The sequence below is a fragment of the Nipponia nippon genome, unplaced genomic scaffold, assembly GCF_047370975.1.
Source record: "Nipponia nippon isolate SJK-2023a ecotype South Korea unplaced genomic scaffold, ASM4737097v1 scaffold_3, whole genome shotgun sequence".
NCBI lineage: Eukaryota > Metazoa > Chordata > Aves > Pelecaniformes > Threskiornithidae > Nipponia > Nipponia nippon.
This window is the reverse complement of record NW_028262347.1, coordinates 42,162,223-42,366,486: the sequence shown is the minus strand read 5'-3', so window position 1 is coordinate 42,366,486 and position 204,264 is coordinate 42,162,223. Positions and strand designations below refer to the sequence as shown.

At 39.8% G+C, this 204,264-nt stretch overlaps 1 protein-coding gene across 13 annotated transcripts; it reads left to right on the top strand.

Moving 5' to 3' along the window:
• Window positions 1-16,186: 16,186 nt before the first annotated feature.
• KCNC2 (potassium voltage-gated channel subfamily C member 2) lies at window positions 16,187-120,831 on the top strand. 13 transcript variants are annotated; one of them, XM_087766243.1, is made up of 6 exons: window positions 16,187-16,854; window positions 17,554-18,326; window positions 110,226-111,156; window positions 113,572-113,739; window positions 118,562-118,656; window positions 119,700-119,832. In XM_087766243.1, the coding sequence occupies exons 2-5, from the start codon at window positions 17,691-17,693 to the stop codon at window positions 118,621-118,623; spliced, it is 1,797 nt and encodes a 598-aa protein (XP_087622369.1). In that variant the 5' UTR covers window positions 16,187-16,854; window positions 17,554-17,690; the 3' UTR covers window positions 118,624-118,656; window positions 119,700-119,832. The 13 variants fall into 13 exon arrangements, with proteins under 13 accessions (XP_087622369.1, XP_087622370.1, XP_087622367.1 ...); XM_087766244.1 differs by having other exon boundaries at window positions 119,710-119,808; XM_087766241.1 differs by lacking the exon at window positions 118,562-118,656 and having other exon boundaries at window positions 119,700-120,831.
• The last annotated feature ends 83,433 nt before the right edge of the window (window positions 120,832-204,264 follow it).

Here is a 204,264-nt window from a genome sequence, read left to right as displayed (position 1 = left end):
ATTGTGTCTGTTCAAATAACTGAAAAATATCAAGTGACATTTTTATTAGTTCTTCAAAGAATCACCTAGATTAGACTTGTTCACTTACGAGAGTCGTACCAACATATAAAATGGTAGCTCAGTTTAATAAATGTGAAAGTGATTGTGAAATGAGGTATTGACATATTTCTTTTTGCAATGGTTAATTTTTTTGTGATGCTTTTAGGAAGATTATTCCACATTATCCTATGGAATGGAAAAATTGATGAAAATGGATGTATCCTTAGCAGGCCTGCTTATCAGAAGAGGCTGTATAGGTCACATCTGCTGCAAATTAAGCGTTCTTTATTTTGTTCTTATCACTAAAATGAGGTGCTGTTATAAGAACATTATTTCCATAGCTTCGGTAGTCAAGCATTAGGTTTTTTTTCTTAATCTGAAGACAGATCCTTAACAGGGTAATCTACAATAAATTCTAAAGGTCAGAAATTTCCTGAAAATACAAGTAGATACTCTGGTACTTATGTAAAACCTGCTAGATATATCATTTCTATTAACTACGAGGTCAGTTGTGCATCAGTGGCTGCCTCAAAACATCAGGTATGATGTCTATGGTGAGTTTTTAATGGAGTTCACAAAAGTAGTTTTCCATCTTCCTGCTGTTTCTCCTTGTCTAAACTTAAGATGGCAACAAATAATTCAAAGCAACTTTTACCCAAGGCTGGCCCACCGTGCTTACAGTTAGCAGAAAAACACAGAAACTGGATTCAAACCAGAGTCTGTCGTGTCCGGCTTCTTTTCATTAACCGTGGTCGCAATGCCCCGATTAATTCCATTCTGATTTGTTCTTCTTGTAAACACTTGATGAACCTCAATCCTTTTCTTTGATCAATGCTTTGTAGCTTTAAAACTTTCTGGAGGTGTCTACTGGGGTTTACTGCCTTTAAATGTGTTTGAAAAAAACTTTTTGTACATTCGCTACCTTTTTCAGAATTGCCTGTATTTTCTGAATTAGAATGTGTTCTTTGTTAGAAGTGGCATTCTCAGAGAAGCTGGCTGGCTTCTTTCCTGAAAATCACCACTTAATAAAACTAGTTGTCTTTATGCCACCCTGATTTACACTTGTACTAAAAAGTCTTAGCAACCTGCTGTAACTGAGAATATCAGAAGTGCATTATGCTACAAACGTATTTTGTCCTATTAGATGTTCACACTCCCAGAAGACAAGTGGAAATTAATGAAGTGATGTAACTCCTCATTCTCGAGGTCTATGACCACTTCATCAAATGAATATGCACTGGCAATGTTAGCTGGAATGTTTAAGAGCGTTTTTAAAAAGCAAAACACGGGCACACGTACAAAACCTTCAGTAGCTTCACTTTGTCAGCGGATGGAAATACGGCACCCTCACCTGGGACAGCTTTGTTGCTGAGAGGAGGTGTTCTCTGCTGATTCACACCCAGAAGTTCATTTCTCTTCCATAAAAGTCACTGCCAGCTGATCGAAGTTCGTTGGTCTTTGGGGCCAGAAAAACAAAAAGATTAAAAATGTATCTACCACTGCATGTTTGTATAGAGATGCTGTTTAGTTTTGGGGTTTGGGGGGTTTGTTTAGGGTTTTTTTGGTTTTGTGGGTTTTTTTGGGTTTGGTTATTTGGTTTGTTGTGTTTTTTTTTTTTTTTCTTTGAGCACGCTATCTCTAGATAATGAAAGAAAAAGCCTAGAACTGATTTCTTATGTGTTGGTCTGTTAAGTCCATAGAAAAACAAAGCAGGTAAGTTTCTGTGGCAGAAAAAGGGAAGGTAGAAAATCACGTGCTTTTTTTTCTGGATATTACTCTAATAATTTATCCTTCCTCTCCTTCATACTCAGCAATTTAGAGACTGAGATAATTCTGTACTTGCTTTTCATGTTGTTAACCACCTTGTCTTTGAGAAACTGTCAGAAGGACTCTGTGGTAATCATGAGGCATCTCCAGTGATGAAAGAGGCAAGCAGTATTTTCTTCCAGACCCATTTAGGCTATTTTTTCCACAGAGAACATTTCAAAATATTAAATGAACTGGAAGGTACTTAGGAAAGAAATTAGGTAAGCCGATACCTACATGATGACCCTATGAAATACTTTGTTTTGTGGCTCCTATACTTTCATTGCACCCCTTTTTGATTGTGAGGAACTAGAGGCTTAAAGATGATAGAAAGTACCCTTCAGGAGAGAAAAAAAAAAAAATCTGTTTATCACAGGTTTCTTAATGTTTATTATGGCATCTGTTGTGTTTACCCGGAATTTATAGTATCTGGGTCCCTGTTTTCTGGCTTTTTTTTTTTTTCCTCACTCATGTTATAGTTTGGATGGAGTTAACTGGATTTGTGCATGGAAACTTCTGTGTTTGTTGCTACCGGCAGAATTTTCTGTGTCCACCATCCCCAGAGAAGCAGCTTCAAAATAAGAAACCTAATAGCCATTTCTTTGCTGTTTGATTTTTTGCAGGCTGCATTCTCATGGAAGATGTTTAATATTTTAGGATCTTTTGCTGGCTTGTGTATTTTTTAGTTCGTGTCTTCTGATCTTTTGCTGTCATTTCCTCTCCCAGTTTTAGGAGAAAAGAGGAACCTGAGAGTCTCTGGAAAAGGTAGAAAAAATGGTATTTAGAAGGTATGCTGTCTAGGTATTGAACTAATGAGGATTCTCCCTGTAGAAACTTGACACTGCTTTCGTACTGCCCTTTTGAGTAGTCTGAAAGAACCTCTGGTGGACTCCTTCCAAGTACCAGAAATAATCACATAAAGACCTGAGAGGTTCTCCTCTCGGAGAGGCAGCCCCTCGCCAGCGCTGGTGGGAAGGGCTGACCTCGAGGCCTGGAGAGGCGAAGGTGCGGCTTCGGTCTCAGGGCTGACGTCTGCCCGCCTCGCTGCTGGGCTCTTTGCTGCAGCGGTGGGCTCCTTTCATAACCCTTGTTGGGGGAGGCTTGTGGGAAGGAGACGTCTTGCAGACATTTAACTACCTACCAACGTGCCTTTGCTGAGCTAGAAGACAAGGACTGTCCCTCTCATGGCAAAGCTGGTCTTTATAGCAACTTTTCAAAATGTCACTGCCTTAGTACTGTCTAGCTGGAGGCAAGTGTAATGGAGAGGGCAGAGGCTGGACAGAGACGAACTGAAGAGAAGACATGAAGAAAGGTTAGGCAGAAGACATAAAATGGTAGCACTTAGGGGCAGTGGGGGAGATGAAGAAGCAGGGGATGGCAAAGAGCTCCTTTGTAGCAGGTAGGCAGCAGGGATTTGGGGTGCTTCTTCCCATCTTTTCCCCATACCTCTATTTTATGCCGCATCTCACATTTGGTTGTAAGTTGGGGGTGAAACTCAGCACGAACTGATTAGGTTCAAAAGGACTCTGTTCCAAGGATACCTCCTGGTGTTCTGGTGTCTTTTTTTTATCTATCCCATTTCTGGGGTTGTTGTTGGTAGTTCTGCACATGTTCTTATTTTGAGAGTTTTGGCCAAGGCCCTCAAAAAACTCGCTTTGGGAAGAGCATGCTATGGGCTATACCTGCTTTCCAGTACTTTACACTTCACGTGGGGAAACCCCAGGCCATTATAGGGAAGCACAGGTTAAAATCAGTGGAAGCTAAAATAGCAGCTTTGGTGACGTATCTTAAAGCGATATTCCCTTTTCTTACAACCTCTGTCAAGTAAGTGAACACTTAATGATTCCTATGACTAATTCTAGGATCCTATGATTTGTCTTGGCATGAATTAAATCCTGCACTCACACTGGTAAAATTAATCCCCTGAAGTAATTTCTTTTGACTTTCTTTTGTATTTGCCCTACAGATGCTAGTGATTAACTGCAGGTTTCAGTTGTGAATACTGCAGTTGTTTTCATCCACTAGACATTCTTGAATTCTCCTCCTTTCTCAGTGTTTCATGACCAAAGGGAACAGCAACAGAGGTCAAACCAACGCTACAATTTAACTATTTTTTTCCTTTAAAACCAGCATTTTGGAAGTGCCTGATATAGCAACACAGTTTAAACCAAGTTATAATATTCTGCTTTTTATGAGTTTAATATGCTTTTGAGAAATATCTGTTCTAGATATTATTGTTGCATAGATCCAAGTAACCATAGGGAAATAAGCACTCAGAAAAGTTAGTTAGTTTGTGTATTTATTTATTAAAACCAAGACAGTGAGAAGGGAATCAGTTGTCAGTGCCAGATAATTAACTTGCCATATTCCTTGTGTTTCTTTCCTGATACCTTACCCTTTCTTTCAGACTATGTGATTTCTAAGTTATCATCTTTCCAATTTTATCTTGATATGCCTCCAAACTCTCTTCTTCTGGGAGCATCCTTCTTGGAAATGAGCTTCATCAGTAATAGCCATAACGCCAAAGACTTTTCTGAAATAAATGAAAATATGAAGTAACATCCAGCAACAAAAGTCCCTAGGGGAGAGGTTAGGAGATGAGGCAGATAAAAACAAACAGGAGCTGTGATGACATCACTACTCATTAATGTTTTTTGTTCATTCATATCTTTTGACTCTTCCCTCTGGAAGGCCAGCCGTGAAGAAAAGTCTACCTAGTAGTATAGGTCAGTGTAAATACTCTTCCTTCACATACAGTCAGAAAAAAACAGTCTGGAAGAGATTTCACAAGGTTGTCTACTCCATTATCCTATATTATCTGGAAAAAATAGTGTGCTGCCTTCTCATCTGTGATGGAGACTTCACCATATTCCAGGTAATCTGTTCTATTGCTTCACTACACTTCGTATTAGAATAAGCTCCCTACTGATTAACCTGAATCTTTCTTGTTACAGTTTAAGCTGATTACTGTTTCTGCTATCCCATCCTTTCCTTGTGCAACAGCTTTGAAAACTATTACTACCTCCCCTTTGATCTGAAGTCTGCTAAATATGACTGTTTAGGAAAATTACATTAACTGGAGATGTTTAGTCCATTCTCATTATTCTCCCTTAAGTGCCATTTGGTGCCCTCTTTGGGCTGAATGTGATGCCCTACGCTAGGCACGCTGCTCTGGTTAAAGTCTGGCCAGCGAGGTACTTGTCTTACAGATTTCATTTGTCAGTGTGCTTCTCTCTTCCCCCCTCTCTCTCTCTCTCCCCCTCCCTTTTTTATTTTTTTTTTGGCAACCACCTGATGTTATTAAGTATTGCTGAGGTTGTCATGAGTTTTAACCCACAAATTTTCTTCTCAAGAGCTGCTTTTTCTTGCATCATTTCCCTTGAGGAACAGTGAAGTTCTGCCACGCTATGAGACATGGGGAGATATTTCTGCTGGAAAACCTGGCCTTGAGTCTCAGTTGCATGGGAGCTTTGTGCTTACATTCCTTTTCAGACAGCTAACGTGCTCTCATCAGCTTTATCTGAGACTAGCAGTGTTATTTCTCCTTCCTAGTTTTGCTTTGTAGGGTATATGTCAGTGAAATCCATAGCATCAACATGGAATCATATAATGGAAAATAAAGACAACCCAAACAATGATATATATATATTTATTTACTTTTTTTTTTTTTTTTAGGAACAGGGTGATGGTAAAGAGAAGCTGAACCAAAATGTAAGGTGTTTAACAGCAGCTCTTTTCAGACACTGTACTTGAATGGTCCCTTATGCAATTTATAAATACAATGTAATATAATAATGTATGCAGGTATTTATTAGAATAGGTTTTATCATTGCTCATTTTTGATGTCATATGGAAAATCTTTTGTCTCAGCTGAAACATCTCTTTACTAGATTTTGCTATGCGTACTAATCCCTGCTACTGTCTGATGCATAGAAATGCAGGTAGACCACCTTCAGTCTACAGTCACTTTACTGTAATTCCCAAGCCAAACCTAGCTTCTCTTCAACAATGTTCAAGATGTAGGATTTCTATTATTTCCTGCTGCTCTGGTTATTCCTTTTTTTTTTTTTTTTTAATTTAAATTAGGCTGTCTCTAACCTGGTGAACTGAAAGGTTTTGTTCAGTGAACACTGTTACCAGGTGAGATTTTTCTTCAGCCCCCCTGTTAACTTACTACTGTATTAACTGCTGCAGTGCCTTCCCCTGCTTCCCGGTGAATTAACTGCTATGAATAATACATAAAATTATGAACCACCTTTCACTCTGAAGGATCAGACCACAAGGTTGCTTTAGGCACTAGTCAGGATTATGTGAAGATTACTAACTTGTTAGTATTACCTTTTTGGCTTAATTGCATTTTTCTCTCACTAAAGTGAAAGGAGTAGTAAAAACAGTAGCCGTATTAGTTGCAAATAATCATGGACTTCAAACTGTTCCTTTGCACTTTTACTTCAAAGACAGTCTTTTTGACAGCTTGCTAAATTGACTTGTGCTCTTGGGCTGTAGAGAGTATTTGACGGCAGCAGTTAATGTAGACTGTGCATTCATCACTCATATTTATGAGCAGTTTAAAGGTGGAAAAAGATGGTTCTGACACTTAAAAGAGCAACCTAGAAAGATAACAACATAGCAATGCTCAGTTTAGACTGAGTTTTAATTGCTAGTTCCTAATATCTATCCTGATAGAAAATGTTCAGAAGCATCAAACAAAAACTGGCATGGTAGATGTCAATTTAGTAATCTAATAAAATGTAACTGGAGGCTGGTGACATGTCTTTGTGCTACTGGAAGTGCCTTATGTCAATTCTGTACGGTGAAGCTGAATGTCCTGTTGCCAAAACAGGACGTGGCAATGCTCTTCCTTTGGGAGAGACGATTGACAGGAGGCCTTTTTGCCCATCTGTATTCTTGAATGTGTTGTGCCCCAGGGAAGGGCTGGGTGGCTGTAGGGTATGAGCTGGCGCATGGAACCTCCTAAGCAATTTTTGAAGTTAATATTAAAAGCCTAAGCCAAGGAGTTATTAAAAAATGTAAATGAACCTGATAAGTAGTGGCGCTTTTTTTCCAAGATTAGTGTAATATTCACATTAATTATGATACTGCTAGATTTTAAACTAGAGATTCCTTTCCTGGAGAAGGGGTAGCAATCTTTCAGTCACAGCAGTGGGAGAAGGTTAAAGGTACATTTAAGATGGCAGCTCTGTTCTCAGAGCATCTCTTTTTGCATTTTGATTTCCATTGTGCTTCTCCTTTTCATGCTGACACTTTTTGAGCTGGGACGTATGTCAGTTACCGTTTCGTTAATGTGTTTTCTAGCTTTGAAGCACCTAAAAACTAACTGAGCCACGGGCTGAGCGAGACACTATGTAAATGATTACTTTGGGATACAATCCGTGCCTCAGAAAATGTAAAATCTGAGTTGGAAAAGGTATAATAGAAGAGATGAAGATAGGAGACAGAGTAGTATGTTAATTGTACAAGCAGCTAACATTTAATGTAATAACAAACATCTCAGGTTGCCTCTTGCTTAACAAATGAAAGTGATAATTTGTAAAATGAAAAGATTATTGAAAAGTCAGAGCAAATCTTCATCTCTGCATTGGTTAAGCAGGAACACTAAAGTAGAGCTCTAGATAGGTAGGGGTTTAAAATATTATGAGGATTTTCTTTGTTTAGGCAACTCCCAAATAGAAGATCTTTAGAATCCATTCTTTTTTAGAAAGGTCCCTTGAATCTCCCATGTGATACTTCTTGACCACAGAAGGTTTTAAAAAAAATAATTATTACATGATATGGGAGTGCTTCTTCCATTTTGACAGTCAACATTTACTAAAAAATATAATAGGGAAGATTTTGTTGTTGTTTTTGTGTGTGTATTGTTGTTGTTAACCTCCATCTTGGGAAAAAGCAGATGAGAACGTGAGTGGAGCAAAGTGGCAGTAAGGGACTTCCTCGTGCATGCCTTGCCAGAGGCTGTCTGGCATACTGAAATGGCTTTCCTTGCTACAGCAATGGCAGATTGATTTCTGTCTCTCTGCCAGTCCTGCTAACTGCCAAATTGCAAGCTATGTAGAAGGGTGTAGGTTACAAAACTGACACCCTGAATTCCCACCAGAGGCTGCCAGTAAGCTCGTACCCACGCTGCGGCATGCACACTGTGATCTTGACGTGAAAATATCTTCTTAAGAGGGCTATAAAACTCTCAGGTCATTTTAGCCTGCATGCTTTCAAGGTGTAGGGGGATGAAGAAGGTGTTACAGCAACCCAATCTCAAGAAACAGAGCCACGAGTGGTTGTGGCAAGGTCTTGGTTAGTCACTGGCAGGAGTGTGCTGCTTAACTTTAGGCAGCTGTTTTAGGCACCTCTGTTGTGCTGCTACAGTCTTTAGGCTGTCTGCTCATTCTGCAGAAAAAGCAGGGTCTTCCAGACCTTTAAAGGCATGTGTCTTTCTCTTGTTGAATACGTAAGAGCTTAGGTAAATTATCATAGCTAAACTGACTAGCAAAAGTTAGGAGGGTGTTCACTCTTCCTATGGGACACAGGTGTTAAAAATCGATCCCTACTGTAGTTTCTGTGGTTTGGCAGATCAGATCAGTCCAAGACTGAACAACTGTCTCTGTTCTGAGTTCCTGCTGTAAGAGGTATGCAAGGCCTTAGACTAGACTGCTGATGCCCCAACGTCCCCATTCCAGATGCCTCTCTCCACAGTTCCATTGACACCCCACCTGCGCAGAACAGGTACGTGGCCAGGGGTTGATGTCTTGTTGGCTGTGTTGTACCTGCCTTCCCCGACCCAGGTGGTGTGCTCAGTGAGGGTGCCCCTTAGCAGCATCTGCAGCAACAGCAGCCCCAAGCCCACACCTTCCCCCTGTTGCTCCAAACTAGCCCTTTTTTTCCTTTAAGGAAGATATAGAGCAACTAGAGCACTGCAGTTCAAAACATATAGGGAAAAGACCTCAAGGGTATCAATCGTTGCTGAAATGTTTACAAGATTAGCGTGGACATGGCATGCTCTTTGACAGCTAAGTGTAACAGTCAATGTGACCAATGCAGTTTTACTGTGCGCTTAAGTATATAAGCTGACTTGTTCAAAGATGCAGAGACTCAAGAAACCAACTCACAGTTTTACAACCTCATATTGTTTTCCTTATAGTGACACGGGCTACTAACTGAGAGTTAGTTAGGCTGTTTCTGCCAACACTTCTCTACCTCAGCATGACCTTGCACAGCTCTTTAAGGCTCACTGGCACCTTGCCTCGGAGGAGGCAATGCTGACGATGCTGCCCGCGATGGATCTGGTATTTCCCATCTGGCTCTCCCCTGGCAGGTAGGGTAACGGTTCGGTTTACAGGTTATAGCAGAAATCTGTGCCAGCACCTCTAACTTTTGCAAGCAAGACTAAAGCACAAGCAGAGGAGATGCAGTGTTTATCTCTTGAGAATACTGTTCTGTTTCCATGGCAGTAGACAGCTCAGTCCAGATTTGGGCAATCTTGTCTGCAAAGTAGCATGAAAAAAATTAGGAGAGGAAAAACTTGACTGCAGCTGAATGGAGGCAGTCAAAATTAATCAAGCTTGCATACACTGAGATTGGGTCTGCTATATGAGACTGCAGACACTATGAAGAAACGTCTTTGCTTTCTGTGTAGCTAAGGTATCCGATTTAAAATCTGCCTGCCTCGGTCAGTGAGACTTTGTGGAAGACTTCTGCCACTTGCACTCTGGGAGTATCCTTTCTGACAGGTAAACTATAACTACTCACAGTGGGAAGACAAAACCATTGCAAAACATAATTATTAAACTTTGAGTCAATTGTAGAGAATGAACTATTGTTACAAAATCTCTTCTGTACACTGATAGAGTAATCAATTAAATGGCTGTTGCTTCAGAGGTGCCTCAAAGATCACCAGTGCAAATATCTTCAGAAGACAGCCTGTTAAAGCAGACCCCTTGCCTTCTTGCCAGTACATGTATTATGGTGTCTTACTAAAAATTAATGAAAATAATGGAGTTTGTTAGTCACAGAAAGTAGGAAAATGATAGATGAGGTAGGTTTCCAGTTAAACTTTGGTGGAACGCAGAAACTAGGTGGAACAATGCCAGTCATCTCAAAACCCTTGTAGTCCTTTTAGTGTGCTTTCATTGATTTTGATGGCATGTGAGGGAGGGTTTGCTGACTTCCTCAAATAAATCACCATCATATGTGGGTTATGTACCAGATTTGAACTGATTTTAGAAGAGCAGTAAAAGCTAGCATTAAGTGAAACATAAAACTGCTTCCAGAAAATTTTATTAAGTGGACCTATTCTTTTAAAAACACAGACTAGCTGTTCAATAACAGTTTGAATATTGATTGCGGTAGTAGATACAGTGTGTGCTGGATGATAGATAATATAATTTACCAAAATAAAAATGTAGAAGTCTCTTCCCCCTCCCAGGAGTCAAATTATGTCCAACTTGATTTGATCACTTCAGAGACTTAGAAACTAAAGATTGCTTTAAGTTTCTTTGTAAGGTTGTTTAGTGGTACTTGTGCAGTGCCCCTGTAAATTAGCTGTTTCTTAGTACAGTCTTTGCCAATGAAATGAAAATGACATATATTTCAGAGCAAAGTATGTTATAGATCTGGGTTTTTTTGTTGTGTTTTGTTTTTTTTTTTCTTTTCTGAACAGACTGCTAAAATAGATAATAAGGCACTTCTGTTTAGACAGATTTAGTTCTTTCAGGGCACGCTTTTCTGTAGCTGAAGAAAACTATTTGTCCTGCATCTTCTAGGTGATTGTCGATTATTTATATTGTGGGAGTGCTTAAGACTTGCAACAAGATGAGGCCCTCATTATGCTGACACAAAGTTTTATTATTGATGTGTTGCTCAAAATCTTCAGTCAAAATGAACGAGATGGATAAAGGATAGAAAATTGCAGAAATATTGTGAATAGCATTTCCCAAAAATGTTCATGAGGCTTGTGTTCTTGTGCCGGGAAGCAGAAGCAAGGTGAGCGGAGGCTAGCTCGTCTCTGCAGGCTCAGCCAGCCATGCTGTAAGAGAAGATACGTGGCTTGGGCATTTCCCCATTTTTCCATCTCTCCGCACTTTCTGATTACAAATGGAAAGATTTACCCCTTTTGAATGATGGAAGCCTGTACCCAAGAGCTGTAACTAGTTTGGAGGCACTGCATTCATTTCCCTGTACCTCAGGACTCTGTATGTTTGACTAGGTCATTCAAAGACCTTTTTTTCAGTCTCTGTAAGTATATAGAGCACCTGGAAGAAGCTCAGTCCATGTATTTACATTCTACTTGAACTAGAGAGTAAACGCCTGTTGAGGAGCTCGGTACCGTTCTCACTGTTTAGTCTTCTTCACAAAGCCCCTATCTTGCTGGCAGGTGACAGTCCCTCAGAAGTGGCATCACGTGCTGGCTAGATATGAATAAGAAAGACACATCACTGACCTTTAACTGGAATTGAAGCAAATTTTCAGGATAGATCAAAAATTCATTCCAACTATTTCAGCATTGGGCACTAAAAAATGTAAGTATGGAAAGAGCCTGAGGCAATGCCTCCTTTTATAAGCGGAATGTAATATCCTATATCTCTTGAAAAAATAAATGTGAATCAGCATTGACAAGGCTACTTGAATTACAGCAGAAACAGGTGAATAATCCTTCTTTCCACCATCTTGCATTGCTAATACCTCTGGCATTAGTAATTGGGGGGAGCCAAAGGGCATTCATTTAATGAATGAAAAAGGCAGTGGTTAGGTTCTGGGGTGGCTGACGTTTGGGCAAAGGGCGTGTGGGATCCACTCCTGATTTAGAGGAACAGTGGAATCGAAAGCAGAGGGTGATGGTTTCTAAGGGATTAGCCCCCTGTGAGAGCAGGTGCTTTGGGTCTGGGAGTTTATGAGGCTGGGTGGAGGAGGTGATTGATTGGAACGGCTCCACTTGCATTATATGTGTGTTCTTGTAGCATCGCGGGCAAAACAGTTGGGGAAATTTCACTTTATTTATTTTAACCACACAGGAGGCAAGCGCCGGGGCTTCTGGCTGGCTGAGGCTCTGGAGGGCAGGGAGCTGCTCACAGTGGGGCAGAGCCAGATGGAAATGGATGGGACCAGCACTGGGCAGCTCACAGTCACCTCCCTGCAGGCACCCTGCAGTCCCACTGCCCAAACCTTGCTGTTTGCACCCAATATGCTTAGTCAATATGATTGCATGTGAAGGAATGTGTTTTGCCGCAGAGGCAATGCTAAGCAGGTTGCTGAATTTGCACATGCCAGTGCTAAGGAGAGCTTTGGAAAACAGGGAAGGATGGAAGGAATTTGGTAGAGGAGCAGAAAAGAGATGGTGAAGATCTCTCTGGAGGGAGATGGGACACGGAACGGGACAGGTTTGAGTTCTTCGCGGGGGGGGGGAGGGGGGGCAGAATCTGGGGACACCCCATGGAAGGAGCCCAGCTCCACTTCAGCCCCTGAAAAAAGACATGGCAGATTCCACGCTGGAACTGCCTGAACCTGGAAAGGTCAAAGAAATGGTGTAGCTTGTGGTATCGGAAGCTTGTGAAGAGGGATGTCGCTTTGAAATCTTTCGAGCACCTGTGGGAGGACTGGAGAACCGAGAAGACAATGAGAACATACAGGCTGGTGTGCTCCAGGGTCTCAACTTACAGCAGAAGGAACCATGAGGATTTCTGAGGGAAAGTGCAACAGTTTGCCTCAGAGCTGAGACAGGAGCTGTGTGTGACACAGGGCTGCAGCTGGAGTTAACACAAGGTAAAATGGGCCAGTCCCAGCTCTACAGAGACATTGCTTCACTCTCCCCTTCCCAACACCTCTTTCTTTTGAAAAGAGAAACTCAAAGCCTATTTTAATGTACGTAAAACTGTACACTTTATCATCCCCTCCCCACTGCCAGGGAAGGTAATGACTTAACCATATAGCATGGGTTGTGCTGTGGATTACTAATTAGGCAATGCAATTAGTGCTCACCTGTTTTTTCTACTGTGTCCTGTATGCTCTCAGGAGACCTCAATATTGGGTTCTCTAGTTTTTCTTTCCTTGATAAATATGATGTATAAGGAACTTCTCCAGTTTTTCATTTTTTTATGAGATACCACATTCCCCAGAATTTCACAAAGAACTGAAGATCTGGGCTGGGGGAAGGCTGATGAAGCACACCTGTGTGTACGCAGCACCTCATATAGGGGACTCCGGCCTGCTACTGTGGGACTAACAGTAGACTGATTTCATGACAGCTTTCAAATTTTGTCCATCTGTCTTGTCCAATCTTAGTTTTATTTATATTTTTCTACAGTAAGACCTCTTTTCACCAATTCTGTGTTATTGATCAAACCGAGCTTGTATTTCAACTGCATTAACTAAAAATGCAATTGTGCTTTGGAATTTAAAAATAATGACAACTTTTGGCTGGCTTTGTTTCCAGCCTTGTCCAATTTAACTACACCATCGCTCCTTACAGTTGTATTTCACAGACACTTAATTCTTTTTTTGCAATTTCAGAGTAGAATTCTGACTTATCATCAATGTACTTCAGTATAAAGTGGCTGTCATGTTCTGCAAGATCTGTAATGAATTAGTACGTGTAATTGTAAATAGTAGAGATGATTATAAATAATAAGGGAGAACAGAAAAATACATAAAAGAAACAAGTAGAAGCTTAATAAAATGTTAATGACAGTGGATATTTAAAAAAATTAGTTCATTTACTTAATCATCAACTAAACTGGTATAAATTGATTATATTTTGGCTGTGTTGCGCTGTCTTCAATTATAATTTTCCATTATAAAATTGATTTTTTTTGTTTCCCAATTACAACATCACATGAAAAATATGAAATGGTGACCTGCACTAAAAAACTTGGTGGCTTCTGCTTCTCATGTCCTCCTCAGGAAGACAGATGGTAGCTGGGCAGGTTAACCTTCCCAGGGACACCCTAGTCAACAGGGACAGAGGTCCTCCAGAAGGTGATTCTGAGCATGACTGTAACTGGGCTATGCTGCATTTGTCCTCAAATTTGTTTTTCTTTTCCACAAGTCCTTTCTTCCATTTACTCTTTTACTGTTCGACAGCTGGTAACCCAATGACTTCGCATTGCAGTACTCAAGCTTGCAAGAAGAATGATTGCTGCTAGTAAGTAAAATGCTCATTTGGCTTGGGTTTCTGATAGTGGTCTTCACATCTGATTTTATTGCTATTAAAACAATAACATAGGACCTTTCCTTTCATAATACCTATCCAGCAGGGAAAATTGGTTGTGCGTTGCTCAGTGTCACTCAGTTCCTCAAAGAAAGCGCCAAATCCTGAGCTACAGAAATGTTTCTACTGAACTATTACATGAATATGTTTGAGCGTATATGTAAACAGTTTTTTTTTTCTTTTTTCAATTGCAGATACATTTTATGGTAAGACTCAGGACGTGCATTTCTCTCTCTTACCTATGTCTCATGCTTCCACTTTTATTGGAAGCACTGAGGAGTGCAAAAATTCAGGTCAGTCTCTTATAGGGGAAAATTAATTCATAAATGTTACTACAGTTGCCTATGTAGAACATTGTCATTCAAGAAAATGTCAGCTCGAGAAAGTCAATGTCTAATATAATTTCATCCTTTATTGAGAAGTCTACCACATGCTGAAAACACAAGGAAGAGTGACACACAGAGACATTAATAGCATTATATTTAGTAACAGACATGTTGTAGAATATGGACATTTTGACGTGACTGAAGGACTATTATATTCTGGAGGACACCATTCCTTTTCTTACTAATTGGAAAAATTATTTCTGTGGCTTATCCTTCCCCATGCAATAAAAAACCCTGTGTACTTAAGAAGTCTGGAGCATAAACAGATTTGTCCTAATACACGCCTTTTTCATGGCATTGGCACTAAGGGGTATGACTGTAAAGTTTTTGTTTATGAGATGTCATCCTTCTTAGTCTTAGGTGTCAGGTTGTTGGGTGGGTTGGGTGGGTTTTTTTGGGGCGTGGGTTTTGGGGGGGTTATGTTTGGTTTTGTTGATGGTTTGTTTTGGGTTTTTTGTTTGTGTGGTTTTCTTTTTTTTTTTTGTGGAGGGGAGTGCTTGTCTTGTAACTTGAGCACAGATGTGGGACTTGAGCAGACAGTGACAGTTCAGAGGGAAGTCCTGGTATTCTGTGATGACACAGTTTGTCTAGTGTTTTGGCAGCTACTGCCACCCCATGGTTTTCCATAATGGATGAATACTGCAGAGCTTTAATACATAGCATTTCTCCAGAAACCTCTCGTAGGTCAGAGAGAAGACAATGAATATTCATTTTGTCGTACTCCCTCCTTCTCTATCTCCCCTTTTCAGAAAAATCCCCTGTGCAAAGAAAAGCAAGTATGGCATGAGCAGCGTTGCTTTGGTTTAGGACGGGTGAGTCCTTTCCACTGGATTTACAACTATGTAATTGAATATTAATTTTGGCTCTTGGGAGTTTTCACTAACCGGTTATATCTGCTTTGGCAGGATATATTTTGCCTTTTTTTTTTAGGAACTTCAAAACGTACATCTGGAGAAAGCTTTTGAAACCCATTTCTTAAAGTTGCTGCTGCTTTGAGAGTCTGTGTTTACATCATGGATGCCACATACAGACAGATCTGGGTTAAGCACAGTGTCCTCTGAGCATCGCTTCCAGCAGGGCTTTACCCTCCCAATGCCAGCAAGTGCCCAGCCAAAGGCTCTGATGCGGAAGGGGGATGTTTCAGATACCGGTATTTCACTCATTACCCTACTTCATGCTAGGGAATACCCTTGGTGCAGAGGAAGATAATTCTTTTGAGGAAGCGGCAAGAGGGATCACCTCTCATTTTGTGCATCTTGTCTCCAGGACTGGAAGCTTCTTTCCCTTTGACCAACCCAGCTGAAACCAGGCATCAGTAAAACAGGCTGTAGAAAATAACTCAGCTGGCTTGGAGGCAGAGGCTTTTTGGCACAGGCATTGAGCTTCCTTATGCACTACTGGGGACTCTCAACTTCCATCCCCCAGCGCATGAAGCGTACCGAGTATGAAGTGTACCCGCTGCACTGTATCTGTTTTTTTCCAGCTGACATAAAAGTTGGATCCCCTCTCCTGGAGGCCTCCCTCCCCGACCCCCGGAGGCCGGGGCTCCTCCCGCTGCCGGCCCGCGCCGGAGTTGCCCCGGGGGCTCCCCGCAGCCGGGGCGCTCCTCGCCGCCGCAGTCGGCCGGCGCCGGGCGCATCCCCCGAGGCTGCGGACCCTGGGCGACCCGGGCGCTGCAGGCACAGGCCTGCCGGGCGAAGGACCCTCGCCTGGGGGGGCTGAGCAGCTCCTCTCCGCAGTCACCTGGAGCTAGGCGCTGCTTTTCCTGCATTCCTCCGAAAAAAGAGCTATTCTCAGCTCCGATCCCTTCCCGCGTGTTTTCCTTAAGTGAACCAAATTTACATGTAGCAGGAGCGGAGGTGGTGTTGCCTTTTTCGGAGTAGATGTGGTATTTGTTTTTGCTGTCGCCTCCCTCCGCCCCACGGGGCTGGGAGTGGGGGGCCGGAGGGGTGCGGAGGGACGGCGCCCCTGCCCCCGCCCCGGGGAGGAGCTTCAGCCCCAAATGAGGTGCGTTTTCACCTTTGGGTTCATCTTCCCGAAGAGGCGCTGGGATTACGGCAGCACCGGTCCCCCGAGGTGCCCCGACCCGCCGCCCATGGCTCCGGTCTCCGCCGGCGATGCTCGCTCGCAGCCCCGCTGAGGAAAGGCGGCGTCTCTCTCGTAAAATGAAGGGAGGGGGATCTGGGAGCGGGCGGCGGCAGCCGCTTTTACGCCTTTCGGAGTTGAGCATGGAGGGAGGTAAAACAGCTACCTGAAGGCGGAAAAAAAACCCAAACCCAAACCAAAACAAAAAACACAACAACAAGTAGCTCTCGCCCGGCAGAGAGGCACGGGGAGCGGCTGGGAATCGGCGTCCGCCGCCACGCACAACCGGAGCCCGCCCGAGAAGGGAGCCACTTTCTGGCAAAGGTAGCGGCGGGCTGGAAGAGGGGCTGGCGGGAGGGAGCGCGGAGAAGCCCAGGGCGGCCCGGTGCTGCTCCGCCGGCTCTTCCCCGGGATGCACGCTCGTCTTCATGATTTGTCTGAGAAAGTAGCGAGCCGAGCTCCACACAGGCAGCTTTTCCGAGGGTGTGCCTGCTGCCTGAGCTGCTGGGGGGCTTGGTATTTCTTCTCCAAAAGCAATCCCTCCCTCCCCAAATAGAGGCGGGGGGAGAGACAAACCTCTAATCCTTTTTTTTTTTTTTTTTCCCCCTCTTCCTCTCCTTAAGCTGTTAGGATAATAAAAGATAGATGCCCGTTAAATAATTAACCGCACACTTTCTATTCCATCAGCTCGGTTCACGCAGCCCCGCGAGGGAGAAGGGGGTGGGGACGGTGGCGGATCCGTACGCGGGAGAAGCAGCAGTGCCATTTCGGTAGCCTGCTCTCGGGGGAAGCGGGGCGAGAGCCCGGAGCTGTGCCCGGGGCGGGAGAGCCCTCCGCGGGAGGAGCGCGGCGGCGCTGCCCGGCGGTGGGTGGCGGCGGGGCGGACCGGGAGGGCTCTCCCGGCGGCGCGGGGCGGCGAGATCGCGGCGGGATGGAGGGGGCTGGGGCAGGCGGGGAATAGCCCCGCCCCGGTGATGCTTGGGGGGGCTTCTCCTCGATCTCTTCTTTCTGTTTGCGTTTAAGGCAGAAGCTCGTCCCCCGCGGACCTGCCCGCGACCGGCTGCCTCCCACCCCCCATCCGCCCAGCGACCGGTCCCCGTCCCCCTCCCATCCCCGCTGCCGCCTCCCGCGCCCTCCCCAGTCATGTCCGACCCGGAGCGATGGGGAAGATCGAGGACAACGAGAGGGTGATCCTCAACGTGGGGGGCACGCGGCACGAGACCTACCGCAGCACCCTGAAGACCCTGCCGGGGACCCGCCTGGCCCTGCTCGCCTGCGAGTCCCAGAGCGAGTCCCCGGGCGGCGAGGAGCCGCCGCCGCCGCCGCCCCCCAACCCGCCGCCGCCGGCGGGCGGCTGCCCGGAGCCCGGCAGCGGCTGCAGCCCCCGGGGCAGCGGCGGCGCCAGCGAGTTTTTCTTCGACCGGCACCCGGGGGTCTTCGCCTATGTGCTCAACTACTACCGCACCGGCAAGCTGCATTGCCCCGCCGACGTCTGCGGGCCGCTCTTCGAGGAGGAGCTGGCCTTCTGGGGCATCGACGAGACCGACGTGGAGCCCTGCTGCTGGATGACCTACCGCCAGCACCGCGACGCCGAGGAGGCCCTCGACATCTTCGAGGCGCCTGACCTGCTGACGGGCGAGCCGCCCCCCGACGGCGACGACGACGACCTGGCCGCCAAGAGGCTGGGCATCGAGGACGTGGGGGCGACCGCCGAGGGCAAGGGCGGGCGCTGGAGGCGGCTGCAGCCCCGCGTCTGGGCGCTCTTCGAGGACCCCTACTCCTCGCGGGCCGCCAGGGTAAGCGCCGCCGGACGGATGGCGCTCCCGCCCGGGGCGGCTGGGGAGGCCGAGGGGCTGCCAGGGGTGCACACGCCATGGTCCCCTGCATGGGAGGCAGGCGCACGGGCCGTCGAGGGGAAGCTCGTCCCGCTTGGGGTGGGGGTGCGGAGGTGATGCTTTGGTGGGCTGCTGCATGGGGGGCAACATCAGCCCCTGTGGGGCAGTGGTGTTTGTTGCCTCTGCATCTGCAGGCAATGTCGGGCAGTGAGGGCGTCCCGCTGGGCTGGCGTCAACCCATGAGAGTGTACACGGGGCGAGGTGGGAGTCGTGCCCTGAGGAGCCTGTGAGGGAGCCACGCTTGCCCGCCTGGCCTGGGTGGGGGTATGGAGGTGCTGCTCGCTGTGGGACCCGTTTGTGTGTGTGTGTGGGCAGAAACAGCCCCAAGGTGCCTTCATCCTTTCTAAGCACCTGCACGGAGGTGCGTTTGGGGCTGGAGCAGCTGGCCGCACCGGGAGACCATCATTCCTCCCTCAGCTGTCGGAGGTCTCGGGTTTGGGGTGAGGTGGTGACAGCAGTGCAGGAGAGCGACCTCAGCCCTTTCCCAGCTTCACTCTGTCTGCGCTGGGAGGTGATCTGAGTTCAACGAAGTAAGTGTGACAGGGGGTCACCCTGGCTCTTCCTCCATTGATTTCTCAGGGTGACCCTCACGGGCTCTGTGACGGAGGCTATGGGTACAAAGTACTAAATGCTCATACTAGGTTTCCGTTATTTAGATAGGGATTTTAGATTTTGATGCTGACTGCTTTCTACTTTGATGATTTGGATTTTAGTTCCGTCTTTTAGTTGCTGTTGTCAGTGGCGATGCGGGTTCACTTTCTAACCCAGGGCTTTGGAGCAAAAAAATGGTTGTAATTCCTTTGAGAGAAATACACAGCGGTGCCTTGAATTCAACAACGAGAAAAGTAACCACCAGCAAATCCTCCCTGCAATACAAGAAAAATAACTTGTAATTGGAAGTGTGTGATTATAAAATGGTAATAAGTGTTTTGCAGCATATTTACCAGGATTCCCGTGAAGTATTCAGAGCTAAGCCTCATCCTGCAGAAAGTGCTGTTATGGTGGGTCTCGCTTCACGATTAGTTCCACTGTTTTCACTGGCAATCTTATAGATGTGACCGTAAGCGTGTGGTTAAGTGGCTTCCTGAATTGTACCCTATGGCCTGATGCAGTTTCTGTGAATGTTAGCAACTCCTGTGGGCTTAGTGAGGTAAGTTAACCAGAAAGTAAACGTCCTTGTAGTTATTACTGTCACTTGCTGAGTGCCAGCGTTGTTTACGTTTTTGAAGGTTGCCCACCAATACGTTTTCCCTTGACAGCTGGCTCCAGCTGATACTTGAAATGCATTTTTAATAAAGGACTGGTTCTGAAGAAAAACTACCAGAAGTGTCTATATCTTTGCTCATCAATGACATACCCGTGTTGCTCGCATCTTAGCTGTCTGAATCCTAAAGGAAATTTGGCTGTCACCTGACGAAACAGTAGTGCACGCGGTGATTGTGCTGCAGGTTGTCTTTCACCTACCGTTTCGTGGAAAGTTGCTGACAGCGTCGAATCTGCAGCTTTTACAACAGGGAATCTTTCCACTCAACTTTGCTGGAGAACTGAGGAGTGCGAAGTAAATGTTAAATGGAAGATATCAGGAGAAATAGAAAGGTAGGCATGCTGATTGCAATTGCACCCTGGAGTTGTAGCTGTCACTTGGTTTTTCAGTCCACTTCGGTCCACTCTTTGACAGAGCCTGTAGGCACTTGCTCTCCAAATTTTCCATCTGTACTAGACCATCCTGAACTGTCAGGGACTTGGGTAAAGATATTTCGAGTTTGCAAAATGAATGCCATCGTTAACACTGGAATAGAAAATTGCGACACAGCAATAGTCGTCTCTTAGAAAAGAAGGTATTTACCTTTTTATAACTTAAAAACTAGTTTTAAACATTCTATTCTATTTTCAACCTGAAGCAGCCAGAGTAAGGCAGTGTCAGAGCCGTAACAACAGTGTCTAAATCAGTGTTTTCATTTTCTTTACGGTTGCTACTCTGTACCTTGATCTTTCAGGTAGAGAGACAACTTTGAGAATTGCTGGCAAGTTTTAAAGTATTCAGTAAATGTGTATTTAAGGACTGGCAGGCACTTAGTAAGCACTCTTGAACACAGTAACTTAAGGTGATGGTAACCTTAGTTTGGCACTGAGACGTTACTGTCAATTCAACACTTTCCCACACCTGAAACAAAGACATTATTTTCTGAGTATTCTGGCAAATACAGTTTTGTTTTGTTTCAGCTGAAATGATGACTAACTCCAAAAACATTTGAGTGAAATCCTGGCCTTACTGAAATAAAGACAAAACTCAGTGAACATCAATCTTTGCCTCATAGCGTTAGCTACTGACTCATACACCACTCTAGATCATGTTGAGGCTGCTTAGTGGTAAACTTTCTTAATAACTGTGGTAATTATTTTTTTTAGCATTGCTGCCTGATTTAACTTCAGCAATGTCTGTTCTGGGAAGTATGATGATGATAAAAATGGGATATTTTCTATTAACGAAATGGTACTTAATATTTGTGATTGTCTTTATCCTAAACTGTGATCTCTAAAAATAGAAATTTATAGAAATTCAAATATAAGTTGCCATGGTAACATATTGGGGGATAGTGCACGCACAAGATTATTCTAGCAAGACCATCCAGTGATGTTATATAAATAGTGAAACTAGTTTGTTGACAAGAAGGTTTACTTTATTTGAGATTCTAAAAAAATTTCACCTTTTAGTGTATGCAGTTTGCTATTCAGATAGTGACATCTACCAAACATGTTTTTTGTAAATATGAAATGTGATCCATGTATGTACAATTGCTTTGAAACCTTCAACACTGTTCTTTGTTTCTAAAGTTCAGGAGTTACATCTGAATATTACTTCTGTTTTCATTTTATTGTTTTGGGTGTCATAGACTGTGAAATGAAATTAAAGAGTACAGCAGTACTCCTTTCATTCCAGGCTTAACAGAGCAATCATTCACAAACTGCTATTTGACAGAATGCTATTATGTAGATTTGGAAAGCTACTAGCGTAAGATACTGTCATAAGAGGAGAAGCATCGGGCAACTAAATCTTTCTTTGCGTTGGTTTAAGCATCTCTGAAACAGACATTTACCCGATTCTTAGCTGAATCATACATGTGTATTGTGAGTTTGACTAGTTGATAACTGGAAATGATTTTGGTATCCTTTGATGGCTCATAAGTGCAAAGTACTCGTTATGCTTTAGTAAAGTGCAAAAATACGTCTAAATAGTTTGTAAGAAAGTACAAGAGGCATAATTACGCACTGTTTAAAAGAGTGACTGCAGATGCCCAGCAGGACCTAGAATGTCAGTGCTAGTCTCAGATATCACATTTCAAATTAAGCAAGCTTTTTAGGCCTTTTACTTTTGAATAATGGTTGAAACGTGATGCTGTTTAAAGAAGTAATTAGTATTTGTCATTGATTTTTCCCAAGGATTATGGATTGCTCAGGTACTTAGTGCAGGACCTCAAAAATGGCCCTGGGGTTAACAAAGTTCATAGCTATATAGCCTTCACTTTCTGAGAAGACTGTAAATCTGTTCACAGGCGCTGTCCCCTTCTCTGTGAAGTTGGGTAACTCAGCAGCACGGGACTCAGTGTGGCCCAGGGCACTGGAGCAGGCGCTGCCTGCAGCACCCCCCCCTTTCAGCATCTGACGGCAAGTTACACAACTGCTTTGCTGTACGGTCTTTATCTATAGGAAAGATCATAGTTACTTGGTTTACAAGGGAGGGATAAAAAGTAATTAGCAAGTATTTGTAAAGTTTGTTGTAAATATTCACTGAAATGCAAATAAACCCACAAAAGCCTTGCAGTCTAGGCATCAAGATACTTACGCCTTGCAAGTGTCCTTAAAAATACTGATCTTATGCTGCTTCATCGTGACATGAGGAGCTGGGCTTGAGCAGTGAGCGGTATTGTTGGATGGAAATATGAAGTTCTTGTCTACTGCTTTACATGAAGTTACAGTCAGAGACTCCTTTCAGTGTCCCATAACATCTACACCAGCTTTGAACATTTGGTGAGGATGGTTGTAGGAAGAATCAGCTGAAATGAGTGAGATGGGAGAGGGAGAAAATATGATTTTATAGATCCCCTCAAAAGGTTAAAGCAATGGAAATCATATTGGAGAGCGTTCTTATAAAATATAACTTATGTCTTTATTTGGTGGCTTGCTTACGTTTTCTCCAGGTACCTAGATACCTGTCATGTATTAGGGTGAAGGAATGGGGTGGGTTAAATTTAGGGCTTTGGCTGTTCATGCTGCAAAATGGTTTTTATTTTTGGTGGAAGCAAAACTGCCGGGGATAGTTCGATTGAGACATCATGAATGGAGTGGTGAAGATATGTTAATCTCAGAATACACAGTTGTAGATTAATAGTGATTAGCAGAGTTTATTTGCTTTCTTAACAAATAGAAAGACCCTTTAATTTATATGTGCAAATCTTTACTCTCTGTCTTTTATCCAACAAGGAAAGCAAGTATACTTTAGATTTTACCTTTAATAATTTTTGAGTTATGCAGGTGTCTTCTATCTGAGAATGATTATAAAAGTATGCAAAGAAAATAGTAAAGGTTGCTAAAGAAACTGAAAAGAGGGTATTCCTTTTGCCTTGTTGGTAATCAAAGTGCTGAGTTTATTTTTAAGTGGGAAAGGAGTCCATTAGCCTAAACTGGTGAAAACCAGTCATTCTGCTTGGAGCATTTAGACTATGGGAGCTGTTGTTTTTAAAGAAACAGCAAGATTCGTTCCTAATGATAAAAATCATAATGCATCACTGTTACAGATATTCATACACTCTGTAGCTTCGTGTGTACATGGGCTGTCTAAAACCCATTATAAGTAATTTTTACTAATGTACTTCCGGCATGTTGGCTTTAAAAGTCTTAATTGGAAATTGTAGCTTAATACATGACATATTCAACATAAACTAGCTTAAGCTACCTTAAATGTAGATGGTCTCTGATGACACTGACGTATCGGTGAGGTAAAATCTGCAAGATTTCTGCCTCCCGAACTTCTGCCTTTTCTTCTACAGCTGTTCTGCCTGATGCTGCTACTGTTTCCATGGAAACAAGCCAGCTCTTGGCTTCCTCTTCCCATCGAACACAGGCTTCTCGCTGTCACTTATTCATCTGGGAAAAGCATTTTGTCATGGCTCTGACATGAATGCCACAGAGATGATCAGTTGTATCATTTCAGAAATAGCTGTTACGTATGTGCACGTGCATACAGCCAGGTTCGTCTGCCAATGACTCTAAAATAATTCGGTTAATGGACTTATGCTGAATTTGCTTTGGTGTAACTGGAAGTGGAAATTAGCTTAACACAAACAGCCCAAGATAATAAAGGTGGGAGAAGTATTTTCAGTTGAGAAATCTGGCAGACCACATTCCCTTCCTTTGTGAAGTTAATATGTGGTATGCTATCTGTCAGGTTCTGTTTACCATGGTAAAATTCTTAAATGTTTTACTTTGGGGATGAGAACTTACCTTCACACTGATTGAGATGGTGGTGGGAGGAAGAGCTCACAACTTCTGGTGAATATTGTATAGGTGTCAATGCTTCCATCAGATGAGGCATCACATTATCATGCCATTGTCACATGATACAGTCAGGATACGAAAAAAGTGATGTAAGAAAACGGGTACCTTCGAGGTTCCTATTTTCTTAAAGTGTCTGGTGTTTAGTCCAAGGTAAATGTATTGATCAATACTCTGTGAAGAAGTTGGCATTTTTGCTTGTTTTGGTGAATTTGTGTTGAGTCATAACCAAACAAGTTCAAAATTTGGACTAATCCCAAATCCTTGATTAGTTTCCTCCACTGTAGGAACTTTAAGGTATTTTAAGGGAAGTTTGTGTAAAATGTGCTTGTCCTTTTCTCCCTCAATGATCATTGGCAGAAAGTGCCTGTTCTCTTCCTGTGAAGTTACCTTGCAATTGGGGCAGAAGGATCAGAGAAGAGGAAAGGCATCCCTATACAAATTTTTAATATTTTAGTAATCTCTTATGAAGTGCTGCTGTCCAGCAGTTTTAAGATGGAAGAGAGAAGTTCTTCTCATTATCAAGTGCTGTTTCCGCGCTGTTCATTTCTGCAGAGACTCCTTCTGGTCGTCCTGCACTTCAGACTCTTGACATACCTTGGGGAAACATGGTTTCCTTCAGCCACAGCTGGAAAGAAAGGGTTTATGCTTTCTATATTTAGCACCTGATGGGGATAGTATGCTCCCTTTTAATTCTCTTTACTAAACTCTTCTTTAGACCTTACTTCTGGCAGTGTGATTTACATAAGATTATTGATTCAGTGTCGAAACTTGTGGGGATTTCTGCAGTTTTCTTTTTACCGTGAGTAAAGTAGCTAGGTAAATAAAAATATAGATAAGGTAATATTTGGAATATCAACATGATAAAAGAGATTCAAGTTGTAGTGATGACCTGGTATGTTCCCTTACCTCTTGTGACATACACATGTATATGTTGATATAACTAAATGGTAATTTTGTCAGAGAGAGACGTAGAAATAGCTGTAGAGAACAAACATGAAATCACACGGTTGGATTTTTTTAGTTCCACAAATGTGTTTAATTAACATCATTGTTAGTACTTTATGATGACTAAAGCACTTTTGAACAAAAACCTCCACTTCCATCTGTTAATCAGTAGTGTTAAAAATAGAATGTCATCTAGTCACATGAAATACAATTTCTTGTGATTTGTGATTTGCTTTACAGAATTTTTGACTGAAGTGGTGACTTGAAGCTTAAAACCCAAATTATCCAATTATATATTATAAGTGTGTGTTGTTTTTTTCCCCTCTGCCTTTAAGTTGAAAATTCTGAGATATTGCTGTGTTTTTGGTCTTTATACCAGTAGGTTAATTATTACAGCAGTGTAATAATTCAGTCCTTTCTTACTGCAGACAACCTTTTGTAGTTTTCTAGTGTTTCTAGGTGAACCTTAGATATCAGGTCTTTGATGTGCTCCTGAAAAATGCTGTAAACAGAGAACAGTCTCTTACCCCAGTGCTGAATAATGTGGTAAAGTTCATTAATATGCATTAAATATACCACACTATCATCTAGTCTTATTTCTGAGATAAGTCTAGTTTCCTAAGTGTTTACATTTTCATTAGTGTATAGCATACAAAATTATATTTTTTTGGTGTGCCTAGACTTTGAAAAAGGTGACGTATCTCTTGAAGTTTATGGGTTTGGTTTTGATAATGTGTAGAGTACTAGCTGTCTAGCAGTAATCTTTTTAACTGTTTAATCCTTATCCGAAGAGAAATAATTCTTATTTGGGAATGACTTCCACCACACTAAAATGCTTGCTTTGATACAAGCTCAAGGCTACCCCAATACTAGGGATCTGATAGTATGCGGGATTTTAAGGCAACAGAAATCAAACGCTGAAACTCAATTAACGGCTGAGAAAATTCTCTTTCAGTGAATTGCACTGGAGAAGATGAAGTTCAGTAGAGTGAAAAAGAGGGCTACAGAACAGTGCTGTGAAATGCCGTGTACATGTTGTTGCAATATTAAGGAGTGCATGCTGAGTTCCTGATGATTTGGCAAGGGGACTGCGTTGGTGCCTGCCGCAGCACCGAGTGAGAGTGCTTAACCATCCCAAATGGCATCCTGCTGGCGGGTGCTCTTAAGTAGAGGGAAGAATAATGTCCTCTAATCATATTTCTATTGGCCTATTTAATTTCTCAGATCATAAATGTTCACAAAATATATTAGGCTTTTATATGCTGTCTGCTATAAGACTGAGGGTAATCAAGTATGTAGTAATTACTATTTTATATAAAGCCTGTGCAATCACAGATTTTTAATTTTTTCTTAAAGTAGTGGTGAAAATTATTACAGGACAATGTAAAAGATGTTTTTAAAGTAAACAAACGTGTGGTTATAAACTTTCTTTAGTTCTTGGACAATACTAAAGGAGATGGCCTCATTAGTCCTTATTTTTACATAGGTATTCAAAAATTCTCTGTACTTTTCAAGCGAGCTGTCTATTTTATCTTCTTCGTTGGCACTTAGTAATCCTTTACCCATATGAATGGCAATTATTTTGAATAATTGGTTTCAGGAGTATCTTAATTTTCATAGGATAATGATTGTTAGGAGCTGAAAAAGTTAACTTAGATTTTTTTTTCATGTCATCCCAAGTGTTATGCAGTTTTTTTTTTTCTGACAGGAATTTTGCAGTATTCTAGGTTTAATCCAGATAGTTTGGAGAAGAACCTTATTTGTCTTCCTAGTTTCTGATCACATTTGGGAAAGGAGTTTTCTTGCATTTTCAATTCTAGGTCTGATATCTACCTTCAGTTTTCCATTTGAATTTTAGGATATAATTGATGTGCAAACACATTTGGATTTCATCTTAAACATTCTTGCATTAGTCTGGGAAATTACTTAAACAAAACATAAAAGAACTCAATGGGAACTGTGTTCTGGCTCTCTACAGCTTCTTGAGGGGGGGGAATTGGAGATGGAGGTGCTGAGCTCTTCTCCCTGGTATCCAGTGACAAGACGTGTGGGAATGGTTCAAAGCTGCGCCAGGGGAGGTTTAGACTGGGCATTAGGAAGCATTTATTTACCGAGAAGATGGTCAAAGACAGGAATAGGCTTCCTAGAGAGGTGGTGGGTGCCCCAACCCTGTCAGTGTTTGAGGCATTTGGACAATGCCCTTAGTAACATGCTTTAACTTGGTCAGCCCTGAAGTGGTCAGGCAGTTGAACTAGATGATCGTTGTAGGTCCCCTCCAACTGAAATAGTCTGTTCTATTCTAAATAAATAAGTTCTGGTCTTCCAACCTTCTTTTCCCTTACAATGGAAAATGAAGTCCTTTTACTTAATTATTATGTTTCATATTTTCATGGTTCAAAAAATAAAGTCTATATAGTAAATGGCATATAATAAATGACATCAACAGCTTTTTTTGGGTAGAAATCAAGCAGGGTAGGATTTCGGCGCAGGTATTGAACATCAGCTCTGCTGTATAACTCACTATCTGTTCGTTATCTGGTAATACTTGATGTTAAACAAATTGATTTAAACACCGTAGGCAACTTCATCCTTTGTCCAGTAAATTTTATTACTGGCTGTATTCGAGGCTATTTGAATATAGTTTTGAATTTGAGGATTGAGACTTTTGACAGCAGGCTGAATTTATTTTCCTGCTTGCCTAGGTGATATACCTGTGCAGCTTGGAGAAAGAAACGGTCACGTTTGTCATTTTTCTCCAAAACAGGCATGTGAAGCTGATGTTTCAGTGACCCGTGAATGGTCAACAAAATTGGTTTGATGCATTGCAGCTACAGGGTCTCCTTGGTTAGCCATTGCGTGTTTTAAGTTGGTGCCTCGATAGCAGAACAAATGAGCTGGGAGAATTAAAAAAGAGAAAATATTTGATAAAAGGGAAAATTACATCTTGGTGAAAAATGATCCATTATGGACTGAAGCAAAGAACGTATCTTCATTATTTTGGTTTATCACAATATAGCCAGCCAAACCTTAAAACTGGCAAAGGCATTTTGTGTTGCATGTCTGGGTTTTTTTGAGTGATGTTTGTTGCTTTAAGGATGGAAGATGGTTGTCCTTAAACTTCATGTTTAGCTACTTATGCTTCTTGTTGCAGTTGCCACTTCTTTAATCTTAAAGTGAGAAGGGAGCTTTGATCTTTTCAAAATTACTTCTCTAATGACTAGGTTTATTACATTTTTGAAACAGCTACTGTAGGTAGGTACAGTCTTGCAGCTGGTCTCCACCTCAATCCAGGTGCTGTGACAGCTACAAAACTATCCGTGGAGGCTCTCAGAGTGCATTCTTGGTTACCTGTTTCCTCACTCTTCAGCCCTACCGTGTTGTATTCAGTATCTTGCACTTCACTGAGCCAATGACTGGCTGTTCTAATACTTCTGAATCAATTCCTTTTCCAATGCTTTTGTAATAAAATTAAGCATTCTGCTACAGTTTGAAGTACAATGATAGTTATAAATGCCTTTCTACTGTTAATACTACCTTTAGTAGATGTGTTAGCAGCTTTTCTTTGAAAGTGTGATGGCATATATCACCTATTGAAATGAAAACCCAGCAAAACTTCAGTGATTTTGTGTTCTCAACAATTTAAAAATACATTTAAATTCGGTAGCAGAAATGTACCCATTAGTGTCTAGAGAAGTGCAGATGTAGTTCATGTTGGGTTTGTATTTCATTAGAACAACCTACCTTGCACTGCAATCCTGACAGACTCATGAGATGAAGGCAATCCTCTTTGAAGTAATGTCTGCTTTTGTTCAAATATCAATAGCTAACTTTCTAAAGTAGCATGAGGAAAATTATGAAACTCCTGTCTTGTGCTGCTACTCTTTGTGTACTCCTGGAAAATACAGATCAGGATGTGTGTATTAGTAATTATAATGAACAAACTTTGCAAATCTTATTTTGTTTACCTGCAATGCAATTTTCAAATAACAAGGTAATTGTTCCAGTTTCCTAATCATACTTTGAGTAAAATGCTGCCTCCAGAAAGGGTGGGTCTTGGGTGGGAAAGTCTTGGCAATAGTGGAGGCTAAAGGAAAATGCGTGACATAAATTTTTCATTGAAATTCTACTGTTCAGACAAGTACAGTGTGACAACTGTGTGCACTGCAGAAACGGGTGAAATGTGAGTCTGAGACAAAGGAGGAGAACTGTTGTGGTCCTGGTGCTTTCAAACTTTGGGTGGAGTTTTTGTATGTATATATAAATATGGATGCAAATATTTTTGTGTGTGTGTATATGTATGTATATGCACACACACACACATATGTTTCTAAACAAATGCATCTATTGGTGTTCCTAACCTGTAATTATGGTAGTCAAGAAGATTTTTTTCTTTTTTTTTTTTTGTATTTGTCCTTGAAGATTTTAATGAAGAAGACTGCATCCCAGATCTCATGACTTAATTCAATGTTCTTGCTTTTACTTGTTTAATTCAGCTCCCAGCTATAAGTTCAAGTACAGTTTTGTGGACTGTCTGAATATGATAGATCTATCTTACTGGATATACATATATATTACTATATTGGCTTGTACTATTTTGTTAATCATGTTTGATGATAGAAATAGTGTTCTATTCTTTATAAATTTTATCTCACTAAAAATAGGAAAAACGTGAAGCAGTTCTGTAACTAAAGAAATCTTGTTTTCTGTGCATGTATATCTTATGGGTGACTCTCAGGGCCAATTAAATTTTTTCCTGCACTTGGCATATTATAAAGTTTCCTTTGAATGCAGATTTGTTGCTGTGAGAAGGTTCTGAACTCACTTTGCAACTTTGTCTCACTGAAGGGTGTTTGAATTTGTCTAAATGGATCCCTTGTTTTCACAGTCCTGCAGAGATTTAATTGTTTTCAAAATCTCTATCCTTTGGTTTAACTTTGTCATAAATGGCCAGCTGGTTCAGGCTCTTAGGCAGGAGATCGGTAGGTCTTTTTTTAAAAAAAAAAACCCAAAACAAAAACCAAAACAAAACCAAAAAACCCCAAAAAAACTGCAACAGCAAAACAAGATAAAGTTGCTTTTCACTTGGAAGTTCTGCCAATATAAGATGTCTTTTCTCAAGAAAGCACTTGCGTTTACACTTGTTACATCAGGAAGCATAACTCCACATACGTAACTGGAGCTCAAGAACACGTTAAAAGAGCAAGCCAAGCAGAGGCTGAAGGACTGTTGTGACTGGGAGAGGGGCTGACTGATGTAAGGAAATTCTTCCATACTTGAGAGCTTTACCTTTTGTGCGATGAATACTAAATCAAGATGGAAATTTTTTTATAGTGTTTTGTGCAGTCCCTTCTGTATTATGACATGCATTATGTCATTTAAAAAGTACTTAATTATTCCAGAGCAAACCAATATTTTGTGGTGTGCTTTTCTTTTTTTTTTTATGGAAAGCACCTATAAAATGTAAATGAGGAGACTATTCTTTCTACGGCTTTATTTCAAACATCCTACGACAAGTAATTATGTTGCTTTTATAAAGTTACACACAATGGCTCAAAAACCTATAAAAAGGTCAAGTTTGTCTGTTAAATTATCTAGAATTGCACTAGAACCCTACTGATTCTTATACTGTAAAAATCTATATATTCTTTATATTATTTTATAAGACATTTTAAGAAAATCATGTCTGCCAGGGATGCGGGTTTCCCTTCTTCAGCTGTTGGTAAGGGGATATATTAAATACAATCAGATTTAGTAACCATTTTCATCAGGTCATGTTGATAACACCATGACTTTTCATCTTTGAAGTGTTGCAACCTATTTTATTATTCATTTATCTGTATTTTTTCATTTAGTTATTTTTTTTTTTAGAAGGAAGAGAGGATCAGTTCAAGTCGAGTTCATACATCTCTGCTTCTTGTGAGGAATACCGAATGAAGAGAAACATGAAACCACAAAACCAACATTTAAGCTGAAGATGCAGAAGGTCACAGTATAGTGAAAGCTGTGAATAGTGTAGGAATTGTGTTATGATGAACTCATTTGGCCAGGCTAGGAGGGACATGGAGAGTGAAGAGGGCTCAATGACTAAAGTGCTAGCAGGGAATTCTGGAGATCCAGGTTTATGTCTTTGCTAGGCCGTAACATCTTCTGTGGTTCACTGCACCATTGTGGTTCACCCAGTCTGCAAACTGGGAAGGTACAAATGTTTTCTTACCTTAAAAAATAAAAAAATAACTTAAAAGATAATGCAGCACTCAAATAATGCAGTAAAATAAAGGCGAGTTTTACTTTAGTTGGTGACTGTCAAATATAGTGCAAAGGAGAGCCTCGGTATTTTTTAAAGGAAGTTGGGGGATAGTTTGCTGTTTTCTGTGCCCAAAGATTTAAGCATACATAATCATATCGTGGCCCTCTTCCCCCCCCTTTTTTTTTTCTCTTTTTTTTTCTTCCAGACTTTTGCCTCATTCACTTCATAGCATGGATCTATGCTGAGAATAAACTGGGAGTGTGTAGTCATTTGGATATGTGCAGTAATGAGTATGAGAGGAAATCCTTATATTGATAATTTTGTTTGCAGAGCAGTGTTGGAAGAGTGTATTCAGATAAGGAGGCATATATCCCACACCTGAACAACATGGAAAAAAGAAAACTTTGAATTCAATAAGAAAACATTGTCCATTTTGTGAACTGACTGAGGCAGGGTCTACATGGGAAAAAAATTCTTCAGTCATGTTAATAAAAATTGCTTTGCAGCACGCGAACACAAAGAAATCGAATTAAGGTGAGGTTTGGCACAGATACAGTTTGTCGGAGTTTTTCCTTCAAAACATAATGGTAACATTTCTGAAATAAAAGGTTTCCAGAATTGAATACAACTGAAAACAATGTAATTCTCAATTTTTCTCACAGATTGCTGAACATTTGCAAAGACATTTGGCATTCGGCCTGTGCAGTTAAATTCTGGCACAACAGAGTAGACAGTTTTAAAATGAGAAATATTGGTCAGTCTTTACAGTTGGCTCTTCTAACAATTTGATCTGCAGTATATTAGAAAGATTGTTTGATATTTTCAATGATATGTTAATTCTTGGTTGTGTTCTGCACCTGCTTTTGAAGTGTGGTGGCTAAGGATCACCATCACTAGATATGGGGGGGGGAATGGTGGAGCTTGCAGGCTGTACTTCTAGGGGTTGCATTTTATCAGACTTCTATTTAAAAAAAAAGAAAGCCAAGATCCCAAAGGAATGCCCAGTGTGAGCAATACTTACGATAGTACCTAACTTTGTATTTCAGGAGCATTTGCATTGCTTAGTGAAAGCTTGTTGCTATTCTTTGCTGCTTTTTAATACGTTATTTAGTTGTGTTCAACTATATTGGTGATCAGCATTGGTTAAGCACAGGGCAGTGTTGTAATTGAGTTACTGCAAATTTTAGTAAGAGATTTTTCCAAAGCAGTAAGTAATAACTGTTCCTTAATTCTGAAATAACACCCACCTTTCTGTCTTGTTTCTCATATACAAGACTGACTTACACAGGAACTCTAGCTGTGACTTCTCCCTATAGAGATGAGTGAATTCTTCCTGTATAGCTGAATGCATTTTCATGAGTAAGATGTTGTTTAATAGTTTATTGTGAATCATAGAATCATAGAATCGTTAAGGTTGGAAAAGACCCTTAAGATCATCGAGTCCAACCGTTAACCTAGCACTGCCAAATCCACCACTAAACCATGTCCTCGAGCACCATGTCTACTCATCTTTTAAACACCTCCAGGGATGGAGACTCAACCACTTCCCTGGGCAGCCTGTTCCAATGCTTGACCACACTTTCGGTGAAGAAGTTTTTCGTAATATCCAACCTAAATTCCCCCTGGTGCAGCTTGAGGCCATTTCCTCTTGTCCTATCACTTGTTACTTGGGAGAAGAGACCGACCCCCACCTCGCTACAACCTCCGTTCAGGTAGTTGTAGAGAGCAATAAGGTCTCCCCTCAGCCTCCTCTTCTCCAGACTAAACAACCTCAGCTCCCTCAGCCACTCCTCATAAGACTTGTGCTCCAGACCCTTCACCAACTTCGTTGCCCTCCTCTGGACACGCTCCAGCACCTCGATGTCCTTCTTGTAGTGAGGGGCCCAAAACTGAACACAGTACTCGAGGTGCGGCCTCACTAGTGCCGAGTACAGGGGCACTATCACCTCTCTGGTCCTGTTGGCCACACTATTCCTGATACAAGCCAGGATGCCATTGGCCTTCTTGCCCACCTGAGCACACTGCTGGCTCATGTTCAGGTGGCTGTTAACCAACACCCCAAGGTCCTTTTCTGCCAGGCAGCTCTCCAGCCACTCCTCCCCCAGCCTGTAGCATTGCATGGGGTTGTTGTGACCAAAATGCAGGACCTGGCACTGAGCCTTGTTGAACCTCATACAGCTGGCCCTGGCCCATCGATCCAGCCTGTCCAGGTCCCTCTGTAGGGCCTTCCTACCCTCCAGCAGATCAACACTTCCACCCAACTTGGTGTCATCTGCAAACTTACTGAGGGTAATCAAAGCCAAACATTTTGCTAACTTGATCAGAAATCTGAATTGTTCTGTAAGTGGTGGAAGCCACGGAGAACAAGAGCATTGCCATCAAAATTGTTGAAGTATTTGAAGATCTGCTTTTACAGATGCCTGGGGGCACCAATGATGTTAGTTTGGTTTTTTCCTCTTCCTCCACAAAGACCCCTTCCCAGTTCAGCAAAGGATGCCACATTACTTTTACATATCAGAGAAGCTGTACTGAATTATTACAGGAAATTCATTAATTGATTGACTGCTATGTTTCTGTGCTGCAAAAAAAACCCACAAAACATCCAGCTATATCTGGCCAAGATTTGGGGATGTGCTTGAAGCATGTGGTGATATTGGCTGAATTAATTCTAAAAGACGGCAGTTGACAAGTGTTAAGTCTGCTCTGATCACGGCCAGGCAAGCAATTTCTTCATTCAGTTAACTGCTTTGGAACAAGATGCAGGATAAACAAGTGAGCTCAGTTTCTTTTTCTACCTGAAATGATCATTGCCTACAGCCTTGACAGAAAAAAGCTGCATTTTTGGGATTTCTTCTGAGGCTTTGAAGTTTGAAAAGTTCTTCTCTGGTGTGTTGTTAATAGCTGCACTAAGCAGGGCTGGATTTCAGCATGATTCCTTACACAGAGTAATGTCTGATCGTGAAACAATGTAAAATCTTTTATTTAGAATTGAATGCACGTTTCCAAGTAATAAACCAACTGTAAAGGATTTAGCAACAGAAAGTTTATAGAATGATAGCTTTATAAGTCTGCTGCATATGCTTTCTCTTCTGTGCGTGCACCATGCTGATCTTGTCCATGGTTCTGAATTTGCCAAAGCTGGTTCTGAACCAGGAGTGTGGGGCAGATCTTGTTTCATCATATAACTTTAAAAACCAAACCTTCTATTACAAGAGTCTAACATGAAAAGATAGTTTGATGTATTCCTAGTGGTAACGGCAAATTCTTGGCATGAGTGACTGTTTTGGCCCGGAAAAAGCTACAAGCTGGTAGCCATGATAATGAGCTGCAGTGGTTTTTAAACTGAATTTGGCACTAGATGTTAAGAAGGCCCTCCTTCACTGCTGTGATACTTTAATATCTCAAAATATTTTCAAAACTTATCAAACTAAATACTCACCATGCTTTTTGTAAAGATTGGAGTTCATAGTACTGTTCTTTCAAATCAAGGGTATTTGTGTTTAAATGGACACTGTGCTTCCCGCATTAGTCTGGCAATCTCTGAACTGGGAAAGGATTTCCTAGAATATGCAGGGAGTCCTGGACAGACTGAGCATTGTCAAACTGATAAGCTAAGTGTGCTAGAGGATTTGAGTGCGCCTATAAATAGGAAACCAATCTGAAAAAAATACATTAAGACCTTGAGGAGAGAGGATCTTAAAGGAAAAATCTAATCAGGAGATGCTGAAGAAAAATGATACATTTGAAATGACAATTAAATAAAAAGAAAGGCCAGGGGAGAGAAAAGAAAAGGCCTGTTGGGGAGGGTTTTTTTGTTTGAAGACCACAAATTAATTGAGGCTCAGGAAATTAGGGACTGGTGTTGCCCTGAAATGTAGGTTGTGTTGGTTATAGTTGCTTCTGGATTTTTATTCTGTTGCCTAGGGAAGAAAAAATATATGTTAACAGTTTTGTAGGGTGAAAATATTTGCATTTATCACAATCCTTGGGAATTCTTCAGCTGATTAGAATAAATGGAAGGGGAGAAGGGAAAGGAAAAGGACAGAGAGAAGCCTCAATGCCCATTTGTACAGAGCTACACAGTCTTCTTAGGCATAATTATACACTTAGTTCTTTAATTAAAAAAAAAATAAAAAAACAAACCAAAAACTTTCAGTTTACCATGAATCTCTATGAAGCTGTATCCAAATGGCAGAAATTCAGTGTACCTCTGTAAACTTCAGAATGTGATCCTGTACATGCATTTGCTTTTTATTTTTCTAGAGAGTCAGTAGCTCTCAATCTTGACACTGTGCTCATGCATAACCCTCTGTCAAATGTGGTGCTTGTTTGGCAGCATTTGTAGCTTTTTAGATAGGAGATTTTGAAGTTAAATGCCTGGAAATATGCAACATATATGGCATTGAGGTGTAACTGTTAGACAAAACACTTTGAGTTAAGTATATACCCATACGTACCAATATTATGAATATTATAATATGGTGATTTTCAAGAAAACTGCACACTGTTTTTGGTTTGTTTTTTTTTTTTTTTTTCAGTTCATAGGAAACTGAAAAATAGGTCATGTTAAAGAGAAGAGGCTCGTAAGATAAATGTTTAATATCTGAAATTCAGGGAAACCACTAAGTAGCACAGAGATTTTTTTTTATTTTATTTCTAGCTCATTAGTTTTTACAAAATAGTCTTGAATGGAATTATCTTAAGGGAGCTATACTATACATTCTGAACTGACATACTCAAATCAAGGCTTTTTCTCCATCTCAAAACCTTTTTTAGGGTGGCTGTTGGAAGAACACTGGTACTGCAACAGTAAGAAAGTGCCCTAATAAGACTTTGAGGAACCTCAGATACCAGGTTATTCTTCTACTTTTTTAAACAAAGAGAGCATTTTTAAGTTATTGGAGGCTAAGAAAAATAGGTGAGCTGTAGTCCATTGTAGGGTAGTCTTCTGCAAAAGTTACATTTATGTGATATCAGCTAGCAGTGGTTTTTATTCTTTTGGGAGAGAACCACAGAATATAGTGTCAAGAATGGCTAATGTCTTGCTCTGCAGAGAAAAGGTGAAGATAACTATAAATGATGGGTTGGAACTTTTAAAAGACGATGTCAATTTTTTCTATATTTCCCAGTGCAGAGATTCCCCCTCTTTTAATAAAGGAAAATATGAATGAATTAGAAACTTAATAAACATGTTTTCTAAGCCCATATTCCTCCTTTGATCTTATGTCATGCTTTTCTTTGGTCAAAGGTCATGTCTAGAAGAAACTGTTCAACAAGCCCTTCTTTTTTTTTATTTTTAAATTTTCTCTGTAGAATGAAAAGGACTAAATTTTCTTTCAGCTCTTGTCTGGAATACAGGAATGTGATGGCCTCTGGAGTCCCAGGTTTGAGCTAATACAAATTACTGTTTTTTAGTGTCTTAAAAGCTATCTGAAGCTTTGTAGTAGAGTCCTTTTTTATAGATTTTTTTTTTTTTTGTGGTAAATTTATATTATGGTAATAAAAATGGTTTTGTGATATGTAGTGGTTATGATTTATAATGTATTTTTGTGCTCACAGCAATGAAGAAGAGGTCGTTTGCTTCATCATTCACTTAACATGCCTCTGTAATTCTGATACTGGTTAAAGAAGTCATGCTTGTAAGTAATCTAGAACTGGAAATCCTTTGCTTGGTTGTCAGAGTATTACATTATTTTCAAGGGCAATTTCAAAGTGAACTGTTTCTGCTATGGATTAATACCATAAATGAGTGGAATCATTGTCCTTGACTGTGTCATCAGTTTTCTGTCTTTAAAGATAGCACTGTTAATGCTATTAGCTAATGTTAGTTTGATATGAAGAATGAGTGACAAAAATGAGCAGAAGAACAAGTGACTTGAAATAACATGAAATGCTATGTTGCTTGACCTCTAGGATACATTTTTATTACTGGGTTTAGGAGAGTTATTATCTATGTATTCAATTAAGATGAAGACTCAGAAAGGGAGAGGAAGAAAAGTAAAAATTGAAAATGAAGCTTGGAGATTTGTGGTACCCCTTTTCCTGAATTATAAATGATGGAAATTAAAGTGTCAGACAGTCTTGATAAACTGCTTTGTCTGTGTTCATAATCAGACCACTTTATGAAAATTGGAATTATTTTGGAACAAACAGGAAGAAATGGAACAACCAAACATACGAAAATGGGTATGTGTGAATGATGATTTTATGACACCTTTCATCAGAGGTTCACCTTATTGATAATTGTGTAGAAAGGAAAACTCTGCATAGATATGCACGGTCAGAGACAGTTCTAGTTCTGCACTAAATTTAGATTTTTCCTGACTTTGTTTTAGTCAAGCATATGAATCATCATCATCCTTATTTCATAAATTTGTTAATTTTTTGAACAAACTAATTTCTTTTGGCTATTTCCTATTTTTCTAATTCAGTTGTTTTTCCTCTTTATTTTTTTTCCTATTTATTTTTTCTTATCATTTGAGGACTTTCTAAATTTAGGTAACCCATTGCTCCTCTGTAGAAAGATTCATCAGCAAGGCTCCATTCCATAAGTGTGGGTCTTTACATCTGTAGAGCTAGTGGTACATCTCATGAGCTTAGATATCTGATCCTGCAACACAGAATGCTTGGGCAGAGTCCATACCCTTTTTTCCCCCTCCTTTTAGTGGGTAATGTAAAAAAACCCAACTCCATAGACTCACAGCTCATCACTGTTAAATATAATGAACAATATTCTTCTCTTTTCGAACACTCTTAGATTTACAAGCTTAAAACTGCAGTGAGAACTGCCTCTATTTTTTTATCCTATCTGCAGATCTATTATGTCCCTATTACAGAATCCTCTACACAATTTCTTCTTGAAAAGTTCTCAAACGTTGTGGTATATAATTTTTCAGCTAGGCAGTCAGGAGGTGCAATTCAGAGCACCTAAAATTAGGAATCTACGTTCCCCATCTTCTTAATAGTTAGAGATGCAGGCCTAGATGATTAAAAATAGCTGAGAGAGATCCATACATTTGGACAGAGTAAATCCCCTTTTGAGTGTTTTAAATATAATTCTGCTATATGTGTGACTGAAATAGGCATTTGTGCTCTCTACTTCATTGTGATACATTTGTTTTCACATAAGCTGTACTACTGAGAAATAAGCAAAGTGAAGAGTGAAAAAAGAGTAAATCGTATCTGTGGCCTAAATACAGAATTGGCACTGATTTAACTAAATTTTTTCCTAAAGCTGATTTACCTAAATCAGTGTAACAAGCTTGTATGACCATGGCTCAATGAGGGTAAGAGTGGCCAGTACTCATTTAGCTTAGTTTGGCTTCCAAACCAATTTTCCCACACTTAACGGAATGCACCAGAGGCTAGCTCTGATGTAAATAAGTCAATTTGCAAACCAGTTTAGCTAAATTGGTGCAATTTCTGTGTGATTTCTGTATAGGCCACTTGTGGTATTAAGGTGTTCAGACTCTCATGAGATATTCTAGGAAACCACTGTTGTATGCCTAGAGCTATCAGTTTTGCTCCTGAATGCTTGATATGTCTGAAGTATGCTTGCTTTCAGTATGCAATGCTTTTCTTGAAATTCAAGTATTTGAGTGAAATCAGCTACTCAGTTACTTACTTCCGAGCCACTCACTGCCTGTGTTTAGTACTTTTCTGCTCCTACTCCTTGTCTTGGCCTCTTTCAGCTGTAAATAAACACAGACTGTTGTTTCCATAGGTACACATCTATTTGACTTGTGCATGTTCTGGATTGCGCAGCAGGAGCCCTGGTATCGGTTAGGGGCTTCCCTAGTTGTTACTGCAATAGAGATAGTAATGAGTTTCCAATGCAATTCGCTGTCAAGTTTGTGACCTCATCAAAGTCAAGCGTAGTTTTAGAGAGCTTGAATGTTTGTTTTTAGGAAGTCAGTAAAATCATTTTAATTCCATTCTACTGTGTCTTATTAATGCTAATGGGGAAGAACTGTGACAGCTGCCAGCATACCTTATTGCAATTTATAACACTGCATAACCACCAAGTGATGCTTTTTTCATTCTTTACATTCATGCTGAATTCCTTTCTTGTTTGCCATGCCCCTCAAATGCACAACGGGGCTATTGCATGCTCTTGGGACATGCTGTGGCTGCGTGAACCCTGCTGAGACAGACCTCTGAATCTGTTGCTTCAACATTTGTGATTTCTGTTCCTCCCAGCACACTCCAGCTTCTGCCCTTCCAAGCTGGGGAGTAGAGGCTGAGATGGCTGCGCAGCATGGGAGGATTGATGTGAGGCTGGGATGTGTTCAGAATCAGCAGAGAAATTCTTGTAGTAAATAGCAGGCTTGTGTTTTTGTGGTGGGTCGCGTGCAGAAGGATCAAAGGATGAGGTCTGTTTGTCCTCTGCCATGTGAGGCAGTGAGAGCAGTCCTGAAGGAGCTGGCGTGGACAGCTGCCTGGATGGACCTGTGGAAGTCCATGCGGGTGCAGACTTGTTTTTATCTTTCAGGCCTTTTTTGGTGATAGAATAAGAGACACACCAGAGCATCAGCAACCTTAAAAGCTGTTTTTCTACATGAAACAATAGATGGCAATCACAATCAAAGTGGAGGCCAGCACGTTTTCATTTTAAAAGGTATGTAAATAGTCTCCGTTCAAAGGGAAAGTAAAGCGGGGGCTCAGCAGGAAGCCTCAGACTAAGCTGCAGTAGGCACATACCTGCTCAGCAGTGCTGAAGTGATGTTCAAGTGGAAAGCACTAGATGCTCATGCAGCATCATGGTAGCTCTGTTTAGTTTATTTTTACTTTATGAAGCTGGGCAAATTCCATAACTGTAAATTCTAGTTTTGCTGGTTTAATTTTTGATAGGAGAAGAAACTATTGGGACAGAATTTTGCCTGTTGTCCCCTTCTTCCTTAAAAGTCTCCTTTCTGCTGCTATACACCCCCGTTCATTTTGAGAAAATGAATGCCGCCCTCTGTGTTGGGTGGGGTAGGAGGTTATACAGTTGCAGCTTTTATATAATTTGCTTAGTCTGTGTCTGCCTGGGGAACAGAAACCCCAGACCTTCTCAAGATCTTTTTGTTATTGTAAATAATAGACCCATGCGTTGCTTGTATGGCAAATGCTTTCATACATGATATATAGCCTTTAAATGCAGAAATTACAGTAAAAGGCATCTATTAAAATTGGACAGTTAGCACCCTGAATTAGGGAATACTAAAATTCAGCATTTAGCAGTACCATTATCCTTATGTGTATATTTAAGATGCAAGATCACAGTGCTGGGTGATACTGTTCACCTAGACAATGAGGGCTGTTGCTACCTCCATCATTTGTTCACCAAACTCCATTGCATGGTATAGACATGGTAGGTAGTTATTAGTTTGTCAGGTCCTTATATTTCCTTGAAAACTTAAAAGGGTTTCCCTTTCTTTGGATTATATCTATTCTATCTCTGTGGGAAGTGAAAATATTCTTGTAACTTTGAAAGTCATTGAGAAGGATGTTATTTTTATAGAGTGTGTTTGAAAGAAACAGATTCAGAGATTAAATGAAGGATGACATGGAAATGCTGTAAAGACCACCTTGGCTTCCTCATTGCATGCTAAGCTACCTTCTCAACACTGCTGTAGGCATCATTGTGATTTGTATCCATCCAAACTGACTTTTTGTTCAGGGTGACTAATGTATGCACTGGTCTGAATGGACAGTTTACTGCAATGTAGTGTTCAGCAGTGGCAAAACGGCTAGAGAACAAATACAGACTTTCTGTCAAAGGCCAAGAACTGCCCTCCAAATATTGCGAGAATAAACAAAGCAGTACAGAAAAACTGCTTCTGAAGGACAGCTGCCCATTCCTATTTTGTTTTTCCAGAAGCTGGAAGCCAACTCCATTTGCTCAACTGCAGTTAATGGTTTCACCCATTTCAGAGGAAACTGTCTTGTAGTGCACTAGAAGAAGATTGATTGTTTGACTGAATGTCATTGGAAATGTCATAAATATGAAAAAAAACCCTTGCTTTACATTTCAAAGCAGCAGGTCTTGCCAGCGGGACTCTAACCCGGTCATGCAGCGTGCGGCTGCTCGGTATGACTTCAATGTATTTTGTTTCATACTTGTATTATAGTTTCCAGCAAATGAGAAGGGTTGTGAGAACCAGAAGTTTTGCCACTTTACTGGCTGGTGGATGCTTATGTGGTGCATTACCTCATACTGATGGATTTCTTTAATTATGTTTGTTCCTAAATGTAGTAGGATTTATTACATTCTCAAATGTTTGTAACCACTGTAGGTTCTGACTTAGCAGAGAAATTAACGTTTCATTATTTTGACTTCTGAGGACATATAGACTTCCAAGGTTTGGCTGTTGCAGAGCTTAGGTTTGATCCTGGATCCAAAGTAATGTTTTGTTTAGTCTGGAGCCAGGCACAGTAAACAATAATGTGAAGAGGCACGAACTTTCTCATTTACCTCAGTGGATGCTGAAGCCAGGTTCTAACCATATGAATGCCCACATCATTAATGCTTTAACTGATGAACACATTAAAAAGAAAAAAAATCTTATTTTTCTGGTTATTCATGTAATCTTGTAAAAAACAATGTAAAGTCCATTAACTTGAAAAGATGGTAGCTTAAGACTAAAACTAAATATTCAGACTGATATAAAAGATAATGTTTTCATTAATTAGAATTGTGAAATTCTAATGTTATGAAGACAATATTATAGAGCTTATATGACCTTTGTGTTGTGGTTTGTAAGGTTTTGTTGTTTTTCTGTAAAACATGTCTTATTCTTAGGCACAAAAGCTGTATCTTCAACTGCAGTTGAACAGCTGTATAAATATTTCCAGATGACTCCCTTTCAACAATACCTGACACAAACACAGAAAAAAATGGACAATAACAAATACTTGTTCATGTTAGCCTGGGCCCTAAACAAATCACAGTATTCCTCCCTTCTGAGCTTACCTGATCCTTTACCCCTTGAGCTTTACCAGTGCCCTTCTGCCCTCCTCCTCCTGGTGCACCCCTTCTGAGAGGCTCCCCAGTGGGGCCAGCAGCAAAGTCCCGCCTCAGGGTGAGTTAGTGGCTGTCATCCAGGAACAGGAATAGGTGATGCTGCTTTTCTTCCCAGGGCATTTGCGTGAATGGGTGGGCCAGGCTCATTGCATTTTCCATTTGCTGCATAAATTTCTGTTGAGTATTATCTTTTCATTGGTTGTCTTGGTCAAATTCTCAAGTGTCCCTAAACTGCTCTGAATTGATGACTGATAACAATGTTTGGAGAAAGATGGAAAAACAGGGAAGAAGGTAATGACTTATTGTGATCAAATCTTCTGGGTATGCGGGTGTAGCTTTTTTCTCATAACCTCTGTTCTTGTAAGCATGAGTTTGGTTTTATTATGGAACAAAGATAGAAAGATGTGGAGTAATGGAGACAGTCCAGATCACCAAAATAGTCAGAAATTTAGAAATTATGGCCTATGGGAAAGAAGAAAAGACCTAAGGTTGGTTGTGTTAGGGAACAGGATAACGTAGAAAAACATAGGGGACTTCAAATAAGCTGCTACAAAGAAAAGAGTAAACTTTTCCAGTGTCTATACCAAAGAGACCAAAATGTAATAGGATTAAATTGGAGGTAGGAAGATTTAGTATAGATTTAGTGTCATTTTAGTTCAGTTCAGTGCAGTTCAGTTTAGTTCAGTTCTGAACAGATTCTGATGAGACTGAGCTGAAACCATAAGCATGAAACATGAAGCCTTACTTTGCTCCTGTCTCCTTGCATCTTTCCAAATTCTGTGGAGTTGCAAACAGTCTTTAGGATTTAAAGTTCAAATTGTACTTCTGTAGCTGGAGAGTTATAGATTAACAAGCAATTGCCTTGGATGAGATCATCCATATTTTATTCCCATCCATGCTTGTTTTATGTTTTGCTCTGAATTGCAATACCACTTTGTAAGGGTTTTTAAAAGTGGTTGAAATTGTTACTGTTTAGGAGATTATATATTTCTAGTCACAGAAATTTGGGAAATGTGTATTTTCCAGTGGATTGTGAACATAGACTTGTAGAACAAGAGAGTGGTCTTAGATTATAGGTTAAGGTTTTGTGTAGTCCTGATTAATTTTTTTTTTGCAGGCTTCTTGCTCCATGTTGTCATCGTGTGCAGCTGCTAAAAACACCAGGTGACAAAAGTAGTTCCCTACGATGGGAGTGTTGGGAGCTAAGAGAACTGTGAAGTCGGGCAAAGTAGACTGAAGCTATTTTGCGTTCATATTTAGATCACTGTGTAACAATAGTGATGATAAAGAGAGCAGTAGTCCACCAGGAAGAGTTGGCTGGGAAGTTGGAACATTTTTGCTCTACAGCCTCTATATGCAGTCATGAATTTCTGCTTCACAGTTTCTAGTCATGAAGCAAACTTTAGGTTTTTTTACAAGTAGACTCTGAAAGGTGATTAAGGAGGTGTCAGATCCTATTGTTTTGGTCACATCAAATCCAGAGTCGTCATTTATGATTTCTGTCACACAAGTCAAGATTTAGAAGCCTCTTCTACATAAGAGAAGATGCCAGCCAATTTGAACCTCTGTATCAACACTCCATGCGGAAGATAAATGCTAGTTTATAAATAATCCAGTGAGGTATCTAAATAAGCACAGGGAAAATAGAAACACTTATAGTGTGTGCTTGTGTCAAAAATACTTCATCTTTATTGAGACACCTATCTTTTTCTCATGGAAAATGGCAGCAAGATTTTTACCTGAAACAAGATCTGAAGACAGGTTTTGAAAAACTGGAAAATAATAATAAAAAACTTCTGGAATACCCTTCAAAACCTTGAATTCGGCCAGATTTTATCTTCCATATATTTTATATTCATTCAACTGTTTCTGCTTCTGAATTTGTCATGCCTTCTGATGCTGTGCCTTTTCATGTTTGTGCTTATGCATGTAAGTGCCTGTTTAATGCGCTCACATGCTTTTCTGAGTCAGGGCTGTAATATTTTCCTGTAGTGTGTGTGTTTCATATGTGGAAGTCCCTTTAAATGCATGAAAAGCAGCTGAAATGCTGGGCAGTATTTGTTACTTGGCCAGTAATAAATTTGTCCAAATTGCAGCTTAGAGGAGACAGAAACTATTCATAAATTTTGTTGTTGTTGTTGGATAATTTAGATATGGGGAAGGAGAAATAATGGGTATGGACAACATTTTTAAGGTGCTGAAATTTTTTTTATCAGCTGTTAATTCTGAAATGCAATTTTCAGTAGAAATCTCATTAAAAATTAGAAAAAAAGATAAGATAGGTTTAAATATTTCTATGTTGAGCAAAAAAAAAAATTTCCTCTGAAAAAACAAAAAAATGTCCATTATGGACTGATCTATATTAACGTTTAGTATTTCAGTGTGTTCCTCAAACTGAGAAGCCCATTATTTTTATCGCTCAAGTGACTGTCCCAAGTTAGACATCTAAGGCTTTCTGGGGAAGCGAGAAGAAAACAGGCAGAATTTAGAGCTCTCTGGAGGAGTCTTACAATAGCAGCATTAAAGGGCGAAACACGCTGGATGTCAAACACCCAAAGTAAAACTGACAGACTGCTCAGGTTGGAGAAGACCGTGTTGTGTGCTCAGGCTGCCTGAAACATGTGCTGGTATGTCTGAGCCATGTGCTCTCTGACAGTGGTTGTCTGGAGAAGGTTCATTAATTTCAGAATAATGGTTGTCCTGTGAGAGGAAAAATGGAAGTCACGGCTCAGCATTTCAGCAGAAGTAAGAAATGCACAAGGAGTTAAAAAAAGAAACCAAATCCTTGTATGCTTGGTGGTCTTGATGAGTTCATTAAATTTCAGGCTTAAGTAGAGGCAAATTTTAGAAAAATGTAGTAGATGAGATTTCTTATATAAACATGAATATCTTCTATTAAAAGCCTGTGTAGATAGAGGTAGTGAGTCTTTATGAACATTTGTTGGCTTTTTAACAGAGTTCATTATGCAGAAGTATGTCTCTTCTGCTCATTTTAAAGTTTGGACATTAGACTTAACTGATTCATAAGAAGGCGACATGGGTAATAGGCTGTTATTAATGTGCATAACTTACTAAGGTGAGCTTTGTTCTGCTGAGTTAATAAGTGAATTGTAACAGAAATGGCCCAATTACCAGCAGAAATGGAATAGAATTTCTTTGTAGACAAGGTATAAATAAATATTATCAATTTAGATTACCTTTAAATTTTATTGGAACAAAAAAACAACTGGAGAAGAATGACAGAAGTTTCAATGTGAGAAATCACAACAGTTAACTTCTCCATAGTAGCAACTGTTCTGAATTAATGGAGTATGACTGCATGCAGGCAAGGGAAGGACTCTTCTTTTGAAGGAGGAAAGAAGTATCATCCTTAGGTGCACCACTGGCAAAAAACCCAAAAAACACTTTAAAAGGCATCTCTCCAAGGAAAATCAATTGCTTTTGCTTTGCTATTTGGAATACCTACTCAAAATTTCTTCTTACACGCTCCTGTAATTTGTGCCATGATGCAGGTTCTTTACACTGCGAGTAAGTTGTGCGTGTAAATGTTGTTGTCCAGGTGTCGCTGAGCTGTTGTACAAGTGGCTTGTCTCTGGCCCTGTGAATGTCAGCCGTCCTGCGGGGGCCGAGTTATCTAGTGACAGTGGTGTGAGATTCTTCTGTCGAGTCCCACCTGGCTGGTGTGATGTCAACTTGCAGACCTGTATGAGTTTTTCTCCTGTTCTAAAGACCATAGTAGATCTACTCGTGTGTAGAGAGGGACTTTCCCATACATGGGAGAATTGGGAACTACGTCCTACATGCTCTTTCTCTGCATGTAATACAAAGTCTTTTTCACCACACTCAGTTTTGACTTGGCTCCATTGATGAAGCTAATCAGTCCCAACCCCATTTGCAAGGTTTAAATGACTGTTTCACTTTGAAAACTCAAAGCAGGAGAAATGCTATTTCAATTAAATGGTAATTGCTCACCAAGATGAAAAAGTTACAAACTAGTCAGAAATTCAGACCAGAACTGTTCTTTGCAAGAGTAGTTACTGGTTGCAGGAAAATAAGTTTTTGAGGAGAAAAAGAGTTTGTGCAACTTGCTGGCAGCCTTATACAGGAGGACTGTACTGCTGTTGTGTGCATTCCCTGCAAATGTACAAGGATCCCTTTTGCATAATTGTGACACAAAGTGTGTGTTGTGTGAAGGAACAGACACCAAAAAAAAATCCTTAATTATATTAAAATTTTGTTCTAGTATTAACAGAACTTTTTTTGCAGTCCTTATGCACACTGTGCTCAGTGCTGTTTCCCAGTCACTGTGGTATGAGTTGAAATATGAGTTAACTCAATTCAGTGATCTTTTTGACGTGGTAATGAAGATGGAGAGAGTCTGAGGTGAAGGCCTTTTGTACAGGAACGTCAGCAGACACATATGTCCACAGCGTAGGCTGTTTTTGTTATTAATATTTTTGCTCACAAGACTGCCAAGGTTAAGTGTCTCCAGCAGATGTTTTACTAGGAGCACTAAGTTCCTGATGCTGCTGGAAGGTTTTCATCTGAAAGATGCAGCAGTGTGTTTTTCTGGCACTTGCAATGTTATAGAACAATTTCCTTTCAGAGCAATGCTGCTAAACAAATGCTAAAATAATGAAAGTAAGTATCTTGAATATTTGAGGTTAAAAAGTTCTTTGAATTATCAAAGCAACAAATAATTCAATCAAAAAAGGGAGGGGAGAAAGCCCTGAAAATACCAAACCCACCCTGGTAACTGTGTGACTGGATATCCTGATTTCTCAAATCAGCACAGAGTTTGAGCAGTGCCTGGATTATTTTGGCAGCTATGCAGAATTGGGCACCTTGGCTTCAGTGTGATCATTCAGCTTGTGGACTTTTGCCTGGGGCTTTGAAACATGGTCTTTATGTCCTCTTTTCTCCACTGATTCTGGACACTAAATCTATTTGAATGTACAGTAGTGAGGGAGGTGAGGAGTAACCCACACAAGGACCTTTTGAACTGACTCTTCAATATATGCATCTTGAGGGGATTTTTAGGGCAAAATGAACCTCATGGTTGTTTTCTATATTAAGGATACTTAATTGGTTGAAAGGGCAAAACAGGGCACCTCTGCTCTCCCTTCTGTCTGTCCCAGGAGTAACAAGCAGTTCCAGACAGGTTTGTTAGGAGTGATAGACTGAATCTGCTTCATAGCATTTCTAGTATGATGATGAACTAGCTCTCTTTTTGGAAGAATCTGATTTTGCATCAGTGAATAACTGTTATGGGTGCAACCAATAGCTTTTAGACAATAGATTTTCTTTTTTTGTTGTAGAGATGGTCTTTTGCTCTATATGTAATTTCAGCATGTATCCAAGGCAGCCATTCTTTTGACTGTGACCTACTGGCATTACAAATATTTAAAGAATACCAAGCAGTCTAATGGGCAAGTGGGAGAAGCGCTAGAGAGATCTTTTAATCCCAGGGAAACCAGGGTGGTCATCATGGGAAATGGTTATTCGAAGAAGTCTGCCAAGGTAAAGGCACTTCTAGCTTATCTAACTATTTCTGTTAGAAAACAGAACTTGAAACAGCATTTTTTATGTCCATCTCTCCTACATAGAAACTCTACTTGTCATAAACCAATGGAATCTAGAATAAGCTTTTAATTTTTCTTAATGTCTATTATATTTGGTACAGATAAAATAAGGTGAAGAAAACAAAAAAAGATGGAAAAATGCATTTTTTTTAAATTCACTCTGTGTTTATATCTATTTGGCTTTCTATCAATAAAATCTGTTTGTATGAATAACAGTTTTCTTACTCAGATTTTTAGTGACTTCAAAACAAATTGGCTACTAATAATGGAAATAGAATTTGGCAAATGACTACCCCAACTCGGCAATAACATTTATTAGATCTGTCTTCATTTTCTTTTTGCTATGATATAATAGAGCTAGTAATCTGAATATATTTTCTCTTCAATGGAGGGTGATAACTACTATAATTATTAATGCAATGCCAGTCACTTAAACATGTGGTATTCAGTATGAATAATAGTCTTTCTTTTAAAACAATTTTCACTCCTACGGTAATAATTTCATTACTTACTTTGTGTCATGTTATTATTAAATGGAGTATACCTAAATGCTCTTCAGAAAAGATATTGCTGACACTTTCAAATTAGTTTTAGGTCTAATTAAACTTCCACCTTAACAGATCAGGCAGGTATTTGGGGATTTCCAAATTATTATTTTTTTTAAATAACAGATGAAGCACCACTGGAACAGAGAGAGATAGAAACGCAAGTTACTGTGACATGATATATTTGATCAATCACATGGAGCCTTTTTTCCTTGTGGAAATATTAACTGCAGAGTGCCAAGTGTCTCAGGACACAACCGAAAATTAAAACTGCGACATTTGAATGTGTCGCTGCTCAGATGGGATGCCACAGAGGTTGATGAGGCAAAGTAAGAACATCTGACGTGTTGAAGCCGATGAGAGTATTGGAATGGGTAAAAGAGCAGGAGAAACCCCTTTTGTAAATTTGTGATATTAATCACTATCTTCAAGCCCAGAGCGTTTCCATTAGCAGGCAAGTAGCATGATTAGGTCCAAACACAGGAGTACGGAATGCCTCCTGTTGATGCAGAGGTGAATGGTCTGGTCTTCCTGATACGCATTTTAAAATTAGTCAGGCCTGTCAAACGTGCCAAAAGAATACCACACCCAGTGAAATTGCAGGCGGGGTCACATTATGATTCGGATGTTTTATTTGCTTGTGTTCTGAATGCAGCATGACTTTCTGATTTGTGGTAGTTGCATTTTTTAGTGCTGGATCGCATGTATATACTGGGAACAAATTTGCTTTTTTCAACACTGAAATGTTTGAGAAGGAAACATTTGAGGAGTGAAATTGTGGATCTAGCTGCATCCACAGCTCTGGAGTTAAGAGAAGTATCAACTGATTGTCTTTATCCTACATGCAATGAAAAAAACTGCTACCATGTGAGACTTCCTTTATTCCAAAAGAAGAATTAAATGATACTCTGGCTTCTTGTTGCTGAAGTTCTCCATGGCGCAGAGCTGTGGTTTTCAAAAGATAAAAACTATGTGCCAAATTGTATTGCATGCCAATAATGTTTCAACTCATTAAACTGTTTTGTGATTCCTGGTTGACAGATGTCAATAGTCAAATATATCACCAATCTTGTAAATTCCTGTAAACTAGGTTTAGTGAATACTGGTGTAGTTCAGTGAAGCATCTCTCCTTTATACCACAATAGAGGCTCACTTTTTTCCTTTAATGGATGCATCAGAAAGCTATTATTACTATTTCAGGATTTATTTCAGGATTTTTTTTTCTCAGTTTCGCTATCCTTTATTAAGTAGGAAAAAACGCCTCAGTTTTGTATGCGAGAATTCCATGGCTTTACTTTTAATAAATATTCACCTTCTTAGTTTTCTGCTTGCGGATCAGACTTTGAAAAGTATTTGCTTCTTTTGACTATTCAGTGGAAAATTGGCTTGGGAGGATATTTTAATTTTGTGAGGGAAAAGGAAATTATTATTTTATATTACACCAAAATAAAGTGCATGAGAGGCAGTTACTTAAGAGTTTGGCATGAGGTTATGCTGGGCATATCTGGAAAGCTTTAGAAATTAATTTAATGTGGGATGAAAGCCAAAATGTAGTCCTGTTTATGGCACTGTGAACAATTCTAGGTTTAGTATCAACTTGCTGTTAAATGTCACTGTCACAACTGATGGAAGTATTTCCTAGACCTGATTAGGATTTTGATTTCATGCTCTTTCTTCTTATCTTATAATTTGATGATACAATAAGTCTTTTTCCCATACTATTTATTTATTTATTTTATCCAAACTTATAGTTAGAAGTCTAAGCCCCATTTCTTTTCGTTTCCCTCATGTAACACAGCCCTATTTACAGTTCTGGCCCAGTCAAGAGCATGAAGGTGCTTCTAAGTCAGAGTCAAGACAAAAGGCTTGTTTATCGGCTTCATTATTTAGGCTAGAAGAAGAGGTGAGGTGATGACAGACATGGAAAAGATGATAAATATTAGGTCATCAGTGATCCCAAGAAATTCCAGTAGAATCACAGAATGGTTGAGGTAGGAAGGGGCTTCTGGAGATTGTCTAGTCCAACACCCTGCTCATGCAGGGCCACATAGAGCTGGTTGCTCAGCACTGCATCCAGTTGGGTTTTGAACACCTTCAAGGATGGAGACTCCATAGCCTCTCTGGGCAACCTGTGTCAGTGTTTGACCATCCTTGCAGTAAAACGCATTTTTCTTGCATTTAAACATCATTTCCTGTATTCCAATTTGTGCCAGTTCCTCTTGTCCTGTCTCTGGGCATATCTGAGAAGAGTCTGACTTCTGTCTTCTTTCATTTTCACTGGTGCATGGCTGAGCTGGGTCAGCCCTAAACTTGGCTTGAATCATCATGATGGACCTGCATCAAATTGTTTGTATGGAGAGACTTAAAGCATTAAGATACAGATCTTCTAGATTTTTCTAGAAGACCATATGGGAAAACAGTATTCCATTTGGTGTGGTTTATTAGTGTTGCATTTTGGTGAGTTTTCAGTATTTAAAATAAATTATTACTCATTTGATTAAAAAAAGAAACAAACATTGACTATACTGGAAGAAAGGTAAATTTCCGTTTCAGAGGAAACAGCACCTTCTTATTGCACATATTCTCTTCTGCTGTCTGTTAGAAGAAGTCTTTAGCTCAGTGAATAAGATCAATATGCATTTATAAAACTATCTACTTCTACAGTGTCACTTTTGTTGGCAGAAAAAATTGATAGCACAGAATGGGCCCTTAATAATGAGGGTCTGAATGATTGCATTGTCATTTACAGGTGAATTTACTGTTAAAAATATACAAGACAAGCAGCTGGTTTTAGCTTTCAGCCAGTGGGAGAGTGGGGTACTTTACTTTTCAGCAAGGAAGTAATACAGCTCAGAAAAGAAAAAGTCCAGATATTTACTTCACAATGTGGGGAAGAATCTTATTAACCTCACCTGTCATGCCAAAGGGTGAGACCATTTTTCATCATTAAAATTTGTGTAGCCTTCACAGGTTCATAATTGCTTACTCTCTGAGCAACGCGTGTGAAATCTCCTGTTTCGCAGTGGCAAACATTTCAGTAAATCTCTGTGATCTACAAGCACAGCACACTAGCAACAGAAACCCGGCTTGGATTAATAAGAAGTGTTTGTGTTTATAGTTTCTTCAGTGCTGAGACATTTCCCTGCTATGTAGAAAATTTTAAGAATTTGAAGCAGACTGGACTCAGAGGCTGCAAGTGGCTGTTGCCAAAGCTCATGTCTCTTGATGTCTCGTGTTTGGTGTCCTCTGTGACCTTCAGAAAATTATATTGTCTGGACAGCTTTTTTTTTTTTTTTTGTGTGGCATTATTAACTCTACCACTACTATCCACCATTGTTCCTAAACTACTAAAATGGTGTTTGAAAGCTCATTTAGCTATCACAGTGGTACTTGTGGCTGTGTCAGCGCTTCCATCGTAAGTCATGGTTTTCAGGATATAACTACGTTAAATATGTTCTTTCTGCTCTGAAATATGATCGACAAAGTATGTTAGCAACAAGATTTTATTTTAATTAATTTGTTTTAATGGAAAGCTCTTGAGAGTGAGAGAGATTGGCTTTGGCTTGGGTTCAAAGCCTGCACGCTTCCCACGGATTGCTGTGTTGCCTCATCCCAGCCAGCAGCCCCAGCCTTCCTAGCATCATCTCTCCTCTGGAAGGCTTTGCATTACGGTGAAAGAATAAAAGGCTGCTATGAGGGCTTTCCTCTGAGTGCTTAGCTTAAGAGCAACAGCCTTAGTTTCATCCATACTAAATGTCAAATTTGAATCCAGTTTTGTGGAAAATAAACAGTTCTGTCATTAAGACATTTAAACACAAGGTTTGCTGATTTGGCCAGTTCATGTTCTCTGCTAAAAGAAAAAATATTTATTCATGAAATGGCTCTTCTATAGCTCCAACAGCATTATCAATAAAATTCATTTACATCTTTTTTGGATAAGTAGAAATCATGGCTTGATTATTACTTAAAGAGGAAATAGGAGAAATAGGTAGAAAATCAGTTTGCAGTATCATGATCTGCTCATTTTAAGCCTGCAGATTTGTGTAAGGGCATGGGTCTTTGTATAAATAATTTTTTGCTGCCCTAATGCAACGTATGCACCTTGAAGTGATTACTCCTTGAGAAGAACATGTACACTCGGACTGTCCAAGAGTTAAGGCAACAGGACATTAGCTTCTGCAGTTGTCCTGCAAGAAGTCTGCAGACTTTGCCTGTGAAGGATAATTACAGTTCTTTTGGGAAGTAAAAATCCCCTCTTTTCAGCAGCTGCAGAATATATGATTAGGTATCATGGAACATTGCCTTGGATTATAACCAGTCTGATTGCTGAGCCTGAAAATCTGGTCCTTTAAACTGCCTGCTGTTTGATTATGCCTCTCTGTCAGGACTTGGGATTACAGTAAATGGCTCCTAAGGGCAGAGGTACCAGAAAGCAGATTGAAAGCTGCCCTTACACTTCAAGATATACTCCGTTGTGGCCGGTCAGGACTATATATGCATGTGCTTATGTGCTGAGGGGAGAATGAAAATTTTCTGTTTACAAAGAAGTGTAAACAAAACCAGGCATTCCCTGAGTATCTGCTCATCTGAGAGTAGTTGGGGATCTTTCATGAACAGGACAGCCATGAGTGGGAATGCTTAAGGGAGTAATGCTCAGGAAGGGTGGGTGCAAGGAGAAACTGTATATCCTTCTCTTCCTTTGTTTGACCACTGTTTTTGTGCATATCAACTTTTTCATGGACTCTGATGGTAAAATCGATGTTGATGTAGGCTAGCTTAGGCTTTGCTGGAACTAGGAGAACTCATGCTATCCAACAACAAAGACGAAAAACCTCATTTAAGGTAGAGCTTGGTAGATTTATAGATGGAATTGGGTGACAACGTTGCTAGAAATTGAACCCACTAGTATGAGTCCATGGGTGTCCAGCTTGGTGATATCCCCAAAGGAGATGTGATTGGCATTGACAGTGTTCATTTGTACCCTTTTTGTATGAATCACAGCCCACAGTTTACTGGGATTGTCCCCTGACCTTCCATTGTATATCCTGTTTTCTCAGTTTTTTTGTTTTTTTTGGTTTTTTTTTAAGCATACAAGAGTGGCTGCAAGTAGGTAAGTAGGTAGGTAGGAGAAACTGGTGGGATCTGCTGATGCTATGAGAAGTACTGGTGTGTCATCTATCCTTGGATGGTTTGTCATGTTCACGTGCTCACACCTGTCACCAGTTTTACATCTAGGGGAGGATTCTCACCCAGGTTTGGAAGTCAGGAGTGGGTTAGTCGGTTGATTGGTTATCATTTTAATTCCATTGCAGAATGGGGTCTGGGCCACTTCCTTGGAGCTTTAGGTCTCTTCTATGACAGAAAAGTAAGGTTTTTTGTTTGGGAAGGAACTCGTTTTGTTTTAAATAGAGTGTTGTAAAGTGCTTTTTAGCAGCAACATGGGGTCACTTCTTTAAAAAATAAAATAAAAATCTATTGTCTACTTGCCTGCAATACTAATACTTGCCTATTTGGCCTGTGAGGGATTAGGCTTAATGACACTGGTAACATGTTCTGTTCTTGTGTTCCTGTGACTTGGGGGCTGAGCAAATGAGCCTGGCATTTCCAGATTCCGAGTTTTTGATTTTTATGACCTAATTAACACTTTCAATGTACTTCCTTATGAATGGGGTATGTAATACAGAATATTGCTTTATGCAAATTGTTTTTTTGAAAAATACTGAATAGAAAAATATCGTATTCTTTCCAGTTATAAAAAAAGCAACTTTCATATGTAGGAAATATCTACAAAGATGATACAAAAGGTCCTTTTTCCATCAGTGTGGAATGTTTGTATTTTTTCTTTTGCATTTTATCTTTTTATATCAATGTATTTATCAGGCAGTAATAACTTTGAAAAATGAAGCATTTACCTTGAGTCTTACACTGAAAGAAAACAAAATATAAAAGCAACAGGCATTTGCTTCGACAGTTGTTCCATTAGCTACATTCCCATCACTCATGAAATGTATCCCTCAAAAAATTGTTTTAGTCTTGAAGTGGACCTCTCTCAAAAAAGGTAAATCTCTATAAATTAAATTGATTTACTATTCAGTCCTTTTCAAACATTTGCAGATTTACTTTGTGCCATGGTAGTGCACAAATATTGCACCTTCACACTCAATAGGTCTTTTATTCAAACACATTAACAGATTTCTGTGTTTAGTGAGAAATTTTGAACTTCTGTTGCCACTACATAGGCTGCAGCTGTTACGAAGAGTTGACTAATGGTTGCTCTTTCATGCACATCAGTGAAGAAATCGTTTACCCAAATGATATTTATCAATTGTCTGTGAGATATGGGAGTGTTTGTCATATAAACACATTTTCTCTTTTCAAAAGACATGAAAAACTGCTTCAAAATCTTCTGAATGGAGCACTGGTCCAGGCTGTGTTTGGAAATAAAGCTGCTGCCTTCAGAAAGTTTGCAATATTACCTAATTACCTACCATACTGTCTAACTTCCAACTATAAAACTCCTGGAAACCAACATCTTTCACACTGTCAGAGGTATAGGAGGCAACATCACAGTACTCTTGGGCTGAAAAAGAAGTGTGCTGTCTCCTGACCTGAATTTGCATGGGTTGTACATGCAAATGTCTTGGGAAGGGTCTTGAGGCTGGTCCTTCTTTGGGGCAGAGATCAGTCTGGAAATTGATAGGATGACCAGTTTATTGAAAGTATTTATTGTGGGCTTTTATGTATGGATAGATATAGATAGCAAAGTGAGAAGTAAAGTTATTCCTTATAGAGTTGAAATTCTCATCAGAAGTAAGATGAAGATATTTAATTCTGTAAGTTTTGCAAACTAAAGGTTGCTAAACTTTTCTTCTCAGCTTAAATTTCCTCCCATGGTTTCTATTTTTTGCTTTACAGTATTTATTCTCTTTTAAAAAGATGCTTTCTTTAGTTGCTCTGCTGTCTGACATGAATTCTGCCTTTTTTAGCAGTGTTTCTGCCTGAGTTGGAAAAAAAGAGAAAATTCTCCAACCTTCTTTGCCTGTTTTCCATGTGATATAATGCATTTTGTGAGAGGCATTGGCAAGGAACTGAGGTGCAGAAAACTGTGAAATACATGAAAATCCTAAAAGCATCATATAAAAAATTGAATGTCTAAATGTATAAAGCTCACACAGCATATCATCCTACTACATATTTAACAGTTTTTTCTGAGCAGTAGGCAGCTAGTGTTGAAAAGTTCATGAATATTTTATTCTGTGAGATGAAAAGTAACCATGTAGCAAACATGCAAGACCTACCTTTTTTATTTTGTTTATTCCTTTTTTTGGTTTTTGTTTTCATATGGGTGAATCAGCCTTTCACCTGACACAAGCCTTCTAAAATTATTCCCATCAACTTAGTAGTACTCATTGCTGAGGGCAGACCTCATCAGCTGGAAGTTCCCTTAGTGAAGAACTGAGCTAAACAGCAGATCTTGACTGTTTCTTTAGTCTTGGGGCAGTTTATGAAGAAAAAAAAAAGGGAGGAGTGAGTTCTGAAATTATAATGCTGAAAGTCAAAATTAAAATGTAGTTTGAATTCTTTCTGCTGCTATGAACTGTAATGTTCTGTAACCTTCTGAACCGAGGACAGAAGCAGAAACCTGGGATGGTGGCAAATGGGCTTTTTCACAGAGCAACTAGCTGAAGAGAAACCAGCCATCCTGTATGAGATGTTTGTCCTAGTTCTGGTAGTCAGGCTGTTGTAGTTCTGCTAGAGCAAAGATGGAAGAGAAATATGATTTACATGTAGAAAGAATATCTTTTAGATCAGAAAGCATAGATGGAAAAAATGGGCAAGGCTTTGGCTGTGTAAGCATTCATTCAGATGAGAAACAGAAAAAACAGAGATAGTACAGTTGAAGACAGTTGCTGTGAATTTAATTATGTAGATCATCTAGACAGCTCAGAGAAAAGGATTCCTCCTACCTGTAATGCAGAATGTGCTGTTGTGATGGATCACATTGTTTGATCTAGAGGAGGCAAGCCTTAGGCTGGTAAAAATTGCTGACATACAGATTTTCTTTCAAGTCTACAGGTATGTTAGGGGGAATGCATGATCATTATTGTCTGGGCAATTATTTTGTCACCATGCTGGAATTTCTTTTACTGCTTATTGACAGGCATCTGTTCAAATTATTATAATCCAGGTTTTAAATATGGTTTTATGGCTTTTTTTTCACCTCAAGGACTCTTGAGAGAGTTGCCCTCTGCCCTAATTTTTTTGTTTTAGGTTTTTTTTTCCTTCCTTCTTTCCTATCATAAATCTGCTTAGCTAACATCTCACTCATTTTTCTATGTTAATCAGAGAGTTCTCTTTTCTATGGCAAGATGTCAGGAAAGTTAACTGAACATGCCAGTACAAGTTCCCCAGATGTCATATCACATGCATGGTATCTAGAACAGAAGTAAAGAAATGATCTGTATGCATTGTAGTTGGAGGCAGCGGAAAGGAAAGCCTTCAGCAGCTGCCAACATTTATTTAGTACAGATGCTGAAACCATGCAATCATTCTGTAGCTGTAGTTTTGAGGTGGCCAGGCGATCTTCTGTAAAGGCCCAGCAACTGAATAAGTGGTTTTTTTAAAAAATGGAAATGCAAGTAACTGGTAATCAAATTCCAAAATGGTCCCTTGAAGCAGAACACAGATGCAGTAGGACAGCCAAGAGCACCTGAGCAATTCATGGCTGGTGGGAGGGGACAGAAACCAATGGAAAAGAGACAGCTTATACCAGCTGAAGATTTGTCATCAGTCTGTGTTTTATTTCTGTAAATCCTAAAATGTAAAATAGTATCCTAAGTATGTTATCCCTGTAAATCAGAAGAAGGGATAAGCCAAAATACATAGAAAACTTGTACAATATCCATAGCTCCTCATTTGAAACTGAGGATTCAAAACACTATTTACTGTATACTTCAGAAAAGTTCAGGATAGTTTGTGACTTACGTGTAATAAAATGTGTATGTTTACATATACAACAGTTGGAAGAGAGAAGAGGTTTTGTCACAGCCTGTTGAAGAGATAATATATTGTTGAACTGTATTTGGAGTAGAGAACGCATTGAGCCTCCTACCTTTCTTCCAACTCACGTGGTCTATAAAGAAGGCTGTACAAATGGGTCTGGGCTTGCCTCCCTTGAAGGGACTTCTGCTTCGCAGATCTATCAATAAAGATGAGCATTGCACTTACAAAGATGTAAAGTTACTACACATTCCCATTTGCAGTCTTCCTTTTTTGTTTTTTTGTGTGCAAACTTTTCTTGCAAGGGTAGTCGTGAGGGTTAAATGCTGTGGCATAGCATTGCAAGATGTGGTGGAACTCACTGAGTCCTCCTTCAGTTTTTCAAGTCCTGATCGCTTTTCTTTTTGCATGTAAGCTTGAAACTATGGCAAATCTTCGAAGCCTTTAGGCTTTCCTCTCAGCATATGTTTATACCAGTAGAGTACCACTGAGTATTACTTCATTACATTCATGCCCCCTAATCAACACTGACTCTGAAGGTAAAACAGATGGAATTTGTTTGCTTATGAATTATGCAAAATTATAGTTTATTAAGTTCCTGCATTTTAATGGGCAAACGAGCTAATGGCTATGTGGGTGGGCTGGGTACTACACAGTGTGTAGCTGTGTAGATGGACTACAATTGCTTTAATTCGCTAACTATGCTTTCAAGTACACCTGTTCTCCATTGTGGTTTTCAGCTGGAAAATCTGCCATCTGGAATCAGATCAGGTTTTGAACAAAAAAAAATGAATGGCTATAAATTTAGGTCAAAACACTTTTTTCTCAGCTAAAAGAATGCACTTTTTCATGGAACTTGATAAGAGAAACAACTGTTTGTTGAGAAATATAAGGATAATTAGAAAGTAAAGAGTTTCATATTGCATGCTAATGGATGATGAAAGCTGAAAATGAGGGAAATACGTGAACTGTATTGGCACCACTTTAAATTTTGCAGATTGGATTTATTCAGAACCTGATTTGGCTTGAAATGGCTGTTTGTTGAAATTCTGTTTTTTATGTACTGAGAGACAGAATTTAAAGCTCCAATGGCTCTTTTTTGATTTAAAGGGAATGAACTGGAAAAGATAGGAAGCAGCAGATGACAGGTGTGTTTTCGCCATTGCCTAACTTTATTTACCTATTCACAGACAGGATATGGCCTTCTTGTCTTACATTTTTTTTATAGCTGGACAAAGTTTAGTGGAAGATTCTTTAAAAAATCAACTTCCATTTTGGTTTTGAAAGACACTGCACCAACCCAGTTTCATAGTACTAGCCCAAAAGCACAATGAACTATATTGCAGGGTATCTAGTAGTGTAGAAAAAGGCAATAATTAAGGTGGGAGAAATAATCTTTCAAATTACTTTGAATTTTCTTGTCAGCATGAAGAGTTTGTGGCCATGTAGGTGACTTACTAAAAAGAACCAATACGTAAAGAGAAATAGCAATAGTAAGTATTAGCAAATTAATGTTTAGTGGTTAATTAATTTTATAGCTCCTCTTCTTGGTGTGGGAGAGTCAAAAACTAAAAAGATGAACCAAAGTATGCCTTTATATACACTAGTGCCAGTAAGTTGACCTCAGTGTGATTGCAGAGCTGTAACAAATGCTGAAATGCGGCTGTTAAGAGGGAGCCTGAATGACAAACACTTTCCTCCTCTGCTAAGGGCAAAGGCAGATCCCCTTCCCTGCAGACATCAAAGATGACATTACAGCTACCTGTGTGTTATCATCAGGATGGAGGTTATTATATCCAAAGGATACTAGCCGCAAGGAAGAATTATTTATCCATTTGTCATTCAGGTCTTTCAGAATGCTCCAGGAAGGTATTTAGAGCTAAGATGGAAAGCTTTGCTTTGAAATGAAATAAGGATGCTTATGCATTTTTTTCCTATGGGACTGGTAAGCTGTAGGAGAGGACAAGTAACAGGCAGCTTGGGGAAGAGTGGTAACACTGAGCCACTCTAGTAGCTTCCAAAATAGTCAAGGATATCTTTTCCCTAACTCTCCAGTCACTACTTTGTGGTGATTACTGTTTCCTCTTGCTATTTTTATGCCAGGGAGAGTGATTTTAAGTGTTGATTTTGGTAGTTTGAAAACATTTTGGTTTTTTTTTCCCCTTCAAAAGGGGAGTGTTTCACTGCCGATACTGCATGATGCATAAATGATGAGCACTGATGACAGCTGCTCATTCACATTTGTCATCATTATGTAAACCGCCATCTGTCAGAAATGGGCACCGTCCGAATAAAAAGCAGAAGAGCTCTGCTGAATATCAACCGCTAGGCTGGGCTGAGCTACAGCGGGGCTGGAAAGATTGTCTGGTTATAGACTCAACTTCTTCCTTTTGCGCTTTCTGCAGTGGTTGGCTTTCAGATGAAATTGGTGTGCCTTGGCTGGGTGATGTGCATGCCTTGCTTCTGGTACTGTGCTCCCAAATAAACATTCGGCAGTGAAGAGCTAAGCTAATGATGTAAATTGTTTCAAACATTGCCACTGACAGCGGTGGCTTTTATATCATGTTCACTGTGAACGGCAGAGCTGTATTTGGGAGAAAAGTTGGACTATCTGGTTATTGCTTTTCCAACAAAACAACTCTAAAGTTCTGCAACTGACAGGCTTGGAAATAAGTAATGAAAGATTACTGTGGCCAGAATAGAAGGAAAAGAGTAGTGACTAATCTGAAACAGGATGACAGAACTGTTTTCTGCTTTGCAATATGGCGTAGTTTGGAAACATTTCGCTGAAGATACAGGCATAAAGGTCACCTGTATTTTTGTCTCAACTCAAGGTGACTTGACTCTGACACTAACTAATCTACACCATCGTATTGGGTGTGATGCATTTTTAAGTAGTCTATGGCTATTGTGTCTATACTGTAATGCCTATGTTTTGCAGTCTCTAGTCGTGCTAGCTTGGGGCTTAAATTCATGCTCAGCCTCAAATTCTGTATTGTCTTTGCTTATTCCATTTGTTTCAAAGGGTGTAGTCCTCTTATCTTGACAGGAGAAAAGAGTCAAACTCCTAGTGGTTTTCCCTGGTTGGCACTGTGTTTGTCTGCTTCAAGGAGAACCTTCAACCATGAGCATGATGATCCAGACTTTGTAAGATCTTCATAAACTGTCCAGAGTATTTCTAGCCTGTTCAAAGCCTTTTTTGCTTGCTGTTCACAAGGGATTTAGAATAAAAAGGTAGAAGAAACAGCTGAAATAGACATGTGAACCATTTGTGATCTGTTAAAGTAGTTAGCTGTCCTTGTGTGCCAAATATGCAAGTACCTTCACTCCAAGTGATTTTGTCAAATTTATAGTTAGGAAAAAATTATATTTCTAGTACTTTTCCAATATTTAAAATGAACCAATAGTGTTTATTCTGTTCCAACACTTACAGAGGAGCAGCGTCTTCTTTTGTGTTGAGTTTATTTGTTTTCTTCTTTTTCTTTTCCGTCTTAATTTTCACCTGTGAACTGATTCATAGGATATGTTAAATCTTTCTGTAACATGGCACATTTGGTCTGATTTTAAGAAATTTTTAATCGTGCATTTGCTGCTGAGATAAAATAAGCAAGGGGAAAAATGAAAAACTGCTTTGTCGAAATGAACCTTATTACAGCTTTGAGGAAATGACACTATAATTAAAGCTGAGACAGACATTTTATTCAAATCCCTTCTCTTCAGCTGTGCATAGCATATTGAAAATACTGTTGCGATAATTTATCATATTTAAACACTTTAATGGACAGTTTGTGGAGAAAATTTGTACTTAATTCTGAGAGAGTATTTCTGCTTCATATATTCAGACTTCTGTGAACTTTTGCACAAAGTAACTTGGAAAGTGGCTTTAAACTTCTCTTTTGTGTCAAACTCCATGTATACTATTTACATGGATGTTCCTATATGGTGGAACTCTGTCTTTTCCTCTCAAGAGCCAGAAAATTGGAGTTTGGATTTTGACATTAATACATATGATGTTCCATAATGATTTATTTTTGCAAGAGTAGAAGTGGAAAGGGAGCAAACAGAAAAAAAAATACGACTACAATTCAAGGTCTTGCTTTGCACCTGACTACCATCTGGAGACCTTCCAGATTTGGGGATTTGGAGGTGGGGGGGAAAGAAAACAAAGAAAAAAAAAAGAATATGAGTAAATATGAACATACTTGCTCTCATTTCCTCACATCTCAGCCATGATATGTACTATTGAGCTGGAAAAGTCATGAGATGAGACATTTTTGTTTAGTTTGCTAGCATGGGAATACTTGGAAAGAAGAGTTGCTGTCTTGTTTCTTTCCTTTGCAATTCAGTTCCTGTAAGTCAATTACATGTCAATTCTCATTCTCACAGCTTCTCCATCCATCTCTTAAAAACAGCAATATATATTTTTCAATTAGAAAAAAAAATATAGAATAGACAGACAAAATAGAGAATAGATTTGAAGATTGACCCAGACATGTTTCATAATTAGCTTTTCCCCTTGTTCTGCTCAACAATGCCTCATTTTTTTTCAGTCTTTTCTTATTGCAGCCTTTTTTAATGCCTTCTTTTCATTTACCAGCAAAGACGGTAGTTTTTCTGAACCCAGAGAATCAGTTCAGTTTCTCTGACCACAGTGAGCATCAAAGAAAGCCATAGCTGTAACCTGCAGTTATATCACCTGTTGTTTTTCATTACAAATCCCTTTTTTTCAGTTGCTTATATTTTTGTCAAAATCACTCCATACCAGTATGTACTAAATTAATTTACAGTGCATGGAAGGGGAAGTTTATCAAGCAGATCCTTTTCCCTAGCAAAGGGGAACTGTATTTTAAAAGGTTTATGCTTAAATGAGAAACAAGTTATATGCATGAAATATAACAAATTTCATGTATACACACAAAAAATACACAATAGTTGCAAAGATGCAAATATAAATATTTGAAGAATCTAGCTTTTTTTTTAAGTGGTGTGAATTTTGTGATGGTAAGTAAGAGGTGGTTGTTTTTAGACAGGAAAAGTAACGAATGCTGTTTTCAGTGTCCTTTGTTGGTGTAGGGTCAAGGTTCCCAACTATGGACAGCATATAACTAGTGGTATGAAACCCTCTTCAAAGAGGCTTGTAAAAGCTACCTAAGCAGATAAGTGATATCTCATATTAAGTTTGAAAACCTTTGATAAAAGCCACGTAGGCTGAACTAAAATCCTTTCAGCTGAGAAGAGTGACTTTCTGCCCTGTCTCCTGAATCCATACAGAGAGTTTAATTATGAGCTTTTGACTGTGAAAATTCATGGTATATTGTCAAGTAGTATAGGTAAAATAGGGAAAAAACCTTTTTTTCCTGTGGCAAACTTTTATTTTTTTAAAATATATTTTTGTTAGCAGCACGAAAAATGGCAAAACAACTACCACAAAATACTACACAGCTAAAGATATCAACTGTGAAGAACACTTTCCTAACAAATCTCTCTGCTTCAGCTTTACTGCCCTCTTGCAAGAATATTTTCACAGATGCTTCCCCAGTACAGGTGCTGAGGCGGAGAGGAAGGCTGTCCACATACCTGACTGGCAACTCTTAACAAGCTCAGATTAGCAAAAGGGTGAGCTTTTGTCATCATCTTGATCTGTAAGATGAAATCTGTTGGAGCTCAACAGGTTGTTCTAAAAAAGCCTATATGAAGCAGCAGATAAGTTATTTTCAATTTTCGGTGTTGGAGATGCACTGAGATTTCTAAGATTGCTCAAAGATAACTATTAATAGCACCATGCACAAAGAAGGTCTGTAATGCTTCAAAGGGATGCATAAAGCCTAGGGGGATACTCAGACTTACTGCTGTGTGTGATTGCATAAGAAAGTCATGAGGTTTGCACACTTCAAAAGTCAGACCATGCAAAAGTTCAAGCAGCCCACGCAAATTCACCTCCCCCTTTCTGCTTGTTCGTTACGGTGCATATGAATTGCTCAATCAGTTTCATTTCTTCAGGGCGTTTCCTTTAGCATTTAAGAGATTTGATGATCTAAGGATGAATGAAGTTCTTAAATAACGTTTATTAGTACTGAACTTTTTAGCCAAATAGAAATGTAAGCTTTTTGTTGTATTGCTGCAGCTTTGCCTTTACAATCCATGTCTTTTTTTGACCATGACCTTGTCTATTAAAGATCTCTCTTGTCTATCAAAGCAAGCTTCTGTTCTCAAATGCCTATATGGTACATAATTTACTGGTGTTTTGGTCTCTGGGTAGCATTTTTACATGCTGCCATAGCTGAAAGAAAAATTACACGTGAACAGTACCCTGTCTGCCAATATTTAAATGTAATCTATTAAAAAGATTTTATTTCCATACAGAAAAGAAACATATTTCTTTAAAAACATAGAGCTGAGTTGTAGGGATGGAGTCTTAACTTCATGTGTCATGGTCCTCCAGTCCAACAAAATGACTCTAGCATGATGCAGACACATATGGGTTTAAACCTGGCATGGTTTAAGCCCTCTCTGGAGCGTATAAGGTGAGGTGAAAATATACTAATCAGGACTATTACAGGTTTAAGTTCAAGAGTATCAGCTTTTTCTTTGTGTTATGGAGGCTGAGGTACACATAGTGGTTAGAACAGCTGTGTCCTGCAATGGCTGATGTAATATGCCCTTTACCTTGTCTAAGGCTCTAGCAAGGCTGCAATTAAGCCTTTGTATTATTATTATTGTTGTTATTAAATAATACTAATAATCTGGTTTCTTATTTTCAGTCAGAGCACCCAGCCTCATTTAATACACAGACCAACCTTTGCCTTTGGTTTCAGTGGTGTCAATCCACATGTAGAAGTGTTCTGGATTTGAAGACTGAGGTCTCTTCTCTCTAACAAAATGAAATTAATCCATTATTAAATGTGACCTCAAAAAGAGTGAATGTGGAATGTGCCGCACTGTCTTTATCAATATAGAGTCAGGTAGTTTCAATGTAACGTCTTCAAAGAGATGCTTTTGGACATTTACATTTCTTGCAGAGGACTTTATGTGAAGTGAAAGGCAATAAACTGGTTAAAAATATTACTGTAAAGGATTTTTATGATAAGGTGAAATAGTCTAAACAAATTTATAGTGACTGAATAGATTTTAGGCATAAGTGGCAGCTGAAATTTGATAGATTTGACATTTACTAATTGCCTCCAGCAGTAGCTACTGCTGACTAACCAGTTAGTAAAGACATACAATAATGTCAAATCTGCGAATACAAGCTATATTAAAATATTTGAATTTATGTTCATGAGCTATTCTTTTCTTCTGCACACTGAGCCAATTTACTTCCAATGCTTTTAGCACTGAATTGTCAGGTTTTGATGTGACAAAACTTTCAGGCTCATTTTTTTTTCATCAAATAGTTGTGTTATTTTTTTCCTGTCTCCCAAAACAGAGAGATGCTAAAGCTAGTGGTGAACTGGAATGTTAATAGTGAATGAGAGATAAGGCAGAACATTTTGAAAATGGTAGAATTTATATTTATGAAAAGTTATTTTAGAGAAAAAGGAAATGGCTCATAATTAAAGCAAAGAAATAAGAGTTAGGCATGGTCTTTATTTCCAGCTCTGGCAGAAGCTTTAGGAAATAATTTAACCTTTTTGCATGTCTTTGTTTCCATGACTGTAAAATGGCATGATAAAGGTGTACAGGAAAGCTAAGCTAATTCAAGGCTGCAAAGCATTTAGAGACCTGTGGATGTGTCAGATGGAAACAACTGCAACTTATTTCAATATGAGAATTTACGTGTTTAAATTAACTTGATTACCGTGCTAATTAATTTTTTATCTAGGACATAAAGCACACTGTTGAGTAGCTCATGTATATCAGAGTAATAACATTAAAAAAATGGTGTAAGAGCTAGAAATTAATCTCATTTTCATGTCATATAATAGAGACCATTTTGATAGTTTCTGTTTAGTTTATTCTAACTCTGAAATAATTTTGAATTTCTACAAGGAATATGCAAGAACAGTAATTCTCAGGCATTATCTAAAGAAAAGAAATGATCATAGATTTTCAAATAAAGCGAAATCTGGAAATCCTGATTACTTGAGCTCAAAAAGCTTATTGGGAACCCCGAAAGTTCAACTGACTTGCACAGGTTTTTGATGGATAGTCTGTCCCTTCCTGACCATCCTACCTGTTTGATTTTGGAAGTGCTTTTAGAGTTCTCCAGAGGTCCTGTTGTTTGGGGGAGTAGAGAACTGAAGTTCGTTGGAAGTACTTTGGTTGAGATGGTTGAAACAGTGTTTGGCTTTGAAATTTGAATCTGGTTTAATTTCACAATGGAATGTGAGGTAGAAAGTAAATATTCTTCAATAGAACTGTCTTCAATTAAGTCATTTTTCTATGGAAGAACAACTTTGTGTTTTAAAATATCCATCACATTAAGATTGAGCATACTATTGTTTTTTATTTACTCTGGATTAGAACATTATTGTCCCATGGTGAAATATTTAAGAGCCAGTCTGTGCAAATGAAACAAACAGCTAAAAATAAGTGAATAATGAATTAATGAGATGCATGTTACTTACTAAAGTGTGTCTAGGGGTTTATTGCCTTAGTGAAAAGAAAATGAAATGCTGTGTATATTTTCCTGATGGAAAATCAGCCAGTAGGAAGATACTATCTTTGCCATGAGTAACCTCCCAGGGAACAAATACAAAGGAGAAAAATTTGAAGCCAAATCGGTTCTTCATCTAGGAAAAAGTACTGAAAGTATCAGCATTAACCTTCTTCTAATTAAATGATAAGCTTTTATTGAGTTAGGCAAATACTGTATATTTGAAAATTTTATCCCTAACATATGGTTTATTATAGTTACTAATTTTGCTATGCTAAGAAATAACAATATATAAAGCAGGTGAAAGGAGGAAGTTATTTGAAATCCAGAAGGAAACTCTTTAACGTTTCTTTTCAAGTCTGCAAGAGCCTGAGGCACTTGATTGCAAGGTAATATATGAGAGAGAGGAATGAGCAACCTTTCAAAGTGCAGGCCTTCTGAATACAAAATCTCTGTGTAGATTTCAAGAAGAGGTAGTAACCAAATTGGTTCCACCTTTTGATAATCTGCCTTTATAGGAAAAAGGAAGCCTCCCTCATCCCTGGCAGTAACTTTGAATGAATTTTAGGTTATGTGATCTTCACCCCTTACAATGTATAGAATAGGAATGTATCAGTACAGTGAATTGGCCCAGCCTCATGGTGATAAGCTGGGTGAATTGTGCCTATCTTTTTAATTTTATATGAGATAAGATGATGTGACTTTGAATGTCAGATCTAGCATTTAGAGCCAGTAATCTTAGTCCTTCACAAGGCATTCCTACACGTCTATAGTTTACTATGTCTCAACATTGTCAGCTCTTAAAGAAAAAAATGATCAAGTGTATCTAAGGCTTTTCCCTAGACATTTGTTTTATTAACATCTTACATGCTTTGCTTGTTGGTTCTTACAGTTTTTGCATTGCAACTTCGAAAGCCATTTCAGTGTACTGGCCAGATAAAGCAATTGCTTAACAGATGCAAAAAGCTGTCTTATCAGAGCTAAGTTGCTTACTACAACTAAGACAGAATAAAATAAAGATTCACAGTGTAAGTAATAGGCTAAATATGGTGGTTTGTGTAGCTCTCTGACTTAATAAATGTGCAATATTTCATTGTCTCCATTCCTTCAACTCTTAGAACTGTGGATGTTTGTTTCATTTATGTAAAAAATAGTTGGACTAAATGATTTACTTTCTTCTCACATCTTTAAAGGTAATTGTGCAAAGGACGGAAATGTCTTAAAAATTTATACTAGAAGAATTTTAACTACCTAAACCCTAGCTTTAAAAATGTTTATTTCTGTCTTGTTTAGTAATGACTTCAAAATCATGGATATTTAATTTGGAGAAGAATCAAAACAAGTGAACTTCAAGTTGGCTTTTCAAAATGGGAATTTGTGGTTTCTGAAAAAAACCAAATATTATATGCACATAAAAATCTTTGTCTGACTAGAACAGTTTCTATTAGCTAGTAATATATGGTTTCTTATACTGAATTTCTTTTGAAAACAATGACTTAAGGGGAAAACCATGCAAGTTAAAATGCTTTGTAGAGACCCTGTCCTTAAAAATGGTGGTTCTGAAGCATAGGTGAAACCACACTGATTTTATATTGTGCTGCATAAAACTGTAGAAGACTATCCAGGCAAAAAGATTTGAAACACCATATGCATCATGTAGTATGACTATACATGGAAAGTTAGGTGAATGATAATCTAAACTCATAGACAGTTGCCTGTAGCCACATTTTTTCATCTATCTCTAGAGAAATTCAGAAGAAATCCATCAGGGGAAGATTTTCAGCCCTCTCATAAAGTTTTTTTTCTTTTTTCCCCCCACTGTTTAAGCAAAAAAATTGAGAGAGGCAGATGTCTGGGTGACAGCTGTTGGAGATAGAATGCAAGAATTTTTTATGAATGGGAGTGGGATTATTCTTAGCAATTTATGTCACGCTTGTAAAACGTCTTTCATCTACTCATCCAGAACTATAGTAACAGATTCACACTGAGCTTGAAAGACAACTGGACTTTCAATTATCTTTCTTCCTTTTTGTTCCTAATGGATTGAACAACATCATGACCCTAGCTTAATAAACAGTGTAATTGCCTGTGTTGGAGAACCAGTGATTTCACTGTGTTTCTATTAACTTAATGGGAAACAGGATTTGTCCGGCTTTTTAAAGTTCCAGCAACCTGGCTTCTAGTGGGAGTTACTAGCTCTCCTGGATTCTCCAGGGTAAAGATTCATCTTAGGAAATAAACTGAAATACATACTGAATTGTTATGGTACCTCTGAAACCCATGAAACCTTTCAGAAAGAACTTCCCCGAGAAAGTCCTTTGCTCACATTGAATAGGGTCCCAATGGAGTCCCATACAGGACTTGGCTTAGTTGTGCTTAACCAGTAGGCCAAGCATGACTAGGCTTAGTATTAGAGTCTGTACTTGAGTGGAAAATGATGTTTAATCAGGTAGATGAAAGTTTGAAGAATCTTACTGATTTTAATCATGCTTCCCAGAAAACAAAATAAGCTGACTTTTTTCCTTAAGACCTTCTGGTAGTACATGTTCTACCCTCATTGCAACTTCCAGGAGCTACCCCTGAAGCTCTACACTTGTTTATTTGTCAGAGGCAGGTATGTTCATTGGAATATCACATGCATAAACCTCTTGTAAATCTCTTCGTGATAGCAGTGGTGTGTTCTAATAATGATGATGATGATGCACATACAGACAGATTAGAAACATAATTAAGAAAAGCCAAAATTTCTCTTGTAGATTTTTAACTCCTAATTTCTCATTTTATATCGCTTGTGGTTGGGGACCATGCAAAATTGCTTCCTAGAGTGGTATAAATTGTCTAACATTCTGCATGCAGGTCACTGATAGGTGTTACTCTTTGTACTTAGCCTGTTAAAATGCTGATCCCAGCCCTGTCACATGTGAGTGACAGGGTAGTACAGATTTAGAATAACTGGTGGTGGAAATGATCGATGAGTGTACCATTCTTTTTGCCTAGCCTAATCCATCTAAACATTATTTGTCTGCATTTAGCTAGTGTCTGCACTCTCACCGTAATCAGTGAAAAGAGTTAGGGTAGAATAGGATAAGATGGATCACTCTCCTGAGATACCCATCTCTCTCCATAGACTGTGGAAGAGTAATTCTACTCTTAGTTCCTCATCCAGCATATTGCTCTCTTGAAGGCATCGCTGGTTAAGAATGATGTTTGGCAAAAGTATTTGTGTTTGTCCCAGCTTCTTGAATTTTTTTCCTGTGTTATGCTCAACCAGATCTATATTCAAACAGCCAAGGGGATATATTAGCCCTACCTGGATTTATACTGTGAAAAATATAAACCTAGTGTATCTGCTTTCCTACTTCTGTTCTGATTTGAGCTCCGTTGTTGTGGTACTTCAGGTTCCTTGACCCAAATCCATCCTGTCCCGCAGTGTACTGCTACCTGCAGGCCTATCCAGGCTAGAAAGTCAGTCATTCTGGTGTGTGCATGACTCCTCAGCTGGAAGAACTCAACATGTTTTCCAGTTGAGGTGTAAACCCTGTTCTTTCAAAATGAAGCCTATCTGCAGCAAGTAGGCTTTTTCCAGTTGCTTCTCAGCTGTCTGTTCTCCACACTAGTTATCTGCAAGATCCTTAGTTATCTGCTAGTCATTCCAGCCTCTGCTAACCCCCTCTTCAGGCACTTTTCTTCATCTTTATTTAACACTATTTATTTGCTCTCTTTTCTCCTCTTGTAACCACATTGTTCATGTAATGTACAACATTACAAACATTTTACAGATCACAGGTGCTCCTAAGGTAACTGTAGTGCTACTGCACTTCTGGGTACTGCAAAAAACTACCAAAATCCTTGATTTTCTTTTTGTTTGTTTTTAGTGCCTTTTCTTGTTGCAAGAGCTTTTCAGCAAGTTTACTTTTTTTTCTTGATGAGAACAAGAAACTCTTTCAAAAGATATGAACATTAGGATTCTGGAGAAGCTGAAATTACTGCTGCAGAGGAAAAAGGGGGTTTTGCATGCTGGGAGTATGATAATTACAGCGGTGGGCAAGATTTAAATAATTCTTCCTGGTAAGCTGGGTGGGTGCCTCAGGCTATGTCGAGGCTGAACAATTTCTGCCTGAAAAGGTCTTGGATCTGCCAGATCCTCCCAGGACTCCCAGCTTTGCATGCCTGGCTTTCCTTCTTGGGGAAACCTACTGGAGGAGGGAAGAGAGGGAACTGTTGCGTGTCTGGGTCTTGACCACAGCACAGTTTCAGGACAAGTCAAAACAAATTCCTGGACCCATGAGCTCAGAAAAACTCCCAGGTCCAAGTTCAGCCACAGCTTTAATGTGCAGGAGCCTTTTAATTGTATGGAGAAGAATTCTTCTTTAATACACCCTTAAGCCTATAAACCAAGCTAGATTATTTTTTTCTTCTGAAAAAAGTTTTAATTAGGATTTACTTTTATGAAACTTTTCTGAGGGCTGATAACTGCAGTCTACTGAGAAAGGGGACAACTGAGTGCTCTCTTGAAGTCCCTTAAGCAAATGTTAATTGTTTACACTTGATAAGGACAATCAGTGCTGGAGGGGAGATGCTGCCTGTAACCCTTGTGGTAACAAACCTAAGACTGACTAGAACACAAAGAAGGTAACCCTTGGCTAAAGTTAGACTCAAAGTGAGATGTTGCCTGTGAAAATCTGAGCTTAAAGCAAAAACACATGATGGCTGGGGATTTCTGCTAGCTAGAAAATCTTTCTAATAAGAAAACAAGGACTGGCAGGATACTGCTACTTTTAGCAGGAATTGTGCTCCAAGGCTTGGGCTTGGGCTATACATGGAAGCTGTGACTTTCACTCTCTTCTGTAGATTTTATTTTGTTGAGCTGTAAATTTTATGTGTGAATAACCATTTTGATGTTTCTGAGGCTGTCTGCCGTGCCAAATATTTAGTTCATCCTCAGATAAGCCTATAGACTGTGTAAATTCCACAACACAGATTTATCGCATCTAAATATCTAAACATTGATACTGAATTGAGAAGACCTGTTAAAAATGTATGAATGCAGGCTTTATAATTTGCTTTTCAGCTGCTTTTGTTCCTAAGAAAACACTTTAAAGACAAATTTCTAGGAAATATTTCATTGAGGATTTATTAGCATCTATATCCTTCTCTCTGCAGGCTCATCCAGCCTTTTGAAAAATAATCGGTGTTTTGGAGTGGAGTGCTAGTGCAAAACAAAGTACCAGTCAGACAGCCTGAAAAGATGTAGGAATTGATGCAGCAGAAATATATTCAATCAATTTGGGAAAATAGTTCAATGATAGTTATACTCATAGCCCATGAAAATGTCTGCTTTGGCTGTGTTGATGTTCCTGGTAGGAGGCATTAGCAACATGAGGTTTCCATGGGTCCAACTATTTGTTGGCCAGGGAGAAAAATCACTAACAAAATACACAGAGTCAGAGTAATCTTAGTTGAGTTTAGTGACAATGTTTCTACTCCCCAGGCAAAATCCTGCAGAAATTAGCAAATAATCTCCTCCCCCCACTCCAGTCTAAAACATGCACTGTGGAAAAAGACAGGACCATGAGCACTTCCATGTGTTAACAACAAGTATTTTCTGTTGCTTTTTGAACCAGCCATGCAGTGTATCCAACAAGAAACTAAATTGGGTCTCTGAGCTCCCATGTGTACTTCCCCTCTTCAGTATGGCATAAGAAAAGAATAACTGACCTTCAGTTATTTATTTGCAAACTAATAAATGAATGTGGAAACCATTCCATGCTTACCTATTGATTTTGAGCGTTTCACCCTGAATTGTAATGCACAATGTCTGCGTATGTTCCTGACTGCATTGGTCACGCTAAATGAATAAAGTTAAAAGTTTCAGTAAATTAATTCTTAAAACTGGTGCTTTATTACAATGTCTATTAAATTTTTTTCTTTAAAGTCATATGAAGCACAGAAGCTTCCAGATGAAAGCTGGTTACCTCATGGGCTTTGGAGAAGTTCACGGTCAGCACTGACGTTTGTGGAATGGGTCCAATGGCAAGTGAGAACCCAGAGAAAATTCACAAAAAAGTGAAAGAAAAAAAGTTGTAACCTTAGAGTAAAAGTTGCACATGAGCGTCTCTTAGCAACACAGTCCATAAAAGTAAGAAAGCTAATGTTAATATCAGCACCCAAAGTGCCTATCACTCAGATGTCGTGGCTGTATAGAGTAGTCCCAAAGGCAAATAAAAAGGCAAAACAGTTCCTGTCTTTATTACTTGGTGGCAGGAGAGTTGTGGAATTAACCTCCTTGTTGCACTTGTCTGGTCCTGTCTGGAACACAGCAAGCCCCAGAAGGTCCATCTACTAGAAAATGAAAGGAAATGCTAATGCATCTGGTTTCTTTATCATCCATATAATCCTCAGTTCCTTCTAGTAGGTACGTTGCCTGGTGGTTGCTGGTTTTTGTATTGCCTTTTCCTTTGAGGAGATGGAGAAGAACCTCTGCAGCTGATGAAGTTAAACCACCCTGGACCTAGATCGTACTTTGCCCTTTCCTGTGTTTCTGTGGGTGTGAATTTATCTGTGAGGTTTTCCCCTGGAGCTGCTTCAGTTTGTTTCCTCATGTCTGCTTCTTTTTGCACTTGTTTTTATGTACCTTTCACGCACAGAAGAGGACATCTCCAGCAAAGCTTCCCACTTCTCCTGGCTTTTCTCTATGGAACTGAATACAGTTTACGTGTTCCAGGACCGTTTCCTCATGCCCACCTGGGCTGCAATGGCAGAAGAAAATCTTTACTTTGGGCTGAGATGCTGTGCCTCTTAAGAATGATTATTTCTCTCCACTGTCTATAAAGGGAACCTAGATTTAGATGACTATGGTACAGGCATGTACATTTGATCATTAATGCCTGCATAATGCTGCGTATGCTAGTTGTCTTCTTTTTGGATTCCAAGTAAAATAGCCCAGTGATCCAGAGAAATTGGGGAATCCGCCTTAAGAATAAAGCAGAGAGTAATTTTTCCAGATTTGCTAATCCAGTATAATTTGATTTGTGAGGTCTAAGGATGAAAAGGAAGCAACTGGTTAGCAGGACCGTTTGGTTAAATGCTGTGTTAGAGCACTATGCAAAGTCTTGCTTCACCTAACTGCAAATAAAGCTGACTTTTATGTAGTTGGGAGGAAAGCGAGTGTCCATAGTGCCAGCGTTCATGTAAACAAATTCTAGGAATCTGTTTTCAGAATGAGCATGGAGAACCCAAATTCTTGGTTTTGTGTGTGTTAGCTGATTGAAACTGCAAGGAACGTTGTCCTTATCAGTGAGTAAATGATTGTGTGTGTGTATGTACATATAAATTCTATATAATGCATATAGTTATATTTAGAACACATAAATGATAAGGTATGTATACTTACATATGTAATTATAATGTATCTATTTTAAAGAGAAAGACTCAACTACTGTAACTGTTTTATTTTCACATAATCCATGCAATTTACTTCCATTCTGCATGAGTAATAAATAATATGTACCTTTTAAGCATACAGCTACAGGGCTTAACGGATTAATTGCTGTAATATAAAATGACTCCACTGTCCCTGAAGATCATGCTCTGCCAAAATTGCAACTAATTAAGGCTCGTTGGCTATCCACGTTGATGCAAGTAGAAATAACTATACACAAAGCTATATTCTTATGACGAATTAATTAAATAGCATTTTCACTAAGCTTATTCAGAAATTTCTTCTATGCTTTCATCAAATAGATATTTATATTCTTCATCTAAAATTTTGAAGCAATTAAGCTGTTACTGCTTTCATGGATTTAAATTATGTTAGAAACTCTCTGGGGCACGGACTTGTCGCTTCAGTGTTTGTGAAATTCTGCTCTCATTGCAATTGAAGGGTTTGGTACCACTGCAATTGACTTAATAGCAGAAGATGGGAATCTTTTAATTTCATATATTTAGGATGTGCATTAAATAATTTATGGAGGGTTCTACTTTGTTTCTTCTGAATATGACAAATGTTATCAGCGCTTTCTTAAAAATTGGCCATTTCCTCTTTTTACTTCCACATGTACTTCACTAACACGACATGTTAATTTGCATCTTCCTGTCCTAATAGGAGTTGTAAAACTGTAAGATTCATATATTTGTTTCTGAAGAAGTGTCACTTTCATACAGGCTTATTTTTCTTCCTTATGTGAAATATTTCATATTTATCAGGGAAATAAAAAGTCCTTTTAAATGCAAGGACAGTATATCTTAAAAAACAAACAAACAAAATGAATTAAAGCCTAGAAATCATTTAGGTAATGATCTGGGTTTACATGTCTTCATATTTGAATGAATCCTGGTAGTTAGGGAAAGAAAGAACTTTATGTTTAGGTAGTTGAATTGTAGGTTCTGAAGTCTTCTGTACTGAATTGGTGGCAATTCATAACTGTATTTAGAGGAACTGATAACTGCAGTATTTATGAGTATTTACAAGTCCTTATTGTCTGCTTAGAAGCAGTCAAATAACAAAAAGAACAGATGTCTCTCCCAGGCTTCTTAAAAAGAGCTCAAGAAGAGGGGGAAATGACTTATTAAGCGTAACTAATGCTGCACAAACTACCTCTCTCTTCAGCATAGATTCACAGTTGCATGGTGAGGTGATGTGGTTCTTGTTATGAATGAAGCAAACCTGTTCCTGATTAAATCCTGACTGTGGTACATTTGTAGTGCTAGCCCTTGTCATATCTCCGTGGTGTATGCGTGTTTCGGAGAGTTGCATGCATCTGTTTTATTTTCAGGCTTCCAGGTAACCTTTTCAGGTTATTTGGGGATATAGAGAGGGAAGGCAAAACTGACTCCAGACTGATTGTTGTGGGGCTACAGAGCATCAGGAACCTTGCAGAAATGAATTGCTGCTGGCCTCAGCAGCTCACACGTTTTTAAAGTACTCAGGGAAGGTTTTCCCACCCCCTTCAGCTGAGCCTCTGCGGTCCAGGAGGCAAGGTGACTTTTGGGGACTAACACATACCCCAGTCATTCTCTCCAGATGGGTGACTTTTCCTAGTTGCTGATGCAACTGTGATTAAAAGGCATTAGCTCAGAACTTATAGTTTGTTCTAGAGGTTTGTATAATGCAATTTGTATAATGCGTAATCATCACTGTCTCGCTTATCTAATATGGGTGGAAAATAACTCAGGTTATGAAATTTTCCAGAGAGGCTTGTGGCCGCAACATTTTGAAAATAAAAATACTTGATGATGGTTTATGCTTTTGTTCGCCTTTATGCAAATTGGTTGATGATAAATGAATGCAGTATTTTTTCTGTAGGCAAACTGAAAACATATAAGACATGAAATCCTCTTCCCTGCATAACTCTAGTTCATCAGTAAACCTGACTGAATGTTTATATCTTTGGTTTCTTTTCTGCAGTTTAACATGGAGAATGGCAGTAATTGTTACTGCTGAAATAAATCTGTCACTAACTAATCATACTGTGTCAAATATACTGTTAGAAGTACTTTGGATGTGGGTGCTTATGTAGAAATTCCCACCTCTACCTTTCAGTACGTTTCACATCCAAGGAGCTCTGTCTCTGTACTGCCTTTCTGAATAATGCTGTGACAGTGTCTTCCTCTGATTCCTGGGTTTCTTCTGCCTTTAGATTTTCTGGTACATCCCACCTCCTCACTTGCTGAACAAGCCTTTAAATTCTGTGCTGGGAATCAGGAAACTCTCTAGCTCCCACGTGGCTAAGCTATACTATATGCTGCGGCATATACCTTGTGTGTAGCGCTTGGACTGTAGCTTGTGTATCTACCTGTCTCACTTCATAGAGGAGCACTATTGCTCCTTCCTTTTGCCTTGGACACATGCTTAACATGTGCAGCTTCTCTCACCAGATTTGCTGTTGCCTGTTGACCAAGGACTCCTTGATGACAATTTTGATGCTGTCAAGGAAACAATAGCAATACTTTGCTTGTATCTCTGGCACAATGTAGGCAGATCACCAACAGGAATACCAAATGCATCCTGTTTTAAAAATGCTGTGTTGTATCAAGCATTGAAAATTTCTATTCATCTAGATCATTTGACTAGGTCAAAATGTGGTCAGTGTTATGTCATTTTATGTGTATAATTTCTGTCCTCATTTGAAAACAAAGCTGTTTAATGCATATGTTACCTATGCCATTCAATGCTACTGACAGATATATTTCATACAGACCCATTGAGTGTGTTAAGATTGACTTTGTCTTCTTGCAAACTGTTAGGTTTCACCATAATGGTGTACCATCTCATAATTTCTATATAATAGGTGGTTCATGATGCTTCATGCTTCATAATGTTTTTGTTAATTTTTCCAAAACCTTGCCAGGCCAAAGTTAAAGCTCGCTGATCTTCAAACGTCATCTGGAAATCTTGTAAGAATTTGTACTTTTTCAGAATTTCAGTAGGTAGAAATAACATGAGAAACAGGATTATGCCATTAAGGGCTTTGGTGGCAGGTAGAACACAGGAAGATGAAGGGGACGATGGACTACCTGTTGAAGTCCAGCAGTAATGGGAACAGTTAGGATCCTTTTCAGGAGCACTGCCTTTGCCTTTGGAGGAATTCTGATTTCTTAAGTGTTAATAGTACTGGAGATTTGAAAACACAATATCCAGTCATCTGTCAGACCACTGGATGAGGCAGCATTGTTTCATACTCAGCTTGCTCCTGTGCATTGGATAAAGCTCATACTGCAGATAGTGTTGCTAAATCTTTGGCAAAGTTCTGAATAACCACCCTTTTCCAGAAGCAACGTTTACTGGCAAAGCCAGATGATACCTTTAGTCATTTATGTTGTCTGTTTTTCAGTTCCTTATTCAGTAGATACTGATTCCTTTAAACTTTCCAGGGAAGTTGCAGTGGAGGATGTGGGAAACAAAGAAGTAAAAGAAGATAGTAAGAAGAGAGTAGTCTTGTGAGGAGAAGAAGATAATGGCTTCGTGACTACTATCTGTGGATACGTTACCTATACATCTGACTGGTTTGAAATAATATAATGGATATCCAGAAGCAAAACAATAACATTGCAAAAGTTGGACAATATTGAGACAGAAGGTTATATGAGATAACATCCGCAGGAGACAAGAAAAGCCATCAGTCAGTTTCTGAATGTGTTTTTCAATTCAAAATACTGATATTTTCAGTAGAATCTAAACATCTTATCTGCTTATGTGTGTGTAAATGTAAGTTAGAAGCAAACTATTTTTAAACAGCTTTCTCCAATTTTTCAACTACTGAGAAAGATCCTATATTTCTTTTAAAGGGCTATTAAAGTTATTTTCAAATGGCAAGAGGGGAGGTAAGGGAAAGAAGTTTTAGCTATTTTTCCACCGAGGTTTTGGTGATTCCATTGAAGAAATCAGGCAGTGACACATGGAAAGAGAGCCCTGTATACAAATAAATCATTCTTGACATATCCCTTGGGCAGTTGGCTTTCTTATGCTATGCAGTGCACTGGGACGTACTATTATTATTTCCCATGTGATTATATACATGCATATGCTGTCACTTTCCATTGCTGGAATAAGCTGTTTGAGCTGGATTGTTTCTGTGTTTACATATTCCCTCTTCATTCATCAATGAAAAGTTGTTTTGATGCAAATTAAGGCCTTACTGAATTTGATTAGCAAAGAAAAATATAATCTTTATTTCTGCTGTCCGATCTCCAGTTGAAGAGCTAAGGGGAGTCAATAACCTCTAAGGTGATACCTTAGATGCTGGAAGTGGTGTGAAGTAAAATGAAAAAGGTGCGGCTTTAGCTGTCAATTTCCAATTTGAATGTGTTGAGTGTTGCCAGATAACACTGAAACCCAAAGGAGCTGTGTGAGCATTCGTTATCTCCCCCCATCTAGACCTAAGGAAAGGTGCCTTGCATGAAGACTGCGCAAGATGATTGTCTTTTGTAAATCACCATGTGATGCCCTGTGCAGTTTTCAGAGAGATTTTGTTTGTGGCTTTCTGTCCTTCCATCTCTTCTGCTTAGACTCTGGCAAGATGGTGATGCTTTCACTGTATTAAACCAGGACTAAGACCTCCGTGACTCCTGATCACAATCATATCTGGTTTGTCCTGGAGGGAAGAAGAGTCTGGTTACATTTGTTTGTTCATGAACCCTCTTCTATCATGTTTCTTTTGACAATTATTATTTCTCACTGGTTGTAGGTGCTTGTTGTAGGGGCAAATACAGTGTTTAGCATCCCTGTCAGTATAGGGAATGTAACATGCTCAATATTTTGCACAATGAGTACTAATCATTCTGTGGCAGATGATTGATTATTCTAGTAAATATTACTGAAATATGACTGTTCATTTTTTTTGTTGTTCACTGGGTGTTTCAGGATGCGTGCTGCTGTGTACAGGTTGGCTGCAGTGAGAGAGGGGCAGGTTCCTAATGCAGCAACTCCTGTTTGCCCTGAGCTTGCTGTGTTATTTGCCACCCCTAACCACTAAGGCGTGGGGTGGGAAAAGAGAGGATATTTCGTCACGCAAATCCAGGCATTTCATTAACCAACCCCAGCCAAGGTTTTATCAGACAAAGCCATATCTGTGATATTGGCCTGTGGTAGTCCTTCTTTGTCACCAACTTGTTATTTCCCCTCCCGTGTTGCTCCCTTTGCTGTTTTGCCACAAAGCTTTGTGCAGCTGTGCTGTGAATTGGATTTGGAAATGGATGACTTAAAAATCCTGTGAGCTGGGAAAATTTAAGTCAGAACGACAGTGCTTCTCATGAAACGACAGCCAAATTCAGAGAATAGTCTTCCGAGGAACCTTATGTAGTAAGTGGAGAGAAAGAGTGATTCCTTGATAGTGCTCCTTTCTCTATGGAGGCAACTGGCTGGAAGTTGACTGGTGTGAAAGTGCCTTATAAAACAACATTTCCAGAGGAACCCTAAGTCTGAATTGCCCTTCTTTGTGGATTTAAATATGGATTTTGTTTTAACAAGCCTTCCTATGCTCACAGAATATGTAGGGTCATGTATTTTGTGCAAACCAAGTTGTTATCAATGGCATGAGTGGAAACTAGATTTTTTTCTTGCAGTTACTCATTTTACATTCAGTGGTGCCTGCTCTTTTTGTGCTTTATGAGAGGAAATGATGTGACTTAAAGCTATTTTGTGTTTCTTCCTTAGCAGCTGCCCATGCCTGAGACTTCAGAGATTTTTCTCTTCCCCTGGCACTTGTAATTGCTTTTTCTATCCACAATTAATAGTCACCATGCTTTGGCTGCAGCTGCTTCAGAACTTGCTCGCTGAGCCAGTGCTTTGGGCAGAGGAGGAGTGAGAAGCCACAGCCTGAGGGGTTGTCTTCAAAACGCACCTAGTGCCTGGCTGGTATACTTCAATCAAGATTACTTCAAAGTATCTCTGACTGTTACTAGCTGCACAGGCAGTGTTAGTTACGATGCCGTCAGATGTGCACGCTGGATCTGACCCATTCAGACCTCAGAAGGTTATTTCAGCCTTCTATTATTAAAGTGTTTAAAAATAAACCGTGGCTTTGAGTCGCTGTCCAAGGTGAGGGGATGGTGAATACGCCCTTCCCTGCTGGAAGCACAGCAGAGAGCCCATGGATTCAGCTCTTCCCACGTTGTCAGAAGGAGGTGAAGAAAAATGTGCAGTTTCCTGTCTCTTTTCTTCCCCATAATCAATTATCAGACTTTTTGACATGTTATGATGTCAGTTGGTAGGAAGGAAGACTGCTTTTGACTATGTGTTGCAGAGGGTACATAGGATCTTCCTAGTAGATGAAATTATGGGTCCATCCTGGTTAATGTTCTTTGGTAACTTCAAATCAGGCAGCAGCATTTCTTCTTCTGTCTTTGCTTTCTCTTCTTTTGACCATGGGATCTGTCCTAATACAGTAGAGGCAGAGAGGGAAAATTGTTCCATATAGAAAAGAAAACTGGTTTAGGATTACAAATATTATTATACCAGAATATATATAACAAGTTTTCTTGGAAGTGTGAAATATGGATGTATACACGTCTATATACAGATGATAATTTGAAATCATTTAGTATATGATGGTATACATACTATCACTTCAAATACATGTTGTAGAATTTTCTGCAGAGCGGGTATGGGGAAAGTATAGAGGCACACCATTTTAACCCTTGTGGTTTTGTGTGTATCAATGCATTAAAAAACAATTTAGAAGAAATTATTCAACTTTAAATATAATTCTGCCAAAGCCTTCTAAACAGAAAGGTGATTTTATGTCTAGCCCCAAGCATGTGTCTTAAGGGACCATTGCAGCAATGTATGTTTTGTATAACTCATTATTTCACAGTTTTGTTATTTCATAATAAGTATCACAGTGAGGCAACTGACGTGTGAAATTATGAAAAGCAACCATTTCAATACCAAAAAGAAAATGCACAATCAAAGCAAGTATTTAAACTTCTTCCTTTATTCTTTGTTTACATGGCAAATGGAGCAATAGATAAGTGATATATCCATAAAAGAGTCAAGTAGGATTGAAATCGTGTAAACACCATCTGTTGTCTTTTGAAGCTCTCTCTAAAAGATATCTTGTATGTAACCTTCATAGTCAATGGCAGAAAAATTTCCCTGCCTCCTTTAAAATTTTTCTTTCATTTATGTTGTCCATCTAACATCTTCAGTTTTAGCCCCTTACTGAAGTGTGTGTTCCCGAAATGGCGACCTCCCTGCCTCCGTGGTCTCTCGTGTAAGGTATTCAAGTTGGTGTCACAGTATCATGCCCATGTCATGTCTATGCTGTGAAGCACCCACTGTGGAGTATAAACCTTACTGCTGAATTATCTTATTCAACTGTAGTAATGTACTCTGAGGGCCAGATGCTAGCACGTCATGGCATTCGTGTAGGGATTTTATGGGCTGAAGTGTGCCCCATATCCTGTGTACTTGCTTTATGGGATGTACTTTTCACTCCCCATGCATGCCAACTGCTCATCTCATGAACTTTCTAAATGACAGTCACTCATGGACAGCTTGTACTGTTAGTTAGACTCTCCTGCTCCATGACAGTGCCCCTTTTGCTGCAATTTTCCTTGTTTCTGGCTTCTCTCACCTTCTTTTACTCTTTGCAGCTCCCTGACCTGCCAACCATCCCTGTTTCATTGAGAAGACCTGCAAGAAGAACACAGTTCTGGGGAGAACTGTGTAAAAAATGGGGATTTGCTGAATGTCAGGAAAACAGTTACTTTTCCTCTCTTCCCCCCCCCCCCCCCCCCCATTTTAAGAAGGATGTGCTTGAAGGTGAGGAGAAGTGGCCTGTCTGACAACAAATAAATTTGCCCTTTTGACTTGCAGAGGTGAAAAGGACTGAGGAGGTTCAGGGAAGTCTTTCTCTTGATCATCTTCTTTGCTTTGAACAGTGAAATACAGAGACTCCTCAGCCCTCTTATTGAGTGGTGGTGGATGAAACAAGGGAAGGAATGCTGTTTTAGCATTGTATGATGAGTCCAAGAGATTTAATGGATTCCTTCCTTTCCATTGGCTCCCTGCTGGTTTTGGTGGTCAGTCAGAAATGCCACCTTCAACCCCACAAACCCTGAGAAAGGTGCGAATAGGATAATAAAGGGTGTTTCAAATGTAGTAGCTCTTCATGGGAAATTTGAGCTGAATATTTCTGATCCTTTTAGTTCATTTAACATGCTCAGAAAGTCTTCTTGGTGTATAGTGTCTCAAAGGGCAAGAACATGTTTTGCATATTTTCTGTTCTGCAAAAAGGAAGGCACCTAGCCTTCTAATGTCTATTGATTGCTGTTAAATATTTGTAAGCAGGTGGAGACAATCTATACAAGGGAGGTAAAGAAAAGCCTCCCTAGAAAGAGAAAGAAATTTCATGGAATTATGATAAATGTATGAGAATTTTACTTTACAGTTAAAATGAAAATTAATGTCACTGAACTTAAGAACTTTTCAATTTCTGAAACCAAATTTAAAAGTCAAACCAAGCAATGTTGCACCACTGCACTACAAAAATATGCCGCCAAAATGAAGTCGCTTCTAGGTCTCTACAGGAAGCATTTTTATATCGCAAAAGAAGAAGCACTGAACAGAAGCCTTCTTGCTGTTATCTTCTGCTTAATTTTTCCAGATATTATTTCTAAGCATATTTTAACACCATTAAAGATAGAGATAATTAATCCCCATTTGCCATGTGAAAAGGAAGAAATGAAAGCCATAGCAGTTTAATGCACATGTAAACCTGCCTGTCAAGACTCAGGCTATTTTTTAACCTTATTACGTGATGTTCAGGGATGAAGGACAAGTAAAGCAACTAAATACTTTAAGAATTCTGAGAACTCCTGAGGCGTTAGTTCATAAGTCAGGCATCCTTTCCCCTTGGAAGGCTTACTGACTGAATTAAAGGAGAAAACAGAGTGCCTTCTTCCATGGTGTACTCTTGCTTTTGAAGCAATAGGGAAAAGAGTTCATCGGGTACTGAATTTTGCTTTGAATTTCCTCTTTCAAGACAAGCAGTATTTATTGTATTTTTGTTTTGCTTTGCTTTGCTTTGTCTTGCATTGATAACTCCATAGGAAGATGCAGTTTGTGTATGTGTAGACTAAGGATATAAAAATAAAAGGGAAAGTATCACAGATCCTTTTCAATTATATGAAAAGCATATTTAAATATTAGAGAATGAAGTTTGCCTTTAAAGGCTGGCAAAAATATATGATTTTTAACTTGAATTTTATTAATTTAAATGCTTCTAATTCCTAATTGCTAATAATTTCTTAGCTTTGAAGATTTAAAGAGCTATCTACAATGCAATGTTTGCTTCTTTTGAACTGTCATAATTATTTTCTTTCATTTGTTCCAGAACAAAAAAGGGAACATAGAGTCTAAAGGCGCATGTGCCAGGCAATAAATTGAAGTTCTCTTTCATATGCTGTAAACCTAGAATTATAAATAGATGTAGTTATCAGCAATTCTGAAGGTCTGCAATTTGAAAAATTAATTTTTCACTCTGTAGGGACAATATTTCCCCTACTGCCTACATCCAATGGTTATAAATCTGCTCACGTTAGTTTATACTGGTCTGCTATTTCTTACATAGGAAGAGTTCACCAAGCAACACAATAATCATCCATCTGTTGTGGGTATATTAAAGAGGTGACACTTTTCCATTCATGTGTTTATTTTTGCCATTGTTAGATACATATAGAGTCGTACTTAACTGAAACAAGAAATGCAAAATGCATCACAGTAAAATATGTCTAGCTTAGGAAAATGTAGCAACGGTAGCACATCTAGGAAATAAGAGGTTGGTTGTGAATATTATTATTGACTCATCAAATATTATGAAGGGGAATATTAGCGTGCTGCCTTAGTTGGCCTCTCTATATCACAGTTATGTGTATGTATTTTGTGAAACCAGTTCATAAAAACATTCAAGAGTGTGTTTTTTATGGGACTGGAGTATTGTGATTTATGTCTTTTCTGAATGAGTTTTTCCATGATAACCTGAAGAGCTTGTTTTTGGATACAGTAATTGTAATAGCAGCTATGTAGCACTCTATATTTTCAAAGCATTGATATGACAGAGAAAACATGAAGCAGCTCTTTGAAAAAGAGAGTGGGTTTAGTTTTTTTTTCCCTCATATAAGTAATTGTATGGTCTATAGTTCCTTGTCTTATCTTCTAATTCAGTGGCATTTTACCTGGGAAACACAGGGGAGGATTAGGCTTTGTTAGTAGTTCAGTAGTCAAAGGGGGAAGTAACCAGATTAAACTGGGTTTGGGTAGACCAGAAAATGTGGCAGTATTAGTAAGTTAGAGACATTCTTCTGAAAAGTGACATAAGTGACTAGCAAGGATACTACACCTAGCTGTGGAGCCACAGCATGGGAAAGGAGGGAAACTGTCTCTCTGACCTCCTGTAAGTAAACTCATTTGACCACATTCAGTGTCAGTTTGTTAATTTTTAAAACATGCAAAGATGAAGAGGTGTGCTGTGATGATTTGCTAATGTTTGTAAAAAACACACTGTAGCCCAAGAATAAAGTTTGTTATGTTGCAGTCACTCAGCAGCGTGTTCTCCCTCTGAAGATTCCACTCTCAGCCCTGAGGTCTTCTGAAAGGCTTCACACATGAGTGTGCACATTAAGACACCTTCTGAGTTTCCGATGAGGGGATCATTCCCTGAAAAGTCAGTCTTGTTGGTAAGTCTCTGGGGAGACCTTCAAAACCCATGTTCTCTGAATCATGATGTCTAGCTTGAACAGTAGCAAGCAAATCTAGGTTTCCCTACGTTAAATAAAATTGTCCTAGTGTAACAGGAAATATCACTGGTCCCTGGGGTTATAAGCACTCTAAATCATACCATATGAAAGTTGTTTTTCTCTTAAACTTTTCTTCACACTGTTTCTCTAGAGCAAAATGTTTCTTAATTTGTATTTAAAATAAAAGGTTTTGTTCATTACAGTGCTTTGTCACTCTAGTATAGAAGTTCATTTGTAGGCTTTCTATTAACTAATTGTTTTTCTGCTCCAGGTTGTATATCTGCGTTTTAAATAGAAAGGAGTAAGCGCCAGTCATTCAACCAAATAGAGTATAACTGAAGGTCAAATTAAGACGGTGCATTTGTTTCATGACCTGATAAAATTACAATGTTATTCTTTTGATAAAAATTTCTTCTGACCTGGCTTTAACAATACATTGGAAAAAATTATTTTAAAACCTGCCCTTATATTACAATTCCCTTTAATGCCTGACTTAGCAGAATTCTTTCTTTTGACATAATTTTACAGCTACAAATGGCCTGAGATGTAACAAGCAGAAACTATTCTGTTGTGCTTCAGGGTCTCAGACAATCATTTTGATTTGAAAGTAAAAAATTTTAATGGACATTTAAGGACATCTAAAGAATGTGATGCAGTCTAGCCATAATGAAATATTTCAGGAGGGAAATAATCTCCTCACTTTGATTTTCATTTTCTTTTTTTTTTTTGAGTGAAATTTTAGAATGCTGTAAACATTCAAAAATTTTGAATTTTCACTCCAATGTAAAATCTCATATTCAACGTTTCAGACTTTCCTCATGTGATGTGAATTTTACATCTGTACTTCCCCTCTCCCAGTCCTCCAAATTAGCCTAACGAATGGATCTAACCAGAATTGCTGTCACTATGAAATCTACTGTCTTAAGAAATCTACTCTCTGTTTATGAAGTATCTACAAGTTGTTTGAATCCCGAGTGCATTAGATATGAAGATGGGAGGCATCTGCTCAAATGTTGGTGTCCACATAGAAGTCCAGTCATGCAGGTCTCCTTTCATAATCAGTGGAGGCAAATGCCTGCTTTCATGTCCTGTGGTTCAGTTCTAAAGGAGTCAGCTTTACAGGTCAGATGAGTGGTAGCTTAAAATTGCCTGACTCTCTCCATTGACTATAAAAAGAGGCTAGAAGGTAGGAATTCAATGAGGACATGCTATAAATGTGAGAAAATGTCTATTTTCTGGAGCCCCTGTCAGCTTAAACAGAAGAGAGTCCTTAAAACTCCCCAAATGGGGCTGTTCTGGGTAAGGAGGATGTGCACATCTCCTGATGCCCAGAAAATTATCAAGACACAATAATGAGGCAGCTGGTAATTTTGAGTACCTCCAAGCTCTGGTGACAGATGAGGAGGCTCTTTTAGATTGTAGTTTTGGTGGATTTGGGGACTGTAAGTCACATGTGGTTTCTAAGACCTCTGAATTTGGCCTCGTGAACCTGGGAACCCAAGAAAAGTGGAGTTTATTAGCTAAGAAGAAATAGACAACACATAGGTGCCAATTCAGAAAAATAAACAAGCACTAGATTTTCTACACAAGCTTATTTCTCACTAACTTTTATGAGGTTTATTAGTCCTACAATAACAGGAACTTAAGAGATGTAAGAAAATGACCTTTAATAAGACCTCTTTGAGGTCTTCCAGTCTGGTCAAGGATTTCATAACACTTCCCGTTCAAAGATGATGTGTGCATGCACATTTTAGATACATTAATTGTAATAGCAGCTATGCAGCACTTTATATTTTCAAAGCATTTCAAAGCACATTTTCATGGTATTATATGCGGTTTCAACTGCCCTATTTCAGCACTTAAGAAACATACATCAAAGAGTCTTAAATCCTGCCAATCCTACCAGCTCTGTTTCCCCCCTTCTACATAATTAAGTTAATCTTTCAAGGCAAGCTGACACATGTAGTCAATTGGTTACAGGGATTTTTAAGATCATATTTCATATTCTTCTAACAGGCTAGTAACTACGGTGAAATCTAACTTGGGAAATTTTCTACCTGCACTGACAGTTCCTTATTATTAAATTCAAAGTGCATATATGCTGATTGATTTCTGATTAAATCCTTGTCTTCTGGAATGCTCCAGATGATAATTTATCTGGACAGGTGTTTTTGCAGTCAAATATTAAGAAGGAATAATTCATTGTGTTATGTCCAATTATTTGCAATAATAGTGATTTGATCAGTAATATTTCCAGGATTCCAGATGCTGACAACATAAACTGCAATAAAAAGCTATTATAGTTCAGTTTGTTATAATTTTCCTCAGATTTAGCTGCTTTCATGCATTATTAGCTGAGCTGTGAAATTTATAGGCAGCTTGAGAAACAAACAGCTACCTAGTATGGAGCGTGAAACCCACTTTTAGTGTCTGCTGGCATCTTGACTGATGTGCTATTATGCTAAAAAAGTGGTATATAAACAGTTTACTGAAGAAGGAAGAATCTTTAATTGGGAGTTTGGCCAAGGCCAACTAGATATTAAGGAGAAGGTCATGTGCAGAAAATTGGTTCACTGATAAATGGCATGATAATCTACAGAATGAAATCAGGGACTTTGCATGACTAATTGCCAAAAGGGAGAATGCAGTAGGGGCTACAAGATTAAAGATTCAGTGTCATCACAGTGAGATGATGGTGGGTCACATGCCGGTCCTGACACACCACTTTGAATCTGGACTAACTTCTGAAATTGCTGAACCAGCTTGGGTTTCTGTTCCCCCTGTTTTTCACTGTTGCAGAGCTATTTCTGCTCAATGCTTTCTGGAGAGCCCATAGCTATCTGTGTTTATCGCCACTTGTTCCTGCATCCCTGTAGAAGAAGCATCCAAGGGAGATGAGCCAGGGGAGGTGGGAGGGATTGTGACTAGGATTGTTTGCTGACCCTTGGCTTGCAGAACCGCCATGAGTAAGCCTTTCCAGCTGGCACCAGGAGAACAGCTATGATGAAGGACAGATGTAGGACTGTTACATTCAGTGGAATTAGTCCAGGCTCACAGTAACTCAAGTGGCCTGTTGTTGACAATGGCATGGCTGTTGTTGCTATGAGAAACCAACCACATATTGGCAAGAGGGAAAGATTGCAGATTAAATATTTATGTCATGTTTATTTACCTTTTCATTAGGAAAGGAAACAAATTAATTGCCTATGGCATGGTCAGGTTAAAGATAAGATGATGTATTTTTTTATTGTTCCTAGTGAAAATATGGTCTCTCTTTAGATGTACTTTTAAAACATTCTAAATGGAGCAACTAGCATGCTGTGGAAGTTGCAGAGGAGCCAGTAACAATGGCATATTTTCAGCTATGTGTATTTGCCAGGGAGGAATCCTGTTTTCTAAACAGCAACTCTTTCTCTCTGTCCTTTGTTGCTGAGTGTACAAGAGCAATTCCCAAAGCTGTTGCACTGACAGAAGGAAATGCTTGTTTCATTTCGCGTTTTCCAGCTATGGTAATTGTGATAAGCTCCTTCCTCACAAATTTTCAGTATTAACTCACCACCTGTGGACATGCCTGTGCAATGGTACAGGCCTCTGATCTGATGTATGTATGGTTAGTGGTCTGAGTCTAAACTACACATCCCATCCTAGTCTTTCTGCAGGAGGTGGTAGATGTTTATGGAAAACTTGTTTTTGACTGTGGCACGAGTGACTGCCAAAACATGTGTGAATGGCTATTATGTTAAATAGGTACTGATGATCAGAGCAAATGTTCTGCCCATGCCCCATTTTTCCCCAACCAGACTGTCTACTTGAGAACTCAGGATGCTCCTCCCAGGAGAAACATTGTAAATAACCATCTGACTGAAGGTCAGCTCTAAGAAAATGAATTACACTTATTTGTGGTGCATTTCTACACTGCTGTGCTAAGAACAGCTAATTTAAAAGCACACTGCAGCTCCCACTTGTAGATATGTTCCCTCAGGTAGACTGAATCCTATTTTTCTGTTTCATTCCAATATCTAGCATTGCTTTTGAAGGTCGTGACAGGTTCTTCCTTCTTCTTTACTTCTTCCTCAGTCTACCAAGTTGAGAAAATAAATAAACTTTTGAAGCCTGGGATTTATTTCCTCTTTCAGTGATTGTGGGTAAATCTCTGTTACGGTAGTCAAAACATGGAATGGATTATTATATTTTCTCTGAGTTTTCTCTGTATTAACAATGTGAGTGGAAAATGTAAAAAAAAAGTAAGAACTGCACAGAATGTACAAACACACACAAGAACACTTACACACCCAGGACAGGAAGAACTTTAGAAAATTTAAGCCTATGCCTCACAGTGTTTTTATCCATGACTTAGACCAACCGTCCAAATTACATTTATCAGAGAAACAGGAAATTCGGAAGAAGTGTTCCTTCAGTACTGCATGGTGGCAGCAAGCCTCTGAACTAAATCAAACTGCCCTATTTGCAGGTAACTTATTTTAAAAAAAAATTAATAGGACACTGAATTGAAAAAATGTTTTATTTTTCTGTATCAAGTATAAGAGCCTTCCTTTCCCTCCTAACCTGGGAATTCCTCCTGTCTCCTCCATGAGCTAGTTAGGATACATACAATAAGCAGCTCTCAAATCTAGCCTGAGGTTTAGAGTAAATTCATGCTGAAGATCAAAATGAAGCTTGTAATCAGATGAATGCCATTAATTCAAAACATTTCTGCTGGCATTTCATTGACTTGGGTTGCATCTAAGATAAGAATGTTACCAGAAGTTGAATAAGGCTGCATTTACTTTTTCTTTTGTACTCAGCTACATTATTTGGTGTAATTATTAGTACTGTTCTTAGAAATTAGGAGTCCCTTTATGAAACTAAAATTTGGAAATAGCAACAACTGTTTGCAGTCTCCTGTAAGTCATTCCAACTGGTAATTTTAAAAATGGCAGTGTCATAGTCTTTGAAGTGCCTTGGGGAGAGCTGGGTAAGTTTTATTTTACTGACTTTCTCTGATACACCAACCTGTCCTGGTTTACAGTGACAACTGAGTACTTTCAATTTGGCTGGTTTGGTATATGAAGAGTTTCCAATGACTTGATGCATATATATCATCCAGATTTAGTTTAATAAAGACTTGCATCATGCCAGTAGCTTTGTGGAGAAATTTAGCAGGGGCATGGGAGAAACTGAGCTTTCTCACATACACTGTTACCATTTTGAACTTCATTTCAAGCTTACTTCTGAGGTAAGCATGTAAGAGAATATTAATTAATGATTCATAGACCAGCATCTCGCTGCAGGTCTGCATATCTTACAAGCCTGCACTGAATACATTTGTTGGGCACTTCTAAATTACATGAGCCTTTCCAGATTTGGTTTGAATAAAAGAAAGATCTTAAGGTCCCTGGGCCGAATCTTGGATCATGTAACAATGGATTTCAGAAGGGTTTTTTTATTGCTTCTCTATAAATTTACTACACCTAGTAGCTGCAGAACAATACAGCAGCAGTCTGTGCACATTGAGTGAGCTTACACACACACAGGGGACACAAAGTCAGCATTACATTACCAAAATCAATGTGTTTATTCCTGGATCAGCAAGATTCTTAAGCATGTGCCCCACTGAAACCTCTGTGTCGTCACATTGACTTCAAAAGAATTGCATAGTCACTGTCTTAGCTGGTCTGACATTGCCAGGCTAGGTTACTTTTTTTGGCTTACTCTCCCATTTCCCCAGTTCTATAACATTGGGTTTGTTTCTGGTCTCAATTCTAAGAGCATGAAACTCCATTGCGTTGTACTAAGTTATTCTGTTATTGCACCATTGCAGCTGCATTCATAATCAGGTCTTGTATGTTGATGATCAGCCAGTGAAGGAGTACAACCCTGAATCAGCTTATATATTTGGAAGAGTGTCATTGATACCAGCTAGCATTGCAGGCAGCCTGGATCTGAATGAAATGAGGAAAGATGTCTTTGCCTGTGCAGACTCTTGCTGCTCTATCACATAGATGGGTGCACGTGTACCACACTAAGTATTATCTAATGGCCTACTGCCTCCCTAGTGTGCTTTGTAAATGCACATTCAACTGATAAATGTTCTTCTTTTGCTCTTGCATGTGGCTTGCCTCATTGCCTTCTATTATCTTTCATGGGCCTAAATTTTCAAATGGGCTGCTTCTGATCTCCATGTGCATCCACTGATGTATGTCAATCTTACATGACCATATCTTGCATGAGCCAATTTTACACGTTGTCATTTCTGCAGCCAAAAAAGCACCAAAATGTTTTAATATTTGGCTCTATTTACACAGAACTTTGGCTCAATTTGCTTTCATAAGGGAAGTTTTCCACCTACCCTATATTCTTTCCTTGGAAAGTGCAAGAGCCTCATGTGCCAAACCAGTTATGATAATGTCACATTGTGGCCTTTCTAGCCTCTTGCAATGTGCATATTTCAATAACACAGAACTGCAGAAAACAAATATAGTCATGTTTTCACATAGTACCATTATCAGATAAGTAAAATAAAATAAGAAAAATACTTTAACTCAATCAGTACAGGTAGTGACTTTCTATTTTCCTGTTCTGGTTATCCAATGTGGTCATGGATTTGTGACAATGAGTAATGTACTATACCAGCAGTCAGTCTTTCTAGGGTGGGCACAGGTCTATATGCAAATGCACAAAAAGCTTCCCAGCTTTCGTCATCCTCAGTTTCTAACATCTGAGTATTCGGATCATTAGCCAGTGGTAGATAAAAAGGGATTTAATAATAGACATTTGAGTACTTTTTCTGATCATATCCAGCATCATTTTTCATACATTTGAAATAAACTGTTAATGAATATGAAGCTGTGAAACTTAGATTTTCACACTGTTGCTCATCACTTCATATCTGAAGCATTATATCACTTGATAGCGTGCTGGTAGTTGAAATGTTTAATAAAATCCTTACCAGCGACATGGGGAATAAAACTTTCTTTATCTTTTAAACATAGACCTATACTCAGTGAGCAAAACTCCATCTCAGCTGGCCTGACACATACCTCAACTGGGGACATAAGTGTCCATAACCCTGTTTTTACAAAAGCACTCTCAAAACTTGTTCCATATTGGTAGTCTTCTAAGAGAAACAATATCTCTTGCTTCCCAGCTTCTTGCTATCCATAATTTCAGAACCTAGCTTTTAGAATATGTTTCCAGGCTATAATGTGTATTTGTTCCCCAGGATGCCTGTTGAGATTCGGCTGAAATTTCATGGATGAAATCTGAAAAAAATGTGAATAATACATAAATAACTATTTTTTTTTATTTCAGAGAACCTCCCATCCTGGTACTGCAATTATCTGCACCTGAAGGATTATCTGTTTCCTACTGATTTACCTTATGAACAAACTACAATGAACTTAACGAACAAGAAAGGCTCCAGAATAAGGGGACTTGTGTAATGGCAACTGTTCAACAAGCCCTGTTAATCTTGGTAGTGATTTAACCCCATGTAACATAAAGAATTTTCTGAATCCCAGAAAATTTTTAAAGGTTAGGCCAAAAAAGAAAGATATAACTGGCAGTGTGGGTAACTGTAAGAGCTGCACTAGGACATTATATAATCAAAGAAACAGTAGACGAAACTTTAATCAAGTGAAAAAAATTCCAGAGCGCAATGAGAGCAAGGCAGGAGCTCTGGAAGCACTAATGTAAAATTTGCTATAAATCCCATACAGAAATGGAGATAAAAGCGCAAGAGTGTCAGATGAAACAATGCGTACAAACAGAGATTTCTACTGTTTTTATTTTCTATAAAGCTAAAGAGCTTTGTCAGATTCCCACATTCATATATTTCCTACAGGGACCCTGGGCAAACACTCCTCACTGGACCAGTCCTATGTTCTGCTTATCTCTCCCTCTATCAAGTATCCTCAGTTCTCACTGCCGGAGGTACTCAGTATTTCACAGGATTGAGCCTGAAATGCTCCATATATTTGGCTTTAGTTGAGCTCCAGCCACTCTTTTTTTGTTTTTAATTTATTTTTTTCTTATAGAAATAGTATTGGTGCCAGCTGTGCAAAATGGAAGAAAAACCCACCCTTGCTTTGTCTTCTGTGTCTGATTTCTTCTGGAGAGAAGCTCTTGTATTCAGTGAGCGTGTGGCCAGGCCATTTGTCTGAAGGCCAGTTTTTGTTCTGGGTTGGCAGTATAGTATTTTTGTGAGCTTCCCCCCCGCTATCACTGCAGCTGCACCTGGCAAGAGGAAGCAACCCACAATCTAAAAAGCTCATCAGAACAATAATGTCTGCTTCTCTCTTGACAGGTTAATTAATTGCATGCCATTATATTTTGTGTGTGGTTTTGGATGGTTTTGATACTTTTCTTTCAAGTGTGTTTCCCAGTAGTGTTTGAAAAGGCTGGTGCATTGGCTGCCTGTCTGTCACTTCAGATGGCACTTAATGCAGAAAGAAGAGATGGAGAGGAAAAGAAACAGAGAGAGAGTGTGTTGGGGTGTTACAGTTAGAAAATCTTACCTGCTAGGAACTGGGATAAAATCATGCTTATGGCTGACTGGAAAACAAAAATCTTGTTTCATGAAATTTCGGGGGTTTGCAGTCTGTTGCATAGCCCTTTGGAAGGCAAGGAAAGGTGGACTCCACATCAGTCCAAGGCTGTAGTCTGGGGCATGTGTTGACTCCTTAGAGACTTTAACATGATCTTTCACCTCTCCTGTGAGCATCCTAAACCCCAGCTACTGGCTGTTTTGGTGGGAAACCTCTTTTCTGGGAGGGAGATGGGACAGCAGAAATTAAATTCTCTCCTGGGGAGACTGGAATTCCTAATGAAAATTTTGCAAACAGTTTTTCTGTGAATGACTGCAGCTTTTCACCTTTTGGATTGCATTATTTTAGAAATTAAAGTAGCAGAATGCAAATGATGTCCTAGAACTAAGGGAGTTGACCAGACGTTATGATTTTTCAAACTGGAACATTTCCAGAGGTTGTATAACACCTCTTTATGTCCTCCCACCCAAAAATATATTGAGACTTACGGGATTAAGTAGTTTGACAGTTTTCAGTGTTCTCAGAAGATCCATTGCCACAGAAAGTTTTAAAAGACACAAGTGCCGTACTCACGTATCAAGACTATCTTGGATAAACAGGGTAACATGTCAATGTCCACATTCAGCATAAAGGAAGATATTATTAGAAATGTGTTATACATATGCAAGTGTGTAGGTTTGGAGGGCATCTGTCATATGGCCCAAGACAGGAGCTTTGTCTCCACACAAGAATTTGGTAATGAAAGTGCCACGCATTATGCAGTCCTTCCAAATGCTCTCAGTAATGTGCAAATGTGCTGAAGTTACTAATGGCTGTTATGGGGTGCTGCTTTTGTGTACCACTGTATGTGGTACCAATGCAGAAAGCATGACCTGGCATCGAGGGTTCAACTTCACAAGAATGAAGCAGGTGCAAGTTGGCATATTTGGACTGAGAGAAAAAAACAAATCAAAGCACAATGGACTAACCCAAACACCCTAACTTATAACTGGACATCATTCAATGTACAGGAATTTTTCATTTCGTCTAACAGTGACAGAGAAATGAGAGGTATGAAGGTCTGGGAAGCAACCAGCCTCCCCAAGACAGGTGGAAAACGGGTTATTTCTATCTGAACTTCAATGATTTTCATCTCCGTTGTATACGAGGAAGCTAGAGATAGTCCTTTTTTTTGGCACTGGGACATCTGGAGCAGTGTTGTGGCCTAGGAGCTGCCTGCCCTTGCATGGAAGTGAGATGGAATTGAGCTCAAGATCAGGAAGCACTAGAGGCACCTGGGATCCAAAACCCCAGCCCACACAGTGCAGATGGTATCACTGATCATTCTGGAGTACTTGAGCTGGGTGGATGAAAAGTATTCTGTACAGGTGAGTTTCTTTATTATTAATTTTAATTTAGCAACTAACATCTCTTTTCATTGTTTTCCTCTAGAGAAGAGGAGGACTGGATTTGCAGACAGTTGTCACTACCACTGTTGTCAAATAAGATGACTGTAGTTTCTTGCAATGCTAAAAATCCCCTTTGTGGCAACATTCTTCCATTTGTTGAGTGGACATGCTGCTCTCAACCTTGGTACCTCGTGTGAGTCCTGCATCACACTCATCTGACACTAGTCACTCCCTGTCTCTCCCTAGGGACCAAACTCATAATTGCACTGAGAGACATGCACCAAAGGTGCCTGTTATAAAACTGTAGGTCAAACACAATGATGTATAAGCAATCTGTATTTGAACTGGAAATAGCACATATTATAAACATATTTATAAACATAGCATATATGCTGAACCCTGCTCATGAATGATGTTGTTTTGAGCTGTTCATGTGTTGAGGGCAGGGGAAATACCTGACTGGCTGGGATAACATTTACATTATAACATATCCTTTACTAAAGGAAGAAGCAGCCTTTTATTCCTAAAATGAAGCAGAAAGAAGACCTCTCTCTGCCGTGTGTTGCAAACCAGAAAGAACCCTCTGGTGCATTTAAGTTTGCTTCTGTTTCCCCCAGTCTTCCAGGTTTGTCAACATACAGTCTCTTAATGTGTCGCTGCTCTTGCTTGGCAAAGTAATCCTGCACACTGCAAGTGATAACTTTATATTAGTGAGCTTCATCTCTCCTAGTAGCTTCAGTCCAAAAACCATCCCCCCCAAAAAACCCACCTCACCAACCCCTATTTGACTAAAGGTTGATGTTTTAATGCAGTTGTTATAATTCTGGACATCTTAAGGGACAGTCTTAATGGTTAAGAATCGTTTGTGAGTAACAATGTTTTTGTTAGGAATTAGGAGGCTGTAAAGAACACAGTTGCCACTAGAATCCTGTTAATTTTATTTTATTTTCAGTTTCCCCAGGAGTTACCAGGGAAAATTTCATTAAACACCAGGGAAATGGGCTTTCATTCAAATCCTGAAGAAGCAAACCATCTGGAAAATTCGTGATGAAATGGCTTTTCTTCGTATTCTACCTCTGGAATTGCAGAATGGTAAGAGATGAGTGAGTAGGTGAACCGATGAAAAAGAGCTGAAGAAACAAAGTGAAAATGAAGTCTGAGCCTGCCACTAGAATTCTCTGCTTGTATGCTGTTAAATAAAGTTGTTTTTCTTGGCATGCATCATTTTGTCAAGATGTTGTATGAATGACTGTCAGTGATATGTAAACAAAGAGAATTTATTACCCTTCAAATCATGACTGCAAAGCCCTAAATAAAAAACACAGAGTTCCCCAAAGCCCAGTTTGCTGATTCATAAACACCACCAGTGACCGACCTCTGCTTGTATGTCACATGCATATTTCAGCAGCGACAACACTTGTAATTCCATGTAAAAGTAACCTGCTGCTTATTTAAGAGAAGTATGCAGACAGACATAACCAGTCTTGAAAAGAATGTGCCAGCAGTAAATATCCCATATAGACCTTAAACTGGAAATGGAAACTGCGAAATATGCCTCCGTGCAGCACTGTGTGCCACTCCTTTTGCAGATTACATTCACAAACAGTCTCTAGTGAGCATCGTCTGCCTGGTAGTGGCAGCAGTGGCAATTCATTCTCCTGGAGTTCCTACTCTGCATAATTAGCAGCAAGATCTCAAGTCATGTCAAAGACCCCCTTTGCTGCGTGATTTCATCACTCTGGTCTTCGCCACAGGAACTCTCTCTAGAGAACTGCATTCCCTTAATGCAAAGTTTCCACTGCATGCTACAAACAATGCCTTTCATTGCTGTGAGGATTGTTGTAAAGCTACCAGCCCAAACTATAACCAGTGCAGAGTTCTTTTCCTTCAGATAGCCTGATATTCTAGTTGCACGGAGAAAGAACTGCCCCAGCCAACTCAATGGCATGTTGACTCTGACACATAAATGATAATATAAGCACTGGTATTGCTGGCTGCTTTACTGCAGATGAATTTTAGCCATCCAGGACATCCAAAGTCTTATACTAAGTTTATATTTCTTCCCATGCCCCTTTGTGTGGAGAATTTAATCAAAAAGATCCTGGAATTGTTCCACTGTGTATATGCTACTATTGATTTTTCCTAAGTAAACTACTAATGTAAGTTAAAAAATAAATAAATGGGATTTAGAATCACAAGGAAAAGAATAAAGATATTTATTTTCTGAATAACTGTTACACCTCTGAAGGAGACAAGAATTGTCATAAAAAGCAAAAGTGCAGCAGACAGAGAGTAGCTTTCCTCGGCAAGTTGGGCAGGCTGCTTCTGATGCCTGCCGGATTGGGATGAATGTTCTTGTCCATCTCAGCATCTGGTTCTGAAGAAATATATGCTATGGTGGATTGACAGGTCTGACACAGGAATTCACTCCTTGGTTCTCCTGAGATCACAAGGCAAGTCCCGTATGGTTCCCCTCTGCTGCTAGCAAGCTCCCTCTCATCAATAACAAGCTCTTGGATAAAGAAATCTTCAGCAGGATGATGGTCTGTGCACAACATCGCTGGTATTTGTCATTGTGCTAATTAGTCCAGCCCTGAGTATAGGATTAGTGTCAGTCCCTAGGGCAAACTGGTGATAAAGCTCTAAGAGAATGTTTAAGCTAAATAATGTTGGCAATGCAGATGCTATTAAATAATAGGAATACATTTGAGATGGTGCTGTATGCAGCTTCAATGCTAATGCTTGCAATGGCAATAGCTTAGAACATAATCTATGTATTAAATAAATGTGTAAATTGGATTTGGAAATATTCACGGGGACAGAGGGCTGGAGGAGCCTCTTGGGTCTTTGAGTCCAATTCTCTGTTATCACAAGCCCAGTGTCATATAATCCCTCTCATAAACTTGTGTAATCTTTTTCATATGCTTAAACATGCTTCTCCCAGGATCTAGAGGAAGGACTTGAACTATCTTTCATCTCTGTTCAAGTGTCTGCTTTGAACAGGGCAGGAATGAAATCCGAATGTCACAGTTGTCTGAGTATCCTAATAACTGTCGTACTGGGGGTTTTTCTCTTTCTTACGTCCCCTTTCTCAGTTCAATTGAACTGTCACTTCTGCAACCCTGGAGACAGGAGTAAATGGAATTTTAATGTATTAAAAACTGCAAGTAAGCTACATATAGTTTTTTACCTATCTTTAGGAAAACCTTCAACAAGATTCTGGGCAACTGGTTGACCAGTGCAATTTTTTTGCACCATGGAGCCAAAAGATCTGAAAAAAGAACGTGTATGTATGAACTGGTGTTGTCTGGGGTGATGTGCTCAGTTCCTGAGAGTCTGGATAAGCCTAGCTGACTACCGTTGCAATGAATAATTCACTGTCTCTAAATTTAGCTTTGATCTATGTGATTGTGTTGTGAGCTTGAAACATACTCACATACATCATGCACAGGAGCTTTAACAGCCTTACCCTTCCCTCTCATAAAAACGCCCTTCTGACCTCAAACTCTTCTCCAAGTGCCTCACTCTTTCAGCTGTACCAGGGTGTTAGGGTACATAGTTCATCAATTTAGGTATCTCAAAGATTTTTTTTTTTAAATCTTAAAAGACTTTTCAGAGGCTCCTGTGAGATCATGAAGGAATTCCAAGGACACTGTCTTGTCTGGACTAGGAAAAGGTTAAAGCTGAGATGCTGTTTTTATTTTATAGACTATCCAGTGATTTGATTACAGAAAGGCATAAATCTTCCTCTGAAGAGGAACTGTTTTAATTTTATAAGACCGTAGATCTGTTTAATTAAGGTCAGCATTTATCCTATGCTCCCTTCTACTTTCCTGGCATCTAGCTGATGCGGGGGAGGAAGCCTTCAGCCTCAAAGTGAGGCCAGGTTTGGAGGAAGAAATAATATCTTTCATTAGACCAGTAATTCATTTGGAAAAAGCAGAGGAGTTTGCAGGCATGTGTGCCCTTCAGATTCAAATATAAAAGTCACAGAAACCACACAGAGAGAGTACACTGGCATAAAAATCCTGATGAGGTTGTGAGTGGAAGCAGAAAAGATACTTGAGAGTGGCTGGATCAGGAGACCATGGGGTGGTATAAGCAGAAGGAAGATTAAGTTGCTTTTGGAGATGGGGAACAGGAAGATGGTTGTGATTTATGTCAGAGAAGAAGGGCTCGAAGATCCTCCAGAAATGTGGAGGGAGGCAGAAGGATACAGAGATTGAGACAGGGAGGAAAACAGTCTGGGACAAAGAGCTGGTGTAGCATGTGAAGTGAAGGCTGAGGCTGGAGGAGGACCCTGGAAGAGGGGAGGCCCATCAGCTCTGGAGAGGGAGCTGCGTAAGAAAATAAGGAGTGGTTGGGGATACAGGACATGGATATACAAATAAGGTAAGAACAAGTTGCTCAGAAGAAGAGAGGGGGAAAGTTCGGGATACAACTATAAACCTGAGGAGCAGAGCTGGGGTTGAGGAAGGGAGTGAAAGACAGGAAGAGACAATACCAGGGCAGGGGAACACTGGAGTATGAAATGCAGAACGGAGCAAGCTGTAGACACATGGGGAAAAAAATATTCTCTCCCTAGAGGCTTTTCACATCAGAATCAGGGAGCTTGAGACTGTCAAGTCTCAGCACTGTGTGCTCTACTGTGAGTCAGTTAAACTACTGCTGTTGTTGGCTACCCTGCTAGTGCAAATGGCCGAGGAGTTTTGTCTACTGGATTGCAACTGCGCCAGTTCCCGTAAGAAGCCATAAGATGAAGTTTCTGGGTTCATCATTTGTTTTTATTAAATGTAGATTACTCCACAAAACCTGCTGCATTGGAAGCTCATCATTAAGGTTACTGTACCAAGGAACTAAGATTTAGGCAATGACGTAGTCTATGAAGCCTAATTCATTATTTTTTTGCTTTCCCTAACTAATTTGCAATTAGGAAACAAGAGTACCAGTTAATATCAACTGTATTCTGTTACTGTGGTGTAGGTATGAAAAATTAAACCAATGCTGCTTAATTAGTATAAGGAAGAAAGAGCTTCTAGTCAAAAGAGACCTTTTAACCAGCTGTTTGAAGGCTCTGCACACACTTTTGAGTATCTTGGAAATTGCTCCGTCCCTTCAATTTTTAAGAGGTAGTTTGGTAATTTCTATTCCATCACTTGCAGCAGAAGTCTTATTATGTTGTACAGGAAAAACACAGGCCTGGAAAACTTGTGAATAATTCCAGTATGTTTTGATTAGATTTGGGATGGCAAAAAAAGGTTATGTGATTTGGTTATAAGGCTTCTCTGGTGAAAGCTAAGATGGGCTCTATTACAAATCTTAATGGATGTCAAGCCTCAAAATCTTAAAGTTTTCTAAATTCGCCCAAGTGTAATTTTAAATTAGGCCATCAGACTTGTTTTGAGTGAGAGAAAAAGTAGACATAAATGATTCTGAGTGCTTAAGTGAGACAGAAATGATAGGACTGAAAATGTTTCTGTAATTTTAATGGACATGAGATTTATGTACTAGGAAAACTACACTATAATAGAATTTTCATGAATTTGTCTTCTTAAGAATTTCTCTCTTTTCTCCATTTGTCTGCATGGGTGTGAAAGTCTATGAATAATAAATAGTATTACACTGAAGATTTTTTTTTTCATTTTTGACCCATTGAGCCAAATAAAACCTTTTCATGATAAATCAAGTGCAGAAAGAAATATACTGCCTGTGTAGTATTTCAAGTCACCAGGTCCCAGAGCCTAATCTCTGCTGTAATGGTGTGAACAATGGATAGTCTAGGGAAGGGAAATAAAGCATACAGAGAGGCTAATTTGACTCAGCCTGTAAATTTGGGATTGACTGAAATGGGTCCTTCAAAATCTGTGTTCTTCAGAGACCTTCAGGGAATTTTAGCTTCTTTTTGGAAGATGCTCTTTTAGTAATAAGAAGTCTCTAATGTCTGATACCAGACCCAGAATATGGACTGAGAATTCCTCTTTTTCTCACCTTTGCCTTGACTCCAGGAAGAACATCCATTGCATTTTTGCATCCACTAGAAATGTTTTGCCTGTTAGAGTGCATAGATTTATAGAAATGTTTAATGAATGACTGACAGTAGTTTGCTTATCAGGCTGCATAACCATGCAAACCTTTTCAATAAAGCAAGGTCAAAGTGAGCCTTGCTGATGCCTTTTTAAAAAATGATTGCTAGAATATAAATGCCAAGTCTAGTTAAAAAAATCAGCACAGCTGGCTGTAAAACCTAAAACATTGCTGTGATAGTCACAGCTCAGGAAGATCACAAGCTAAACAAGCTTGATAAATTCAAGTGGATGGGAAAAGAAAGCTTCTGGATGCAGCATAGTTGCTTTTCAAGCAGTTCTGCTGAGTCTTCAGGAGGAAAAAACAGTGGGATATATGTTGTGTGTTGGTATGACATGTTTAACTTAGCTGCTCAATGGGACAACAAAGTCAGATGATTTTGATTTGCTAGTGGGAAACAGCACTGGTCATTTAGGAAATTAGTAATTTTCTTGGACATGAAGACATTTTTCTTGGACATCCCTGGTGGGGTAACCAGGGATGGAGTACAAGGGAATGTCCTGGGCAGCAGATCAGTCCTGTCCCGGGGATTCCCACTGCGTGAAGTGTGGCCCCGCCACTGAAACTCATTGTCACATCTTCTTTCCAGTTGCTCAGTAGAGACAAAGTTTTCCATGCTGAGCAGCAGAACATGTGTCTGTATCAAGGTAGGTTTGTAACTCAGTTTTGAATCCTTTGGGAAGATATATGGCACTTAAATGCAATTAAAATACAGCATAATTTGTAACTCTGGTTTTCTTTATGATCTGCTTTAAAATGTAGATGTGCCTAAGATTTGTTGAGTCAGATATGTATCTGGGTCAAACTGGTGTCAGACTGCTGATTTACCTGACAGCTGAGTTAAGAGTGACTTAATTGTGGACCTGGATTTCTGAATATGAAAAGAAGCATTCATAACCTTTTTATTTGTGCTCCAGCTGGTAACGAAAGACAACTGCTTTGTAAAACTATAACAAATGGGAAAAGAATGAGCAAGCAAGAGAACATTTGTGTTCCCACTACTACGTACAGATGGTAGCCAGTCTTAGCTGTAAATACTCTCACACTATAAATCTATGCATAGCATATTACTTATAGGCTGTTCTTAAACAATAAATATATCAGTAAAAGTGCATTGATGTATAGATTTTTTCATTCAAATATGACTATGTGTAGAATTGTAGCAGCAGAATGTTAACCGTTAAATTCAATGCCAAATAATTTTAGCAGGAGAGAGTACAAATGAGAACTGTACTGGGGATTTGAAAAGAGTAGACTTATCTTTCACAGGATGAAAATGAAAATATTGGCAAGAACTCTACCAACTGTGGCTTGGTGTTGGTTGAGAAATTATAATGGCCAGAGTTTCCCAACTAGGATGCCAAGGTTGGGCTGTTAAATCTTTATGTAGACATTTAAAAAACAGTTTACTGCGACATTCCACCTTATCCTCCAGAAGTAGGATGAGTTACAGATTTTTAGAGACATTTAATTGGTCTTAGTGCCTGATATTTCATGTATCATGTTTTTGTTTTTCCCTTGAAGATTTATTTAAAATGCTGTGTCTGTATCCATTCCTTAATCTTTGGAGAGTGTTAATGTGAGAGATTATGATTTATGAGTGATGAAGCAAACTGGTAGTATATTTGCCTTCAGCTTATATTTAAATGCCAGTAGTTTGGTTAGTAGCTACTGATGGTATTTGGTTTCTTACTCAGTATACCCAGATGCAATGCACTGAAAATGCATCATACCATAAAACCATATGTGACTTTTCCTTTTTTTTTTTTTTTTGTGTGTGTGTGTGAAATGATAATTTTCCAAGGGGAGCTTATAGCTAAGGAAGAATAGCAACTTTGAGAAATTGAGTTGTGAAGAGACTGATGACCTGTTTGGTGAGATCTTTGGGTTTGTGTAAAATGAACATTAATATTTAAATTTCACTCCACAGAACATTAAAACATGCAGAGAGGTAAGGCCATCACAAGAGCTCATTCTGAAATCACATTATAATTTTAGCAGTCTCCTGATAGTCAGATGAAATTAAACAGAGGGAAAAAAGCTATCATGTTAAAATCAGAAATGAGGACAATCTGTCAAATCTAAAGCCAGAGAAAGCTGTCTTTAAAGCTGGAATTGGTATCTAATTCTGTGATTTCATTCCAATGTTAGTTGCTACTAATTAGAGTGAAGCATGCCACATACTTTACAAATGTAGTTTCTTTTTCTGCTTAAGTAACATACATAGTCAAGTCATATTCATTGAACTCCCAAATCTCTCAAATTTATTGGAATTTTTATGAGATTTTTTTTTTAAGACTTTGGTTTTCTATGACTAAGCAGCTATAAAATTAGATTAAAAAATCAGCATCGCAAGTTAGTTGTGACTGGTTGAAAATGGTACGTGACATTGGCTTTGTTCCCTGTTTGACTGGGTCTCACTCCTACAGAAGTAGGGGGATTCCACAAAGTAACTGGGGATTTGAATTCCTGGAAGAATAAAAAAGGCTTCTGGAGAATATTATGGGACAAATATATGGAAGATTTACAGGAACAAAGGCTTTTCTTTCCTGAAGCTTGGGATAAAAAAGTCAGTATCAGACTATAATGTTTATGATGGGAATATTTAATTTTGGTATAACCACTTATAACCATCTTATTCTAAGAAATAGTGTTGATCAATGAATCTTAGAGCACATATGAAGAAAAATTGTAAAATACAGTTTTGTAATGAATATATCTGACTAAATTTTTGCAGTCAATGACATTGGATGTGTTTAATGCATAGATTAACTTACTTCTTGTGGTCAGAGGGTTAGTAGGAGGAAGAAACTGAATCAGCTATTTTTTCAAATAATTTATATCATATTCTGAACTATGAAAAGATGAGGCTTAAACTAACAGATGTGAACAGATGTCACTGGAAATAATTTTTAAATCTCCCAAGTATGGAAATATATTTTTGATTTTTCAAAATGAATATGATATTTTAAAAAATACTGCTTTCCTTTTAAGTATTTTGTTATTCAACAGAAAATTTACTCTGGTTTGTGTGTTCTGTTTAGCACAAATGATCTGGAAAGCAAAGAACTCATGACTGTGGAAACTCCCCCACTCTTGTTTTGGTCAAGAAAAGTTAAGTCATTGAGTAAACTCTCATCTTTTGTAATGAAAGCAGGATTTTGACTTCAATAGTGAGCAAGTCATCAAAGCTGGTTTCTTTAAGAAATAAAACACAATCTCTTTTCTGTGACAGTCTCCCTATAGTTGTATTTTTAGTCTACTAAGTGTAGTGGGGAGGATTATTGGTTTTTTGAAATTGTTCTAAATTCCAGCAACATGCATGTGTCAATTCTCATAATGTGCCTGTGAAGATATTTATTTAAAACAACATTGTAATCTTTTTTCTTTAAAGGCAATTCTGTGCCTGCATTAGAGAATATTAAATGTTGTATTTCCAAGGAGTTCTTATAAAATATTCAGTACTTTTCTGTTTCTGTAGTCAAGTGAGTCAAGGACAAGCCTTCTAAATCCTGGAATGAAACTCAAATGAACTAACCAAAACTTAAAAGCTGCTATTGAATACTCACGTTAGAAAATATATATTATACAGTGAGGGGAGTTGAAGGAGGAGGTGTTGAGATCCAAGTCCAGAACAAGTTGTATCCAGACAGGATCCCTCTTTCTGGGAAAATACTGAAATGTTGTGAGATTTTATTCAAAACTTAACTGTGAAACAGGAAGTAAGGGTGACTGTGACTACCAACAATTGCCTGTGCATTAACGTCTTCACTGACTATGACCTGTCCATCTTGGAATACTAAATAATGTGTAGAAATAGCCTGTTTTAAGGGTGAGGGATGGACAGACAAAGCATATCTTGAATGTGGAGTACTATCAGTCTGATTTTATGCATGTGAATAACACACCTGAGTGTGAGGATCAATTTCTAGCTCTGTTGCTGTTTTATTTGGGCTATGTCTCAGCTGATAAACTGAAGTCAGGCCCTGGCTCCATCACAGGACAACAAAAAGTTGTGCAACCAGTCCCATGTCTGGGTTTGTGTTGGAAAGGAAACTTGGGCAGGTGGGTTAGATGTGAGCCACAGCATCCTCTGACTAGGTGCCTTTTCCTACTGTGAAATCCAGACATGGCCTACAAAGACTGTTGTCAGGTCATTTGGAGCCATGATTTTTAAAGTGACCTTAATTTCTTTAAGGCACTTTAGGAGCTATGTGCAAGGTAAAACATGACATTGTGTGCATAGAAGTTCTGATAATCCACAGACTGCTCAATTTGCAGTCCTAGAATTGGTTGTCATTTTTTAAATTGCTTTAAACTCTGAGCAGCTCAGTTCCCCATGGGACACTGAATTCAAAACAGGAATCATAAAGTTTTCTACTTCCAATAAATTATCTGCAGGCATCTGACACTCACTTTAGATTTATGTGCTTCATTAAAAATCAAGTTGTAGATGATTAATCCACTTACTGTGAACATTGGTAGGACTCAGCAACAGAGCTTGGCTGGTGATCCCATCAACTACAGAAGCTGGGAGCTGGAATCTGTACCAACGTTGTCAAAAATGTGATGCCGACACACATGAACAAAATTGGGTGCACACTGCCTTCAAAATGTGAGCAGAGGGAATCAGCAGCCTACTGAGAGCTTTAACTACTTAATGAGGAATGTTCTGCATGCTGTGTATTACATACTGAACATTTTTTATAAGTTTTAACTGCTCGCTTCTGGCAAAAATGGACTGAACTTTTTATTAATTCAACTTCTATTAATTTCAATTTTGAAAAAGGCTGGTTTGGTGGCCCTGGAGTGTCTGTACAACCATTCTCTCACTTAGAAAAGTGTTGTCCCTCAGGGGAAAAAAAGAAAACCTAAATGAAGAAAGATAATTTTATCTCATCCATTGAAATAAACAAGAAACAATTATTTTTTTTAAACTTTTAAGGAATGAGAAAAGGATCCTGATTATTTGGATCTTACTTGAAAATTTTTCTTCAACTTTTTTTTCTGAAGTTTCAAGCCATGTGCTTGGGCCACAATCTTTGGTTTAAAAAAGGGAGTCGATGAAGCTTTTTGCTGTATACCAAGGCTGAATTTGTCTTGCAACTAGTCAAAACCTGTTTTCAGAACTTCTCACAGTGAAAGGTTGCTAATGATTCAAACAAAAAATTGTCTCTTGCAGTGACCTTTTGGAAATGATGATCAGGCTAACTCCTTTTAGGTTTGTGTGCTTCATAAAAAAAAAAAAAAAAGAAAAACATGTGTGTGGTGTCCCAATTATTGTGGACATTAGCAGGACTGAGGAATAGAACATGGTTCTATTCTCTAGCAGAGAATCTAGGTGTTTGGATCTGTACCGACTTTGTCTGGAATGTGGTGCTTGCCCACATGAACAAAAATGGATGTGTTTTTAGAGGCTCATTACCTTCAAAATGAGAGAAGATGGAATTAGGATGAAGCAGAAGGAAAGCATAAAGTGAGGACAGCACATGACTTAATTTCATTTCTATCATTACAACTGTTTGTGAAAAACATGCTAGAATCTTTTCAACACATTGCCTAGTATTATGTAATATAGTACTAAGGAAATATCTTTGTTAATGTAAAGTAAATCCCTAAACATTTTTCTTTGATAACATGTTCCTTCTTGCATTGGCCATTGCATTTTCTTCTTGCATGTTCTCTGAACCCTTTGACTACTGCAGTAACATTGTAGATCTTCTTGTGTACGAGGTTTCATTGTGCTAGGTGTTGTGCAAGCTCTGTCCAGAATATCCTGATCCAAGGAATTTACAGTTTAAAACAAAACACAACAAGAGATAAAAGGAATGAGTGTCTGTCTTTGCTCTAAATCAGTGATGTATATGCTATTGTGTGCATGGTGAAATGTGTACATCTCGTTTTACATTGCTATGAATGGAAATTGCAGGATTATCAAGAAATCTGTCACTAGATTAATAGTTTTTCTCTTGCCTTTGTTTGTTCTAACCTCTGAAAGATGATTGCCTTTAGGATAACAGAGAAGGATACTCAGTGGATTTTGGAAATGACTGAATGTCTTTTTCCTTTAGAGATAATAAAGCGCCATTGAATGTAGATGCTCCATTAAAAATTTCAATCTGCTTTGCCAAGTGTTGAGTGCCAAGTGCACTGTGGCCTTTCACAGTATCAATGTTGAGCAAAACAGTAATGAATAGCTTGTCAGGCAGGTCTACCTGTAGTTAATCCCTTGGTATTCGGCATTTTTTTAGAAAGGATCTGAACCAGAATGGACTCTCTTTCTGAAATACAGCCCAGAAACAGGTGCTAATTATTTACATACTATTAGATTCAGTGCACTGTTGAATGCACAGTTAATCCTTATTATGTATGAGTTGTTGATAAATTTTAGTTTGGCTAGGTTTAATGTAATTTTCTGTTCTTTTCAGACAAAAAAATGTTCACAGTTGTCTGAAATCACTAAAGTGTTGCTGTTAAAGAGGTTGCCCAATATTTTATCTCTTAAAAGTTCCCACCCAGATTGCAAACTACAGTGCTGATTTAGCTTCAGTGTTCCTCAAATTCCACAAAGGTGTTTGCTTTTTCCCTCCTTCACTGTGTAGAAAGATGCTGGAGGATGCTCTAGGAGCCTCCCAAGGGTCATTCTTAGCCCACCAGTGGCTTAGAGTGTGATAAATTCTCTGTCCATGTTATGGAGAGGTTTTGCAAAGATCAGCTGAGATTAATTCACTTAGGTTATATAAATCTGGTTGTATTTGCTGACTCTAGTTGTCTCACACAAGATTGAGGCTTTTTTTGTGTATATTGGTGTCAAGTGCCAGGAATAAAGGAGCTATGAACATGCAGCAATTTTGTAGTTGTGCTGGTTTTGGCTGGGATGGAGTTAATTTTCTTCATAGTAGCTAGTATGGGGCTATGATTTGGATTTGTGCTGGAAACAGTGTTGATAATGCAGGGATGTTTTTGTTACTGCTGAGCAGTGCTTACACAGAGTCAAGGCCTTTCCTGCTTCTCGCACCACCCCACCAGCGAGGAGGCTGGGGGTACACAGGAAGCTGGGAGGGGACACAGCTGGGACAGCTGACCCCAGCTGACCAAAGGGCTATTCCATACCATATGACGTCATGCTCAGCATATAAAGCTGGGGAAGAAGAAGGAAGGGGGGGGGACATTTGGAGTGATGGTGTTTGTCTTCCCAAATAACCGTTACACGTGTTGGAGCCCTGCTTTCCTGGAGATGGCTGAACACCTGCCTACCGATGGGAAGTAGTGAATGAAGTCCTTGTTTTGCTTTGCCTATTAAACTGTCTTTATCTCAACCCATGAATTTCCTCACTCTAACTCTTCCATTTCTCTGCCCCATCACACTGGGGGGAGTGAGCGAGCAGCTGTGTGGTGCTTAGTCACTGGCTGGGGTTAAATCACATCAGTTGTTAAGGCAAAGGCAGAAAAGCCTGTTCAGTAAAAATCAGCCAGACAGTGCAAGATTGTTTGCTTAGCTCGTGGCTAGAAGTTCAGACTGGAAGATAAGTGTTCAGTTCAGTCCCTCAGTCAGTCCTTTCTGAAAGATAAGAGATTTAGAGCATTTGTAATTGAAGGGCTTGGTCTAATAACTTTGTTTCATTGATTGAGGAAAGGAAGCCATAAACAAGCTGCAAATCTCTGATATAGGTAGATATATGGGGTTTTTTGATAGATAGATAGATAGATCGATCGATCGATCGATCGATCGATCTTGTGAGTATAAACATAATAAATTTGCCAGGCCTGCATTGCAAATTTAAACTTGTTTCTCAGAATAAAAGCAATTCTTTCTACCAGTAGTAGAGACAACATTTTGTTGTCTAACTAATGTTCTGTTAGGAAAATGCAACCATTCAGTATTGTACCAGCCCAAATGAACTGTTGTGGCACACAATACTAAATCTGAGTGCTAATACTAAATTCGGTGATTGATACCTGAAGTACACAAAATCAGTTTTGCTGCAATGTTGCAGCCTGGATTAAAGTGACATAACGGAGGCATTCTTGCTTATGGCTGCTGTTCCGTCTCCCTTGTAACTAGATTTTTTCAGTGAGATTCAAGATTTTGGTGTGGTACCGTACCAGCATCCTGCTGCCACATTTTCTCTTGCCTGTACCACTGGAACCCGGACTGCAAGCTGCCCTTTCCAGTAGGGTGGTAGTAGAGAATATGATATTTTTTTCTACTTGCTGGGCTTCTTTAAAGTCCTTGGTTTCAAGTTGGGAATTAGCAGATTAAATGAGTGATACCCAGAGTGATTTGTAAGTAGTATTAAGGGAAACATAAAATACATTAAGTTTATTTACTAAAATAAATAATATTAAAAAGGAGGAAGAGCCTGCCTCAATCTCTGAGATCCCTGTCATATATTTTTGTTTTACTAGCAAGTAACAGTTTAAAATTATAAAAATCCAAAGCCAAAAGAGTTAGTCATTTGCTGGCATTTTGAAAGAAATATGTTTCTGTCTTGGTATTACACAATGGTAAAATGACAAGCTGCTAGATAGGTGAAGAAGCACATAGGCACTAGATATTTTAAAAAACCTGTTTAGGCATCTTTTTGTCTTTTTGGGCCCCTAACACCTTTGATAATCTTCAAGTCTTCAGAGAGTTTTTTCAGGATAATTCTGGCTATAAAATGTCTGTTAAGCTGAAAATCCAGTACAACAAACACATTGATAACATGTTATAAATCCTGGCTCAGGGAGGGATTTAAACACATCATCTACTCATGTGCCACACCATGGCCATTGGAGTGCTAGCGTAGTGATAATGTATTGTCACTTAAAAGACATTAACCATTGTAGCAAAGGAACAACTGCCCTCAAAACACCTTTTCATTTGGCACGTTTTATGGGGTGTAAGAAAGTTTATCATCTCCTCCTCCAACTCGTTGTCTCAGTGTTCACTTTTAGGAGATCCTGTCCTGGAAGTTCTCTTTTCTTCAATACTTGACTGTGGTGACTAAGTTGAAGATCAGGCAGTAAATATTTTCTAAGTCCTTAATAATCCTCTGTGAGGGCTGTCTCCAGGTTATTTAGGGAAGGTTTAGGTTGTATATTAGGAAAAACTTCTTCACCAAAAGAGTAGTCAGGCATGGAACAGGCTGCCCAGGGAAGTGGTTGAGTCTCCATCCCTGGAGGTATTTAAAAGACGGCTAGACGTGGTGCTTAAGGACATGGTTTAGTGGTGGACTTGGCAGTGCTAGGTTAACGGTTGGACTCGATGATCTTAAGGGTCTTTTCCAACCTTAACGATTCTATGATTCTATGATTCTATGATTCTATGATTTAACTGTATTTTATCTATTTACATGCCTCTACTAGAACTGTATTCAGATTGTCCTGGATTTGTAACTTTGAAAGCAGGATTGTGGATCCTAACACACTAGCAAAGCTCTGCCATTGCAGTGAGAGAGATTCTGCTAGGTTTACTCTTAGTCCTGTCTAAGAGTATGAGGGATGGATGACTGTGAACATAACAGGCTGTGCAACCAACTCTACCTGTAACATGGAAGGCATTTTCTGTTGGCAAGTATCCTGTGTTTGTGAATCATTGAAAATCCAAAGGAAACTCGGTGTTTGGATCTGTTCCTAGGACCCTCTGAGGTGCCTTTCAAGCCAGGTGTGAATTCCTGAACCATAATCTCAAGACCATCAGGGTCTAGTCTCGTTTTCCACTATGTGAGAGGTGTCCAGCCTCAAATCTTGCTGTCGTTGGTGTGTTTGGGGGCTGTTTGTAAGGTACCTTGACAACTGAATGGAATTCAGATGATTTAGCACAGATTGAAGAATTTGTTTCTGTTTTCTGAATGAGTTGCAGCTAGTCATGATGTCCATCACCAAGACTTTTCCTGCTCCCAGATTCCTGGCCTATGTGTGAGAGCTGCTCTCATCTGGCCTATATGCAAAGTTTTGTGCATATGAATTTATGAACCATTTGGGGATGAATCAGTAAAATATTTTATGATGATCACTGACCTTGTTAGTATTAATGTGAAGAGCTGTGTGGTTCTGATGCCTCTTTTCCCTCTTTTTGTTTCAGTTCATCGCCTTTGCCTCTTTATTCTTCATCCTAGTTTCAATCACAACCTTTTGTCTGGAAACGCATGAAGCTTTCAATACTATTATAAACAAAACTGAGCAGGTCATCAACGGGACAGAAACTGTGCTACAGTATGAAATTGAGACAGATCCTGCCCTGACGTATGTGGAAGGAGTCTGCGTGGTATGGTTTACATTTGAATTTTTAGTACGTGTTGTTTTTTCCCCCAACAAACTTGAATTCATCAAAAACCTCTTGAATATCATTGACTTTGTGGCCATCCTGCCCTTTTACCTAGAAGTGGGCCTGAGCGGGCTCTCCTCCAAAGCTGCTAAAGACGTGCTTGGTTTCCTCAGGGTGGTAAGGTTCGTGAGGATCCTGCGAATCTTCAAACTCACCCGGCACTTTGTGGGACTCAGGGTGCTGGGCCACACTCTGCGAGCTAGCACCAATGAATTTTTGCTGCTGATAATATTCCTGGCACTTGGTGTTTTGATATTTGCCACCATGATCTACTACGCAGAGCGGGTGGGAGCCCAGCCTAATGACCCATCAGCAAGTGAGCACACACAGTTCAAAAATATCCCTATCGGCTTCTGGTGGGCTGTAGTCACCATGACCACCCTGGGATATGGGGATATGTATCCACGAACCTGGTCAGGCATGCTGGTGGGAGCCCTGTGTGCACTGGCGGGGGTGCTCACCATTGCCATGCCCGTGCCTGTGATAGTTAACAATTTTGGGATGTACTACTCCCTGGCCATGGCAAAGCAGAAACTGCCGAGGAAGCGGAAGAAGCACATCCCTCCTGCTCCTCAAGCCAGCTCTCCCACCTTCTGCAAGACAGACTTGAATATGGCCTGCAATAGCACACAGGGTGACATCTGCCTGGGCAAGGACAACCAGCTGATGGAGCACAACAGATCATCAGGTAGGACCCCACTGGAAATGCATGTCCTCTGAAAACACTTTATAGACCAGTATGTTTGGTAGGGGTCAGAAAGCAGCCAGTCTTTCTGCCAGGAGAAGATGTAGCTCCCACCCTTCTCCCCTCCAGTGTTTGCGTGTGTCAGTCTCATAGAGGACAAAGTAGGTATAGCGATGTTCCCAAACCTCTATGTAGCTGGTCTATACAGTTTTGCTTGCTCTGTTGAGAATGCTTTCCTGCTGATGATATCAACCTTTTCTTTTGCCTGTTGTTTGTTGCGTCGTGTGGATGTTTCTTGTTTTTCTGCATGACTGTGATTATTTGAGCAGCCACCGTGTCCCACCCTGTTGGACTCCATGGTGTTTTGCCTCAGTGTCTGTCTCTTGTGTCAGCTTTGCCTGTGCCACATCGTGGCCTGTTAAGCAAGATCCTACAAAGAAGCAGTCATTTAAAAGGAGCAGGTGCTTTACATCAAAAGCCCAGCACTCAAAGGAAATAAGAAGAAATTCTCTTTCTAGCTTTCTTTCCATTTGGCATTCTGCTTCCCTGGCTAGAAGAACCTCCTTCGTCTGTGTTAGATGAGACATTGCATGATATTTACTATTAATTGAATGATAATAGCATAGATGATGTAAATTTTGGCAAGAAAAATGAAAATGACAGCCCCTAGCAACATCATCGTTACTAGTGTTGATTTTTATGATTTATATTACCTTATTTGTTAGAGTTTCAAATGATGTATACGGAGTATTTTGTGCTAATTGCTGTGAAAATGCATATTAAATGACAGCCTCTGCCCCTCCAAGCCACTGCCCCATATTCCATATCTCTTCAAATTAAAGAGTAAATTTTATCTCTCAGTATAATTAAAATAATTTTTTTAGCAGCAATGATTTTTTTTGTTTGTTTCTTGAATGTATTTATTCTTAAACCAAGCGCAATCTGATTACAAAGCTCACATACCAGTCATTGGACTCCTGTTGGAAAGCTGCTAAAGAATAATGAGAGCAAAACCACCCATGACTGGTGTCATTCAGTAGTTGAAATTTATTTTTTAAGGAGTCTGGAAAAACGGTATCTGAACAATATCTGTCTTTGGTCTGTTGCTCTGTTACTGAATAGCATTTATGTTCAAAGAAGCTTGGTTTCAGTCTCCAAGTGAGTGTTCATAGACAAAGGTAACACAGCTTTTTGAACATCCTAAATATATTTAAGAGGATGGAAACCCTTGAAAGGACTCACACTGAGGGTGGAATATAGTTAGTTTTACAGTGCTTTGACTGATACCCACTTTCAGGAAACAAATATCTTTAAAGTGTTAATTATAACAGCTTTTTCATGCCATCAGGTCCTACTAAAGGTATTCCAGAATGGAGGAGGCTCAGTGTGATCAGAGCAAAGAGACACTTTTCTGTGTCTGCAGCTTTATTTACAAGGTGTTATAATCCTTGAAGTTAGAGGGAAAGCAGATATGCAAAAAGAAGCCATTTTAAAGTGTTAACTTTCTCTTCAGTAGTGCCACCGCTCACATCATGCACTGTAGCTTTATTTCTGGTAGAGAATGCTATGAGAGTCACTAGGAATTCTGTGCAAAACTTCAAGGCTGAATATAGCCCTTTGCATTACCATTTCAGAAAAACACATGCTCAGGTTTAAATGCAAAGGTAAAGCTGAAGTCAGTAACATGCCATTACCTGTTATGTGCTGTACTGAGCAGAGATTTTTTTCTTGAAGTGTGGCCTGAATCTGAAATAGTACATAATTTTAAAAGAGAGTCCTTTGGGAGTGCCAAATCAGGAGAGGTAAGAGTTTTGCTGTTTGACACAATAAACTACAGAGACCAAAGACAGCACTGAATGTTGGGTACTTATGATGACAAGCAGTGCAAGTGTGATAAGCAGAGAAATGAAACCTAAGTGTGTTATTAAACAGATTTTAGTGCCAAATGTTGAAAATTTAACCCTCCTGGGGGAGGGGTTGTCTTTAAAATATGCTAAACAACTTATTCTAACCAAAAATGACTAAACTGACCTCTTGTTTAGTGAAAAGGACAGCCAAAATAGTAAATACTTGTTTGAAATATCCAAGGCTGACTGTACACTGAAAAGTTACAGTCCATAATAGGCAATTAACTGAGCCTTGATTTGATTATTTCTTATTTCATGTCAGTTTAGTATAACTTTATATGAGATTTAAAAGAACAGGAAAGTCAAAAGATCATTTGTTCTTGAATTAAAAAATATACTTTTTGCCATTTTGTATTGATTAGTGGTGAATTGCAATCTTGTTTTCTTCTAATGATTTACCTTATAATTATTTTTTGAGTGATGGGAATATCCGGCATTCAGCATAAGCTCTTTGTGATGTCTCATTTCCTCATTCATTATTGTCTGTAAATGGGCATGGTGCTTTAACCAGTGTTATCAGGTGAAGACAGTGCAGGAAGTGAGCAGCCACTCTCACCTGGTGAAAGGCTCCCTCCCATCAGACGCTCTAGTACAAGAGACAAAAACAGAAGAGGGGGAACATGTTTCCTACTGACGACAGGTGATTACACGTGTGCTACTGATGGAGGGATCAGGAAAGGTATGGACTTCTTTCATTAGATCATAAAAGGTTACTCAGCAATGTGCTTGTGAAAAGCAATCTCAGAGTAAAATGTTGTGCACAATGCTCTTAGAGGAAAGATCGTACTCACAATGAATCTTTTTTCTTTATTCCTAGTCACTCTTTTCCTGCTTTCCTTTTAGAAACACTCATCTTTAGTCTTCACAAAATGTGCTTGATGTTGGACCCTCACTTCACTTGTGTCTTCATTTGTCAGTTATCTTTAATGGAAAAGCCTGCAATTCAGACTTCGCTCATTCAACCACTCATCACTCAATACCATTTGTCATTCTAAAAGACAAATTAATTATTTAATAACTTTGGTCTGCACTTAATAACCTCGTAAAAATTACAGCTGAATAAATTACACTTAAAAGGTTGAAATGTCAGAAGTAAGCAACGTTTTTGTTCTGAACACAACAAAGCATATTATATGAGATGCTATTTAGATTTCTTTCAAAGAAAAGTTTGAGTTTATAATGCCACAAAATGTTTCGTCTTTGTAATACACCGCTGATGGTGGTGACTGTTTACCCCAACTGGAATTCAACTACAGTAAACAATGTTTGATCTTGCAAGGTGCTAAAAATGCCTTTCTAGTTATTCAACCTCTTCAAATCTGATTACTCACTGTTCAGTAGGATTGGGTTCCCCAGGCAAAACCTTCTGTCATTATATCGTCATGTGACTGATGGTGTGGCTACCCTATCAAGCCACAGATGGCTGTGGCTGCAAACCTAACCTCAGGGCATAGCCCCAAAATCAGCAATGCCAGTGGAAGTCTTGGCATTTCCTTAGATAAGAATTGCTTTGGTTTATTGGCAAACTGTATCATTCCAACGGGTTTCATGTTCCTGAGTGCTGATGTGCAGTCATTCACCTCAGAGTTCATCTGCAGTAGCCAGGCGGCACTGGACAAACATTTTTGGCTGAGATTTTTCTGCCCCGCCCCCCCCCCCCCTTTTTTTTAAAAAACTTAGTTTGTGTACAGCAAACATAGCTGTCTCAGCCAACCATAGACCCTAAAGGAATTCTCTTGAGTTGCTCTGCAAATGCTCTTTTTACATTTCAAAAGCATGAGCTCAGTAGGTTAAACCTGTGAAGGCAGATATGCAACCAGAGTTCGATGCGTATGGTATTTGTAAAGAGTATGATTTTCTCTATGCTCCCAGGTTTTACATATACCTATATATAATGTTTCGATTAAATGGCACTTTTGCAAACACGTTGCAAACATGATGTTTTTGCACAGATTTAGGACGCTTTCCACTGAGCGTATATCTTGCACTGACTTCTCAACAATTAGGATTATTTAAAATATCTCTAATGGTATTTAAAATATCTCTAATGGTAAGAGTCCAGTCTTTGAGGAGGTCAGGAACACCTGAATAAGGCAGATTGCCATGGCATCTTCCAAGATTCTTGACTTCTTTTAGGAATGCTAGTATAAATATTTGAGTGCTGTTCCCTTGACAGTAACCATAATTAGAACAGATCAGAAATAATAAAAGAAGTTACCCATCAGCTACTAAAGACATATTCATACAACAATAAAACATATTTTATACTGGGACCATGTGAACATTTTCATTTCAAAATCTAGATTAAAGAGAAAGTTGTTTCATAGTTTTTACTAGAAAAATGGGGCTTGAGTTCAGAACTGACAGTTTTGAGTTCAGAACTGACAGTTTCTCAGTGAGAAATGTGCTCTTTCACTGGCTCTGATGATAACCGTAGTCTAGGCTGAAATGCTTTAGCCACTGGCTTTCAAGTTTATTTTACGCAGAGTAGGGAAGTTAGCTCATAAACAGAAAACATCTTCAAGTGGCATCCAAATGGTTTTGAATACTTGAATTTAATTCACCCATCAAGTCTACTACTTTTTACTTTTATTTTTTCCCTTTCTTTCTTTTGGTGCATCCTTCTTGTTTGGTTGGTTCCTTGGTTGGTTCTTGGTTGTGTTCAATGATCATTTATTCTGAGCTTTTTTGCATTAACACCTTATCTCCATCTCTAAGATGATACTGATTCAGAGCTGATCCAAACCTCACTAAAATACATGAAAAGTACTGATTTTGGATCATGTGTCTATCTCTATTCATCTTGTATATCTGGTTTTCATTTTTTAGGAGTTCCTGTTTTCTTTATCATCTTTACCATCTTCCTCTATCAGTTCTTTGCTTTTATCATTAGAAAAGTAGCAGGAAAAATATTTAAAAAAAATACTTTCCTAGTTTCTGTGTAAAAAAGCTACCTGATTATTTTGGGTTTTTTTGTGGTAAGCTTTATGGTTACAGGGGAGGTTAAATATATACACTAGCATTGTGCTTCCCCTCAATTCCCCTTTCAGACAGAAAGTTTAGCAAGTCTTTCTAATCTGTGTAATCTGTGTAAATACCATTTCTGCTCAGAAACTGGAGGCTGGTTTTGAAATGTATCAGAAGTCTGTGAAGCATCACAGTCTAGCCTGCCCTTGCAATCTGGAGATAACATTGCACAACGTTTTAGCAGACATGAGGTTATACATTTGCTTTAAGTATAGCTTTACAATATGCAATTCTTTGTAGGCAAGAAATACGTTAATTGTTGTTAGGGGATAACCTAAGATATGATTTTTCCTGAAGATGCTAACAACTGTCTGTTAATTGTCTGTTATCTGGAGATCTGGAATTTGAGCCAGTGACTATTTCAATAGGAAAAAAAATGTCTGGTGACGTCCCGTGTAATTTGTCATTGACATTTTATAGTTTCTGCGGGAAAAGTGTCAGTATTTCACTGTAAGCAATTTGTACCTGAATGTCTCAACCTGTCAAATGCTTAGATACATACTTGTCTTCAAGGAAATAGGTAGTGCCATTGAAATCAGTGGGACTTCTCATGCTTGCAGTGAAGCATGTATCCACGTACTTGAAGAGCGAGGTCCTGTCTGGCTTCATCTTCGTTGTATTTCTTTGCTGGTATCTCTCTTCAAGCCAATGGGCTGATCCTTCTCTTCATAAGTGGGCTTATTCAGGTGCTATTGAAAATACTTGAGTATGAAGGTAGTGATGCAGTGAACAGCAATGCTTTTCCATTGTTTCACAGCATAACCTCTACAAGGTAGAAACAATCTATATGTAGCAAAAAGTAGGTAGCTAGAGCTCCCAGTGTATGTGAACAGAAATGTCTGCAAGTGCAATGTTCCCTCCAAATTGTGAAGCATTATGTGGTTGCCTCATTTAATGATTAATTATTTACTACTTGCTAATGTGGATTAATACCATTTATTTCATTTGAGTCAGCTGGAGAAGGAGCACAAATATGGTGTTTTAAATTTGCCGATCAGGAGGCATTTGCAAATATGTCAAACTCTGCTGTCTTATTATACTTTAATATTACACAGAAAGTCTTAGGGCTAATATTTCTGAAGATGGAGCATCTTTCCCATATGATCATTCAATCCTCTGCAGAAGTGATTTACACATACTGTATGCAATTAATCTGGTTTTTGTTTTATTAATTGTTAAAGAAAAATCATCCTTTATTAGGAATTGGGTTTAGCAGAGATTATATAATTCTAACAGTTTTTATAATCTGTCTTAATGGGGTTTTGATTATGCTTAGCCAGATAACTCACCCAGTAACCCTGTTGGGATCCTTTATCTTGCACTCTATGCAACCCTGCTGAAGCCAATAGAGTGGCATTGAGTGCAAGATGGGATGTGGAAGAGCAGGTCAGACCTCTTGTATGATGGTCTGTTTAATTTTCTGGGAAAGAATAGCTGCATTAATTTGTAAATAATTTTATTTATTAATATCTTTTGGTAGTAATGTGTCTCAGCATTGAGTTCTTTTGCAGGCAGATTCCCTCTGAGTCCCAGATAGCTCCTTGGATTACATTACATTGTATTGTTTGTCTGTCTATTTTTTGGCTGAAATCAACTGATGTCTGTGCATTTTCTCATACAAGGCTATGAAAAATCTCGAAGCTTAAACAACATAGCTGGCTTGACAGGCAATGCTCTGCGACTGTCTCCAGTAACATCACCCTACAGCTCACCTTGTCCTCTAAGGCGTTCTCGGTCTCCCATCCCTTCCATCTTGTAAACCAGATGGCAACAATCGGCTACATAGTATTAATTCAAATACTGTTTACCACATATTGGAAATAAATGTAGCATTAACCATAGGCTCCACAAATATGGTATAACTCATGCATGATATAACTGTCAGTAGTAAGAAATGCCACTTGGGTAGCTGAAGATTTTATCTTGGCTTTTAAAGATTACCTAAGGTAGAGCTTCTCCTTTTATCTACTATATTGTCTGACTTTCCTGTGGCAATGAAAGGACAGTTAGTGGATGCCATTGGCCAGTATATTCAATAAATGAGCATATTTTCAGGGAGATTTACTTAAAATAATGTGCTTCCAACTAATTATCAGTCACTCCATTGAACCTCCATTTCTTGTGACTCTAATCCATTCTGAAGATGTCTGGAATCGTGTCTTGGTTGCACACAATGATGTGACTTGGGTCTGCTCATTTGCATGGACCATCCTGTCTCCATCACCTGACAAGCAGTGTTCCCGATCGCGGAGACCACAGAGGCCTCTGGATGTGTGTTCTCGCATTGTATCATCCTGCTGAAATGAAAGCACTGATAAACTGGTCTGCATGTGGGATTGTTTTTCTTTGTTTAACCTTTTCCTTTATTTTTTAACGATCTACTTGTTTATAAATGGCTTTATTTTGTGATTAACTTACTTTGGTACTGGATTGCTGTATCAGAGTTCTGAATGTCTCCGGTTGTTTGCACACAGATAACTGCAAAGAGGTTGTCATTACTGGTTACACGCAAGCAGAAGCCAGATCTCTTTCTTAATGGCTTGGGGAAGGCACAAAACATGCAAGAAAGGTAAACGCCATCCAGACTTGCAATTTTAAGCTAGCAAGTGCTGCTTGGTACTGTAGTCATTTCTCTACTCCAGGGTTCTTCAACATTTTCAGAGGCTGAGTACCAAGTAAAATTGAGAAGATTATTGGGGGCTTTTTTGTACCACTGTAAGAGGGTAGTAGTTCTCAAGTTGGGTTTTTAACCAGCCTTATACCTCTGGCTCATGAGCTTCAAAAATTTCTTCAATCAATATTTTTTGAGGTGCTTTGTCCTATATGTTGTTTGTCTGTCTGTTTTGTAACCTGTCTACTGTATTCTCCATCTGTCTCCATAAAGCACAGAGATACTGCTAAAATGCCCTCCTCTTTTAAGGTTAACTAAGGACATTTTTCTCCTTTTCTCTTTTTTCATATGGACTACACTTACGTGTATAGATACAAATATATATTTTTTTCAAGTGCAAGTTAGTACCATCTACACTAACTCATGTGAGCACTCTGAAGATTTTTCAAGTGGGATTTAGTAGCAGCTTTACAGTACTGACCGGTTGCCTATTGCATCAATCTTCCTCCTAGCAACCAGCATTCATTACAGTTTTGAAACTGTATCTCCTCTAGTGGCTTTTTCATTCAATATTGATCTCTGTTTATGCAACAGGACAAATGCAATGGCAGATTTGATGTTCTGGGCTGGTGAGGAAAAATTACCCTAAACTGTAGAGTTTTAGAACTACATGGGGAGTACTATAACAACCCAAATCTTAAGAGATCCTTGAGATTGTTGAATAATCCCTGATTGTCATGTTTTATTTTTTGTTAGGAAAAGAAATATAACTTATTGTTGACCATGTAACATGTTCTTCTGTATATAGACTAGCCCAATAGCATGACCTGCATGTCAGAATTCTTGTACAATAATGTATTTATCAAAGTATACATTTCTGATATTTAGAGATGTACATTGATTTAGTTTTGGTAAGATATTGTCAATAGAGAGATAATTGCAAAGAGCTTTTAGCAAAGGAATTAATATAATATCTGGTGCTGCTGTTATATTAACTACAGTGTTGTACAGAATTTGTCATGGATTTTTGACTGCTGAAAAAGGGACAATGGAATTTAGCCATACCAAGGACTGTACTGGAAAGAGACTGCTGCTGCTGAATGGGCCCTGATAAACAACTCACGCCTTGAGGAGGTCACTGAGACTTTACATGCAAAGTAGAGCTTGTTAAAGAAGATTAAAGACTGATCATAATTACTGCTGCCAGAGGAAGGGGTGACTAGTCACTGTTGATGAGTCAGCTGTAAATAAAATGTGTGTGCATGGAATATCAGTTTTTATCTATATCAAGGAAAGCTGAATTCAAGTCATCATTGCTAAGGCTCCATGCAAAGACCCACACCCCTGTGTGTATTATTCCTGGTTCCTGCAGTAAGTTGTGCTGTGGATCATACAAAGACACACACTTAATAATGATAGTGATGTAGACTACATCTGTCTTGACTTCTGTCATAATAATGGTATATTTTGCAAAGGTCACAAATATGAACAGAATAGGTTTGCATAAGTCCTTGCTTTCTCAGTTTGCCATGACCTATATTTGTATGAATTCTAGCATACATGCCAAGTCTTAAGTTTACTTTTCACTTTGATAACAGAAATGTGACTGCAGACAAACATCACTGACTGTTCACAGCACACAGTCTTCTTTCATTGTTACCTCAAACTATAAGTATTATGAGAAATAAAATTCTGGCAGCAAGACTATTTTGGTTTTTTTTTTTTTTTTGTTAATTCAAAGTGTTGCAAACCCAACATCAATAAGTATAAAAGATGTATTAAAATTATATCCTACAAATGTATATTTTACATAAAAGAGATATTCTTTGATCAGTTACTTTTTGTGATTTTTGTGGTAAATGGATCTAGTCTATTCTATGTTTATGAGGCATTGTAGTGCTACGATGTGGTAATTATGTTCTCTCCATCCTATTCAATGGGAAATTCTCCAGAATCTGTTTTGTCACCCTGGTGTCCTGATTGTAGGGACCCGTCCCAGTTGTGAAACTCTGTATCGTGGAACTTCTGTGAACATGTCAAGGTGCATGCACAATCCTGGTGGAAACCAGTGGAAATGTAATACCTGAATTGGAGAATAAAAGGCAAAAGACCTGGGGAGGAACTTGGAACATATCTTCTGAAGTGGCTCATGCGCTTTCTTTAGCTGTATCGGTCTCCTGCCTGCCACTGTCCATCCCAATTCTCAAACCAGTTTCCTGGGGTACATGAGGAGCTAATTAAAAAACTAGCATGAGCTGGCTTCTAAAACAATTTAAAATCTTCCTTCTTGTTAATGACCCCATGCCTCATACAGAAATTGTAATTGGGCTAGATATTATCAGACTCAAGGCAGTTTTATTGCATTCTGGTGCGAAATCAACCTAAAAAGGAGGGGATAAATGGTTCCTTAAAACTCCTAATCCAATACTGTATTTGGGGCAATCAGTGAAATCCCTGAATACACAAGCAGAGTGTCTGAGAGGGGCGAGGGAGCTAGTACAACTGTACACATGATCTGAGAGGCTGTAACTGCAGTATTTTGGAAAAGGTGCTGGAATGTAAGAAAGATTCCAGAAAACAGGATCAAGAGGTGTTCAAGTTTTGGAAAACGTGTTATAGTGACGTACCACGAAAGCTCAATGTGCTGAGTTTGCCCAAAGGTTAAAAAGTTGTCTGTACTCTAACCTGTGTGAGCAGTATGCACATGAAGAAGAGGTGTAGTGGTTAGCCAGGACAAGGCTCACAGCCAGCTCCAGTCACACAGGTCTGATGTCTGCCCCCAAGCACCCAGAGACAGCTTTCGTCAGTACTATATGGGGATGGTGAGGAGCCCCAGATGGGATGCAGACAAGGTGGTGCATTGTTTTGGGCAAGACTGTGGAAAACACTGATGGCCAGGTGGTGTCTGACATCTTCCACTGTCTCTGGATGATAAGGAGCTTAAGTCTGGATGGACCTGCACCAACACAGGACCTTGAGTCCAGGATATCCTGATTGCAGCTACTTATTTTCCGCCTACAGAACCAAGCCCATGTTTAAATGCTTTCTTTTAAAACACACTTGGAGGACATGCCGATGGTGAGTTGTTAACTATTCATATGTCTTGGGACTGCAATCCAAATCTAACTGTTCTAAGAGGAAGAGTTGGCTTCACCACCAGCCCTCAAAGACTAGCCCCCTCCTGTTCTTCCTGGCTTCTTGGCCCAAGAAGGAGTGAAAGTGCATTTTCGTGGGAGGTAGGCCACCAAGATCTAACTTTCTCAGACTGAGGAAGCCTTTGAACCTAGACTTCACTCTTCAGGGTCATGCAGTTTTTATGTCTCAGATACTATGTAAAGGATGGGCAGCACATTTACATTCACTTCCTCTTTTGGCCATCCTTTAAAAATAAGTAGATACAATGATCTTTTGTAAAGGGGGTCCTCCCAGTGTGATGTGCTTATGCAGAGCAGATCTATCCGAGCCCCCAGGGGCCTTCAACCCTGCAGATGCAAAACTGCGCCTGGAAGAAGGAGTTTTGGGTCAAGCAGGAAGATGCTGTGTGAGTGTGGGTGTCCTGGGGAACAAATACTTACCAAGGAGTGGTTGTAGACATTTCTCAGTATGCTTTAAGAGTCCAAAAACTTATTTAATCCTTGTATAAATAAGACTTGAGGATTAGAATTCAAAACTAGATAGAGTTAAACAAACAATGAGTTTAGAAGCAATGCATCCTTTAAGACAATTTACCAAAGGCTGTTGCTTGTTTGCTTTTTAAAGTTGTAAAGTCAAAATGTCAAAAATGAGCATCTTTTTGAAATATAAACTAGTGCAACAGAAAGGTTCGTGCAGAGATCAAAAGCTGTGATGGAGATGAACAGATTATGGGATTTTCGGACTTTGAATGCAGTTACTGTTCTTATGAGGCCTCATTCAGCACTGAGAAAATGTTGCTGTTCCAGCAAATTTTTAGACACTATATTATGAGTGTTATAGGTGTTTACTGTAAACTGGTGCCAGAATTGCTAAGAAGCATGCAGCTAATGAAAATTAATATAATGCTGTGTGTCAGGGGGCTTTTTCATGTGTGAAACAATTATTGTTCCTAAAAGTTGTTGTACAAAAGGTCTGGATTAAATTAAAACTGTTAAAAGAGAAGGAAATTTAAGGAAGCCTCTGTTCAGATGGATTACTGAAAACTAGAGGGGGAAGGGACCAATTTGACATGAGCAAACTTGCCAATATATTTAATGTGAAGATACGAATTTTAAAAGTCATGAATGAATTAACTATATGAAAAAGGAGGCATTTTATCATCAGAATAAATCATGCAGAAGTCAGATAAAGGAAATTGAAATGGAAAACTGCTACTAGAAAGAGAAAATGAATATATTAATATGCTGTATTACAAGCAGTGGCTTGAACGATTCCATAATAGAGCCTTTGAATACTAACTGAGTGAGAACAAATTACAAAAAAAGCAAAGGTTTCTATCAGGTTAAAGTTATCAGAAATATTAATATTTTTATAATACATTATTTTCCCCTTGGAAAAACTTGTTATTTATTTAATTTCTAAAGATACAAGTTATTTAAAAAATGGTGTTTTTTAAAGTTGAGAGTTAGCTCCTGAGCAAATACTGGGATGTTAGCGTTTGGTGTTGAGTACCTAGCTGGTGTACCATTACCAGCGTTTCCCTCCTACTTAACTGAATATCCCTAGGACATGTTGAAATTGCAGAGGTATCTGACTCCTGGCCCCAGAGATGGGAATCTGTCACACGCCGGCTCTGCAGGAACACTGGGGTGCGTTCCAGCGGGTGTGAGCAGTGCAGAGCTCCCGGCTCGGCAGCACAGCCTGTGGAAGCACCCCGAGCCGTGGTCTACGTGCAGCTTCTCATTGCCTTCTGGCAAAATATGCATGCTTCCCCCGCCCTCTGCAATCTCCTCCCCAAAACCCAGTCTTCTGTCGCTTGCATTTTTTTCTCATGAGCATGTTGATGAACAGCTGACAGATTTCAGATTCATACTTTCACAGCTTCACATTCACAGATGGCACTATTCTAGCATATTTAAAAAAAAGAAATTGGAGGTGGACACTTTTTGAAAATTTGGCACCAAAATGTTACGCATTTCATTTAACATCTCCTGTATTATTATGCAGGTGGAAGACTGGAGATCAGTTTAAAACCAGGGCCACAGCTAGGCTATGCTGAAAGTTTCAGCATGTGTTCATTTTATTTTCTGCATCTGGTTAGAGTGCTGCTGCATTTTACTATCACGTGAAGCTCTTGGTTTTCTCCCCAAATGGGATTTGGGGATAAGATGCTAGGGCAAATTAAAGAGTATGATTTTAAGTTAAATATTTTCTCTATAGAATGGTTGTGGCTCCTATAGGACTGTAAACATGAACTGTAATATGAAGAAAAATATATTGTTTGGGAAATACTGAGGCTGTAACAGATGGCTGTAATCCATCTTTGTCTTGCAGAATGCTATAGGCACCCTTTCTTTAAAACACAGAAGGGAGACAATTTCATGTCGGCCTCCTCAGAGCAGCATTAGACCTGCATAAGATAATGAACTACCAAAAGAAGAAAGTGGAAGTTGTTTCCCTTGACCTTAAGATGGCTCATTTGCAAAAGCAGCAAGATCAGACTCATTTAAGAAGCTTGGCCTTTGCAGTGAAACAATGCGAAACTCCATCAATCTGAAGAATAGTAAACCGTAACCGCATTATCCTATTAGGCTGATGCTAAATATAGAATGGATTTTCAGTTTCTTACAGGGATTTCCTTGCTTTGTGACTAAATGCAGCACCAGAGTTTTATGAAAATCTTATTTTCTTCATACCTATGAATGTTGTTGGTACAATGCAGTGTTTGGCACTCTGAAAGTCTTAAAACAATGCCATTGTTTAGTAGTACTTTTTACATTTTGCCGGCATGAAAAATCAGGTTTCTTCTGAACTGGAACGCTGGAAAGGAGGGTAGAGGGAGCACTGAAGGACACGGTTTTCTTGAACTCTTATGGAATCTGCTGCATGTAACTGTGACAACACAGAAATAAAGATTTCCCTTGACATTGGCTGTAGCTTTTCCAGTTCTGAAACTCCTCTTCTTAGTTTTGGTTGGAAATCATGGCAACAGAATTTATATAGTTACTGCTGTTTATAACCTCTAGTTAACCCTTGATAAGTTTGCTTTAAATCTGTGAATAATGGAGCAGTTATAAAGCTTAACATCACTAGGACTGAACTCAGGGAAGAACTTATGCACAAAATTAACAGGTCCATCTGTAATTATTGAAGAGTTTTCTCAGTACAGGACATTATCTGAACAAGTTCCCAGCGTAAAATGTCCTCACTGAAATGAATGGCAAAACTGTCCTTGGCTTACGTAAGCAAGATTAAGTCTTGGGAAGCAATTGTTTGTGCCATGGACATTTCCAGGACATTTATCAACCACATCTTAGTATTCAAACAGCTTTCAGCTGAAATAATAATAACAATATCAATATCAATATCAATATCAATATCAATATCAATATCAATAACAATAACAATAACAATAACAATAACAATAACAATAATAATAATGTGATTTATTGTGGTGGTCACCAATTCTGGTTTGAGTACAAGTAGCTATAAAAATATGCAGCAGCAGCTTTTATCTGTGCCCCGTTCCCCTTTTCTCCATCCTCCACCAGCTGCTGCAGGTGCAGGAGGATGGCCCATGTGAGTGCCTGGGGCCCCATGCTGCAGTTGGAAGGTCCAGCCTCCCCCCCTCAGTGCAGGGGTGAGGAGGAGAAGGCATATGTCACCTCTGCACCCAACTCACCCACAGGGTGTGTGGCAACACCTCTTTCCTGTGCATGCCTGGTGCCTACTCCAAGCAAGCTGTTTGGGTTTCTCCAGAGATAAAGAAGGTGGATCAAGCATGCCCAGAAAGTGATTTTTACCCATATCTTAGATACCTCTTTCAGTATGGGTCAAATTGATCTCTGTGAGTGCCTGTTGACACAAAAAGTTGCCGGATCTGTCTCCCTCCTGGTGTGGGGCCAGAGGCTCAGTGCAGAGGCAACGTGCCCCTGCTCCAGTGCCTGCCCCTTCTGGTGCTTCGCCTGCTCTCACAGATGTGCTGTTTCATGAACATTTCCCCTCCACTGCCCTAGAAATAGTTTTCTTTTTCAACACTTGCGTTCTTCTCAGAAGAGGAAGGTAGTACGCAATCAGAGCCTGCCCAGGAGGTGGCTCCTGCTCAGGTGTACGTAGGACTGCCATGTCCCCACACTGACTCCCAAGTTTTCTTCTCTTTTTTTTTTGTTGCAAGAAATACATCTCTGACTGAAACCATCCTATCACGTGAGCTCCAGGTGTACTTCAAAAACACTTCTTGGAAGAGCATTTGGCTATCTGAGAAGTTTTAAGCAGAGTTCATGTTACTTGTTTGCTTTTTTTTCCTTCTGCATTCTCCTGAACCTACTGTGTAGATTATTCCCATTTTCTTTCCATGTGCTTTCACTGCTCTCTGCCTTCTGCAGCTTTCATAGCTTCAACTCTGCCCATCCTGTATTCAGGACTTTACCCACATCTTCCTTTGCCTGCCTCCTCATTACAGTGCAGCTGTAGCCTGCATGAGAGCTCCTGGGAAGGGAAAAGGTAAGTGAATTTGGATCTTAATCACAAGGGTGAATGAGTACAGGACTGAGTCTCCTTGTGAAGCTGACTAAAACTTGCTGGAGATGTCACCTTATGCAGTTGGGTCCAGCCCACCTTGGAATGAATTTGCAATTCTCTGCAGCTCCTTTTGTATGGCCACCACAGTTGGGAACATGAAATTCTGGAACCATAAACTGCTGTCTAAAAGCAGCACAGCTGTCAATGAAGAGCAGTTTGCAACTGGAATATGGCCAGTGTCAGGGACACTGCAGAGGAACATGCCAAAAAACGGATAGAGATGATTGCTTAGAAACCAAATTCAGAAATTAAATTTTCCAACCACATAGTCACTGAACTATTGATTTACCAATAAATATAATAGTACTGAGCAGAATGATTGGAATGCTGAATATATCATAATTTATCAAAAATAATGACAAATACTCACATGATTCTTTCTGCCTTTTTTTAAGGTTTACTGCAATACTGAATTTACTTCAGACCCAAAGATAAATACAATGAAAATAGGTGCATTAGCTAAATTGATGTCAGAGAATAAACATCCCTCAAAGGTAACTATAAGAACTTACTTTAAGAAAAGTTTTTATATTCTAGTCCTAGAAAAAAGCTGTTCATTAAGTTTTATTCATAGTCCTCAGTACCCTTCAAATAGGACCTAGACTTCTACTGTCCTTATTACCGGGAAGCCTGTTTCACTTATCTGTATTTGAATCTTTAGGCAGTAACTGGTAAGTTTTTGATTCAGTCATTCCTGCATTGGCTGTGTCTGTTTAAAAATACTAGACAAACTGTGTTACATGCTTTCCCAAGTTTTCAGGTGAGATGTTTTGTGACGACTGGCAGGGCAGGCAGACATATGCTTAGCAACAGAGATGCTCCAGAAGAATGGTCTATAGTTCACGGTGGGTCCTTGGAGTGATTTGTGGGGCTGGCTTTGCCTCAGTGGGGCTGTTGCTACCATGTCTAAGCTAAAGGAAGGGGCTGGGACTGCAGCTCTCTGACTCCCCATAAAGGTTTCAGCATGCAGAGCTGAGAGGTGCCAGCATCTGTCTATGGCCGGCACTGGGGTTTAATTCCTTGCCTCCCTAAAAAGCCCATCCCAGCCCACTGAGCAGTGTGGACATCCTCTGCAGGGCACAGCTCTGGTGTTACACCTGCATTGCCAACAGCATTGCCAACACCCTTTCAGGTCCTGGATCTGATTTCTCCCCTGCAGCCAGCTGCCTTGCTTGGGACCCAGCGGCAGTGCGTGGGGTAAGTGTAACAGAATTCAAACCTTAACACTGAACTGTGCAATCCCTGATGTAAGTTTTAGCGAGTCAGCTGGAACGTGCTGTCTGACCAAGAAGCAGTGTTACGTGACAGCCACAATGCTGCTGCAGCACGCGTCTGTGTCCTCCTGTCCTGAGGATTTAATGAGGGTGTTTTCTCCTGTGCGGTGGGCTTCAGCAGCGGAGCTGCTGGCAGGGAAGCTGAGCCGTGTGGTGAGCACCGAACATTTCATAGCCCTCTCCCCCTTCCCCTTCACCTCCACAGCTTCATGGAATAGTCACATCATCACAAACATGTTTGAATAATGCCACATCTTGGTGTTTTACAACATCATGAGCTCAGTATAAACTGTAAATTGTACTGTATGGCACAAGGCAGTGGGAGGCAGGGAATCTTCTCCAAATCTCTCTGCAGGAGTACGCCTTTGGGAGATCAGCTGGAAGTTATTTTGTTTTCAGAGATAGAAAAGGAGCTTGTGTTTTTGCCCATTGGGTAGGTGGGTGGATTTGGAGGGTCATGCAGGTCCAGGTGGGCCTGAGAGGGGGACAGATGTGCACTGGATGGTCCTTGTGTCCATGCATTGGCCTGCCTGCACCAAAATCCAAGGGATCTATTGAATGTGGACCACACTGTGAGGGCTAGAGACAGAATATCCCAAATCAGTCTTAGTGGCCAAATTCTGCTGGCCCTTATCCGCTGGGGCTCTGGGTGTGGGCAGGAGGTGGTGAGCTGTGCTGCACAAGGAGGTAGGCAGCTGCAGAGGCTGCAGGTCAGTGGAGAGAGCTGCCACCAGGGCCTGGGCCCAGGTATGGGGCGGTCCAGTGGGGTTGAGCATTGCTGCCCACCGCATGTCCCCTCCTGCTCACAGCTGGAGGCATTGGGCCCTTTGCCACAAAGCTGTACCTTGCTCCTCCCCAGTCCCTGCACTTTCTCTTTTAGGGCCTGATTGGGCTCCTACAGACCAAGGGAAAACACAGAGCATCCCCCAGGATGGGGGCACAGAGAAACATTTGCCCCTTGGGTGCCTTGGGTATGGGGAGATTCTCCTCTCCTGGGCATCACCGCAGCCACCAGCTCCTCTCCTTCCTGCCCTGTCTTGCCCCCCCATTCATCCCCAGCAGCTGGAAAATGAGAAACCAGTGTGCACCTGGTCCTAATGAGGTTCTTTCTTCCTTTCCTGATACTCTATGTAATGCAGTGTTACCGTGAAGGTGACACCAAGTACCTTTGTCACCACAACCACCCCAAAACAATGTGATCAAGCATAAGGCAAGGTTTGTTAAATGGGTCCGTGGGCTAGGTGTGGACTCTACACCCCTAGAGATGCAGTTATGCATTTTGCAAAAGAGATTATACTGGGTTTGGCTGGGATAGAGTTAATTTTCTTCACAGCATCTTGTATGGGATATTTCTTGGATTTACGAACAAAACAGTGTTGATAACACACCCATGTTTTAGCTTTCGTTGAATGGTGCTTACACAGGGTCAAGGCCTTTTCTGCTTCTCACACCCCGCACCAGTGTGTAGGCTGGGGTTGCACAAGAAGTTGTGAGGTGACACAGCTGGGACAGCTGACCCCAACTGACCAAAGGGATGTCCCAGGCCACCATATGACATTATACTCAGCAGCAAAAGCTTGCAGGGGGAGTTTGAGCTTGCCAGGGCTGCTTTTGCTTGGGGACTGGCTGGGCATCAGTCGGCTGGTGGTGAGGAATTTTTTGGGTTTTTTTGCACTACTTGTTTTTATTTTTTTGTTTTTTCTTTTTTGTTTTTTTTTTTTTTAATTTTACTTATTAAACTGTCTTTATCACAAACCATGAGTTTTTCCACTTTTACATATTCTCCCAGAACCTGCTTTTGGTTGTGTTTAAGGTGATAACAGGGTTTGTTTGTTTGCTTGGATGTTTTTCCTCCAATTAGTCAGGCTTAAACATCCAGTTTGGCTTCTACATAGGATATTCTTTATTTTTCCTTTTTTTGCAACACTGTTTTCTCTTTCAAGACCAACTTGAGGCAGTTTCAAGGAGACATCAAAAGCATAGCAGCTGACATTGAAACACGAGTGCTGGCTCACAGTTTCACAGCTCCATGTGGTCTTTAGCCTCATCAGGATTACAAGGCCACCAGTGTTTCTGAATTAATTTTACATAACTTCAAATAGGTTTCTGTTAAAAAGCATACTAAAATAATAGAAGTGACCGCCTTGCCTCTCAAAGGGTTCAAACAAAAAAATAAACAAGGGAGAAATTCTGTCATTTCATTGTCACTGTGGATCTCTGGTAATGGGTTTTATGGACAACAGACTTATTGTCAAACCTGCAAGGAAGGATCCCAGGAGCTCTCCCTCCTACCAGTGTTTAACTTCATGTTTCTTCTGCGTCGGAAGTCCTGGCACCCCAGAGAAAGGTGGTTCCTGGCTATACTGGGCTTTTGAGCATGGGTGCTCTGGTCCTTCAAGCTTCTGCCCTGCTGCTGGTCCACACAAGCTCACTCGTGTGAAAACATCAGGCAATTCTGTTCTTTAGCCAGGGAAAAAGAAACAGCAGGGACCAATGGATAAAAGCCAAGAGCCTAGCATTTAGGACCCTGGGATTCACTGAAGTCAATGGGGTGTAGGCTCCTAAATGCTTCTGGATCTGTGAAATTGAATGGATCTGCTCCAGACTTGGGAACCAGAGGTCTGTTAGTCCAACCTTGATCATTAAATTATTGCATTCTCTTAGCTTAAATGCTGAGTGACTGGACCTCTGTTTCCTTCTTTAAAAAAAAAAACAACCAAACAAAAACAAATGGGGATAATATTACTCACCCACTTCTGAAAGATGCTTTATGTATAAGGCACTCTGCAGGGAGAAGCTGGGAGGCAGGTAGATGTTATTCTCAGCCATGCGCTGACCCTGGGGCTAAAAGAGGGTAAGATGTAGCTGGAAAAAGCCCTTCCCTGTATGCACATCAAACACAATTGCTGTGAAGAAGCTGCTAGTCTTTTTGGTCACAGGTCACTCAGGAGGGTGGCTGACAACTTCTCCAATGTTGCCACACAGCAAGCTACAGATGAGAAGGCTGCAGAGGGGCTGTGAGCACTAAGGCACTGCCAGGGCTCGGGAGCTCCAGAGACCGCTAATGCCTCTGTCATTCTGCACTAGCATGCAATAAAATAAAACTCTGTCCCCCCAAAAAAGGGAATTTTATCCTTCTCATCAGATAATACAGCAAGCAGCGTTTGTGAGTGTGAGTCCAGTGAGCAATACGTATGCAAATGGACTGCACATTTCAGAGCTTAGCACCGAATTTTTACAGCTATCTGGGTTAACGTGTTGTGCCAGAGGTTTCCACTGCATTGTACCCAGCTGCCCAGAAAGCACAGGGAAGCCACAACCCTGCCCGGCACCTGGCATCATCAAATTAGACTGCTCAGTGCCCCAGGCCAGCAAAGCCATGGCAGGAGACATCCCCTGCCTCTGGGGAAAGGTGTTTGCAGTTCAGGACATGCTCTCTCAACACATTGGCTCTTGGGCAGCATCCACACAGACTTCATTCCCTTGGTGTATGGGCACTTCACAACCTGCCACTAGCTTTAATTCGGACAAACTCATTTGCCTTTGGAAGCCATCCTGTGTGGACCTGGATTACAAATAAATTTACCAGCACTTTCTTTTTTCTGGAGAAACAGGAACAGGGGCGAATAAAAGCTATACTTGCAAAGCAGTACTGTGTAGCTTTGGAACACTGTTTAATACAATGGTTGTCCAAAAATAATGTTGACAAGGAAATCCCAGAAAAAATAATTTAAGGAAGCAAAATTCATGTAATCTAATGGATGTCCATTAGTGCATTTCTTTAGTTTTTGTCTCCTGAGTGTTTCATCAGAAATATTCCTATTATTTACTGTTTAGAAATAATCATCCCAAATGACTGATACTGTATTTTTGTCATCTTGATCACACTGAGTTAATTTTTTTCTCACCTAAATAAAAACTAGACAAAGAATTCTGTTTTATTTTCTTTTAATATTTGACACTATCAAAATATATGTCTTTCTCTTGTGGAGTACAGACACTGGTATACACTGGAGAGAGACAGATTTCCCCAACACTAATTTTTAACTGCTAGTATGTAAAGAAGTGATAACATAATATATTACCAGGCAATAATGAAAGAGGCTATGGCAGAAACCGTGTTGTGTGGGTGGTGTCCAGAGTTAAGGGTTCTTAACCTTGCTTTCCTCCCTCATGTGTCAAACACTTAGTGAAAGTCATTATAAGGTGGTATTAACATGAACTATTTTTAACAAGCTATGATGGCAAGCTGAAAGTAGTACTTTGCATAAAAAGTCTTCATTGAACTTCCATTTCAACAAAGTTATTTTCAGATCCCATATGTATTAGCCCTTTCCATTGAGACTATGTTCAGCTGTCATTAAGAGCACTAAACATTTGCTGAATCTGCTTTAGCTTCTGGGTTAGCTGCTTCTGACATGGTAGCCTTGACTCATCGGTTGGGACACATGCACCATTCTGAAGAGGAACACCACAGTGCCCCATACATCAGTCCTATTTTAACTGTGCAGAGGTTAACACGCTCCTGCTTGTCATGCCGACTCTGTGCAGGCTGAATCTGAACAGACAATGAGTGCTGCAGAGAGATGAGCTCTTCTGCTGCAAATGTGTGACACAAATAGTTTTGCAAAAAAAAACCCCAGTAGTCATTAAAATATTCAAAAACAACCCTAACGGGTATAAACACTGTTCAAACACTCCTAATTGACACAAATGCTGAATGTCTCTTATGTTCTTCTATTCACGTCATAGCCAATCTTTTTTTAGGGACGACATTTCTTCCTGCCATGTAGGATCAGGAGCACAGTTTCAAACTAAGGAATTGAGATTTGCTGATGAAAGCGGTACGAGCACTATGAGAGCACATGGTGTTTGCCCACCGCACGGTGACAGGAGGGATGAAAGACAAGGTGAGCGCTTGGCAGGGCAGAACAGAAAGCCCAAATCAGCCATATGTGGGGCTGCTCCCCAGTCAGGACATTATGGAACAATGTCAACAAACATGCCTAGGTACTCTGGGGGAAAAAAAGGAAAAGAAAATCCTCAGCCCTCCACCTATGAAAAAGATGAGAAAGATTTGCTTTTCTGTCGATCTCACCCAAACCTCAGTGCAGCTTGTTCTCAGAACTTTACAAACAATATTGCATGCAAATTGGCTACATCAAGAGTTCATTTACAGTTTGATGAAAAGAAAACCTGGTGGCTCATGGCCAGTGTAAAGAGCTGACACTGGTCCCTCAACTGCAAAGCTTGGGAACCAGTATAACTTGCATCTGATCAAGGTCCACCCAGGCAGCATCCCTGCCTTTGATGTGGGATGCCCATGGTTCACTACCCTCTTTGGTCTCTGACGCCAGATATGAGAAGATCCAGATTGTTGCCGTCATAATCATGGTCAGAGCAAAGTCAAACTGAGGGAGGAACAACTAAGAAATAAAGAGAAGTACAAGGACAATAACAATAACACTTCTTCAGTTTATGTGGTTTTATGTCTCACTCTGCCTCTCAGCATGGAGACCTTATACAAATGTAACTCTCTCGGCCACCAGAAGAAGGGTGTCAATGGCTTTGACAGAATCTCTCAGATTAAGGGACCCCGAATGTTGCATATTGCTTTATACGCAGCCTTTGAGCTGCTGGCCATGTTTCACGTATTCCTCCCCAGCAGCAAGGTAAGTTTAGAAATGTGACGTTTCCAGAAAACACACATGAAAGTGCACACCAAGTTGCAGGCTGGCTTCAAGCACATTTTTATTCTTTTCCTCAAAACAGCATCAAATGGCAGCTGCTTTCACATTTTCAAACCAGAGTGGCCCAATGAAACTTTCATTTGAAATTGCAAAGATATGAAGAGCACTTATGCAAGATGAAGTAAATATCTGTTACTTGTAATAGAAGACTGGAGCTGAAGATTAAGAAAAATAGAATTGCAGGAAAAAGCATTAGTGAATACTGTCATGTGCAGACGTCAGAAGACCCTAGTTAATATACAGAGTGTCAAGAGCAGGCGTCTTTGAAGTATGAACATATCTTTGTGCAGAGCAGGAACAAACAAGCTAAGATGCAAGAGAAAAAATAACATGCTGAGTATCAAAGTTTTACTGTAACCCATTCATCCAAAGTCTGCCCCTGAAAAGATTAATGTCCTAGAAATGTAACTGTTAGCTCTGAAAATGAAAAATAGTAAAGGAGTAAATGAAAACCTAATAATTCAGGACTAAAAATTCAGCTTGAAAGTTTAGCCTTTCTTACTGCTTTTGAGGATATAAACAGATATAGAAAATTATTCCCTGGAATGGATCTGGGGGGAAAAATGATAGCTATATATTTTTTAATGTATTTAAAGTCTATGGATGAAAACTTAGGCATACATTCTGGACCAAATTCTTATTCTCCTCTTCTTGTAAGGTTGCTCCTGCTACAAAAATGTTCATATTGATAGCATTTGGGAATACTATCAAACATAAGAAAATAGATTTGAATGTGGCTTATTGTGAGTATGGAGTCCATGGGGTCTGTGAGTGACCCATATTTCGTCTGTCTGTGGTTATCTGTGATTGATTATAACAATCACATTCCTCAGTGGACTAGCATTTCTGGAATAAACATTACTATGTGTGAATTAAAAGTTCATTTTTCTACGGTCATGTGCATCCACAACTTTTCATTTTGCTTCAAAGGCCAATGCAGTAAATATTCACTGTCCTAAAATTTGCTTGTTTTTGTTGTGATTATTGAAATAGTGCATTGAATTCATATCATAGTCTGCACAAAGATTCACTCAAATTAAACCAAGGTGCAAGTAATATTCAATCACAGAAGTGTTTGTTTAAAGCAAATCCAAAAAACTCTTATGGGTACGACTCTAATAAATGCATTAAAAAATAAGTGATGACTCACATAAAATATTTGACAGCATACATCCAGATCTAGAAAGGAGATTCTGCTAGTTTTTAAAAATATATCTAAACAAGAAGTATTTTTCTTTTTACCAGGTTAAACAAACTGATACTTACTTTGCTCCAGGCAGCAAATTTTTCCCTTTTCTGTACCACCAACATGGGCTGTTTCACTTGACTTGTCTTGTATTTTGGCACACGTGACAAACCTTTAGACTTTCCATAATGCCACAGTTCATCTGAGGTCAATCCAAAATGTCTCTGGTTCCCCTCTGAAATTTTTCAAGCCCTAAATGACCCTCACACAGCCTTTTAAATGCATTTTTCTGTAAGAATTTAGGAATGATGTACCATTCTGTTTCTAGAAAAAAATAAAAAAAAATCCACTACTGAGAGCTCTGCCTCTCACTGACACAAGGGGCTGAGAACATGCCCAAGGCAGCATTTAATGGGGATGCTAATTGCTTTAAGTTCCTTCTGCCAGGCCTCATCCTTATCTGCACTCACTTTTTGTCTGACCTCTGGCACACTTTTCATCGGACTGTACAGAATCTTGTACTTGTCCTGTTTGCTGCACTTGAAGTATGGGTGTCTGTGACCACCGAGCCCCTCTTGAGCTTCCTGCTCACACTTGTCTGGAGGTGCAGGAGTTGGTCCTACCCTTTGGAATTTGCAATGCTTTGGCCATTTCCTGGGAATACTGATCTCCTAGAAAGTGCCTCAGCATTTTTACTGTGATCAACAAAGGCCTTTGTTATCTGTATTTGTAAGGACCCGGGAGGATGCTGATCTCCAGTTTTACTCACAGTGTTGTAAAAGTTGCCTCTTTCCTCATAGAGAGCTTAGAGTGTATCTACAAAGCACACGTTGGTGTTAAAGGGTCTATCTGGCACTCACAAGATCTAATAAAATCAGTCAGCATGGGTTGATTAACCTGTTCAGGGGACTGGCATAATGCAGTTACATTTCCTCCAGCACCTGATATAATTTTTACAGCCTCTTCTTGTGCCATCATCATTGTCTTTGGCTGTCATAAAACTTCAGGACTCCTTCAGCTTCTTGAGCTCTTGCTTGGATTTTCATCCCAAGTCCACTGAAAGCCTCTGCCTAGTAATTGCTTTTAGCGATCTGGGCAAGATCAGCCCCAAAAGACTCAGTTCTCTATTTAGAGACTTTGGCATCCATCCTCACGTGGGAAACACCCACTCTAGTGAAGGCACCAGAGATTTTAATCTTTTCAGGCAATTTTAACCTCTACATTTTTCCACTAAGGATTTTGTCTCTGTCCACAGCACTCCTGACCCTATGTTGTTCATCAGTTGCTCACAGCCAAGGCATATAGAAGTTGTCTGCTTCATCCTTTATCTCAAAATTTTGGCAGGTGCATCATTTAACTAGCTCTGACTTGAGGCAAACTGTTTCTGAGATTGAGTGTGTAAGTCTTTTACACAGTACATGTTTCTGCCAGAAATGCTTGGTCATGCTTGCAGACCAGCCAGATGAATGTCAGGGCTAATACCTAGAATATTCATTCTGAGAAATGATCCCTTTCCAGCAGAGCAGTTAGGTACACTTGAATGCATGCACTTATGCAAGAACCATTGACTTTAGATGCACTTAAAACATGTCTTTAAGTGTCTTAGTGAATCACCATTATGATCAAAAACTAGACTGCAAAATAATGCCCTTTGAGCAGATAAAGATCTTGTAAGGTATTTCTGTGAGATATTGCTTAAAGATTGCTTCCTTTTCTAATTCTTCAATAAGGTGACTCAGCTCCTTCTGATCATTCACAAAAATTTGCTGGAAATGTTTAATCAGTTCAGGAAAATTCTGGCAGCTTCAAACTGAATCTCTATTTCAAGGGCGACTGTCGCTTCTGCTTACTAATAATCAGACAGCAGAAAAAAAAAGCCAAGCATAAATTAACCTGGAAATAGCAGCATTAAATGTTTAATGGCTCTGGAGACTGCACATCTTTGGATTATTCATTAACATAATTATATGTACTGTTTTGTCCAACGGTACATTTCCTTAAGAAATCTCATAACTTTATCCATAGGTTATAAAACCCACTGCTCTGGGGTGTTGTTCCATACCCCTTTCTGATCTCACCTTTAGCTCAGTGTATAGAAGGACTTAAGTACTCACCTGACTTGCCGTCTCCATCATTAGCACTTACATCCAACACCCAGAGCCTGCAAGACACTGCTTAGTGGTGCCTTAACCCCAAGGGGGCCTAATTTTCCAGCACCAGCAGTAAATCGTCACAGCTGCCTGCACAGCTGCCTCAGGCATGCCAGCTGCTTTCCCTGTCTTGGGTCAATCAGTAGCTGTGAGGTTGCAGCCCTTCCCCGATTTTGAACAATGGTTTCATGTGCTCAGTTTTGGGGGTGGAGGTACATTTGTCAAATCTTGAGGACAATAAGATGTCTCGGTGCGCGTGAAAGTGGGTCACCCATGTCCTTGAGCCCCCATCCCCTCAGCCTTCCCTGAGCTTCTTTGTCCCCAGATTATGCTTTCTAAAGCAGGGCCTTGTAACCTCCATATACTTTGATCTTAAACCCTTCATAAGAGTGTAGCATAGAGAAGAGCTGATAAGGTAATATTTTAGCAACCACATTAATCAAATATTTATAAACTACAATATAATTCCGTAGAATATCATAGAGCTATTTCACACAAATGAAGCATTGGTAAATTTTTAAAACACTAGGTCCACACTGAACTACAAATTCAATAGGAACACCTGAGTGACAACTGGTTTTCTTGAACAGAAAAGAAGTGATCAGCAGGCTGGCTTGTTTTGGGGAATGGCTGACTGTCTGAGACAAAGGATTCACAGGCATGGAAAGCATGTAACTCAGACAGGCATAGGGTCTCAGGCTTGCTGCTGTGATCACAGATCCATCTCTTTCCTCATAAACTTCATTTTTACAGCAGTTAAGAGATGCTGCTGTGCTTTCTCCACCTTGTACAGAGTGCCCTTCTGAATTAAACCCTGTTCGTGGAATACAGCCCCTTAAAATTTACTCTTTTTCCAGCATTTATCAAGTATGTGTTGACCAAGACCTGCTTTCCTGTATACCCCTTCTGAGTCCACTGTGGTAAATATATTATCATCTTACTGACAGCGTTTTCTCCTTCTTTCCTCCCTTCTCAGTTTGACTTCCTATCTGTTCGTGATGCCTTGCCTCAGGTGAGATCTTGGCTCAGGTTACGCAGACAAGGACTTGGTCCTGGGAGGTTTCTGTCCTGCAAGCAGATACAACCTAGCTGCTCTTCAGTGGGCTCGCCTATGCAGAAAGCGATACAGGTCTTGTTTGCAGGATCAGGCTCTTAGGGTGCAAACTGCTGTTCTCTCCTCTCTTTGGTTTCTGGGGCTTGCAGCATGCTTTGCGACACCCAGGGATATACTGCGGAGATGAAAACACAGGTCTTTAGAAGGGGAGATGTGGCCTAATGCACAGGAAGCCTGCAAGTCAGAGCCCTTGAATTGTCTTCCCACGTTTGCTTCTGACTTGCTGGGAGATGTTAGGCTCAGCCTGTTCCCCAGTTCTTATAGCTGCATTAATATTGTAATATGCACTGAGGTCTTTATTAAAGTGAATTTTATGAATGTCAGAATGATGATTATTTGGCTCAGCCACATTCTTCTGAAATGCTTACTCACATGAAAGATTTTTTTTCTTTTCAGAGGTTTGAAAGATAATTTGGCTGAATTGTTCCGTTCAAGTAAAGCAATCTCACATGCGAAGTTGTTCAATATCTTTGCATTACTAGCTTGCCATTCATGTTCTCAAAGAACTTCAAAAGGGATGCTTTGATGTACTTATGGACTTCTTCCAGCTGGTGTATAGCACATAGTGTCTGTGCTTTTGTAGCAAATCATAACTTGACTTGTGAGATTTTTAGTATTTTACTAACTGCCTGAGGAAGTTATTTTACTGACTGCCTGAAGAAGTATGCTGAGGCGTGCCTTTTGAACACCACACAGGAGCTGGATAACAAGATGACAGTCATAAATGGAATATTTACATCAACAGCAAAATACCCTGTGCTCCTGGAAAGAGCTAACCACTTCTAAAATCTGCACTGCCCTGTAGCTCCTTAGATTTCTGCAAAGGGAAATGACAATGTGTGGCATCTGAGTTGCTTCTGGCTTCATTTTCCCCTGTTTCTCAACTTCCCAAAGAGGTTTGTTGAAACCCCAGTGATCAGCATGTGGATCTGAGCTTAATGGTCCCGCTGGCTCTGCATGCCCGGTGGCACAGTTGTTATCCTCACCATGTGGTAATGGGGTTATTAAAATTGCTCTCCATGGGAGCAAATGAGCAGTGCTGGGAAGACACTCAAGGAGCTTTAGAAACAGTTTTGCCTGGTGAGAAAGCTTAACTTTCAAGCCAAAACTGTCTGATGATGGCTCATCAGATGAAAGACACTTGAGGACTGGTATTAGTCTGATGCAGTCTGGCAGTTGCTGTGTCCCCATGAGATGATGCTCTGCTGTCTCAAAGAGGGATGCAGGCAAGGTGCTGTGGTGGGTTGACCCTGGCTGGATGCCAGATGCCCATCAAATCTGCTCTATCACTCTGCTGGACAGGGGAGAGAAAATATAACGAAAAGCTCATGGGTCGAGATAAGGACAGGGACAGATCACTCACCAATTACCATCATAGGCAAAACAGACTCAACTTGGGGAAATTAGTTTAATTTATTACCAATCACAGCAGAGTAAGGTAATGAGAAAACCAAAACTAAGTCCTGAAACACCTTCCCCCCACCCCTCCCTTATTCCCAGGCTTAACTTTATTCTCGATTTCTCTACCTTCTCCCCCACAGTGGCGCAGGGGGACAGGGAATGGGGGTTGTGGTCAGTTCATCACTTGTTGTTTCATGGCTCAGCCTTGGCCAGCAGCAGGTCTATCTTGGAGCTGGCTGACATTGGGTCTATCGGACATAGGGGAAGGTTCTAGCAGCTTCTCACAGAAGTCACCCCTGGGAGGGGCTACTCCACCCTGCTACCAAAACCTTGTCACACAAACCCAATACAGGTGCTAACGATGCCTTGCGTCTCTCCTGGGGCTGTCTATGGAGTGATCAGATTTGGGACACTGTGTCAGCACTGCTGGATCCCTCACCTGTGGATTTGCCCCAGTATCTCATGGCCAGTGGGTAACCTAAGGCTAAACGCTAAAGTGAGCAGCACATGGTTGACTCGCTGCTCCATCAGTCCTGCACTGCAGCCCAGCACAGGGTACCACTGCCACAGCTTAGCACGCAGATGAGATTAGGTCATAGGACTTGTAGCTTATAGCTAGGCTTCAATCTTTATTTTGAAGCTGGGCCCAGAATATCTACAAAACGTCCTGACATGCTGGGATCAAGACAAAAGCTGATAACTGCCAAGTGACGACTGGCGCTTTCTCTATCACAGAGGTGAGGCTTGTCTGCCATGGACATGGACCTTTCTTGATGGCTGAGCCAAGACTGTGAAACTAATTGTGCAGGGACTGAGGACTGTGACTAACCTGACCAACACATACTCTGATGGTAAGAGCCATTGCTTTGACTGGCTCAAACACAAATATGTTAAAAAGAAAACCTGCATCAGGCCAAACTACATAAAAACCCTATCAAAACTGAATATTCCACATGGTCCAGACTGCTGCCTCTGGGGCAAAACTGAGAAGCTAAACAGTGTGACTGACTTTTAAGTCTGTTGCTTAATGCACTATGGGTCTGTTGCTTGGATGCTATGGTGATGAACATGTTATAAGAGCTGACACAGAACAGAATGAGTATGAAAAAATTCAGACATCATGTTGAATTTGTGATTCAGATTGAAGTACATTAATAATAAATTGAACACATGTATTATATATGGAGGGTCCTGTTAAAACATTTCTTGAGGGCAGCTGAATTTTAGAGCCATGGCAGAATGATAGTAGTTTTAGAGGAAATGTAGATTACTGTCATTTCTCTTATAAATTGTGTTGAGCAATAATTATGAACAATGACAGGGCTCACACAGTGTATATCACAGGAAACTCAACCTACTGTTAAACTCTGCATTCCCACCTCTGGCCACAGAGTCAGATCTTAACAATCTCTTTGGTGAGGGAAGAATAAAAAATACGCTGGAGGTTACAGGTCCAAAAATCACAAAGAATATGTTTAATGATTTTAAAGGAAAATCTGTTGATGCTGGAATTAAAGACCTCTAACTGAAGTCACATTGTTCCCAGAAATTCAACCCACTCATAAAAAATACATTAAATAGTGGAAGCTTTCTGAATACCCATTTATGAGCCTAAAGATGTCGGGTTGCAAGTTGTATCCAGAGGGATTTCTCAAAATTCCTCCCTGCTCCATGAGAAAGCAGGGAGAGGTAGACCAGGGGCATAGTCACAACAGCACATCCCCTGATGCCCTCTGACCCTTCAGATCTCCCTCTGTCCAAAACCCTCCACTGCTGGAGGGCAAGTGCTGCTAGCTTCTTAGCTAACTTTAAAATCTCCTTTTGAGTACATAATCTCTTTGCTCCTCCCCAGACCTTGTAATTCAGCTCAGGAGCAAGTCAAGTGGCCCTAGGGGCTCTGGGTAGCAGAGATGACTCTTCCAGAGATAAAAGTGCCTGTTTCCCCCATGAAAGGTGTAACAGAGGTCCTCCCTACAGAGAGACAAGAGCAGCTTTGCAGTGCCTTTTAGTACTGAACCCAAACTCTGGTCCTTTTCTTTCCACACACAGACTTTTCTGTTGAGAGAGTGCTTAGGGACCGCCAAGGATTGCGTTTGGCCTTGAACATCCCTTCTGCCAAGTGTGAACACTTCATGCTGGCAGGACATCCCTTTCGTGCTTCCTGCCTGGGCCACGTTGGTGGATTTGGGCCCTTAGAAATGACTGGGATGCCTGCCCACAGTTCAGTGCCTTCAGTCCCTAAATTTAGAGCAGAGAGGAGAAAAAGCCAAGGGAAGGGCATCTTCTCCATCACTCAGAGAGTCTTTTGAGGTACTGAGTATGGGAAACATCACCAGCCTCAAACAGGACATCCTCATTCAACTATGGGTTTCCCTTCCTCAGCTGCTGCTGTTGCTATAAGAATTTTGCCCCCTCTTTCTTGGACACTTCAGCTCTGCCTTAGTGTTGCTGGCTATCTCCACTCTGGGGCTTTCATTTCAGAGATGAAAAAGTTGAGCAGGGAGGATGTTTTCCCAATTATAAGGGTCAATTTTTGTTTTCAGAAATGCTACCCATATGCAGGAAGAGAGGCAGGATGATGCCTCCTCCTATCCTTTTGGTGCTCTCTCTAGCTGGAGGTTTGACCTGCTTTTGCCCTCGCTTGGATTCCTGCATTGATTACATAGGGATTATGTGTCCAAACTCTTTCCCTTGAACCTGTGCTGACTAAAACGCTTTTTGTGTATTTGCTTTTTTTTTTTTTTTTTTTTTAATGAAAGATATCATCCTGATATAATCTCAGGATTCAGAATCAGAGATCAAGGACTGAGCATGAGTCCTGGATTCTCAGATATGTTTAGGTGCATAAATTCTTAGGGGGCCTGGGACATAGTACCTATGCCAATAACATGCATTGCTTTCATGGTCGTCTATTTCCCAATCTTCTACTGCTAACAGACAGTAAGGACAGTCAGGGAAGAAAACATTGCTTCCGAATTAAGGAAAGTAAATGACTGACGTAGCTGAAAACTGAACCAAAAACCTTGTGGAACCTTTGCACAGTTTTTCAGGAGAAGACCACTCAACCTAGAGATGGGAGAGATCAGCAACACCAACACCTCTTGTTCTGCCTCAGCCCTGGTTGTCTAACCGCAGAGAAACAGTCCCAGTTCCTGTGTTAAGTACTCTGCCATGGAGCTAAGCCTTCATGACAAGATGGGCAAAAACGGTGATATGGGTCCCATGCTGCATTTCCTTCAGTGTTTCAAAGACTTAGGCACTGGTGTAGGCAATAGCATCCTGACCCTGGAACATGGGATGGAAAGGAGCCACATAAACCTACTGAATGTGAGACAGAAAAAACCAACCTTCTACAGACACTATGAAGGCTTTTATCTTTTCATTTGAAAAAGAAAAGGTGGGAGTTAAAAGCATTAGGCTTGGAAAGCAGACTTTTATGGCTCAGCAGAAGATATAGACATCTTGGACCAAGAGACCAGGAGAGAGAGCCTTTATCTGAGAAAAAAATGTGGAGACTTGTAAGTGAAGTCATAACAAGCTATCAGCACAGCTTCTAACAGCTTCTAACATGTCCTATTAACCTCTGGAAGAAATATTTGCAAGGAGCTTGAAATTTCTTTCAAAATAAAGCAGCCATATTTGACTGTTAATTAGCAGAGCCAGGGAATTAATTAAACAAAGTCCAAGTACGTGACTCAGTAAAGATAACAGAGCAGTGAGAGTTAGACAAGGGAGAAGAAAGATAGATTTCGTATGGCATTTGCATATGAGTGGGGTGCTGGGACTCCCATGGTAGTTCATTGAGAGCTAGTCAGCAATTAGTGGAGCCTAGAGAATGATTCAGTTCTCTCCAAAGAAAACCAAGGGCATGATTCAGATGTCATTTACAATGTCTTTGAGGAACCTAGGCATCTCCATGGGGCTGTGAGATATGTCACAGGATCTACAGGGGACCTCAGGTCTCCTGTAGTGGCTGCTGGAGGCAAGGCAGATACCCAAGGGCATCTCAGATGGCACCAGAAGGCTAAGCTGAAGCAGTTAAATCCATCTGAAAAGGTGGCCTGCAGCCTAGGCTCCACTGACTATCTTTTCTTCACTGGCTATATTGGGAGCTAAGGCACCCAACTTAATGTAGACACCTGCATTTATGTGCCTGGAGCTGAATCTTGCCAGAAAAGCCTGGCTAGGAAAGGAAGGGGATTTGTCCTCACCCAAGGGGCTACCTACAATCTAAAATATGCACCAGAACTTACAGTGTTAATAGAAAAAAAATGCCAGGGAGCTGGAGGTGCACTGTGCTGTCTGTGCCAGGGCAGAGCTGGGGGCAGAGTGTGTGGGGCAGGCAGTACTCTGGGTGCATGGCGAAACCATGGGGCATCTGGGGCACAGGAAGACCAAGAAGCCCCAAGTCATGGAGTTACTGGTTTTAATCAAGCTTCTGCCTCCTCAGCTGGAAGTTATGACTCTCCCAGCCCCGGCCATCCTCAGTGCCACCTAGTTAAGCTGTTTTATCAGGCATGGCAATGGGCTGTGGGCAGAGTATGGACAAATACAGTGCCTCAGGTGAGAGGTGTGGATTTCCAGCAAGTGGGTGGTAATTTGTAACATTGCTAACTCTGTTTTTCAGGTTTGGCTAACCAGATCTTGAATGTTCAGGAAGCCTAGGTCAGCCTTGGGCTGCTCAGTTACACAGGCCAGGTAACTTATGCCTCAATTTTCTATATCTGTAAAAATAGAGATATTGATGCCAATCTCCTTTGTAAATTGCTTTAAGGTGTCATGAGGAAAACTTTTATGTAAAATTCAGGGGGAAAAAAACCAGTTAATACCAGTTAGCATTAGGTCAAATGCAAACTTACAAAAAACCTGCAAAATATTGGTGAGCTACTGCCTTGTGAAAGCACTGCCAGGAGTCCTCAGCTTCACTATCTTCCAGATGTCAGCATGGGGACACCTTAGATAATAGCATAACTTTTGTAGCCATTTGATTTAGGAAACCATAAAATAATGTTATTTGAATTTCTTTACAAGTGGAAGAAGTTGGACTTAAAATTGAGCTTCTTACTAGATCTATAGTTTCTAATTTCAGCAGAAGACTATTGGGACCACTTAAAGAAGCAAAGTCAGAGAAAAACCTCATTTTTTTCATGTCTAGATGGGGAGTTCTCACTCATCTGGGTGCCATTAGGCAGAAGACAGACTGTAATGATAAACAATCCATGTAAAAATTTTATGTTATGAAGAAAGAGTATCACACATTATTTCATTGGCAAGTCATAACAAGCCAGCAGGTTTCAAAAGAAAAATTATAGTATCTGGTTGAAAACAAATTAGCTGAACTTTTCAAAGCTTACATCTTACAAGATGGAGTCATAACTATAAAACAAAAAAGACAAAACTAGATTTAGTAAAATGAATGACTTTTAACTTCTGAAAAACTCAACATGTTTTGTTTTATAGCTGACAGCAACTATTGGTTTCCAAGCACCCATCATAGAGAGCACTGTTGGAGAGGTTGCAAATCATATGAAAAGTCATAGCTGATTCCTATACATTTTGGTTACCTTATTTAAGGAACATGGAGAAGTAATGGATATAGTAGTATTTCAGGAGGTTATTTTTCCATCAGGCTTATCTGTCCAGTGAAATTCCAGTTGGGAGAATTTGTTCTCTTGCACCAAACTGCAACTGTGTGCCCAGTTTTCAGTTAGGTACCATTATCCACAACTGGGAGCTGTTTCAGAATGAAGAGAAGCCAAGCCACAGCCTGTCTGGGCTAAGGTTTGTAGGATGGAGCACCCATGAGATGTGGGGAAGCAGAGCCATAGTCACTGTGATGGTCACTGCGATGGTCACTGCACTGGCCAGATGTCGTTGGGGTCTGCAGGGTTCCCTTCTCACAATCTCCTTCTTATTGCAGAGAAGGAACAGACAAAGGCCTTCACTAGTACTTCTGTACTTACACTCCCTTTTGCATAGCCCCTTTTGCATAGCATATATTAATACCAGTCTGTTATCCAGCTGCTGACATTTTTGCCGGCTTTGCTAAACACATACATAAGCTGTAGCGTTTTATCCAGGAGAGGAAATTCCAAGTTTGCTAGGGTGAAAAGAAGCATATGTGAGGGCTGAAGAGAAGGTGAGGAGAGAGTTGGGGGTGTTTCTTGTATAGCTTATACTTGCAATGTACTGAAAATACACTGGTTTTGAGAATGTATTAAGTCAAGTCTAAATTGGAGTGGCTACAAAGTAAATCTTCCCCTTCATTACTCTTCAAGCATTTGTCATGCTTACGAAGTCCCAGCAAAAACGTCTATGACAAGAAGGAATATTACAGATTGCTTCTGCAGTTTACCACATTTCAAGTCATGCTGTGAAATGATGCCTCTGCATTTTAAACTTATGTCAGACTTGGGCAGGTTTCTCGTGGCTGAGTTATGGTTCTTGAAACACGACAGTGTTGCAGAACTGTTCTTCTGTATGACAGAATATGAGAGAGTTTATAATTCTTATTTTGAACTTCCTAACCCTTTTTGTATTACTTTTCATCTCACTGTTAAGCTGATTGTTATAGGCAGGCATTCCTTTCACCTGTTTCCTCATTCCCTTAGCAAGTTTTATTTAGCCTTGATCTGAAGTCAAAATAATAATAATACTACATAGATAATAATAGTGTTCACACAGCAATAAAGTTCAACTAATTACAGCCATTTTTTAGTCCCTGCATTTTCAGCAGTATCTTAAGTTACATTTCATTGCTATCTGTTAGAGAAAGTATTTCCCATTATTGAACGAGATTATTATATTCAATTTCAGCAAAATTTAACAGTGAATTTCCAAAGTAAAGGCCATCATAAATAAGTTCCTTTCAAAAAAAATCCAAAACAAGTCACCAAGATTGAACATTCAAAACCAAGCAAGTAAGCCAATCCATAATCATGATTTAAATAATACCAGAAGAATGAGAAAGAAAGTGTAATGTCTAGCCCACTTATCAAGACTTTCCTTAGAGGTAATGGAGAGAGATATGCAGCTCCTGTGGGCAATTTGTGCCGTCCCTAAGACAAGAGTTTAAGCTAAATGGGATTACCTGCTTTCAGATGTCATTTTATTGAATTTAGAGAGCAGCAATGCATACCTTAGACCAGATGCCTGACTTTTAGATGGTGACAGTTAGGTGTCCGACCTTATCAACCATCACACAGTTAATTACATTTGTGAGAAACACTTCAAAACAGAGTCATCCACTGACTGCTTATGGCAGTGATGCTGAAGACATGAAGATATTGGCAAAGAATTTCTCATGCCCACTGTAGGCAACTGTTTGATCCTATCATGGATGTCAATCTATCTGTATTGATGAGCTCTTCACATTTTTTGGTGTCTTATTTTCAGCTCCTGCAGAAAGCTTATTGGAGAAAAATGTCTCTTGTCCTGCTGCACTGGGAAATCAGTCTTACCTAATTGACTGGAAATGACAATATAAATACTTAAGGAGGTATTAAATGTTTTCTAATAAACTTTTTCGAATCATGCAGTCAATGATAGTTTGGAACAAGAAGAGAAAGATGCCTTTGTGGTAGCAGAAACATCTTTGTTGTCCAGCACTGAAGTGCAGCTTGGAGCAGTGAAATTGCTCAGCACAGGTTCAGATGCTAAAATTTCCACTGCTTCCTTTATCAGCATTTAGAGATGCAGACTTGTTTACCACCATGTAGTTATGATGGTACAGTACATTGCATTAAATGGGAATCTCATTAGCTGGACGAGCATATATAACCACATTATTCTCAGAAATGAGCCGCCTTCTGAATATTGTTTTCTCTACCCTTATGCAAGCTAATGATAAGCAGGTCAGCACCAAGATAAACAGACCTCATGCAAATTCTGGTACCCTGCTTTTATTTCTGTGCATGCTTTCATGCTTCTTTTTGGGCTTACAACTGCATCAACACAGCACAGGGAAGAGGTGCTTTCTGACACTTGCACCCTGCAAGCTGCTTCTTCCTGTCCCTCTGATGGCACTTGTTGTGCCTGCAGCGCAGTCTGTGGCCATGCAAGCACTTGTCAGTCATTTCTGTGCAAAGTCTGGTGGCCTGAGCTGTCCTCTGAGGTGTTTGACTTTGCTAAAGGAATGATCATATATCTTTTCTACTGCCTACTGCCCTGCTGGAACAAAATGTATGACAGAGAGGAGCAATAACATCTTAAATCATCGTTGTCTATTGCTATGTGAAAGTATGTCTAAGTCCTGAGGTTAACTCAGCCACATATTCAGAATTCATTGATCAGAATTCCAGCCATTTTAAGGATGCCTTAAAAATGAGGGCTTAAAAATAATAAAGATGTTAATTTCTAACTGTTCCCTAGCTATTTAAGTACTCATAGATTTTCCAGGTTTTCTTTTCAACTAAGGAAGTTAGACGATAAAATAGAGATTGTCATTATTTTCATGATTTCAGAAGCAAGAGTTACCAGAAAAGACCCAAAATATTAATATGTACTATTATGCTGCAACAAAGAGAGAGAATCTGTATATTTACCTACATGTTTAGGTTGATAAATAGCAATTGATGACGTCAGAGTTTTTTGTATTGTGAGCTGAAGTATGTTTTCTTACAAGACAGTATTTTAAGTTTGGATTCCTGAAACATAGCATTTTCTCACACCTTTTATATGCCAATCAGAAAAACTCAGCAGGGATGTATGTATTTTTCCTGAAGTTCATTAGGTTCCAGGGTGATCTGCAAATGTTTAGCTGATGTTTGCCTCGTCTTTTACTGAAGATGCTTCTGACATTCTTTGGGGAAATTTCTCTTTTCTTCAAGGAGATCTAAAATCTTGAGTTTGTAGGAGAACATTTCTAGGTAAGTCCTTCTTTCTCTAAAAGTGATTTGAGCAGTTTGTCTCATGTTGTGTAGCTGTTCAAAGTGCAAGAGTGTCATCGCCCTAGGGTTCAGCTTCCATCTTCTTTCTTTCTTCTGGAACCAAAGTGTCCAATCAGACTGCTCTCCACCAAGTTAGCTATCTTCACTGTCATCATCAAAATGATTTCTAACAACACAAGAGGTTCCTGATACGCCTCATCTGTCAAAAACAAGATGAGTGACAACCACAGCAGGAGTCTCTAGAGGAACAGCTCCAAAAGCCATCATTGAATCTGTTTTTAACTCTAGCATACATATTCATTAAGTGTTGATCCATGATATTGAAGTTACTATTTTTTCTGTGTTCATAATTGAAGCATCTTTCTTATAAATATAAATTCCTTTCTTACTCGTTTAACTCAAAAAACTTCTGTACTGGCGGTCCCATCACATGAGAAAAGATTGTCATTGGGTTGTACAAGGGCATGTTGATAGTGTAGATCTTGGGAGTGGTGTAAAAACTCAGACTTTAGGCACACAGTTTTTAAATGCAGGGCTAATGCAAACTATTTAAATATGATTTTTTTTTCTGAGTGGCATATGGACTGGTGAAACTGAGAACAAATGAGGGTTTTTTCTTCATTCTGAAGAACGTTGAATTCATATAGTGTTCCAGGTTTATCAGTATTCAAGCAGCAGAATAGGCAGCATATAACAGGCTAATGCAGATGTTATTGTAATACTAATATTAGTATCATAAAACAAAATATAAAGGGTTAATCTGCACCATTCATCCATTTGATGAAAATAATAAGCTAAAATGCCCTTCCTGATGGTGACTGAAAGCCAATATTATTAACACAAGGCTGATGTCTGGTGTTCACATGCAGCAATTAAGTTCAGTTAATTGCAACTACTTTGAAAGGATTTTTCAATTTTAGTCTATATTTTTTGATCTTTTCAGGTCATGCATCATCATTTTCTATTATGGCACTATGATTTTTCTACTATTTTCTTTTCACCCTTGGCTCATTTGTATGACAAGCTGGAAATGTGCATTCCCCAGTGAGTGACAGAACTTGTGTTAACCAATGAACGGAAACTGACTGCAGGCCGCCCTTGCAGAATGGCACAGATTAATAGTCCTGCATTTTTTGAAGAGTAAAGCACTTCCTAGTACAGAAACAAATGGCAGGAGCAGCCCTTATTTGATTAAAGTAAAGCCATAGGCTGTAGGGCTTCTAAATGCAAATGCTTTTTTAAGATCAGTCTAATTGAGGAAGGAGCAACTTAATCAGATCACCCACTTTTTTCCTCTTGAGCAAACTATATTTTCTGGTCTCTTTCCGAAGAGTGAACCCTAGGCTGTACAAGGGTGGTCTAGCTCTCATCTCAGAAAGTGGATCACAGAGCGCTCTCCTTATGGATTCACAATTACCCACAACTGCAGGGGAGAAACAAAACCTAGAGAATCAGTAATGTCAAAAATAAAGTGCACCAATATAGCATTTGCTAAACAATGAAAAGCTGTAGGGAAGCCTTACCCACAGAATAAATGAGCCATGGGGAGAGAAAAGGAAATAAGGTAAGACAAAAAAGGGACAATAAAAAAAAAAAAAAGTTCAAAATGACATGGAAGTGTGGTAAAGTTCCTGTGGAGTTTGATGAGAGTAGATGGGTTTTCCCAGAGACACACATGGAGGACAGAGGTCTTGAAGATGAAAGGATAATTGCCTCAAAATAAATAAAATCAAGAAGACTGAGATAATTAAGAGTAACAAAGTCTATGCAGGCAAAAAAGCAAGACAGTGTCAGAAAAGAATTGGCTTTCTCCTAAAATCTAGTGTTCATATGTAAGAGCCTGTGTTTTCAAAACTGAAAAGAAAACAACTTCTGGATACTACCAAACAAGTGCCATCCTTATGGCTGGTGGCTCAAGAGTTCTCAATTTCAAACTTTTATTTTAGCAGCAAAATTGAAGGCAATACATTGAGAAAATGCCCTTCTATTTTATTGCTTTTCACAATTGTCAGCTCTTGGGAGATTTCTCTTCCTCTGTAAAAGGTAATCAAAATGACCTGAAAAGTGTGCAGAATTCTTTATCATATAATATCAATAATAATAACAACAATAATTATTCTTAATAATACTGATATGGGAGTGGATGATTCTGCAATCTCTGTAGGACATCATTTGTAGAAACTGAAGAATAAAATGATCTGTAGCAAATGTAACATTTCTATACATTAATTAATAAATCACTTGCTGCACTGCAGCATAAGGACCACATTGCTATCTGCATGATGAGATGTGTCAGACCTTTGATATTTTGTCAGTGCCCTGTTCCTATACAGAACTGATTCTTCTGTGGAATTTAATGTTACATGTCAGCAAATAAAACATGATTATATGGTTTCCTCTATGGGTATCAAATGTGTTGCTGTAATTAAAATGTGACCTCCATGGAAAAATTTATGTGGAGTGGATTTTAATGTCAGGTAGAATGGCAATGCCCAAGTCAGAAAGAATTTTTGATAAAATACAAAAATGTTATTTTATTTATTCTGTGACTATTCTCTGCACCAAAATCTGTGGACTTTTTGATAATTTACAGTGATCTTTCTTCATTCACTTAATTAACTGCATAGTTAGAATAGGTTGTTATCAAACCTTCCCACCAACTCCCAGGGTCAACTGGCTTCCTTCCAGGAGGCTACTGGTTTCTGCTACCTGCAAATATGGTTAGACTTACCAGAAAAAAAAGTCCCATTAGCAAAGAATTGCCTGATTATTTAATACAGCTGATGTGGTAGGAGAAGGCAGTAAGCAGGCTTGAAATATCTTCCTACTGTTTGAGTACCTGCATCATTCAAGAGCTTTTGAATCGTGAACCCTTTGAGGTTCCAAAACTTTTATTGGCCAATGTTGACAGACTCTTGCCACTGGTTTGAGTTTTGAAGTTGGCTGCAGAAATTCTTGGAACTTCCAAAACCATACACAGAGCAGGAAAATAGGCCCACAGGGTGCATGATCATTTAAATAAGCAGCAAAAATGAACGGGTAATTTCTAGATACTTTTTTTCTGATTTGTGTTTGTTTTGCCCCACTCAAAGCAAGAATACTCTGCCTATGTAATGAAGAATATCTCTGTTTAGCCAGTCCACAAATGCATGTCTGGTCTGGTGCTGGGAGAGGGGCCATGGTGTTGGCTGGAGAATGTCCAGAACGGTCTACATGTCTCTCTTGGCCAAAAGATTTTAACCAAAGAAAAGCCTCCCAAATTCCACGCTGTTGATTCAGACACAGTAGATGCTTTAATTAGTGGAAGGTTATACTTACTGTAACCATTTGTGTTGTCAGACTCTAACTAAGCTACTCTAAAATGCTTTAAAAAAAGAAAACATTTCTCATGGCAAGATAAGGCAATGAAACCAGAACATTGACACAGTTTGCATTGTTGTTCAACAACCTGGCCCGTGGCAATATGGAATCGTATCATTAAATTAGATTGGGCATTTATCTTTTGATATTTTGCAACATTGTCAGAAATATATTTCTTTTCCAAAAAGAGAACCTTGCACAAAATTACATCACCTCTTTACAGGCAGACCATATTGAGCATTACATTGCTTCAGGTAGTAACAGCAAGATGTGAACTCACTTTGTTTCTTTAACTATACCAGATGAAAGCACCCTAGACTAAATGGGGAAAATCTTTCCTTTTGACAGGGAATGAAATGGAATTATTTTGATTTAATGAAGAAATGTAATTTAATTGCTGTATTTGGGCTTTTTCCCTCTATAATGTTAGATATGTTATCTTGAATGTAATTAATTCTAACTGAAATAATGTACTTTGATTTGAAATGTTGTTAAATGAACCTGCCACCTAACCAAACTTTTAAAACCAAATAAAATAACCCATAAGTTTAATAATACTTGACATGGAAGGAGTTGGTATTGCTCATTAAAATTCTACTGCCAAAAGTCTTTGGTTGGTTTTAAGTGGTTTTAAGTGGATAAAATGCAATGCAAAAAAATGTGATGTCTAGATGAAGCTAATGTTATTAAAAACTTCAGGTTTAGTACTTTTACTGAAAGGAAGGAGGCAATCAAGTACTGCTGAAGTGTTTGAAGCAGGTTGTTGGTGCCAGTTTACAAACCCAAGCTGGAATGCCAAGGGAGAAGTGGTTAAATTTGTGTATGTGATTTGTGTACATTTCTAAATGCTCCTGAATCTGTTTGAATTGCAAGTTTTGTACCAAGATCCAATTGACAAAAAAAATCCCTCAGCTGATGCGTGCAGTAATTATTTGGAGTGCTAGAATAGAGTTAAAAGTGTGGGAAGAAGGCTGTTATGAAGGATTTATGACTTTTTTTCTGTCTTCACGGAGCAAATTAAATCCAGTCTGTAGTGTCAGTTTTCCTTAAAGATGGACAGGACTGTAATGGAGCATTAATGAATGAAGGCACCAGCAGACATGGGCAATGTAAATGCATTGATGAGATGGAAAATTCAAATTTGCAAGGCAGATCAATACAGCGCTGCGTGAATCTTCTACACTGTTGTTCCTTCTCCTGGAAATTAAGGTCACTGTCTAACAAGCTGCAATAATAATTGTTCTGGAGAACTGCAGAGTGAAGCCGCTTGGTTTCAGCCATATTTTCTAACTCTGAATGAAGTGATTTCTTCTCCCACGAGTAGCAAAATCAGAACAGATAAAAAGTTTCTTTTGATGTGTCTGTGTTTCTACAAGCAACCTAGAAAATTATGTATGTTTTTTTTCTTTGAGATCTTGAGCTTAGGTAGCAGCACCAGGGAGCCAGTGTACCAGAGCCCAGACTGGTATGCTAAAACTGCCCTAATGCAACCTGGGGCCCCACTTCTCCTTTGTATTTCAAGCCTGGTCCATAATATTTAACACCCTTGCCAAAATGATTGACTCCTTCAGATCGTCACACCTGCCTCCCTTAACTCCCTCTGTCTTTCCATAGAAATCTGGAGGCTTTTCAGTTAAACAATTCTTTTTTTTTTTTTTTTTTGTTTGTTTGCATAAAATGTTAAGGAAAAGGGTATTTTTAATTCTCCCAAAAATTGCAGTGGTGGTGTTATGAAGTAGATGGGATTTGGATGATGCTATTTAGTTGTCAGTTATTTGTCATTGCAGGGTTGTTTAAGTGTTGTGTTAAGTTTTTGCAACAGAAGGTGTTGTGTGCAGGTGGCGGGAGGGGGAAGATATGTTGTGCTGAAGTCCTGTGGAGATTATGTGCAGAAGGTAAAAATCAAGATGTAATTACCAGTGCTGAATGGAAAGCAACTTTCCTCTTTTATAAAATGAAGTAACAACGCTTTGAATTCTTTTTACCTTACATTTTCATAGAATCGCAGAGTGGTTGAGGCTGGAAGGGACCTCTGGAGGTCATCTTGTCCAACCCCCTGCTCAAGCAGTGCTGCCTAGAGCTGGTTGTCCAGGACCATCTCCAGATGGCTTTTGAATATCTCCAAGGATTGAGACTCCACAATCTCTGGGCAACCTGTACCAGCGCTCAGCCACCGTCACAATAAAAAACTTTTCCTGATGTTGAGAGGGAACCTCCTGTGTTTCAGTTTGTGCCCATTGCCTCTGGTCCTGTCACTGGGCACCACTGAAAAGAGCCTGACTCTGTCTTCTTTACACCCTTCCTTCAGGTCTTTATATATATTGATAATATCCCCTTTGAGCTTTCTCTTCTCCAGGCTGACAGTCCCAGGTGTCTCAGCCGTTCCTCATAGGAGAGATGCTTCAGTCCCTTAATTGACTTTGTGGCCCTTTGTTGGACTCTCTCTAGTAGCTTCATGTCTCTCGTGTACTGAGGAGCCCAGAACTGGAGGCAGCATTCCAGGTTTGGCCTCACCAGTGCTGAGTAGAGGGGAACGATCACTTCCCTCAACGCGCTGGCAGCACTCCTCCTAATGAAGCCCAGGACGCCATTAACTGCCTTTGCAGGAAGGGCACATTGCTGGCTCATGTTCTGTTTGGTGTCTACCATGACCCTCAGGTCCTTTTCTGCAAAGCTGCTTTCCAGCTGGGTGGAAAGAAGCCATTTTGCAGAAATCCAGATACTTCCTTAGCAAAAGGACTTGGCTGGGTTATATTCTTCCAGGGGAAAATGCCAACAGCCCCACTACTGCCTGCTCTCAATGAGAGCGCCCTCCTGGAAACAAAGCTATGCAGTTGTCTGTGGCAGCAGGGCAGAGTGCCATGGAGAGCCCTTTCAGGTCTCTGTCCAATAAATTTCCACCAAAACAACATCAATAACAAAAGCTTTCCCTGCTGATTAACTGTTGCAGCTTTTTTCTACTGACTGAAGGTTTCTCATGGCCTCTTCTTTGATCAGTGGCAGCCCTGAGGCTTCTAGCTCATGACTGCTTTAACAATAATCTCTGTCCTTAGTACAACTCCTGTGCTCTTTCACTTACCAACATACTTTCATTTTTACTATACCTCATGGTTACGCTCTGTGTAACTCATAGAAATGAATTCTATTTTGCTTTAGATTCCTTTGAAGATGACAGAAATATCAACCCCCTTTGAAGGCTATTGGTACCACAGACATCTATTTGTAAAATATTAGGTATATTTAAGTCTTCCATCATCATGACAACCTGTTTGTATTAGTCAGAAAAGGAAAGGAAATAAACGCTTTTATTGCAGTTGTCACTCAGCTGACACCCAGCACTCAGAACCTCCTCCTGACAGTATCTCCTCTTGCCAGTCCTTCAGAGTACGGGATTTCTTCATTGTGCTTTCAATATCTAAAACAGTACGTGTTGTTGGCACCTAACAAACAGTACCAAGGCCCACATATTTAAATATGTTTAACCACTTGACCTAGGTTTCCAGGATCTGTCTCTAAATTCTTGTATGGCACCTTTAATCCCTATACTACAAAACTCTTTTCAAAGGGAAGCAAGCACTGCTGCCCACGGTGATTTCCCATTCTTGGGCAGTTCTGCCTCCCTGATCACTTACTATTGAACTGCAGTAATCAGAGGGTTTACACGCATCAAAGAAAAATCCTTACATGAGAATGAGAAAGCCATTCAGTAAGAACAAAAAAAAAAAAAAAGGAAACCTGAAGAGTTTGAGAAAGAACACATAATAACATGCAGGGCTGAAGGAAAAATACTGGATCCTATGTCTCATCTTCTAAGAAAAGCTACAGGTTTTGCCATCTTGTTTTAACTGTATTTTGGAAGAACTCTTTGAAAAATAACTTTTTTCAAAGGACTTGTAAGTCCTTTTGTTCAAGCATCAGGCTCATGTGCAAAATGCTCCCCCAAACAGATCTCTCTTGGAGGCAAAATTCACGTGTGGCTTGCCTCGCCCCCAAACAAATGGTTTTGCATGAGTCATAGACTGTGGAACTATTAACCCTAATTGAAATGCACATCTAAACTGACACTGAACCCTGATTTTTTTAAGCAGCACATGAAGCTGTGGGTGTTACTGTCTTATTTGGATAGCACCTTGCAGCCTGGAGGCTTTAAAAGTGTATTATTTACATAATGTCTCATTTATTTTGTAAGAATTACACTCTCCCCATCACTGCTATGATCTTCTTTGGCACATAAAATATCCAGCAGCTGTTTATCAGCCTACAGAAATGCTGTGTAATAAGAAATAAAAAGAGATTGTGCATCTCACTGAAACCATGGATTGAATCAAGAAGGAACACCATCAGGAAAAAAAAAAGAAAAAAAGCAGTAACTGGGCTTCCACCCTTCATTTGTACAGTCCTGTAGGTCACTGGTAGACACAGCATCAGATGGGAAAAAAGCAGTGACTAAGTTTCCACCCATGGTTTCTACAGTCCTGCTGGTCACCAGCAGGTACAGTGCACTAAGGCACAGGAACCACCCTGGGCAATCTCTGTGGGGAACAGTATTTTACATAACCTGAAAAAACAAATGCATAAGCCAAGATTTTGAGAAGTGACACATTCTTTGGCTGCTGAATAGAAGGTATTTTTAAAGGGGGTAGGGCCTATGTTTTTTTTTCAAAAACAGATACCTATGAGGGAACACTAATTTCACTACTTGGAGCAGCCAGTGACAGCCACAGGAGAGTGCAGAGAATAAATTGCAGGAGATAAATTGCACAAACCTTCAGAAGTTACACACCTGCTGAAGTGGTTTAAATTTTTTATTGTTTAAAATAGTCTGATCAATATTCTTGTTTGCATTTGATTAGGATAACAGCACAGGAGAAACATCAAAACTTTATTAGTTGGGGCCACTCGATGGACAAAGCTTATTATAGTTTAAATGTGTTTGATTACCTCAGTGGGAGAGATATTTATAGAACAATAGAGAAAATGCTGCTGGTATCTTACAGGTGGGAGAATATTTAGGTGTAGAGAAATGCAGTACAATTTGAGTTGTGAAAATTATAGCTCTTTCTAATTATAAAAGACAGAAGATGCAAAATATAGTATTAAGCCTGATGGGAATAACAGGAACTTTACAAAAAAATAATACATTTTTCAAGACATAGTGTAAGTAAACACCTTGAAAGCCAATTCATGTGAACTTGCCTTGAAATACATAAAAGAGTGAAAGTTAACCAAGCAGCAGCTGGGATAACAGGCTTTGTGAATTTATCTCTTCAGAAAGAATGGGGCATTTGGAAACAAGTGCATTGCCATTTATTATTATCAACTGTAATTGAAATTCGGGCAACTCAACACTTTGCTCTGAAATCGTGAAAGCTGTGTCATCAAGTATTGGGCTAACACAACAGAGGCCCTTAACTTTCACTTGCAAAGCTTTGGAGTATTTAACGCCCTCACTCATCAAAACTCCAGGTTATTAAATATGACAGTAGAATATGTATATAGGGGGAGAAAGAGCCTCAGCCATAGTTTTTACATCTTTTTAAGCAGTGCATCCCTTGCAAAGGTCTTCCAGGTGCTCTTGTTGTCACTGACACATGCCAGTAATTTTATTTAGGGATTGTGTATCATTCCAGCAGCAGTCAAGCGTATTTAACTGACTGCAAAAGAATGATAGAATATCTAAATTCTAGGCTGCCAAATAAATTTAACTGTAACATATAAAGACTAGTGATTAAGAAAACACAGAGCTACAATTTGTAAATTATTCAGGTTCTCCAGGCTGAGGTTTTGCATTCAGCACAAAACTTCAGGTTTGAAGAAGAGTGGCTGCTCTCATCTATATTTCTTGTCTGATGGTGGGGACTTGCAGGAGGGCAGGATGGCTTGCTGTGAGTCTATAGCCTGCAAACTACAGGCTATTTAGCTGGTTTTCCTTTTCTAACTTTTTTCTATTAAATACTTCTTTGCCTGTCAGACTCTTCTGTAAATAACAGCATTTAGGTACCACTACAAAGACTGATATAGAAAGATAGCTGTGCTTTAATTTCAGCATATGGTCTTGAAGGTTAAGGATGAGATATCTGAAGAATAGGTGTCTAGTCATGTCAGTCACCAAGATCCCTTCTACAGACAAGGGAAAGAGTTCATACTTCAGGAGGCTGATGCCTTCTATCTAAAGACAATGGTTTAAAGTCGGTAGGTTGAATTCACCCTTCAAGGTGCCTGACTCTCCTCCATCAACTGTAAAGAAGATCAGATGACAAGCTTTCATTATGTGTCTGAGCTTTTGATGGCTAAAAATAAGATAATTCCCCAGCTGAAATGAGACAGTTCCCATGTTTGGAGGCCAGAACTGCTCTTCATATGTTCTCTCCTGGTGAGAGGGAGAGCCTGGACAACCAGCTGAGATGAGGGAGGGGACTCTTCTCAACCAATACTGAAAAAAGATGTGACCTCTGTGGTTTCTTCATCTCAAGAAACAGGAAGCTCCAAAGGGTGGGCTGTACCGTCCTGAAACACTTCAGAAAGATGGGGTGGATTGTCCTCTGAGGATGTTATCCTCACCATAGAGAAAAACATCTTCTTCAGACAAACTTCTAAATGGTGAAAGTGAGCTGAATCTCACCAATATGACAGCTCAGATTGAAATGGGGCAGTATATTAGGTGTAGGTCTCAAAGTGTTGGCACCAGGGGAGTTGCAGGGGTGGCCTCTGTGAGAAGAGACCAGGGACTACCCCATGACAGACACAGCTGGTTCCAGCTCGCTCCAATGGACCCACTGGCAGGACATGGCTGAGCCTATGAGCCAAGTGGGTGGCACCTCTGGGAAAACACACTTAAGAAAGGGCAGAATGCCACAGAGAGAGGAGGAGGGAACAGAAATAGTGAGAAAAAGCAGAAGGAACACCAAAGCTCATAGGAGCAGCAGGAGGAGGAGGAGGTGTTCCAGGTACCAGAGCAGATATCCTTTGCAGCCCATGGAGGATCTGTACTGGAACAGAAGAAAAGTATGAGAAGGAAGGAGCAACAGAGAGAAACTGCTATATACTGATGAAAATACCCCAGCCCTGTGCTGCTTGCAGCAGGGGAGAGGAGGGTGGAGTGAACCTAAGTCTGAAAAAAGGGGAAGGAAAGGTGTTTTGTTAATGTTTGTCTTTTTGTTTCCCATTACCTGAATTAGTAATTACGTTTTTATTTTTGTTGGGAACAAATGAAGTTAATTTTCCCCAAGTTGAGTCTGTTTTGACAGTAATTAGTAAGTGAACTCCCTGTCCTTATCTCTACTGATGAGCTTTCTTGTTCTTATTCCTCCCCCACCTCACTAAGGGGATGGAGTGAGTGAGCACCTGGGTGGGTGTTTGGGTGTTAGCCAAGGCTAACCCACCATAGGCACATTTACCTTTTATTATTATAAATTAACTTCATGTGTCTTTTCTAGGGAAAAAAAAGACCCTGAGCGTACACAGTTGCTTTGGAAAGTACGGCAAAATTCCCTATGTGGTATCTAATACATGGGAGAGACAGTTAATGAGAAAATTCAGATAATGCCTTAATATTTCCTTTTCCCAGATAATTCAGGAGGGAAGATTAGAATAATCTATCAGAAGGTGAAATGGCTTTGGCAATATCAAAATATTTCCAGATATATGTGTAGAATATGTGCAAACCTATGCTAATGTATGCACAAACCCAAGTGGCTGTCAGATTTGCATTGTAAGCTGAATAATTGAATTGGGAATGTATTTTCCATTCAAAATTCTAATTTCCTGAATGTTTCACTTGCTCTGAAGTAGGAGAAGAGCAACAAACATTCCAAAAACTGTATTAAATTAGCTGGATTGTTTAGTTCTGATTTGGGAAGACAAAACATTTCATTTCAAATTTCACCTTTTCATGAAAGTATGATTATATTAATTTTTACTCTAAATCAGCTTTTCAATATTGTCTTTCAAAAATGTTAAAACTGGGCTTTTCTATATCGCAGCAGTTCTTTCCTAAATGAAAGGCTGTCAATACTGACACATATTAAAAACATTTCATTGTGGGTGTGAATACTACTTAGCCAGGGAAAAAATTCTGACTAAAATATTCTGACTGGCAGACCATTTATCTCAGGCCATCCTTTTCATTAGCTCCTCTTTGCCATCGATGGTGGAGCAGGTTTTCTGTTCAGAAACAGACGCAGTAGCCTTCTGGGTTGGTGTCACAGCAGTCACCTTCTCTGTAGTCACTATGGTTACATGGCAAAAGCAGCATTCATCCTTCATGCTCACTATTCAGCTGTCCCTGTTCCACTTTCTACCAGGACTACCACCATACTGGCAGGGCTGCATTGCTTGAGAGCTCCCTCATCCTTTTCTCACTGGGAATGAGCAAAACACCTCGCTCTGCTATTCTCTTAAGAGTGAACCCTGGGATGTGGTTTTGACAACAGCAACATCTTGCAGAGAGTGTTCACTGATAGCTGCCAGGTGCAAAGGAGGTATTTAGTGTGTGGGACTGCAGCTTAATAATGGGGTCTTGCAAATGATAGCTGAGAACATAATTTTCAAAGTCTGGGATTCATTAGGTTAGGTATAGTTGTAGCTGGGTACTCCTGGGAGCAGAAAGCAGTTCTGTAGGCATTAAGGTAGAGTAAAATGGACAAAACCATCTGAATAAGATACACAAGATAAGGGCATAAGATCCAGATCAATAACTTGCTTCAAAGGTAAATCAAACTGAAGTCAGGCTTCTTTTAAAACAAGCTTTTTGGTGGCTGTTTTACATTTCTGCCATGGCTTTTCTTTCCTTGTTTTGGGCCAGGACCAACAGAGCTATTCTGAAGTGCCTCAGCAAGCATATGGTGCGTGTGCTGTTTCCATCATTAACTACCCAGGCAGCAGGGAACGGAGCGCCTGCTTGAAAATATTGCAGGAACGGGATTGCTGTTACTTGAAGTGCAGGAGTTTATGACTCAGGTTGTGGGTATGCCTCCTTGCCAGCTAATATCTGGACAGAGCCAGAAATTGGATATTATAAGGCTGAAGTATCATTTTGACACACAATACCCACCGATTCTCTTCATGACTGGTTATATTTTCGCTTCTTAGAGATACCTATTCACAAAAACAAGCATTCATACTAGGCTCTTCCAATTGCGGTTTAAAGTGGTACTGTCATTACAGAGCTGACACATTGTGTACACCCTGCCAACTTGTTGACAAAAAGTGGGAAACATGTAATTTAATACAGCTGTTTTACTGCAAAAAGTATCAACAACACTTCAGCCTTTTTATTTCAATCCTGTCAATCAAAAATATCCATTCCACCAGATAAGTTAACATGCCCTGGAAGAATGTCTGTTTTTGACAGGCATTCAGAACATGGTGTGACTTTTTTTTCTCTTTTTTATTCTCTGTTCCTTTGGCCTATTCACACATCTATTTATTCAATAGACTACAGCCATCCTCTTTGACTTCAATGACGAATTCAGAGAAAGTTTTAGGCACACCCCGAGAGCTTTGCAATCTTTGGATGTAAATGAGTAATTTGAGCTGCACAGCAGATTACTATGTATGTATGAAATCAGTTTTCTTTCGAGTGTGAACATATCAGATAGGTACAGTTGTTGAATTGTCTTTTAGAAATTTGTCCCTTCTTTTACAAGTAAGGTCAGGTTTCGTTAAAGGTATCAGATTTATGGATGCTTCTTGGATTATTACCTGTCCTTGCTTACATATTTCTTTGACTAACTTCTTGTGCTTGCTCAACATTGGCTTTTCTGAAAGTTTGATATCTTGTTTTATAACCCCCTTTTTTTTTAAGTGAAACTTGACAAGATGTAGTCTTCACAGCAAATTCTGACTCCCCTCCCCACCTTTTCCTTTTCCCCTCTTCTTGTTAACAATCCTGGTCTATTTGTAGTTACTTCACCCCCTAGTTTATGTAAAACAGACCATTTGAAGTTGTGAATGAACCTGTCCTTGGATGGACATTAAGCTTCTGCGTCCTGAATAGGAAACTGATGTGGAAATGCACATTACCTGGACCAGCAACAGTTTAGGTTTTTTTACAAGACTTTTATTTCTTCCATATAGTTATTTTTTATTCTTTCATTCATATATTTTTAAAATAGGAGAAAAATTCTGTCTGGAGACTACCTGATAATGTTGTGAGTTTCTAGCTGGTGAGATTTCTATATCACTAATTCCTGAATTACTAATATCTTAATGCAATATAGCAAATCCTGACTAGGCTACTTGTCAGCAGATAAATAGCATATTTGTGAGACTTATAATTCCATTTCTAATTTATAATGATTTTCAAAACAGGAACTGGAAAAGAGAGTCAGCTGAATTTTGACCTTGCTTACACTGAGTGTTTGTAACTGTAGGGAATCTGAGATCTTCCTGGTGAGCAGGAGGATTTAAGATCTGTTCAGTGAGAATTCATAGGCTGAGATCTCTCTGCCAATAAATCTTGATATTCGTCTTGCCTAATTCTCTGTGAAGTTAATGCAGAAAATTCTTAAGGCAAAATAGATGGTTTGACTCACTATAAGTTTTTAATAAGTGATATAGGATGGAAGTAATTCAGAAGGAGAAAGCAGCCTTTCTGCTCTATGCTGTTTTTCATGGATTCTGTGACAAAGGAATGAAGTAGCATGGTGGGCCCAGGCAAGGTGTGTATTTTTGGCAAGGGCTAATGAATTTTACATTCTGCTTCAGACAGAGCTGTCCTGATGTGAAATTTGCCATTTCAGCAATGTATTTCAGCATCAACAACAGTGAAAAAATATAGCCATTATTGTGCGCAGAATGCTTGTTAGGGCCAAATTTAGTTGGCCAAGCATGGCTGGGGAGAAGTCCAAGCTGGAACCCACAGCTCTGTCCAGAACAAGGAGACAGAACCCTGTTATACAAACAATATATTTGAAAAAGACAAATATGAGACAAAGATGCAACTGGCACTGGAAACCATGGCAACATGTGGGTGCATCTCAAAAGAGCAGGGAATCCAGGAGCAGGGTTTAAGACTAAAATATATTCATCTCTTCTCTATGAACTCCCTGTGGTCTGGGGAATTGTCTTTTTGCAACCTGCAACATTTCACACTGTGGAACATTTTAGGAATGTGTTCATTTCTTTGAAATATTTCAGGTACATAATCATGAGGCAGGTATCTCCATGGAATAACTGCACTGAAGTGAAGATACGCAGACAGGGCAATTGTGCCCCAAATGTGCTTTACAAAATTCCAGTCTAGTAAATCATAAGAATGCTAGATCTCTCCCTGACATCAGAATTCAGAATCCTCTAGGATCTGGTAGCACTGTCTCTCGATTGGCTAAGGGGAACCTGTCTCTCTGTCCGTGCCAGGTTGAGGTGCAACAGGGCCCATGGTCACCCAATTTGTGCACAGGCTGGTTTCTCTGCACTGTAAATGACTTCAAGAGAGGTTGCCACTGGCTGGAAGCTTAACTGCTTGCCTGAGACTCCTTCAAGTGTAAGGAAATTGATTCTTAATCATGTACTTAATTCCACTCATGACCGTCGTTATTCTAGCAAGGCAAAATTATCATGTTTTAATTTATGGAGCTGCGCATAACATTTGTTGGTGCCTTGCTACTTTTTACTCTCAGAAATATGACACAGCAGTCTTATTTGGTAGTAATATTTTGATACCATATTGCACATCAGAATTAAACACAAAGTCTCTATGCTTTTTATTAACATCAATGATCTCTCGGAATTTTTTGTATAAAGATGATGTGTTTCTCAAAACATCTGAACACCAAAGTAATAGATCTCTGGTTTATCTGCTTTTGAAAGATTTAACAAGATACTACAAACACAATAGTTCAAAGAGATGGAAACAAAGACATTATACACACTTGCACACAATTTTTAATTTTTTTCCCCTTAAATTAGAGCCAAAACCTAGAATTTTTAAGAAATTTTTTGATTCCTTAAAATATTTTAAAATTATAGACTGATGGTTGTAAAATCCAGACATTTTGGGGAAAAAAAATTAACAGAAACACCTGAAATTCAAAATAAAGAATGGTTTGCTGTCTTTCTTCTCCTAGTAATATTCAAGCTGATAGATCACCTAAAGATTTCACTCAGATTAGATGGGTCAGAAAGTCATCTTTTTACTCAAAAGGTCTTAACCGCATTTTGACATTTAAACTTTCCTTTGGATATTTTGTTTCTCTTCCATGTAGATTCCTAAAGATCTAAGCTACTCCATCTCCAAATCCGTGTTCATCCTAAAAAGACAATTGATATCCTGTTACTTACCCACCGTTATTCTAGCAGCATTGCTGTCCTCCAGAGTCTCTGAACATATGCAGAGTTGAGTGACTTAAAATTCAGTGCAATATGAATGTTCTCAGACAATTTCCAAATTTTTAGGTTTGGCTATGCAGCTATTAAGAGACAAGCATATATGTGTTTTTATTTTTATTTTCTCACTGAAGAAATCTAACTGGAATTTTTTGAACAAGTTACCGTGTTTGACCAATGTGTTTGTTCCTGGAGATCTTAGTAGTTCTGCTATCTATGTCCCTCCAGCCTAGCTTTTGCTCTTTACAACAGATATCCCGTCTTTCTGCTGATGGCAGCGAAACATGTCTATCAAGCCAAATGCTGTCCTATACCATTTAATTATCTTTGAATTTATGTCATGATCATCAATTCGTCCATTGACTGCCTCCTCTAAGACTGACTGAGAAAATGAAATGTCCCGGTTCACAGTCTATTCTCTAAAAATAACAACATGAAAAAGCCTGAAAGGCTTGTCCTAAACCCTGTTAAGAAGTCTTGCTCAGCCTGAAGTTTAATAGAAATTCTCTTATGGGACGTGTGGAAACTGACTTAAATGATACTTTTACAATAGTAAAAGGCCAGTATTTTGTCTGGTAAGCTTTGATGAAATAGCAGGTACAATGCTGGCTCCTTTTGAAATCATTGGGAGTTTCACAGTAGAGGTCAGTGTGCCCAGGATTTTATTCAAGGGAAAACTCAATACCGAGAAGTATGCCTTGTGTCTTCAGGACTGCGAACCCATCCACGCTGTGGATCGCTCACGGTCACTTTATTCATTTCACTGATTTGAAAGTAATTTACTACCTAATAAAAAACCCCTCTAATGTATTTTGTAAAAAAAGGGGAAAAATAAATAAATACTTTTATTTCTTAAAAGAAGTTAATTCTCACAACTGTAGGAGACAGAGGCTGCCTCCTGTCCACCTACAAAATACTCACTTTGGCTCGTGAAACATGAATTCTGAACCTAGACCACCAATCTGGTCTTCTCCTGACTTACTTAAGTCAGGAGAGCTGGTTGTTATCCTGGCCCCGTGGAGTCCCAGTGTCCAAGATGTGTGGGTGCCAGCAGGCACTGCATAGCCATGGGGACATACCTCCCAGGCATACCATGGGGGCACAGCATAGGAAGGCACCGCAGGCTTCCCAGCATTGCTGGGAGCTGAATGCAGCAGCCGCCTCTCCCCCTGCTCTGCTCCAATCCCCTGGGGCTGGGTACCTGGCAGCCACCAGCTGCCGGAGGGTGGTTAGGAGACAGAGGAGTGGTAGCTGGCTGAGCCTTCAGAGAAGGGTTTCTGCCATCAGTGTGCAGCAGGATTGCTGGCAAAAGACACCCAGTGTCTGACTAATTCATAAAACCTACTATAACTTATCAGGTGACCAATCCAATGCTGAAAGAGAAACAACATTAAAAATTGGGAGAAAACGCTTAAAATAGAAAGTATGAACACATGTTTGCATATAGCTAGACAGATGGCATCTCTTTAAGCAGGGTTTATCCATATGGCAAGCATTGAATCTGAATGCTGTATAAGATCCCAGTGGAGCAAAACCCGGATTTTTTGACTCAGAGTCTATGCTATATATCTCACTTAAGCTTCAGATGACAACATAAGCAGTTTTATGCCATCAGCTTCTCGTAGTAGGTGCAAATAATCAGAGAGAGAGAGAGAGATGAAGAAACATGAACTTATCAGGGAGTTAGGAAACTCTCTGAGTGAGAGTTTGAATAAATAGAAAAAAAGAATAGGAAAAAAGAGACATTCAAACCCCAGTAAAGCAGTTTTCATAACAGCAAAATTTAATAGCTGACTAAGAGAAAATTGCAATTACTGCATCATACTACCCAGTAATAACTCATTAACTGAAGAGTCCTGTTTTAGCACTGATGGACAAGAGAGTCCTGCAGTACCAAAAAGTCTGTGTCAGTCTGGGGGAAGGTTGTTGAGGACATGAAATTTCTCTAATATGGTAGGAAGAACGTCCACATACAGAAGATTTGTGAATCAGAATAAGCACATCCCTCGCCTTTTCATCCCTCACAGGACCTTAAGCATTCAACTCATGCACTGGTTACTGCTCTTGAGCTGCAAGCTCTTCTCAATGGAGATATTCTGGGCATAAAGGAAAGGTTGTAGCTGAGAATGTATTACCTGCCGTGGCACAGGGATTACACTGCTTGAGCAGGAGGAAGCCTGCCCTTCAGTCTTACGGTACAGGAGAACTGGTAAGAAGCCGATTTTATCTATGAAGAAAACTCAAAAGATAATTTCACCATTAATTTCAAACGAGAAAATCTCCATACCTTTTGAAACAAAGCATAGTGAGGCTATGATGTTTGAAAACAAACAAAATGAATGTATCAATATGAAATATGAGCCACGAAGATGGTGACGGGTTTAGAGGGGAAGCCGTATGAGGAGCAGCTGAAGTCACTTGGTCTGTTCAGCCTGCAGAAGAGGAGACTGAGGGGAGACCTCATCACAGTCTACAGCTTCCTCACAAGGGGAAGAGGAGGGGCAGGCGCTGATCTCTTCTCCCTGATGACCAATGATAGGACCCGAGGGAATGGCAGGAAGATATGCCAGGGGAGGTTTAGGTTGGAGATTAGGAAAAGGTTCTTCACCCAGAGGGTGGTGGAGCACTGGAACAGGCTCCCCTGGGGTGTAGTCACAGCACCAAGCCTGATAATATTTAAGAGGCATTTGGACAACGCCCTCAGATATATGGTGTGAATTTTGGGGTTGTCCTATGCAGGGACAGGAGTTGGACTTGATGATCCCTGTGGGTCCCTTCCAACTCAGGACATTCTATGATTCTATGATATCTTCATTTTAATAGAAGTTTAGTTGCAAGAGGTTGCTGACAGGTTCAATCAATCTCATTTACTTGTTGACATGTGAAGTGTAGAAAATGTTTCACATTTTTTAGACACAACAAAAGCAAAGAAAATGTAGTAATAAAAAGAGCCCACTTTGAATATTTCTTAGCTAAAAAAGCATGCATATCTGCACATTTGGTAGAATGGCCAACTAAATATAAATAGTTTATATATTAACACTTCTGTGTTTATCCACATTTTCAATTCAGTTTAACAATCCCTTATTAATCTCTTATACAGACAATGTCATTTTTGGAACAGGGAAAAGATGCAGGGTTCAGTATGACATTAATGAACTTCTCAGGAAAAAAAATGTACCCATGCTCACCTGCAAAAACATAGGAAAGGCTGATGATTTGATAAACCGGTGTGCTTTTACTGCTACATGCCATAACTGATTGAACCAGTTAGTTAAAGTAAGAGTGGAATATCAAAAAAATTGAGAACCAACTGAACTCTATTTTCAGGCTTAAATTTGTACTTTCAAATGAAACGTGATGTCTGAACACATTTCTCATAATTTGCAACCATCCTGTGCTGCAGTGAGACCTGAATACACAGATAGCCGTACCTGTATGCTGTCTTGCAGAATTCAGTGGCACATTGAGGGCAATAAGATATCCATGCAAATTATGGTGCAAGACAGTAATCAAGGCCTGTCTTCAAAACATTATTAAATTATTTCTTAGTCCCATACAAGACTAGCATGCATGCAGTGGATGAGATTTCAGTCATTTACCATCTGGGTACCAAGTACCACAAAGTCTGATGAATTTCAGATTCCATCTATCCCAGTTTTTATAATTCTTCACAAATATTTCAGGTTTTTTGGGGGATAATTTTGTGTTCTGTAGCAAGAATGGGTGCTACTGCTAACTATGACGACCAATAATTATTACTAGTAGTCATCAGTGTATTGTTAACTTTTTCCCTGATCTTTCTTGTTCACCAGACACAGAAAGCATCTTTGACCTTTCAGTCTGGAAGATGAGGCTCAGGAAACCATTCAGCTCTTTGGCACAAGGAAGGTTGAGGACTGACAGTTCTTCCCTTCCCTCATATGTTATCTATAGAAAGAGGATGTAAACTTGTGAATGTATATCAGGCTGGTGACTCATGCTGATTAGCAGATATTTAGCCAGGCTCATTTGCTTAACCTTAATGCTTGTCACATGTCATGCAACAAACTCCACTGTGCATTACAAAGGATTTGACATCATGGAAGTAATTACTCCAAAATGATTCTGATAGATTAAAAAAATAAAAAATGAGGCAATTTGGCCCTCAAAACAACATTCTCTAATGAGAGTGTTTCTGGGTCTGCAAATCCATAGTCATGTTTTATTTATAGCCTGGCCTATGATTCATCATTAGAATTTCTTTCATATTTTGGAATAAAAATTGTTCTTCCATGCACGAGTGTTTTTAGATAACCACAGCTGCTCCTCACTAGCTGCTGTTTCAATAGCAGAAAGCCTAACACTAGCATTCTTATGCATCTTCGCTCCTATCTGCTCACATTCAAATGCTTTTCACCACACACAATCAATCCCATTGTAAGGGCTTCAGGCAGCAGCCACCCCAGCCGTCATTTGGCTTGTCAGCAAACCATCCCCTTTTCGTTCCAAGGAGAAGAGCTGATGGGATGAAACTTTGCTGCTGGCTAGAAATCTTTGAAAAGATGGTGCTGTCCCACCCCTGCTCTCATCTTCTCCTGAAGAAATGCTGCCTGTGCCAAAATGCCTCTGAAACATTTTAAGGCAGTTGTCAGAAGCTCTGCTGGGTAGGCAGCAAAGGAAGGCAGGATACTACCTAGTCCTTCTGCTGCTCTGGCATTAAGGGCTACAATTTGAATTTTTCTGTGTGTTGCTTGCTGGGTGATAAAAGGAGGAATGGTCTAAAGTGATTTGTCATTGAGAAAATTATTTTTGGAGGTTTGGTGTTGCAGTTAGCATTTCTGCTCTCTTGTTTTAAGAGCCTTTTCTGCAAACAGGCAGGTTTACAGGTTGTTTAAGAAGCAGAGCTTGAGCTAAACTTTTCTGATAATCCTGTCCCCAAATAAACTTTGGTCATCCTGCACACACATATCTGTATACCTAGTAAGGTTTTTTCCATTAAGATAAAACCCTGTTGAACCCTCTGGGCTGCAGGGCTACTGTTTAGCAACAGGTGCTTCTGCACTTTCAGATACCATACCAGGTTATTATTATCCTCACGTTTGCTCTTTCAGGACCTGATCAGACTTGAACTGAGAGACCAGAGGCTGTGCCTGAGTTAACAACCAGCTCACCGAATCCCACATCGCTTACTGAGAACCTCTATAAGCAATGTTGAAGAAACGAGACCTCAGCTTCACACACACGCCTGGCACAGCAATACCAAATGGAGTTGTTTTGTTGTCTCACCTTTGTTCAGCTTTATGTTGGAGATGGGTATGAGCAAAACTTTGATCGATGCTGGTGGGGATGCCAGTGGATGAGCAGCAGAGCAGTACTTGCTGCACTTGCAGCACTTTGTGAGTCAAAAACAACTGAAGCTTTGTGACTGTAATCAGCACATCTGGGGAACTTGTAAGCTGAGTTTGTAATCTTGGCCTAAGGTTGAGGAAATGAATGCTCTTGTCACTTATCCTATTGGCAGTTTACTGCTGTCTGGCAGTAAAGAAGGCAGAAAATACTGTAGGGAGTAGCTAAGTGGGTTACTTCTGACTCTGTAAATAGAAAAGGAAAAATTGAGGCCTTTGAGCAGTCTTATAGTTCCAGTACAAGGAATCTGAAGGTCTGCTATAAATTTCATTCCTGTGGGCAGGCAGAAATCTTGTCCTGTCATATTCCCTCTTCAACAGTATTGTGATCATATGGATATACAGTGCAAACTGCCTGAGTACTTTGTCTAGTTCCCATAAATAATAGCATATACACCCATCAAAGTAGAGCAGCTTCACATGAATTCTGCTTTTTTCATTAAAAACTACATGATCATACATATTGACTAAATATATATTTGAACAAAACCCAACAGTCATCAAAAATTAAAAAAATTATTTCCCTGAGAAAAGGAATCACAGAAGAAATACTCATACTAGGGTCTGTTTTCTACTATTGGTAATCCCATATTCCATGTGTTTGGGCAACAGTTGCATGTCCCTTCCTAATTGTTCTGTCTGTTCTCAGTCCAAAATATGAGCATGAGATCTGTACCTCTTACAGTTACAACATAAAGAGTTTTTGTATAACTTTACTTCCTGTGCCAAGTTTGTATGGAGATTACCTCTTAAATATGCTAAGCAGAGAGGTCAGAGCTCTCTCTATTTGTTAAACAAATTAGTGTCAGAGATCCTGAACAATTCCAAGGCAGAAAACATAAGAAAGGCAGTGAGAGAGAGAGGCAGTTAGAAAAGCACAACAAAATGTATTTTATATGTCAAAAATCATAGACTTGCTAATAAAAAGCTCAGCTTCTCCAAAAAACTCCATGTGGAGGAATTAACTTTATTTTAAGCTAAAATGTAAACTCCTCTCTGACTGCCCCACCACAGAAAATATATTAACTACTTTTTTCAGAGGTGGCCTTGGAAATGTGAACCTGGTAATTGGAGGGACTGGGGAACCACTGAGGATCCTCAACCTCTGTTTAGTTTAGGTAAAGATCCGTGCATATTTGAATACATAGCTGAAATGTATCTTTGCCCGATTCATCCCATCTATGCTTTTCTTCCTTTCCATCTCATGAGAAAGCCTTTGGGCTATCCTGCTTCTTCAAACTGGCAACCAAGACTCTTAACATACAGACAACCTCCCTCCCTGCCTCCCTCAATTCCCAGCTCATCCCTGGCCATGTGCAGCTCTCCCCTTCTGGATACATGCACCACTAGCACTAGTGCTACTGTGTGACTGAGCTTATATCCAGAGCTCCATGAAAGGCTCTGATCAGCATTCAGTTTACAAAGATATCCAGGGGTTTACAGCCAGGGTAGTCTCTGCCTGCAAATTTGTAACTTTAAAGAAAGTCAGGCAGGGAGGGTACCTTTCATGCTCATTACATAAGGAAGCCCTACAGTAATCTTAGACTTAGATGAATAAGAGGGATGATGAATGGGGATCAGTCTTATACGAAGAAATGGAAATCTATTCAGGAGAGAGGAAGAAGGTGAAGGATCTAGAGGGAAAGAATTGCTGATTGATCAGACATCATGGGAGAAAAACAGGAAAGAGGAAAAAAAAAAGAAAAAAGAAGCAACAGTCCCTGTAGGGGGAAGAGCAAATTTGAAAGAGGAAGAAAGACCAAAGAAAAAAGGTATAAGGCTTCTGATTGCTTTTTTGGTGGTGGTTGTTCCTTTATCAAAGGCATCAATACAATCAAAAGACATCTGGGATTGTTTAGTCTGGAGAAGAGGAGACTGAGGGGTGACCTTATTGCTCTCTACAACTACCTGAAAGGAGGTTGTAGTGAGGTGGGGGTCGGTCTCTTCTCCCAAGTAACAAGCGACAGGATGAAAGGAAATGGCCTCAAGCTGCACCAGGGGAAGTTTAGGTTGGATATTAGGAAAAACTTCTTCACCGAAAGGGTGGTCAAGCATTGGAACAGGCTGCCCAGGGAAGTGGTTGAGTCTCCATCCCTGGAGGTATTTAAAAGATGGGTAGGCGTGGTGCTTGAGGACATGGTTTAGTGGTGGATTTGGCAGTGCTAGGTTAATGGTTGGACTCGATGATCTTAAGGGTCTTTTCCAACCTTAATGATTCTATGATTCTATGAATACAACATGTTTACGTACCAAGCAGCTGTGGAGGTTTAAATCCTTACTGGCTGGGGGCTGCTTGTTACCACCTTCTGTTGGAGGTTACCCAGCTAAGCTTCCCCCAGCAGAGCAGAGCTGAGAGAATAGCAATGGGCACCCCTCTCCCCTTTGGCCGTCAGGCAGCCTGGGTTTGACTGCCCATGATGATAAGCTTAAGCTTAGTTGCTTGACTTCTCACTAAAGCAGATAGGGTCCCTGCACACAGTAACTAAAGGAAAAGAGATTCATGCACACAACGAATAAAACAGACAGAGTCTGTGCACAGTCACTAAGGCTGTAGGTCCAGCAGGTAGGGTCCATGTACACAGTCCCATCAGTTGGCACAGTAGGAACCTCTGGCAGAGGACTGAGACATGGTAAAGTGTTTTTGCACTGTCAGAGCTCGCTCCCAAAAGCCACAACAGCTCAGAGGTTTTTGAGGGAGTCATGTATCTGTTTGGTCAGGTGAGGTGTTCCAACCACATAAATAAGGTGCTTCTTCACCTGGACCACTTTTTAGGAAGTTGCCATACTTTGTATTCATTTATTAAGAAAAAAATCAAGAAAAAACATGTCTTTTTATCCTGTTTGTGAAGCACTGGAGAATCAAATTAAAATTGTATTGCAGCACAGCTGATTCATTTAATGAAGGGTGTCACTCTTTCAGGGTCTTTATATGAAATCTCTGTGAAGCTGCAGAGGTGAAGAAGTGGGCCTCAACAATTCAGTTGGATTACTGTATTAAAAATATCCTCCAAAGTATAATACAATTAAGTTACCAGAGGAAAAAATAAAAGGCTAATTAGACCAAGCACATGCATCACAGTATGATTGGTCTCATAACTTCTGGAAAAAAAAAATCATAATGATACATTTCCTTTTTGAAAGCTAATGGATATGCTTCCACTGCCTGAAGCTCTGGTCAAACTTTTATTCTCCAGAAAATAAAATAAAACTTTCTGAAATTAAACTTGGTGAAATAAAACCTTTGCATACTGATTTTTTTTTCCTTAATATAACCAGTTATATATGGTTAAAGTTAATTCAAATGCACTGGTTTGGAAGTTACAGCTATTTTAAGAAGTCATCAAAGAGATATTTGAATGCCACCTTTTGAGAATAAAAATATAATCTTACCATTTATTAATAATATTCTTATTTTCCTCAAAATTTCACTGAAAGTGGTGGAAAAAGAATTGATATAGAACATTAGGGCCAAAATTTTCAAATTTGAGCATCTAAAATTAGGTTCCTAACTCCATATTTAAATAGCTAAATATAAGTAGCCTGATTTTCAGAGCTGCTGAGCAATCTCAGCTGCCACTGAAATCAGTGGAAGCTTGGGGTAAATACCAGATTGCCTATTTAGGCTCATTATCTTGTAAAGACTAAATAGGGGTTGGGACATTTTAGCCAATGATGTTATTAATAAAGGTTACTGCGGTAGGACTGCGATCTCTATAAGTGTGTAACAAACTCTCAGTGTCTTTCAGAGGCCAGAGTTCACCCAGGCTGCCACTCATGTAAGCACAAACCCTTCCTGAGCTGTCTTGCCTGTTACCTTAAACCATATGAAAGTGACCCCATGTCACTTTTGAACAGTCTCTAGCAGGTGGGTTGCAATTGCTCTCCTAGAAAAATCATTGCACCAATCACCATTATTGTCTAAAGGCTTTTCCTGGTGTATAAGCTTGATACAACCCTTTTCAGCTTCCTCCAAGTCTTGCCTTTACAAACACAAGGCACATGTTTCACTCCTCCCTATCCTGTTCCTGATGTCTACCCTCAAATGGCACCATCCACCTGTGCGTGGGCACCAGCACCTCATCCCAAACTGCTGCTGGGGGGCCGGGAGGCGCAGCCCTGCAGCATTGCCTGGCTGTGGATGATGCCCACCTCTTGCATGTTGCCAGACCTGGGAAGAGTCGGCAAGTGGCTCTATGCACCTTCTGGGTGTAGCACCCTTCCTCCTGGGGAGCCTCCAGGCTCTGTGTAAGGGTAACTGGGACTCACAGCCTCGCATTTCTTCCATGCAAGGTGGTACAAGAAGATAGTACAGCTCTCACACTGCCTGCACACCCTGGAACAAAAGAGGCTTTCTTGTACAGGTGCTGCACTGGGAGCTGCACTTTTGGTTTGTATTTTTTGAAGTAGCGCTGTGTTATGTTGTTTGTTCTCCATAATCTCCTCAAGCCTCTTTCTCTGTGATAAGAGTTGCCTAATGTCTATCTTTACTTCACATGGCTACGGCAGCCTCAAAAGCTTTTCTGAGCTCTCTACAGAGCCCAGAAGAAGCAGGCGCCCAGCTGCCGGCCTTGCTCTCTCCTTCTCCACCGAGCCCCACAGCGACTGGGTACCGCTGATTATGAAATGAAATGAAATGAAATGAAATGAAATGAAATGAAATGAAAGAGAAGCAGCTTCCATTGAACATGCAATTGATGCAAAAATCAAAGCAGGAGCAAACAAAACAGAGCCTGAAAGAGAACAGTTCAAGGAATCAAGCAGATGCTTTTTTTCCCTACCTCGTGGTGCAGATGCAGAATGAAACCTCAAGTCACTAAAGTCAATATCCAACCTGACAGGAGCCAGGAGTTCACCTTCAGTGTTTTAATCCCTGGTTTATGTCAAAACTGCTACATTCCTCACATGTTTTTATTCTCCCATTCCACATTATTTTCACAGCTAAGGGAACTCTGTTTTTTAGTTTAGTTCCCCATCTTTCCTTGGAGTAAGATGGATCTTCTGTGTGTAAGCCTTGCTTTCATCAGGCTTGTGATCTCCAAGAGTTACATTTCTGTTTAGCTTCTGGAAGCTCATTTAGCTGTCATGGTCTCATTTGAAGCCATGACTCCGGAGCTGGGAAAATCTAATCTATGCTTTAAGTTGCTAATATTCTTTTTGATGGTTTGTAATTTCACCAGACTTTAGCAACTTGTGTTCAAATATTCCATGTAAAGTGTCTGCTGTTTTTTGGGTTTTTTTTTAATTATTATTATTTATCCTTTTGGTAACAGGTCAGAGAAGCATGGTTAATATTTCATGAGGGAAGAAAGGGCAAAAAATATTTGTTGTTTTACCTTAAGAAAAAAAAAATTAAATTGTCATCCATTTAACTGAGAAGTTTAAATGCTTCCATGCCTGGGAGCAGGTAATTCTTGGGGCAAGTGGGGTGAGGAGAAGAGAGACCCCTCTTTCTTGTATTGGTGTAATTTTCTGTGTTTAATGGAAGTGAAGTTTGTACCCAACATCAGTGGACAAATTGCTGTCCTTAAAGACATCACGTACAAAGAAAAGAGAACTGAATGTTTTCAAAAACATTTACAAGCATCACAATTTGAATATTGATGGGCAAAGAAGAGGACATTAGGTTTTCTGAAGTGCCTGAGTGAATTATAAACCTGAGTGCCACTGCATTTGAATGATGCTTTGGGAAGCCTGCCTGGTGTGAGGCAGCACTGGGCAGTCACACCTGAGCGAGCATCAGGCGGGGTATCTCAGGCAGGAGGCTGCACTGCTGCATGGAGCCTTGGTGCAGCGTCATGCTCAGGGGATGATACTGTCCCCAGGGCCTGAGGTCGTTCCCCTGAGTGGAGCTGCCCTGTTAGGAATGCATTTACCAAATCAACTTCATCTTGGCAAGGGTGGCATGACTCCAGACTACAGTGAATTGCTTGGGACAGACATGCCCACACCCTCCTGGGTTTGTAATAAGATATTTAGACTAAATGCAGACAAGTAGGTTATGGGATTATCAAAACCACCCAGTTATCTACTAACATCTTAATATGACCAAGAGTCCTTTATAGTCAGCCCTAAGGTGCTTTTGGGGGAATTTCCTACAGAAAAACACCACTGGATGGAATAACATGGGTTGGTGACGGTAAGGGAGGGGCAACCTTTGGAAGTGTTTCACGAGACAATTAGAAAGAACAAAGATCTAGAAGTAAAACAGTAGGGTGCAGATAGAAGAGGAACAGACAGAAAGGCTATAGCAATAGTAAACAATTAAAGCTTGCATAAATTTTTGTGAGAAAAACTTAAGCCTGAGAAAACGTACTGGGATGGTGATTGCAAGCGATGTCTCACTTTGCATGGAGACTGCTTTTGTGCAGCATGTAATTCCAAAGACATAAAGAAGCCCTTGGGCTTCCTGCTTTCAGTGGGTGGGAATACATGCCTTCAGCTCACCTCTGATCACAGAATACTATCTAAAAGAGATTCCTGCTCAAATCATGCCTAAGCACAATCATTTTGTCATGGTGTCCTGTAATTGCAGACACCTGCCTGTATCAATTTCTGAATGAGAAATAAATCTTGATGTGTGACAAGAGAGGCTGTCTTCTGAAACCTCTGCATGTAAATATCAGGTAGATCTTGCAGGCCTGTGTAGGTCTTTCTTCCTTCATGGAAATGGACAGCAATGGCTTTGCTACTGGCCTGAAATCTGACGCAGGCTGAAACCTCTCCCTTAAAACGTGGGAGAGGGGTATATGCAGTAAGTTGCCCGCACAGCTGCATGTCCTTAGTTCTGAAATCCCACAGAACCACAGTTAGACCTGTGTATGGGTAATGAATGGGATTGTATTGCTTGTTGTTCCCACCAATAAAATGTCTACAGCAAAGTTAGTCCAGCTTGCTGGTGTTTCACCATAGCCAGAGACATTTCTGCACCCCTGGAGGTGCTTCAAAGCAGAGGAGGGTTACTCAGAAAATAATGCAACTTTGCACGTGACAATTTAGCCTGGAAGATGGTATGTCTGTGCCCAGGAAGCTGAGGTCCTGCAGAGCGCTGAGAAGACTTGAAGGAGGTTTCTGTGTTTTAGGAGGTTTGTTTCACTGGTGAAGAAGCTGCAGGAGCAGGGAGCAAGGCATTGTGTAAGTAAATGTCTTTGGGCACGCGTTCCTGAAGAATGGATTTCATTGTCAGATATTCAGAGGTGAATTGTTTTCCACTTTTATTTCTAATGATGATGATAGAGATTATATTTTGATACTGTAAGTTATGAGAAAATATATTGTCTGACAAGAGTCACTCCCTATTGTATTCATTGACAATATTCCCATCATTGCTGCTAGACTGTATTGCCTCCCCTTCAAACTTCACCATCTCTTGCAAAAACAAGTCCGACTAGAGTTTCTGCCTCTCCCCATCCTTTTGCTGCCCCACCATTATTTTCCCCTTCCCTGTCACAGCCTGTCTCCAGTTCTGAGGTCTGAGGACTATTATCTGCTTCTCACTCCTTCAGTCCCTGCTATCTCAAGCTTCCTTTCCTCCTTTATTTCTGTTCTTATTATCTCAGCCTCACCTTCAACTCTGCTGGCTCCTGTCCCACTGCCTGCAAGCATGCTCTTGCATATTCTACATCAAAATAAGGCTTCTTTATTCAACTTGCCCATTTACAATCCTATCTCCTTCCTCACCTTTGTTTTCAGTACTCTAGAGCCCAGATCCAAAGATCTATTTAGGCTCTTGACTTGTCCTTGAATGCCAAACAGTATTCTCAATACAGTCCTGCCTCAGTTTTCTTTCCTTAGTTCTCACAATGCTCTTTAAAATTTCTCTTGTACCTTCCCTACTCTTCTGTGACAGCTGAATTCCTTTTTGGGAAACAACCTTTATAGGTTTTGGTTCTTTATGGAAGGGACATCATAGCAGCTGAGCACGTTGTATTTGTGCTCTTACAGACCTAGCATTGCTGCCCTAATGGTGGCTTCTTCCAAGAAAGAGCTGAGAGAAAACTTCTTACTAAGTCCATATTGGACCAGTCAGCACAAATTAGTTCACAAAAATAAAAGGAGAAATTAAGAGTAATTCCCACCATTATTCTCTCTCCATCAACAAAAGCTTTCCCATATTTTAACAAGACATATTATAGCCTTCTCAGCCCTGCTGTGATTCCCCAGTCAGGTAGACTCCTAAGCTGAACTAACTAATAGGACAATGACATACATGACTGCTTCACAATAATCACATCTTAAGGTTACTAATAAGCCTAGTTGTGTGGAGGCAGTGCCCAGACCACAGAGGAGACAGGAGCAGCTCAACACAGAGAACAGAAGCTGATGGAAGGGACTCTGCCAGCAAGCATGGCGGAAAGACATTCCTGCACTGGGGGTTTTGTGTTGCACAGGTAGAGCCATTGAACCACTCGAAGGCTGTGACACAAGTTGCAGAGGATCCATAGAGAGGACCTGGATGTTGCAATGTGTCATACCACAGCATCTTTTAGCTTTGTAGCCACCTAGCAGGACTCACAATACAGAGCTTAGAAAACCAACTGTAATGGGTCATGAACTGGGATTCACAAAATCCAGCTGCTGGAGAAGGCAACTGGGAAGTGCTATGGAGACGTCAGAGCATTTGAATGCTTTCCCTGCTCTTTAGGTTTTCAAATCACAAGCACTTGCAGAAAATTATCTCATCTCCATTCCTTTGGGACTAACAGTGCTGAACTGTTTGCTAGAGTTAAAAAAAGACAAATGAAAGTCCCTTGTTTTAAAAAATTGACAAGGATTTAGTTTTTCTTCCTAAAGCTGGCTGGGAAGAACATTAAGACACTTAGCAATACTAAATAACCGGTGTTTTCGTTAGCAACTCCCTGGAGAGCACATGTGCTTCTGGCTTGTCAGAAGCTGGCAGAGGTGCTACAAAGATCTGAGTTCTGTGTTTAAATGTCTGAGATTAGTCAGCCAAGGTCCCTTGTTTGGATTCAGCTCACAGGTGTTATCCTCATAGTTGTTCCTGACAGTATTTTATGCTTCTTAGTTTTGCATATGAATGGTAAATGGCCTGTTACAAATTTTGGAAGGACACCTAAAATGCAGCAAAACTGTAGAATAATTATGTCTCTCAGTACATTTGTACATGCAGTAGGGGCCTGACTTTTTCACTTGAGTTTCAGGAGCTAGAACAGCCACAGTATTGCCTTCTAGTGCTCTCTTTTTGCAATGCTGTACACAGAGGCTAACAGTGAATCTGTACCTTTACAGTGTCCTACCTCTAAGTTGACCTCATTAGTATAAGCTTACTTTGAGTGTTTTACCTTTGACTTCATAGTTGGTTGGAAATGACATCCTGTACAAGTGGGGAAATCAAAAACACTCATTGCTTTAATACTTACCCATGTACAGCAGTTGATTTTCACATTTTGGATCCTCTTTACGTTTTAGAGGAATGGAAAGCTATGCCAGCTTGCGTCAGTAGAGCATAAAAATATCTTCCTCTCATAGAAATGAAACATAGTAACAGATAACATTTTAAGTGATGCCAATCGCTACATTTTCCTTTTAATAATTTAGAATGCATAACATGATTTGTTTAGCTAGATCACTTACTACCTGTGTATCATATCAACCATAGAACAACACACTTTATTAATACAATAGAAGAACGTAAAACGTAATTCACTCTTTAAAAATGCCATTATAGTATCACTAGGTTCAGCTGACTTCCAGAGTGTGAATATATTTGAACTCTTTGCTATTAAATGCATGATTATTAACTAAAATCCAATGGTATACAGAGTAGGAGTGAACGAAGGGCGATCCCATGGGGACGTGACGTCAGACACAATGATCACGATCGATGGAGGGCACGCTGGAATATTTTGTGAACTTAGGGCAAAAGACAACACTGAAGTTTCCATTCACAAAGTTCAGCAAAACCCAATTGAATTTCGTAGAGCTGCACTCGTGTATTCTAGTAAAGGATTATCAGACAAAGATAAACCTTCTCTGTTATTTTTCTTTTGATGGTTCTTAGGCTCACTTGCTCCAGACAATAAAGAACTGGAGGGAAAACAAAGTAAAATTAAATGTAATAACATAGATTCTAATAACCTTCTGCAGAAAAGATGGGAACAGATGTAACAGATGGAAGACACGCACTAAAAGAAGTATTAATTCACCTCCATCAGTATGGCTATGAATGCTGAGTGCCTTTTTTTTTATTACAAGTCAGTAATTTCATTAATTTTTGAGGCAAAAAAAAGAGTGCACTGTTGGAAATATTTTATATTCCTTTCTCTGTGAAGCTTTATCCTTCAGTTACCACAAGGGCTAGTAATACCCCTCTCAGAAAGAGACACAAACTTGGTTCAGAAACTTGAACCAGCAACCTTTCAGTGATGTAGCAATAAAAACTGCCAACCTTGCACATCAGAGAAGTTTAATTTGGGAAGTAAAAAGAAGAGAGGGAAAAATGAGAAGCAGATCTGAGAGGAAAGAATGGAAAATCAAACATTCTTCTTTTTCTTTCTTGCCTTCTCTTCTGGAGTGTCATAAAAGCCCACAAGAGGTGGTGGTCTGGTGCCACACTTCACCCCATTGAGGCTGGGATTGCAGCTGCCCTGGCAACATCCCTCTTGCTGCAGGGTGACCAGAGTTGGGCTTGCTGCCAGTGAGAGGTCTTTGCTGTGGTTGTGCATTTGTTTGAATTACAAGCTCAGCCCTTCCTTTGACTTGGCTGCTGGGTAGGACCCATGTGCAAATATGTGGCAGCTCTACACCTCTCTCCAGAGCTGGTCTGGAGTGGTGAAGAAGCTGGCAGCTTCATGGGTGTGCTGGGACCGCCACTGTGGTGGGGACAGCAAGGCAGGGCTCAGCTGGGCACTTGTGAAAAACTGTCTCCATGCCATGTATCTGGCAATACTCATACTCTCCATTGATCTGAAGAAGGGACACTGTTCTCTAATATATTTAGTAATCCAATTTTAATGAAGTCTGGAGAGCAAAATAGTCTAAGGAAACGTGTTTGTTTTGCTTAACCTGGCACACAACAATCATTCTTATCTGGATGGACAGAGAATGTTGCCAAAACCAAACACCATTTCTTCTGCTTCTAAATACTGACTGATATATAAAATTCAGTGTGCCTGTGTGCACTTATTACTTGAACGTTAACAGTATAACTATGCATACAAATACATAAAAAAAAAATATATATGCGTATATCTTTATATCTCTTCAGAGACACAAATGTACTTAAGATAGGGAAAAGCAGACACCTGTTTAAATAATTTTCTTATCTTATATGCTTTTTTCAGATATTTTACCCTAAAATCATATTATAAACAATAATAAAAAGCTGAATGTAGTACAAAAGTGATGAACAATTCAAGTCATGCAAAGAAAACAGAATTCTGTCATTCCATAGTGGTATTAAATAAAAAAAAATTGTCTCCAAGTCTAGATTTCCTTTGGTTTTGCTTGTGATGAAAGCTGATAAAAATCAATGAGCTTTCCAAGAAACTCCAGATTCATTGGTGCCAATAATGTGAAAACTCTCTGTGCAATAATAAATTTGGAAAGTCATTTATTCTTAAAAAATTCTTCTTGAAGTCTTAGGCTGCAGGGGTAGCAGCACTGAAGGTTCTCATTTTGCGTGTTTTCCCTGAAAATGAAAAATAACTCACTCTGTGACTAAGCCTTTTTGAACTCTATTGAAAACCCTATAATCAAGGCTTTGAGATACAAACCAGTTCCCACTAACACTTATTGTACCCTCACTCCTTTTATGTGGCACCCCCGATAAATGTGAGGTAACTTATCTCTTTCCCTGAAGAGAAATTCCTTTACAATTACAGCACTAGTGCCAACGCTCAGAATTACTGCTTGAATCATTAAGGTGCTGAAATATCTGGGGATCCAGGATCCACGCCTGAGACCTCCATCCATTAAGCAGAATGGAGCTGACAGTACTTTGTGTTGCAGCATCTGTATTTTAGGCACTTGGCCCTGCAGCAGCACCCATGGTCCCTGCCAAGCCAGGGTGCCTGCCCCGTGCAGCACACCTGAAGCCGGGGAGGAGGCCAGGGGAGCCAGCACAGGAGTACAGAGTTGCATTAGCCAGAAAGGAGGAAATGTGCGGAGAAAAGTGGATCTTAGTACAATATATGGGCCTTTATTGTGACAATTCCCATCACTCAAGATTCATAAGACATCATGAAATCAGGTTCCTAGGACTTTTCCTCCAAACTGGTGATGCCTCTTTATGAGCTAATAGGTCAGGCATGACAGTGGGACATGGGAGACTGAATTTCCATTAGGTTTTTTTATACATTAGGATTTAATCTTATGTTTACTGCCTTCCAAAAGCATTCCATAACAGCAGCATTATAGGCCTCTCTCAGGCCCCCACCCCCCCGCTTAATTGCTTTGTGTACGGTGGATTACCATACATCACGTGTGTGGATGCACAGGAGATGAAAACCAAGGGGCACAGCTCTTTATCCTGGTGGTTTGGGCACTCATTTGGAAGTGATGAGACCTGAACTTCAGTGTCTGCTCCTGTTAATGTTTATGAGCTTTATATTTAGTGATCACAGAACAAAGGTATTTTTTCAGTGCTTCAAAGATAAAATCATTCAGCACTGAGGTGCTTCTGGACAGGCTTAGACCTTTGGGCACCTAAGGATTTCTTTTCCAAAAAAGAGAGATATCTAGAGCTCCCAAGTACCTTTTTGGTGATAAATGAATTTCTGACTTGCAATGTTTTGAGCTTTGACCTGCTCGTCCAAAAATAGAACTTGGATTTCTTGCATCTGACAATCCACACTCATTAGTGTTTATACCTTTTCCTGTGGGAGAAACCCAAATAGACAAAATACAGTCAAAATAACCTTTTGAGCAGCAAGGACTCCCCTTATGATATAGTATTATTCATTCCATTTGCTGGGTACTGGATCAAAAGAAAATGATCATTTATCAGAGGTCACCAAAATGCTTAGTTGTGCTCAGCCCTTAGTAAACGCTGGCTCTGATTTGGGACATGTACTATTTTTGATGCTTTGTGATGTTATTAGATATCCAGAGTTGGTAAAGTACTTGAAAAAGGTGAAGTTTTCACAGAAGTACTCTCAGTCCCATAGCATCCAAGGTCACAGGGCTCTCACAAATAGGAGAATGCAGATAAAGAGGAGCTGGCATGTGTCCTGGAAAGATCCTGTTAGTGAATCAAAAGAACAGACTAAATCCCTGAGCAGTCATTTCCTACCATTCAGGAACTAGGGGTAAATTGAGACTTGAGCTCTTGGCAAACTTTTTTTTTTTTTTTTGTGGAAGGGGTGAGACAGCAATAAATACTGGTAGAGATGTTATCCTGTGTATCCAGTGGAGATGCACAGAGGTGGAAGAATGAGAAAGAAATAGCAGAAAAGCAGACTTGTATCAAAGTATTCCTATGTTTTGATTTCCCCCCTATTCTTAAGTCTTCAGACCTGGTACTTCTCCTGGCCAGCTCTGGGACCAGAGCAGCTGTACATAATACAAGGGATCATGCCAAGAACAATTTGTGTACAGAGAGAGGCAGGACCTGTGACATTTGTGTTACTCCCAGCTTGCTACTATGGAAACTTCGTAATTCACCAACTGATGGCTGTGACTGCTGGGGAACAGAGCAGCTGGAGCACCCTGGAGAGTCTCTGTGGTGGTGTCTGCTCCAGTCACTGATGCTTCAGCCTGCCCTTCTCTAAAGCATCTAATACAAGTTGGCAGGAACCTGCAAAATCTCCAGAGGGTAACCTGAACTCATTATTCTTACATTTTCTTACACATTGTCATAAATGAACCTCTTACAAAGCATTTGTGAAGGCATGCTCTGCCTGAAACATAAGAATCAAAGCTTGTGCAAGAGAACATCTCCAGTACCCTGGTCTGAGTGAGCTTTTCATATCAAGAGACTGAACACTACCATAGGGAGAAACAATCCACCATTTTAGTAAAGCATGGAAGACCTTTTGGGCATGTTAAAGACTTTTTCAAACAGAGTGCCTTGCACATTGCAACTCACCTAATTTCTTAGCTGGAAAGGCCCTTAGTTTGCTTGTGGATGCTATTGCCCGTTGTGGATAAATTAAAAACACACAATGTTTGAAGTGTAATTGTTTCAGGAGCCAAATTTCATAGTTGTTCTGTACAATAGCAGACTTCAAGCCCTTCTGCAATGGTGGGAAGGATACACTGTACAGTGAAGGCGTTCAAATCAGTACATTTGTGCTGATACTGATGCTTTATCCATTACTTGCTTCATTTCATTTTAATCACCTGAGTTTTTTTGACCCAGGATGATGTAGGAGGAGGAATGAAAGAATCCAGTTACTACAGTTCTACTCAGCAAAAATTAGAAATAAAAAAGAAATGGAATGCTGAGTAGGTTTTTATTTTTAAATACTACAGTGATGACCTGCCTAATCTGGAAAAGCAGTTAAGAGTGACTTTCACTGTATTCCTGTTAAAAAAGAGACTGCTCAGAATGAGTAAACATGACACAGTATCAGTTTTGGAGAATTGCTTATTTTTATCAGTCATTTATTTGTTGTGATAATGCTCTAAATTGAGTATGGAATAAAATGCTTGTCAGACGCTTGCTTTCTCTGCAGCAAAACTGATAATGGTTTAAATTCTTTTCATGCTTCAACCAAAAGGCACTGACTGAATACATCCAGAAGTGAGTTAAGGTGTATTCTATTCCTCACAAAAGCAAAACTACTAAAAATTGTATTGCAATGTCAACAAAACATGTTTGTCTAGAGAAAGTTGAAGATCCAAAAATGATGCCAACTTAAAAGCTTAAGAGATAATAGTTATAGCCAAAATCACTGTTAAAAAGAAATTCAAAACTAGTCAAGCCCCAAGTTCTGTGCATCCTATTGCCTTGCGTGAAAGAAACCCGTATGTAAAGTGAACTCCAATAAAGTCAATACTGTCAATGTGTGCGATGAGTGGGTTAACTAGTTAGCCTCTAGCTAGCCTCTTTTCTTCCAGCAGTTATTTGATACTTCTGGGTTTAGTTCTGCATCTGTTGAAGATGTAAATCCCACTTTGTTGCTGACCTGGAGGTGCTCCTATTGCCTACCGGGACTTCTCAAAGGATGCCTCATTTTGCAGGTCCAAGGACACAAGGTATTTGATTAGAGGAATGATGAAGGAAGCCAAATCGTAACCATGTAGTAAAGCAAAATAGAGTTAGGCAGTCATTAGCAATCTAGAGTTTCTTGAAATTGACAGTTTTTTCCCTGTTGCCAGACTGGATAAGGAGATACATTTTCCTGATACCAGTGATGAGGGCATCCTTAGACAATGAAGCACAAACCATCAGAGCAGCCCTTTCAGCAAAGTCAAGAAACTATTATAATTTTTTTTAGCCAGCGGAAGAAATCAGATATTTCTTGATCACCAGCCAAATCTGAGCACCAAATGACATTACTATTTTCTTCTTAATACTGTTAAAAACAAAGCTGGATAAAAGTGATTTCTTCAATTGTCAAAATACCTATTTGCTCTTTGTTTAAGTTCTGCCTCTTTTACAGTCCAGGGAGCATGACCACGAAGCCACAGAAGTGAACTAACATTAAAAAGAGTTCTCCAACTTGCTTTGCTCCAGCAGTGTATCAAGGGAACAGAGTATCAGCATATTGAGATCAGGCTCATTCCTGTTCTCTCTTTTGTGTCCTGAGTTCAAAGATATAAAGGCTGTCTTCATGTATGGTGATGCCCCATACATTATAACTCACATTTGCCGGTGACATAGCTTGCTTGTGCCCTGCCCTCGTACACAATAATCATTGTCCCATTAGTGCTCTAGGCACATGTGTCTGCTAGACAAGCTGGCAAACAGCCTTGCTTTTTAAATTCCCTTCTCAAATTATTCAAGTTTGTCTATAGTTTCTGTATCAGCATTATCCGTGCTTAGCTCACATCTGGGCTCTGTGGAATCAGGCTGCATAACCCTCTTGTTGACACAGAGAGAGTAACAATTCACAGTCTGTCTTAATGAAACATTTTCTACAGTGTTATAGACTGACAGAAAATTAAATAATATTTGCTTAGGAAAGAAAGGTTTCTTTTTGCAAGAAGAGAGCTTGTCTTCTGCTGACAGGAAGATGTATATCTAAATCTAGGTATGCCCTTTTTCCTGCCAGCAGCCAGCTGGAAGGGAGTGCTTCTCCTGTCTCCATTAGGGACAAAGATACCATCAGCTGAAGTCCATTCAGGCCCCTGGCTACTCTTGCATAAGCTCTGGCAGCAGGTGTTATGCAAGAGGTAGGCAGAAGTAATATTCTATGCTGGTTTTGGCTGGGATAGAGTTAAGTTTCTTCATAGTAGCTAGTATAGGGCTATATTTTGGATTTGTGCTGAAAAGTGTTGATAATACAGGGATGTTTTAGTTACTTCTGAGCAGTGCTTACACAGAGTCAAGGCCTTTTCTGCTTCTCACACCACCCCACCAGCGAGGAGGCTAGGGGTGCACAAGAACCTGGGAGGGGACACAGCTGGGACAGCTGACCCCAACTGACCAAAGGGCTATTCCATACCATATGAGGTCATGTTTGGCATATGAAGCTGGTGGAAGAAGAAGGAAGGAGGGAATGTTGGGAGTGATGGTGTTTGCCTTCCCAAGTAACTGTTACGTGTGATGGACCCCTGCTTTCCTGTCGATGGCTGAACACCTGCCTACCAATGGGAAGTAGTGAATGAACTCCTTGTTTTGCTTTGCTTGCGTGCACGGCTTTTGCTTTGCCTATTAAACTGTCTTTATCTGAACCAGCGAGTTTTCTCACTTTTACCATTCCTATTCTCTACTGCATCCCACCGTGGGGGAGTGAGCGAGTGGCTGGGTGGTGCTTAGTTGCCAGCTGGGGTTAAACCACGATGTATTCCCTACAGAAATAAGAAAAACAGAAGCATGTAGGTATAAGCTTAAAGATGTGCTTTAATATAGTGCGTATTTCCTTAATGGCTTTAATTATAACCTAAATTATTTGTAGTATTTTTGGTTTTGTTTTGTTAATGTTCTCATAAGAGACTAAATGTTACTCAGGTTTGTTCACATTGATTTAATTTTTTTTATTTCAGTGCTATTATTCTTTTGTCTAAGGGTAAACTACTGCTGAACATATTTATCATATTTATGTAATTGTCCTGAGGGAAGGATTAAGTTATTGTTTTATTCACACTATTAGAACATGTTACTCTGAAATGGGGCAGTTTCAGTCAGAGTAGAGGATGGGTGCTGAACCATGGCACAACGGTTTTCCCATTGGTATGTCACTCTCTGCACTCCCCTTCAACATGTGCCTAGCTTGCAGGGTGTGCAGCCTAGTCGATGTAATCCCGCGGGGTACCTGAGCCCCTGGGAGTCATGGGACACCCATCAACAACCCTTTGAAATGAGAGCCTCTGCTACTTGTGACACTGGTTTGAGCTGGTGGGAGGAGGAGATCACAAAGAAGGCAGAAGAAAATGAAGCATCAAAGGACAGATGAAAGATGGAGAAATAATGTATTTTATGTTCATATGTGCACATTTAACAATTTGCCTTTCAGGAATTTGGCAGACTGCTTGCTCTCTTCATTACTTTTTCTTTTCAATTAATTTAAAAGTTTGAACACTTCATTACAACATTCAGTGGCAGGACAGCTTTCCAGGAGCTTGATAATGACTATTTTCCTGGCTAATGAATCTCTCTGTTGTGCTCATCTGTGTTCCACTGATTCACATATTGTCTTACAGGGAGTCAGTAGCCTCAGGTTATCATTTAATAAAAGATGCTCTGTTTTACTCTCCTCCACTGTTATGTTTTTGATATAGTTATGAAGCCTTTCCTGACCAACTTGTTTGTGATCATTTCAGATTCAAATTTCAACCTTAAACGAACACGAAGCACCCAGAAAAAAAAAAAAAAAAAAGCCAGGCCTGGTGGACTGTTGTATTCACACAAACACAGATGACTGTGGGAGCAGGATTTGGTGCAACTTCTCCCAGCCCCTCCATGGCTCGCTGGCATTTTCTGGCTGCCTTCTTCTGCCTCTCCTCCCATTTGCTCTTATCCTTTCTCTGAAGAAAAAACGAGTGAGGAGAAGAGCCCTTTCTGAAGCAATAAGAAATAAGTGGCACTGAGAAAATGGGAAGAAAGGGAAATAAAATAATATGCCATGGCAACAGCCACATTACTGTAATGCTGTTGCTTTCTGAGCATGACAAGGGCTCCCTCAGCCCTTCCATCAGCTACTTTGTCTGCACATTTCAGGCAGTTGCCCAGCAGCTCTGCCTGCTGCTGCCAGGTCCTGCTGCAGAGGTACGAAGGCAGCACTGAGGGCCAGGGAGTGCATGTTTCACACACTTGAAGAAAAGAGCCCTGCTTGAACCTGCCTCAGGGTCACAGAAAGCAGGATAGGAAAATAGATGGTTTACAGGTCATGGTTTTCATGTAGGTGAGGTGTCGTCAGCTCTGCTGGACGTCTGAGTTGTATTTTGCTCTTTTATGACAAAAGTGCTTCAAGTGCATCCCAAAGGTGTGACTTCTAATGGGCTGGACCCCACTCAGATTTTTTTGTTCAAATAGTTGTTCTTGGCCAAAAGTTCATGTGCTGGCCTGTGTCCACCCTTACTGTCTGATGGAACTGCATGACACAAGGCACTTGGAGGAAGACAATTTACCACAAAAGATCATACACAAGCCCTGAATTTCCCCTCCTGTCACAAGCAACCATGCAGCAATGTTCAGACCAAAAGCCCCGCAGTACAACTTTCCCTCATATCCCTGCTCAGCAGAGGCCACAAAACAATCCCAGTAGCCCGTGGCCAACTTAGACCTAAGGTATAAGGTTAAAAGCCACAGATATTTTGCGTTACAGGGGAAAAAAAAATAGAGGGAAGATCATGTGGCATTTGTGGGGTGAAATCAAGCAAGCCTTCAAAATGAGACATGCTCTTGTCTTCAGAGAAAGGCAAAAATAGACTCTTACAATCCCAACTGGGGTAAAAATTCTCTGCTGACCCCAAACCTGACAAAGGTAATAAAAAATATATACTGGGCAAATACTTCTGAGACCTTAATACTGTGAGGAACAGCTGTGCACTTCATTTTCTCTATCCTGTCTCTGTAACCAAGCTTCAGTACTTCCGGAAAGGGCAAAAATCTACCTTAAAGCAAGGTATTCAACAAGTAAAGATCTAGTCTGGCTCCTTCCACCAGAAATACTAAAGCTTCATGAAATAATTCATTAACACATCCTAGATATGATGCAATAAGGAACCAGTACCAAAAAGGGAATTGTTCCCTCAGCTAATGTGCAAGTAAAACCAGAGGCCCACGTGAAACTGTTCAAATTCCTATAACTGTTGAGCACCCTGTTTCAGAAATACCTGTTCCCCAGCAGGGTGATCTCATTGTGGCACACTGAAATATTTGGAGGAAGGTCTTTCTGAGGTTATTCAGTCTATCATCGGAAATCCTGTGGTTGGATTCTGCTTTCACAGGTGATCCTTATGGGTAGGTTTTTGATGACCAGTGCAGTTATACAATGAACCTCCCTTACAGTGGCAGGCTGGGTGGCTGTATCCCATGAGTGCTCCAAGTCAAACTGCACTGCAAGAGCTCTAGCTGGTATTACAACTGCATCCACCTCTACAAAAGCACCTGGAGTAACTCCAAATATCTTAGCCCTGGAGTCAGGATTAGTATAGCTCCTCTGGCAAAGAGTCCTGCAAGTTAACTAGCTACTTTGCCTTCTTTTGGGGCCCTAGATGATGTGTTGGCATTGTGCTGCATAGGTATTTCAGCCCATTTGGAAGCATCTCCAATTAACCTTATGGTGAAGAGATGCTTCCTTTTATAACATACACGTATCCTTCAGAAGTGGGTGGATGTTTTCCAGTTTTCCACGTTTTCCAGTTGGTAGCACACTTTCTTTTAATCCAGGTCTGGCATTTGGACATAATTCATTTTTGAAGAAAGCTTCAAATATGACTCTGAACTTCAGACTTTTTCATGTCTGCCTGACTTGCAGCTTCTGATTTTCACTAGTCTCATAGCTGCAGCAAAATCTTCAGTTGTACATGCCATAATATAATATGTATATTATTCAAAAAGCAAAGAATTAAGAGAAGCCTGTCTTCCTAGGAGGTCAGGACTAAAGAGCATGTTATACAATGGCAAGGGCCTATGTGAGGCTCAAAGGTGGTGTCACATCCAGGAGTGCCAAAAAGCACATCTTCATTTAAGACAAACTTATGCAAAAAATCTCTAGCACTGTGATTTGTTTTTTTTTCCCTATATTGTAACTTGCATGAAAATCAGTGTAGGAAGTAGGCCACTTTTCAAGGATGGAGGGTTTTAAACTGATTGGACACTTTTTCATGACAAATCTTGTACAGAAAAAAGACCATGACCAATTAGAAAAATTTGCTTTAGTGAAAAATCACTATATCCTTTTTGACTGGTTAATCAGGTTGTGTTAAAGCACATGACTCATGCCTGCAGCCAATTTTGATAATTAGTCAGAAATTCAAGTGAGCAATGCAGGATGTGAAAGCACCAGATGAAAGCATAACAGCACTGAATCCTCGGTTTAGCCCTAACACACAGGATTTACCTGTGAACTTGCATGGACTGAAACTCTGTGTGTGGTGTAGCAGAAGAAAAGCCTCACCTTGCATCACCACCTACTTCTTGCAGTTCAGGAAACAGTGAGCAATGCATAATTTCATGTAGAGATTATGTGGTCCTATGAGAACTGAGGGGCCATAGTCCTTGCAGTTTGTGCACTAGGACCACCACTCTGGAAGGATGGGGTTGGCCAGGAGAGAAGTACAGATGTTAAGTCCTGCTCCTAAGTGGCTTTTATGTGGTCATGTTGTAATGTCTCCCCACTGAGCACAGGACCACGGGTTTTGTATGGTACCTGCATGCAGCAAAACATACTGCTTACACTGCTGTTGGCCTTTTATGGCTATCGATGAGAAGGATGGGAATGAATACAGTTGGATTGGATGATCTTAAGGGTCTTTTCCAACCTAAATGATTCTATGGTTCTATGAATGAAGGGCTCAGCAATAATCCTAAAACGGAGGATAGAGTGATGTTGCCAGCAGCATCTATCTGAATAGCAGCACAGACAAACTCACCATGGCTCCCTTCCCTTCTTAACCTGGGCTTTTCCCATCTCAGGGACTGGAAGCACTAATTTCAGCCCAGTGAAGTTCTGCAGGTCCGGCTCTTTTGAACACATTGTTTTTATCCTGTCCTGCTTCAAGGCTTACCTTATATACGACTCATTCCCCCTGAGCTGCCTTCTCCCTGTGTGTTTTTTTTTTATTCTTTTTGCTTCTCTTTGCTTTCTTTTTCACTTGATTCCTTTCCTTGCTTTGACCTTTTGTTTTTTTCACACTCATCTCAACCCTTCCTCTCAGGCACTGTCCCATTTTCTTCCTTCCTTTGCTTGTCAGTCATAATCTGCTCACTCCTAACCAAGTCGTTTTGCTTCACCTCAGCCTTGCTGCATTTAGTCACCCAGTCCTCCAAACATCCTGCAATTAGAAGAAATTCCTGTACTGGTCCGTAGGAAGTAAAGCAGCTCTGCACACTAGCATTAGGTGGACAGGGAAAATTATTAGCCGGTACAGACAAGTGGTTTTGTTTTATGGGTTTGGATGATACATAAGCTACATCTAGTGTAAAGAAACTGGGATAAAACATGGATCGGCACTGGCCCATGACTGTCCATACTGTTTAATAGTTATCATGCTCCCTAAAATGGTTTTGGACTGTGCTGAAGAGTTCTCAGCTAGCTGGCGTCTGGCAGAGCCTGCAGTATGGCAGCCCACAGGCAGTATGGGGGAGGGCCCTGTGTTTGGGGGAAAGCTGTGGAGAAAGTCCCCCCCTTCAGGGGCTGATACCCTAGGCAGCGCCGTGATAGTCACAGTCCTATGGGTCTAATTTATTTCACTGCAAGAAAAGAAAGAGTACATGTAAGCCTTCTCAAAACCAAATGCTGCAGGGACCTCTTCAACAGCATTTACACATCTTTCAGCAGAGGTTCAGGGTAAGAATCTGTTACAAAAAGACTTTGCATTGCGAAAAAGCTGATCACAGTGAGCAATCACCATCTGCAAAAAGGAAAACAAACACATGCACGAATAGCTACTTTTCCTTGTCTGCTTGCTTTGGAACTGAAACAGTACTAAAATAATTCAGGACACATTACAAATCACACACAATGCCCAGAAATGTTCCTGTTTACTTTACTGATGCACTATCTTCTACTTCTTAAGAGCAGGTGTTATCCTGGAGGAGGGGAGCCACTCATTCTGTATTTTACAGTACAATCCCCTATACATTTGAGTGATCTTGTAGGCATGCTACACATTATGTATTTTAAAGCTGGGAATATGGAGAAAAATAAAAGAATTGTAATATTTGGTAATTATTTTTTTTCTTGTCATTGATTCTTAAAGCACAATGGCTAGGAATCTTAGCTGTTAAACTTATCTTTGGAAGACACTCCTTTGAATAGGAGATACAAAGAAGATTAATTTGAGAATGTGATCTCTTTTTGCTAGAGAAATATTATGGTAACTTGAAGGCATTGTTTTGGTATTTTGCTTATTCTCATGGGAAATGACATGACATGCAGGATCCTGGTTCTTGTCATGCATTAAATAACTTAGTTTTACTGAGACGTGTGTTTATCTATGCGGCTCATCTGTATATGGTTGTTTGAAGGTGTATTTTTTATGATACTGTTGGTAACTGGCTGATCAATGGTGGGGTAGTAGAGATGGTCTGATGGAGGAGTGGTGGTTACCACATCTGTGTGGAAATCATCGGGATAATACTGTGGATGATGGAGGTGTTTGGTCTGTCCTAGGTGTCCACTGCAGACTTAGCAGTGCATATTATTTGTAATATATCCTTCTGTGTCTGTCTCAGGAACAGGTTGTGCATTAGGGACCACCTTGGAGAAGATGTGAAGGGGACCAACCCACCAGCACAGAAACATGTGAGCTTACACAGGACAGAATAGCTGGCCAAATGGGGGAAACAATTGCCACAAAAAGGTCATTGTCCTCTGACTCCTGATACTGCAGAGATGATACAAAACATCTTCAAAAGATGTTCCTGGGAAATAGAATTATTAACTCTGTTGGATCCTAGGAGTCATGGGATTAATAGAGATTCAAGTTTTATGGTACATAACAGTTTTCCAATCTCAGTTAAACTCCTGATGCTGCATAAATATCTTTTTTTTGTTGTTCTTTTAAAGCTAGCAGAAATGGGGATGAAGGTGAGATACTTTCAGTGACTGAATATTGCTCATATCCCTATTTGCTTAGAGCTCTTCCTTTATATTGCTTTCTTGAGATTAGAGCAACCTCTGCAGAAGCTTCTGACAGAATGCATTGGTTAAACGATAAGCTAGATAAAAATAATTTTTTTAATAATAAATTTAGCTCTTGTCTAAAGAAAACATCATAATAAAATAGAAAAAGTAGGAAGATATTTCATTTATTACTCGACAATTAAATCTCCTATGTTTGGCTCTACATTTCATTTCAGCAAACAAATTCTTTTAACCTGATTCAACCATTTCTCTGAGTTTTAGAGAAAAAATATTACTGAAGTTCACAAAAGGCTAGACATGACTTTTTGTATGAGACATGTTATGTAATGCAAGATTCAGTACAGCATATTTATTTTCATATGCTTCAGTGCATTGTATTAAGAATTAGTTTAATGTTCTGTCTTTAAATGGTTGTCTTCCCAATTAATTAAAAATCATGAAATATATTGAAAAGATTTAAAGATGCTCATCTCAGACGCAGCTATGAGAAGAATATTTTCCTTCAGTATACAGATTGGAATGGATTTCAGAAACTTTTTAAATATTGATTTTTCATGCTTTCAAATTAATTTTGTCCATAGAAGTAACGAGTTTAATAAATTGGTGTTCAAAAACATGAAATGTAATGAAATATACAAAACCTGATACAAGTATCATTTCAACAAATAAATTGGTTCATGATAGTTGAGTTACAATTTCAAGAGTGGTAGCAATGTACTTTTGAGAACAGAGAGCAAAAAAAATCTGTTAAAAGAAAATGGTTTTCTGAACAGATCTGAAAAGATGAGGCAAAACCTTGTCCCTTAGCTTTCTGGAGATTATTTCTTACGCCAGTGGAATAAAGGTGGTCATTCTATTTAACTGAACTTTTTTACTTAATATTTATTTAGTATTTCCCACAGAGTAGCTTTAATTTGCACAGAGGTGCTTAGTAAATCAAGAAAACTGATTATTCTATGACTTTTTGTTTCTATAAATAGAAAGAGATACTAAAGTAAATTATTTGCCTTTCACAGCTAATTTCACATTCATCTGATATCATGTGTAAGATTTAGCCTATCGTTTCAATCTAATCTGTACAGAAAGACGTTTGAGATCAACCAGGAGACTTTGGGCTCAGATAACCAGATATAAAATTAGAGAACATCCTTTGCTTTGTAGTTCTGATATCAATGTGTAAGTACCAGGACAAAGCTTATGGTGATCATGTCACTGTCTTCCTGCCATTTCGAAGCATAGGTTTCCAGATTTAGTTTTCATATGCATGTGTTTTACAATAGAAAACAATTAACAATGCAACCTGAATGAAGCTGGCACATTTTACTTTTATCACAAGGACTGAAAGCCTTTGTGCTTTCCGTAGGACAGTACTAAAGCCTGGCCTTCATACATATGCCTGAGGCATAAGTATCATGTCACGGTGGCATAAACTCTCTACAGAGCCCGGCAGTACTGCGGCGAATGGGCATTGGTCCAGAGCAAAATGATGGATAGACAGCTTCCAGGGCTGTTTTGGCAGATGGGGTCACCAGGACAGAGAGATGCCTTGATTAACCCCCTGCTCTGTGGATATTGAGGGTGAGGAGAATTGATGGCAGACCAGCATTAGTGGATGTGTAAGTTCACGTGGGAGCCTGCACGATGTGACGCATGATTTCAATGTGATGCTCTGGAGGGCTGGGGCAGATCAGGCTTGTTAAGATGGACAGCCAAGGTCATATTGTCTTTTTTTTGTTTGTATGTGTTCAGGGATTAATTTGATTCTTGGTCGCGCTTGCACCAACAGCGCTAATAGAAACCACGTTACAAAATGGGCTCTGGCACTGGTCTCCCTGCTGCGACATGAAGACAAATGACGGTATCATGAAACCTCCTGGTAACAGATTATGTGTTCAGTCATGTTTCCCTCTGGTGTCTATTCTGTCAGAATAACAAAAGGCTTAAAGTGTAGCAGAGGCCTGAAGGGGTGTCATCATTTTAAAAACCAGGACCGTTTCCAAAATTTTAACAAAAATGATACCAATAATCTGGAAATAATTCACTGCTTTTTTAATGATGAGCAAATGTTGTAATTGAAATATATTTACCCAGGTAGAGAAAAAAACAAACCAAAACAAACAGCTAACCTTACTTGAATAACTTAATTAGCTTCTGGTGGAGGTTTTTTTTAATTATTCTTCCTTCCATATCATCACATCAGATTTCTTATTACAAAAAAACAACAAAAAAAAAACAACAAAAAAAAGAAACAAAGCATCTTAAAGGAAAATGTTGTGGAGCTAAAGGTAAGCAATTTAAAATAAGTAAAACATATCTGGTTTTACACTGTTTCATGGTCGATTGATAAATCATGAATCCGTTTAAGAGCCTAAGACAAAAATGGCTAAGTTAATGGGTAGCTCACAATAACACTCATGAAGCAATCTGAGGGAAAAACTGCTGGGTATTTTCTTTCACTTAGCTTTTTCCTGAGAAAGAGACGCAATCTATTTGATGGTCAGTACTTCCAGTTTTTGCAAGGCTAAGGAGCATCAGTGTTTCAAAGGAAGCACAGAATACTGTATTTCATTCAGCAGCGGAGCATATTTGCCAGAATTCAGCTCACAGAGGAATAGGCTATGGGGCAATGTGGCAGCCAGGAAACAAGCCTGTCAATCTTCTGCAGAAACTTATTCTCTGATCTTATTGATGTACAAATTATAGTTTGAGACATAACTACCCAACCATTTTTTCCAAATTACCTGCATTATTTCAGTAGCTTTAGCAACTGTCAAACAGAGTTTCATAGGCCCTGTTCATCTGGACCCATTTGAGTGACAAATTACTGAATTCTGTTAATGCCATGAAAATTTATGACTACATTCAATACTTGAACAGATATCGATCCAATAAAAGTTTTATTATAGCTTTGAGTCATGCTGCAGAAAGAAATTACCTTTGTAATGATCTTACTTCATAACCAATGGTTTCAGTATGTATTGCACTTGAAAGTATGTGGAAGGGGTGGGCAAGAGGAAAGTCTCTCTTAAAGGAGTGATTTTTATGCAGCCCAGAAAGAAACCATCCATCCGATGGATTTCTAATGACATTTAGATCTGCGGAAAGCTGGCAATAGGGACTCCTGCAGCTTATTAAACCCTCAATTTAAAATGAACGGGGAGGCCTGTGCAACTGTCAATGGTGGTTTAGTTTTCTTCACTGAAGGTCTGGAAAAGCTGCTGTGACTTCAGGAGATTCAGTGGAGTTTCTGAAACCCACGAAGTGACACAAACAATAAACTATTGGTCCTGTTCCGACTGGATTTTTTTATGTATACCCTCGGAGGTACCGATAAGCACATCATAAACTGCACTTCAGAAATGTACCTGTTTTTGAACTTTAAAGAAAAAATATGTGGCCAGTTAGACTGAAAAAAACATCTAACCTTAAGTGATTTTATTTTCTTGGGGGTCAGTTTTAGACTGTTTTCTTCTTAATAGTCATATAGTGAGGTACTATCACATTGAAATGCTTTTGCAAAGCTGCATGCTATCCTAAATCTGAGATCTACCCTTAGACCTCAGAAAACAAAATTGTAAGAGGTAGCATCATTGTGCTTGCAAGCTTTGTCCCTAAGGACCTTATATCAATAGACATCTGTGATAATAAGCCCGAGCTGCTATTTTCCGTTGACATGGGCTAAAGAAATTGGAGCAAGAGAAAGAAATACTTTGGGACAATAGTAAAAGCAAATAGATATGAGACAAACGCTCCCAAACTCAAGAGAATGTAAACTTTTCATTTCTCCACCATTGCAGGTCAGGAGAGAAAATTTGCAGGAGGTATGTTATTTTGTAACTGCAGATGGCAGAAATGGTATTACCGGGTTCCACAACAGAGAAAGGGCCAGCATGAAGATTATATTCACAGTCTCTTAAGCCAGTCTGAATATTCATTTTCCATTACATTGCACTACTATATGCTAAGACTATTTAATATAGACATTCCAAGTAGTGGATTTCTTAGGCACAGAAGTATTACTGACAACCTTTGTTCTCTGAGTTTGCAGATTCATTTCTGTAACATTTTCCCCTGTGGCCTTCTTACGATAAATCCACAGAATCCTTAAGAAAGCTGGACTTGCTCCAGGAAGATCTTTGAATAACTCACTCATTTCGTCCACACGCTACAGCTTTGTGAACTCACCATTTGTACAGTTGCAATTAAGCTCTTTTCTTGTCTAGCTCAAACATAGCTGAGGCACAGCAATATTAGCAAAAAGGCCCTATGGGCTCCCTGTTATTAACTTCAGCTTTTGTACCAATAGCATGATTAACTTTGCATCTGCCATTAATAATACAGATAAAAAATGCAGAAATTCTTACAAAACATTCTAATTTCACAGACCCATGAGAATTTACTTCCTTATTATTGCCTTTGTTTCAGAAGTGTTTGCTGTCAGATCTGTGGATTTAGTGTGGGAAAATACCCCTGGCTGTCAATTGTTTGTCATTTGTGCTTGCGTCAACTAAAAGACAAAGCTAGCTAATTTTCCTTAGGATGCAACTGAAGGGGAAACACTGTCAAATTCCATCTGTCTGCAGTTCAGCTGGAAAGAGCAGAAACACCTGCCTGGAGGGATGGAGCTGTGCAGCTCTCTGAATCCAGAGGATCAGAGTGCTCTTACTTGGATGCCTGAAACCTGTCAGGTGTAATTTGAAGAGACCTTTTCAAGCTTTCAGAACATGACATCATGATAAATATTTCTAAAAGCTGATCAGAGATGAAACTAGTGAAAATTCAGGTGACCTATATGTAAAAAGAATTATACCCATAAATACCACAAAATAAAATAGCTTCATGTCTAAGCATGCATGCTGTCTGGATACAATTTTCTAGAGCAGGACACTTCATTTTGAAGGAAGCCAAACCTCATTTTGTGGGTGAGGTTGTGGCTCATGACATTTGCCATTTCCTTTCTGACTTTCCCCATTTCTGTGACAAATTGAATCTCTGTATCTTGCATTTAAAATTTAATATATAATTTTTTCAGTCAGATGAAGCAAAAGCAATGTATTCCTACTCGATCAAATCTTCATCTCCCTGCCAGCATTCATCTCTATATTTTTAAAGCAGCTTACCTAACAGTGTGTGTAGTATTTAAAGAGGTAACACATGGGATTTCGTTGTTTGGAGGTGTGGACTGGCTGTAAGGAAAGGGGCAGACTCGTAATTGTCCAGTGATGGGGGAGTCCCCAGCAAGTTGCTCTGCTCTGTGTTCCCCCAGCAGCTGAGGGCAAGGGTCTGTCAAGGGACAGGACATGACTGAAGTCCAAGGCTGTGTTCCCAGCTGATTTTTTAATGGTAAGGGTTATTTCTCATCCCAGCAATTATATAAAATCTCAACTCCATTTTTTTTCCTGAGCTCTGTTCATTGTTGAACTCTTCTGCATTAGATATTTCAATAAGGTGAAAATGGCTAATGATGAGCAGAATTGAAGCTTCCTTCAGCTGGGGAAATGTGTGAGTGTCCATGGCTGGCTTTCCGCAAGGACTGCTCTACAAGTTTGAACCTGAAATGAATATTGAGAAGCAAAGTGACAAAAAGTGAAGCTACAGTGAAAGGAAATAGTCACAGAACACTTAAAAAATATGAATAAAATTAGGATATGCTGTGGCTGGGTTGCAGACAGTTCAAATAAATACAAAGTGATGCAGGCTGAGACTGCTATCCATCAAACTGAAGGGTTTGCACAGAACAAACAGGAGTCTTCTCTCTCCTCCAAAGCAAGATTCTCAGAAGCAACTGAGAAATTGCTATCCAGGATGATGATGAACCAAACAATATCTCCCCACATATATCTGATAAGCAACTGGCATAAACTGAAAAGCTGAATGAAACTATTCTGCATATTATTATAGAGCTACAAAACCTGTAACTCTTTTCCACAGCACTAATAGAAAGAAGACAACTGCATTTTCTTGGTATTTGCACCTTGTAAAGTAGTGCTTATACATTTCTCTTACCACAATAGCCTGAGATAACATGAGAAAACTGTGCACTTGTCTTCTAAACTACTGAAGACATTTGAAAAATTCTCTGCATGTTTGTATCTCTCTTCTAATTCATTTTGAACACAGACAGACCTGTTCAATTTTTCTTTGTGCAAAAAATGTCTTCTTTTTCACCAGAAACAAGTCAGGCTTTTCTCTTCCATGATGAACTTCTTCAGCCTTTCTTCTTTTATGCACCAAATAGTCTTGTATTTGGCCCTGGAACATCCTTTCCCATCCTGAATGTGCCAAAAAATATGGCTTGATGGCAGGTTGGTTAGGAGGATGCACCAGGGAAGCCCGTGGAGTAGAGGATTTTACTCTTGCCACAGAAGTGTCATGAGCTCCCATCACATAAAAGTTACCTGCTCTTGCACCTCTAATGTCAGGCTCAGATATTCACATGCATCTGAGCTTTCTTCCAGGGAGGTGCACCCCATGTCTAGAAGAGCCACCTCTGTCTTCTCCAGCTTTGCTCACAGCCCAGGAGGGAAGACAGTGGTACCTGTGGGGCAAATGGGTCAACCCTGCAGCTGGCCAATGTCCCAGAACATGGGAGAGGTCAAGAGCTTGAATACAGAGGCATGCAAGCAGACATCAGGTGAGAAGCAGGGACAATTTCTTCACCCTCCTCTGGTGGAGGTGGTATACCCAGTAGCACAGCTATGGGCCAAAGGAGTCCCTTCACTTTGATTGGGCCATGCATGATTGCTGCTTCTCTGTCTGGAGGAAAGCTCATGGTCAGGCACCAAGGTCAGCAACCTAAAACACTTATTACCCTTGAAGTTTATATTAATGTGGGGTGGATCTGCCACCACAGGTTGTGTGGCACAGAAAGTAGGCACAGTCAGGAAACATCTGTTCCACATTAGGATACACACTTCATCTCTTGCTGTGGGGCACAGCTGATCTTTTCCCTTCCCTCATGGAAAAAAATTGGAAGTAAGTGCAGCTTTTTAATACAGAAGTCAGGACTGCCATTTTTGTGGGGTGCTGGTGGGGTGAACACCTTCCTGCAGAAAGGCCACTGCCATTGCTCTGCTTATGGTGGGCATTGTAAGCAAAAGAGCAGAGAAGGGAATCCAGCAAGGGAAAGGACCACTACAGTATGAACATTTCACAGGATACCAAAGCTGGGCTTTTGGAAGTAAGCTACTTAAAAGTTTCTGGAAGGAGATGGAAAATGTAATGTAGCTTTTATTTACCCAGAGACTTGAGTAAAGTCTCTGAGGAAACATGTTATTATAATTTGAAATTATGAGAGTATTATAAATTACATTATAAATCATTCATTTAAGTCAATATGTTTCTTTTACAGCTATGTGCAGATACATAGGAAAGCATTTTGAACAGCACTAAAAACAAGTAAGGGAGAAAGAGCAAGAAAGTGAAATGAATGTAATTCTGCCACTGACATGGTCAATATTTTATTATGGCTTCATAAATCTAACTGTCCCAAACTGTCCTTGGTAAAAAAGTGAAACAAATTACTGTAGTCAAGTTCCCTGTAGGTGTTAATGTGTGACATTACTGTGGTCTCCACTCTCTGCACAGTAGTGAATCATTCAACTGGAAATGCAACATTACTTTCTTACTTTGCAGCTGACAGGGATTATTGTTTGCCCAGTCAGAATCTGGCAAAATAAAAGGCTTAGAGAAACATCGTGTCTCAGTGCTGTTTCTGAAACGAAATTCTGCAACCACCACTAAGAAGCACCAGACTGAACCTGTTATGCTAGAAAGTCTCAGCCCTAACTTACTGATGTAAAGATTTTGTTTGCTTTTCCAATTGCATTAATAGAAGCAAACATCATTTTATATTTTTTGCTCAATTTTCTCTCTTCCCATGGTAAGAATTTATGCCCTTAACAAAAGAATTGAGAGCCATAGCTTGTAAATTCCTTGGCATATCATTGACATTGTCCTTCTGGATGGTAGTTCATTTTTCAGGAAGAGATCTTAGTTTGTAAAACCAATTAAGTATGTGACCAATTTATTGTGATTGAAGATGAGTGAACATTTGGGAATTCATTTTTTACAGGAGCAGAAAGTACCTGATGGAATATGATGGCAAGTCTTAACTGGAGCAAATGCCAGACTCTGGAGGGGATTGCAGTTTAATAAAAGTGTGTTATAGATTTGCTCAAGAATGTTCATAAAGACACAGAGGTAGTTCTTGGGCTTACAGTGAGATTCAGAGTTCACTGCCTGACTGTGGCTCTGGAACATCAGGGAGACAAACTACCCTCTTTCCCAAAAGTAGTGAGATCTTTTGTCAAGGCAATGTAATGGATAATTACATAGATCAATTTAGAATGTGCCTCAGCCTCGAATAGTGCCGTGAGAAATTGGCTAAATACTGAGAGAAAAAAAAAAAAAATTCCTCATTTATTTTAAAAAAAACCCCATGAGTGACACTAATCTAAATGTCCTCTTTTACTTGTTTCCATTACTCAGTGGTCATGCTAGTGTGTTCAGGACATATGACTGTACTCAGGGATTTGCATCACCTAAATCACTGCTGTAAACTTGAGTTAGTTACTACCTTTTATTGATAGTCACCATAAAGAGGGTAAAAATTGAATCTTTGGATGGTGATTCAGATCTGCAGTCCTAGTCCTGGTGTCACTTTCATTGGTAAGTCCAGTGAAGGTTAAACCTAATGGTAGAGTGCGATGCAGAACAGTGTGTTGCTGCGGCAGCGATTACAGCTGTAAAAGGAAATCTGCACCAGACAAAAATCCCTAGGTCTATTAATCATATTTCCTGAATTTTCTGAAAATATTTTCTTTCTTAAAAATTTCCTGAAACAGATGTAAATAGGAAGAAAACATTTTCGTAAGTCATTTTAAAAATAACCAGACTGTTTTTCTCCAGTGAGATGGCAACATTAAAATCAGTCTGCCTTGGCAACATTATATCTTTTAATTAAAAGGGACATCAGTTGTGAGTTTTTCCTTGCTGAATACACTCTAACGAAAATTCTTTCTATGGACAGTAAATTTAACATGTTAAATGTCACAGTAACTAAGGCCTTCTGGTATGAGAGCCAGACTATGACAAAAGTCAGCGTTACTCATAAGGATGTTGTCATTTTATGCAACAGCTTTCTAAAGACAATGAAGGACTTGCATTTAACTGCAAAGAAAAAACATTCCATCTTGGTAAGAACTGAGAAGAAAAGTGTCTTCATTAAGCTGTGCTGAATATTAAAGCTGTTCTTCACTACATTTTTTAATAATAAATAGTTTATTTGTTCTCAGATGATTGTCACATTCTCCTTCCATTTTCAGCAGTTATTTGCTAAATTCCTGCAACAATGAATGAGGGCTGAGGATTATAATGGATTATACTATTTACATTGTATATTTTACATACAGACGCACATGTGCATACATAGAAGATGTTCCATAGACCCACTGTACTTGGCAGAAGGAAAGCTCTTACTGCCAGACCTGGGCTGAGAGAGCTTGCTTACTCCTGGCAGGCCATCTGTGGAAGGAGACAGAAAAGATGGTGATGCCTGTTATTTTTTTTAATTTAAATGCACGATGATTGGAGGTTACCTGCAGCTTTTCAGTGACTTAATCAAGACTGGGTAAAATGAGAACACAGATGAAAAAAACTTAAATACTAAGTAATGTTAAAACACTTTTGTAATCAAGTGCTCCTGCTGCATGGATTCTGTAAAATGCTCATGCCTTCTTCACTATGTATTCCTGGTGTATTTAAATTTTCTCTGGTGGGTTCCAGACCCACCACTTTGCAGTGACTATAATGAAGAATGATAATCCACTGGTGAAAATAGCCTTGTCTCAGGCTGCACTGCAACAGGGAAGGACATGTCAAGGGCAAGGCATCAGTATGCTGTTTAGTGAGATTTTCTTTGGAGTGAATCTTTGCAACACATTCAGTGATTTCGGTCATATTATTGAATCTCAGTTGTCCTCTCACCGAACAGCTAGGAACAGATTTGGCTATAAAAAGACAAAATTTTGCCACTCAGTATTCTTAATCTGCTCCAGTATGGAAAGCTACACCGGGAAAAAAACAAAACAAAACAAAACACACAAAAAAAACCCCAACCAAGCAAAAAAAACCCAAACCAAACCAAAACAAAAACCAACAGAGGAAAAAAACCTATTAATATTGCTTGTAAAACCCACTAACAGGGATTACCCAGACTGACCTGGAAACAAATGGTCACAGCTTTCTTTGAGTGCTAACTATCCCTTGGTTTGGGGTGATGCACCAGCCCTCTGCTGTAAGAGGCTGAGCTCCCCTGAGCTAAGGCCAAGGGGATTTGAGAACAACAGGCATTTATGCCACAGAGACCTGGGCTCTGTTGTAGTGTTCTGCAATGCAGTTCAATGGGGACTTTCCTATAGGCATGTCATTGTAGAGCCTGAAAACTCCCCAGAGTCCTAGAAACTTCTCAAAGCCTGGCTGCAAGTGTGTGCCCAACATGAGAAATGAGAACTGAGTCTGAGAGCTTTGAATTCATAGGACTTTTCACAGCAAATTTAACTTTACATGGACCAAGTGCACTGCTCTTCTCTTTTGACATGTTCTTTTGAAGATGTCTGATAGTGCAGGGGAATGCAAATCATGCATGGGGAAGTGAAAATATTAGTGATAGGTTGTGATGTTTTCCCTTTGGTGTCAAATGTTTATCAGCTATACAGTTCTCTTTGCTGCTCTTGAGAATTTTAAATTTAAAATAAGCAAGTGAAATCCAGTCAATATTTCCTTAAGGACATACCTGTTTTTCCCAAACAAAAAGGTAACATCTGAAGCATGAATAATCTGTTTTACTAAATTAATATGCAGAAATGAGATCTAGGTTTGGGCTTTGACTTCAGTTAATTATCTGATAGCATTTCAGTGATCATCTGTTCCACCAGCATCTCCTCTCTAGACGTTATATAACTGCATTTCAAGGACTGTGCTCTGCTTTCAGGTTAATACCAGTGTACCTGAGAGCAATTTTCTTCACTGGGTTGACTCCTGATTTACCTCAATATAACACCAAAAATAGATCGTGTCTTCTATGTACACAATACTGATGTCTTTTCTTTCTTATACATTGGTGATATAACACTTACAGGAATACCAAGTAGATATCTGGGGAATGGCTGAGGAGCTGTGTTGCCTGGGATATACATACATCTACATAAAATTGCAAGTGTCTTTTTTTCTGTATGTCACAGGAAAACATGCCTATTACATTCTAAGCTACTCTTGTCCAGGAAACTGTTCATAAATTAATTCATATGGCATATTTGTCAATGCAAATACACGCAAAAGCTTTGTACCACAAGGATGGGTTAATTGGTCAGGAAAGGAAATTCATGCCCACCATGCCTTTGCAAGGCATCTCCTCTGCCTTGACATCTGACCCAACAGCCTGTGGAAGAGGAGTGGAAGGAGAGTTTCTTGGATTTTGATAACCTCCTTGGTTCCTGGTGATACCACCAACAAGAAATTTGTGCAGCTATCCCTAGAGTTCCTTTGAGAAGATGATCTCTGTCGTGGTTTAACCCCAGCCAGCAACTAAGCACCACGCAGCCGGTCGCTCACTCCCCACCAGTGGGATGGGGGA

Coding starts and splice junctions, on each gene's coding strand:
- KCNC2 (XM_087766237.1), top strand. CDS start 17,691: ATGGGGAAGATCGAGGACAACGAGAGGGTGATCCTCAACGTGGGGGGC. Junction 18,327..110,225: donor ACTCCTCGCGGGCCGCCAGG/GTAAGCGCCGCC, acceptor TTTTTGTTTCAG/TTCATCGCCTTTGCCTCTTT. Junction 113,740..117,709: donor TGATGGAGGGATCAGGAAAG/GTATGGACTTCT, acceptor TTCTCATACAAG/GCTATGAAAAATCTCGAAGC.